This window comes from Eleutherodactylus coqui, chromosome 3 (assembly GCF_035609145.1).
Source record: "Eleutherodactylus coqui strain aEleCoq1 chromosome 3, aEleCoq1.hap1, whole genome shotgun sequence".
NCBI classification, from domain to species: Eukaryota; Metazoa; Chordata; class Amphibia; order Anura; family Eleutherodactylidae; genus Eleutherodactylus; species Eleutherodactylus coqui.
Window position 1 is genome coordinate 289,818,461 of NC_089839.1, and position 288,358 is coordinate 290,106,818.

At 46.7% G+C, this 288,358-nt stretch overlaps 2 protein-coding genes and 1 long non-coding RNA gene across 3 annotated transcripts; 1 reads left to right on the plus strand and 2 right to left on the minus strand.

The window, feature by feature from the left end:
- Positions 1-47,170: 47,170 nt before the first annotated feature.
- Positions 47,171-86,427, minus strand: LOC136621855 (uncharacterized). The gene is made up of 3 exons (XR_010791280.1): positions 86,396-86,427; positions 75,376-75,453; positions 47,171-47,247 (listed from the first exon to the last, which is right to left on the minus strand). It is a non-coding gene; the product is annotated as an uncharacterized lncRNA (long non-coding RNA).
- Positions 86,428-86,581: 154 nt separating this feature from the next.
- Positions 86,582-173,368, plus strand: GNG12 (G protein subunit gamma 12). The gene is made up of 4 exons (XM_066597648.1): positions 86,582-86,707; positions 130,499-130,555; positions 169,022-169,126; positions 169,251-173,368. The coding sequence occupies exons 3-4, from the start codon at positions 169,034-169,036 to the stop codon at positions 169,374-169,376; spliced, it is 219 nt and encodes a 72-aa protein (XP_066453745.1). The 5' UTR covers positions 86,582-86,707; positions 130,499-130,555; positions 169,022-169,033; the 3' UTR covers positions 169,377-173,368.
- Positions 173,369-179,754: 6,386 nt separating this feature from the next.
- GADD45A (growth arrest and DNA damage inducible alpha) lies at positions 179,755-183,492 on the minus strand. Its single transcript, XM_066597649.1, has 4 exons — positions 183,358-183,492; positions 182,993-183,094; positions 182,342-182,555; positions 179,755-180,373 (listed from the first exon to the last, which is right to left on the minus strand). The coding sequence occupies exons 1-4, from the start codon at positions 183,399-183,401 to the stop codon at positions 180,260-180,262; spliced, it is 474 nt and encodes a 157-aa protein (XP_066453746.1). The 5' UTR covers positions 183,402-183,492; the 3' UTR covers positions 179,755-180,259.
- Between the last annotated feature and the right edge of the window lie 104,866 nt (positions 183,493-288,358).

A 288,358-nucleotide genomic window follows, 5' to 3' on the forward strand; every position in this document is an offset into this window, starting at 1 on the left:
GATAATCGTTGTGCCTAAAGGAGCCTTAAGATACTTTATTGACATCATTAAAAAGTGTGAACAAAATCATTTTAGGAGGTATATCTATGTTATTGGTGGTAGCACACTGTGTCTAAGGGCCCTTTTACATAGGCTGGAATCCACAGGAAAATGGAGCATGCCGTAATTGGTTTCTGATCGTCTGCATGAAGACTCATTTTTGCATTGCATTCTATGGGCGATATTTGCTGCGGAACACGGAGGCGGTCGCCCGTTCTGGATTCCGCAATTCAAATCTGCTGGTGTGCATTCACCCTTATTCAAGTATCTCCACCTCTGACACTGTGAATAAAATGCTTGGATGTAGCTGCAGCTTATCACCCTTGTAAATTTCCGGTTACTGTAGCACCAGTCAAAGTCCAATTGTCTATATTGCTGGTTCTGCTATCCACGTTGATTAGAAACCATCTACAGGAGATGGAGCTAATGAGATAATGTTATTGTCTATGCAGTAATATGTCCCACATCTGCCACAAGCATCCTAATGAATATATAAATGTGGTCTCTGAATGGTGTTGATCTAGTTATCACCCCTCACTCATTTTATGAGATGGCAAGTCTAGATTGTTCATTTCTCTTCTACCCGTCCATAGTGGCGATCCCCAATCTATTCCACAAAGAGATATAAATTCAACACTCCCCCCATTTAATCCCACGGCTAAAGGCCGCGGGTTTTGGAGCTGTGCTTATCCCACGTAAATCTCAGTTTTCCAGTGTGGTCATTCTGCGGGATTTCTGCCCCGTGTGACCCCAGCCTAAGAAATGCGAGAGAAGCTGCTTCCTGATAGACTAAGGAGAGAGGAGACCCAAGACAAGAGGACAAGAAGCTGCTGGCAGAGAGATCACTGAAGTCAGATTGCTTCATCTGGGAGATCAGGAGACGGGATTGGAACATCACAAAGGACTGAGGGAGAAGTAGAGAGTTCGTTGGCAACAACTTGTAAGTGAGAATGGCCTCAGTAAAACCGCTTGGAGTGCACACCAAAGAAATGGTAAAGAAAAGTTCATCAGCGGGCCTGCTGTAGGTGGTAAGACAGCGTACAATGGGCAAGTTTCTGGTGCTCAGCCCTCGGTTTATGGACTGAGTTAAACCAGAAGCAAGGGGGAGAGGTGGAGTTCACCTAAGGAATCAGGCACGACTTAAAGGGATTTTTCAAGAGTTTACTGTCATCTGCCTTTTGATAGACTGAATTGGAGTGTTAACCCCTAAGGGAAAGCTATATCGCTGTGACATATACTCTGTAATCTAACATTTTGTGAAAGTAGAGTGTTTATTGATATTGTTAACAAGTAGAGATGAGCGAGCGTACTCAGTAAGGACAGATACTCGAGTATCGTCCTTACCGAGTACCTGCCTGCTCGCCCGCAAAGATTTGGGTGCCAGCGGGGAGCAGCGGGGGAGAACAGGAGGGAGATCTCTCTCCCCCCCCCCCCCTGCTCCCTCCTGCTCACTCCGGCAACACAGCGCTCACCCACGCCGGCACCCGAATCTTTAAGGGTGAGCAGGCAGGTACTCGATAAGGACGATACTCGCTCGAGTATCTGTCCTTACCGAGTACGCTCGCTCATCTCTATTAACAAGGTATTAGTGTTGTGAATTTCTTGCAAGCTATTATTTCTATGTTTTAGTTAGCAGTAGTTAGGGCTTAGGCCCCCTGTCCACGGACATGATTTCGCCGGCGGTAAATTGTCGGCGAATCACACCGTCTGAAGCTTTCCATAGCATTGCTATGGAAAGCGCCGGCCCCGTGTCCACAAGCAGAGAATCTATTTGTCAGATAGGCTGACCGGCGGAGATTCGTTTGCCGGCTCCTGCTCCCGTGTCGCTATACCTCCACCTGCAATACTTATAGTCAGTGTACTAAATAGAAAAACTGACATTTACCATATTTTTCGCTCCATAAGACGCACCTGATGATGAGACGCACCTAGGTTTTAGAGCAGGAAAATAGGAAAAAAATATTTGGATCTCACATTCTAAATACACAGGACAACGGAGGGCCATTATAACTCCTTTCCTCTCTTCCACAGCAGGAACAGTGGAACTCTAACAGTGATGTTCGTGGTATGGTGAGAGGAGCTGATTGGTGGAAGCAGGGCAGCAGCAGTAGTTCTTGACGGTGCTCACCACCAATCTGCGGTGGAAGGGGAGAGGAGAAAGAGAACTGCTCTCCTTTCCTGCTGTGGAGAGGGCGAGCGGCTGTGCGAACATCCCGTCCAGCTTGAATTTCAGCACATTCACTTTATAGGATGAATGATTCCCCCCCCCCCCTGTGGGGAAAAAAAGTGCGTTTTATAAAGCAAAAAATACAGTACTTGCCTAAAATAACATTTTGTGCTGAAAAATCCCTTTGCAGTGTTGGCCACTAGGTGTTTCCCTTCCTCCAAGGTTGCTGTCCCATGTCTGCTGTCAAATGACTGACAGAAGAGCAGACCATATGAGAACAGGAGTGGAGGACGGGGACATTAGTTATAAGATAGATCCATTTGGCCAGGGCATTCCCCCGTCCTGCTCCCATAACGGAGCTCTGTATGGAACCATACAGAGGGGAGGGGGAAGGAAGCACACACAGAGATGCTGCAGGAGCTAATGATGAGCAATCTGCTGCTGTTTATTTACATGTACACTGCTCAGTTCTGCCATAGACTCCTACATAATGATACTATGTATCTCTGCGTGTGTTACAGACAGTCAGCAGGATCTGCATATCCCTGTGTACAGTTGATAGAACACAGCACAGCTCCTCCCACTAGTTCTGAGGCAAAGGGAAATTAGATATATACCCTGCAGAGGGAAGATGTGTAAAAATGCAGGATACAAGTCATATTGGGCAGAAATAGTGTTATTCCTCATGTGCACACACAGCAGCTTATTCTGAAAAGTCATCTGAAAATTTAGGTATACGTAACATAAAATACTCAAGAAAAGTAAAAGTTTCTCAAGTATTTATGTGGATTATTTTTCTGTTTAAGTAGTAACAGGCTGATCTGGATGGACATTTGTCCGCATCCGGATTCCGCAGCAAATACCGCCCATAGCATGCTATGGAAAATGGGTTTTCCCTGTACACGAGCGGAAAGCAATTGCGATGTTTCGCTTGCGGAGGAAATCGCAGCATGCTCTATTTCAGTGCGGATTCCGCATGGATGGCTTCCAATGAAGTCAATGGAAGCCATCCGATCCGCAGCCCTTTTGCATTGACATGCACATGCGCCCGCATCATCGCCTAGCAACGACGCGAGAAAAGCAGAGATTTAAAAAAGAAAAAAAAAAAACTGCATTGCCATGTCCAACGGCTCGCCATGCGGACCATCCGCAGTACAGGAAAAGAAAAAGAATGTCAGATACGTATGGGTCACGGGCCGGGCCGGGTTCCCGGATGCGGAATCCGACCCGGTCATGCGCTGCCGGCCTTACTGTGATCCAGCCTGTAGCAGTTGTAATAGTACATTCCAATAATTATCTTTTTGGAGAAGATGCACAATATGACGCACTCTTGAATATAAGAAGAATGACAGAAAAAAACAGCTCGATTCCTCACCACTATGTTTTCCCTAGATGTTTCTTTATTTCAAATCCGCCCAACATCTGCACAATTTTAGTGAGCTCCCATGGGTAACACTAATTGCTCCAATATTCAGAGAGCCAACCAGTACCTCAATATGATTGTTGTCAGCAGAGAGACTTTCAGAGGACTCCGCTATAGACTGGTGGTAATGAAGTGTCTGAACACGGAGATGCATGTCTGGCTATCTCATTTATGATGGAAACAAAGCCTAATCAATGCATAATGAAGAAGTGATGTAACTTGATGATACACCCTATATATCACTTAATTATATATCTCTGCTTGCTCTCAGTGACAGCAAACATTCTTGTTGACGTCCAGATGCTGAAAAAACTGCCCTGAAAATCATCTGATCACGCAGGTGCCTGTCTGCTTACTGTTCATTAGAGCTCTCACTCTTCCAATTACTAACTGGCACCTGAGATGATCAAGACACTAAATTGTTCCCATTCCCTGGTAGTAATCAGAGATATTGACCCCTTAATGACACGGCCTATTTTGGCCATAAGGACGCAACAATTTTTGGAGGATTTTCATCTCCATTTATCAAAAACCATAACTTTTTTTATTTTTATGTCGACTTGGCCGTATGAGGGCTTGTGTTTTTGCGTGGCAAACTGTAGTTTTCACTGGTACCATTTTTGGGTAAAGAGAAAACAAATCACTTCTGCAGGTTATTTTTTTTAACAGCATTAATCATGCAGTATAAGAGCCTATTTACATGGCTGTAGGTGTTTTACGTGCGCCTGAATGGCAAAGGGCCCGGCGCATATATGCCAAGGCCGCAATGCCTGGGGAGGCATTCCCCCTTCCCTCCTCTTTTCTCGCCTCCGGCCATTTGCAGTGGGAGGGGCAGAGCTCAGCTCTGCCCTGTCCCGCCCCCTCCCATTGCAAACAGCAGCAAGGGGCGGAGAGGAGAAGAAAAGCGGGGGGGGGGGGGGGGGGGGAGTTTAGCCGACACGCTGCTAAATTCCCTCCCTTCTCCTGCAGCTAGCATAGGTTCCTATTGGAATCTATATAGCTGCCAGCGGCGGCATGAGAGCACCCGGTCGGGTGCTTTCACTCCGCGGAGATACGCCCCTGTGCAGTGATACATATATAACATATATACCAATACCGTGGTTAGTGTACAGAGTTTTTTGTTGCAATAAACACACAGCCCCATACATTGTGCAGTGGTCGGGAGCAGTACTGCAGGCTGAGTCCTATTCACTTCCCTGGGGCTCAGCATGAAGTACCACTCTGGTTCACTGTACAATGTATGGGGCTGTGTGTTGCGGCAACATACAATAGAATAGCAATGCCAGCAATCAGCTGACTGGCTTTGGTGTCAAGGCTATGCCATCAATAGTTAGAAATGGGACAACCCCTTTAATTGTAAATTTCTGTTTGCCTGTACTAACACTAGGGGTGGCTTATTGCATAGAGATTTATACAGCTCTAATAGAACCCAATGTATTAATCTTTGGGAATCTCTCCTGGTGGCGGCTGCAGGCAGTCTGAATTTTATCATTTAAGGAAAGTCTGTCAGCTTTTATTAGTCTAAAAGTTTAACTTCGAGGATGTGAATCTTATACTTGTGGTTTTTTTTCTTGCATCTGCCCCCCCCCCCCCCCCCCGTTCCATTGCTGTGTGCGTCATAGTCGCAGCTGGATGCATTCAACAGACACTTGTGCGCTTGTACAGAATGAGGAAACCAGTCCACTCGTTCTATGCATGCACACAAGTAGTCCGCTGGATGCATGCAGAAGCAGCTTTGACAGCACACAGTGAGGGAATGGTGGGGAAGGTAAGTATAATATCCACATCCTGGAGTCAGCAAGTCGGTTCCTATGAGCCCATAAATTTAGCTTATGTGGCTCAAAGGAGCCGACTGACTCCTTTTAAAGTGACCTTTTGGTTTCATTACAAAATTCTGTCCTGGAGGGGGGTAAATAACTAGCAGTTATTCTTCTCTTTGATCCCTTCAATCAGCCAGCTCCAGGTCCTATTTTCGGCCCTCTAAGATGACCAGTGCAACCTTCAGACTACCTAATCCCTACAGTGTATTGGTAGTGTTCAGGGGCGTAACTATAGAGGATGCAGGGGATGCGGTTGCACCCGGGCCCAGGAGCCTTAGGGGGCCCATAAGGCCTCTCTTCTCCATATAGGGAGCCCAGTACTATGAATAAAGCATTATATTTGGGGGCCCTGTTGCAGGTTTTGCATTGGGGCCCAGAAGCTTCAAGCTATGCCTCTGTGCAGCATGGTTTAGGTATGGGTACGGGTACAGATAGAGGGGGGGCCCCAGCTCACCTTTTGCATCAGGGCCCCTGAGCCTTTAGTTACGCCTCTGGTAGTGTTATATTACTAATGACTATACTTGCTCTCTGATTGGCCAGAGCTGCTCATGTGATCACTGCTGGCCAGTCAAAGAGCAGTGTGCAGTGTGTATTAAGTAGTTAGAACATTGCTGCAAGCATCTTGGACGGCCAAAACCAGGGTCCAAAACTAGCGGATCGGAGGCAGAGAAGAAGTTCTGTCCCAGGGCAGGATTTTGTCCAAAACCCAGGAGGATCGCTTTAATGTATGTAAAGGGGCACAAGGGATTTAGATCTCCGTCCTCTACAAAGTTGTAAAGAGTTGACCCCTCCCCTATTGAATAAAGTTGTCTAACTACAAGTATACAAGTGTTTGAAAACCCGTCCAATCTCAGTATTACAAAGCCTATATGACTGGTGAAGCCGACTGAACTCTCAGTATTACAAAGCCTATATGACTGGTGAAGCCGGCTGCACTCTCAGTATTACAAAGCCTATATGACTAGTGAAGCCGGCTGCACTCTCAGCATTACAAAGCCTATATGACTGGTGAAGCCGGCTGCACTCTCAGCATTACAAAGCCCATATGACTGGTGAAGCCGGATGCACTCTCAGCATTACAAAGCCTATATGACTGGTGAAGCCGGCTGCACTCTCAGTATTACAAAGCCTATATGACTGGTGAAGCCGGCTGCACTCTCAGTATTACAAAGCCTATATGACTGGTGAAGCCGGCTGCACTCTCAGTATTACAAAGCCTATATGGCTGGTGAAGCCGGCTGCACTCTCAGTATTACAAAGCCTGTATGACTGGTGAAGCCGGCTGCACTCTCAGTATTACAAAGCCTATATGGCTGGTGAAGCCGGCTGCACTCTCAGTATTACAAAGCCTATATGGCTGGTGAAGCCGGCTGCACTCTCAGTATTACAAAGCCTGTATGACTGGTGAAGCCGGCTGCACTCTCAGTATTACAAAGCCTATATGACTGGTGAATCCGGCTGCACTCTCAGCATTACAAAGCCTATATGACTGGTGAATCCGGCTGCACTCTCAGCATTACAAAGCCTATATGACTGGTGAAGCCGGCTGCACTCTCAGTATTACAAAGCCTATGGGACTGGTGAAGCTGGCTGCACTCTCAGCATTACAAAGCCTATATGACTGGTGGAGCCGGCTGCACTCTCAGTATTACAAAGCCTATATGACTGGTGAAGCCGGCTGCACTCTCAGTATTACAAAGCCTATATGACTGGTGGAGCCGGCTGCACTCTCAGTATTACAAAGCCAATATGACTGGTGAAGCCGGCTGCACTCTCAGTATTACAAAGCCTATATGACTGGTGAAGCCGGCTGCACTCTCAGTATTACAAAGCCTATATGACTGGTGAAGCCGGCTGCACTCTCAGTATTACAAAGCCTATATGACTGGTGAAGCCGGCTGCACTCTCAGCATTACAAAGCCTATATGACTGGTGAAGCCGGCTGCACTCTCAGTATTACAAAGCCTATATGACTGGTGAAGCCGGCTGCACTCTCAGTATTACAAAGCCTATATGACTGGTGAAGCCGGCTGCACTCTCAGTATTACAAAGCCTATATGACTGGTGAAGCCGGCTGCACTCTCAGTATTACAAAGCCTATATGACTGGTGAAGCCGGCTGCACTCTCAGTATTACAAAGCCTATATGACTGGTGAAGCCGGCTGCACTCTCAGCATTACAAAGCCTATATGACTGGTGAAGCCGGCTGCACTCTCAGTATTACAAAGCCTATATGAATGGTGAAGCCGGCTGCACTCTCAGTATTACAAAGCCTATATGACTGGTGAAGCCGGCTGCACTCTCAGTATTACAAAGCCTATATGACTGGTGAAACCGGCTGCACTCTCAGTATTACAAAGCCTATATGAATGGTGAAGCCGGCTGCACTCTCAGTATTACAAAGCCTATATGACTGGTGAAGCCGGCTGCACTTCCAGCATTACAAAGCCAATATGACTGGTGAAGCCGGCTGCACTCTCAGTATTACAAAGCCTATATGACTGGTGAAGCCGGCTGCACTCTCAGTATTACAAAGCCTATATGACTGGTGAAGCCGGCTGCACTTCCAGCATCTGATTGTGCTTATCTGTAAATTTAATGTGTTTGAAGTATAGTCACAAATTGTATCTGGAGCCGCAGTAGATGAAACATTCTCAGACCTCTGGCCTTGTTTTCTGTAGACTGGTGCCTGCAAGAGCTTGTTTCTCTACTCATGTGAACCTGAAGTATCACCCGTTGCCTGGAGATTTTTTTATTCCTCTTACACAATGCAATTAATGACATCCCCAGAGTCATACGTAGAATGGCACGCACGCTGCGAAAACGCATCTAATGGGATAATCTATAGCTGAATGAGGATCTGCAATGAGAATCAGTATCTGAATTAGCAATTAACTCCTGCTTGGCCTCATGGACAAAGCCTTCTACAGTCATCCTCTTTTTCTTACTGGCTACTGTCAATTAACAGATGATAACTGAACATATGCAAATGGATTACGGCATTAATTAGCATCCTGCATATGTAAAATGCACAATTATTAGCACACGGAATATACTTTTTTCAACCTAACCTTAGGCGTCATGCATATGGCTATATTACGGTAGTACAGATGGTCCCCTACTTGTGAACAGGTTCTGTTCCAGAAACCTGTTCGCAAGTACATTTGTTCGTATGTCCGAACAAATGTTTGTATGGAGCAGGATCGCGGGTGGATCCCGCTCCATACAACATCGGGTGCCGGCTGTTCTTACAGCGGACACCCGGCGGCAGCAGTTCCGACGAGCCGCGCCGCTCTTTGGAACTGTTAACACTTTAAATACCACTGTCAGCAGTATTTTAAGTGTTAACAGTTCCAACGAGCGGTGCGGCTCGTCGGAACTGCTGCCGCCGGGTGCCGGCTGTGAGAAACAACCGGCACCCAATGTTCAGGGGGCCTGTACAGTGTTCCGCGATAAGATTGCGGGACGCTGTGCGCTTGCTTGGCAGCCGGGGGACTTCTGAAAGGCCGCAGTGCTGCCTATGCAGAGTGCCCATCAGAATGCCCCGGCTGCCAAGCAACCGCACAGAGTCCTGCGATCTGACCGGACAGTCTTGATAGCCTGCACAGTATGATGTAATGCCATAGCATTAACTTGAACGTTCGCACGTAGGGGACTATCTGTATATAACATGCAGGATGTACGAACCAGTAATCTGGTACCCATAGAGGTCTATGGTACCTTTCTGTACCTCTGAATGTCTCCAACTTTCATTCCAAGGCAAGCGGAATACTTATGCCACACCCAGTCAGCTCAATCATTCACCATTCATATTCAATTAGATGCTTGTCTATGGGAATAAAGTTTCTCCTTGTAGAGAGCTTCAAGTTGGTGTAGGGAGGCTTATAGGCTGTGCAATGCCGCCTGGAAGTAAGTATGCAAATGGAAGGTGAAAAACACCTCTGTATTACCACCTTTTGGAAGGTAGCTTCCCAATAAGTCAATGTCAACCTTTTATCAAGCCTTGCAGTATGACTAAGAATATGAGCCCAACCAAACTGTTGCCCATAAGGAAAGGTCACCCATTTGCACTCAGCTGTTTTGGGGCTTTTAACCCTCATTAGTGCAGAGCCCCATGTGGTGCAGAGTATTAGAGCAGCAGAAATGCAATCCTAAGCTCTTGCTCACGACCTGAATGTTGGAGGTTAAATTCCCACTTGGTTCAGGTAACTGGCTCAAGGTTAGTAAAATGAGTACCCAGCTGGAAATGCTGGGCCTAGTAAATTCTCCCCATAGTGCCTTCAGCTCTGTATTCACTTTTAATACGGACTACCTATATCATCATGCCTTAGGATGGAGAACAGATTTCATATTTTCTTTACTGTGGGAGAAGCTTTCTCCTTTGTCACCTTCCTATTGAATATTGACAACTGCTCTAAAAATATTTCTAGTCAAAAAAAGTGATCCACACTTGAAACCATATGTAGTCTTCACCAGTCATGTACAAAAATGGCCCCTTTCCCCCGAACAAGAATATGGTCCTTTCCTTCTAGGGGATTCCATTTTCCTGCTTCCATATTGGAGCAGGAAAATAGAATCCCTAGCACAGATGTGAATTTAGCTTTACTCTTTAAAGGGGTTGCTTGTGTTCTGTAGTTTTGATATACAATATGAAATCATAAAATTTGTAATATACATGAATGTGACATTTTGCTCCGATACCTTTCATACACCGGTACAGTGGCCCCTATTTGCACAATAAAAAAGCATAGTTTATAGGCTGGTCTGTCCATAGTAATGGATGTCAGTCAAGAGACCAACCAGTGATTACTAACATACATTATCATAGAATCATAAAATGGTAGAGTTGGAAGGGACCTCCAGGTTTATCGGGTCCAACCCCTTATGTTCAATGCAGGATTCACTAAATCATCCCACACATATTTCTGTCCAGTCTCTGTTTGCAGACTAGCATTGAAGGAGAACTCATCACCTCTCGTGGCAACCTGTTCCACTCATTGATCACCCTGACTGTCAAAAAGTTTTTTCTAATAAAATTATTATATCACGTGATCTAGACTCTATTCGTCTCTTAATACAGAATTGTATCTGCCTTTTCTACTGCTGCATCACATTGTTGACTCATTTTCAGTCTATGATCTATTAGTATACCCAAGTCTTTTTCACACGGGCTGCTGCTTATCCCAACTCCTCCCATTCTGTGTGCTTTTTCCTTTTTTTGCCCAGATGTACGACCTTGCATTTCTTCTTGTTAAATGACTTTCTGTTAGTCGCCGCCTACTGTTCAAGCTTTTCTAGATCTTTCTGAATCCTCTCTCTCTCTCTTCTCTACTGTTAGCTATGCCTCGTAGCTTTGTGACGTCGAACATTTGATCAGTTTCCCCTCAATTCCCTCCTCCAGATCATTTATAAAAATGTTGAACAACACTGGCCTCAGGACAGAGCCGTGTGGTACTCCATTTGACACATTCTTCAAATTGGATGTGCAGCCATTTATGACCACGCTTTGAGTACAATCACTTGCTAGTTCTGAACCCCCTTAACACTTGCCTTGTCAATCCCATATTTGGTCATTTTTTCAATAAGGATGTTATGAGATACTTTGTCAAATGCCTTACTTAAGTCAAGATATGTCCCTCATTAACCCAGTTGGTGATTATGTCATAGAAGGAAATCAGATTATCTGTGTTAGAGCGTTCTGCTGGGTTCTGTTGTACGACATGGTTTCCAGCAGCGCGGCTCCACAGGTGGTGGTTGATTGAGCTGACTGGGTGTGGATTGCTCCAGCCAGCCAATCCCCCAGGTCTGCTGCTCATATATACCAGCTCCTCTGCTGTGGCGGCTTGTCTTTCCTCTGTTTGTTCAGTAGGTTCAGTGTTAGCAGTGTTATTTTCCTTTGTGTCTGTGCAGATTTCAGTATTTCAGTGTGAACAGTGTCATGTTCCTGCATGTCTGTGCAGGTTTTAGTACATGCGATGTGAACTGTGTCTTGCTGTGGATCATTTGTCATCTAGGATTAGGTAGGTCCCAAAGCTGCAGCACAAAGTAGTCTCTGTTGGGACGATCGCCCTGCATGCGGGCAGGTTTTCCTGGGGTTAGTTGTCTCAATAGAGTAGGGACCCGCAAGACGAGGACCCTTGAAGTGGGCTCGCGGGCTTAAGTATCCTGGCCAAAATACAAATTAATATCTCGTACATGCTATAGTTATGCCATCTGGCTAGGTATGCAGGTGAGTGTTTTGTGTACTTGGCAGTCTTTGGTTTATGCCCGTCCACAAGTATGTAGTCCGTCTAACAGTCCTGCAGTTCTGTCTGATTTCTCCTGAGTTCGCCTATCGGCGAGTGTAAATTCTGTCCTTGAGGTCTGTTTCGCTATCTCTGTATTCTGTCTGAGTTCGCCATTTGGTGAGTGGGAAGTCTGTTTCTTGGTGTCCGTATCCTGTCTGAGTTCCTAAGTTCTGTCTATGCCATCTGAATTCTGTCTGAATTCCTTAGTTTGGTCTTTTGGAAGATGTAGTAGTTTGGTCATTTGGAAGACGTAACAATCTGGCATGACTTGTTTGCTACAAACCCATGCTGGCTCTGGTTAATTACTCCATTCGCATCCAACTACTTGCATAGATGCTGTTTAATAATTTGTTCAAAGATCTTTCCCAGTATGGAAGTCAGGCTCACAGGCCCGTAGTTTCCTGGGTCCACCTTCTTCCCTTTTTTGAAGATAGGGACAACATTTGCCCTTTTCCAATCTCCTGGGACTTTTCTTGTTCTCCAGGAATTTTATAAATATTATTGCGAGTGGTTCAGCAATTACCTCTGCTGCTTCCTTAAGCGTCCTAGTATGTAATTCATCTGAACCTAGAAACTTGAATTCATTTATGTTAGCTAAGTTTCCCTCACCATATCTCTTTTTATAGATGGCCTACATTCTTTTATTCCTTCAATAGTACAGGGAAGATCAGTTGATGTCACATCTACTTTCTGAGAGAAAACAGATACAAAATAGGAATTTAAAGTTTGGCCTTCTCAACATCATTTTTAACTAATTCACCATTTTCATCTTAAGCGTCCTATAGCATCTTGATTATTTTGTTTTTGGCATACCCCCAAAATCCTTTTTTATTGCAACCCTCAGTCAAATTTAAATTTAGCTTTTCTGAAACTTTCCTTCAGTTTCTGCAGACTGCATTATATTCTTTTTTAGATATTCCTCCCACTTTCTATTTGATAAACATATTTTTCTTCCTTTTTAACATGTGTGCAAGTTCTGTGTTCATCCATCCTGGTCTCTTTAAGTACTTCCCATTCTACCTTCTTTTTGGGATTGTTAACAATTGTGCTTTGAGAATCTTGTTTCACAATATTTCCCAACCTGCCATTAAGAACAAGCGGTACTATTGTGCCTTGTCACCACTGGAAGCTAGGGGTTTGACAGGGCTTGCATGGAGGAATGCCCCTGTCACGCCCCTAGCTCCCGATTGGTGGAATTATTGAAGGTGCTAGCAGCGTGAGTATCCCAGACAATCCCCACTGCTAGGAGCTCTCCTAATCTCCCCTGCACCCAGTAATCCTCCGGCGCTAAGCTGTTCCGAGGCCCTTGACCCTCAATTGCTTCCCATGTAGACAGCGGCCCCCACTGCAGCCATACCTACCCTCAGCTGTAAGCTGTTTACCCGCCAGCACTCCAGAAGGCGTCCCCCCCCCCGCTCTGTGTTTCACTGCACAGTGTGGTCGGTAGCAGGGTGCCCACAGTGCCGTGGGACAGTGAATAACAGCCAGCAGCCGCAGACTGGAGCAGGACACTAGGGAGCCCACAGCATCGGGGGACAGTGATGGACAGCCAGCAGCCGCAGAGGGAACTTATACTGAGGCCAGGGAGGAGAGTCACGCAGCTACCCAAATGACAGACTGGAGGAGGAAAGTGGCGGGGAACACACAGAGAGTGTGGCTCCGTCACATGCCATGGCGCAGCCCGACACAGTCACAGTGGCCCCACAACACAGCCCAGCCAAAAATCCATGCTAGGACCTTCAACTATTCAGCCAATCGGGAGCTAGGGGCGTGACAGGGGCGTTCCTCCATTGAAAACCCTGTCAAACCTCTAGCTTCCGGGGGTGACAAGGTACAACAGTACCAAAACATCCAGCCATTGGATCCTTTCTACCCTCTTTAGAGTCCATTAAAATCTGCCTTCCGGAAATCCAACCTTGACGTCTGAGTTTTCTCAGGTCTTTCTCCCCTTGTTATCCAAATTTCAAAGATAGCATGATCACTACCTCCTAAAGTCCCAGCCACCCTTACTTCCTCAACCCTTTCCTCCCTGTTGGTAAGAATTAGGTCCAAGATAGGAGATCGCCTGGTTTTATCTTCTACCTTTTGGAAAATAAATTTGTCAGCAAAAGCAGATAAGAATTTGTTGGATCCATTACTTTTGCCTGAGAGTAAAACGAAAGAAGTTTAGTACTGTGTTAGCCAGTAGAGTAAAATGTGGCTGTTCTCAGTAAGAGAAACCAAGTAATCTTGTAGATATGATACCTTTTTTGATGTTTTTATTGAACAATCGAGACAAATATCCAGTACAACAACAATACTTCAGACAGCTTTAACCACTCCAAGGTCGAATAAACTAGACCAAGGCATACAGTAGTATAGCATGAAACAATCTTTCACTGTCCGTCAGCAAATATATGGATGGATAGAATCTCAATATCCTTCTTGTTTTATAGACTAACAATTAGAACAAAAAGGAAAACAAAGAAAACTATACAAAAAGAGTTAACAAAAAGGAGAATCAAAAAAGACAGCAGCAGGGCAGATGCAACACCTACATGGGAGGAACCCCTTGATGTCATTTGTTCTTGGAACCAACAAGCATAATAGAAACAGTTCCTCAGTTTTTCTCTTACCCCCTGCGACAGCAACTAAATAAAACTTCCCCAAGTCGTAACAAAGGACTACACCATTCTTTTCTTAAAAAGTGATGTTTCAGCCCAGTCCATTCGGAACAAAAAGGCAAATTTGTCCAGGAAGGGGCTGTCGGTTTTTTCCACACCTGTAAGATAGCCTTTAGTCCAGCCATCGCCAAAAGTTCAAGAGCCTGCGGGTTCCCCTTGAGCAGCGATATCTACTTGGGTCTACATATCCAGGGCTCCTGTGGGCAGACATTTGTCAGGTGTGTAATAGTGTATTCACGAACGCGAGACCAGAAAGCCTGGATCTGAGGGCAGGCCCATAAACTTTGAAATAGATTAGCATTTGGTGTTTTTCATTTAAAACATTTGGATGTGGGGTAAATTCCCATATGATATCCTTTTGCAGGGGTTAGATAAGACCTGTGGATAACCTGTAGCCTCATTTCCAGGAACCTGGCTGATGGTGGGTACTTGTGGGCCGATGACATCGATTCCATGATCGATGTGGGAGTCAGGTTTCGGTTATCCAAAGAACACTTTCCGACCCCTGGGTCAATATCATCCTGCTCCCGCATGTTACGTATTGCTCTAAAGAGTCTGGATATCATTCCCCTCACTCCTATCGATCTAGAGTACCACGTTCCCAAGCCGTGAGTATTATGGGGTCACGCTTAACAGCCTCCGGCAATTCTATGTATAGGAGGTGGAGAATATTCTGCAGCTGTGTTGGGCCAGACATTCTTTGCTCTCGAAGGTTATTGGTAAAATTTGATTGAGCGTATATCCAATCATGAATAATGCGGCCTGTGCTGCTAGTTTGAAGTCTCTCACATGAGGGAAATTGATTCCACCATTGACTATGTTTTTGTAATGCTTTGAGGGCTATGCGCGGTCTTTTCCTGCCTCATATAACGTTTCTGAATAGGTAATCAATCTTTTTGATGTCTTTTAATTTTAGATATATACGGGTAGAGAGTGTAGGATATATAGCAGATGGGGAAATCGGTCATTTTTAGAAGATTCGCTCTCCCCAGAAAAGGACATCGTAAAGTTTTTCCATAAATTTAAGGTCACTTCCAATTTTTTAATTTAAGGTTCGATGTTTGTTTTATACAGACTAGAGGGGTATCTTGCGACCTGTAATCCCAAATCCTGTATATAGAGGGTTTTTCCAAATGAAAAGGGTGTTCGGTTGCCATAGAGGTTTGGGGTCCCTAAAGTAGTAAGGCTTCAGTTTTATCTAAATTTAGGGTATAGCCTGAGAGCTTCCCAACTTTCTCAATTTCTCGCAAAAAGGGCATTCGTGTTTCTCTAGGGTTGCTGATAGAGATAAGCGAGCAGGCTCGTTTAAGAATGCTACTCAATCCAGTAGCAGTCTTATTGAGTAACTGTGTACTCGCCTGAGCAGCATGTAGGGGGAGAGAGAGATCTCTCCCGCTCCCCCTGCCGCCCCCCTGCATGCTGCTCAGACGAGTACACAGTTACTCGATAAGACTGCTATTCAATCGAGTAGCAGCCTTAAACGAGCCTGCTCGCTCATCTCTAGTTGCTGACTATTAAGAGTATGTCGTCTGCAAATGCCTCCACCTTAATTTCCACATTGGATAGCGGACTCCTGAAAAAAGTGTGGTATTTTTGTCTGAGTAATGGGTCTATGGATTTTGTACTGTAACCGTCACTGCTATTGCAGCTGTCACGTTTTTTAAGGCCCTTCTTCTGTGTGTCTGAAGCCCTTCTGCAATGGGTCGAGTACAGAGGGGAGAATAGACTGAAGCCTGTCTGCTAGTATCTTGGACAGAAACTTGTGGCAGCCGGGAATCAAAGCCGCGGCTTTGCACCTCACTAGGCCGCAACGAGCCGATGGCTCTGTCGTAGGGTTTTGGATCGGGAGCTACAGTCGGGTAGAGGCTTACCAGGACCGGCCGTGCTGCACTGAAGGGTCAGCGCAGCAGCAGCTGAATCCCCCTGAGGTGGTGAGTGGGAGGCTTCCCCATAATATTCTCCACTGATGCAAAAATACCCCTCCGAGGTTCATTCCGTTTTTGAGAGTGCCACAATTGGACCGTCCTGCACAGAGTCCCGACCTAAAGCCTATTAAAAATCTTTGGGACAACCTGTACATAAGGCCAGGAAATATGAACAGCATCCATCTTCTTTGAGAAAACTCGACAGACGTTTGCAGGATGAAAGGAGAGAAATACCAGTGGAGGTGTATCAAATAAGTAGAAAGAATCCAATTTCATTAGGGCCAAAGGAGAACCCACTGCTTATTATGGAAATATATATGGAAATAAATACTATTGTCGATTCTTGCCCAGGTGTTCAATTACTTTTGGTAGGGTAGTGTATATGTATGTTAGAAAATTGTATGATTTCCTATTATATAACTAAATAATAAAAAAAACTGTAAAAACAGTAAAATGCGCCCAACTCTTTTAAGTATTCAATTCAGCGGAGCCTATTGTAATTCGCTGTCATATGACCCTGATGTGAAAATAAAGTGTTTCTGCTATTGACAAAAAGGAGATAAAAATATTCCTAGTGTATGAAATGAACATTTTGCTTTCAAGGCTTCGTGGATCATTCGTTATTCATAAGAATAATCTATTAGAAGTCCTTGAGATATTTCTGTACACGGATCTTGTCTATCATCATGACGACGGTACAAGCTGCCTCTATCTCTATCTCCGGGAAGACGATTCTTGGTACAATATGCTGCAGTTTATTTCTGTGCATACATTCTGAAAGCAGAGATCTTTGTTTTATCCTTTTTAATGAGTGGGATGTCCACTGGCCTTGGCTCCGAGAAGAGATGATTAGCGTCACCATTAAAAGCCAAAAGCATTGTGAGATTTTTAATGGGAGCTCTTAGAATATGAAAAAAGCAGTTTCAAAAACCACATCTTTAGAAGGCATTACGGTAAGGACGGTGATTTCAGAGATGTTTTACGATACTGACCCACCCATTGGCTCGAACTGTCATCTTCCTAGCTAGATAGGAGATACTGAAGTTAGGGTGCAAAGGTAGAAGTTGCACCTGCCACTGGTGCCTGAGAGGTCTGTATGGTGCTTATACACAACAGCCAATCTAAACAAGTAGAGACTAGAGATGAGCGAGTATACTCGCTAAGACACATTACTCGAGCGAGTAGTGCCTTAGCCGAGTATCTCCCCGCTCGTCTCTAAAGATTCGGGGGCCGGCGGGGAGCAGCGGGGGAGAGCGGGGAGGAACAGAGGGCAGATCTCTCTCTCTCCTCCCCGCTCCCCCCTGCTCCCCGCCGCAACTCACCTGTCACCCACGCCGGCCCCCGAATCTTTAGAGACGAGCAGGGAGATACTTGGCTAAGGCACTACTCGCTCGAGTAATGTGCCTTAGCGAGTATACTCGCTCATCTCTAGTAGAGAAGCCACACAGAGAAAAAGTGAGGGATGGAGCAGTGGCCTGAGCTTCTGATGGGACAGTGGGTGGATTTTAGACTACCAAAGCCTGCCAATCCTCAGGATAGGTCATCGATAGATGATCAGTAAGGATCTGCAACTCGGGATCCCCAAAATCTGCTGATCGCGAGGTCCGCTGTCAAAGTGGACAGTGCTGGAAGCAGATAGCTCTGTCAACATCGCAGTGGCCTTGTTTCATACTGCAGGCATAGCTCCTATTGAGTTCAATCAAGTCAATGGGAACACACAAAAACAAAGTAGTCTATGTGCTGTTAGTATTTCATGGATCCATTCCATTTTTTTTGTGGATGTGAAAAACAGATAATATGCAGAGTAAAAAAAAACAGGCATATGGACAGAATGCAGACGTCATCTAGAACTGCATATGGACGAAAAAAACATTTTTTTTTTTTGCGGATGCAGCATGGATTTGTTGAATGAATTCTGCCTAAAAGGTAGTAGGGCTGAAAAGCAGCCACAAGACCAATATTAAAAAGAAAACTAAAGAGCGGTAGTTACTTGCATATAAATAATAAGTACTCAACTAGAAAAAATAGAAATGAAGACTATGGAAAACATTGCACATGAAAGATCCCTGCAGAAAAAAAAAATGCACTTATCTGTTTGTTTTTTTTGGATTGAGTATTCCTTCTCGTGAATTTAGAAAGCCTCATACTTTGCAGGCTCTCTAAATTTCTGGCTCAGGGGCCTTCCCAACACTGATCAGTTGGTCACTCTCATGATTAAACACAAGTTGAGCTCACCCTCCCCTCTCCTCTTTCAGAGGCTGTGTAGCATAACCACGCCCACTCAATATTGCACAGCTTTCTTTATGTCTATCTTATTCTTTCTCTAAGTAGCTGCTGGTTGTTACCCTCACTGCTGATTGGAGCAGAAAATTCACCCGGAGTGAATTACAGCCCTCTGTAATAGCAGCTTTCTCTGCTCTGCTCTGTCCTCCTGATCACCTGGTGCTATCCTCTTCCCAGTTCGGGTGTTGATCTGCCTTTTTTGAAGCCATATGTCCATGATGACTGTGGTGATTCCTAAACTACTAAATGGACACTGGGCATTGGCAGTGCATCTGTAGTTTAAGACATCACACGTTACTCTGATTGGCCAGTGCTGCTCATATGACCAGCACTGGCCAATCAGTGAGACAGGATGCACCATGCATGGTCTGACTACCAAGGAATACAACATAGTAACCAGAATGCTGTGGCCATGTTGGAAGAAAGGACAAGGGTCCCAGGAAAAGTGAATTGATGACAAAACCAGTATGAGGATGGCACCAGGGAATTTGACTCCTTCACTTTGGTCCCTGGACAAATTTTGTCTTGGATCCGGAGGGTTAAATTAAAGGACGTCTGGCAGGATAATCTAGAATTACAAACTAAACCTAAGTTTAGGTGGGTGGTAATAAGAGCAGTGAAAGCATACTTTTCTATGAGTTTATGCCTCTGCCAATTTGTAGATACTGGCATTTTACAGCTATGCGCTTTGTATGCGAGTTGCCCGTAGACCATCTGGTTGGACACCACTAATCATAAAGTTATCTGGAATCCTGTGGACAAGGATAACTTTATGACTTGGCACAATCCCTTTAATAAATTCTTCCATGTAATAGTTTGTCACAGTTGTATCTAATGTAGACAATATTCTGTGATCTAGTCTACTGTTCAACTTAAAGGGGTTGTTTGGGCATTTTTTACTGGAAAGGTCATCAGTAGTTGATCAAAGGGATTCCAATGCTCAGGACCCAAGTCCATAAGTTGATTGTTGTCAGTGCAGCAGGCGAGACATAGTCACCACTGGTCAGAGGAGGAAGTGGGAGCGCTAGCTTAATTCCCATTAAAATCAATAGATGTGCTGCGCTCTTGTTACACTTTCTGCTTCTCTCATGGTCAGGACACGACATAGCATCCAGAGAATCAGTTGAAAAAAAAAAGTATAGACAATCCCTCTAAATGCCTTTCTCTTGTCCTGATACTTTGCTAGAGTAAGGCCTCCCTCACACAGGGCGTTGGCAGAAATGCAGCGTTTTTCAACACTGTGTTTACTGCCAATTCCGCCCGGTTTTAGCAGCGCTGGCATACTTTATGCCAACGTTTTGGCTGCGTTTTCAACACAGCTGAAAATGCAGCCAAGGATGCTGAAAAGGGGGAAAAAAAGCAATACTCACCTAGCCGCTGCAGTCCGGGTCGCGGCCGCTGATCCGGGCTTCCCCTGCACTCCCAAGTCTATTGCCGTAGGCCAGGCTTGAGAACCCCCGCTTCCAGCAATAGAGTGCTGTGATTGGCTGTTGGCGCACTCGATGCCCAATCACAGCCCTTCATTGACTGTCTCAGCCAATCAGCGCCGGCAAGCTCAGATTGGCTGAGGCAGTCAATGAAGGGCTGTGATTGGGCATCGAGCCAGCACCGACAACCAATCACAGCACTCTACTGCTGGAGGCGGGGTTCTCAAACCTGGCCTACGGCAATAGACTTGTGAATGCAGGGGAAGCTTGGATCAGCGGCAGAGACCAGCGGCCGCAATCCGGACCACAGCGGTTAGGTGAGTATTACTTTCTTTTTTTCCTCTATCTAGCCTAGCTGGGACTGATTTTTGGGGTAGGGCTTCTATTGCAAGCCCTCCCTCCGAAAATCGGTGAGCGGTTAACGCTGCCAAAAATGCGGCACCAAGTGTTGCCGCGTTTTCAGCAGTGCTGAAACCGCTGCCCATTTATTTCAATGGGCAGCGCAGGGCTAAAAACGCCCAAAAATAGAACATGCATCGCTGTCAAAGCGCAGCGTTGGAAGGTGCTGCATTTTCAGCCCTGTGTGAGCAGCCCCATTGAAATGAATGGGAGCCTCGTACAGCATTTAGCGCTGGGCTGAAAAGGCAGCGTTAAACGCTGTATAAAACGCCCTGTGTGAGGGAGGCCTAACAGTGCATGCGAAATGTATCAATCTGGCTGTATTGCTCATAGAGGGTTTGATACAAACTCTTAGCTATGAGCAGGACAAGGACTACAACTGCACATTTCCTACCTAACAATAGTTGTTTAATTGTATGACTTCACAATATAATTCACCCAATTCTGATATTTCATGAGATTCTTTTAGTTATAAAACAGGTAATTGACTGAACTAAAAGGTGAGAATATTAAGATGTAATATATATTCACATGTACATTTTCCTTCTTGCAACCCACTGTGAAGCCTCCCTAGAATATCCCCGTATACCCCAATAAAGCTCCGGCTCAGCCTTTCTTCTCATGAGTGGGAGTTGGATAACACTGGTGGAATTGCAGACGGCCTATTTAGCAATAGTTTTTTCCCTTAACTCTCCACCCACGTTAAATCCCTATTGCACTCAGCAAAGAACCCAGATCAAAGGCAAATGTCAGAAATGATAATTCCAAAGGAAAGATCTTATGGGAATGTATCCCAATTACTGACTATTACAGCAGAGAGAGCAAATATACTGGCAGAGAGAGAGAGAGAGAGAGAGAGAGAAAAGCATCAGAAATGCTATCAGTGTAAATAGCTATACACGGACGGGCGGGAAATGCTGCAAGAATCGGGATCCTGATTAACATTTAAGAGGCAAGTATGGCTTAAAGGAATAGATCCACAAAGTGATACTCAGCTGTAAAATAACAGATTCTATAGTTATACTTGCATACTCTGCACCACATTTTGGATGTGTTTCAGACACTTTTTTTTGACAATTCTCAAAAGTGGATTTACAGGAATGGGACACTAGGGAGGGCCGTGATTCATGGCCCGATATCGCACTTGCCACCATGTGAAAGCCCCGTGGATGCGAGGTGTTTTCATGTGAAATCAGCCTCACATCACTGCGGGCATGAAGGGAAACCCTGCCGTGGCTGTCACAACCACGGCAGAGGATCGTGGCTTTCTCCCATTGCTTTTAATGGGGTTGGGGCTACTGACGCCGGCCCACCGAAAGCAATAGGCGATATCGCAGAAAGATAGGACATGCTGCGATTTGTTTCTTGCATGGCATTGCATTGCGGTGTCATGCAGGAAAACATTGCTAATGTGAATGAACCCGTTCAGAAGAATAGGGTTCATATTTTTCTGCGTCTCGCAACGCAGAAGATGATTTTCTCCCCCCCCCCCCCCCCCCCCCCCCCCATTGTGTGACTTTTACTTCCAAAATGTGGCAAAAAACTTTGACGAAACATCTGTGGCAAAACTAAGACAAATAATAGAGGATATAATGTCAGACTCAATGATCTAAAGATCCACTTGATTTATAATCCAGCATGAGCCACGGTTATAAATCTAGCGCATTTAAAAGTCTATGGGGGGGGAATTCTTAATTTAAAGGGAACCTGCGATCAGATTGTAGTAATGTAAGCCAAGAGCAGCGCTGCAATATTGACAGTGCTAGGTTTTCCACAGTCCTTTTTATTGGTCTGATAATAAAGACATACCTCAGTAAATGTAGTTGTCTGCCCACGCCGTATGTAAATGTGGCAGAGCGGTCCGATGGGTGAATCAGGCCGCCACTTCTAGCAGCCTGTTTTCCCCCTCTAACGTCCGCAGACATGGATGGCGCATCAGGTGGCATCCATGTAGTGCTGCCAAGTCTCCCTGTGCCGTGAGGTCGTCAACTCCGATGCATGTGCAGATGAACTGCCCCTTTTGTGGGCAGGTTCGTGTTGCTCATTTGCACATGCTCCGGAGTTGACGACCTCCCAGCGCACATGAGACTTGGCACCACAATGTGGATGATGCTTGCTACATCCTCCACATCTGAGGAAGCGAGAGGGGTGGACTACCCCGATAATAAGACCTACCCCGATAATAAAATCTATACTGAAAAATAAGCCCTCCCCCAAAAATAAGCCTTTGCTAAACTACATGAAAAAAACAAAACAAAAAACAATACTCACCTAGTTGCTTGCTCTGGGCTACGGCGCTGCTGCAGGCTTCCATGTACTCCTGAACACTGACAGATCATTTTCTTCCTGGTAGCGGGCCTTGAATACCTTGCCTCCAGCAAGTGATTGACCAATCAGAGCCAGCACTCTATCAACAGCCATTCAATGGTGTCAATCAATGAATGGTTGTGATTGGTTAATCGAGCGTCAGCTCTGATTGGTTCAGGAGCGCCGCTTCAGCCAATCAGAGTAATCGCTTGCTGGAGGCGGGGCATTCAAGCCCCACTACCAGGAAGAAAATGCTCTGTCGATGTTCAGAAGTACACAGAAGCCTGCAGCGCCGCAGCCCAGCGCAAGGAACCCGAATGCCGTCTACTAGGTAAGTATTATAATCCCTCCTTTGAAAATAAGACACTGTGCCTCTTTTGGGGCAAAAATTAATATAACACAATGTCTTATTTTGGGGGAAACATGGTACTAATGCACTATACCTGCTCTATAATTGACCGGAACTGCTCATGTGACCAGTAGTACCCAATCAGAGAGCAGGTATAGTACATTGCGCATTAGTTAGAAAATTGCTGCAGCCATATTGAACAGCCAAAAATAGGGACTGAGGCCCAATGTCCACGGGCGGATTTTATGTGCGGAAGAAAGAAGATCTGGACTGGGATGCAGAAGACCCGGACAGGTAAATAATTGTCCTTAGCCGCGGACAGGGTGGGATTCCACTGCAGGCTCCAGCAGGTGGAATCAGACCCTCCCGTGGACATTCAGCCTTAAACTGGTGAATTGGAGGGACGGCAGAGGACTCCGGGTAATAAACCTCCCTCCCCCTCCTGTGAATTTTGCCCCGAAACCAGAGGGTCACTTTAATAAAGGCCGTAGTGCAAACCCCAGTGTACTGCCCCATCAAAACAACCCCCTTTACATGTGACCTATTCAGGCATACAGTGGGGACTTACAGGGCACCACTCTAATTCAACTCCTATTCTGCAGGACTCATCATGACTATGTATATGAAATTTGAATACAAATATGAGATAACATGAAACGGTTCTGCCTTTTTACATTAAGTTCTGTAAAGGCTGGTTTAGACACAAGGATTCTCGCTAAAAAAAAACAAAAAAAGCTCAAAGTCTTATCAGGAATTCACAGCGGGATACAGCTGATACTATTGTTTCAGCTGGTATCCGCTCCGTGAACACAGACGGGGTATGAAGAACACAGCGCTCCAGCTATGTTCTTCATACCCCGCACGGAGTGCACAGCTGTGTAGCAGCTGAGCGCTCCGTGAACACAGCCGAGATATGAAGAACACAGCGCTACAGCTGTGTTCTACATACTCTGCAGAGTGCACAGCTGTATAACAGCTAAGCGTTACGAGAAGAGAACAGCTGGATGCAGAAGACAAACGGCCCCGCTTGTCTTCTGCATACCCCACTCGGAGCGCTCAGCTGTATAACAGCTGTGCGCTCCATGAACACAGCAGGAGTATACAGAAGACAGCGCTCCAGCTGTCTATTGTATACCCTGCTTGGAGGGCAAAGGGATCGCTCAAAACAGTCAAACTGCCAGTTTGAGCGATCACCTTGCCCTGTAAATGCACACAACGATTAACGCTCAAAAGAGGTCTCTTGAGTGTCATTTGAGCGAGAATCGTTGTGTTTAAACCAGGCATTGACATCAGTATTAATCTTTTCTTTTGTTCAGCCTTGTCCTAGGAACCAAATAACAGAAAAAACAGAAATGCCAAATCGGGATGGCACCAGACTGACCTCTGGTATGCCAATGGAAATTTCCTCAGATTAAATATTGTAGCATACTGGCTATTTCAGCTGGGATTTAATGACAGGTCGGCGCTGGAGGCTCCAAACCGAGCAGATGTGAACACAGCTTAGATCATTGTAAAGTACAGGGGTCCCCACAGCAAAACGTGCAACTAAACCTTTTACTGGTGCATGTCATCCTGGAACAGAAGAGGCCTAGGGTGTTGTTGCACTCTTCACCCTTCATCGTTTGCAGGAATGTAGGGTGGCATGAACATGACTGTTTGCATCAGTGTGTGAAGCCAGCCTCAGCCTGGCCCCTCTCAAGTCCCACAGTAGCAGTAGAGGCAGCCCCTAAGGAACACGCACATGCCTCCCAACCATCCCGGATTTGGGAAGCTGGCCCGCAGTCCCAGGTGGCAGGAGGCATGTCCCGCCTTCCCTCTCCAACAAGCATTTAACTCACTGGTAGTCCCGGGCCAGCGGCAGAAGCTGCCACTGCTATAGCCACTGTAACCCCTGACCTGTCTCTGGCTTCTGTGTTCCTGCATTGCCGCTATCAAGTGACTATTACTACTGTGGCTACTAACGAGGGTCACTACTGACTGCTGGGGCCACTGTGGGGGCTCTATTACTATTGGAGCCACTACGGGGGGGTATTACTACTGGAGCCAATAAGGGGGGAGTATTACTACTGAGGCCACTATGGGTGTCACTGTTACTACTGGGGCTACTAACATGGGCACAGTTACTACTTGGGCAACTATGAGTATCACTATGACTACTGGGGCCATTATGAAGGTCAATAGTACTACTGGAACCACTATGGGGGGGGGGGAGTCATTACTACTATTAGGGACACTATGGGGTCATTATTACAACTGGGACCACTAACGGCAGCACTATTACTACTGGGGCCACTATGTGGATCACTATCACTACTGAAGCACTAATGGGAGCACTATTACTTCTAGGGCCACTATTGGTATCACTATTATTATTGGGGTTACAAAGTCACTATATGGGTTACTACTGGGAATACTAATGGGGTCACAATTTAGTACTGGGACCACTAAGGGGGGTCACTATAACTGTGATGGGGTCACTGAATGGCACTGTTATAGGATGTAAGGGCCCTAGTTGCTTTACATAAAAGGGGCATGGTCTGTCAGTAAATATTTGCCTGCTGCGCTGCTACAGTTGCCCCTCTGTTCAAAAGTTGGGAGGTATGTACACACTGTTACTTACACACAATATGTTAAATTAATTCTGCAGACCAGTACGCTTATGTCAATACCAAATTTCTATGTTTTTTTTTTTTTTTTTAACTTTTTTCACACTTTTATCGCTGCATTGAAAGACCCCTAACACTATTTTTTTGTCGACAGTGCTGTGCGAGGGGTAGCTTTTTCAGAATGAGTTGTACTTTTTAATGGTACCATTTGTGATCTATCCGACTTTTTGATCCCTTTCTATTTATTTTTGTAAGATGACATGCAAAATTAGCTATTCTTGCCATGTTTTTTGTATTTTATTTTGATAGCGTGCAGCGTACAAGTTACATATTGTGTCATGACGAACGCATCAATTTGTGATTTTTTTTTTCCCCCTTCCTTTTTTTTCTTACATTGTAAGGCCTCCTGCACACAGCAAAGCCCAGGGAGCAGCGGCATCCGAACTTACCCGCTTACTTTTGTTTTCATCTGTACTGTGGATGGTCACCGTTGGACATGTGCAGTACTGATTTTTTTTAAACTCCTGATTTTCCTGCTCATCGCCTAGCGATGATGCGGAATCCACGGCCTTTCTGCATTGTCAATTGTGGAAGGGTCCCTATTCGGGCGGCATCCATTGACTTTAATAGAAGCCATCCGCCAGGAATTCGCGCGAAAATGGAACGTGCTGCAATTTTTCCTCCGTTTCCGGAAACTGCAGTTGGTTTCCGCAAGTGTGAAGGAAGAATTGATTTCCCATAGCATGCTATAGGTGCTATTTGCTATTTGCAGGTAGTGTAGTCAGGTATTGGCTGCAGGTAAGGAGTTAGCTTCTGCCCCACGTTGGGCGCCAAATAAACTGTGGGGGGGTCTGGAACGCAGACCGAAATGCGAATGTTGCCTGTATCCAAATTAAGAGGAAATATTATATAGAGTACTCATAGTTGAGAACCATAATGACCCACTACACACAGACTGTCTAGTAAATCAGCATGAGTTCTGTTTATTGTTGTACATTGCTAGTTTATATGCAAGTTGGAAAGAAGGCGTTTCCAATACCTAGTTTCATTCTACTTTTGCTGACCAAACCCTCATTCCAACAGATTACAATAGGGCTGTAAATCAAAAGCCTTTTAAACAAAAGGTATCAACAAAGCTGTTTGAACTATACATAAAACAATTACATGTGATAATAAAGGTTGTCTCCTGGCTGGCTGAGTACCTACTTAATCAGAATGTAATCTTAAAGATCCATCAACAATTTGCACATCAAAAGAGGGGGCCTTGTTTCTAGTTTACACATAAAACTGGTTCAGCCACCTCCTCGGGAGTCAGCACATTGTTTAGTAAGTTGGGATTCAGTAAGATAGCTGAATAAAATCTAATTAATCATACATTTAGTATTCTATAATCAATATTCAAATAAACGCTTGAATATACCTTTTTACATATGATTCTATATCCAAATTCTACTAGCCACTTCTGGAATGTTTTACATATAATACATAACATTATATAACCAAATAACTAATGTCACATTTATTACACTGTTCCCTTATCTTTCTTATGTTAGGTTATTAAAAATAATGATTGACCCCTATCACTATGAAGCTCATAGTAGCTGTTAGACTGGACCTGGTGGCCATATTCAAGGTCCCTGGGTGCTACAGCAACCCATCGGGAGCCCACAATCAGCCTTTCACATGCCGCAGTCACACTGATGTTGGCATGTAAAGAGTTAAACAGCGGAGATTGTAGGTTTCTTTGGTCCCCGCTGTTTGATCAGGTGCCAGGCTGTTATCCAACAGCTGAGCACCCGGTCACCCTGGCACGAGAGACCTGTGCCAGACTTCTGATGCAGACAACGTAAAAAGGCGATTGCATTATAATAAAGCCCATTAACGGCCGCCGTCAAAAGACATATGGGCGGTCATTAAGGGGTTAAAGGGACTATATCACCAACAGGTTTTTGCTAATTAAAACCAGATAGTGAAACATTTTCCATTTTTCTAATCGATTATTATTTCTGATTGTAGAATTTTTTATTCTGCTGTCTAAACATGACTATGTACAGGGTGCCCTCCCGTAAAATGATTCCCTCTGTATCCCCATTATGCTGGAGATGTGGGTCGGCACAAGGTACCTTGATTCATATATTTTGGGATTGTCCAGTGTTGGCAGGATTCTGGTCTGAGGTTTGGCGTAACACCTCTAAATTTACTAATTTTTATCTTCCCTAAATCACCTGCATTCTTTCTCCTGCATCTCAGTAACATCCCAATGTCCGTTTATAAGCGCTCTGTGGTACGCTTGGTTAAGGCGGCAAGATCCTGCATTTCAGAACTATGGCGACAAACCTCCCCACCATTTATTTCATTATGGTTCAACTTAGTACAGGAGATCACGGAGGACCTCACAGCTTCTATCAAAGAATCACAAGTAAAATTTTCAAAAACATGGCACTATGTCAGGGATCGAACCTGGGACCTCCTGCACTCCAGTCAGTAGCTCTCCCTGCTGAATCATCCAGTCCTTTGGACAGTTCCCCTGCATACCTTTTGCCTTGTTTCCAGATCCTGCAAACCCAGTTCCTGTTCCAGCTCCACTCGGTTCCACTCTGTTAGTGCATGATCATTTTGCTTCACAGCCGTGATCCAGCTCCTCTCCTCCTTCTCCGCTATAAGTCACTTGAAGACTTCCTGATAACGACTCCTGGCTTTCCTCTTGACAACGCTACTGGCCTCCTCCATCTGTACTGCAGCCCTAGACTTCCTGATAACGACTTCTGGCTATCATGACTACTCTCTAGTGACCTGTACGGCTACTACGCTCACAGCTTCTATCCAGCGCCGGAAGAAGCTACACACTACTAGATTGAACTTCTGGATTTCTTGGAATTCAGAACCCTGTATAACCAGAAACCCCCGCCACAACTCAATGACATGTAATCTAACCCCCTTCCCCTTTTTTCTTGCTTTGGCACTTAATCAAAATCTAAACCCATTAATACGTGGGGGAATACAAAAGCAGCGCATTACAGCAATGGATTTTTTCTTCTTTTTATAATGTACTCTCTATCCCCACTTCAGTTTATACTAATATTATAATGGTGGTTTAGAAAAGTTTTTATAGGGAAATAAAGGTAAGAAAAAAGGGAAAAAACACTTTGTTCATGGTACTGGCGCATCTTGTCTCCACCAGAAATATGGGTGGAGACCTGCAGAGAGACAGGTAACACACTGTTAACGCCCTGTTAACGCCCCCCTCAGCTCTCGCATCCCCCTGTGACATGGCCTTGGTAGCTTACACATGTCCTCGGCGGACTTCCATCTGCGCTTGGTTCCCCCCAGCCGGCGCCACGCTCACACCTCTGCTCTGCTACCGTACTCCCTGCAGCCGAGTCACGCTGTCAGTCTCCTCCTCTTCCCTTTGTTGCGCTTCTCACCACAGCTTCTCCCCGCCGGCTGGGAGAGAGGGAACATGTGTGAGCTGGCAGGGCCCTGTCACAGGGAGATGTGGGAGCTAAGGCTGCATACTTCCTCCTCCCCTGTGGCTCTCTCGCCAGCAGCTGCATACTCCATCCTCCCCTGTCAGTGTCTCCACACACGGCAGCAGTGACTCCAGCGAACACAGTATGGAAAGCATGCTCTGCGTTACCTGTGGCCGGATTATTGCCGCGGGTAACGCAATGCACAATCACCCGTGGACAGGAGCCCTTAAGAAATATTGAAAAAGAACTGCATTACCATCTACAAGCATCAGGTGGCACTGCAGGTTTTTTTCCATTCCTGGAATCAGCATAAAACCACTACATAGGTTTATTACAGCTGTTACCTTTGTAATGTTAAATACTCTTGTATAGAAGAAAAGACAAAAGTGGTGATACATTTACAGGCTACAACTAGAAAAATATTACATATGCAAGCTTTCAAGACTATTTAGTGCACTTTCATCAGGCTTTAATGAAGGGGCATTAAATAGCCTTGAAAGCTTGCATATGTAATATATTTCTGGTTAGCCAGTAAAGGTATCACCACTTTTGTCTTTGGCTTACACAGTACCACACTATTGTTGCTCTATATCTTACAGCTGTTATAAAAGATGGGAAAAGTTTGATGTTCTTCATGACTCTCGATCCTCTGTATGGATCACAGGGGATGTTACATTTTTGGTTACTTAATTATTGAAAATACTACTTTTAACTTAAATCAATTCATTTAATTATCTATCATCTAAAGTAGCCATCCAGATGTTACCATCCTGGAAATGTATCACTCATACAGTTACATGACTTGTTACAGTGTATCACAACTCTCTCTTGTAAATAGACACACATTTGGGTTAGGCCGGTCTCACACGGGAGCCCGCAGCAGAATCCAGCCCTGACCGCAGCCGACATCCGCACGTACCTGTCTCTTGCGTCTCTATCAGTACTGCGGATGGCTGCGTCGAGCCGCCGTCGGACGTGCGCAGTATAGATTTCTTTTTCAAATGTTTATTTCTAATCCTTCCTTCTCTTTTTATTTGCATTCAGTGGGGTGAAAAATGTATTTCTTTATTTGTCCAAATTCTGTACTAACTAAAGTGGTTTCTCGAGACATATTGATATCCTCAGGAGAAGTCATCAATATCAGATCGGTAGGGGTCCGCCACCTGTGACCTCCACAATCAATTATTCAAAGTGGCCATGGCACTAGAGTAAACGCCGCAGCCACTTCAGTGTATATCAGGCATGGCATCTGTACCTGGTATTCAGTTTAAGGGGACTGAGCTGCCCTCATGCAAACCCGTGGCAGAAGATAGGCAGCATATCTGCCCGGTGTGAATGTACCCATAGGCTGCCTTCACACCTGCAAGGGAAAAAAAAACCGCACCATTTTTGTGCGATGCGAAAGTACAAGAAAACGCAGAATTATAAAACCGTGCTTTTCAATGACTTCATTCCCGTCTGTGATGTTTTCTCTCATACGATGTGACGAGATTTGGAAATCGCTGCTATCTTTCTGCGTTTTTTCTCTTAAACAAAACAAAAAGAAGAAGCGAACAAATTCTCGTTTGTCATTCAGTTGGGGCATGCATTTACACTGAACGATAGTCGCTCTCATTCTCGTTGGATCGCGGCAAATACGAACGATTGGCCGGTGTAAAAGGCCCTTTACACTTGGTGCTACTTTGTATTTTTGTCAGTTCCCCTCCTCTCCACCTAGTGAGCTGCAATACTCCGCAGAGCATGATACTGATCACAGGAGAAAACGGCTCCTACTATATGAAATCTGAGCTCCACCATACGGCCTGATGAGAGGGATAGTCAGGAACACTTCCTAGACATGTTGGTTGCACCACTGACAACCCCGGTTAATCTGCATTCTCATGAATATCCAATCACATATGAGGCAACGTCTGTCCTCTTTAATCCGCTTCCTTTTTATAAACCGTTTATAGGAGCGATCATGTCCACTCTCCACATTAGTGATTACAATCTATTCCGCTTCTCTGCCAATAAAGAGATCAATAATTCTTGGAAAACTTTCTAAAAATACAGTCGGACTAAAATCTATGGCTGCAAGTTGACGACAGAAACATCCGCTCCTTCCATCTGCTTCATTAGCTGTAAACAAGCTGAATGTACTAAACCTTCTCTTCCAGACAGAAAACTTTATACCTCACGTCCTCTGCTATAACATAGGATTTAAAGAGCATCGGTAAGTCACACAGGAGAGATGTGCTGAATACTATACCGAGCAGCTCCTCTATATACTACACCACACAGGAGAGCTGACAACTCCTCTATATACTACACCACACAGGAGAGCCGACAGCTCCTTTATATACTACACCACACAGGAGAGCCGACAGCTCCTCTTTACTACACCACACAGGAGAGCCGACAGCTCCTCGCTATACTACACCACACAGGAGAGCCGACAGCTCCTCTATTCTACACCACACAGGATAGCCGACAGTTCCACTATATACTACACCGCACAGGAGAGCCGACAGCTTCACTGTATACTACACCGCACAGGAGAGCCGACAGCTCCTCTATACTATACCACACAGGAGAGCCACCAGCTCCTCTATATACTACACCGCACAGGAGAGCCGACATCTCCTCTATACTATACCACACAGGAGAGCCGACAGCTCCTCTATATACTACACCACACAGGAGAGCTGACAGCTCCTCTATATACTACACCACACAGGAGAGCTGACAGCTCCTCTATACTACACCACACAGGAGAGCCGACAGCTCCTCTATACTACACCACACAGGAGAGCCGACAGCTCCTCTATATACTACACCACACAGGAGAGCCGACAGCTCCTCTCTATACTACACCACACAGGAGAGCCAACAGCTCCTCTATATACTACACCACACAGGAGAGCTGACAACTCTTCTATATATTACACCACACAGGAGAGCCACCAGCTCCTCTATATACTCCACCACACAGGAGAGCTTACAGCTCCCTTATATACTACACCACACAGGAGAGCCGACAGCTCCTCTATATACTCCACCACACAGGAGAGCTTACAGCTCCCTTATAAACTACACCACACAGGAGAGCTGACAGCTCCTCTATATACTCCACCACACAGGAGAGCGTACAGCTCCCTTATATACTACACCACACAGGAGAGCCAACAGCTCCTCTATATACTACACCACACAGGAGAGGCGACAGCTCCTCTATATACTACACCGCACAGGAGAGCCGACAGCTCCCCTATATACTACACCACACAGGAGAGACGACAGCTCCTTGCTATACTACACAACACAGGAGAGCCAACAGCTTTTCTCTATACTACACCACACAGGAGAGCCGTCAGCTCCCTTATATACTACACCACACAGGAGAGCCGACAGATGCTCTATATACTACACCACACAGGAGAGCTGACAGCTCCTCTATATACTACACAACACAGATGAGCTCTTCTCTATACTACACCACACAGGAGAGCTGACAGCTCCTCTTTATACTACACCACACAGGGGAGCCGTCAGCTCCTCTATATACTACACCGCACAGGAGAGCCGACAGCTCCTCTCTATACTACACCACACAGGAGAGCCGACAGCTCCTCTCTATACTACACCACACAGGAGAGCCGACAGCTCCTCCCTATACTACACAACACAGGAGAGCCAACAGCTCCTCGCTATATTACACAACACAGGAGAGCCGACAGCTCCTCTCTATACTACACCACACAGGAGAGCCGACAGCTCCTCCCTATACTACACCACACAGGAGAGCCGACAGCTCCTCTCTATACTACACAACACAGGAGAGCCGACAGCTCCTCTCTATACTACACCACACAGGAGAGCCGACAGCTCCTCTCTATACTACACCACACAGGAGAGCCGACAGCTCCTCTCTATACTACACCACACAGGAGAGCCGACAGCTCCTCGCTATACTACACAACACAGGAGAGCCGACAGCTCCTCTCTATACTACACAACACAGGAGAGCCGACAGCTCCTCGCTATGCTACACAACACAGCAGAGCCGACAGCTCCTCTCTATACTACACCACACAGGAGAGCCGACAGCTTTTCTCTATACTACACCACACAGGAGAGCCGTCAGCTAGTTTATATACTACACCACACAGGAGAGCCAACAGCTCCTCTATACACTACACCACATAGGAGAGCCGACAGCTCCTCTATATACTACACCACACAGGAGAGCCGACAGCTCCTCTATATACTACACCACACAGGAGAGCCGACAGCTCCTCTATATACTACACAACACAGGTGAGCTCTTTTCTATACTACACCACACAGGAGAGCTGAGAGCTCCTCTATATACTACACCGCACAGGGGAGCCGACAGCTCCTCTATATACTACACCACACAGGAAAGCCGACAGCTCATCTATATACTACACCACACAGGAGAGCCTACAGCTCCTCTATATACTACACCACACAGGAGAGCCGACAGCTCCTCTATATATTACATCACACAGGAGAGCCGACAGCTCCTCTATATACTACACCACACAGGAGAGCCGACAGCTCCTCTATATACTACACCACACAGGAGAGCTCCTCTCTATACTACACCACACAGGAGAGTCGTCAGCTCCTCTATATACTACACCACACAGGAGAGCCGACAGCTCCTCTATATACTACACCACACAGGAGAGCCGACAGCTCACCTATATACTACACCACACAGGAGAGCCGACAGCTCCTCTATATACTACACCACACAGGAGAGCCGACAGCTCCTCTATATACTACACCGCACAGGAGAGCCGACAGCTTCTCTATATACTACACCACACAGGAGAGCCGACAGCTCCTCTATATGCTACACCACACAGGAGAGCCGACAGCTCCTCTATATACTACACCACACAGGAGAGCCGACAGCTCCTCTATATATTACATCACACAGGAGAGCCGACAGCTCCTCTATATACTACACCACACAGGAGAGCCGACAGCTCCTCTATATACTACACCGCACAGGAGAGCACACAGCTCCTCTATATATTACACCACACAGGAGAGCCGACAGCTCCTCTATATATTACATCACACAGGAGAGCCGACAGCTCCTCTATATACTACACCACACAGGAGAGCTCCTCTCTATACTACACCACACAGGAGAGTCGTCAGCTCCTCTATATACTACACCACACAGGAGAGCCGACAGCTCCTCTATATACTACACCACACAGGAGAGCCGACAGCTCACCTATATACTACACCACACAGGAGAGCCGACAGCTCACCTATATACTACACCACACAGGAGAGCTCCTCTCTATACTACACCACACAGGAGAACCGACAGCTCCTCTATATACTACACCGCACAGGAGAGCCGACAGCTCCTCTATATACTACACCACACAGGAGAGCCGACAGCTCCTCTACATACTACACCGCACAGGAGAGCCGACAGCTTCTCTATATACTACACCACACAGGAGAGCCGACAGCTCCTCTATATGCTACACCACACAGGAGAGCCGACAGCTCCTCTATATACTACACCACACAGGAGAGCCGACAGCTCCTCTATATATTACATCACACAGGAGAGCCGACAGCTCCTCTATATACTACACCACACAGGAGAGCCGACAGCTCCTCTATATACTACACCGCACAGGAGAGCCGACAGCTCCTCTATATATTACACCACACAGGAGAGCCGACAGCTCCTCTATATATTACATCACACAGGAGAGCCGACAGCTCACCTATATACTACACCACACAGGAGAGCTCCTCTCTATACTACACCACACAAGAGAGTCGTCAGCTCCTCTATATACTACACCACACAGGAGAGCCGACAGCTCCTCTATATACTACACCACACAGGAGAGCCGACAGCTCACCTATATACTACACCACACAGGAGAGCTCCTCTCTATACTACACCACACAGGAGAACCGACAGCTCCTCTATATACTACACCGCACAGGAGAGCCGACAGCTCCTCTACATACTACACCGCACAGGAGAGCCGACAGCTTCTCTATATACTACACCACACAGGAGAGCCGACAGTTCCTCTATATACTACACCGCACAGGAGAGCCGACAGCTCCTCTATATACTACACCCCACAAGAAAGCCGACAGCTCCTCTATACTACACCGCACAGGAGAGCCGACAGCTCCCCTATATACTACACCACACAGGAGAGCCCACAGTTGCTCTTTAGAGAAATTAGAAAATGTGGCCAAAAGTAGGACCTAAGGAAAATGTTAAACAGTTTGGACACCCTATCATAAGATTTAAAACTGATTGCGGGGGTCCCAGGAGTCTTGCAGCCATTATCCTCTGTAAAGCCTGCTTTTTACAATATCTCTCCACACTGGCGGATAGAGAGGAGATTCAACAGATCCACATGCCCTGATTGATTAAATGGATCAGCGTTGTCTGGCAATCCCCTCCGAGAAAGAAGATCTTAGGATGAAATAATAATGCAAGTATGTGGAACAGGGCAGACGTTTTGCACAATTGATCAATATTCATTCTGTATACAGATTTAGGCTTTCAAATAACATTTCACCTTTATATGAAGCCATTACCACCAGAAATCATCTGTTCAGTTTTCAGTTTGACTCTTTGCCATCTGTTGGACAGAAAAGGTATTACAGCAGGATAATTCTGGTGAACTCCGTGTAATTCACAGGATGTCTTTTCCAAATTTTAGAGATAAAAGGTAAGCCCACTGCATAAGCATTTCTCTTGATCCCATTATGATTATTATATTTACTTGTTTTTAATAATTCTTAGCCCCAATGTCCACGGACAGCTTATCGCTGCGGAAATCACGAACATATATCAGAACAGTTTCGGACATCCTCCTCTGATTCCTATTCGGTGATGAGTTGTCTACATCCGCAGGCTGTTTTCCCTCCATCACACTATTCTCAGTATATACTACACCAAAGAACCAGAAAACCCCATGCGGTTGGCTGTGTATATACTCCTAGCCCGGCTAGTCTAGCACCGATGACCAGTCCCTGTTGAAATTCGTTCAGATCGCTGCATTTTTCCATCTAATGTGGATTCTTACTGCAACTAATCCAGGGAAAACTTGTCCCTTGGTCTTATGCTGCACTTCAGGGTCTAATTTCTATACAGGGAAACTCCAATCATGATAAGACCTTCTTATGTGGCCCTATGGCACTTGCTGATTCTGGTGCCCCCTTGCACACACTACCAGCTGCAGACCTCCTCTGCTTGGGCTGCATCCACTCTGTAAATACAACCCGTTAACGACCACCCATACATCTTTGGACGGCGGCCGATAATGGGCTTTATTCTACAGCGCCGTCTTTTGATGGTAATGGGTGCTTGGCTGTTGGATAACTTACTCTAACACCGGGGAATGAAAAAATCCACAGATCCCTGGTGCGACCGCTGCATGCAAAAGGCTGACAGAGGGGCCCTGTGATGTGAGTATGGGGTTGCGATAGGTTGCTATGCCCCCCAGTAGGCCTTTGGCTCTGCCAGCTACGGTGGCCTATGAGTGATAAAAGATGCTGATAATCAAGTCCACTAGGGGAACAAAAATACAAAGTTAAAAAAAGGCTAAAAAAAATAGTAAAAATAAAAACGTCAAAATTCTAATTTTACTCTAAACGAAAAAAAAAAATACAAAAATCACACATGTGGCATTGTTGCATTCGTAATGACCTATATTAAAAAGTTAGTACATTAATTAACCAGCAGATTGCATGTCATGAAAAAAAAAACATGGCGAAAATAGTGAACTTTGCAAAAAATGGAAACGGAAAGTGATGGAAATGTCACATGGATCAACCAATGGTACCATTAAAAGGTACAACTCCTCCTCCTCCAAAAAAAAAAACACCCCTTAAACAGCATTGTTGACAATAAAGTGATAAACAAAAAAAAAGCATTTTTTTTCTTTTAGGCCCAATGCCCATGGACGCATTATCGCTGCGATTTTCGCTTGTGGAAAAGAATCGCAGGAAGCTCTATTTTTTGCGGAAAATCGCATGGACAGCTTCGATTGCAGTCACTGGAAGCCGTCCGAAACGCGGCGATTCCAAAATGTCAATTTTGAAGTCGCCGCCTATCTACGTCATCATCGGCGCAACTACAGCGTCATGCCCTGTACTGCGCATGCACGCAGGCTAAGACGCTCGCTGCGGATCCAGTTAGGTGTTAGGGTCTCTGGCCTCCACTGAGTCTGATTCTGATTCTGCTGCGAGATTTCGCATCGGAATGTGACCCGGCCGTGGACATGAAGCCTGAAAGTGTGAAAAAGTTACAAGAAAAAAAAAACCTTTATAAATTTGAGGTCGCCATAATCGTATTGACCCAATGAATAAAGTTAACATATTAAACCACACTGTGCATGCTGTTAAAAAAAAAAAGACAGAATTGGTGCTTTCCAGTCATCTGCATGCCACAAACACAATAAAAAGTAATCAGAAAGCCATAGTGGCCAAATGATTTTGTCAAAGAACTACCACAATGCACCACAAAATAACACCTTGAGGCTTCATTCAGACGAGTGTATATCGGACCCATTTTCACGGCCGGCCGTTATACGTTGCCTATCTGACGCATTAGTTTATAATGCCTCAGTTCAAATGGGCGTTTTGCCGCTGAGTAAAAGGGCCCGGCCAAGATAGCGCATTTCGGTCAAGCTGCCGGAGTGGGGTGTCTTCACGGGGGCATAGCGCTGGACTCCCTGTTCCTTCACCTATGAGCCCCATAACATAGTTTATGGGGCTCAAAGATGCTGACATTGTCTCTTTAATGTCAGGACTATTATTGCTGTACTATTAGGCCGGCTGCACACGGCCGTGACGGGCTCCACCGCGGAATTCCGCGACGGAGCCTGTCACGGCACCCGCCAGAGACCCCATACTTACATGCGGATCCGGCGTCCTGGGTCCCGCATGACGCTTCGGCGTGACGCGCCGCAGCGTCATGTGACACGCCGGCCACGTCACATGACATGCCCACAGCGTCACATGACGCGGCCGGCCGTGTCATATGACGCGCCAGCGGTAGGCATAGAGGTGATTTCACGCTATCTTCCGCTGTGCTACAGCAGAAGATAGCATGAACGGACGGCTTCCATTGACTGCAATGGAAGCCGTCCGTGCGTACACCCGCGGCAAATACAGCGTGCCACGGGTGAGGACGGGTGATTTTACTGTGCGGAATTCCGCTGTGGAATTCTGCACCGTAAGCATTGAGCTACTAGATTCAATAGAACCTAATAGCTGCGGGAAATCTGTCCGTGGGAGGGAGGCCTTATTGTTAATTTTTATTTCAGTGTTTATCAATAAATATTGTAGACTTTGGTTACTCCATCTGCTGCATCGTATCCTGAATCCTGTGCCGCACCACCACCCGCGACACATTCACATCTGTATTGGAAGTGCTGTTCGGAGTCTGCAGTGCTGATCCATCAGAAGTATTCAAATGAAATAGTGCTGTTACGTTCATGTGGGCAAATAAGCACCGGGCCCACATGAACGTGCCCAGAAGACAGAGATATCCCAAACAAGGGAACCTAAGACTTCAGACTGGACGTGCTGACGAAAGCACCAACTGGACAGAACACTGCATACTGCGGACTGGACTGACAGGCAGACACAACTTAGGGACTGACAAATGACCAAAACACTCACCTTGCATACCTGTACACATAAGAAGATGTGATAGCTATAAAAATACGAGGTATTGGTTCGTACATTGGCCAATGAACTTAAGCCGCAAAGCCACGACAAGGCTTCTCTTGTCTTGCGGTCCCTACACTAGCAAGACACATCTACTAGGGGATCCAAAGGGACACCCTAGCGCAGAAATGGTGAAGAAACTCAGAACAAACTGACACAAAACTTACAGAAAATAAACATACAAATGGACATAAACCAACAAACTCACAGCAAGCTGCAATGGACAAGGATACATGACTGCTCACTCTGGACACCAAACAGACACTGACAGAAAGACCCAGGGGATTGGGTAGCAGGAGATCACCACACCCAGCCAGCTTAATTATGCCACACCTGCGGGCTTGTGCTGCTAGAAACCATAGTACAACAGATCCCAGCCAGCACAACCTAGCAAGTGCAGCATGCAGCTCTTGTTTGTCCAGTAAACCGCTGGTCATAATGTCAGAAGCCGGACAGACCCCATTATAGTCCATGGACCTGGTTTGGTGCAATTCGGCTCCGACATGTGCTGGAACCACTGGTTCTTGCGATTTTCATTGTTCAGCTCCGGGGATGAAGCCAGACAACGGAAAGCACCTGATGGCCTGGGGCAAATATGATTGGTGCCATATGTCTCTCTCAAACTCTTTTGGAGCGCCAAGTACCAGGCAGCACCTGTAGTTCAGCCCCAGCAAATTGCTATATGTAAGCCAAATCTGTTCTAAATGAGTGGAAACATAAGGAAGCGGCGTCACGTTGTATGTGTTTAATTGCCAGACTCTGGATCCTGTCAGCATTAGCCATGTAATAAGGATGACAAGCGATACATTTGCTATTGAAATGAATACATTTATTTGGACCTTATTGGATTAGCCTTACTATCATAAGATTATCTATATGTTGACATTATACATACTGCTGCCATTATTAGCTATGTCGGCTGGTCGGTATATAATGCATGTGTAATGGCTATGTACTGTATGACCAAATGACAATTACACTATCTAGCGGTTACGTCTGAGCCGGACGCAGTTGTTACCTCCAAATCAAATGTAAATGTTATATGCCTAAGGCCCAATGCCCATGAACGGAAATTCCGCGCAGAATTTCCGCCGTTGCATGCTGCCATAGGATTGCATTAGTTTATGCAATCCTATACTGACAGCCGCGATTTGACCACATGAAAACTTGCGCAGTATTAATAATTGCGGCATGTCCTATTTCTGTACGGGCCTCGCAGAGGCTCGCAAAGAAATGTCACCATTGACACGCTGGCTCTGCCCTGTGCATGCGCCACCGTACGCCCGCCGACACATCGCAGAGCGGAGAGAGAAGACGCCGGACAGGTAAGCAAGACGTCAATGCTGGGGCATGGTCGCATCCCGCTGCATGAATCTCGCAGTCAGAAACCAAACCCCGCCATGGGCATGAGGCCTAAAGAACAAATATACACTCAAGGTACAAACACGGATGACAAAGAATAGTAAATAAGGAAACCGAAAATGGGGGAAACAGGGAAACTGACCCTAAACTACTAATACAAAGAAACCCTACCTAAAAGCGGAGCCCTGATGAGAGCGAACACACATCAGGAATCGGGTCATCCGCAATACAGAAAAGAGAAAGTACGAAGGTTTGTCGGCCGCGGTCAGAGCTGGATTCCACTGCGGGTGCCCGCATGCAGAATCTGATCCGTCCGTGTGAGACCGGTCTAACTCAAATAAATGGCTTTATTGAGACATTAAAATCCCAGCAGGAAGGACATACAATGGCGCGACAATCCGAGACTGTCGCACCATTGTATGTCCCCTCCTCTTGGGATTATAATATGTACCAATAAAGCCGTAATTTTATGGATGCTGGATCCTTTTCTTGCTTCTGCAATTGATTCCGGTTAAGTTCGTGCATCCTGCTGCTGAGCTGGTTCATTTTCTCTGTCTTACTCAAATAAATGTCCCATAAATTTACAGGGAGCTAGATGTAACAGCGCCCCAGATTACATAAGAAAGCCAAACAGGATTTATCTGAGCAGAGACATAACAAAAAATCTGTATGGGCCCATAGAATGAAATGTGTACTATATTATGGGTCTGTAATGTAGCCATGTGCATAAGGCTTAAAATCAAGCACATCACAATAGAGAGAAGCTAGAGCCTGTATAATCGCAGTCAGTTCATTGGTATTATGTGTAAATATGCTATAAATATGTTGATAAACACATGGAATCATATTTTTTAGTCTGTATCACTATAAAAGTAATGAGAAATGATTTACTTTACTGCCATCTGCTGCCAAAATTGTGTACTGCATTTCAAGTTTGGGACAGTCATTTGCAGTTCTGAAAACTTGTCCAAGGTCACTCTAAATTTTGCAAAGAACAGGAAAATCAAGGCGAGATCATGTTGTGAAGCTGTTATTACTGTAATTAGCATTATTTAACAGTTCATACTCAAAGTTCTAGACATTTCTCACATGGTCTGTTCAGAGCTTGTTATGGGCCCTTCAGAGCTTCTGTTTAAAGTCATGAAAATGACACCCCGAGACGTCCATTCTGTACTGTAAAAAATAATGTGGTGGTGGGACGTAGCTAGAGGCTCGTGGGTCCTGGTGCAAAACTTCAGCTGGGGCATCCTGCCCTTCATGGCTTCTAGCTGGGGCCCGCCCGGAACTTTCTGCTGGATAGTTGAGTCTCTTGAGAGGCCCATTGATGCAGCAATAGTAATTAGGGATGTTGCTAGAGCCTCCCCCCCCCCCCCCCCCCCGTCAATAATAAGGACATATATAATCTTAGACAGTGTATCTATAAAACAGGGAAGACTTAGATATAGCGGCTCAGCTCTAGTATACCTGTAAGTAAGCAGTCATGATAGGAGTCAGATGCCAGCTCTACACGGTGATAGTGATTACAGTGCAGTTACCTCCAGTGATAACAGGTGGTATTCTCTCTGATTGGTAAGGTCAGTTGTTTTTCTCCTTTCTCTCCTGGTCCAGACCGAAGACTTCTTCGTCAGTCACGACTCGTCTCTTCACACTTTTGCCATCCTGCTGTTACCCTCGATGCCCCATTCTCAGTGCTCCCTATACACAGTTATAGTTTCCCTTTGTGACTCCCAAAAGGTAATACTGGTCCCCTCTACACCCCCACTTATAATGCCCTCTCTGTGACCACTGTCCCCACGTATTTACAATGGCCCCTGTGCTCTGACTATCTAGGGCCCACTCACATTGGGGCATTTCACAGACAGCACACAGACCTATTATAGCCAATTAGACCATTCACACTGGAGTTTTTTGTTTTTTTTTACACATGAACCAATGGTCCATTTGAAAAAAAAAACAAAAAAACAGCAGCATGACCTATTCTGGTCCGTATCACGGACCAGAATTGGACAGGAGATGTCCACTACCCATAGGCATTGGATTTGTGTCCATGTGCTGCCTGATGTAAGCTATGCCCAAACATCTCAGGTGTAGCTCACATATGCATGCTAATGGGCTCCTAAAGTGCCCCTTCTGTGCCCTGACTCTCTTATACTGACCACTGCTCCCACCTGCTCATAGTGCCCCTTTTGTACCCATTACCCCACTCCCACATACTTATAGGGCCCTGACAATCTGATAATGTCCCTAAAGTGATTGTGTGCATCCTGTCCCCCCGCCCCGTGGTCCGGCCCATTCTTGCACCACAATTCCTACCAGTTTTTGCACTTACATCACATCTTCAATTTCGTACACTGCTGAGTTCCTGACTCCAACCCCAAATGTCCTGTTGTGTGAGACACTGAAGATGCGATGTCAATGCAGATACTGGAAGAAGTTGTGGTGTGGGAATGAGCCAGGCCACGGGATTCGGATGGCAGTCATCAGTACTACAGTGGCAAGAAGGGCATAGGGGCCCAGTGGCAAATGCAACCCCTGCGACCATTATAGCTACGCCACTGCATCATGGACTTTCCGGAACAAAATGCCAGAAATGAACTAAAATCTGCCGTTAGTCCATCTGCCAATTCAGCAATATTCATTATTGGCCAAAATAGGTTCTATTCAGGTGCCGTTTTTAGGATTTTGCATGGAAACCCTGATGTTACCCGCGGGCAGAGGCAATAATGATGTCTTGACATGCGCATATATTAGGGTTGGCTGCCGTGGCTCATTACTGCGGATGCTCCAGAACAACTGACTGGTAAGGATCAGTGCTGCAAGTCTGTGTGAGTGTTATCAAAATGTTTATAAAGGAGCCCCCTGCTTTAGACAATCCGCGTATCATTAGAAGAGTCCCCTGACAGAAAACTGACCAGAGTGTCTTGTTACTGGAAAACCAATGATTGGCTGTAGGACTCTTTCGCAGGGGCGCTGCAATTTTCAGCAGCCCACATCGTGGCAGAAAATCGAATAAACGATTTCTCGCCCATTCAGATGGCCACAGCCCGGAATACCGTTGGCCGGGGGAGAGAATTCAACTTTGCTAAACTCCCTCCCTCTCTCTGCCCCTTGCTGGCAAAGGGAGGGGGCAGGAGCTTACCAGAGCTAGTTCGTTAAACTCCCTCTCTGCGTCAGTTTATGGGAGCTGCCGGCAAGGGGAGGGACTTTAGCAATGTGAGCCGCAGCTGAACTCCCTCCTCCTTCCACTTTCCCACGGCTCTCATAGGCTCCCATTGGAGACTATGGAAGCGGCCAGTGTGTTCCCATAAAAGATAGGAAAAGTCCTGTCTTTTCCGGGCATGCAAAGTAGCCCTAATCTGTAGGGAAATTAAGTAGCAAGTGTTCGATTTAGGTCTACTTCACACGAACGTCATTTTAGCGCTCGAATAGCTGCGCTAATAAAATTGCAGCTATTAGAGCTTAAAATTGCGGCTATTTTTTGCAATTTTTACACGGCTGGCTGTGGCGTCTTGCAGTGCACTAAAGCCGCAGTCCCGATATCCCTCGCTCGGCAGAACAATGTAAATGTGTTGAAATGCCTCACTAAAGGCACCCGCCATTGTATAACAGCGCTAGCCGCTGTTAAACTCCCTCTCCCTCCCTTTTCCAGCCAGCTTGTATAGGAGACTCCCATAGGAGTCTATGGAGCCACCTGCATTTTGCCATCAAAAGATAGAACAAGCCCTATCCTCATCTTATTCGCATAATCTTAATCTTTTGACGCTCAATTTTTCATGGACACAGGGGATGTAATTATTGTCAGTGCCTCAGGCATTGCCACAAGTGCTCTTACTATAGGATATCCTGAAAACATGACCTGTGGGCGTATAAGACGACCCCCCAACTGTCACCTTATACGCCGGGAATACAGCAGAGCAAAGAATAAAAATCATTACTCACTTCCCCCGGCGTTCTGCGGTGCTGCTGCAGGATGTCGCTCCCTCCTGGTCCCCGGCAGAGCATTGCTTTCTGGACACAGGGCTTGAAATCCCCGCCTCCAGAAAACACACGTGCCTTCAGCCAATCACAGCCAATGACAATGATGTCATTGAATGGCTGTGATTGGCTGACGGCATGTGTTAGCTAATCACAGTAGCTTTCTGGAGGCTGGGATTTCAACCACTGCATCCAGAAAGCAATGCTCTGCCGGGAACCAGGAGGGAGCGACAGCCTGCAGGAGCACCGCAGAACGTCAGAAGAAGTGAGTAATGAATTTTATTCTTTGCTCCGCTGTATTCCCGGCGTATAAGGTGACAGTTGGGGGGTCGTCTTATACGCCCCGTCACCTTATACGCCGGTATATACGGTATATATTTTTATTGTAACACATTTCTGGATGAATTGCAGGGAAGGGCTTATATATTTAAGCCCTTCCCGACAATTCATCCCGCGATCGCCGGCAGCCCATTGCTTTCAGTGGAACCTGCTGTATTGCCGGCTCCATTGAATTCAATGGGCAAACATCGTTCTTCTCTGCCACAGCTGTTACAGCTGTGGCAGAGAAGAATGATTTGTCTTCTATATGTTCTCAATGGGGTCGGCGCTGCTGCCGCCGGCCCCATTGAGCGCATATAGAGAAGAGAACAGGAATCGCAGATCGCACATAGGTGCGATCTGCGATTTCTATGGCCTAAGAAGACCCGTTGGGGTTCTTGAAGCCTACAATAACTCCTAACACTCTCCCTATAGCAGCAGCACCAGCAGCAGCACTTTCCCTGATTTATGTCAGAAGGCATCTGTGGCGAGCCGCGGGAGGGGCAGATTTTAATACTCGGGTGACACCTGATCTCGCCAGCCACTCACTGCAGGGGGGTGGTATAGGGCTTGAACGTTGCAGGGGGAAGTTGTAATGCCTTCCCTGTCTTTGTATTGGCCAGAAAAGCGCGCAAATTTCTCAGGGAAGAAAATGAAAGTGACCCGAACATCGAGTGGTACTCGTCTCGAGTAACGAGCATCTCGAACACCCTAATACTCGAACGAGTATCAAGCTCGGACGAGTATGCTCGCTCATCTCTAATATAGATACATGGGTATTTAACCCCTTACAAATTCCCTAATAGAGTATTTTAAAAATGGATTTCTAAACTAGTCTACCCTTTAACGCCTTTAACCCGCCACATGGCGTAACTGTACATCCTGGCTGGGTGGTACTTAGCGCAACAAGACGTTCAGTTACGCCCTGGGAATAGCACAAAATTAGAAGAGATCCTGCGCTATCCGGCAGCGGGAGCCATCTGTGACTTATGCCGGACTCCCGCCGCAACAGCAGGGCTGCATCGGGACAGCAACCCCTGCTGTTAACCCCTTACACGCCGCGATCTATGTAGAGGGTTCAGAGAGAGAGCGCACTCCCTCTGTGATGTCATCGGACTTTTGCGATGTAATCACGGAGAGCCTGACGAGTTGCCACGGCAACAGGACGCCAGATACAGGCGTCCTGCATTGCCAGTGCCTATGATCGCTATAACAAGCAATAAGGCATTGCAGGACAAAAGTCCTGCAATGCTTCATTATAGCGATCATAGGTTCTATGGTGCAAGTGCCCCATAGGAACACAAATAGTGTAAAAAAAAAAAAAGATCAAAACCGTGTCAAAATAAAATAAATTAATAAAGTAAAAAAACCTTGTGCTTTTTCCCCCCTATAAGTATAAAAACATTTTTTTTTATTAAAATCCCACATATTTGGTATTGTCGTATCCAGAACGACTCTCACAATAAATTGAACACACTTTTTAACCTGCGCGTCAAAAAGCATAAAAAGACCCTAAAAAAACTGAGGCAAAATGCTAATTTTTGCATTTTGCCTCCCAAAAAAAGCTATACAAGTAATCAAAAAAGCTGTATGTACCCAAAATGGTACCCATAAAAACTACAACTCGTTATGCAAAAAACAAGCCCTCAAAGAGCTCCGTCCATGGAAAAATGAAAAAGTTATAGGACTTTAAATGCATTTAGAAAAACAAATCATTTAAAAAAAGGGGGGTTTTTTTGCGGAAAAGTGGAAAAGCCTTAAAAAAAAAGAATTTTGGTATCATTGTAATCGTACCAATCCGCAGGAAAAAAATGTATTGTGTCATTTATGATGCATAGTTAAGGGCTTATTTAAACATCCGTATATCGGCCGGGTTTTCACGCCCGGCCGATATAAGGTGTCCCTTTCTGCAGGGGGAGGAGGCAGGCCGCCCCTCCCATTGTAAACAGTGGGGCGGGGACGGAAAGGAAAGTGCACTGCTCCCGGCCAGGCCTGCCTCGTCCCCTTGCAGAAAGGAACACTGTATATCGGCTGGGTGTGAAAACCCGTCTAATATACGGACATGTGAATAAGCCCTGACACTGTAAAAAAAACACAAAAAACAATGACAGAATTGATGTGTTTTCTCCCCGCGATCATAAAAAAATTAATAAAGGTTTTACAATGTAGTTATGCACCCAAAAATGGCACCAATAAAAACTACAGTTCACCATGCAAAAAGCAAGCCCTCATACCGCCATACTAACGGAAAAATAAAAAAAAGTTACGACTTTTGAAAAGTGGAGATGAAAATCCCCCAAAAATCAATGGGTCCTCAACGCCAAAATAGGCCGTGTCCTTATGGGGTTAAACTTGCCCTTTACATTTTGCAAAACAGCTTCATCATAAAATACCTCCTGTACCATGGAGATGGAACGTGAGTGACTCAGGGACCCAGGTGTACCTGTTCTGCGCTCCCCACTCCACCCCTCGTGTTCACTGGGAGCGGGATGGATAGAACATAATTTCTCTACATTTGAAGCAGAATACTCGGTGCAGTAATTCACTTGAGCGGCTGCTGATTTATTTTCAATTACAGAGGTAATTGCCTGTTTTGTGCTTGAATTAGTTTCTTTTCTGCCACTCAATGATCCGGCTGCAGATGTGGCATCTCAAATGCACGAGCTCTTCAGGTCTCTTCCTTTAAGATGTAAAAATACATAAGAAGCAAAATAAAATCTAGTTAGCATGAGATGTTCATGTGAATGCGGTGCTGCTAGTCTTGTGTAAGGCCCTGGAGCCAATGGATTGTTTATTTAGGGAAGTGTCAAATAGAAGCACTTAATAAAGTCTCCGAGCTCGCTGTGGTAACAGCCCTCTTGTCCCAGCTACATTCTTATTATTTCTGTAGTGCATTACAATCCCCAATATCGTCACAGCAGCAAAAATGATGCAGAATCAGGTCACATGGGTCAAGACATTAACACATATTCTTTTTGGGGCTTGGGGCTAAACAGAAGAAGCTTCCTTGGTCCGGGCTAGGCTCTCAGAGACATGCACACAATCAGGAGAGTAGCTAGGCTTCTATGGGAAAGTTTACACCTGCTCCCCCATCCCCAGCTTATTACCTGGATGTGTGGGTCCCAGTGGCTATGCTATGAAGATATATGCCCCCCAAAGGAAATACAACTAATGTATGTGTTTATATATACCCGTTTGATTGAAATCGTTCTTTGTTTGTCCATCCGACCATGGAGTCACCACTCTTCCCTGCAAAATGTTATGCCCAGACATTTTTGACTCCTTGCTTTTCCAGCACCCTTCTCTCATATACATAAATGCTCCATCCATAGTGTCCCACACAGTAATAGTATTCCCTGGTGCCTCACCAAGTAATGGTTCCTCCATACAGTAATAATAGTGCCCCACTTGTGCTCACCAACAATCATAGTGTCCCCATGAAGTATTACTGTCCTCGTTGTGCCTCTATATAGTAACAGTGCCACATTTGTACCCCCATACAGCAATATTGTCCCTTTTGTGCACCATGTAGTAATAGTGTCCCACTACACCCCCATACAATATTAGTGCTGTCTTACAGTAATATTGCCCGCATACAATATTAGTACCCTCATTGTACCTCATATAGTAATAGTGCCTCCACTGTGCCCCTATACAATAATAGTGTCCCCATTGTGCTCTCATACAATATTCATGCCCCATACAGCAATACTGCCCTATTGTTTCCTCTTATAGTAATAGTGCCCCACTTGTGCCTCACACAGTAATAGAGCCCTTACTGCACCCCTATATATGATTAGTACCCTTACTGTGAACACACAATAGTGCTCCCAAGGTGCCCCTGTGCAATAATAGTGCTGACAGTGTGCCCTCATACAATGATATACGGTAGTATTAGTGCCCCATTCAAAAATATGTTTGTGCCAAATAAAAGAAAATGAAAAAAAAACTCACCTAGCAATGTTCCCACAACATGCAAGTATATAAGGGGTGTGATGCAGTGATGGCACTGCACTGCCTGAGCCACCCAGAAGCCTGTCAATGTGAAAGACAGAGCAGGTAGCCAAAGGCTCTCTGCATCACTTTATGTTACGGTATACTACCCTTTATACGCCAGCCCGGGGGCCCTAGATCTCACCCACAACCCCTGTCCCTGCCTGCTTGCCTCCACTCCTGGCTAACCCCAGGCGGGCAACTGGGCGGCGGTCCCTACTCCCACTAGGGACCAAAAAATGGCCGCTGGCGTACCAGAATGGAAAGGGTAGAATGCCAACAGAAAAGGCAGATGAAAATAACCAACACGAACAATACTAAGCAGAACTGAGGCAGATGGAAGAACCTGGCGGATAATAGCAAAGTATAGCAGACAAGATGAGAGAAGCAGGAGACCAACAGAGGCAGACTAGCTAGCACATTAAGGGAAACCAATAACTAGCAGTGATTGCAAGTCTCTGCCCAACCTTTAAACAAAAGCCTCCGCCCAGGGGCGTAGAGAGGGAGACAGCCAACTCCCAACAGAACACAACAAAAGGGAGCTCGTGCAGGGCAGCTGCACTCACAGGCAGACGGACAACAAGCCGGGGGGACGCACCCCGACCACAGGACCCCGCACACCACCGCCCCGGGAGGACCAGCAACTGCCGCATGGTAACAGCCTTAACTTTCAAGTGGATCTACATCATGAGGCAATGCTCACCTGTGGACCTTGCTGGACCCCCTTCTTCCCCAGGCTCAGTTGCATCCCCTATAACCACAATTATGCTACTAAATATGACTTAGATCATTATTCAGTCAACTGAGCTAGTAACATGCATTCTACATGACTGCTATTTAAAGTAAATGCCACATTATGCCTGCTCCAGCCCATCTTCAACTGGGAACCACCTGGTGAAGTAGGGCTTGGTTAAAAAGGTTGGGCTTCACATGAAAATTCTAATGACCATTGAGATTTTTATTCTTCTCCAAAAGTAGGCATTGTATAGTGTGCTTTGATGCAGATCCTCACCAAAATCCACAGCATACTCTGTGCTGCAGAATTTGGTTCGGATCTGCACCATTTGATGTGGGTTTTAACGCCTGTTTTAACATGGATCCGCCACAGATTTTACTCTTTCAACTGAAGGGGTGAAGTCAGCTGCGGATCCCCTTTAAAATCTGCACCAATAGTGCCGACTTTGACACGGTTTTTGGTGCGACTTTTCTACCGCAAAAGCTGCACCTGCAACACCCCAGAGGGACATCCTGGAGATTTAACTAATGTGAAGAGCTGGGAGGGATAAGTGTTGGCTTGTCACCGCAGTACTTACCAGGCTCCAATTTCAGAGTGATGACACGTAGCCAAGGCCAGAGTAAGATCGCAAGCCACCTTCGACACCCCTAGGATAGGGAATGCCAATAAACGGATGAGGGGAGTAGTAGTAGTTATCACTCATGACACCACCATTCCCACATGCCGGTATGCTACGCGGCAGAGAATAAACACAGAGACTTGTGTCCCCAGGAATGGGTAGGGCCCAGTATAACTTTACTTGAAGTAACTTATGCAAACAATTATTCAAAAAAATTTTTGAAGTGAAGGCAGAACAGAGCTAAGAGATGAGGGAGGCTACACAGGATGAAACCGGTCCTACAGTCCACGTTATCTGTACTGTACTGCTCCTGGACTAGGAGCACTCCAAAGGAGGAAGGGGGTTAGGGGTCACTCCATAGACACTCTGGCCACTATTTACTTATAACACCCCACACGTCAGGCGCATGTGACATGTAGCGTACCTCTATACGGTGATCCTGGAGTTGGACGGCCGCATAGGAAAACTTGTAATATAAATTGGTACCTGTACGATGGGTCTCTATATACAGAATTATTGGAAGGTGCTCTCACTCTTAGGATCTTGGGACTCACTCCATTCACATCCAAACTCCACTCACTACGGGATATCTCTCCTTCTCCTCCATCGTCACCTACATGGAAGCTGAAGGTGCTTCCATGTGGCTCTGTGTTAGCACTCTCTCTGAAGACAAGAAAATGGAAGGTGAAGAACCTTCCCGCTCTCAATCACTCCTATTTATACCTTCACTCATGGCACATGACATGACAAACTGATACATTTACATGCAGCCAATGATTTTACTAAAGTTAACCTCTCAAGCGCCGCAACTGTGCAACACACACACTGAGTATGACAGGACAAGCTTTGCACAGTGCATCCACACAGGACAAAATATGTAGGCGACCAGGATGGTGTTCTGGGCCACTACACACCAATTCCACAATGTGTGAGCGCACCCTACAGTAGATATTGCTAGCAGGGTAGAGAGATTCTATCTAGTTTAGAACGTTGATTGCTGAAGAAACCTGACAACTGATTTCCCAAGCAAAATATGTACTCAGAGCAGTTATCAGCTCCCTTCCACCAGTACACTTAACATTTCTTTGTGCATGCAGAAGTGAGCACAAGAAGAAGTAGCCCCCATAAGTAAAGAAAATAGAAAATATGTGCCCCTTCCTTAGTCAAAGAGGTATTTAACAAAAATATTTTTATTTTCTGAAAACCTGTTCTTTTTACAGTCAACGAATATCACTATTTGTTACCGTATGTTCGTGCATGGGGAAGGGGTTGTCCTGAGATGCTACAATTCGGATAAACCCTTTAAGACCTTTTGTGAAGTGATTGCAAAACTGAATGCTACATGTGTTCACAAAATTCCAATATCCCTCATATGTAATGTTCCTCAATTTCACTTTCATCTTATTCAGATATTTAATTTTCATAAAAAGCATAAACCTCTCGGACAGTCGTGACTGTATGGCTTGCATGTCTATGCAACATATAATGAGAATTGTGCAGTCACTGGGGCAGATTTATTAAAACTGTCCAACAGATAATGCAAACTTAAACTAGACAGTCTTTAAATGCTCCAGATTTATCACAGTGTCTCCAGTCTAACTTTATACCACCTATTAGTGGTGTAGTTAATGCCAAAGACTGTACCAATTTTTTGGCACAATTTTTGGTGTAGCTAGGCCACACCTCCTTTTCAACTAAACCATGCCCCTTTGTCAGTTCGTTGTGGCTTCTGTCACCTACCGAGAGGATCCTCCCCTACCTCTCTCACCTTTCCTGGCAGTCACTGAGAGGGTCCTGGTCGGTTCTGTGTCTAAGCTTTCCTTAGCAGTCATCTGGTCACCAAGAGGATCCTTCCACTTCCACTCTCTCAACTTTTCCAAGAAGCTAACCATGAATTATTTAAGTGGCAAAAACTGAGATAGAATTTATTACAAGACCCCAGGGAAACCAGCTTATAATAGAAAATACACAATTTGCCTTAGGCAATATATACCCAATTTATGGTATCCCCTTACTAAAAGGTATAATCATTATTGGTATACATTAAAAGAGGAGTATCTACAGTATCCTCCACATGCTGCTCTAACAGATGTTAGCTATATTCCACATTTCCTGGATAGCTAGGTCTATACAGAAGGAGAAATCCTATCTATTATTGTGTACTAACTGCAATTGTTGCGTTTACTGAACTTAAAAAGCACCAAACAGGCCCCCTTCCCCAACATGTTTCACCACTTCAATGCTCAGAGGCTTCATCAGGGATTTGAGGCTAAATGGCAGTCCAGTGGGGACAAGTTACATTGGTATTTATTGGTTCACTGAGAAACCTAATCTGATTAGAGGATGCAAGTTGATGATGTCATCAGAGGATATAGGGTGAACTCAAACGTATGTGTGATTGGCTGTTCCCCAACAAGTTATATTGGTTCACTAAGACCCGTGATCTGATTGGAGGACGCAGTTTGATGAGGTCTCAGAGGCTATAAATTATCCTTCACCCCCATTTGACTGCCATTTAGCACCAAATGCCTGGTGACACCATTGAGGGGGTAATACATGTTGGCGGGGGGGCTGTTTGTTACTTTTTAAGTTCAGTAAACTCAACAATTGATGCCAGTACACAATAATAGTTAGATAGGATTTCTACTAACATCTGATACACTTCAGCTGGTATTTTCCAACATTCCTCCCACAAATGTCTGTCAAGTTCTCTTAAAGATGATGTATCCTGCTGTCATCAATGGTGCAACCAGTGTCGTTACTGGAAAATTTAGCAATGGAAGAATATTCTATGGAGTGATATATAACGCTACTCCGTCTTCACTTCAGATGGATGTACCGGGGTGTAGAGGACGCCTGGGGAACTCCTTTTGCCGGAGTGTGTTGTGCCAACATTTAAGTATGGAGGAGGTTCTGTTATGGTCTGGGGATGGTTTATGTGGCATGGTCTTGGTCTGTTAGTTGTAGTGACAAGAACCATGAACACGGCGGTGTACCTTGACATTTTAGAAAATAATGCACTGCTGACAATGTGGCAATTCTCTGGGAATGGTCAGCAATACCTCCAACAAGACAACGCGCTTCGTCACAGATCAAATTCTTTTACGTTAGTTTGAGGATATGGATGTTCCCTGACTGGTCCAGACCTGAACCCTACTGAACATCCTTGGGACAAACTGGAATGTTGGGTCAGGAAATATGAAGAGCATCCATCTTCTTTGAGAGAACTCAGCAGATATTTGCAGGATGAATAAAGGGAAATATCAGTTGAAGTATATCAGACATTAGTAGAAGGTATACCACGACGGCTGGCATATATGAATATATAACTGTTATATGATAGATGCTCCAAAAAGAGCCATAGAAATCATTCCTGTAAAATGCACAAAATGACATAGGGAAAACTAATAATCACCATAAGGGGTCTTTCCCACGAGCGTATATCAGCCGTTCGTTTTCACGGCCGGCTGATATACACTGTGATCTGATGCATTGGATTCCAATGCATCAGATCACATGGCCGTATTCCTGAGATGTTCTGAAACGATCTTTTGGTCCGGGACACGTCAGCCGCTGCGTGGGCTCCTACGGGAGCCCATGGCAGCGGCCGGAGGTGCGAGGGAGTTTCTCCCCCTGTGCAGGCTCACCTCTGCTCTTCTCCCCGCTCGTTCTTTGCAATGGGAGGGGGCAGGACGGGGGCTGAGCTAAGCGCCATTCCGCCTCATTCCATTGCTGGCTGCAGACAAGAGGCAGGACATGGGCGGAGCTAAGCTCCCACCTTTTGTCTATAGCCATCAATGGGAGGAGGTGGGATGGGATGGCACTTAGCTCCACCCCTGCCCCCTCCCATTGCAAAGAACGAGAGAGGAGGAGAGCAGTGGTGAGCCTGCGAAGAGGAGGTAGGGGAAAGGGGCGGCGGCATAGTGACTTCGGCGCATAAGCACCGCGGCCCATGCCATGTGAACAGGTGCACAAACGTTAGATTTGTGCGCCCGTTTACGAGCTTCTACAACCCAGATGATAGCATACATCAGCCATCCGTGAAAACGCTGGCCGATATACGCTCGTGGGAATAAAGCCTAATGCAGGTATAAGACTGAATTCAAATCAATCAGTTGATAAAGTAATTAATTACTTAAACAAATAAATAATTGAACTTCATAAGACCTTCATGGCTTTGATTAAGACTGTCTCCCTCTTTTTCTTTTTCAGTTCTCGGTGGCAATCACAGTGAGAAATGAATATTCCTGTAGACAGAGGGAAGTATAATCCGATGTAAGCCCAGATTTTTTATGTTTAAATGATTTTATTTTTAAGATCTTGAAAAATGAAAAGTTTCAGCGATACGGCTCAATGTAGACTCTGACTTTACTTTCGATAAAACTGCAAAGTTAATTAAGGGTCATTATTGGCCAACTCCGGACACATCTTCTATTCTCTGTGGCATGAATCACTCTGGAGATGCTTAGCTGGATGTATCCGCTGCCCCTAATAAGAGGGCTGGGAGGTCTGTAATGACAGTGATCCGCTGCCTGTAGGATGTGGGAGGTATTCATGCTTCCATATATATTGGATATACTAATTAAAGGTCATTTAAGTGTTAGCTATTAATCAGTCAAAGCAAATATATTCTATTTCTGAGTCAGGTTAATGTTTACTGTTTACCAGTAAATCAGACCAAGGAAACAATGAACTGAAGGCTGTGACAAGCATCTTAGAAATAAAGGCTCGACTTCATTTGCAATTCAAATGATGGATTATTATGTGTATAATCTTCTACACAATTGGTGAAAAGACCGGTGTATGCAGTAAGCCTTAACGCTTTATTCACACAGGCGCTGCAATTTTTAGCTGCCTGCATGGTGGCCAAAAATTGTATGAAGAAGGGGCAAGTCGTGGCTGCATCTCCCGCTCTCTTGCCCATTCAGGTGGCCATGCTGCGGTGTATATACGCCGCAGCCCAGAATACGGACAGCCGAGGGGAGTTCAGCTCTGCTAAACTCCCTCCCCCCTCTCCGGAAAAGGTAGGGGGCTGGACGAGAGCTTAGCAGAGCTGGTCGTGCTCCCTACCCCTCTGCCTGCCGGCGGCTTCCATTGGCTAATTGCGGCTAAAATATAGGACAATTTCTATATTTTCCAGCCACGCATAAAAGCAACTGCTGCAACCGGAACTGTTTGCGCTATTTTTTCCAGACGGCCGATTTTATGTACTTCAAAATCACCCATCTGAACGAATGCATTGGAATCTAATGCTGGGTTCACACTGGGCGGATTCCGGGCGGAAATCTCGTGATTTGGTCGCAGCGAAAAACCGTGGGATTTCCGTCGGGAATCTGCTGCTTCAAAACTGCGGCACTTAGTTGCGGGTTTTGAAGCAGCCTGGCCGCACGATCTTCCGCTGTGGATGGCGTTCGCATAGAGGAGAGCGCGGCCGCAGCGGAAGAAGAAAAAAAATGAACATGCTGCGGCCGGTGAATCCGCGCCACAGCGCCAGCTTTGCCACAGCAGATTCGCCATCCCGTGTGGACAAGATTTCTGATTCTGATCCACATGGCTGGCTAATCCTGGGATTAGCGGCCGCGGCGAAATTACGGACGGAATTTCCACGGCAAATCCACCCAGTGTGAACCCAGCCTAATGCTTCAGATGGTCGCCATTTTCGGCCGGTGTTTTATCGTGGGAAAATCACTGCAATAAAACACGTGTAAATAAAGCCTAAGGCCCCTTTACACGTAACGATTATCGCTTAAAATGAACGAATTTGAGCGAGAAAATGCACTTTGAAATGTTTTCCTTTCTCAAAATAGTTAAACTACCCAAATTTTGGTTGAGAAACATGAAAATGATATTAGATTTTGTTTATTATCTCTGGTTTTTAGGATATACTGCTCATCCGCAGCTAAGTACCAGTGGTGATGCACTTACTGTGGGGTTTATTCACTTTTTCCTAGCTCTGTTATATATATAGATAGTATTTCCATCGACTATATATCCTTCTCTATCTTCCAACTAGAGACATATTAGGTCCCCTAGGTTCGAGACCTGCGGCCATCCCGATCGGGATGATCTCCCTACTTTTAGGCAGGACATGCCAAGCTGGACTTGGTTAGGGAGAGCGTTAACACTCTTATATTGGTGTTTCCCATGTCTTGGTGTCTTAATTCATGTATATGTTTTATTAAGTCAAGGTTTAGTGTGTTGGTGAAGTCCATGAGGGTCGCCATATTTGTACCATAATTAAAAACAAATAATCATAATTAGGAAAATAATTTTCTACACAATTGATCATGCACTGAAAAGCTTTAATCTGTATGTTAGGAGGTCTCGTAGTGATTTACTGTTCGTGACTCACCACATCTAGAATCCAATTAGGAGTACTAGCGTAACTATAGGGGATGCAGGGGATGCGGTTGCACCCGGGCCCAGCAGCCTTAGAGGGCCCATAAGACCTCTATTCTCCATACAGGGAGCCCAGTACTATTAATAAACCATTATAGTTGGGGGCCCTATTACAGGTTTTGCATTGGGTCCCAGGAGCTTCAAGTTACGCCTCTTGAATCTTAGAATCCCCTAAAAATGGTAGAATTTTTTTTTTCCATTCCACTTAGAATTTTTTAATAGATTTTTCAGTATATTATATGGTACATTGAATAATACCATTGAGAAATACAACTCGTCCTGCGAAAAACAAGCTCTCATACAGCTACGTCGATGGATAAATAAAGGAGTTACGATTTTTTGAAGCTTAGTCACTAAGGGGTTAAATAGCCTAAAGATAAGACGTGCTAGCTATTATTCAGTTTTACAATTACCTTTGTTTATGAAAAACTTTAAAGCATTTATTGCACAGTGTAATTGTTCTGTCTAAATGTACCTTTAGGCCGCCTGCACACAGGCGGAAATTCCGCGGCGGGATTTTACCACGGAATTTCCGCCCATGGAAGCAGCCATAGGATTGCGTTGGAAAACGCAATCCTAGGCAGACGGCCGCGATTTGTCCACACGAAATCTTGCACGGAAAACAAATCGCGGCATGCTCTAGTTCTGGGCGGGGCTCATAGAACCAGAGCCGCGGGAGAGGTAAGTGCCACGCTGGTCCCTGCAGAACGCTCAGGATCCGAGCTGGCCATCTGCAGGCGGCCTTAGTCCCAAATCACTGTCTACTCTATCATCCCCTTTATCTCTCTGATTACCCTCTCCCCAGGGGCGTAACTATAGAGGATGCAGTTGCACCTAGGCCCAGGAGCCTTAGGGGGCCCATAAGGCCTCTCTTCTCCATATAGGGAACTCAATACTATGAATAAAGCATTATAGTTGGGGGCCCTGTTACAAGTTTTGCATCGGGGCCGGGGAGCTTCAAGTTACGCCTCTGCCTCTCCCCCAGACCCTAGTTTAAAGACTCCTCCAACCTTCTACCCATCTTTTCCCCCCAGCACAGCTACACTCTTCCCATTGACAGGCAGCCCGTCCCTTCGATAGAACCTGTAGCAGACAGCAACATTAGCCAACATCTATTTGCATTGTTTCTGTGATATCAGTGTTTGGTATTAGAACCTCTTCACCTCATGACGATTTATCCGCAGCTTATGTTATTTTTTTACACGCAGCCTTGAGAATATTTAGCGATCTCCTTTTATTCGCTTTGCCGTGAACAGCTGCCGCAGAAGAACCGTCCTCCAGATTACTAATGTTACAATGACACTGACTTTGCCCTTGAGGTATACATGCAATTTGATTTAGTTTTCAATTGACCTCAGCCATGGCAAACGGTAAAAATAAAACACTTTCCGCATCAAGCTGGACATTTATGATGTCGTAACCAGGACCCCCATGGCCATTTCTCTATTGAATAAAACAATCAGGCATCCCGTATCTTTTCTCTCTGACACAACCAATGAGAATAGACTTCCTTATACCCAGAAGCCTAAAATAGGCCACTTATATCCCCCCCGGCATCCTGTGCTTCCATTACCAGTGAATACATTAGCTATTTATTACAAATTAAATGGCTGTCTGGGGGCAAATCCATCTCACAGACCCAGATATCAACTCAAAGATCCATCTCAATCTAGATATTCGTCATTGAGCAAAAGAAGCTTTACGGTGAAGCTGAACAAGCAGGTACAATACACTGTGCGATGGCAGAACATTCTACATAACCACTACACCTAGAGCAGTCACTATTGTAACCTGATGTCAAATGGATATCGTTTTACTATCGCTCGTTTCCCAACTCAATCCCCATATAGAAAATAGGCCTAATAGGATACTTATCATGATTGCTACAGATCAGAACTGAATCCATAAAAAAAACTTTTCAAATCGTCTGGCTTAAAAATGTCCTACTGTTTTGTGTATACAGCTCTTACGCAGATCTATGTGTCTCCATGGTTACAGACTACAAACAATCCCTTGATCCTGCAGACTTCCTTCCATCTGTCCACAAATTTAAGCTACCAATAGGGAACAAATGGGATTTTGTGAGGGTAGGAGCGGAGTATCTGCAGGATTTGGTTGAAAGAGATTGTTTTCTAATTAAGACTATTTACTGCCAGGATCAGTGGATGTAGATTTGCTGTGCCACACACTAGTTTGACTTTGGACCAAATCTAGAGGCGACACCTGGGACCACAATCATTGATCTTCACCCCACCAGTCAGGATCTGGGCTTCATTGTGGAGACCCCAGGTCGTTACAATGGAAGTGGTCCCAGTTATGTGTCAGCTGATGGAATGGTAGTGGAGCATGTGAATAGAGGTGTAGTCAGAGAGATCAAGGTCATGGCAGACATTGTAACCTCAATATGTGGGACAAGTCAGAGAGAAGGTTACACAAAGCAGGTTTAGTAAGGTACAACAGGCAAGAGTCAAGGCAAGTGGGAGACAGGAGAATGGACAATACAACAAGCCGGAGTCAGGAGTGGAGAATGTAGCAAAGTCAGAAATAGCCAGCAACTAATAAGTTGCTCGTAAGTAAGCACAAATGAAAAATGCCTTCAACTGGACCAGAAAGATCAAAAGCTTAGGCTGCTTCCTTAGGGGAAAGTAACTAGAGGTGCTAAATGATTAGCAGGGGACAGAATAAAAAGGTGCACTCTAGCACTTTAAGGGTGCACTCTTCAGTCAGCAGAGATGGATGCAAGGGGGTGGCTGCGGCTGGATGCCTGCTGAGGAGTTGGAGAGGACGTGCACCGTGGCTGCCAGCTAGGGAAGCTGAGGTAAGACAGCGTCCACAAATCATAACATTTACAAATGTTGTATCTTGTAATTTGGGATTTCATAAGACGAAATCTTAAGAAATGTTCCTTGGATGGATTCTATGGAAACTTCAGGACACAGTTGACCTGCAAAAAGGGTGGAGTATACTGTATGCTAATTTGCTTAAAAATATTAATTTAATGCTACATTTCTGAGTGGAATGGGTGGGATTTAACCCTTTGCAATCCAATTGTGGAGTCAGATTCCTAGGGGGCTCTCTCTTTCTGCGACTATACAATAGCTCAGTCTGCTGGCTAGAGCCAGTACTGCAATATGTGACATGCCAGAGAGGCCCCTGACACCAGAGCAGCTAGTAATATACAGTAAGAATACCCTGCCGGACGTCTTCCGACATCGGAGCTGTACAGCCTTCAATCAGAATGTCTTCAGACGTCAGACAGTGGATTGGAAAGGGTTAAATGCTCCTGCGATGTTGTATTAAAATGCTTGTAAAAGCATGCACAGGGGCGTAATTATGCTGGGTACAGAGGATGCAATGGCACTTAGTCCCTGAAGCCTTAGGAGGCCTATAACTGTGGTGACGAACCTATGGCACGCGTGCCAGAGGCGGCATGCAGAGCCCTCCCTGCTGGCACGAGGCGGCGTAAGCTGCTCACCACAGTAGTGAGTACCGGCAGGAGCCGTGGCTCCGCTGCCGGTATTCACTCAGCAGCGCTGCTAGCGCCGCTGATTCCGCCGCACAGTGTGCAGCCATGATCCTTTTCCCCTGATGTCTCCTTCATGGTTCTGTGAGAGCAAGGGGAGGAGGAGTTTGGCAGCACACACTGACGTCACAGTGTGCACCTGGGATCAGCGCCAGCAGCAGCGTCGAGCAGAGGAGCAGTGGCACTTCCACGAGGAGGAGGAGGGGGTAAGTATATGGTCCCAGAGGGGCACTATTACTACTGGGGGCCACTAGCGGATGTCACTATGACTACTGGGGGCAGCTATGGGATGTCACTATTACTACTGGGGGCCGCTGTGGGATGCCACTATTACTACTGGGGGCCGTTGTAGGATGTCACTATTACTACTGGGGGCCACTGTGGGATGTCACCATTACTACTGGGGCAGCTGTGGGGTGTCACTATTACCGCTCGGGCCGCTCTGGGGTGTCACTATTACCGCTAGGGCTGCTCTGTGGGCTGTCACTATCACCACTGGGGCGCTCTGTGGGCTGTCACTATTATTGCTGGGGTATGTTTACACGTGGCAGAAATTCTGCGGTATGTCCTCAACGGAAATTTCCGTGGCAAATTCCGCAGCCTTTCTGCATCCAAAAAGCAGTCAAAATCTACACCCTGTCTATTTTGAAACAACCCTGTCCATTTTATAACGACGGACGTAAAATCATACGTGGTGATAAGCCTCGCCCTCTGAAGTGTTGGCACTTTCCGATAAATAAGTGGGTTTTGGGTTGCATTTTGGGCACTCAGTATCTAAAAGGTTCACCAACACTGGCCTATAAGATCTCAACTATTCATCTCATAGGGAACCCCTTTAAGTGAATCACTAAGTCTCAATGGGCAGTGAAACAATAGAAGTGCAGAAAATGATGAATGTGATTTTCTCATTGTTCTTATGGCATTTCTATATAATGACTGTCAATTAATTAATTCCAAACAATTCAGGATTCATGTGACAGTCATGAATCAAGAAGTGCAATTAAACCTTTACTCTTTGTACGCTGTGTACATTTTTAAATAAGTGATTGGGTGAAAGTACAGTCCTGAACCATACAGAAAATGGGAGTAATGGAATGGTATTCATTGTTGGCTGGATATGGCTTTATGATAAAACAGTCTAATAACCCGATCATATTTCATTTAGTCAAAGAGCATTGATCGATCCACATAAACTATTCTTCTCTGTCCTGCGTGTTCTTCGGAGAAACCACATTAATTTGTATGCATAATTGCTCTCATTATACAGGGATGTCACGAAGGAGCTGTGATAAAAGTGTTTCAAATTCAATTAAATTATTAAGGTACTTGAAAACGGTCAGACTCCTACAGATCTATTATTTTTCACCTATCCACTGGCTCGGTGAAAATGTGAAAAAACATCAAGAAACTGGAATACCCTTAAGGCTTATGCGTTCAAAAATTTGTGTGACCGAAGCGGGGTTCACGGCGGAAAAAACGCTGCTAGTAGCGTTTATCTGCTCAAAAAGAGTGCTGCCCGCTATCCCCTGCTGCGGCTGTGACAACTGCAGCAGGTGATTCCTTGGATGGGAAACCCCTAGATGCTGTCACATCCAGGGGTTTCACCTGTGGTCAATGGGGCCGGCGGTAGCTGGTGCAGCCCCATTGACATACAGAGAACATCGCGATCCTCTGCTACAGCTGTGACAGCATTGTCACAGTGTCTAGTGAAAATGGGACTTCCCACGGAGATGAAGAAATCCTCTTTCACAGCTGTGACAGCTGTGGCAGAAGAGAGCTATGTTCTCCCATTGAATTCAATGGAGCCGGCAATACAGCCGGCTCCATTGAAGGCAATGGGCTCCTGGCAAGAGCTGCAGTGATTTTCAGGAAGGGCTTCAAATATAAGCCCTTCCCTGAAAATCAATCCAAAAATGTGTAAAAAAAATGTATCGTCACCTCTCTGCAGCTGCCGGGGCTCAGCCGTGTCCAGCCGGCTCTTCTCTTGCAATGCTCTGAGGATTTTTCAGCAGGCAGGGATTTAAAATCTCCGCCTGTTGAAAGGGCTGCCTATGATTGGCTGAGCACTTTGACCAATCAGAGGCAGCTCTCAGCTATTGAATGGCAGCTGCTTCTGATTGGTCCCTGCGCTCAGCCAATCAGAGGCAGGACTCACCCATTCATGAATTCATGAATGGGTGAGTGCTGCCTCTGATTGCCTGAGCGTAGGGACCAATCAGAGGTAGCTCTCAGCTGTCATTCAATAGCTGAGAGCTGCCTCTGATTGGTCAAAGGGCCCCACCTGCTGAAAAAAAAGATAAGTATTAGAGATGAGCGAACGTACTCGTCCGAGCTTGATACTCGTTCGAGTATTAGCGTGTTCGGGATGCTCGTTACTCGAGACGAGTACCACGCGATGTTCGGGTTACTTTCACTTTCATCTCTGAGACGTTAGCACGCTTTTCTGGCCAATTGAAAGACAGGGAAGGCATTACAACTTCCCCCTGCGACGTTCAAGCCCTATACCACCCCCCTGCAGTGAGTGGCTGGCGAGATCAGGTGTCACCCGAGTATAAAAATCGGCCCCTCCCGCGGCTCGCCTCAGATGCGTTGTGACATAGCTGAGGGACAGTGGTATCGTGTTGGAGCTGCTGTAGGGAGAGTGTTAGGAGTTAGTGTAGGCTTCAAGAACCCCAACGGTCCTTCTTAGGGCCACATCTAACCGTGTGCAGTAGTGTGGAGGCTGCTTTTAGCAGTGTTGCACATTTTTTTTTTTTGGTATATCGGCCGTGCAGAGCATTGCGTCCTGCAGTAATACTCCAGGGACAGAATTGTGTAGGCAGGGCCAGAAGACATATATTATAGATTGAATATACGCAGTGGTCCTTTTCAAAAAAATATTGGAAAAAAATCTATTTGGCCTGCCTGTCACTCTGCTCAGTGTTCTGGGTCCGTGTCTGCTGGGGGTAGTAGTTCTCCAAAATCATACACAGCCAGCTAAGTGTTACAGCAGGCTTGCGCCAAATTATTTCCTGGCTCTGAAATCACCGCTCTGTTGCAGTTAATAACAGTGCAACACTGCAGTTCCGTGACACAGTCCAGGGACAGAATTGTGTAGGCAGGGCCAGAAGACATATATTATTGATTGAATATACGCAGTGTGGTCCTTTTCAAAAAAATATTGGAAAAAAAATTATTTGGCCTGCCTGTCACTGTGCTCAGTGTTCTGGGTCCGTGTCTGCTGGGGGTAGTAGTTCTCCAAATAAATACGCAGCCAGCTAAGTGTTACAGCAGGCTTGCGCCAAATTATTTCCTGGGGTTCCGTAAACAAAGTCAGCCTCCAACCACAGGCCAATAAGCGGCACATTTAATTACAGCGTTCTGTTTCTGCACTACTGCTAATACACCATGCTGAGGGGTAGGGGTAGGCCTATAGGACGTGGACGCGGGCGAGGACGCGGAGGCCCAAGTCAGGGTGTGGGCACAGGCTGAGCCAGTGCGGTGGCCAGGGGTACAGGCAGGGCCAGACCGAATAATCCACCAACTGTTTCCCAAAGCGCCCCCTCGCGCCATGCCACCCTGCAGAGGTCAAGGTGCTCTACGGTGTGGCAGTTTTTCACAGAGACGCCTGACGACCGACGAACAGTGGTGTGCAACCTTTGTCGTGCCAAGATCAGCTGGGGAGGCACCACCACCAGCATGCGCAGGCATATGATGGCCAAGCACCCCACAAGGTGGGACGATGCCCGTTCACCGCCTCCGGTTTTCACCACTGCCTCTCCCCCTGTGCCCCAACCTGCCACTGAGATCGAACCCCCCTCTGAGGACACAGGCAGTACCGTCTCCTGGCCTGCACCCACACCCTCACCTCCGCTGTCCTCGGCCCCATCCAGCAATGTCTCTCAGCGTAGCATCCAGACGTACCACAGGGCGCTGGTGGACAAACTGATGGTAAACTTCCCATCCGACAGCGCTAGTGGCCGAAGGCGCATTTCCACGGCCCAGGTAGCAGGGGAGGCACAGAGATCAGGCAGCATGTACAGCGCAGGCAGGGGAACACTCTCTAAGGCCTTTGACAGCTTTATGGCTCCCCAGCAAGACTGTGTCACCGGTCCCCAGTCAAGGCTGAGTTGGCAGGAGCACTGTAAAAGGATGGTGAGGGAGTACGTAGCCGATTGCACGACCGTCCTCGGTGACGCCTCTGCCCCCTACAACTACTGGGTGTTGAAGCTGGACACGTGGCCTGAACTCGCGCTGTATGCCCTGGAGGTGCTTGCTTGTCCTGCGGCTAGCGTCTTGTCAGAGAGGGTGTTTAGTGTGGCTGGGGGAATCATCACGGATAAGCGTACCCGCCTGTCAACCGACAGTGCCGACAGGCTTACACTCATAAAGATGAACAAAGCCTGGATTTCCCCAGACTTCTCTTCTCCACCAGCGGACAGCAGCGATACCTAAGCAATACGTAGGCTGCACCCGCGGATGGAAGCATCGTTCTCTATCACTATCCAAAACGTGGACCTTTTAGCTTCATCAATCTGTGTCTAATATTCCTCCTCCTCCTCCTGCTCCTCCTCCTGAAACCTCACGTAATCACGCCGAACGGGCAATTTTTCTTAGGCCCACAAGGCTCAGTCATATAATTTTTCTAAACAATTTTTATACGTTTCAATGCTCATTAAAGCGTTGAAACTTTCACCTCAACCAATTTTTATTTTAACTGGGCTGCCTCCAGGCCTAGTTACCAATTAAGCCACATTAACCAAAGCCATTAATGGGTTTCACCTGCCCTCTCGGTTGGGCATGGGCAATTTTTCTCAGGTACATTAGTACTGTTGGTACACCAATTTTTGTGGGCCCTTGCCTACAGTGTAATCCAATTAATTTTTTGCCCACCTGCATTACAGCTGACATAACATCAGCTGTGATGGGCAATGCAATGGGATATTTTTATGTACCGCCGGTGGGTTCCAGGGAGCCACCCATGCTGTGGGTCCACAGGGAGTTGTAAATGCATCTGTGTCCACTTCTAAAGAACCCCAGTCGGACTGGGGCATGCAGTGTGGGCCGAAGCCTACCTGCATTTTATCTGACGTTAGCTCTGCTGTCCAGGGCACTGCAATGGGATACATTTATGTACAGCGGGTGGGTTCCAGGGAGCCACCCATGCTGTGGGTGCACACGGAATTCCCATTGCGGAGTTGTACCTGCCTGTGACTATTTATAAAAAAATGCGGTCTGACTGGGGCATGCAGACACCTTGACAGAATGAATAGTGTGTGGCACATGGGTTTCCCATTGCTATGCCCACGTGTGCAGCTCCTGATGGCGGTGGCACAGGATTATATTTCTCATTGCTTCTGTACAGCATTGTGGGCTATCGCCCCGCCCCTTTTAAATAGGGTCGCTGCCTAGCCGTGCCAACCCTCTGCAGTGTGTGCCAGCGGTTCCTCTGGCAGACGCACTTATAAATAGACATGAGGGTGGCATGGCATGAGGTCAGCTGAAGGCTGCGCAGGGACAATTTGGTGTGCGCTGTGGACACTGGGTCGTGGGGGGGGGGGGGGGGGGCAGCATGTAACCCAGGAGAAGTGGCAGCGGAGTGTCATGCAGGCAGTGATTGTGCTTTATTGGAGGTAGTGTGGTGCTTAGCTAAGGTATGCATTGCTAATGAGGGCTTTTCAGAAGTAAAAGTTGTTGGGGGGGGCCCACTCTTGCCGCTATTGTGGCTTAATAGTGGGACCTGTGAACTTGAGATGCAGCCCAACATGTAGCCCCTCGCCTGCCCTATCCGTTGCTGTGTCGTTCCACTCACTTTCTTGAATTGTCCCGATTTTCACAAATGAAAACCTTAGCGAGCATCGGCGATATACAAAAATGCTCGGGTCCCCATTGACTTCAATGGGGTTCGTTATTCGAAACGAACCCTCGAGCATCATGAAAAGTTCGTCTCGAGTAACGAGCACCCGAGCATTTTGGTGCTCGCTCATCTCTAATAAGTATACTTTTTTTTTTAACACATTTTTGGATTGATTTTCAGGGAAGGGCTTATATTTGAAGCCCTTCCCTGAAAATCACTGCAGCGCTTGCCAGGAGCCCATTGCTTTCAATGGAGCTGGCTGTATTGCCGGCTCCATTGAATTCAATGGGAGAACATCGCTCTCCTCTGCCACAGCTGTGACAGCTGTGGCAGAGGATCGCGATCTTCAGTATATGTTCTCAATTGGGTCGGCGCTGCTATCGCATCCAGAGGTTTCGCACACACAGAACACCGGCTTGCCGCAGAACGCAGTTACATGCGTTCTGCGATCCGATATCCTATAATTTTTGCCACAGGCGTTTGTTCTGCATGTAAAATTCCCGTTACAAACCCCCGTGTGAGACTGAGCCCTAAGGCTGGGCTCACACAGGACGGATTTGCTGCGGAAATTCTGTGTAGAACTTTGCTGTAGCAAATCCGCTTGCGGCCGCTAATCCCGGGATTAGCAAACCATGTGCACGAGAGTTATCAAAAAGGTGGCCAGGATGTTGTGTAGGATGCATTGGGTGTACACAGTAGTGTATGTCCCCACCTGAAGCACTGAGACCCTGACAGTGCATCGGGCCCTTCAGGGAGCAGGCGCTGTATAGGGGAGAAGCTGTCTGCAGCATAGAATGGCTTTTCTATGCACAGTGCTTGCCAGAAAAAAAAGGACAGAATAGGTTAATAAAACATATTGCAAAAATACTTAGATTCGCTTATTCTGTGCATTTTTTTTAAACTTGTGTAAAGTCTTTCATATCTCATTCCTATTGCATAACTTTTTCCACAGCAATTGAGCCATGTGACCATAATGTAGTTTGGATCCTAATATCCAAATACTGTATGGAAGTACTTGTCGATGGACTCCTCCACAATTTGGGTGTCTAGCGGAGAATCACAGAATCATGCACTACTGTGTAAAGTCAGATTATTTGCAGTGAAGTTTTCATTTTTCTTTGTAAATTCCAGGTTCAGAGAAGAAAAATAATACATTCTCCCAGAAAAAGGAGACCAGGCTGTTCTTTGACTAGAATGTTGATAATTTTTCAAACACATCAGCGGACACAGGAACTGACTGTTATCATTATTACTTACATTTTCCTAGCAAAAAGATTGAAAGAGTCCAACAGTCCCAAAATGTCACAACAAATTATATTCTCTTGTCATTTCCCCTAAGGCAGGGATGCACAACCTTTTCTGGTCTGAAGGCCATATTGTCAGATCAAGCCAATTTCAAGTGCCACAACAACACTTCAGGGGTATTACTATATATGACATTTGTGGAATATCAAATGTATATGTCATAAGTGTCTGATAGGTGCTGATTTCAGTTCCAGGACTCACATCAACTAGGAGAATGGGTGTTCCTTACTCCACCATTCACATTGCACAAAAGAAAAGCTCGTGGATAGATGAGGCTCTTTCCCTTATCGGTTATATAATTACTGAGCAGCTGATTGTTTTACTACTTCCTTAAACTACAATATAGATAGGTGCGGAACTGGTGTAATATGTCTCCACTGGAAGTATGGGTTGAGATATGGGTTGGCGGGGCTGAGTTACAGCGGACGGGCAGGTCACTCCCACAGCTGCGGATTGGCTGATGTCCTGTACACATGTACCGTCTCTTCCCGCTGACAGCTCACACATCTCCTCGCCCTCCCACTCCTACTGCCATCTCTACTCCGGGCCCTGCTGTCACTCTCTCCGTTGGGCTCTCCACCCGCCCCGACTGTTCCACGTGAGCACCCTGGTCGGGCATAGCCAAAGCTGAACATGGTCTAAAGTAATGCTGGAGACAACACAACCTGGTGGGTGTTGGACAGAGGTGCATTAGACAGGGCAGTGTCATATCATCAGGAACACACAGGTAATGGTGGAAAGATCAGGATCCACCAACAGAACTGAACAATGAGGTTCTTATCACACTGCACTTCTGTAGCTCAGCCGTACTTTTCTTTTACTTTCTATGATGTATTAGGTTATCAGACGTGTATGACTAGTCACTGGGGTTAGCTGCACTACTTCTTACACATCTAATTATAATTTCCCAAGAAAAAATACACTTTTACAGCCCAGACAAAAATGATATGTTATTGCTGTCTGGGCCCATAAGTCTGATCATTAATGCATCTCTCACACATGAATCAGAGACAGAAAATTGCAAAATTGCATTCCTGCTGTATTTCTCTGCATTGTTTCACCAAACATGGTGCTAAAAAGCATTTCTTGTTAGTGTTTTGTAACAGGCATAGTATGATAAAGTGTTCTCGGACACAGCAGCCCAATGCTGAAGAAATATACAGTTCACAACCAGGGAGGAAATGTAACTACTGTTGCAGGAGTTTAGCTAGATTAGCCTGCTTTCACAGCTGCGTAAGGGCTCATGCCTACGACCGTCGCGGGGCAGGCCATGGATTTACGCCGCGGGAGTACCGCAGTGGTAAACAAAACATCCTTGCTGGTGATCGCGGAAAAACGCTTGTTTTTCCGCAGTCTCCACTAATACTATATTAAAAGGGTTGTCCCGCGGCGAAATCAAAAATTGTTTTTTTCTACCTACCCCCACATTGTGCCCAATTAAAAACAATCCCTTTGTTATTTTTTTTTTTTTTTAATCGCTTACCTGCATCCCCGTTCGGGCAGTTTCTTCTTTTCTTCTTTTAAAGATGGCCGCCGGTCCTTTCCCAATGATGCACCGCGGTTTTCTCCCATGGTGCACCGCGGATGTCTTGCGTTCCACTGCCGATTACAGCCACCTAATTGGCTGATCGGCACCACGTGACAGAGGCGGAGCTACGATGACGCGGAGAAGACCAGCTCTCCGGCACGAGCACGAGCAGAAGACCGGACAGCGCAAGCGCGTCTAAAGAAGCCAGCAGACACAGAAATTAGACAGCTCCATGGAGACGGGGACGCCAGCAACGGAGTGGGTAAGTGAATAACTTCTGTATGGCTCATATTTAATGCACAATGTACATTACAAAGTGCATTAATATGGCCATACAGAAGTGTATAACCCCACTTGATTTCACGGGACAACCCCTTTAATGGAGACCTCCCGCGGCATAAATCCGCGGAAAATAGAACATGCTGCGTTTTTTTACCACTCGTGTAAATCCGCAATAAATTCCGCATGTCGGCATTGGCTGGCAGAAAAGCTATTAGGTTCAATAGAACCTAATAGCTGCACCCTATAATTTGGGGTTTATTGCTTTTCATTGCCCATAAAGGGATGAAATAGGAAGGGATGGCGCTAGATATGAGCACACACATCCGAAAATTGTCCGCACATTCCAACTGTTGTATTTTAGCATGCATAATCATTTGTTCCTGGAAGATAAGGGTCACCATACAACACTTATCCTTTCTCCATATGGGAGAATTAATATGCATGCAAACACCACAGAGCTCAAAGTATGGCCTTTGTTTTAAACAAAAAAAGTATCAGTAAGGGCTTGTGTCCATGGGCGTTTTTTTCTCGCAGCGGGACTCATGCCCCTGCAGTGACCTGGCGCTCACCAGCTCCCGGTGGCTCGCTCTGCTCTGTGCCCGCTGCCTCCCAGCCGGCGCATCACCAGTGACATTTCCGTGTGGGCCTCTGCGAGACCCGCACAGAAATAGGACATGCTGCGATTTGTTTTCCACGCAGACAAATCGCAGCTGTGTGCATAGGATTGCATTATGTAATGCAATCCTATGGCAGTGGGCATGGGCGGAAATTTTGCGGAAAATCCCGTCGCAGAATTTCCGCCCGTCTGTAGGAGGCCTTAGTCTTCTTTTGAACTGTAATATGAAGTATTATGTATTGAAAGTCTGTATGAAATGGAGAGTACCTGTAGACTGAAATCAGGGGTGCAGCTAAAGGCTCAGGAGCCCGAGTTCAAAAGTTCAGCTTGGGCCCTCCTCCAAACTTGTACCTGTACCCGTTCCCAAACCTAAACCGCGCTACCTACAGCTGCAAAACACATACACATATATGATCTGGCCCCTTGGCATAAGCTTTCCAAACATGACTCATTTCCTGGACTACATGAGAATTTGTTTGTAGCCCCTTAGGCTGTGTTCATGTTTTTGGAACCTCAATTAAAAGGGGGAAAAAAATCAAAAAAACTTCATGCAGTATTCAAAAACTATGTGCGTTTTTAAGAAACTGCAAATGCTATTAAAAACCACATCTGGAGATATATAACTTATACCAGCTGTACATATATAACTATATACAGGAGATACGTAGTGTGATAGTTTATCCTCCAGGGGTGGGGCGGCAGCGACACACGGGAGTCCAAGTAGTGGGTCAAGTGACTTCATGCTTTATTTTGTGCAGCACACTCCAAGCACACAAAATGAAAAGTCCATAGAATATACACCGCGCAGGGTGCTCAGGTTCACGCAGAGACACCAAAGGAAGCTGCACCATGCAAGGTGCTCAGCAGTTTTCTCCTCAGGCTTTCAGGCCCTGACTTCCTGGAGCTGCAGTCTTTTATGCTCCAGTCATGAGGTCAGGGCCTACAACTGCGCTTCCAGAGAACTAGGGTGAAGTTGTGGGCTGGAGCGCCACCCTGTCCAGACTAAAAGCCTGGAAGGGAGATATACTCCATCCATAACTTCACCCTTTAAATGCCTACAGTAGCTTACACCAGCATGCTCCATATCACTGTATATAGATGTACATCTCTCTGTATATAGAGATCCGGAGCATGCGGGTATACCCTTTTAAGGTAATTTTACAGCTCCCCTCCTCTGCCATGAGACACTGTCAGTGCACTACCGGCCGGGCCGATCATACAGCCGGCAGTGCGCTGACAGACTACAGCAGTGGCGAATCACAACTGCAGTCTCTCAGCGGTAGGGAGCACCACACACGGGGGGAGTTTGCAGCGTTTAATTGACTACAGACTGCCCCCCGGCCTTCCCCTCCCTGTCACACACAGCCGGCCCGCAGCCGTAAAACACAATGTGGTGGCCCCACCCTAGCTAAGCAAGCGGGTCACAATTACAACCCCTAGCGGAACACCAGTGACTGAAATATTTGTGTTAGCACAACAGATTTCCTGTGAGCAATCATATTACCTTACTTTTAGAATATATCTTATATGGAAAATGCTGATTACAGAAACCTGTCCCGGCTTATAAACATTTCTGACAACACAGTAGGATTTTGGCTGCTGATTGCATAAGTCTAGTTCTGCCTGTCTGGGTAGAGGGCAGGTCTGCTTTGAATCTGACATAACTTGATAATTCAGCAAGATAATTACCAGTTGTGTTAGGGCTCATGTCCACGGGCAAAATGACATTTAAAATCCGCAGCGGATCTCCCGCGCGCGGATCCGCACCCCATAGGGATGCATTGACCACCCGCGGGTAGATAAATACCCGCGGATGGTCAATAAAAAGGAATTTAAAAAATCTGGAGCATGAAAAAAAACGTGCCATGCTCCATTTTAGTGCGGATCACGCTCCGGATGGCCCCCATAGACCTCTATGGGTGTGGGAGATCCGCTGCGGATTGTAAATACTAATTTATCGGGTGCATGAGATCCGCTGCGGATTTAACCCCTACCCGCTCCAGGACGTACCGGTACGTCCTCGGAGCATGGTACTTACCGCAACAGGACATACCGGTACGTCCTGGGGATAGTGCGAGATCACATAAGATCCCGCGCTATCCTGCAGCGGGAGCCGGCTGTCAGTCACGGCCGGCGTCCCGCTGCAACAGCAAGGGGGAAGGGGGGGGGGGGCATGCCCCCCCCCCCCCTCCCCGCTGTTAACCCCTTCCCTGCCGCGATAAGTAGATTGCGACAGGGAAAGAGTTGACAGAGATCGCGCTCCCTCGGTGTCTCCGGCCGGCGAGAGCCCGGCCTGTCGCCATGGCAACAGGACGCCAGACACTGGCGTCCTGTATTGCCTGTGCCTATAATCGCTGTATAGGCGATAAGGCATGGGGGAGCAGTAGCTCTGCCATGCCTTATGACAGCGATCATAGGCACAGTACTGCAAGTCCCTCAGAGGGACTAGAATAGTGTAAAAGAAAAGAAAAGAAAAATGTAAAAAAAATGTAAAAAAACACCTTTTTTTATGCTTTTTCTAATATTAGCATAAAAAAAGGGAAAAAAAAATTAAAACCCCACATATTGGGTATTGACACGTCCGTAACGACGTGTACAAAAAGTTGAACACGCTTTTTATTTTGTACGACAAAAAGCGTAAAAAAACACGCTAAAAAACAGAGGCAAAATGCTAATTTTTAGCATTTTGCCTCCCAAAAAATGCTATAAAAGTGATCAAAAAAGCCGTACATTCCCCAAAATGGTACCAATAAAAACTACAGCTCATTTCGCAAAAAATAAGCCCACATAGAGCTCCGTATTTAGAAAAATAAAAAAGTTACAGGACTTTGAATGCAGCTATAGAGAAACAAAATGATTTCCAATAAAAAGGGGGTTTTATTGCAAAAAAGTGTAAAAACCTAAAAAAAATATAACAATTATGGTATCGTTGTAACCGTACCGACCCCCAGAAAAAATTTAGTGTGTCATTTATGCTGCATGATTAACGCTGTAAGAAAAAGAAAAAGAAATCTATGGCAGAATTGATGCGTTTTCTCTCCCTGTTATCATAAAAACTTCTTTTTCAGTGGCCTTGCGTTTTTTTTCACGCGCAGATGCAAAAATGCCATCCGCGTGCATACACGCGTGAAAAAAAACGCATCCGCGTGTCATCCGCATGCAATAAAATACAATAAAATACTATTTTAAGCTCATCCGCACTGCATCCGCGGCCCAAATCCGCGTTACAAATCCGGAGCAGATTTGATTTTCCCCGTGGACATGAGGCCTTAGGCCTCATGTCCACGGGGAAAATCGGGCCCGCTACGGATTCTCCATGGAGAATCTGCAGCGGGTCCCTCCTGCCCCGCGGACATGAGCGCCGAAAAGGAGAATAAATGAGAATAAACTTACCTCCGATCCGCTCCGTTTCTGCTCTTCGCGGCGGCGTCATCTTCTCTCGTCGCGGCCGGATCTTCATTCTTCGGCCCGGCGGATGTGCACGATGACGTCGGTGACGTGCCCCGCGCATGCGCCGGTCCGAAGCAAAATTATCCGGCCGCGGCTGAGAGAAGATGGCGCGGCGCCGAAGAGAAGAAACGGAGCGGGTAAGTAAAATATGATTTTTGTGTCCCGCGGATCCGGACGGCTTCCATAGGCTTCAATAGAAGCCCGCGGGAGCCGTCCCCGCGGGAGACCCGCATGAAAATGGAGCATGGTCCAGATTTTTTCATGCTCCATTTTTTTTTAAATCACTTTTATTGACGATCCGCGGGTATTTATGTACCCGCGGGTGGTCAATGCATCCCTATGGGGTGCGGATCCGCATGCAGGAAATCCGCTGCGGATCCTAAATCCTATTTTCCCCGTGGACATGAGCCCTTAAGGTCACATTTACAGAATCTGCACAAAAAGTGAAAGTTAAGCTTAGAGTTTTGGGTTGCTGACTATGCTACATTATTATTGTCCTTCTATTGGCTGCTCGGCTCAGTAATAGTACAAAGAAATATATGTTGTCACTTATATATAACTACTAGAGATGAGCGAGCGTACTCGGAAAAGCACTACTCGCTCGAGTAATTTGCTTTATCCGAGTATCGCTGTGCTCGTCCCTGAAGATTCGGGTGCCGGCACGGAGCGGGGAGCTGCAGGGGAGAGCGGGGAGGAACGGAGGGGAGATCTTTCTCTCCCTCTCTCCCGCCCGCTCTCCCCTGCTCCCCGCTGCGACTCACCTGTCAGCCGCAGCGGCACCCGAATCTTCAGGGACGAGCACAGCGATACTCGGATAAAGCAAAATACTCGAGCGAGTAGTGCTTTTCCGAGTACGCTCGCTCATCTCTAATAACTACTATATTTGTGCTCTTTACTAGGGGTTCATTGACACAGTTACCTATCAGGGCTATAATGCTGCTCTAGCTGTGGGCAGTACAGTATAGTGACACGCATGCTAATTTCAGCACTCTCACTAAGGCCGGCTGCAAATGTCTGGATTTGCATTGCGGAATCCAGAACAGGTGTCCGCCTCCGGATACCGCAGCAAATAGCGCCCATAGCATGCGATGGAAAAGCACTTTTTCCTGCACATCACAGACTAGACTCACTAAAACCAATATTTATTCAAATATATTGACAAACAAATATAGGATACCAAGACAAAACACCTAAATACAAAAAAACCTAGAGTAGAATCAATATGTTTTAAATATTAGTGAAAAAAACTACTTTTATGGTGGTTGAAGAGAAAGTGTCTAAATAGACTTCCGTGTATGAATTAGTTATCGATATTGAAGCTCGCTATTAGAAGTGGAAAGAAAGAACAAAGACGAAAACTTCAGAAGGCAAGTAAGGGGTAAGAGACACCGATCACAAACTAACATGTTTTTACACAAATGCACAGAGCATGGGAAACAAACAAGGGGAATTGGAGCTCCTAACACAGGAAGAGAAATATGATGTCATAGGCATCACGGAAACTTGGTGGGATGATACACATGATTGGAAGAGAAGGCTTGAAGGATACAGCTTATTTATAAGAAACAGACCTAAAAAAGGGGAGGAGGTATTGAGTTGTATGTTAGGAAAACATTCATTTCCACAGAGATTCAAGCTTCAGAGCATGGGAGTTCTGTAGAAACTGTTTGGGTAAGAATACAAGGAGAGAACAACAGAAAGGACACCATTGTGGGCATTTACTATGGGCCAGCTGGACAAGTAGAAGATATGGAGGAACGCTTTGTACATCAGATGGCTAAGCTCTCAAAAAAGCACAACATAGTGATCATGGGAGATTTTACCTATCAGACATTTGTTGGGAATCTCTCTCAGGTAAAAGTAATGGATCCAACAAATTCTTATCCTCTCTTGCTGACAACTTTATCTTCCAAAAGGTAGAAGAGAAAACAAGGGGATCTGCTATCTTGGACCTAATTCTTACCAACTCGGAGGAAATGGTAGGGGAAGTACGGGTGGCTGGGACCTTAGGAGGCAGTGATCATGCTATCCTTGAATTTTGTATAAAAAGGGGAGGAAGACCTGAGAAAACTCAGACCTCAAAGTTGGATTTCAGAAAGGCAGATTTTAATGAACTCAGAAGGAGGATAGGAAGAATCCAATGGCTGGATGTTCTTAAGGACAGAAATGTCCAAGAAGGTTGGGAAATATTGCAGAATGAGATTCTCAAAGCACAATCGTTACCAATCCCTAAAAGAAGGAAGAATAGGAAGCATTTAAAGAGACCAGGATGGATGAATGCAGAACTTACACATATGTTAAAAACAAAGAAAAGCATGTTTAGCAAATGGAAAGAGGGGGGGATATCTAAAGAAGAATATAATGCAGTCTGCAGATACTGTAGCGCAAGTGTCAGAAAAGCTGAAGCTAATAATGAATTGATGCTTGCAACAGAGGCCAAAAGCAATAAAAAAGGATTTTGGGGGTATGTGACAAGCAGAAGAAAAGTCAAAGATATGGCATTTGTGAATGTGTGATTTACCTGCGGTTGCGAGGTGTTTTTGGGGGGAAAGTGCCTTGCATCTCATCTGTGAAGTTCCGTTCCTCCTGTGCGAGTTTCCTGTACAACAGAGGATAGAAAGTGTTTCACATTGATTTCAAGGGGAAACCTCGCATCGCACTTGCATGCACATCGCACAGCATGCGAGAGCCATGTGAAGCATTAAAGGTCCATTGAAATCAATGGCTGATGCATTCCGAGGAACACAAAAGGTTAGAGCATACTCGTGTATACGACTCCATTTGCACAAATCTTACGTGATTTTCTCAGCCGTGTGAAACCGGCCTAAAAGAAACAGAATAGTCTTGTAGATATGGTGCGTTCCTCTGCAGTCCTCCGCGCTTTCTGGTATTTCTTATGGTCATATTATTCTTTCAAATAACATAACATCCTTATGAATTTTCGCAGCCCCAAAATGTTTTCCCCCATACAACTACGGATCGGCGCCCGTGTGACTAAGCCCTAATAGCATTGATTTACTGCAATGAGTGCAACCCTATTGAAGTAAAAGTTCTTTGATGCAGTAAAGTCCTCAGAACTAGTATACTGATTTGCAGTTGCACCAGTCAATAGATAGTTTAACCTAGGATAGGTTGTCACAGCCTTCAAAGGATTAGCTATCTATCATAGCATACGACCACATGCATGGGGCAGATATACTGTGGATTTTCCATCATGGAATTGCATGTGGAAAATCTACAAAATATTACACACTAGAAAAGAAATTGTTCTCAGTGAGAAGCAAAATGACCTTCTAGATATGATACCGTTTAATGGCCAACAAATAAAATGATGTTAACAATGCGAGCTTTCATGGCTACTTAGACTTCATCATCAGGTTTGGTTACACCCTGCCTGATGAAGGGGTGCAACATTAATACTGTACAATCATTTTATTTGTTCACCAATGACAGTGGAGGTTGTTATGAGCGGTTGATCCTCCCACGGGGCCGGAGCTCTCTGGTCAGTTGAGCAGTCAGCGAGTGAGGATGCACACCAGGATTCTGCTGCTATGGCTTGGCCCCTACGGGACCCCAGTGCCACCTGCCCTACGGACAGTTGTGCTTACGCTTCTGGCGAGATCTTCTGAGTGACGTCTTGCTGGAAAGAACTTCAGTCAGGGTATATTTTGAGAGCCCTGTGAAGGTGACAGGGCGACTTCATCGGGTACTGCAGCAGACATGTCAAGAAAGGTCCTGATTGGAAACGATACACGCAGACGGAAATGGCCCAAGGCTGGGTTCCCACGGGTCGGAAATCCCAATGGAAATCTCGTGGATTGGCCACACAGAAAAAACATGAGATTTCCGTGGGATAAGTGCTGCTTCAAAACCTGCGGCAGTTTGTCGCAGGTTTTGGAGCAGATCGGCCGCCGGCATTCCATTGCAGCTTTCTCTCCCCATAGAGAGGAGAGAAGCTGCAACGGAAAGAAAAAAAAGAATTGACATGCTGCGGCAGTCAATTCCGCGCCGGCTAAGCGCGGCTTTGCTGTGATGGATTGGCACCCTGTATGGACGAGATTTTTGCTAAATCTCGCCCACATGGCTGGCTAATCCCGGGATTAGGAGCCGTGGGCGGATTTGCCACACAGAATTTCCGTGGCAAATCCGTACCATGTGAACCCTGCCTAAAGATTAGACTCCAGTTTAGTGCAGGAGCGCTTGTGGACCTGTTATTGTACCATTAATAAAATTTCCAAGCATCCGAGATTAGTCACGAGCCTCCATACACGGCACAACCTGCAGCTCCAACTCCATCACTCTTTTCCCCAGTGGCAAGGGACATATCCCAACCACCACCTCAGTCATCCTCTTCAAGTGGCATAGTCAATGGCAGGATCGATCAGCCACCAGGGGATGCCAAACCACTGAAAACACCACGGCAGGAGCCAGATTGGTGCCAGGCCTTAGCTATGACATATAGAGACTATCTTTGAGACTGGAATGCTCGAGAAGGGATCCATCGTTGAAGGGATCCATCACAGTACAGGAGTACTGTCCTTCTTTGATGCTGTCAAAAGTTATAGATGTATTCAGGATCGTGATGATATTGTTTTTGTCTTTCCTCTGTGTGGGGCCCGGAACTATCTACTTGGCTTGACGAGCCGAAGGTCATTGAGCGGGTGATATGAACTCAGGTGATAATGGGGCCCCATGGAACCTGGACGGCTGTTGTAAGCCGTCCGAAAGACCACAATGCACCCTTACCTCACAGTGACAAGGACTCGTGTAGTGACCCGAAGCAGGCACTACAAAAGGATGTATACAGTTTTATTTGAATGTATGTGTGTCACTTTAAATTTACAATTGATATAGAATACTTTTGGTAATTGGAGGATCAATAACTCACAGTTAGAGGATAGACTAGGGACGTTTCTAAAAAAAAGATAGAAAAGGGAATTTACATAAGAAGAAATAAAGAAGGAAGAGTTCCTGCAGTTACCAAACTCCAGAATGTCACCTATGGAAAACTGGACCTACACTGAAACTGCATTGGAAATCTGCAAATAAAAAGTGAGTTTTAGGGCGCCTACCCACTTGCGTTGCCGATTTTCGTGGTGTTTTTTGCGAGTTTTTCCACGGCGTTTTTTGCGTGTTTTTTGCAGCCCTCCATTGACAATCATGGGTGCACTAAGAGAAAAATAAGGAGACATATGCAACTGACAGTTCCTATGTGAAAAAACCCCACGAAACGGAAAAAAAACCCCAGATGGACAAGAACACATTCTATACTAATTGCTCTTGAGAAAAAAACGCAAAATATCACAGGAAAAAAGATCGCAAGTGGGTAGGCACCCTTATTGTTTCACCCTTTACTCTGACTCCTGGAGCTCCTTCTCACCAAAGACCACCTGCCCTCTACCACATACTACACCACCCTCCAGGGGAAGGGACTCCAACCCCCAATAAACAAACCCTATAAACTTTGTTTGTGGCACGACCAGTGTGGGAGCTCAACTACCTGGCTGCTCCTCACTCTGGCCTGCTGTGGACTGGCATGAACATCATTCCTTTATCCGTATTTTTCCCCCATTTTTAATATCGCAGTGGAGCGGTTGGGAATCAGGGTTGAATAGCCATCTAAGCAGACATCCACCCAAACCCCGCCGAGTACTGTCCTCCTTTGACGCTGTCAAAGGTTACAGATTTATTCAGGATCATGATGATAATGTTTTTGTATGTCTCTCCTCTGTGTGGGGCCTGGAACTGTCTACTTGGCTTGTTGAGCCGATGGTTGGATGGTGGGTGATATACACCCAGATGTTGGGGCCCTATTCAACCTGGGCAGTTGTCACAATCCATCCGGACGACCACAATGCACTCTTGCTTCACACTGACGAGGAATCGGAATTAGTTCGCGCCCAGTGGTGACATTCGTCAGACTAGCCAACTTCAACTGAGCTGTCAGGTAAACCAGAAGGAGCTGCTGCTCCTGAACCTTGTGCCTAATTTTGAATTGTCAACCAGGCAGGAGGATGAGACACTAGAAATATGTTCATTGCCAAGTCAACTTTAGGGACTTCCCTGCTTCAGGGAAACAGTAGAGTCTACGGACAAAATCCGGAACGATGCTGGGACAGGCAGAGTGCAATGATACTAAGTTAGTCGACGAATCTGGGCAAACACCGAAGACAGGAACAGGGGGCCTGTGCTAAATGACAGGCAAACATACACCAACACTCCGGCAAAGAGCAAGATCCCCAGCTCAGCTAAATAGGGGGGTAATAGTCTATTACCCTGCAGCTGAGCTGAGAGCACAGCGGAGGATTAACTCCTGCAGTGCTGATGGAAAGCACCCAGCAATGGGGAATATTAACTCCAGCAGTGCTGATAGAAAGTACACAGTTAAGAGCTATTCATCCAGAAGGAGTAGAGTGATGCCCGCATTTGCCGGCAATAACAAGAGGGCGGCACACCTGGGAAGCCGACCTAACAAAGAATATCAGCAAGTGTGGAGGACTGGAGAGACAGTGGAGGTTGCTGTGAGTGGGCGCTCCTCCTACCAGGGTCTGAGCTCTCTGGTCAGTTTCAATCCAGAGTGTGTTAAACAGTGAGCTAATGAAGACGCAGACCAGGATTCTGCTGCTACAGCCTGTCCCCTATGGGACACTAGTGCCAACCACCATATGGACAGTTGTGCTTATGCTTCTGGTGAGATCTTCTGAGTAACATCCACTTACAGCATCTATCCTCCTCTCCCGCACTGCTGGTAACCGGTTCCTGAATACCTCCATTCTCCTCTGTATTCAACTGCGCAGCTGTGTACGTTTTGCTGAAAGGGAAAGGACTTCGACATATATTCTGAGAGCCCTATGAAGGTAAGAGGGGGACTTAGTACAATCTATGTGTCCTGCAGCCGATACTGCCAGTAAGGCCCTGATTGGAGCCTAAAGTGGTACTTTAAACACACGGACGGAAATGACCTAAAGATTATTCTGGCACTCCAATTTAGTGCTGAAGCACTTTTATTAATGTTTTAACCACCTGTTAGGCCGGCTCCACACTGGCGATAGGCTTTCTTGCGTTGTGTGAGTGAGTGAAAACGCATGAAAATGAAACCAATTCATCCATGAATGGCTGAGCGCAGCAGTGTCGACCCCATTGAAAGCAATGGGATAGCATCACGGACGTCTGCCACAGCTGTGGCAGAGGATTCCTTTATTCCCGCAGGGATAAAGCTATGGCAGCTGTGACAACTATGGCAGGGGAGTGCGATGTGCTCCCTAAGCTTTCAATGGGGCCAGCGCCACCTGCGTCGGCCCCATTGAAAACAATGGGCAATAGCGCAGATTTTTCTTAGCGCTGTGAGTGTGCAGTGAAGGCATTGCAAATGAGAATGAAACCATTGAAAAACATTGGTTTCATTTTCATGCGTTTTCACTCATTTTTACAACACAAGAAAGCCTATCGCCAGTGTAAAGCCGGCCTTATGAACTCACTTGTTATTGTAGCATTAATAAAAGTTCCAAGCATCTGAGATAAGTCATAAGTCACCATAGACGACACAACCTGCAGCTCCAATTCCATTGCCCCCCCTGGTGGCAAGGGATATACCCCAATCACCATCTCAGCCATCCCCTTAATAATTGTGTGATTGTTCTCAGTGAGAGAAACCAAGTAATCTTGTAGATATGACACCTTTTAAAGGCTAACAAAAGTACATTAAAAGCTATCATATCTACAAGATTACTTGGTTTCTCTCACTGAGAACAATCACACTTTGCTCTACTGGCTATGGGAGCGCCGGACGCTTTTGAAGCTGTGTTTTTCCAGCGGAAATTTCACGGTTTTTCGCTGCGGCAAAATCCGCGAGATTTCCAGCGGGATTCCGCCCTGTGAGAACCCAGCCGTATAAAACTAAAAAATGGGAAAAAGTAAGTGGAAAAAATGATATAAAAAATAGCCCTATATGTCACGCAATAAAAATAATTTTGGTAGCTGAAGAAAATAAAATGGTCACTATAACCTGCACATGGGTAAAATCTAGATACGAGCGAGCACGCTCGGTAAGGTCAGTTACTCAAGCGAGCATCGCTCTTCTCGAGTAACTGCCTTCTCGTCCGAGCGTGCTCGGGGGGCAGCGGGGGAGCGGTAGGGCGAGAGAGATCTCTCTCTCCCCCCGGCTGCCCCCCTGGGCATGCTCGGACGAGAAGGCAGTTACTCGAGAAGAGCGATGCTCACTTGAGTAACTGACCTTACTGAGCGCGCTCGCTCGAGTAACTGACCTTACTGAGCGTGCTCGCTCATCTCTAGTAAAATCCTTAATATCTTGTCCTTTCGGACCAAGACACCCTTGTCCTTAACCCTTTCCAATCCACTGTCTGACGTCTGAAGACATTCTGATTGTCTGATTGTACAGCTCCGATATCGGAAGATGACCGGCAGGGTATTCTTACTGTATATTACTGGCCGCTCTATTGTCAGGGGCTTCTCCAGCATGTCCCATACCGCAGTACTGGCTCTAGCTAGCAGACGGCACCATTGAAAAATGGCCGAAAGAGAAAGCCCCCTAGGAAACCCTGAATCCAAAATTGGATTGGAAAGGGTTAAGGGCTTAAATAATATGTACATGATACGCTGTATAAATAATCTCTTGTGAATGAGCCCAAAATGCGGATTTTGAAGTGAAATTGCGGGCATTTTCTGTTCCAAATCAAAACCCCCACATTAGACATGCTGGCTTTGGTGAGGATTTTTCCGTACAGAGGAATATTCAGCAGCGTCCTGTGGAATATTCCATGGCATGTGAAAGCGCCCTGAGGGATCGTTGTCGTTAGAAGCGCGGTTTCCTTTACTTGTTGGCCCGAACAACGTTGATGCGCAATACAAAATCCTGACTTGATAGGATTAACATCAAAGATGATGTAAAAAGCAATTGGTGTTGGGAGAGAGCATGTGACGCTGGAAGTAGCTCAGCGCCGCTCGAGGGGCGAATACTTGTATTTCATCCAATTATGGTTTCCCGTATTTGTGGCAAAACTGGACAGTGAACCAGTTGTTCAACTCTTAGCTGGATTTTTGATCATTCGCAATTATCACCTTCACACGCCCCTCGGCACAATGCTTCTTTTGATGACATTGCACTTTGAAACGCTTTAGTATTAATCGGTACAATTGAGTTTTTCACATTTTTTTCGGCACAGCGTCTTATTATTTTTATACCACCCGTGTTGTATCCAAGCTGCCATCTGCAAGATATCTATCACATGCACCAGGCTATACCAACATTTATGGTTTCAGTGGAGGTAACACTAATTGCTGATGTGACGAGCGCTAAAAAGGTTTTCCGAAACTAAGATATTGACAACCTACCGGTACCTTCTTGATGAGGGAAACAAATCGCAGCATGTTCTATTACACTGCAACGCCCATTGTTTACAATGCTGACACCATGTGTGAAAGTGCACGCAATGTGGGATCTCACATTTAAAACAATGGGAGAAACTCTGCGATCCTGTGGGATGTCCCTATTACTACTGGGCACCACTGTGGGATGTCACTATTACTACTGGGGCCGCTGTGGGATGTCACTATTACTACTGGGGCCGCTGTGGGATGTCACTATTACTACTGGGGCCGCTGTGGGATGTCACTATTACTACTGGGGCCGCTGTAGAATGTCACTATTACTACTGGGGCCGCTGTGGGATGTCACTATTACTACTGGGGCCGCTGTGGGATGTCACTATTACTACTGGGGCCGCTGTAGAATGTCACTATTACTACTGGGGCCGCTGTGGGAAGTCACTATTACTACTGGGGCCGCTGTGGAATGTCACTATTACTACTGGGGCCGCTGTGGGATGTCACTATTACTACTGGGGCCGCTGTGGGATGTCACTATTACTACTGGGGCCGCTGTAGAATGTCACTATTACTACTGGGGCCGCTGTGGGATGTCACTATTACCACTGGGGCCGCTGTGGGATGTCACTATTACTACTGGGGCCGCCGTAGAATGTCACTATTACTACTGGGGCCACTGTGGGATGTCACTATTACTACTGGGGCCGCTGTGGAATGTCACTATTACCACTTGGGCCGCTGTGGGATGTCACTATTACTACTGGGGCCGCTGTAGAATGTCACTATTACTACTGGGGCCACTGTGGGATGTCACTATTACTACTGGGGCCGCTGTGGGATGTCACTATTACCACTGGGGCCGCTGTGGGATGTCACTATTACTACTGGGGCCGCTGTAGAATGTCACTATTACTACTGGGGCCACTGTGGGATGTCACTATTACTACTGGGGCCGCTGTGGAATGTCACTATTACTACTGGGGCCGCTGTGGAATGTCACTATTACTACTGGGGCCCCTGTGGTATGTCACTATTACTACTGGGGCCGCTGTGGAATGTCACTATTACTACTGGGGCCCCTGTGGTATGTCACTATTACTACTGGGGCCGCTGTGGGATGTCATTATTATACTAGGGGCCTCTGTGGGATGTAACTATTACTACTGGGGCCGCTGTGGGATGTCACTATTACTACTGGGGCCACTGTAGAATGTCACTATTACTACTGGGGCCGCTGTGGGATGTCACTATTACTACTGGGGCCGCTGTAGAATGTCACTATTACCACTGGGGGCTGCTGTGGGATGTCACTATTACTACTGGGGCCGCTGTGGGATGTCACTATTACTACTGGGGCCACTGTGGGATGTCACTATTACTACAGAGGCCACTGTGGGATGTCACTATTACTACTGGGGGCCGCTGTAGAATGTCACTATTACTACTGGGGCCGCTGTGGGATGTCACTATTACTACTGGGGCCGCTGTAGAATGTCACTATTACTACTGGGGCCGCTGTGGGATGTCACTATTACTACTGGGGGGCCACTGTAGAATGTCACTATTACTACTGGGGCCGCTGTGGGATGTCACTATTACTACTGGGGCCACTGTGGGATGTCACTATTACCACTGGGGCCACTGTGGAATGTCACTATTACTACTGGGGCCGCTGTGGGATGTCATTATTATACTAGGGGCCTCTGTGGGATGTAACTATTACTACTGGGGCCGCTGTGGAATGTCACTATTACTACTGGGGCCGCTGTGGGATGTCATTATTATACTAGGGGCCTCTGTGGGATGTAACTATTACTACTGGGGCCGCTGTGGGATGTCACTATTACTACTGGGGCCGCTGTAGAATGTCACTATTACTACTGGGGCCGCTGTGGGATGTCACTATTACTACTGGGGGGCCACTGTAGAATGTCACTATTACTACTGGGGCCGCTGTGGGATGTCACTATTACTACTGGGGCCACTGTGGGATGTCACTATTACCACTGGGGCCGCTGTGGAATGTCACTATTACTACTGGGGCCGCTGTGGGATGTCACTATTACTACTGGGGCCGCTGTGGGATGTCATTATTATACTAGGGGCCTCTGTGGGATGTAACTATTACTACTGGGGCCGCTGTGGGATGTCACTATTACTACTGGGGCCGCTGTAGAGTGTCACTATTACCACTGGGGCTGCTGTGGGATGTCACTATTACTACTGGGGCCGCTGTGGGATGTCACTATTACTACTGGGGCCACTGTGGGATGTCACTATTACTACAGAGGCCACTGTGGGATGTCACTATTACTACTGGGGCCGCTGTGGGATGTCACTATTACTACTGGGGCCACTGTGGAATGTCACTATTACTACTGGGGCCGCTGTGGGATGTCATTATTATACTAGGGGCCTCTGTGGGATGTCACTATTACTACTAGGGCCGCTGTAGGATGTCACTATTACTACTGGGGCCGCTGTAGAATGTCACTATTACCACTGGGGGCTGCTGTGGGATGTCACTATTACTACTGGGGCCGCTGTGGAATGTCACTATTACTACTGGGGCCGCTGTGGGATGTCATTATTATACTAGGGGCCTCTGTGGGATGTCACTATTACTACTGGGGCCGCTGTGGGATGTCACTATTACTACTGGGGCCGCTGTAGAATGTCACTATTACCACTGGGGGCTGCTGTGGGATGTCACTATTACTACTGGCGCCGCTGTGGAATGTCACTATTACTACTGGGGCCGCTGTGGGATGTCATTATTATACTAGGGGCCTCTGTGGGATGTCACTATTACTAATGGGGCCACTGTGGGATGTCACTATTACTACTGGGGCCACTGTGGGATGTCACTATTACTACAGAGGCCACTGTGGGATGTCACTATTACTACTGGGGCCGCTGTAGAATGTCACTATTACTACTGGGGCCGCTGTGGAATGTCACTATTACTACTGGGGCCGCTGTGGGATGTCATTATTATACTAGGGGCCTCTGTGGGATGTAACTATTACTACTGGGGCCGCTGTGGTATGTCACTATTACTACTGGGGCCACTGTAGAATGTCACTATTACTACTGGGGCCCCTGTGGGATGTCACTATTACCACTGGGGCTGCTGTGGGATGTCACTATTACTACTGGGGCCACTGTGGGATATCACTATTACCGCTGGGGCCGCTGTGGGATGTCACTATTACCGCTGGGGCCGCTGTGGGATGTCACTATTACTACTGGGGCCGCTGTGGGATGTCACTATTACTAATTGGGCCGCTGTGGGATGTCACTATTACTACTGGGGCCGCTGTGAAGTGTCACTATTACCACTGGGGCCGCTGTGGGATATCACTATTACCGCTGGGGCCGCTGTGGGATGTCACTATTACTACTGGGGGCCGCTGTGGGATGTCATAATTATACTAGGGGCCTCTGTGGCATGTCCCTATTAGTACTGGGGCCACTGTGGGATGTCACTATTACCGCTGGGGCCGCTGTGGGGGGGTCACTATTACCGCTGGGGCCCCTGTGGGATGTCACTATTACTACTGGGGCCACTGTGGAATGTCACTATTACCGTGGCGGCTATGGTAGAGGGAGGTGGGTCACTATTACTACTGGGGGCCACTGTGGGATATCACTATTACTGCTGGGGCTGCCGGGGGGGGGGGGGCACTATTACCGCTCAGGTATGTCTGTTTACACGTGGCTGAAATGCTGCAGAATGTCCTCAATGAAAATTTCCGTGGCAAATTCTGTGTTTCCTTATCCAAAAAGCAGTCAAAATCTGCACCCCGTCTATTTTGAAGCGGCCCTGTCCATTTTATAACGACGGAGGTAAAATCATTTTGCAGTAAATAAGTGGGTTTGGGTTGCAGTTTTTGGCACGCGGTCTCTAAAAGGTTCGCCATCGCTGTCATAGACGTTTAAACGTGCGAAACACTTTAGTGCGCAAAAGAGTTGCGCTGCGGCACGCGCTTGTATGAAGGAGGCCATAGGATAGCACAGGCCCAGCGGCCATTGCTCCAGGTAATACTTTATAGAAGGATGTTCAGCTCTGACTGGACGAGCTGCTCTACCTGCAGGGGGCAGGTCACAGCTGTGTACCTCACTGCTGCCGTTTTATGACGTTTCCTATGATTGTGGTCGTTCATCCTCCATATTTCTACCTGAGTAATGTTTACCTCACAGCACCGGCCTCGGCCCCGCCGCCTCCTCCCGCCCTTTTTCACCTCAGCCCCGCCGCCTCCTCCCGCCCTTTTTCCCCCACACCTCTCCGCCTCGCTGGCTGACCACGCCTCTAGGGGAGGAGACGTGGGCGGGCTCTGGCGGGAGGGTCTCTCGCACGTCACGCTCCTTCCCAGCATTCCCGAGCATTCACTGCCTTAGCAACCGCGGAGTGAGACCGAGGCGCGGCCGGGTGAGAGGTCAGCGGAGAGACACCGAGCCAGGCAGCGGGCGGCGGCTCGGAGTCACCGGGAGGAGCTCAGGCTGAGGTAAGCGGAGACTGTCCGTGACTGGATCCCAGGTGGGAGAGGATCCTCTCAGGTGTCATGTGCCTGTCACCCGCTGGATCTCCTCAGAGGGCATGTCTGTGTTATTAGCGGAGGGCTAGCTGGACTCTAAGCCGTCACTCGCTGGATCACCTGAGAGAGGAGATCTCATGCTGAATCCTGTAAATCACAGTAGATTCACTCCGGATAACTTTTTTTTTTATTGAAAGTTGGTCACATGGATCCCCTCTGCTGTTTACTGGGTCCCATTAGACAGGGCATCCCATGGGGTCTGTTGGTACCAGTAGATCCCCATTCTCTTCTCAGATACCCAGATCCTGTATTAGATCCACTTGTTCCTGCATAATTGAATCTCATCTTGTGTGTCTCAGTGAGTGGATCCCATAAAATTGTGGATTCCCCCTTCTATGTCTTGTTCATTAAACTATAGACTACTTGACCCCCAGTAAATTCCATAACAGTGTAGATCTTTGTTATGCAGGCGGTTCACTGAGGTGGGGATCCCCCGCCTTGGACTGGGGGTTCACTGAGCTGGGGATCCCCCGCCTTGGACTGGGGGTTCACTGAGCTGGGGATCCCCCGCCTTGGACTGCGGGTTCACTGAGCTGGGGGATCCCCCGCCTTGGACTGGGGGTTCACTGAGCTGGGGGATCCCCCGCCTTGGACTGGGGGTTCACTGAGCTGGGGGATCCCCCGCCTTGGACTGGGGGTTCACTGAGCTGGGGATCTCCCGCCTTGGACTGGGGGTTCACTGAGCTGGGGATCCCCCGCCTTGGACTGGGGGTTCACTGAGCTGGGGATCCCCCGCCTTGGACTGGGGGTTCACTGAGCTGGGGATCCCCCGCCTTGGACTGGGGGCTCACTGAGCTGGGGATCCCCTTTGTGTCGTGAGATATGTGGAGGGATGGATCATTTTTCCCTTTCTCTCCATGTGTTGAAACCCAGTAGATCCCAGTTGTGTCACCAGATCTATGTGTTCATCAGACTGTAGATCCAGTTTGGTGATTGATGGATTCCTTGCACTTCTCACCGGTCCCTGTACCAGGTGTCTCTCTGGTTTGTTGGATTACCGATTTGTCTGTAAATCTCTTCTCACCGTTGGACGTCACGTGTGTGTGTGTGTGTGTGTGTGTGTGTGTATATATATATCTCCCACCATCTATGATATACAATATTTGTACGTCCGTGCAGCCCAACAGGGAGCGCAACCCCCCCCCCCCCCCCCCCCCCGTAAAATTGGGATGCCTGTCCCTGTTGGGTGGCGTGGATTTACAGCCCCCCCCCAGTGATATCGGGCTGGCCGCCCCTGGTGGGCCGCGCAGACGTACCGCCTCCCCCGGTGATATCGGGCTGGCCGTCCCCGGTGGGCCGCGCGGACGTCCCGCCTCCCCCAGTGATATCGGGCTGGCTGTCCCCTGGTGGGCCGCGCGGACGTCCCGCCTCCCCCAGTGATATCGGGCTGGCCGTCCCTGGTGGGCCGCGCGGACGTACAGCCTCCCCCAGTGATATCGGGCTGGCCGTCCCTGGTGGGCCGCGCGGACGTACAGCCTCCCCCAGTGATATCGGGCTGGCCGTCCCCGGTGGGCCGCGCGGACGTACAGCCTCCCCCGGTGATATCGGGCTGGCCGTCCCCGGTGGGCCGCGCGGACGTACCGCCTCCCCCAGTGATATTGGGCTGGCTGTCCCCGGTGGGCCGCGCGGACGTACCGCCTCCCCCAGTGATATCGGGCTGGCCGTCCTCGGTGGGCCGCGCGGACGTACCGCCTCCCCCAGTGATATTGGGCTGGCTGTCCCCGGTGGGCCGCGCGGACGTACCGCCTCCCCCAGTGATATTGGGCTGGCTGTCCCCGGTGGGCCGCGCGGACGTACCGCCTCCCCCAGTGATATTGGGCTGGCTGTCCCCGGTGGGTCGCGCGGACGTACCGCCTCCCCCAGTGATATTGGGCTGGCCGTCCCCGGTGGGACTTTCATGTTCTTGCAAAACATTGACAGGAAACCCTGCAAGCCTGATCTGATGGTAAATCTACCGGTATCTGTCACCGGAGCCGCCATGTGATGAGGGACGGGTGCGGGGCGCTCATTGTGTTTACCGGGTGGATCTAGGGGACAAACAGCTTTGCAAGATTTCTCTTTCCTTATCAATGCCCCCTCCCCTCCAATCTAAGTAAACCACATTGCCTTGAGGGTCCCTCGTCCCCCCGGAGGGGCTCGGAGCCGGAATCCTGTCTGACCAATAGATAAGACAGAAGAACGGTCCAAAACTAAAGCGGACTTGTACTTCACGCCTGAGCTGACCTACAACAGCCGGAGCGCCGTGAGAGGATGGACGTCTACAAGGGGCTGACTAGAGTGGGGTCCTTCCGGCATTCGCACCCGCGATTTCTGTATGAAATGGCGCAGCATCCGGAGCTATTCTGCGCTTCTATACCCGATCTGTTCCAGAACCTCCGACCTAAACTGTCTCTTAACCCATTCTGTGCGGTTTTATCTAAGCACTTCTGTTATTAGTCGTTCTAGGTCTGGGTGTGTGTCATGTGACACCTTCGTTCGACGTCGTATGACATCTCTAGTGCTCCCTGATGTCAGCCACTTCTAAGCCTGCAGCTAATTTTCAGCGGAATGACTGCAGCCGCCATCCAACTGCAGATCAGCGCGGAAACCCGTACCATTCGTTGCCGATTTTGCCGCATGCCTTGTCGCGTATTCCTGTGCGGACGGCGCCCCCTCGCTGAGAAAAGAGGAATTCTGCAGCAGAAACTGCGATAAAATTTAGCACGCTGTGAAATTGAATTTCGCGCGGCGTGTCAATATCTGCACGAGTTTTGTGCGGATTATTTCCGCCGCTTGTTGACAAGATTTTCAAAATCCTTATTTGCTTTACTGCTGCAGAATTCCCGCGGCCCCCCCCGCCCCCCCACCCCCACCCCTCCCCCCAACACTGGCTTTAGGTGTACTGTCCCTTTAAACCTCAGCATGTAACCAGCTCACCGTGGAGCGCTGCCGTCTCTACGGACCGGTTCTCAGTGTCCTATTGATCACGCAGAGATTTATGATTTTTCTATTCCCGCTGGCATGCCGTCCTTGCCAAGTTCCTGTGGGCGCAGCCTGCCATGTGTTTCCTTCACCCAGTCTTGAAGTGAAGGTTGCTGCTTCCTTGGAGGCTCTAACCTTGAACAGTGTTGTTGCTTTCACTTCTGGTGTCTCCATAAAGAAGAGTCCAAAGTTCGATCAGTCAGCAGAGTTAGTCTAAAGTAGCGATTTCTCCAGCTGTTGGGAAAACTACAACTCCCAGCATGCACCGTGTCACTGTAACAGGGGGGGCGCGATATGTGCTCTAAGATTAATTAACATCTGTCCCGACTCATTTGCCGCCATCTTTTCCCCCCCTTCCTAGAATTAATCCAGTTTTCAGGCGCATTCATGTGAATTCTCCGGGATTTGCAGCAGGATTAGTATGCGGTTAATGTGACTGAAATCCACGCTGCACATATTAAACCAATTACACATCTCTTTAATCAAACAGCTGTCAAAACAGATTTACTGACTGATTGTGGGTTTTAGTCCAGTTTTTTTTTTTTAAACATGAAACCTAAATAAAATGTGTCACGGAGAAATGAAAAAGGGGCAGGAAGGGGTTAATAGGATTCTTAAAGGGAACCTGTCACCAGAGAACTTCTTCTTAAGCTGCGGCAGTGTAATGGAGCGTTGCACAAGTCGTCCACACATGGCTGAACCTGCAGAAGAAAGCCATATAACATTAACTGAAATTCTTACTTTTGTAGTTAAGCGCTTTCAAGATCTCTGCTTGATGTCGGTGAATTGAGATACTTGACTCCAGAGACTTGTTATAACTGTACCCAGCACACATAGTACGTTCACATTGAATCCGTCGTATCTTCTGCGCCAAAACGTGAAATCCGTGTCCAGTAAACCCATCACGGGGGCTTTGGGGGTAGAAGCCGTGAGCCGGGTTTCGGGACATCGCTGATGAAGACCCTGTCAGTCCTTCCGTTGGCTGCAGCAGGCATGTGGGTCAACAACAAAGTTAATAGAAGACCAGAGTGCTGCGGGAGGGGAGTATTGCGGTGTATTCTGGTTCCTCCCCCGCGCCATTATCAGTGTTACTATAGTTACTCAGAAAACTCCTTTTGTTCCGTAATTACAGATATTTTAAGGGTTTGCTCACTTTTCCGTTGGGGGCTGTTTGGAGCCTTCATTCTATCATCAGATTTGACAGGAGGAGCAACAGAGCCTGCATCGCACTATCCTTCCCAGCAAATGGATGGAGACCATAACAGACATCCAAAATACCGGAATTAAGGGCGCACTCACATGGGTCTCAGAGTTGTCTGAGGGACAAACCTGTCGGGCCGTAATCGCATGGCTGATAATCTCACGAGACGGGCAGAACCTTCGGAGTTCCGCGAATCATCTGGCGTGGAAGTAGGACGTGTAATGTCCCTCGCCGCAGGTGACGGGTTGTTGGGCGCCTCTCACTCTCAGCCTTGTGACTACGGCCTGAATGTGGCCGCCTTTTATGTATCCAGATGACTATAATGCGGCTAATAGCTGTACATTGTATGGGTCCTGCCATCACGCACGGCTGCCCATGCATTACCTCTGGCGTTGGCGCCGGGTTAGGCTACTCTGCAGCGGCTCCCTCTGTGGCGCCCTTTATGGCTACCTTATCGTGTAAGTAATATGCATATATCGTTCGCAGATCTATATTAGTGGCTTCTACATTCCTGCCCCTTTAACCTTCAGCTGCGCCCTCCGTTACTTGTAGCGGCACACATGCCAGCCTATGGATGCCCTTTTCAGTTCTTCCTCGGGAGTGATGTGGGCTCTGCGATTAAAAGCTTGCCACAGGCTGTCAGAAAGGGAAATGAAAAGTGAAAAGTATTAGTGCGCTCACCGAGATTCTAGGACATCTTAATTCCATGCTGCTTCCTCTGTAGTCGTCCGCCCTCCAGCTTAGTCGTAGCGCCGGCACATCATTGTGTACGGATATCAGTGTCAGCGCTGCCGCGGTCGGGGGGCTCGCAGTACTCGCCTCACATAGCGGATAACCCTCGAAGATGGCGTGTCGTTACTACCGACAACCTGTCACTTACAGACTTCAGTAGCGAGGAGCGTGCAGAACAGCAGAGGGGCTTGGAAGGTTAGTAGATCGAAGGAAATGCTACATTTTAATAATATGAACCCAAAAATTAGGACCTTTAAAACTCCAAATTGCTTCTGTACTCCTAAAAAACTGACTTTATTCCCTGGAGCTTTACAACATAGGAATGATCCCTACAGTGATTGCATACTACTGGGCTCTTCCAGGACTGAGCCTGAGCGAGAAGGAAGGGGCCGCAGCGCTGATTTGGCACAATGTCCCACGGAGCTGTCGGACACGTTGCTTTCACAGAGGAGTGATGGCCGCTCAGTGAATGGAGCTGGAGGGCGCCGGAGATCTCTCCAGGGCACCCGTCTCCTTTGTATATACTGTGAACAGGCAGTTCAGAAGTAATGTGGCCCCGTCATTCTCGGGAGCCATGGGCATCCTAGAGGTCAGATCCTTAGAAATATGCCATCACTTCACCAAATACCCCTTTGCGACCATCTGGCACAGCCGCTGCCTTTATTACCCTGTCGGATTTCCATGGTATTACAGTGATGTCTGCTGGCTTCGTTCTACACCCCCCTATATCTTCAAAAACTACACCACATGGATTGTGCTGGACCACTACTGCCTTCACAGATGTGGGGGTTTTCCATGTAATGTGCGGTAGAGACAGACCTCACTAGGAGCTTACTAATGCGACCCTCTGGTTTTGGGACAAAGTTCTGCGCCTGGACCTGAGAGTAGGGGGGCGGGGGTGTAAATTCCTTTCGGTTATTGTTCTCTGATCTGCCGGTTCTGGATCCCATTTCAAGCCGTCCAAGATGGCTGACACATGCACTATACCTGCTCACATGATCAGCACTAGCCAATCAAAGAGCAGTGTACATTATGCATTAAGTCCTTAGAGAATTGTTGCGGCCGTTTTTGGTAGCCGAAAACGTGGCCCGAGTGTGATCGGAGGGGTGTCTGAGAAGAACTAATATACCCGCTCCTTCTCCTGCCCAGGAGAGAATCGTCCAAAACCAGAGGGTTGCTTTAAGATGGACTTTCCAGATCTGCCTCGGTTTCTCTTGGTTTTCGGATATTTTTATTTTCCCCCTTAAGCTTAGTGAGTGTGATTGAGGGTCCGCACCCTCTTGTGCAGCTGCCATGTCGGTCTCCAGTGTTACATTCTTCTATCAGTACGTGGAATCCACAGACGGTCTAGGTCCAAGAAAATATCCATACAAAGCGGGAATAAAACCCAAACCCTACAGTAACCACCCCGGCGGGCGCTCCCGGGAGCGTGCCATCACTTTACGAGATGGTAATGCCTCTTTACACAACGCCTGGTTAAGGTGGAAGTGTTTGTCTGGGACGTTCCGTCACTTGGCCGACAATAGACAATGGTCGAATGTAAAAAGTGACATTCTGGAATCTGGTGCTTGTTGCTGTCCCACAATTCATTGCTGCGGCTAATCAACAGTGATTGGCTGTGGCGGTCACATGTGCCTAGGCGAAATGTCAGCAATGTAGGATGGAGCGCTGGCGGGCTTATCAGGTGAGGACTGCTTATTTTCTTTAAAGGGGTTTTCAAAGTTAGTAAACTTTTTTTGGGGGGTGCGTTCACATGTAGCTGATTTGCTGCACACTTTGTGGGCAGTCTGCACCAAAATCTGCTGTGTGTGAGCCCACTCTGATAAACTGCGGGCAGTTCGGAGCAATAAGGGCACACACACACATATACCAAGACGTGTGGTGGTCCGCGGGGGCCTGCGTTGTGTAGTAGATGCTATGTGGTCTGCTCCGTGTATCCACAGTAAATACTCCACTTAGGAACTTCTCGGGCTCTCCTCGGTCGCACATAAGGAGCCTCTTCCTGGCATTTTCTAGCGCAGTGTCTAATGGTGGTGAAACTTCCTCGATCTCAGAACGCCACCCTGAAAGTTTTTTTTGTTTGTGTACTTTGGCAGCTGCGTTGCTCTGATTGCTTCATGAAGCATTTCCTGCACCCATCTGCGGGTTTACGGCTTCTGCTATGTCAGAATCTGCAGTGTTGTAATCAGCGCTTACAGGTTGGTTGGTTTTTTGCTTTTGATTTTATTTTCTTCTTTTGATCACTAACTTTCACTTTTCTAGAACATTTTGATCCTTGTATAAATGAACATGGAGTCCTTAAAGGGAACCTGTCTGATAAACAACTGTCCCTGTAAGCATAAAATAATAAACTAGCTGCAGAGCGCAGTATGGGGCCATTATACTACGTCTTACCGCCTCGAAATCCAGCAGTGCAATGGCTTGCATCTGGTATAAAAGCCCGACGACAACTTAAATCTCAATCTTCAAACTCCCTCGTATTCCTTGCTTCTGTGCATCTATATAGATATGTGTTCTTTCATCCTAGCATGTATAGATTGATATAGAGGGGGAAAAACTTTCAGAATGCACAAAGAAATGTATTAGAGGATCAGACATGTCTGTCAAACTGTGCACTAAATCCAAGAACTAGCAGAATAGTGAGTGCAGCTCTGGAGTGTAATACAGGATGTAACTCAGGATTAGTACAGGATAAGTAATGTATGTACACAGTGACTCCACCAGCAGAATAGTGAGTGCAGCTCTGGAGTATAATACAGGATGTAACTCAGGATCAGTACAGGATAAGTAATGTATGTACACAGTGACTCCACCAGCAGAATAGTGAGTGCAGCTCTGGAGTATAATACAGAATGTAACTCAGGAGTAGTACAGGATAAGTAATTTATGTACACAGTGACTCCACCAGCAGAATAGTGAGTGCAGCTCTGGAGCATCATACAGGATGTAACTCAGGAGCAGTACAGGATACGTAATGTATGTACCCAGTGACTCCACCAGCAGAATAGTGAGTGCAGCTCTGGAGTATAATACAGGATGTGACTCAGGATAAGTAATGTATGTACCCAGTGACTCTACCAGCAGAATAGTGAGTGCAGCTCTGGAGTATAATACAGGATGTAACTCAGGATCAATACAGGATAAGTAATGTATATACACAGTGACTCCACCAGCAGAATAGTGAGTGCAGCTCTGGAGTATAATACAGGATGTAACTCAGGATTAGTACAGAAAATTGCCTTTGTACGCTTTGTGCTACATTTATAATTCCTTTAAGACAACTTTTTTTTTCTTCTGTGACCGACACAGATGTTCCTTAAGGGAAAAGAGGTGTGGCCTAAATGCGACATCATACAAATATGGGGTATAAACTCGGGGTACTCGCCCACAGGACAGCTGTTGGATGCAAAGGCACCCAATGGTCATCCAAACAACTATCGCCTTTGCTTTCAAACAGAAGCAATCACCCTTAGTGAATGTAGGCAGAGCTTGGCCGAGATCTCTTCTGGTCTCTCGTCTCCATTCGATTTCTGTGCATCTTGCAATGCACAGAAATTGTGCCGGAAAACCGCCCATTTAAATGCACCCTCAGGCCGGTTTCACCTGGTCAAGAAACGCGCGAGATTTGTGCGTTGAGACGCGTGAATATGAACCCCATTCTTTTAAATGGAGTCATACATGAGCGATGCGCACGTGAATGCGATTCAAGGTTTCCCATTGAAAACAGATGATCACTACTTCACAGAAGCGATGGGAGGTGGTTTCCACAGAAAATCCTTGCTGCGGCATAAAAACGCACGGTGGCGAGCGCGATGTCGGTCAGAGTTTCTCGGCTTGAGATTGTGTTCGCCCGTGTGCAGTTAGCCGCACTGCGGTCGCATTTTAAGACTTTCTAGCCTCACGTTTGTGCTATTAGACAGTATTAGTAAGTTCGCCCCGGTAACTCCACCAGCAGAATGAGTGCAGCTCTGGAGTATAATACAGCCTGTAACACTGCAGGATAAGTGATGTGATGCATCTACTAAATGACTCCACTTTTTATGTAGATTATATCACTGTAAAGCATGCTTAGTAACTGCCTGCGGAGCAATGTATGGGTGTAGTTGTAGATCTGTCCTGTATGGGATCCTCCGGCTTCCTTCATCTTGCGAGCCTGACAGATTTATTATACCTTGCCCTTCAGGTTGTCATGTAGTGTCTCTTCTCATCCAGGTATTATCGGATTACTTGCAGGAATCATTATCCCTTACAGACCTGAGCGGCACAATTCTCTCCCAAGGTTCCCGGCACAAACCGCGCTGCTCGTCTACAAGAGCACAACACTGCGCAAATGTTTCTCTTCTCTGCTGTAATGAAACACTTGTATATAATGGGCCGGGGTCACAGCGGCTTATGGGGGCCACTTTTAGTGCATTTAAAGTAACATTTCCTCTCTTGGGCTCGGAGTGGAGGGATCTCTGCACAGAGTTACATATTTAGTAGTAGGGTTGGAAGTAAAATAATCCTGTTCTATGGAGGGGTTGGCCAGAAATCCTATATTCTCTCAAGGAATCCAGGTTTCGCACAGGAGCAGCGAATTGAGGCGGAGCGCAGCGCAGATCTCTTCTGCCCCCACCTCCCCCATTCACTGTGAACAGGCAGTTGTTGAAAGATGGACTGCCTGTTTATACTACATGAGAAGTTGCTCACAAGTTGCTTTTTCAGTGAGCTGAAAGAAATTGGCTAATAAGCAATTTCTCGCTCAGTACCCTGTTGGGTCCCTCTAGTTCACGGGACAACTGTCGGTCAGAATTGCTCTTAAGGAACTTCCCCCCCCCCCCCCCCCCCCCCGTAAGATAGTCAGCTTAAGTACCCTTAGAGGAGAACTACAATACCATACCACTGTCTGTTCAACTCCCCTGGGAATGAGTCAGAACCGCACTGTTATACGAAGTCAACATGACCTCTTTCTATCTGCAAGGCTCTTCTCATGTTGCACTTTTTTGGAACCACTGCTGGATCCGTTCTTTACGCAGAAAACTACATTGGGACGGAGCCATAGAGGATAATACCTCTCCGGTCTCCATCTAACAGTTTCCATCCCGGTCCGTCTTTTTAAAGTGTCTTCACCCTGAGCAGCTATCGTTCAGATAGTTGCTCAGAAAAGTTGCTGAAGTGTACTGCTTGTGTATAAGGCCGCCTGCACACGGCTAGATTTGCATTGCAGAATCCAGGGCCCCCCTCCGGGTTCCACAGCAAGAACTGTCCATAGCATGCTATGAAAAAGTGATTCTTCCTGCACGCGAGCAGAAATCGATTGCAATTTCCACTCGCCGAGGTAAGATCCCAGCATGCTCTCTTTCTCCGGATTCCACGTGGACTGCTTCCATTGAAGTCAATCAAAACCGTCCAACCCGCGGCCCTTCCGCAATTAACATTGCGAGAAGCTTGCGGGCACCAAGCGGCGGTGTGGGAAAAACTATACTGCACATGCCTGATGGCGAGCCATCCGGACCATCCGCAGTACAGATAAAGAACATGACTGACAGGTACGCATGGTCGCCGGCTGTGGTCAGGGCTTGATTCCCCTCTGGGAATCCGCACCTGGAATCCGGCTCTGCCGTGTGCAGGCAGCCTAGATCGCTCATTGTTCACTAGTCTGTCGGCATGTTATTTTGTAGCAAGGATATCCAAATGTGAGCAGTTGTTCATGCCGTACTCCTCCCATGTAAAGCCACTCTAAGTGCCTTTTCACACCAGCGTTTTGCTTTACGTTTGACTTTATTGTGGGAACAGTATAATGGAAACCAACGTCTCCGTTTTCAAGTTTGTAGAAAGGTCTTGAGTTTTAATCCGATCCTGCATTTTCCGTCTCCATTCCGTTTTTTACTCTGGATCACAAGCGCAGGCTGCCGCGTTTTTCCTTCCAGTTTTGGAAAGGTAATATAGGTAATGGTAATTCTTTCACATTTTTTAAAATCCTAAATACTGCATTTTTAACACTGAATGAACCAGAATAGGCTGATACTTTCTGATCTATAGAGAAATCTTTGCTGCCGTCATTTTACTAACATCACGGGCAGGATTACACTGACAGGATCCATTGTTCACTTTAAGGATAAGCTGGGACAATCTACTCCTCCTCCCTGCAAAATGACCCCCGCACAGGTCACAGAACATGCCTAGGACAGTCTCCCGTACAAGTCAATGGGTTTGTTCCTGTCCGTTATGTGAACGGCCCATGAAGCTGCTGTAAAGCATATATCTTCTAAATACTCTAAACGCTGTTAAATGTATCTCGGGCAAGATTGCTGCCCCCGTAGTCATGTACAGACAGCACAACAAATTGATGATCAAGGCCCATTAAGCCCTGATGATGATCAGCATGCTGGAACATGTAGTGTACATCAATTCTGCATTGTGCGTGATCAGCCGCCGGTTGCCATTAGTCATGATGGACTGTAAAATGTAATTTTCTCTCGCTCCCATTTTTTTTGGCACAAGTTTTGAAACTCATCCGGCCTTCCTGTCGGATTTATTTGTAGTGCAGCTCATACATCGTGGGGTAACAGTGTGCAGAGCAGCCGTACGGTAACTTGCTTGGACATGGCGGATGCAATTATATAAATAAGAACAGTATTCGGGCGGAGGAGGAGGGGGCAGGAAGTGGGCTCTTAGTTTTACTTTTCCCTGGCGCTCTGTGAAGTTTGTGGTTTTCTAACAGAGATCCTCTGCTCCTTGCTGCGAAAAAGGAAATCTTGGTGTAAAAGTCACTTCGTTGGGCAGAAGAGTTGCAGTTTTTACCCGCTGTGATGAACTCCATTGGTTTGACTTCACAACAGCTGAAAAAAAATGTGTAAGATGAAATCCCTCTCTTGGTCAGTTAAAGGGGTTTTCCTCTTTGCACAATCCCTATTTATTAGAAGGGCCTCAGTGATCACCTGTGATCTGTGGGGAGGGATGTTAAAGGGGTTGTTGGTCGTACAGGAAGAAGTTGGTCCTATAACAAACTGCACTTGCCCTTCCTCTGCCACCGCGATCCAGCGCTACAGCCCCGCCACGGTCCTGGTGGTTGTTGCGGCAGATGACTTCAGTTACCTGACCTCTACAGCTATCGCTGGTCTGAACTTCTGGCATCGCGGTGCCCAGCATGTGGGCGCTGATGTGAAAGCATCCCAACTTAGGCCCTCTGCACACGGGCAGATTTGCATTGTGTCTCTGGATCGGGATTCCCCCTCCGGATTCTGCAGCAAATCCAGCCATAGCATGCTATGACAATACGCAATTTCCTTCCTACAAGTGGAAATCGGTTGCGATTTTCCGTTCGCGGGGGAGAAATTGCAGCATACTACGATTTTGTGCGGGCTACGCCCAGCCAATATCCATTGAAGTCAATGGAAGCCGTCTGTTCCACGGCCATTCTTTAATCATCATTGCGGAATGGTCGTGGCAGCTGCGTCATTGCCATAGCGACAGCGCGGCGTCTTCTGTACGGCGCATGTGCCAGTCGGTGCACATCAGCAGCAGAGGAGAAGACTCCGGATAGATAGGCAGCGGTCCCCGGCCGGGCACCAGGTCGAACACCACTGCGGGAATCCCTCATGCGCGGTCCGACTCGCCTGTGTGCAGGCGGCCATAGTCTGTTATCACTGGGTATATATCTTGCCTCCGATGTCTGGAAGCGGCAAGATGTGTAATAATCCTGGTCAGTCCAAGGAAGCCGTCCATTCTGCTGCTGCTGCTACAAAGTATCCTGGGTGGCCCGAGCCTTTGCTTCTGCTGCCAGCTCGATACATTTGTATCCTTTGCCTGTTTGTAAACAGGTGTGAAGCTTCTGCTAGAATGGGATTATTTGGCCACGTTGTGTATACAGAAGAGGCCTGAAGCTTGATTGGGTGTATAAACAGAAGCTGAGGTCCAGCGTTCCCGGGAAGAACACATCTAAGCCTCCTGCAGACTAGCAATCTGCAGGAATTATCTGACCAGGGAACACAGGGTTAAAGGGAGTTTAGAGAAGTGAGATTTTATAGTTGCATTTTCCCGCAGGTTCAGCATCTACAAACTCAGTGTTTGGCTCTCTGAACCTCTCGCTGCACTTCTGCCGCGCCAGCCCAGCTATCACCCCATATTAAGGACTCAGTCACATGTGCCTCTGCGTATACAGCCCGTAAAATACACAGCCTTGCGTGTATTTCTACGTAGTTGGTAGTACTTTTTTTTTTTGCGCACATATTTACTGCGTGTTTTTTGAAGGGCCAATTGACTTCTCCCTCCTTCCTGCATAAATACACACACATCATACAGATTTTTAACACTCCGATAGGCAATTTCGGTCCATAAAATGGACTTAAATAGGACGTCCGATGTGTTTTTATTTCTTCTCTTCCTTCTTTCTTCCTCTTTTCCAATGCAAGTCAGTAAGGTTTATGATGTCCGTATCAGACCGGTCTCTCACAACTGGATTTGAATTGTGGATCTCGCAAGTGTTCGATCCACGGTAATACACGGTTCAATCAAATGCATTGAATTGCACAGTTCTGCTCACATTAGCGTGTCGGAATTGCGTAATCCGCTCACGGAAGATAGAACGCAACATGTGATATTTTAGGCTATTTTCACATGGGCGACAAAATCGTGTTTTTTTTTTTTTGTTTTTTTTTCCCCTCACGATGTGACAGCGCTACAAATCGCATGTATGTGAAGCCCTCGCTTTCCAATGGGTTCCTTCACATTATTGATGTTTTGTAGACTGCTACATTGCGAGGAAAAAATAAATTCACGGTATTCTGAATATTGTCGTCATTTGCGATGTTTTGTAGCCCATGTTTCCCTATAGAGCCTTCCTTTGTGTTCCATTGCATGAAAACGTGGTTTTCGTGTGATGCAACTTTTACAGTAGGAGGTCCTACTGCAAAAGCACTAAAATAAGCCCTGGATACACTAAACTAACAAGCGCCGTCCACTGCGCCGCACCTCTCTGCAGGCCCGTCACATTTGTCTGTAGTCTCCTGCCAGCGTTTGCTGGTGATGGGATTCGAAAACCCCACCGCTAGGAAGCGCTGGCTCTGCTTCTTGAGCACCGCAGCTTAGCCAATTAATCAGAGTCAGCGCTCGATGAACCAATCGCAGCCATTCAAAGCTCTGATTGCCTGAACCGTGGCTCTCAAGAACCAATGAGACCCAGCGCTTCCTGGAGACAGGGTTTTTGAACCACACCACCAGAAAGCGCTGGGTGAAAACTACTAGCAAGTGTTCCGGAGATGCAGAGGAGATGTGCGCCGGAGCTTATAGAATCATAGAATGGTAGAGTTGGAAGGGATCCCCAAGGTCATCGGATCCAACCCCCTGCTCAGTTTAGGATTTACTAAATCATCCCAGATAGATGTTTGTCCAGCCTTTGTTTGAACACTTCCATTGAAGGAGAACTCACCACCTCCTGTGGTAACCTGTTCCACTCATTGATCACCCTCACTGTCAGAGTTTTTTTTCTGATATCTAATTTGTATCTCCTCCCTCAGTTTCATCCCATTGCTTCTAGTTTTTCCTTGTGTAGATGAGAATAGGGCTGATCCCACTGCACTGTGACAGCCCTTCAGATATTTGTAGACAGCTATTAAGTCTCCTCTCAGCCTTCTTTTTTGCAAGCTAAACATTCCCAGATCCTTTAATTGTTCTTCATAGGACATGAGTTGCAGACCCATCTTGGTAACTCTTTTTTGAACTTGCTACAGTTTGTCTGTCTTTTTTTAAAGTGGGGTGCCCAGAACTGGACACAGTATTCCAGATGAGGTCTGACTAAGAAAGAGTAGAGGGGAATAATGACCTCACATGATCTAGACTCTATGCTTCTCTTAATGCATCCCAGAATTGTGTTTGCCTTTTTGGCTGCTGCATCACATTGCTGACTCATGTTCAGTCTATGATCTATTAGTATACCCAAGTCTTTTTCACATCTGCTGCTGCTTAGCCCAATTTCTCCCATTCTGTATGTGTTTTTTTTCAATTTTCTTGCCCAGATGTAGGACTTTGCATTTCTCCTTGTTAAATACCATTCTGTTAGTCGCCGTCCACTGTTCAAGGTTTTCTAGATCTTTTTGGATACTCTCTCCCCCTCTTCCCTAGTGTTCGCTATCCCTCCTAGCTTTGTGTCATCAGCAAATGTGATCAGTTTCCCATCCATTCCCTTCTCCAGATCATTTATAAAAAAATGTTGACCACCACTGGGCCTAGGACAGAGCCTTGTGGTACCCCACTTGATACATTCTTCCACTTGGATGTGCAGCCATTTATGACCACTCTTTGAGTACAATCACTCGGCCAGTTGTGATTCCACCTAACAGTTGCCTTGTCAATCCCATATTTGGTCATTTTTTCAGTAAGCATGGTATAAGTTACTTTGTCAAATGCTTTACTAAAGTCAAGAAAAACTATATCCACCGCATTTCCCTGATCAACCCAGTCGTTAATACTATCATAGAAGGAAATTAGATTTGTCTGGACAGTGCCTCTTAGGTGATGGATTTTTTTTTTTTTGCAGCCAAGCCTTATTTTCAGCCCCACCCACCCGAAAATCCTGGCAAAAGGGCACCACAAAATCGTAATTTCGCTGTGAGAAAATCATATCGATATCGCATCTGTGTTCTGTGCGATCGATGCTATTTTCCCCTGCCCCTAACACCCCCCCCCCCCCATCTCACAGAGATATCACTGTCGCCTGTGTGAAACACAAAGACCATTGTTCTCTATTGTCGCGGATATACCCGCTGCAGGTAAATCCCCGTCATCCCTAAGTGACGGCACAGGAAATATAAGCAAAAAAAGGTGTACTGCGCATGACCGCCCACATGAGTATGTATGCATGCGCAGTACAACTTCACCGCCACAGCTGAGCTAAGGCTGGGTTCCCGCAAGATGGAAATCTCGTGGTCTGGCCGCATTGAAAAACCTGTGAGATTTCCGCGGGGTAAGCGCTGCTGTTGATGGTGTTGAAGTACTTGGCAAGTAATGGGGTTTTCTCATGCAATTTCCACAGAAATGCTTGCAGAAAGTTTGCGGGTACGAACAGGCTGGCAGCATCGCCAGGGCGGAGGCAGTGCTTAAACGGGTTGTCTGAAAGGTTCCCCATACAACAACATAACAAGTGACCATATACTCTCATCTCTCCGCTGGGTCCAGCACCGCCACTTCGGGTCTCCCCTGTTATGGGTACGAGCTGCCTGCTTACAGGACTGCCCAGGCTTTCTGCTGCCTGTAAACAAACAGCGGTCACAATGAATCAAGCAGCGCTGACTTTATGACTGCTGCATGAAAGGTGTTTTGGAAAAGAGAAACTTCGGAAAATCCCTTTAATGACGCAGCAGTTTTTTTTTTTTTTCCCCTCTACTTTCAAAAAATCTTTTATTTATCCATCAGCATAGCGGTCTGTGGTGCTATTTAACGTACTAGGAAAAACTTTAAAGTGGAGTCTTTGGGGGCCTTCGAAGGTTTTTACGGCGGACGCCCTCCGGCAATATTGCTGTAACTTTACTCTATGGGTCCGAACAATCGCGACGATACCAAATTGCATGCTGTGTTTTGCTCTACTACTTTTTAAAAATTTTTATACTCTCAAAAGGTAATTTCTGCTGCCATATGACAACCATAATATTTTTTTGGTTTTTTTTTTTACTTGGTCAACATAGTTATGTAAGGGCTCTTCTTAAAAAAACTTTTTTATTTTTGGGGGGTTTGTTCAGGACATTCTGTTTTTGTTTTTTTGTTTTTTTCCCCTAGTTTCTATTGGTGCCATTTTTGAGTACCTGCAATTTTTTAAAATTTTTGCTTGGGAGATTGGTTGACTATAAAAAAAGCATTTCAGGCTGTGTGTGTTGTAATTTGTTTTAATTTTATTTTATTTTTTTGGTTCCACACATTACACACGGGTGCTGCCACATTACTTTCAACGGAGTCTCTCAGAGAGAGCGAAATGCACATGCCAAAAAGGACACGATATGCACTACTTTGGCATCTATTACCTGTGCGCATACACGCCAAGATAGTGAAGATAGTGTTTGGGGATTTGTTGTAAAGTGTGTATTAATTTATTTTTCCCAGCAAGAGAAACCAAGTTATCTTGTAGATATGATACCTTTTACTGGTGAACAAAAAGAGAGGATGTTATAGTGAGGTTCCGAACCTCTCAGGGTGGTTCTTCAGGCTTAAATGAAATCAACCTGAAGAGGCATGCATATTTATACACACATACTTATGACAAGGCACAGACAGGGATGTGATTAGTTTGCCCGTAAAGGAATACTGCAACAGAAGCAAACTAGACACTGATAAGGGAGTGAAAGTTTATGGTCCCTGAATTACTGTTGGGGGTTCACCAGGCCAGCAGTGTTATCTGTGTTATAGACGTCTCATACCTCCCAATCGCGCATAAACCCTCTATTGAACGTGTCAAAAGTTGTTATACATTTATATTCCCAAATTCTTCTATGACTTTGTGACTTGAAACCACCCTTCAATATCATAACTCTCATATCTCCTATGTCATGTCCATGACTAGAAAAGTGCTCGGCCGCAGGTAATTCTGTCTTCCGCTGTTTAATTGTGTGCCGATGAGATCTCCTCCTCACTTTTAGTTTTTGCCCTGTTTCTCCAACATAAAGGCCCAACAGGACATTTACTGCACAGGATCAGGTACACAACATCAGATGTGGAACATGTGAATGTCCCAGGGATCTTATAGTCCTGCTGTGTGTTGGGGATCTGTCCGCGGTCAATATGTGAGCAGGTCTTGCAGCCCCTTACATCCTTTTTGTGTGTCGGAGGGCAATGCTCTTCTGATTATAAGGTTCCTCAAGTTTGGAGGTTGCCTGTAACACAGAAGCAGAGGGTCCGGGAATATGGTGGTCAGACGGTCATCCTTGTGGAGTTTCTTTGCGGTTTTCCTTAGTACCTCTAGTTGCGGATTGTAGGTCACTACTAGAGGCACACGATTGTTTCTTTCCTTCTCCTTGTATTGGAGTAGTTGATTTCTGGGTATCCTGGTGGCTCTGGTGATTTGGTCATCCGTTGAGGTGGGATGGAAGCCCTGATTTATAAATGTCCTTTTAAGATGGTACAAATGTTCCTCTCTGTCTGTTGGGTTGGAGCAGATCCGGTTGTATCTGATGGCCTGGCTGTAGACGATGGACTTTTTGATGTCTTCAGGGTGGGAACTGTCCCATCTGAGGTATGTGGGCCGATCAATCGGTTTTCGGGATAGGGATGTCTGTATTGAGTTGTTTGTTTGTAACGCATCAGTATACAATGCACCACGTACGGCTGCGTGGGAGATGATGGCTGTGGGAGAGCCCGAAATATTGTTGCCTTATGGAGTATAGAACTTTCACTTTAAATCACGGAATACTTTCATTTCTTTTTTTGTTTCTGGCGTTTTCACATCCCATAGAGCATTCTGTAACATGGCATACCCTCATACCCCGTGCATGCTGCTCTGTAGAAGGGGGAGAATAAGGCAAATTCCTTGATGTAGGCTTTACGACCTTTTGCTGTTGACTTTAAAGGGGTCGTTTATCTTCAGGGTTATTTTGCCTTCTGTGATCTTTTTATCTTCAGGGTTTTCATTGATCTCTTTATCATATCCATCATCTTCTTGCTGATAATCTACCTCCTTTATTCCATTTTCCTCTCATGTGACAGAAAAATAAGTTTCACTCCAGTCATTTGTCCTCTAGGTGCAAGGTTGGGCTTGATCTGGCCGCCTGTCCACGGGCGTTGCGTAATATCGCTAGTGATGTACCGCCGCCAGGGAGCAGGGGAAAGAACTATCTGACAGGCTCACCGCGGAAAATTGTGGCATGCCGCGATTTGCTGCCTGAAAGCGGAGAATCGCTATGATTCCCCACTCATGGACAGGGGGCCGCGCTTTCCATAGCAACGCTATGAAAAGAGATCACTGCGTTCCCCGCTGCCGAATTATCGCCACGGGGAACACAATGCACAATCACCCGTGGACAGGAGCCCTAAGGATCCAGTGTTTTCACCAAGACTTTAAAGGGGTTGATCAGTTATAAACAGACCGCCTACTCTCAGGATTGATCATTCATAGTAGATCGGTAAGGGTCTGTCTCCTGGGACCCCCACAAGCCCGCTATTTGGCCCAGTGTGTTCATCCACAGAGCTTCTTTTTGCAGGAAGCAGACGGCTCTGTTCCTGCTGTAGTGGCCAGGCTCGGTATTACAAAGTTCACATTGAAATGAATGGTCTGTAATACCAAGCTTGGTCACTACAGCAGAAACCCAGCTATCTGCTCTGTATACAAGCGCACCGGCCCAGAGATGAACCCCCTGCCGATTTACTATTGATGATTTGTCCTGAGGATAGGTATCAATAGTTTATGAATGGACATTCTTTAACTTACACTGACATGCTAAAAGTCATGACTGTAACTAATATCTAGAACCCCTACTAGCCCAGCAAAGTGCAGCAACTCGATGTGGCATTGGTTCCAAAAGTGGACAGGAGATATCTGGAGGGATGGTGAGCTGTGCCGTCTAGATGGCCACCCACTGCTCCATTGATATTTGTAGGTACAGAATCTTGGGTGCAAATGGACCTCTCCACCACATCTCCTAAATGCTTGATTGGGCTCATGTCTGTCCTCACCATTCGTAGGAACTCTCCAGAAAGCTCCTCAAACCCATTCTGGATAACTTGGGCCCAATGGCACAATGCTTTATCCTTCTAGAAGATCCCATCATTGTGGGGGTACATGAAACTCCATGAAGGACTGCAGATGATCACCAACCAATGACATGTAGCAGGCATCAATCAGTAATGTGTTTAGGCGAGGCAGTGGACCCAACCCTTGCCATGAGAACACCCCACACCAGTATGGGACCACCACCAGCCTGCACAGTACCTTGTTGACAACTGGGGTCTATGGCCTCAAGGGGTCTGAATCTCACACAAACCTTACCAACAGCCCGAAGCAATTAGTACTAGGACTCATTGGATCACATGATGTGTTGTCAGTTCCCTAGGGTCCAGGCGAGGTGCTGTGTCCGGTGTGGTGGTAAGAGGCGCTCTGGTGGGTTTTCTGCCCCCATATAACACGGAAGCTAAAGAACGCTGCCCTGACCTGCGGAGTATACGTGTCGGGCCCCCTACACGAATGTGGATGGGATTTCTGGGAGTCGCCTGTCTATTAGTGTGAACAATTCTACCCAGATGCTGCCGGTCATGGGAGCAGCCATGATTTCATAGCCTTTATTCTTTGAACCATGGGCTAAGCATCCTCTCTGGTTCTCTCCAGGACCTTTCACTCTAATGAGGAAAGGATAATCTCCTAGATGATAGTGTAATTTGGCATTTGCAGAGATTTTTTTTGTTCGACCCTTATCGTTGGGCGGCCACTGTTGGTGATAATGCCTTCTATGACTTGTACCCGGGACACATGTGACACTGAGGATCGAAGAACATGAAATGCCTTCATGAGAGGAACGTCCCATCTCTACAGCCCCCACTATCACGCCTTGTTCCAACTCCGATAATTCACGTCTCCTTCCCATGAGCTCGCTGGCCGCTGTTCAGCCTCACTTACGAGATAACGCCTCACAACCTATACAGGTGCGGGCGTTCCCAAGCAGTCAACCGAGGTAACGACACTTAATAATCTCTTAACATGCTGCTGCTATCCCATGACTTCTGGCGTGTCTGTGTCCATGGTCTATGTGCTCGAGCCTGTACTTGACTTTACCCCAGAGCTCATTGATGTGCTTTACCCATCTGCAGAGGACGGACAGACGGACGCCATCGTCTGGCGAGAACTACGTACGGACTTCTAATAGTCCTCACATGTTGTGGAGACGGGGGCGATCTAACTTCCCCCTGACGGTTCTCATGCTGCAGAGGATCATCTGCTTGTCTTTAGATCTTTCCTGGAAATGTTTGAACAGACCGGAGTTGGGAAGCGACTTCCGTCTGCATGATAGACACGGCCGAACTCGGAACATCTTGTGCGCTCGGCTTCCAGCAGTCTTTGTTACCCGGCTCTGTCCCCGCATGAGGTTGGGGAGTGTTTACTTTACTTCAAACATGCGACTCTTGATGGATTTGTATCTTGGTTTTGCTTGTTCTACCAGCCATGAGTCACTTCATCTCTCCGCACCTAGCCGCCATTACTGGGTATTATAATTCTGCCTTCAGCTCGTTTTTCCTCAGTATTTATACTGGCATGCTGCGGTGTTGGCAAGACGTCCACCCACAAGCTCCCACAATGCCCTGAAAGATCTCTTCCTTTTGATAGAAGTTAGTAAAATCCTCCTTTTAGTGTTACCAACACCTAACAGATCCTTAAAGAGACAGGTCCTCCATTCTGGGGATCTAGCCAGGTGATCTGCCGGCTGGAGAACTTTCGGTGCCGCGGTTCACTATTCCAGATGTCTTCTGCTGATTTCTCCTCTTGTGTTACTGTTTATAGATATTCATTTCTGTATTAGTTTCCAAAGCGACCCTCTAGTTTCGGGATAAAATGATGTTCCAGCTCCAGAGGGGGTGAGGTGTTTATTACCTGCGGTTGTTCTTCTCTACCTCCCTTCCCATCCACCAGTTTCCATCCCTGTTGGCATCCAAAAATGGCTTCAGTAATTTTCTAACTACCTAATACACACTGTGCACTGCTCTCTGATTGGCCAATGTTGATCACATGAGCAGTTCTGTCCAATCGGAACAGATATTGTGCATTGGTAATTAGGTAGTCTGAGATTGCATCAGCCATCTTGGACATTCGAAAACAAGACTGGGAACTGCAGGATCGAAAGGATGGCAGAGAGAGCTGCAGGCAGTATACCCTCTCCGAAGACGGAATTTTGTCCCAAAACTGGAGGATTGCTTTAAAAACTACCACAGAATTACTGCCACGGTCCAGCCCTGCCATGCTTCCGGTGTTTGTCTGCAGCAGTCACATGACTTCCGTTGACATCATCTGCCACAACAATCAGTAGATGCAACATCACTACCTGTTTTCCTGGTATCGGTGCTCATGTACCGGGCGCCATGGTGCTAGGAGTTCAGAACAATGATGCTGCCGCCTCTGATTGGCTGCAGTGGTCATGTGACTCTTCTGCCACAGCAAACACAGGACCACAGCAGGGCTGGCATATTAGCCTTTTACTCTCCAGCTCAGTACTAACAACCAATCGGGTTGAATCGGGCGACCCAAACAACCAATCGGGCGACCCAAACAACCAATCGGGCGACCCAAACAACCAATCGGGCGACCCAAACAACCAATCGGGCGACCCAAACAACCAATCGGGCGACCCAAACAACCAATCGGGCGACCCAAACAACCAATCGGGCGACCCAAACAACCAATCGGGCGACCCAAACAACCAATCGGGCGACCCAAACAACCAATCGGGCGACCCAAACAACCAATCGGGCGACCCAAACAACCAATCGGGCGACCCAAACAACCAATCGGGCGACCCAAACAACCAATCGGGCGACCCAAACAACCAATCGGGCGACCCAAACAACCAATCGGGCGACCCAAACAACCAATCGGGCGACCCAAACAACCAATCGGGCGACCCTAACAACCAATCGGGCGACCCTAACAACCAATCGGGCGACCCTAACAACCAATCGGGCGACCCTAACAACCAATCGGGCGACCCTAACAACCAATCGGGCGACCCTAACAACCAATCGGCGGAATCGGGCGACCCTAACAACCAATCGGGTAGCTGGAATTGCTCCATAGTACTGAGCTGGAGAGTAAAAGGCTAAAATGCGCATGGGCTGCAGTGCTGGATCATGGGAGCAGCTGTGATTTCATAGCCTTTATTCTTTGACCCATGGGCTCAGCTCCCTCTCTGGTTCTCTCCAGGACCTTTCACTCTGATGCGCAGAGGATAATCTCATAGATAATAGTGTAACTTGGCATTTGCAGATATTTTTTTTTTTTGGTCCCTTCTTCCATATTTACTTTGAGATGTGAAATCTGCACATTAAAACCGTGAACCGCGTTTTCTACCTGCGGTACCAAAATAGCAGTTCTCTGTAAAAGATCTGCGAACATTTCCTACCACTTGACCATGGCTCTTCTATATGGATTGAAGCTGATCTCTGTGAATGGCTAGGCTGCACTCACATGGGCGAGCACAGTATCGATCCTAGAAACCCGCTTGTAATATTTCAATTCTGGATGTCAGCATGATGCGGTTTTGCTTTTAAAGCGCATCGCATCTATTTTTTTATTTTTTAAAGATCCCTAACCTCCTTCCCACGAGCGTGACGGGCTCCACCGCGTAATATTCCGCAGTGAAGCCCGTCACGGCGCCCCCCAGAGACCCCATACTTACCAGCGGAAGATAGCGTGAAGACGCTTCCCCGCCCACCGCCGTCGCGTCATGTGACACGCCCACCGTGTCACGTGACGCGGCCGGCCGTGTCACGTGACGCGGCCGGCCGTGTCATTTGACGCGCGGCGGTAGGCGGGGAAGCGTTTTTTCACGCTATCTTCCGCTGGTTGCAGCGGGAGATAGCGTGAACGGACGGCTTCCATTGACTGCAATGGAAGCCGTCAGCGCGTACACCTGCGGCAAATAGAACATGCTGCGGGTGAGAACGGGAGATTTCACGGTGCGTAATTCCGCGGTGGAATTACGCATCGTGAGCATTGTGCTATTAGGTTCAATAGAACCTAATAGCAGGGGGCAACGCAGCGGATTTTTGCCGCGGATTTACGCCGCGTAAATCCGTTCGTGGGAAGGAGGCCGAATCGCCCAAAAATAGGACCTGCGTTTTTGTCAATCTGCAAGCGAAAAATCAATCATGTGAATAAACACATCATGTAGTATTAACGCATCCAAGATCCGTCTATACCACTATTGGACAAAACTCGCCATGTGAATGCACCATTACATTGGTTTACACAACTACTAGTAGTCAGGCTACCTGGGCCATAGTCATTATTAAGCATATTACAAATGGGTGTTCTATGACCAGCAATTTCCTGTGGTAGGGCTTCCTGTGATATCGCTTGGAATAGTTCACAGTCTATCAGTTGGGTCCTGGAAATATAAACACGAGGCGGTATGTTTGTGCTTCCGCTGACTGGCAGGTGCGGCGCTCCGACAGCTGCTGCACACCCCTGTCATTTATATAGTCCTATTACTTGTGCACTGCTCGGCCAGCGGTTTAAAGGAGACGACGTGCCCATGAGTCCGGTAGTGATTGACGGTCGGACAACAGCTGTATTGATTTGCAATCGGAGAAACCTCTAAGCTTTGTAATGTCACCCCTTAGATTCCTCTAGCAGTAGGTAATATGGCGTTTATGGTGTTTGCAAACCCGCTCGGCAAGATTCAGTCAATTTTTAATAGGCTTAGAGAATGTGAAACACGGTATGTTAAAGGTAACCTGTTGCCAGGCTTATGCTGCCTGGCCAACGGGCAGCATGATCCCAGGACAGGCATGTATATTACTGGTATGTATGTCTTAGGGGGTTTCTATAGGCCTCCAACTATAACAGAAGCCATTGAAAATCTATTACTGAGGCAAATGGATGAAGCAGCAAATCGCCATGAGGGAATTATGGGATCCTTTCACTATTCAAGTATAAACTGGGAAGCTGAAACCTGTGGATTTCATGAAGGTAACACGTTTCTGACAATAACTAAAGATAATTCCCTTACCCAACCTGTGCAGGATCTGACCAGGGGGGTGACCTTTTTGGACTTAAAGGGGTTGTCCCGCGGCAGCAAGTGGGTCTATACACTTCTGTATGGCCATATTAATGCACTTTGTAATGTACATTGTGCATTAATTATGAGCCATACAGAAGTTATCAGAAATTTTTCACTTACCTGTTCCGTTGCTAGCGTCCTCGTTTCCATGGAGCCGTCCAATTTTCGGCGTCTAATGGCCAAATTAGACGCGCTTGCGCAGTCCGGGTCGTCTTCTTTTCTCAATGGGGCTCCGTGTAGCTCCGCCCGTCACGTGCCGATTCCAGCCAATCAGGAGGCTGGAATCGGCAATGGACCGCACAGAAGCCCTGCGGTCCACCGAGGGAGAAGATCCCGGCGGCCATCTTCAGCAGGTAATTAAGAAGTCACCGGAGCGCGGGGATTCGGGTAAGCGCTGTCTGGTGTTCTTGTTTAACCCCTGCATCGGGGTTGTTCACGCCGAACGGGGGGGCTGTTGGAAAAAAAAAAACCATTTCGGCGCGGGACAACCCCTTTAATACTAGCCAACAGACCTGACCGAATAATAAGGGTGCAAGTTGAGGGGTGCTTGGGTAATGGTGACCATAATATAATACATTTAAGTTGTGTTTCAAAGGGGAGTTTTATAGGGGAGCTACAGAACTGCTGAATTTTAGGAAGGCAAAGTTCGATCAGGTCAAAGACGCCCTCAACCTCATTGACTGGGGCAATGTCTTCAGGAATAAGAGTATGGACAATAGATGGGAAATGTTTTAAAAACATCTTAAATACTCACTGTGAGAAGTGCGTACCCTACAGGAATAAAGGAATTGGGAATAGAAGTAAACTAATGTGGCTCAATAAAGATGTAAAGGAGGCAGTAAACAAAAAGAAAACCTTATTAAACTAAATTAAATATAAAATTATTGTAAAAACGGAAAGGCAGAGACAGACTTCTTGCCAAGGCGAGTGAAACTGACCCTTAACTGTTCCTAAACTATATAAATGGTAAAAAGTTAAACGCTAAAAGTGTTGGCCCTTTAATAAATGAAAGAAAAATTGTAGTGCTTGATGAGGAAAAAGCAAATCTATTTAGTTTTTTTCTCCCAGTGTATTCGCAAAGGAAAATGAAATGCAGGGTGATAAAGTAAACTCTACATCGTGTCCTATTCTTGTCCATGTCTGGTGTGAGGGTAGGACTACAGCAGCGGTACTCTGAGCATCGGAGCGCTGTGTGCTCATTATCTAACGTGCTTTGTCCCGGTCTCTCTATTTTTAACAAGTGTGATAGGGCTTTAGGAGTGAAACTGTCAAAATTATTTATTTTAAACTTCATGATGAATATTCATATTTGGTACTGCCGCAATCAAATAAGGGCTCATACCCGCAGATTTACGCCGCGGGAATAACACGGTGGTAAACAAAACGTGCCCGCTGGTGATCGTGGGAAAACGCACGTTTTTCTGCGGTCTACGTTAATACTATATGTATTAATACCAAACTCAGTCTGGCAAAAAACAAGCCGTCCTACTGGTACATCGACCAAATCAAATCCTGGATGCGTCTTCTACATTCTTGTTACTGCTTTCAGAGCTATGATACTTGTCAATGCCAACTCAAAAGTACCTGGGATGACCGGCTCTTAAAGTGGCATTCCCATCAGACCTTTCTTCTTAGAGAACATGGACTCCCACTGGATGAGCTGCACGCAGGCGGAGAATGACTTGAAGAGTCGTTGCACGTGTGCCGGCCCACTGTTCTCTTATGGGAGTTGCGTAAAAGCAGCCAAGCAAGTTATTCTGTATTGTGCTTTTCCGAGAGACATGACAAATCAGATTAGTGGGTGTCTGCGAGAGGAAACTGATGTCAGTGCAGCATGAAGGTGCCGTATTCCTTCTTCCCCCACCAGTTTGAAACCTCCAGATCTACAGGAGAATCATCGGGGACATACATGTAATGTGGCTGTGCACCGGTTCTGTAAATGTCCGGTCTATGAAAGGTGTTGAAGTTGCCGGAAACACCTGAATGAAGACCTCTTAGACATTCCTAGAAGTCAGCTACATAGTACAGGTTTTAGATGTTGTGGACATCCCTAACACAAACCTTCCATCATGAAACGCAATGTATCAGCCCCTCTACGATGGCGCAAGAAGCGTTGTCATTGCACAGTTGAACAAAGCAAGAACATTCTACGAAGTGATGAATCGCACTACGCCCTTTAAGTCAAATGGACGGACCCGGGTGTGGAGGATCCTGGGGAACGTCTTCTGTCTTGGTGTTGTGCCAACAGTTAAGAAGGAGGTTTCATTATGGCCTGGCAATGTTTTACGTGGCATGGTCTCGGTCCGTTGGTTGCAGTGACAAGAGCCATGAACATGGAGGTGAACCTTGTCATTCTAGACAATAATGTGCTTCCGGCAATGTGCTAATACTATGGGAATGGTCGGCCATACTTCCAACAGGACAACGTGCCTTGTCACACATCCAACGCTGTTTTACATTAGTTTGAAGGTGTTGAATGATTGGACTGGCCTGCAGAGCCTGACCTGAACCTACTGAACATCTCTGGGATTCACCGGAACGTCCGGGTCAGGAAATATGACCAGCGTCCATCTTTAAGAGAACTCGCCAAATCTTTGCAGGAGGGGAATATCAGCTAACGTGTATCAGACACTTGCCACGGAGAGTATCCAATGTCGTTGGGGCCAAAGTAGTCCCACTAAGTATTAACGTATGGAGATAAATACTACTCTTGCTCAAGTGTCCAATTACTTTTGGGACGATAGTTAATATGCACGTGTTCTCAATGGTGCAAGAAGAATAAGCCACTGCTAGACATATTTGGCTGCAGCTTCTCTTCACTGAACAAAGCATCATCCACGTTGAAATCAAGTCCGGACAGCGCCATACTCGGGGGATCGGCTGCTCCGATGAGTTTGGCCAAGATTGAACAAACCATGGCTGCTTTCTCCAGAAATGGCACGCTTGTCCATGAGTTTTCTGGTATTGCAGCTTGGCTCTATTGTAGTGATTTATGTTGAACTGCAGTACCAAGTACAACCTGTGGACTGCTGTGGTGGTGGTCGAAGAATGCAGCCCTGCTGTTCTAATGATGCACAACCCATTTAATCTTTAAAGGGTTGTACCAGAACTTCAAGTTCTCCCACACAGGGGTGTAAGCATGAAGTGAGCGCTGTCTGAGCAGTTAGCGCTCCGTTAATTTCTCCATTAATAGGGCTGACAAATGCCCAAATGGGTGCCGCTGGGGGGTCTCAGCAGTCCCATTGAAAGCAAATTGTGCCTTCATGGCTTTATTCAGTCTCTTCACTTAAGGGGTGCAGTAAGGCGGACGAGAAACACGGAGCTCCCATTCTTGAACGGTGGTGAAACCACTGCCGATCAGCAAGCTATTCCCTATCCAGAGAGAACAGAAATTTCTGGTACAACCCCTTTTAAGGTGTCAAAGCACATTAGAGGTTGTCACAGCCTTGGGGCATATGGACTTCATAGGTGGATCTCCTGGCCAGGATGCCTTCGCTATGAGTCAGTATAGAGCCGCAGGCACGGAGCGGTGCTGTCAGCCAGTCACTACTTTTCCCAGCATTTTTGCTTGAAGGCAGTCTGCCCCTTTTGGAAACCCATGCCATAGGCTAATTACCAGGTACGCCCCCATTTTTAAGCTGCTTGGCGGTAAACTTTGGGCACTACTCCATGTCTGAGCTTTTCTTTTGGCAATTTCAATAGAGAGAAAAAAGGAAATGTTGGCCTTCAATATTGTATTTTGTATCAATTACATCTCAGTTCCTGAAAACCTCCTTGTGAAGTAGACCGATATAGTGAGCTAAGTGTATTTCATTTGCATTTAAGAGTCCTATTAAAAAGGAATGGTCAGAAGAAAAGCTGAAATTCCTTTAAGTCACATGGAGCGCTTCCCATCCAGATCCCTCAGGTATTAATTATGTGAACCGTGCTTCCCCGAAAATAGGTCCTACCTCGATAGTAAGACATATCGGGTTTTCGGGGGAGGCTTGAAATATAAGGCCTCCCCTGAAAATAAGACCTATCTCAAGTGCCCCCCCCCCCCCCCCCCCCCCCCCAATAAAAAAAAATCAATACTCACCTGATCCGTGGTGTCCTGATGGTCTCTGGCAGCACTGCAACGGCGTGGCGTCCTCTCACAGCTGATCTCCTGCTGGGGGGGGGGGGGGGGTTGAATACCGCGCCTCTAGCAAAGCGAACGCTGTGATTGGCTAATCGAGCGCTGGCAGCCAATCACAGCTATTCAGTGATGTCATTCACAGCAATCCATCAAATGTCATTGTTTACAAAAATTATAAAAGTTACCACTTTTCATTAATTATGGAAGTCAGTTTACATTTTTTTTCCTTACTGATATTATATAAAAGAGAATTTTTTTTTTCTCTATTAGATCAGTAAGTTTTCATTTTGCCACCTATGCTGTTTAGCCTGATATTACCACCTGCAGTGTTTGGATGCTATTAAAGGGTTTTTCCAGGGAAATACTCTTGATGACCTATCATCAGGGTAGGTCCTCAATAGTTGATCGGCTCGGGACCTCGACCGATCAGCTGAGAGGGCGCAAGCTGGCAGCGCCGCAATAACAGAGGTCTGAGTGGAAGCCCCTGCGACTACCTCCGTGTAGTGGCCTGCGCTTGTAACTGCAGGCACGGCTCTCATGGAAATCAATGGGAGCCGTGGCTGCAGTTACAAGTGCCTACCACTATAAGGAGGTTGGTGCGGAAGCTTCCGCTGCAGATCAGAGTTCGGAGCAGAAATCAATGGAAGCTGTGCCTGCAGTTACAAGCACTAGCCGTTACATGGGAGGTCGGCTCGGAGGCTTCTGCTCCGACCTCTGTATCTGGAGCGGCCAACCTCCCATGTAGTGGCCAACGCTTGTAACTGCAGGCACGGCTTCCATTGATTTCCACTCCAACCTCTCTGTATTTGTTGTGCTGACAGCATGCGCCCGCTCTGCTGATCTGTCAGGGTCCCGAGCGATGGACCCCAGCCGATCAATTATGTAGTATGACACACGGAATCTGTTTCCAAAAGGAATAGGACATACACGGCGTGAATCCAATAGGATATCTTAGACTTGTTACCTGGGCTTCTTAGAGGGGTTACCTTCATTTTATGGGCCTGTGGCCTAGCCCCCACCCCAATCTTATTTGTCCCTCCACAGTTCTACATGTTCTCTATCAGGGACATATAGTGTGTGTGTGTTAATGCTTGCATATATTATAGGCAATGTGTAAAGCTTAGTTATTTCCTGGGCGCTTGAGACAATCTATAGAATGGCAAAAATGTCACGCCGAAGTCTGAAACTATTAATTTTTCACACCTTTTTAAAGGTATTCTACGCAGTGCAAAAAAACCCAAACCTGTAAAGTATGACAATACTCCTAATGGCAATGGATTGGGTCCCCCTTTCCGGACACCCCATCCATTCCCTACACCGAAAGATAGACAGTGCTCCCTCGCTATATCGCGGTTCAATGATTGCGGCCTCTAGATAGATCATCTATAATTCTGTTTTCGCAGAGTTTTTCGCTATATCGTGGAATTTTGCGCTACATACAGGGGATACAGTACGCCACTAGCGCTTGCCAATGCAAAATTGTACACGGCACACTATTGGCTGATGGAATGTGTTCTGCATCGGGCGCTGATTGGCTCACTGACCGTGGCATCCGTCTGTTTGTTCACTTTTGCAATTGTTTGGCAGTTCACCCGGCAGATTGATTTGTATAAATATAGCGCCGCTTCTTCGCTGATTTTCACGTATCGTTGGGGTCTTTGCAACGTAACCCCCGCGATAGACGAGGGATCACTGTAATTACGCTTTTTGCACAATCAACTTCCTTTATCTTCTACCAATGTCCCACAGTCTAACCCCCACAGCCCAACTCTTCTCCCCTAAGGTGCAGTACTAGAGTCCTGCAGTCACCACTGACCGAGCCGGACGTTCCTCCACTGCGGCGCTTGCTGGCTTCATGCGATGCCGGACAGCACTGGCAGCTCCTTCTGTCAGTTCAATGCTGCTGCCAAATGTCAGGATGCGGGTCTTTGGCTCCCCTCACTCGTGGCCCTATGCCCTACCGCCTGTTCTCCCAATACAAGGCTCTTGTCTCCAGCGGTGCCGTGTCTGTCGGGGCTCTTTAGGGCGAGTCAGGACCCATCCGGTGACTCCTCTCCCCCAACTGCTTCAAAAAGCTGACCTGGAGTCAGAGGAGGGTTCATTTATCGCCGCGATCCCCCAAAGGACTTGTAAATGTAGGTACCCTGCACCGCTAGGTCAGGACCCCCTTTTTTAGTGAGTCCTGTACTTTAGTTTTGTATTTCTGGATTTGCTGTTGCACTATAGAGACTGACCGACACGTCTCCATTTGTATCCTGTTCCCAATTCTCTTATATCATATAATATGTAACAGAAACGGAAAGAGGATACAAATGGAAACGTTCTGTATGTCGGTTTCTATAGAAAGCTGGGTGAGCGGCCGCTAGACAGAAGCATTGTGGGTGGAGAGATGCTGCCATTGCCACATCTTGCCTCCGGGCAGCTACTACTTATACAATCTCCTTCTGCACACACAGGTCCTCTGTAAGGTCTCAGAACCCCCGGCTACACTTGTGCTGCTTTCTTCCAGATGTCCAATGTCCCCGTGTTCCTTCACTGCGCCTCCCTGCTACCGGTCTTGTACAAGCAGTCATTTTCGGCCATGTTTTAACTCCTTCCCAGCTCCTCTGTGACCGCGGTCATCTAGCAGTTAACATACTTTGTCTTCATGGCATATATGTAAGACCCCCATGTGATGAGTCTGTTTAAAGCTATTGATGCAATGTCTGTACAGAAAGAAGGTCTTTAAAGATGTCCCACATTTTTTTGATAGCTCCAGCTATAGGTGACCATACATCTCAGATGGTTGTTGGCTGAACTCGTTGGCTTACTAGTATTCCTCCTGACCCGCTTGTACACTGTGTGCTGGGCCGGGCATACACTCCAACACACTCAGATTAAACACCTCTCTAATACGAACCCCACATAATCGCCCCGTGACTTCTCTAGAGCAGCACCGATCCTCTGGAACGCTCTACCCTAAAACATCAGGACAATCCCCGACACACGGAACTTCAGACGCGCCCTAAAGACTCACCTCTTCATAGAGTCATACTAAGCCCCCTGCCTCTCTATGGCTTTCCACTTTTGCCGATCATATACCCTTCCTGCCCCATACCTCCTGTACTACCCCCCACCCCATTTGTGCCCCAAAAAACTGTATATCACATTTTATTGTTGCATTGCTGTGTTCCCCCTTGTTCCACTGCCTGCCCCTATACCTTCTGTATTATCCCACCCCCTCTATTGGGACATGGACAGCACACCTTGTTTCTTCTGTTATTTGGCTTGATAAAGACCTCGTGGAGGTTGAAACGTTGCCTTTTTAACTTTGAAACAATAAAATGTTTCTTTAACTAAAGAATTCTTTTTCACTTGCATCTTCTTATGCTGCCACTTCTTTGCTACTTTTTTCTGCAAGAAAACATTCTCCAAATGACTACTTTACCCACCTGACAGGAAGGGTTCATCAATTCATGCTGCTCGTGCCAAGTACGGACCTCCCATCAGCACGGTGCTACAGGAATCTGGATTCATCCAATCAGGGGATGTTTTTCCACTATTCAGTGAACTCTGCAGCCCAATGTTTGCGCTATTTTGCCCACTGGAGTGTCACCGTTCTGTTTCTCTTGGGCCGTATTTACACGGGTGAGCTCAATATCATTTCGAGAAACTCAGGCAGATATTCGCTTATAAATATGAATTTTTAATTTCCTCCCCCCCCCCCCCCCCCCTGTAAAATGCAACATTGCTGCAGACATGTGAAAATCGCATTCTAGGAAAGATAAATGAAAATGGCGTCTGCATGCCAGTGCCATGTGATTTTTTTTCTTTTCTTTTTTTTTTTTTTTCTTCTCTGCTCCGATAGAAAATCTTTGGTTATATTGCCCATGGATTGCAGTGTATGACATCCCGGCCCCAGCTATGACCAGCTTGCTTTAACTCGGATTGCTGGATTCTAACATTTAAGGCTTTACAGAACTCAGATATAGAACCCATTTAAAAAAAAAATGGTTCTACTTCTACATGTGCGCCCCTGGTCAGACTGCAGTATAGGATGTATATGCTGGACACGACTGGTTCTCCCATATCTGTTATGTTGGTAGGGGTCCTTTTACACGGGGCGATTGTTGGCGGATCGTCCCAGCGATGATCATACCCGTCGTTGGCCGCGGCTACACTGAGCGATTATCACTCAGATTTGCACAATTCAGCGATGTAAAGAGCTCTAACCGCCAGCCCCTTCTCCGTAGAGACGATGAAGGGATCGAGCGCCCTGACTTAACTGCATTAACCTGCATTCTCTTCTGCGTTTATCGCTGTGCCAAGGCCGTGCCCTCCTCCTGTATGTCACAGCTAGAAAAACAAGTATTTTCGGTCAGCCGGCTGGTAGCTTCTGTTTTGGTCTTGGCTCGGCACCGCTCGCTCGCTCGCTCTAATCACGACTTGTACATTCTTTGAACTTTGTTTAAAAATTCCACGTCCCGTTTCCTCCCTATCTCTCTATTTTTTTCTGTAAAAGAAACCCGTTCTGTCACAGAATCGGAGGCCATGACTCCTGCGGGCCGCAGCGCACAGATATTTGGCACAGAGGCGACAATTAGGTTTTCCCTTCGTGCCGGCGTGTGAACAGGTCAGTATGTATTCTGTAAGTCTCTGACTGCGGCATCAGATAACGCCTTATCTTCACTGCCAGGTATATCTTCTTCCTCTCCGTATATAGGAAGTCAAGCCGCGCCTGTTTGTTACACATTTTTAGATAATTATCTTTTTTTTTTTTTTTTTTTTTTTAGAGAGAATGTATTCGTTATACTAGACAAATTATTTTTGTATTAAAAACACCCGTGTGGGAAATAAAACCCTGACCCCATATTTGCCCTAAATAAGGCTTAAGGCCCTTTCACGCACAAGGATTTTCACTCAAAAGCCATAATCGTGAGCGACAATCGTGTGTAAATGTGCGCCCATCGTGCACTTTTCGTCCATCGCTGACTTCAGGTCCACATGAAATCCTCCTCCCTCAGGACGATAAGATAAGACGGACCGCACGCTGTGTTCTCCGCAGGCAGTACCGCTAACATTCTTTAACAGCTGCTGTCCCGCTGGAGAACAATAGTGATGTATTAAGAGAACAGACCACCCGCTGTTCTCTAAATATAGAGTACTAAAGGGATGATTTAGCCCATTAGGACCTGTGCGAATGATCGCTCAAAACGGTCAGTTTCTGACAAATTTTGAGCGCTCATCTGTGTGTGTAAACGCACCTTTAGGCCGGCCTCTCACAACCGGATTTCAGTTGTGAAATCCGTGATAGTCACCCATGCGGACAATGCGCTGTATTCCGCGCCCATTGAAAAAAACGGAACATTTACTTGTCTGCTCAGATGAGCGGATAGCGATTGCAATTCCCAAGAGCGGTTTTAAAATCGCAGCATGTTCTTCTTTTTTTTTTTTTTTTCTTTTGTGCGGAACCCACACAGATGGCTCCCATTGAAGTTAATGGTACCCATCCAACCCATGTCCCAACCGCAATTGATACTGCAGATAGGCCGCAGGTATCCGTGTTATTACCTAGCGACAGCGCAGGAAAACAATTAGAAAAAAACTCTGTACTGCACTTGACCGACGGCGAGCAGCCGTAGTCCTCCACAGTAGATTGGATTGCCCAATTTAGGCCGGGCTCACATGACCGTACCATGATACTCTGTATATAAACACAGCATTTTACTAGCGTGTGCAACGGAGGATCCCTGCGTATTGTCACGTTTTAGCGTGTATCCCTCCGCATGTATTGCGTATCTTATGCGGGCGGTCCTGCATCGGCTTCCTGCTTTCTTAGTTTAAAAAAAAAAGTTCTCATGCCTCCTAGCAACATGCGTAAAAATACCGCATATACGCAACGTAAGGCCCCTCTTGCACAGTTTTAGACGCAGCGTTCTACAGCATTTCAGAACTGTGTTTTTTAAACGCATTCGCCAGCATTTTTTAATGCGCCCCCCCCCCCCCATCATTACAAAGGGTGATGAGCTGCGTAAAAAATTGCTGGATTGCACTAAAATGGAGCAGACGGCGTTCGAAAATCGCAGCGTTAGAAAAAAGGCCGCGGTCGGCTGAGAAGCCCCATTGAAGTCAATGAAGGCGTTTTACAGCGTTTGAAATGCCGCGTTAATGCTGTACGTGATCGCGGCCTAATTGCGTATGCACTGCGTTTCGAATGCACCCATAGAGAACATTAGGGCTATCGTGCAGTAAAACAGAACGTGTTTTTTTTTAATTGCACGTTTCATACGCATTAAATATCCGCAAGTGTGAGTGGAACATTGAAAATCAATCTGTCACTGGCGCCGTTTACCGACCGCTATGCGTGCGCGTCCGTGTGAGCCCGGCTATACTCCACTTCCTAACTGGTCTGCTGGCTGATGGTTCCGGGCAGTAGGTGTTTGGGGATTACTAAGGATTGGGGGTGTTGATTTTGCTGGCCAAGGTGTCTGGCAGCGGCTTATTGGACGCTTCGGAGTGGAACCAGATTGTCTTCAGCGACCAATCCAGGTTTAGTTTAGGCACTGACAACGGCCATGTCCATGTCTGAAGACCTCAGGGTGAACGCCTCAGTCGTGCCTTTGCTGTGGAGTGGCACACTGCCCCCCCTGCTGGTGTGATGGGCTGGGGGGCCTTCGCATACTACAGTCGGTCACTCTTAGTAGTGGTACGAGGGACAATGACAGCTCAGCGATATGTTTAGGACATCCTGCAGCCACATGTGATCCTCTCATGGCGGCTTCCAAGAGGCATCCAGCAGGATAATGCTCGGCCGCACACACAAGGGGGTCACTGGAAGCCCCCACAACATTGTCACACTGCCGTGGCTGCTGGCATGTCCTCCTGTATCACATCTTGTATCCAAGCTAGAGGCGGTACAACAGGGTACTAGAGCCTCCATGCCCGTATCACATCTTGTATCCAAGCTAGAGGCGGTACAACAGGGTACTAGAGCCTCCATGCCTGCCCATATCACATCTTGTATCCAAGCTAGAGGCGGTACAACAGGGTACTAGAGCCTCCATGCCCGTATCACATCTTGTATCCAAGCTAGAGGTGGTACAACAGGGTGCTAGATCCTCCATGCCCACTCGTATCACATCTTGTATCCAAGCTAGAGGCGGTACAACAGGGTACTAGAGCCTCCATGCCTGCCCATATCACATCTTGTATCCAAGCTAGAGGCGGTACAACAGGGTACTAGAGCCTCCATGCCCGTATCACATCTTGTATCCAAGCTAGAGGTGGTACAACAGGGTGCTAGATCCTCCATGCCCACTCGTATCACATCTTGTATCCAAGCTAGAGGCGGTACAACAGGGTACTAGAGCCTCCATGCCTGCCCATATCACATCTTGTATCCAAGCTAGAGGCGGTACAACAGGGTACTAGAGCCTCCATGCCCGTATCACATCTTGTATCCAAGCTAGAGGTGGTACAACAGGGTGCTAGATCCTCCATGCCCACTCGTATCACATCTTGTATCCAAGCTAGAGGCGGTACAACAGGGTACTAGAGCCTCCATGCCTGCCCATATCACATCTTGTATCCAAGCTAGAGGCGGTACAACAGGGTACTAGAGCCTCCATGCCCGTATCACATCTTGTATCCAAGCTAGAGGCGGTACAACAGGGTACTAGAGCCTCCCTACAAGGGGTCAGTTTTCCGCAGCAAATGATCCTTTTGTTCGGATATGACAGTGAGTGTATATATACATACTATGGGATACCATAGTTGGGTCCTATTCACAATATAACTGACTGGTTCTGCTTGTTTCCGGTCAGGGATCGGTCAGTGCTGTATTCTACAGCCGAGACTGAAACCCAGAATGGAACCGCTGTGGGAACACCCCCAAATTCTTACCGTTCCTCTTTCCATGATCCACCATTGAACTATTTGTAGGGGCCGCTGTGACTTCTTAGTTCCTGTATGAGTAATGACCTTGTGGAGGTTTAGTGCTTCGCTGAATGTGATGGATCTGTTCCTCCTCGCTGGTTCTCGCCATGCTGGTATCTCCTGGTTGGTTTCCTCAGCCTTGCAGCTGATGTAGGAGCGGTGATAAGGATGTGCGGAGTCTGCGAATGCTGATCATCTGTACTCTATGACATTGACGTTTAGGTATAAAATATCCTGGGTCTAAGGTTGACTCTGCGATTTACATGCAAGATCTAAAACTCTAGAGATGCCTTATGTCGGCCGTCCCAAGCAGATATTGCCGGCCTGATGGCATACACGGCACACTGGTCACTCTGTGGTTAGAATGGGCATTTCATGTCAAATCCCCCATAAACACATTCGTGAGAAATACGGACGCATAGAAGAAAGACGTGGTTGGTTGTAAGTCTGCAGACGGAGCCCATATATCTATTGTGTCCCTTCAGACAGATGGGAACTTTATTAACTCTTGTGTAGCATTTTATAGTCCAGCATTATGACGACCTTTCAAAGGTGAATAAAGTTTCCAAACTTTTGTTCACTTTTTGTGGAGGGCTGCTGAGTTGTTTTTTTTCTGCTTTGTCAGCAACTTTTTGCTGTGATAGGCTAAAGTGTTTGAGTAGCTCTAGCCTTTATTTGTATGGACACTTGGTCAGGGTCTGATGGGTTCATAGTAATCTGTGGTTGGTCGGGGTCTGAAGGCTTCATAGTAATCTGTGGTTGGTCAGGGTCTGATGGGTTCATAGTAATCTGTGGTTGGTCAGGGTCTGAAGGCTTCATAGTAATCTGTGGTTGGTCAGGGTCTGAAGGCTTCATAGTAATCTGTGGTTGGTCAGGGTCTGAAGGCTTCATAGTAATTTGTGGTTGGTCATGATCTGAAGGCTACATAGTAATCTGTGGTTGGTCAGGGTCTGATGGGTTCATAGTAATCTGTGGTTGGTCAGGGTCTGATGGGTTCATAGTAATCTGTGGTTGGTCAGGGTCTGATGGGTTCATAGTAATCTGTGGTTGGTCAGGGTCTGAAGGGTTCATAGTAATCTGTGGTTCCTTACTAAAGAACCACTACAAAGCTACAGGTGTCCAGGTTCCTGAAGTTGGCCAAGTAGTGATGAGTTCTAGTCCTGGTCATCTTTCACAGATACTTTAGTTCACCGTGTATTTTCTTCTGTCAGGTAATATGTAAATCTCTTAAAGGCATTGTCTTAAAGGGGATGTATATCAGGTTCTCAATGCTGAAACATAAAGAAGCTTGCGTTGTCCTCCTCGGGGTCCCCACATCTCTTGTGACGTTGCCCGGTCCTCCATTCAAGTCTGTGTTTGAGACAGAGGTGAGTAGAAGCTTGTTTGTTGGAGTTCAGCATGGATAACTTGGCTGTGTGGTTGTTTATCTAGGACACCCCCTTTAAGGCTTGTTCACATTGGTGATGGAGGTTTAGTTTGTAGCTTCCAGCACCGATCCGGACAACCGTCTGAGGAAAATATTGGTGGGCAGAAAAGAAGCCGTATGGACCCCCGTTGTAACTAATGGGGTCAGTCTAGCGCAGTTCATACTGCCCCACCCCCAATGAATGTGGGGGGGGGTGAGTTGCTATTAGTGTGTTGGACCTGTTACCTCTCACATATTTGGCTTTTTTTAAATTTATTTATTTTTTTGCATGCCGCTGTGATTTGGTGCTTTATGCCGGCCGTCGCACCTTTTTGTATAAGGAAGGCTACATTCCTATAGGTGAGCACGGTATAGAGCTTGCCAACGTGCGGTTTTTTTTTTTTTTGTTTTGTTTTCACAGTGATGCGGTTTTGATTAAAAATTGCACTGTTTCCATGAAAGTCTGATCCTCACTCGTGACAGGATCACTAGCGTTTCCAAAACGGATAATCCCCAGAAGATCCGTTCCTTGTAGTCGTAGTCTGACGAGGAGGAATAATTTTATAACCTCATATCAGACTTATTACTGGTCTCTATTATTCACTTTTTAAGCTGTATAAAACATTCGGCTCGAGGGGTCTAATGCTTGTGAAAAAATAACGTGCGAGTCGCGTGCAGCTCTGGCCGCGGTCGTAGACTCGTCACACGAATCATACATTTTGCATTGTTCTTGCTAGTGTTGGGAAACTTTGTGGAAGGCAAGTCAATTTAATTGGAACCTATTGTGGCCCCTTTACAAACGGTTAAATGACTGCGCCGATGTCCCCGCTGAGGTCGTTGGTACTCGTGCAGAGCGTTTTTCAGCGGCTTCTCGCTCAGCGCTTCGCCTTCTATTTGCGGTCATCACGCTTCATATCTTCGTGCAGAGAATAATTAGCGCCGTACTGACCATCGGATTTCTGTTAAAAGTAACGGGGCGCGGATTCAGCATCGCAGACGCCATACAAGAGGTGCGGTGTGAACCTACCTGCGGATGCCACGTCCGCTCACATCTTGTACCGTTATCTCTTGCTACTAACTTTTTCCCACTTATTAAACTAAATGGCGCTGCGGGACGTACGGAAATATCTCGTCGGCTTCATGTCTCCGTAATGGGGGCCATTTATGGAAAACACTAAATCCGTGTTCTATATTTGTTTCTTCTCTGCTGCTTTCAGCTCCACAACCTGCATTACTGAGCAGGAAATATTTACCCCGGATGCCATAAGTCACGGGAAGGTATAGCCGGCAGCATCGGCCCTGTGATTGGTCCAGTGCCGGATTTACTTGTACAAAGTCCTCATACAGCACAATGTACATTCGCCTCTTCCGCCTTCCGTGACTTCATTTCACTAAAGCACTTCGGAATATGTTGGCGCCATAGTAATCTGCATATATGTTTTTTTTCTCTCGTTACCAGTAAGGCTGGTCTCATTGGATTATTACGTGTGAAATGCGCAGTACCAGTCTCCTATAGACTTTCAATTGTGCCCCTCGCATGAAATGCGAGTGCGAAAAATTGCAACATGCTCTAGCTTGGCGCCTATCATGCATGCATACGCATCAAGATAGTGTATGGGGATTGTGTGAGCCTGACCTAACTGCCAAACATAACATTCGTGTAATGAAATATCTGCGCTGTATGCTTGTACACATAAAGACTGGGAGCAGAGCTGCAGTGTAAAGCAGGGGTGTCAAACTCCTTTTCACAGAGGGCCACATAAGCCTTATGGTTGCCTTCAAAGGGCCGATTGTAATTCTAAAACAGTGTAGTAAAAGTGAACCCCACAGCGGCCCGATTGGTGATAAAGTCCCCCATAATTGCCAGTGGTGCACACTATTATATATACACACACATGCGCACACTAATTAATATATATATAGATATATACAGATAGATAGATATATTTTTATAATATTTTTTTCATTTATCTATCAGGCGCGCACTATTATATACATATAGCAGATAGATATAGCACTCACTGGTGCGCACACACACACTACACACACACACTACACACACACACTACACACACATATTACACACACATATTACACACACACACACACACATTACACACACACACGTATATGTGTGTGTGCATATCTGTCTACACATGACTTTGGGCGGCAGCCATCTTTCGCTTACAGCAGCCTCGTGGGCCACTCACATAATGGACAGGAGGGACCACTGACTGGTATGGGAGCCTGTTCTTGGCATGTGACCCGTGCGGTGCTTGTGTTCCAGCGCGGCGCTAACCGCTGTCAGAGGCTCCCATTGTTTGCAGTAGAGCCTCTCAGGCAGCTGCTGGATTTTGAGGTGACGTCTGTTTTTTGGCGTTTAGTGCACCTCACCAATGATAAGGAGTGTTAAAGCCGGCATTGGCCGCATCATCGCTGCTGCCGGAAACTAGAGGAAAATGTGGCAAGCACCGCAATTTAAATCTTCATGTGTGCGGAAGGCCTTGGGCTCTGCGGTCAGTGTGAAAAACGCAGGATTAGGGGGTTGTGGTATTTTTGTTTTTGTTTTTTTTTTTTTTATTTATTTTGTTGAACTCTGTTTTACTTGAGACTTGAATTAAAAATATAAAATGACATTTCTTTTGGGGGGGCTGGGGGTCAATCTGAACGATTGGTCGGGGTTAAGGAGCCGCCTGGTGCACATACTTCCCCCAAGGGAACGCTTGTCGCCTCCATCATAGTGGATGCAAATCTGCAGCGCTGGACAGTTAGCTGGTGAATGCAAAGCGCTTTATGGAAATCCCAGTTCAGAGTGCCGTGTGAGTGCGCCTCATAAACAAGTGACAGGCGCTCTTAAAGGGATCCGTCCACCGCAGGAAGCCCACTGAGGGGTGAACCGTACACAGCTGTGTATGAGAATCCCATCCACTTGAATGGTCGCCTCCTAGTGGCGACAACAGGCGGTTGCGGTATAGCAGAACTGTAATGAAGAAGCGTAGGAGTCTAGAGTGAACAGATGTTGCGTGACAGGTCCGTGTCCATCTAACAGCCTGTGTGTCAGTCTGGTAATATACTGGCATTAACTTCTTTTTTTTCCACTGAAAATCAAGTTTGAAATGACTGCCACTAGGGGTCTCCCTTCCAGCAGTATTGCAGTGCACAGCCGGTTAGGGGTGAGCATTCGGATGCTGATTGGAGCAGGGCTATACATCAGAAGCGTGGGACAAGAAGTCCCAGCCAGTGCAGTACTGGCAGGATGGCTTAGGATATCCCCACACAGCTGGAAGATGGCAAACAGCGGGGCAGCAGAAAAATCAAAATATCTACTTGGAAAATTGAATTGATGACCCCAAACTGGGTAGCCGCAGCAGGAGCTGGGCTACTTAAAAAGTTTTGTAAACTCTGCATTACCCCTTTCCAATCCACTGTCTGACCTCTGAAGACATTATGATTTAAGGCTGTACAGCTCCGATGTTGGAAGACGTCCGTCGGGGTTCTCTTACTGTATATTGCCAGCCTCTCTGCTGTCAGAGCTTATCCAACGTGTCACCTCATGCAGTACTGGCTTTAGCCAGCAGATAGCGCCGTTGTATAATGGCAGAAAGAGTAAGCCCCCTAGGAAAACCAGGATACAAATTGGATTGGAAAGGGTTAATATATTAAAAGTAAAAGGCTCCAAATAACTTCTGCTGCTTTATGAGAAGAATAGTAATAGTTCTGCGTCGCCATGTAACTGTAGATTGTTAACTAATCTGTTGGAACATTGTAATTATTCTGATACATGTGTAAGGGACACAGTGGGGGTTGGACAGAGCGGTTTTGTTGCTACCGGGATCCGTAATCTGTGGGGGAATCGGGTGACCGGTGTTACTTCCGAGGTAGCACCGCAGAGAACCGTAAGCCTTGCACAGCTCCTCCTGGGTCAGCGAGGGTTGGGTTTCTCCTGGGGCTCCAATACGCCCCTGCTGTAATAGTGTGATACACTGTAACAAGCGGCCATAGACTTGCACTTACCGCTCACACATATTGCGCAAAATACGCACCCCAGATAAATTGCCGCATGTTCTATCATGGCGTGTATTTACATGGATATTCGTGCCGATATAGCTCATGGGATTGGCGGCCCACAGCGTGACGCGCATGTATATCTTGGGGGCGGTACACAGGAAATTGCAACTGTCTGAGCGCGGCCTTATACACAGAGCGCCTAGAAGGTGTGAGGAGGCTTAGGCCACCCATGCTCCTCTGTTCCAGCTTCCGATTTGCACATTTCCCAGAGGAGCATGCATGGCCTTATAACTCTCCTCACACCTACTAGGTGCTCTCCCTAAAAAGAAGCCAGACCCTTCCTGACCCACATCATGGGCTTCTCACTCAGCCCGCAAACTACCGCACACTGATGAGGGGCAAAGCCCTGAACATCCCGTCTGTACATGGTGATCTTTCCTTCTGGAGAATACTCTGGCTTTAGCTTATATTACCAAACAATGTTGCAAGACCTGTTAAACTGTAAGACATTGACCTGCAGTAATGCTGCCTTCCAATAGGTGGCGCTGTAGAAGCATGCTCCATCTTCCCATTTACACAGCTTTTACTGGAATAGAGGCGGTCTATATAGTAACTGGATACTCTAGTCCTCCAGATGGGAGGTAGAAAAGGGCCTGATAAGTGAAGAAAAAGGCATTTTTCTCTTTTTTTTTTTCTCTTCACCTCAAGTATTGATGTTTGCAAAGTTTGTTAAAGCGGCAGTGACTATATCCGGGTGCGCCTCTCCTGCAGCTGCGGCCTGGAGACTGAAGTTCACACGCTACATATTAGGAACGCTCTCCAGAAGTCTTCGTCCTCCTTGTATGAAGTGCTTTTAGTTCCTTCAGTGTCTTGCTGATTCTCCTCTTCCTGCCGCAGCTGGTTGGGCGTCCAGAGGAGCCGCGACCAAGACCTTCCAAGCCGCTGAATGTCAGACACTGGAGATGCTCAGTGACAACCCATTAGGGAGATGTCATGGTGGTTTTCGGTTGTCACCCAGGTTTTCCTTGTAATGGCAAAGACTAAAATGTCCAAAAATTAATTTTCTGACAGAAGGAACGACTGGGATTTATTGGGGATGGATTGGTTTTATTTTGGAGAAAATGTCCCTGAGGCTGTATTCCAAAGAGTAACCAGTAAAATCTTCATCGAGCACTTACAGGGAATCTGTCAGCTGGGACATGTTGTCCGCACTGCCAGCGGCCCGTCCTAGAGCTGGAGAAGCTGATCCATATGTATAGATCTATGGGAAAACATGCAGTGCAATTTGTATTTTTATTCATTTAAACCTTTTTGCACATTCTTAGCTGAAGTTTCCAATGGGTGGAGCTATTAGTGACTGACAGCTACCCCTGTATGTACAGTCATGTACAGATGGCTGTCAATCACTGATGGCTCCGCCCATTGGACTGTTCAGCTCAAAATGCGCAGAGATATAAATAAATAAAAAGTTTATACAGAATGTTTCCCCATAATACTCTCTATCCTTCTGCTCGGCTCCTCCTGCCCCATAACATGATGCCTGCGCTTTGGGCAGCGTGTTCGATCTGACCAGTTCCCTTTCACCTTTCTGTATGATGCCGCCGCTGGTCCTTAACATCCGTGTTTTATTCTTCTGCAGATTTCCAGGAAGACGACAAAGGCTTTAAACGGGTACGAGCAGCTGTCGCCCTTCTAGGTGAGTCCTGATCATCGGCTGTTATCAACCCGCTAATCTGCTGAGGCGTTCCACTGACCGTTAGCCATTGTTCCCCGTTTTAGTATACGCTATGCTTCCAAAAGTAATTGGACCCTTCAGCAAGAATCACAATAAGTATTTATTTCCATGTATTAATACTTAGTGGCTCCTTTGGCCCTAATGACATCAGATACTCTCCATGGTATACTGTCTACTAACATCTGATACACTTCAGCTGATATTTCCCTCCATTCATCCTGCAAATGTCTGGCAAGTTCTCTCAAAGAAGATGGACGCTGTTTATATTTCCTGACTTGATGTTTCAGTTCATCCCAAAGATGTTCAGTAGGTTCAGGTCTGGACTCTGCAGGCCGGTCCAATCGTGTTACATCCATATCCTCAAACCAACATAAACCAGCGTTGGATCTGTGACAAGGCACCTTGTCATGTTGGAGGTATTGCTGACCATTCCAGAGTATTACCACATTGTCGGCCGCACATTATTGTCTAGAATGTCAGGGTCACCTCCGTGTTCATGGTTTTTGGCACTACAACCAACGGGCCGAGACCATGCCATGTAAAACATCCCCAGACCATAACGGAACCTCCGCTGACTTACCTCTTGGCACAGCACCCTCAGGCAGTAGGGGTTACCCAGGATCCTCCACAACCATGTACGGCCATTTGATTTAACGATGGAGTAGCGCGATTCTTCACTCCATAGACTATTCTTCCATTGCACAACATTCCTTACATCATTGTAGACAGGTCGTCTTTGGGAGAACTCATCAGATGTTTGCAGAATGAATGGAGGGAAATTCCGGCTGAAGTGTATGAGATGTTAGCAGACAATATGCCATGAAGTGTTCAGTGTCGTTAAGGCCAAAGGAGCCCCACTAAGGATTAACATATGGAAAACTACTTCTGATTCTTGCTCAGCTGTCCCAATTACTTTTGGTAGGAGAGTGTACTTGGAAACGTTGTAGAAGTGGGTGTGTTTGGTTTTTGGGTTTTTTTTGTTTTTTTTCTTCCTGCTATTTTTGGTGATATTCCGTCATAGATATTCATTGCCGACATTGTGAATATTTTAGCCGTGGGCCTGCCTGGTTCTCGTTAAGTGACACTGTGATTTTATAGTCGTTGTCGAAGATCTAAAAATTGCTGGCCATCCTCAGAATAGACCATTAATATCTGTTTGGTGGAGATCCGCCGCCCAGGACCCCCACGATCATCTGATTGAAGGGGCTGCGGTGCGAGTGCTGCAGACGCTTCGTTGTTTGTACTTTGGAGCAGGACTGAGTGCGCAGAATCTTGTGGTGGTATAGCGGCCGTTCTTCGTACTGCAGGCTTGTCCCGTTCACATCGGTGGGGCTGCTGGAGATGGCCAAGCGCCTGAACTCCACCGGTGGTTCCATTGAAGTAAATGGAGCGGAGGCGTGCATGCGCAGGATTGGAGGATGTGCCGGGGCTGAAGTCTCAGGATCTCTGGGGTCCCCGGTGGTTATCCCTGTCCTTTACACAAGACGGCTTGCTTTGGTGGAAATGCTGCAGTAGAATTGCCTTTTCTGTGTTCAGAATAAAGGTTAATATAAACTAAATGCCAATGTAGATGCAGCAGAACATGGCGGCGGCGTGACGTACAAGGAGCCGCCCCGTGCAGCTACACAGACCAACAAGGTTATGGCTGATAGAATGCAAAGAGGAAAAAATGATTCAGGTCTTCAGCTTCCAGTCCCTAAGGGGTTACAAATATAAGGGCTCACACTGGTTTTGCGAAAAATAACGCGGCATGCTCTGGCGTGGGGGTCATTCACACGGCCGTGATTTCGCGGTGAAGGGATCAATGAAGGCACATGGATTTTCATCGATTTGTTCACATTAGCGTGTAAACATTGCGGGTAGATGCTGCATGAAAGTAATGGCAGCATGCTCCATCACGGAGGATCGCACAGGGACAGCCCTATGCTTCTCTATGGGTAGCGCATGCAGAACATTGCGTATGGGCGACATTGTGTAGGCAACGCCATTATGAGAGGGCGGGAATTTAAGAAAAAATCAGTTGGTGGTCCCGGAGCAGTTTAGTTGGTAATCGGACAATTGGAGAGCAGAGAGAAGGCTGGTGTTTGAGGAGCCACAGGGGCTTCCTGCTTGTGGATGAGGGGTCTGCGAGCCCCCGCCGAGCCGCCTGAAAGCTGCTTCCTTCTATGAATTGATTTCTACTGTCCTGTAGAGGCACCCTGCTCGCACTTGTAGTATAAATCCCGCATTTGGGACAAGGTGCAACTTTTTAATGAACACCTTTATGTAATCACGAATGAATAAGAAATGGCGCACGAAACGCCGGGGAATAAAACGCCCCCCCCGCTAAGTATTGCTTGCCTAACAGAGGAGGAGGTGCAGAGCCGGTTAAGGAGGATTAAAATCAACAACTCACCGGGCCCAGATGGAAAACACCCAAGGGGTATAAGGGAACTAAGTAATGTGATACTTATATTTAGGGACACCATTGATACCGAGGTTGTACCATTGGACTGGGGCATTGCCAATGTGGCCCCAATGTACAAAAAGGGGTCTAAAAGCCCGGTAACTGCAGGCCAGTAAGGGGGAGGGGGGTTTGCCTCCCTCTGGATCAACGAGGGGAGGGGGGGGCGAAACAGGCTGAACTGGATGGACAATTCTACTATGTTACCTCTTATGCATCCTGGACCCTGTGGAGGAGAGGGCGCCCCGGGTGTCTTGTGCAAAATATATATTGGAGGAGAGACACCATCTCTACTGTGTCTTTATTCTTGCGAGGGGAGAGGGCAGAATTAGAAGGCTCTTAGGTTTGCAGTTATGGGGCTTTGTATTCTTGTACTGCAGTTATTCCTAATTCTGCCGCAGTAATGTGCATTTATAGCGCCGTCTTGAGGTAGAGTTGCCGAATCAACAGTATTGAAAAGCTGGGTGCTGACTCCTATGGCGGTGCAGCTTACAGGTGCTGGGATTCCTAATATTACCTTTCTGCTGCAATACATCTTTGTGACCACTAGAGGGCAGCGCAGGCTGATGCATCTCATTTATGAGGCTCATTCACACTGTAGTGCTTCCATCAGTTGGGTGGCGATGTCCTCCTTCCTGTGTGATTGCAGCATCCGGCTCTGTTATAAATACCTGCCATGATGTAATCCAGCAGCTGCTGCTCATTTCGCTTCATCCTCCTTAATTATATCCTTCGCCCCGCCAGCGGTGGGCGGGGGGCCATTGTGGCATTTTGGTAATAGTCAGTGCTTCCCAACAAAACATTATGCATGCAAAGCCTCCTGGAGGCTGCAGCTGTTGTGACGGAGAGCGATGCAGGTTTTTTGCGCCAAAGTCAGAAGCGGATATGAAAGGAAGGGGAAATAAAAGGACTCTTCCGCCGCATCCACCCCTGGCTTTTGCGCAAAATCTGCATGTGTGACTGAAGCCAGAAGTCCGCAGTAATCTAATCGGTTGGCTGCGGGCTTATCAATTATTAAGCATTAGGGCTCATTCACATGTGTTACATGTGGTGGTGCTGCTTATGTGTTGGGTTTTTACATCCGTGTTGCGTCCATGCGTCACGTGCAAAAGAAAAAAAAAATGAAGGCCCAAGGAATGTCTGTTATGTCGCAACCCACTGAAAATGGGGTCGGCAGTAAAAGACTCTGAACACTGATGCTTATGCCTTTTCGCTGCCTTTTTTTTTTACGCACCTTTAGACTTTAGTGCGTGATTGTGGTCTGGGTGCGGACCAAAATAAAACATGCCACAATTTAAAAAAATTTTTTTTTTAAAGGTGCAACATGCAAAAAACCCATCTGAGCGCGCGAATGTTCGTGTAGTTCCGTGTGCGGTCTGTAGTCGGTCAGTAAAGAATGCAGATCGAAAATACAGAAAATGGGCCCTTATAACCTCTTTAATTCAGCATGCTGAGCAGCAAAGTTGTAGATTTATGTGATGAGGGGTTTTGAAGACGCCGGACAACCAGTTATTTTCTACTAACGGGACTGGAACGGTCAGATTATAAAGTTACCTGACCATCGCACGTATGTGGGGCCATCAGCAGGTCCAGACGGACCGGGACTAGATGTTAGCTGTGCTTATACAGCCATCTGCTCCTACAGTGTGTCCTATACCAAAGTACTAGAGCCGTCTTCCATTCGTATAACATAGGACATGCTGCCACCTAGTGGAGAGATCTGCTATTACCATTCAGTATGGATCCTAGCAGTGAGAAGCTAATGCAGAGAAATACATTTTGTTTTCTAACTATTAAAATGTTTTTTTTTAGGCAACACCCCACAAGGGGCAGCGCTCTATAGGGCTCATGCACAGGGCTATATTAGGGCTGCCATAGGGGTGCATTAGCTGAGGGAAGCTGCTGCTGGGGAATATTTCTGTAGGGTTCTCATAGTGTGTATGGGGGCCATGCCGCTCCGTACTAAGGAGTCATATAGACTGTGATTTATATTGGAGGAGGCCCTGCAGATTACGGCTATAGATTCCATCACTCGGATTAGTGATGAACACTTAGCATTTCATTAGTGACAGAATGGAATTATGGGAAGAAAAGTTTTTAAAAAATCTACCCGAAAGTAAGTGTCTTATATCAATTTTTGTTCAACTTTCATGTATAGCTGCCTGGACACTATTTAAATTGACCTTTTTAATTAACTGTTAGCAGGGTTTAATTTTGGAGTAGGGCTTATAGTTCAAGCATCCTCAAAAAGCCTGAAAAATCATTTTGCATCCTCAAAAATTCTGGAAAATCATGCTATGTCTTATTTTCAGGGAAACAGGGTATTACTGTTTTGAGGAGTTTCTTTCTGTTCTCCTATCGGTCTCCCTGGTTCATTGCAGCCGGGGCTACAGGGTGACTTTGGGGTATAACAGGTCGCACGCCCGAAGGTTGCAGTGTAGCCCTGTGACATTGCAAATCATTGGCTGTAAAGTGTGATTGCGCTGCGGCTCGCAGATTACCGCGGCCTGATGATTGCCAGACATTCAGACTCGCTGGCTTTCTTGCGATTGTCTGCTTGCTGGAACTTGCAGGCTGCATTGACTTTCATTGGCTTGTGGCGTTGCAGGGCCGGACTGCGATATTTGGCCATGTAGCCTCTGCCTTGTATAACGCTAGAAGAGACCCTTTGCTCAGACTTAAATCCATAATACAACCCATAGGCCTGTGTGGCAATCTAATGGGCCTCCCTGTTCCTACGCATTCATACGGTGGCAAACCACTGGGAGTTAATGGTGGCATGCTGCATTGGCGCCATATTTCAGAGGTCGTGTCCCCCCCCCCCCCAAGAAGTACTGCTCTATACACAGCAGCACAGTAAAATTGTCGTACAGCCGCATACTGCAGTAACGCAAACCTCGGGGGGCGCTGTGCCCCTCGGCATGTGACGCCCCCCTCATGCACACAGCAGGTAGAGATCAAGAAAAATTATACAAGTAGTAGATGCCATTCAGAGTTTGTGGAAAATTGGGGAGATCCCCGAAGTGATGAATGGGCTCTGGTCTAGAATGCTGGAACTTGTGGTTTCTCAATGGCAGAAAGCCATGGCTGTCTGTAATAAGGCGCTGCGGATTATGTTGGTGGGATAGAAATACTATTATACTTGTGAGTGTGACCAACAATAGCTACGTGTTCACCTGTACACTCCGTGATTAGTACCTGCAGCTACAGGTAATTGTAGGCGTCACCATGCGGTAACCCTTGTCTAGACCCGACCTCAGCGCTGCGGACTGAGAAATCAACAACGGAGTAATAGCGCTCACAAACTAGAGATTTGCAACACAACAGCTCCCCCTGCAGGAAGGTCATGGAATGTGTACTCACTGAGCAGGAGATCCGTAGACTAGCAGTTCTACAGTAACGCCTTTATTAAAGCAACCCTCTGGTTTTGGAACAAAATTGTGTCCGGTGGGGGTTATATCCTGAGCCTCGTGTGGTGCAGAGTGTAAGCTCTCGCCTACGACCTGAAGGTTGCAAGTTCGATCCCCGTGTGAGTCAGGTAGCCGGCTCAAGGTTGACTCAGCCTTCCATCCTTCCGAGGTCGGTAAAATGAGAACCCAGCTTGGTGGGGGGTAATAAGTAATAATTACCTGAAAGCGCTGCGGAATAAGTTGGCACTATACAAATACCAAGATTTATTTTATTTTATATCCCTTGTGGTCCTCTAAGATGGCGAACGGTCTTCAGACTACCTTAACCCCCCGCGTACCTCTGTGCTGCGAATGCGCTGGCCAGCGCACATGCACTGTAGAGATGATGCCGCACCGTCTGTAGGTGATGACGTGGATCCCGCAATGCTGATTGCGGATGGGCCGCGGGACGGACTGCTTTCATTGACTTTAATGAAAGCCGTTTGTGCAGAGTCCGCTCAGAAATGGAGCATGCTGCGATTTCCTCCGCGAGCAGAAAATCGCAATTTGTTTCCACTTGTGTGGATGAAATTGCGTTTTGCCATAGCATGCTATGGGCGGTATTTGCTGCGGAACCCAGAGGCGGATGGACGCTCCAAATTTTGCAGTGCAAATCCACCCGTGTGCAGGTGGCCTTAAACTCCCTATTTCTGCCGTAGAGAGCAGCAGCCATCCACCTGCTGACGTCCCTAAACTACCAGCGCTGCAGCTAAAGTCATCCCAGTAATCTGTAGGTGAGGATATGTAGGTCCGGCGTGGTCGCCTATACAGGGGAACAGCAGTTCAGATGCAAAGCCCTATTCACTTTACTATGAAGAAATGCAATGGGGATCTCCGTATTTCTAGCTATTAAGTGCTTATGACTTCCGCATTCTAAAAACTGTCCACTAGATGGAGACATTGTCCTTCTTTGTCACCCAGCTCAAGTTGTAAGGAGTCCAGAGTTTTACAATAACTTGTTTATGGCATTTTTTGAAGTCTTGTAACCGCCAACATAATGCGTAATAAGATTTTTTATTTTTTTTTGCTATTTTTGTTAAATATAATTGATTTTTAATATTTGCATGGTTTTATATTTTTTTGAACTTTAACTATCGATTTTAAAAACCTGTGCTCTATGGCTTATTCACATGCAACCTTGGTTCATCAAAAACAGTTTTCAATGCATGTGTGCATTTCTGGTGCATATTGTGATTGCGTGCGTGTTTTACATCTGTATTGCATCCATGTTCAGTTTTGTTTTTTTTTCTCTTGCGCACGTAAAAAAAATAAAAATACAAGAGTTGAAACACAATGAAGAAAATAGGACTATGACATGGTGACTTACCAGAGGAACGCCTGCTGGTAATTAGTTCAAATGGGTTTGCTGGGGTTAATTTGGCCCTAAGCTATAGAAACGGTGTGGTGGCCCCGTATATACAGACTGCCTCAGCTGCTAATTACTCTACAGCCGCTTTCACATGAGTGTATTTGGTCCGCAGCTGATCTCACCCTTTCAGTCGGAGTGCCGCCTGCTGCGGACGGACTCCAGGGGCTGCAGATTTAGATGCGTTGTTTGATAGAAAAATTGCGTGGATTTTGCTGCAGATTTACCGCGGTCTAAAATCCCCACCATTTCCAGGAAGTGTGAACTTGCCCTAAAGACCTACTAAACCATCACAAGGGGATTGTCTAGACAGGTTACAATTGTAGCAAACTGATGTTTACCCGCACTGATACATTGTAGCAAATATCACAAGCAATGGAGATGTTGCTGATCCAGATTGGCCAGAAGTTCCCATAAAGGGTTCGGCTGTTAATGAGTATAAATCTGCGAGCGATGCCCGGCCGGGGATGCCTGTCTGTGGGCAGAGGGCTGCTGAGTGGTGCCCGGCCGGGGTTGTCTGTCTGTGGGCAGAGGGCTGCTGAGTGGTGCCCGGCCGGGGATGCCTGTCTGTGGGCAGAGGGCTGCTGAGTGATGCCCAGCTGGGGTTGTCTGTGGGCAGAGGGCTGCTGAGTGATGCCCAGCCGGGGTTGTCTGTCTGTGGGCAGAGGGCTGCTGAGCGATGCCCGGCCGGGGTTGTCTGTCTGTGGGCAGAGGGCTGCTGAGCGATGCCCGGCCGGGGTTGTCTGTCTGTGGGCAGAGGGCTGCTGAGCGATGCCCGGCCGGGGTTGTCTGTCTGTGGGCAGAGGGCTGCTGAGCGATGCCCGGCCGGGGTTGTCTGTCTGTGGTCAGAGGGCTGCTGAGCGATGCCCGGCCGGGGTTGTCTGTCTGTGGGCAGAGGGCTGCTGAGCGATGCCCGGCCGGGGTTGTCTGTCTGTGGGCAGAGGGCCGCTGAGTGGTGCCCGGCCGGGGTTGTCTGTCTGTGGGCAGAGGGCTGCTGAGTGGTGCCCAGCCGGGGTTGTCTGTGGGCAGAGGGCTGCTGAGCGATGCCCGGCCGGGGATGCCTGTCTGTGGGCAGAGGGCTGCTGCTGAGCGATGCCCAGCCGGGGTTGTCTGTGGGCGATGTGTGGCAGCAGTTCAGTGATGTGGTGCAATGTAGGTCAGAGTTGTCGGCATGTGACATCCTCGCAGTCCGGGCTGCAGCAGCCGACCAAACCCTGGCTGAATCAGATGTCAGCTATGCCACAGGACACGTGCTGGAAGCTGCCAGGAGCGGTGTGGCACGAGGCTCATTGCACATGGAGGCTCTTCAGGAATTTCACATTGTTTTCTTGGCTTATTTTTAATTTTTTTTTGTTTTTCTCAGAACAATCCTCATCTATTCACCCAGGAAGTGTCAGCGCCGCGCAGTATCCGACGCACTTGGCATATCCTGCCCTGTGAGCGCTCCCTGAGGCTGGACTTGGGTGAACGCGAAATTAGACCAATGTCTGTGTGTTCTGCTGCTCCTCTGCGAAGAAAGGCCGTCGCATCACCGCACCTGCGGTTTTTGGGGGGTTTTTTCACATTCAATTTTCATGCGTACTTCTTTTTATTTATTTATTTTTTCCTGGCATGCGATAGAAAAATGACATGTTGCAATCCTTACAATGGGGGGATGGGGGGGATCATCCCGCATACAAATGGCCTAACGTATAATATGATTTCCACCCACCAGACACTCCTAAGAAATAACAGGTGAAACTTGAACAGAAGTGACCAAAAAAAAGGCTATTTTGTGATTATTTTTATTTTCAATCTCGCAGTATCGCTCATTCTATTAACCCATTGATGAGAGGTTCTATTCGCGTCTTATGCGCCCCGTAACGCACAGAACAGGGTTTGCGCTGTTCTGTCTGCGTTAAATATGTGTCAATGCATGTGCATTGGCCGTATAGTTTCACAAAAAAAAAATCCGAACATATCCGTTTTATGATTTTACACAAACTTACAAATTTATGACGAGGAGAGAAATTTTTGTGGTTTTTTTTTTTTTTTTTTTTTTTTACGTCTTCCACAGGGGGAAACGTCTGGTAGTCCAGCGTAAGGTACAATGTGATAAATGAAGCCTAAACCTGTTGAATGTAGCCCAAGTATACCGTATGTGCGTCTGCGGCTTTCTTATAATATCCAGTGTATACATGTCTATACGTCCAACAGCATAAATCGTGTACATTTGGCGCACACAGAACACGCAGTGTTGACCGCTGCCTTACCCTTGGGTTTCCAGGCTAGGTTATATCTGCAAGGGGTTTGGGCTTGAATGATCTCCCATTTGCAGGATTCCAGTTTTCCCAGAAGTAGGGACCGTAATGGGTGCCACACGCGGCCCTGGGTCTGTATGCTGGTGGATAACATATTAGCTGCCAGATCTATTCTTTACAGGAGCCGATCCTAGATCTGACCTATATAGTTATTGTATGCACTAAAGGTAGAAGGTATGCCAAGCTCCCAGCATGTACCGTGCATGGAAGCTGTGATAGATGCTGCTGTCGGACATCGGTCACCCACCGGCTACAATCACATCTGCATCTCTGCTTCTCAGAAGCCCCTGCAGCCGGCATGTAATCCACCTCGCAGCTCCAACTTAGAAGCTCCTGGGGCGATTGCATAAATGGGTGATAAGTCTGATCAGTGGGGTCTCCTAGCAAAGACCCCCACTGATCCTGAGAACAAAGGAACTCCTGTCGCCCTCCTCACTTTTGCCCGCAGTTAAAAGAAGTTAGAATGAAGCGTTGGTCACACATGCCCAGCGTCACTCCATCCATTGTCGGGGTGGAACCTCCACATGAACAGTCAAAAACCGCGCCATAGATTTTTCCGCGGACCCGCAGCAGACGTTGCCTGAACGGTCTCAGTATGCGCTCTAGTGGTGGAGTTTTAGGGGACGTTCCCACAGTGGAGACCGCCTGGAAACCCGCAGCGATCCGGGGCTTTTCTGTCGTGGTTTTTACCGCAACTCTGGATGCAGATTTAGTCCCGCCAGCGTGGAATTTCCAACACAGTTTTGCATGGCTCTGAAGAAGGAACATGGCGCTACTTTTCGAGAATCCGCACAAATGCATCAAATTGCGCACGTGGATTTCACCCATTGACAGGGCTACAGGCGCTTGCGGATCTGCGGTACAAACTACAGCCGGCTGGCCACCGGTTTATAGGCAATTCCAGATGAAAAATTCCATGGCAGAATCCGCCGTCTGAACATATGCGCCGCAGATACGGTCTAGATGCAGGGAAATCCACACCATTTGTGCTGCGTCGGAATGTCCCGTACGGCGGGCATCCGTCACCCGTGGACGTCCGTGTTTATAGACTTAGACCAGGTGGCATCCAGGAGACGGAATGTAATTGTAGATACTAAACATAAGGGAGAATGTAGATCTCCATGCCTGCTTATCATGTGAGGCAGGGCACGAGCCCCCCTCTAATGCCATCACTGCCGCCTCTCCTCGGGCGGGCACACAGCGCTGCCAGCTCCCGACTCATTTCCATTCGCTCATGGAAATTGAGGTTTACACATGAAATGTTCCAGATTCTTTTGTTGGCAGTCATCACACGTGCCGCCTGTTTACACAACGTCCTGCTAGCCTCATCACATGCAGCAGTGCCAGACTCCACTGCACTGCCTGCAGGACTACAACTCCCAGCAGATCACAGGCACAAAACTAAAGACTCCTTGGTCTGTTAATGGCATCCTGGAAGGATTGTTCTGTTCCTTGATATCCTGGTGTTGTGTACCAAACGGCACCTGCAAGAATCACTGATGTGATGCCACTCCTGTCTAAGCAGTGGTGTTAGTGTGTGTGTTATATATGTTTGATAGTTGACCAGTACATGCTGTGAGATTTACCCTTACAGGGGGCTATCCAGGAGAAGAACATGGCTGCTTTCTTCCAAAGACAGCGCCACCCCTGTCCTCAGGCTGCATGTGGTATTACAGCTGAACACATTCGCTGCAGTACCAGACCCAACCCATAGAGGCTAGCTGCTGCTCACTCCCCTGGTCTCCATAGTGCAGATTCATCATATGTGATATTACTGCAGTATATTAAAGTGGTTGTACCACAATCACAGGTTATCCTCTATCCACAGGGTAAGCGATGACTTGCTGATCGGTGGGGGTCTGCCAATCCTGAGAATGGGGTCCTGTGTCCCCGTCGTCCTCACCACGAGGTTACTGCATCCCCCACAGTGAGGAGGAGACTGGAGTGCTGGGTGCACGGGAGGGTCATTACCTTGTAATTGTGGTACAACCTAAAAATGGCAGAATTGCTTTTTTTTCTTTCTCTCCGTTTCACTTTATTTAAAAACAATAAAAAAACAAGCCCTCAGATAGCGAAGTAGACAGAAAAATAAGACTTTTGATTTCTCTTCCCCACTTTCAAAAAATCATAAGTGTGGGGGTAGGGAAGGTGTCCTTAAAACAGCCTGCAGCTCTGCGATTGGTCTGTTGGAGCAATGCAACTACTAGAGCGATTCCAGTAATATTGAGGAGTTGCTATGTATGCAATTTCCTGATACATATGCTGAAGTTTGCGCTCGCATGCGATGTCGGGGGGCTGTTCCACGTGTGTCTTAGGTAAACGCCATTACCACGGCACCAGCCGATCGGCCCCCTGGAGCTTGTACAGCTTTCTGCACATGGCGAGTTCTCAGAATCCTTCAGTCTTCCTTAAGTTGCAGCTGAAGGAGTGATTTGTGGCACGCCAGTCTTCTCCCGGATGTGTTAATATTGCGTGCAGTTGGCAGGGCGTGCCAGTGCCAGGCTGTAGGGTAAACACTGCTGCCTATCAAATGCCACAAACAAACTTTGTGTTCTGTAACTTAATCTGCTGCCGCTGAACCTGACGCCTAATGACTTGCAGACTGCAGTTGTTCTTCTGCCTTTTAATAAACTTTCCCCTTTTTAAAAAGTCAAAAATAAGTAAAAACAAACTGATTTTTTTTTTCCATTTGTCCTTTTTCTGTTTTCTTGGCCCGCTACAGAAGTGACAAAATAAGAGCTCGCCTGAGGAGCAACCACACAGAAAACCTTTCCATTTACGTTCCCAATGATTTCAGTGGTAACTGAAGTGCTGCCGTTCAGCTCGCTTAAAAAAACGGAAATCCAACAATTAGTGCGGACGGCTGTGCCAAGACTCTGCGGGGAAAAAAAGCAAAAAAAAACAAACCTTTATTATAATTATATCTGAGGGGGAACAAAACTGAACAGGGGTTTCATTTGATTCTGTTCTGATGTCCATTTCACCTCTTTAGTGGTACGCCCAGAAAATCTCCAGGGCTTGCTGCACTGACAATGCAGTTGAACCCTGGAAGATTTCTGTGGACAGCTCTAGTGCTGAAATGCTGGCCAGGACACACCATTATTGTGCCACTGTAATAAACCTGCCACTGAAGGGGTTAAGGGTGGCTTCATATCCGTGTCAGGACCTCCTGGCCGGATGTGGCTGAAAATACCAAAAGCGCTGCCTGCAGGAAAGCGAAGTCCCCATTGCAGATGTGAAAACTCCTGCGGATCTGTTCCTAAATGTGTCGGCGGTTAGACCCCCTTCACCCCTGCATTGGGGGCTCCTAAATTATTTCCATTGTTCAACTCCTTGGAGTCAGACCTCGAAAATGCCAGAACTGAACTCGGCGCATGGTGGAGCCTGACTGCGCCAAACGGACCGCACTGACTAGAACCAGGTTCTTCCAGCATTCCAGGCGGCATTTTACAGAATGAAATGGCGCTGTATGCTGCACTATTCGGGAAGATCTGCGCCGGAGCCTTCAGTACAAATGTGAATGAGGCCTTGGACAATATAATAAACGGATGGAAACAACGGGAAACTAAAACAGATGGAAACTATGTTCATCGGTTTCATTCAAAGGGGGGTTTGGGTTTCCGTTTAAATTACATTTCACTATCTGTTCCATTTAAAACAAAAATGTAAAAAATTAATTAGTGCAAAATGGAAATGAAAATGCTGATGTGAACGAACCCTAAGAAAATGGGACAAGAAGTCCCGGGAGGGTGAATGGGCTGACAATCTGTACAACGCCACAGAACATGTTGGCACTAGAACTGCAGATAAGTGCATTTTAAGTAGTGTAAGCGATGGCCTCAGTCCAGCCGTTTGGTCATCCCAGATCGGATCTAAGAAGTGCCGGAATCTGACAGAACTACAGGTGATTTTATTCACTGGAAGAAATGCAGAACTCTCTTCAGATTGCTGACCGCCCCCCGCCTTGTGCCGTCGCGGCGCTCCGGTATGTGAGGCATGCAGTCACTTCGTGTCATAAGACCAAAGTCCAGGCGTCCCAGGAAAGTACCAGCAATCCTCTGTGCTCCATCAGGTGATTGATTTCTGGCTGTTGCAGCAGAACGGAGCGCCGGGGACTCAAATACCTTGCGACATGTAGTAGAACGCTCTTCACGTGTGTATATATGTATACATCAGCGTGCAGGAGATGCTGCAGTTGGGGGGGGGGGGGGGGTTGGCATAAGGTTCGGTAGGTTTGCAGTACAGGTCTGAGCTATATGTCAAGAGGATCTCCTGATGTGTACCTCTGCCACTATAGGCATATAGCAGCGTACATTCCTCATTCACAGTGATGTATATAGACAGGGTATATGTCACTGGTGCGTTGTGTGCTTTAAAGCAGGGGTCCCCCCAACTCCAGTCCTCAGGGACCACCAACAGGTCATGTTTTCAGGATATCCTATGGTAAGAACACCTGTGGCAATGTCTGAGGCACCCACAATAATTGCATCACCTGTGTAACACTGAGGAAATCCAGAAAACATGACCTGTTGGCGGTCCCTGAGGACTGGAGTTGGGGAACACTGCTTTACAGGGGTTGTCTATGTATTATATCACACTTTGTCCCCCAAAAAATGAAGCATCTAAAAGGTGTCTGCTCCAAAACTCACCCTGCAGTTCCATCTTAGGCAGATATACAAATGATGAGTTGTGATTAGATGAACGGTCTTATCACCTGAGGGCCTAAAAGTGGTCCGTCCACCACCACCACCACCACCACCACCACCACCTGACCTATAAGAGGCTCTCGGAGGCTCCTTGTGTGTGGTGACCTCTTCTTCCGCTTGTGTAGAGCTTATTGACCACTAGACGCCTCTACGACGCAGAGAAGAGATTTCATCCCGTTACCAGAGTCTGAGAGGGGCGCATTATTGGGATGTGAGAAGCTGAACAGTTGTATCCATGAATTGTCCCCCACCAGCCGTTCTGACCAGACTGTTAGGAGGTGTTGGGCCCTGTGGATGTCTGAGGGCACACAAGGTGACCGGGCTCAGGACCCCCCCTACAGATCACCAGTAGAGAGGAGCGTCTGACCAGACTGTTAGGGGGTGTTGGGACGAGTGGATGGGGGCACACCAGGCGACCGGGCTCAGGACCCCCCTACAGGCCACCAGTAGAGAGGAGCATCTCGCTAGACTGTTAGGAAGTGTTGGGACCAGTGGATGTGTGAGGGCACACAAGGTGACAGGGCTCAGGACCCCCGACAGACCACCAGTAGAGAGGAGCGTCTGACCAGACTGTTAGGGGGTGTTGGGACCAGTGGATGTGTGAGGGCACACAAGGTGACAGGGCTCAGGACCCCTGACAGACCACCAGTAGAGAGGAGCGTCTGATCTTCCAACAAGTGTCAGAAGCGCCAACTGTTAAGTTGTCCATCCATAGACTGGGCACCATCATTACACCACTTTGTCTGCTGGAATAATTTCCAGGCGCTTGGCTGAAGGACAGTTTGGTGCATGGGACCATCTGGGATGCCAGCTTTTGGCAGTTACGAGTTTGCATGATCTAGACCAGTGTTTCTCAACTCCATTCCTCAGGGAACTCTAACAGATCATGTTTTCTGGATTTCCTCAGTATTGTAAGGTGATGTAATTATCATCAGTACCTCAGACATTGCCACAGTTCTTACTATAGGATATCTTGAAATCGTGGCCTGTGGGGGTCCCCGAGGACTAGAGTTGGGAAACACTACTCTAGATTATGCAAACTCGTAACTCTGGGACGCCAACTTCAAGAGTTGCGAGGTTGCATGATCTAGACCAGTGTTTCTCAACTCCAGACCTCGGGGACCCCAACAGGTCATGTTTTCTGGATTTCCTCAGTGTCGCACAGGTGATGTAATTACTGTCAATGCCTCAGACATTGCCACAGTTCTTACTATAGGACAGTGGTGGCAAACCTATGTGGCACGCAGAGCCCTTCCTGCTGGCACGCACCGCCATCGAAACCTTACTAAGTTAGTGAATACCGGCAGGAGTGCCGCGGCTCCCCTGCTGGTGTTCACTCAGCTGTGCTGCTAGCTGCACTGATCCCGGCGCACGCTGTGATGTCAGTGTGCACCCGGGATCCTCCTCCCCTGACGTCTCTTACTTGGTTCCACGAGAGAGTAGGAGGCGTCCGGCAGCACACTGATGTCACATTGTGCAGCTGGGATCAGCATCGAGCTGAGGAGGTGGGGGTAAGTATATGGGTCTCAGGGGAGCGCTATTACTACTGGGGCTGATGTAGGGGATACTATTTGTAATAGTGTCCCCTATATCGGCCCCAGTAGTGATAGCATTACCACTGGGGCCGCTGTGGGATGTCATTATTACTACTGGGGGCCGCCGCAGGGTGTCACTGTTCTGTTGCTACTGGGGGCCGCCGCGGGGTGTCACTGTTCTGTTGCTACTGGGGGCCGCCGCGGGGTGTCACTGTTGCTACTGGGGGCCGCCGCGGGGTGTCACTGTTGCTACTGGGGGCCGCCGCGGGGTGTCACTGTTGCTACTGGGGGCCGCCGCGGGGTGTCACTGTTGCTACTGGGGGCCGCCGCGGGGTGTCACTGTTATCGCTGGGGTATGTGTACACGTTGCGGAAATGCAGCAGAATGTCCTCAGAGGAAACTTACGTGGCAAATTCTGCAGCATTTCCGCATCCAAAAAGCAGTTAAAATCTGCACCCGGTCTATTGTGAAGCAGCCCTGTCCTTTTTATAACGACGGAGGTAAAATCATACGTCGTGATAAGCCCCGCCCCTGACATGTTGGCACTTTGCAGTAAATAAGTGGGTTTTCGGTTGCAGTTTGGGCACTCGGTCGCTAAAAGGTTCGCCAACACTGCTGTAGGATATCCTGAAAACATGATCTGTTGCCCCCCCCAAGACTTTAGTTGAGAACCACTGGTCTAGAGCTCACATCTCAAACTCAAATCTCATGGGCCAAATGTGGCCCGTTGGCGGTGCAGCAACCTAACGGGCATTCCACCCATGCAGCCTGCCGATTCGGTGGCGGCGGTGCAGTCTGCGGTCGCTGACCTCCAAGAAGAATAAAGCAGACCCTTATTCTTTAACTTCAGAGAACACTTGGCGGTCTGCGTGTCATTCGATAAGGACCCGTTGCCGGATTGGTTTACTGTTGCGCAGCTGAAGTCCCCGCTGCTCTGCATCGTGTTGCTGTGCGGACATCGGCTGTCACTTCTGTGTATGACCATGATAAACATCGTCTGCTGACGTCCCGAGTCCCGTCTTCCCCGCTCGGAGCGGTGGAGGCCGTGTCTTGGCTTTTCACATGGCCTCAGCTCATTAACTGTGGGAAAGAGGAGCTGCCAGGGAATCGCAAGAGTCCGGGAGCGCCGTGCGCCGGTTACATCACCGGTCATATACGTGCGTCTCACTGCGAGCTCCCAGGGACGGTGACGCACCCACATCACACATGGGCAGACATGGCGATGCCCGCTGCAGAACGGCCCTCGTGGAACATGTGTGAGTCAATGCATGGAAGACAAAGGCGGCTGTCCCCATGAGATCAGCTGCTCTGTCAGATGATCCCATTGTCCTCCTGACACTATTGTTACAAGCGCCGTTGACTTTTCCAGCATGATTATTGTTGCAGAGCTTCCTTAACCCATTCAATACCGGGCTGTCACTGGCAAATCAGCCATTTAGAGGTTATGTCCAACTTCTGAAACTGTTTTTTTACTTTTTTTTTTTTTTTTTAATTGCATATAAAATAAAATCCCGCTTAGTACTTGGTCTAGATTAATTAAACCTTTCCTCCTGTCTTTGTTTCTACAGCTCCTATGCAGATTATGCCCCTCCATGGTAACAGCGTATGACCTCTGATCCTGCAGTCGTATTCCCTTCTATCTGTCCTCCACTTCTGGCAGCCCTCCCAAATGTATGTTGGTGTAAAGCGGAGAAAGCTTGAGAATGCCGAGTGGACTAGAGGGAATTTTTTTGGTTCCCATGGCAACATATAGTCTGCATAGGAGCTGTAGATCATGCAAAATGTAAGCGGTTGCTTTTTAATTGATGAAATGAAGAAAATCGGGTACAAAGGTGACTTTATATATAATTCTCCGTCTTGTCTTCTATATATTGTACATTGAATAAACTGCAGATTTTCTTTGCAACAGGCCGGGCTCATACAGCAGTAATGGGAATCCTCCTGCAGCGGACTACAGCCGTGACCCTGCGTACGTCCGTGAATTTGTACTGCGCGTGACCGCGTACTCATGCAGGCGGTCATGTGCCATACAATCGTGCCGTCGATTAGCCACGTAATTGCGTATGGGCTGCAGGTGTATCCGTGACCATAGAGCACAATATGCTCTGTCGTGGATATGCGCTTTTAAATAGAACCTACTGTGTTCTATTTTCCGCTTGCAGATTACGCAATTCCGACATGCTAATGTGATCAGAACTGCGTAGATCAATGCATTTGATTGATCTGCAGATCATACGCTCACAGGAGTCCTTAATTCAAATCCAGCCATGTGAGATCGGCTCAGTATCTGCAGCACACAGGATCAACGTCAGCGTAGAGGATACTACAGCAGGACTGAGCAGTGTAGATGTGATTGCAGTAGCTGTGAGATAATAAATCCTTCACAATTAGCATCAGCTAACTAGCAGCAAATTTACATTTTATATATATATTTTTTTTACACTAAATATTGATTTGACCGCATACAGGAGCCCGCAGTGGAATTTAACCCTGTGCCCGGCCATTGATCCTGCGTAGCTGTCTTTTTTTCCTGTTCTTCATCTGTATTGCAAATGGCTGTAGCTAGCCACCGTCAAAAATGCGCAGAAGTTGTTTTTGGTGTTTGGTTTTTTTCCCACACCGTCGCTAGGAGAGAACAAGGAATTTGCAACGTTTTCCGCAATGTCAATTGCGGATGGGTCGGGGGTCAGACTGCTTCCATTCACTTCATTGGAAGCCGGCTGTGCGGAATCTGCACAAAAATATAGCGTGCTGCGGTTTCTTTGCTCCGCTCGTGGAAATCACAATCGGATTCCGCGAATGTGCAGGAAGAAGCAATTTTACATAGCATGCTATAAACGCCATTTGTTGTGGATCCGCGGTGCGAACGCGTTCCTGTGCAGCCGGCCTATCAAAATGCAAACTAGTTACACTTCTGTGTTTTGAAAACCTTCTGACAAACCTTTGCACAGCGCACATAGATTTTTATATATTGGGGCTGGGTTCTAAGTTGGGGGTCCCCGCTCCAGACCGATGGTCTGTCAGCCGGTTTCATTACTTCCCATAGACATTGCATCAGGTTCATGTTGAAGTTGCTAAACCCTTCCCATAGAGTAACCCTGCAGCTCGCTCTGATTGTCGGGCCGCTCCTTGTTTTATGATGCTGGTTTCTATACGGAAGCTGCAAACAGCCGTCTATATTTAGCAGGAGGATAATTGAGGCATTTGGAGGAGAAACCGTTGCATTCCATAGAAGGATCTTGGCGTTCAGGCGGCCCGATGACATCATGAATCCTCTCTGCTGCACATACTGATCTGCCGCTGCTTGCTGGCTTTTTGGGCTTTTGTCTATAGTTGACTATAAAGGCTTGCAGCTCCTGGGGTGATGGGATTGCCTGCAGACTCCTTCCCTTGTACCAGGCTATGACCAATGGCTTTCCTGACCTGGAATGTTAATTGCAGCAGAACTGTACCATCACCAGCGCATTCCATGGAAGCGGCATGGCCTCTGGCACCGAGCTCCTTGGAGGTTACTGCCACACATGTTCATCGCAGAGGTGTAATGGCGTCATTAATGATGACTCTTGTCACGTACACTTTCCCAGCTTGTGACTTGGACAAGGCTGCAAGGGGTTAATTTATTTCCGCTCGCTCAATCTTGCGCCAATCGTACCGCCACACGGTCCTACATTCCCTAGATATATGCTGCCACCGCTGAGCGTAATAGACGGACCAGTTGCCTTGCTTCTGGTACCGTATTTTCACCCACCCATTGCTCTAACTGTTAGTGTTACACTTTTCAAGGCTTATAGATTCTTTAGAGCATACAAGGACCAAACCTACTTTAGGACCGGTCTCTCACGACCGGGTTTCAATTGCGGAATCCGCGATCGTCACCTGCGCGGACGATCCGCGGTATTCTGCAGACATTGAAAAAAAAAATAGAGCATTCACATGTCCGTTTTGATGAGTGGATAGCAATTGTGATTTCCGCAAGCGGATTTAGAATCGCAGCATGTTCTATTTTTGCGCAGACTCCGCGCGGACGGCTTCCGTTAAAGTCAATGGAAGCCGTCTGACCCGCAGCCCATCCGCTATTGACGTTGCGGATGGACTGCTGGTGCCCTCGTCATCACCTAGCGACAGCGTGGGAAAAACCAATATTTAAACTGCGAGCGTTTCAGTCATCCGCAATACAGAAAGTGATGGTACGCAGGGTTACCAGGCGGGGTCATAGCCGAATATTGCTATGGGCTCCCGCATGCAGAATCCAGTTGGCCATGTGAGACCGGTCTTAAACTTTGAAGCGAGCCTCTAGTCCTGGAGAAACAAACATGGTGGCACCGCTACTGTCTGTACACTGTGCATCGGTTGTCCAAGACCTCACATGCTGATCCTACTGGTCAGTGCTACGCGGATGAAAGTGGCGTGTAGCGGCGTCGACTAATAACGTTCACAGTGGCCATCGTTGTCCCGGCCTGGAGGCCAGCCTCGACCCTGCATGTGCCGTGTCCCATCTCCATGCTGTAAACTTCATCTTCCAGAACATATTTTTTTCCCATTTTTATATAGATGCCCAACAGGAGCCCGAAATGTTAATAACTGGAGCCGGGATGGAGTTCTGTAGTTCGCTGAGGCTGATAATCCAGGCGCTCGAGACACCAGAACCGCCTGAATCTCCCGGCCTTACAAGCCTAGCCCGGTTATCTACAACATGGATTATGACGGGGACGGCTCCGTATTAGGTTTCCCTCTGCTCCATATAACAGTCCTCGGAGCTCCGTCTGTAGTTGACTGTCGCCAGACGCAATTACTTAAGAGGGTTGTGCAAGGATAGAAGGTTACTTCACCAGGACCGCTGGAGGCAACCAAGGGCTAGCACTCCGATCGCTGGCGGTGGTGGGCAGCTAGTACTGCAGGACACATTGGAGCCCTGCTCTTGCCATCGGTCGGTCCCTGTGGATGGGGAACAACATTTGATGGTGATACAGACTTCTCCTTTGGCCAACACTTCAGTGGACTTCGTTACATGCAGGTTCATGTTGTTCTCCTCTTGGAGGAAATCCTCTTAATTAGCAATCCTGTCTGACCAGGAACCCTTGTGGATTTGTTTCAGGCAGGATTATAACATAACTCCCTAATGATTAGAACAAACTGCTCCGCCGGTATTACAGCCGTCCGACCGGCTGCAGATTGTGTATATAAACAAGATTATATACACTCTTATTTCATCATCTTTTGGCATATCCAATGAGGAATTTAGGCAAAACCTATCTGTGCCACGTCTCATGACAGAAGCCCTCCTGAGAATACATTGTGTAACACTTTGCCTGCGACATGGGGACCGTGCATTGCAACTTTTGGGGTTGTCAATAGTTGTAAATTATTAATGGCCTATCTATAGATTAGATCGACAATGGTAAATCTGTGATGGTTTGCTGCCTAGGATTCACGCCGATCAGCTTTTCACCAGACCAATGTGCTTTTTTTGCACGGAGTTGATTTCTGCAAGGAGCAGACAGCTCTATTCCCACTGCAGTGGCCAGGCTTGGTATTGCAGGCAAAGTTCCTATTGAAGTAAAGGGGAACTTTGCATGTAATACTAAGCCTGGCCACTGCAGTGGGAATGGAGCTGTCTACTTCCTGCAGAAATCGGCTCAGTGCACAAAGCACACCAGCCTGGCGAACAGCAGATCTGCGGGGAGCCCGAGCAGAGGACCCCCACCGATCTACTATGAATAGTTTTGCAACTGGACAACCCCTTTAAAGCAGCCTCAGTGAATGCAGTCAGTATGTGCCAAATGGGAATCAACTTGTTCAGTTGTAACAAAGCAGGAACAAATGTCTCATCCAGAGTGGTAGGGAGGATGTGGTCTGGCTCCAGAGTTGCAACCACATTTTGTGTGGCCCTTTGCTCAGTAAGGTGTCTGACTGTCAGATTTCGGGATCGATCATGTTCCTGCTTCTGCATTTTATGGGTCACATTATCAGGAAGTGAGAACAGATCCTCTACCTGCAGTCTTATCGCTCTGCCATTTGCATAGACTAACATCCTTGTTATGTAGCCTGCAGGATTAACACTTGCAGCATCCTCTTGTTGCGGACCTCCTGCTGTTCCCTCTCACTGATACTACACCTCTCCCCATGACCACACAGGGGTTGTAGTCTTATGATGCGAATGTACAAGGTGCTGCTTCTGACATCAGAGGTGCCAGGTGAGTGAAGGCAGGTAGCGGGCACCTGGGCACCTGCGGCACACACGTAGCTTTACTTTGTTGGGACGAGCCCAACGTACACATACAATTACGCAGGCGGCCGGGGAGGATCTTGGAAGCTGATACTACTGAACTCGGTGTTCTGTTTCTTAAAGGAGACTTTTCCCATGACTATAGACTATTCTGGGTATGTGGGACTCTACAGCAGTGGCCTGCAGCTGGTATGAAGCTGCGGCTCCCAACGTGGGGCTACCAGGGGATGCTGGGAATTGTAGTTGTACAACAGAGACTGAGAAGAGGGAAGAATGTTACAATTTGCTGCTATATAGGGAGGCTATTGCTCCATCTGTAATGTTGGTGAAGTAATGACATTGTGTGGACACTTCTGCACATTGCCCTCCTAGTACCATACTGACCTGGAAGCTCCGGACCCGAACGACCTGGCAATCTGTACTGCCAGTTATCAGGCTCTGCAGACATAGCGAGGATATACGTAGTATTTGGGTCTTTTCCCCCATATACAGAGGCACGCCATCTGACCGACCCCTCTACAAGCCCACGTTGTCTTAAAAGTCCCAGTAAGAGAGCCCACCAAAAAGTGCAGTTTTAGTGGAAATCGCCCATAACTGCCCTCAGTTACTGCTGCTGACTAGAGGCTCCTGTCACAGTTATAATGGAGATCACGGCTCATCTCCCTGACCCTATATTTATGGTCTGTAGTTTAGGAGAATAGAGGGTAATGACCACCCTGTTCTCCCAGCCTGTAAAGATGGTACCGGTCAGGAGGCGGATGGTATCAGACAGGAGGCAGCACTGCATGGAAGTGACTGCAATATACATAGGAGACGTCCAGAGTGACAACCAAGTGAGGGTGCAGGGATGGTAAAATATGTATGTATGTTACTTAGTTGTCCTTAGTATACATGGGTACAAAACCTATTGTATATGTAGGGTCTAGTAGCTTGTTCCTTCTCGGTGGCCATAGATCCGACATTGCACTATAATCTGTGTAATAAGGGGTGGGTCCGCGAAGGGTCGATGCTTTCCTAGGAAGACTGGACAACTGAATGAAGGCTCCAAAAATGGCTGCTGCACACTAGGCCTTCGTAAAACTGGACACATATGCCAATAGTCTCATAGAAATGCACTGTGTCTCACTTTGCCAGCAACATGCGAACAGTGCATTGCGGAAAAAGGGTCCGCCACACAAGATTCTAGCCGATCAACTGGATTGATTTCTACAGGAAGTGGACAGCTCTGTTCTCACTGCAGTGGCCAGACTTGGTATTGCAGCAAAGTTCCCATTCCTTTCAATGCCTGCAAAACCAAGCCTGCCCACTGCAGTGAGAACAGAGCTGTCAGCCTTCTGCAGAAACCGACTCTATGCATGAGCACATCCACCCTGCAGGCAACTGGTGACGACCGCCCACTGAGCTACTATTGGAGACCTTTCATAAAGATCGGCCATCAATAATTTACCACTGGACAACCCCTTTAAGCTGATTCCTAGCGGTGCGTCGTCCGTCCCTGTGGCTACTCCTGTTTGGCCTTACATATGACGTCTCTGCGAGGTCCCACAAGTACCGAGAATATAGAATATCTTTAGGGGAGAGCGTCGGTGCCACAGATTGTGTGATCCCACCCAGAAGTTCCCACACAACACTTTTTAGGAGGTAGGAAGCGTTCTCTGAGGCGGTTGGATAACACATTGCAAACACAGGAAGGCATCACTAATGCAGAGGTGCTAATGCTGCAACAAAGGTGTAAATGTCTTATGCTAAGTAGTCGAGCTGTAAGAGGGGCTCTGCTTCACCCACCGACCCGCCCTCCAGATATCGGATCAGATGCTAAATTACAAGTGGTCGCCCCCTTAAAATAAAAATACACCCCTAAAACCTACATTCAGTATTTTCCTTGCTATATGTGTATTTGGTTGATAGCCGCCGGCTATCTTGCACTTTCCCAGGCTGCTGACAGGTGTTGGACACCCATCCTTCCCAGGAAGGTATTGGGAGGTTTTCTGTTCCTGGGTCGGGGTGTGTGCCGGGACTGTTGACTGTAAGCAGTGATGTGTGCACTGAACACAGCAGGCGCACCAGCTCAGACCTGTGGGATGGGATGCCGGTCGCCCTCACTGAAAGTCCTTGTCTAGTTTCTCTTGGCACTTCTGATCTTCCTGTTTCGGGCTGCAGTCCTCTGTGTCTACAGTATAGGTGTTGTAGGGGGGGGGGGGGGGGAGGTTTCGCTTGAGAAGCCGCTTGTGAATGAAACCCTGGATTTCTAGGAATGCTGATTCAGTTCACAGCACCCTGCGTACCCGCTGGGCAGAGGTTCTGGTCCTCGCCGGTCCTCGGCTGCTCACCTCAGATTATGTTGGACGCGGCTTCATAGTCGGACCTTTGTTTTCTGCAGCGTTTTGTGATTTCTCCGGGGTGACCTAATTATGGTTAATAGAAGCAGCACTCATATGACCCCACCGGTGCCAGGGGGGGCAGGAGACGGGTCGTGCTGGAGGGTGCCCAGCTATTTGGGTAGGGATGGGCGATGTGATAAATTGCAACCGTGTAGACTTGAATCTGAGCTTCTGTAAGAGGGAACTCCCTCCGGCAAATCGCTGAAGTCTGTCCATCTTTCTCGGTATGAGCGTGCGTGACGCCATATTGGATGAGGAGCTCTTAATTAATAAAGGTCATTCATTTGGCGCTGATGTGCTGCAGAGTTTGTCGCGGATTTCTCCTTTTCAATCAAATTGATGGGGTGAAATCTGCTGCAGATCTGCAACAAAGCAGTGAAGTGTGAACCATCCTTAGTGCCTGTCCCGGGTGATTCTGGAGCCCTGCACTCCACGCCGCCCGCCCTCCGGCACACGGGTGATTCTGGAGCCCTGCACTCCACGCCGCCCGCCCTCCGGCACACGGGTGATTCTGGAGCCCTGCACTCCACCGCCGCCCGCCCTCCGGCACACGGGTGATTCTGGAGCCCTGCACTCCACCGCCGCCCGCCCTCCGGCACACGGGTGATTCTGGAGCCCTGCACTCCACCGCCGCCCGCCCTCCGGCACACGGGTGATTCTGGAGCCCTGCACTCCACCGCCGCCCGCCCTCCGGCACACGGGTGATTCTGGAGCCCTGCACTCCACCGCCGCCCGCCCTCCGGCACACGGGTGATTCTGGAGCCCTGCACTCCACGCCGCCCGCCCTCTGGCACACGGGTGATTCAGGAGCCCTGCACTCCACCGCCGCCCGCCCTCCGGCACACGGGTGATTCACATTTAAAAGTTTTTGTTGTTCAGCTCTGTCACAGGAGCCAGGCAATGAAAAAACCAGAAGAGCGGGATCTGACACGTGCCGGGCACGAGCGGCACCTGACAGGCGTCAGTAGAAGAGGATCCTTTAGGGCTCATGCACACGGGCAGATTTTTGCCCGCAGACTCCGCAGCGATGTCCGTCCATGGCAGTAACTTTTCATGCACACGAGCAGAAGCCGGTTGCGGTTTCCGCTTGCAGATCAAAAATCGCAGCATGCTCTGTTTTAAAGCGTTTTCTGTGCGGACTGTCCCCATTGAAGTCGATGTAAGTTGTCCGATCCACGGCCCTTCTGCAATCATTACAGTAAAGGCCGCGGCGCCCACATCATTGCCTAGCGGCGGCGCTGGGTAAATCTGTCCGGCGCATGTGCGACGGCGGTCATCTGGAATACAGAAGCAAAGAAGAAAGGACAGGTGAGCAGGGTCTTGGGCGGAATCCGTGCGTGCCATGAGCCCGTAGGCTTCAGTATGCCGCCCGGCATTTGTCCGGACACAATGGCACACCACGCTGCAGCGTCTGCACAGTTGTGAGCGCCCCCGAGAGCTCAGTAATAGAAGTGTAGTCAGTAACTGCTCTTCATCTCCCATTATGGTAAGCATGGCAGCTGAAGGTCAAATAAATGAAAAAGGAAAGTTTGTGAGATTTTGGTCAGATTCCGTCCTGCATTTCAAGGGGAATAGCCTGGCATGCAGCGCTCCTTTACCCTGTAAAATGCCAGAGGCCATAGCTGGAGCAGAGCGACCCTCATTAGACAGCAGGGTTAGTGTGGCGCCTTTCAGTTCCGTGGTGGCACCGGTCTGTTTTATACAGGGATCCGTTTTTTCTGTTCCTGTGTTAAAACAGGAAGACTGAATCCACGTTGCAGATGCGAACGAGCCCCCCGGGGTCTGCGCAGCCGCACTTCTCACTTTTTGGGTTTATTGGCCCTTTTAGTTTGCCATGCATTGTAGGATAACGCTCCCCGTCATGATCCGGCGTGTCTGTCTACATATATACACACAGATGAGTATCTCCAGGGCTGGATGTATAGGAGAGGCTGCCTGTCCTACGTGGGCCATGAAGGGGTTAATGTATTGCGCAGGTAATGGCTACAGGTGGATTTGTGAAGTATCTGCGGAGTAGGTCAGGCTTTATAGGTCACCGTTGTGTAACCTGATTACAGCTCTTATGCTGTACATGGTGCTGAATGAACCAACGTCAGAGCCGGAGAGACTGATCCGTAAGGCCGTCCTGCCGCAGGTATACGGAGAACGGATGAGACCAGTATAGGCGCTGGTACCGCTCCGAGACAGCTGGTATATGCATCGCGGTACATGCAAGAGAGTAAACCCTAAGAAAAGGGGTTGCCCAGAATTGGATAACTACGGTGCCACGCCTGATCACGTTGTGGAGCTGAGCTGCAATACCAATCGCAACCTGCGGACAGGAACGGTGCTGTTTCTGGATGAAAGCAACCGTGTGGTGTTTTTTTTCACCCTTTCTAAGGGGGTTATGTTCACACATGGTGGAATTGGTGTGGTTCTTTTATAGCGGAAAATCAAAAACCGTGTCGAAAACCGCGCCAATGGTTCAGATTTTAAATGTTTTGATTGGAAAAAAATTTGCCCTATTGGTGGGGGTTTTGGTGCAGATCTGCAGCAGAATTCAATGGAAAGGGTGAAACCTGCGGCTCTGCGTCAAAAACCGTACCCAATGCCATGGCGCAGATTATGCTGCGATTTTTGGGCAAGGCTGCTGTGTGTGAACGTACCCTAAAAGAGTTTCCTGGGGACAGACTATCTGTATACCCTAGCCCCAGGATAGCTGATCAGTAGTTGATCAACTGGGGTCTACCGCTCCGGGTCACTGCGGGACAGCTAATGTAACTGATATCACTGCTGTCTATTCTGTGCATACTAGGCGCAGCGCCGTACATTGTATAGCTGCTATGCCTGGTATTGCAGCTCGGTCCTATTCACCTTAATGCTGCAGCCTCTTCAGTCGGCTGATCAGTGGGGATCCTGAGCAGCAGACCCCCCTGCATTCAGTTATCCGGGGGGGGTCATCAGCCGTGTAGTCCTGGGAAAACCCCTTTTAAGGGTGTCTTCACACTTGCGGTAAAATCACACGATGCGAGAGTGAGTGAAAGCGCAGAATTATGAAACCAATGATTTTCAATGATTTCATTCCCATTTACAATGTTTTCATTCATGCGATGTGGCGTCCAAAAAAACAATCTCAGCGTGTCCAATCTTTCTGCATTTTTTTTTTTAATTTTTTTAATATTCTAGCCGATGTTTTCCTCCCTTTTATTGCAACGCGCGAACTTGCTATTTTCATGCGATGCGTTGTTAACATTATAAACTATTACCTTTCGCGGTCGGCAGCGATGCGGGATTTTTTTATTTTATCACAAAAAAAACATCACTGACTCTCAATCACCTGAACAAAGCTGCGATTTTGCGGCGATCGCCATTGTGAAGGGGCCCCAAGGATTCTGTAATGCTCACTTGTTCCGTGTGTAAGGGAAAAGTTGTAGCAACGGTGTAACTTTTCACCATATTCAGTATCTCTGATTGCTGTCAACTAAAAGGGACATTTTAGTGATGCTGAACCAACACTTCCACATACGAAGATGCTGAAGGAATACGACAGAAGACCCCGTAGAGCCGCGGTATCTGGCCATCTGCCGGCAGACCTTGTCCTGTAGCCACCTGCCCGGGGAGGAAGCCGCTCCGTTCTTGTTCTGCTTCCTCCTTTTCTCACTGGAATAAGTAACTTTTGTTCCAGCGGGACAAAGAGCAGCAGATATAAGATATAGGGCTATTGAGAGTCGGTCACTTTCAGGGTGATCTTCAGTCTGAAGTCTTTCCTTCCTATATTGGCTGGGCTTGGATTCCCTGTTATCAGCCGTTTTCGTGAGCTGAGTGAATGTAGGGCAAAGAGGCGGTGAGTCAGCAGTCCGGGGGAGATGATGATGAAACTGGAAGAAAGACCTGCCAGACTGCAACCCCTTGTGTCTGAGAGGAATCCCCCACGGCTGCAGGAGGGTCGGTGATGACATCCGGGCTTCTCTAATTCTAGCTGTAACTTTCAGTTGGACCCTCCACAGCGCCCCCCTATAGTGTCCCCATGCAATGTGTAGCATTTTGGAAGTGACTTTAAAGTGAATCAGAACCTCTTATCTTTTCTCCTTGGGAAGAGAGTGAGGAGACTCAAATGGCCGTGCAGGCAGCGCTACATGGCGACCACAGTGCCCAACACCACTGCTGCTGCCAGGCTCTGCCCTCATGGCTCTGGGTCACACCACCCTTCGGACACTACACCATAATAACTGCGGCTGCCATGTAACTGAGCTGTGGCTCTCTCCACCCTCCACAGCATTATATGTGTGCGGGACATAGTGGGGAAATGTCCGTCAGACGAACGAGCACTCGGCCAAGGGCTGTTAAGCGTTAATGGGCATCTTAAATTGCACTCCTTGTCAAAAAATAATCCCTCCCCTAGAAGGAGCCGTGTGACACCAACCCTGATGAGTGATTACAAGATCGGAGCAAAAGGATCATTTATTGTGGAACACTGACCACTTGAAGGGAGGCTCTTGTACCCTGTTGTACTGCCTCTAGCGTGGATACAAGATGTGATACGGATGGGCATGCAGGCTCTAATACCCTATTGTACCGCCTCTAGCTTGGATACAAGATGTGATACGGGTGGGCATGGAGGTTCTTGTACCCTGTTGTACCGCCTCTAGCTTGGATACAAGATGTGATACGGGTGGGCATGGAGGCTCTAGTTCTCTGTTGTACCGCCTCTAGCTTGGATACAAGATGTGATATGGGTGGCATGGAGGCTGTAGTACCCTGTTGTACCGCCTCTAGCTTGGATACAAGATGTGATATGGGTGGCATGGAGGCTGTAGTACCCTGTTGTACCGCCTCTAGCTTGGATACAAGATGTGATATGGGTGGCATGGAGGCTGTAGTAGCCTGTTGGTTCAGGAACCTAACAAGTTCCCTTTAAGGAATTTAATACAAGATTTTGGACCTAAAAATGTTAGTTTCAAATGGTGGAGATTCCCGTTTCTAAAGTCACTATCCAAATGAATGGTGGCCACATTTCTCCACAGTGGGAGCCCCCATAATGCCCCCGCTGGGTGAGCCCCCTCCAGTCTTGAATTTTGTCCAACCAGTAAAATCTGACTTCTCCAGGAATTGACCTGGTTTGCTCCGTGGCCCCCGACCCCTTTGGCTTTCTGACTTGTCCAGACCAACCTTTCAGCACAGCTTATTCTAAAGGATTTGGCTCGCTGCCCATTCAACTTCCTGAGCCCTGCGAACTTGGATGTCTCTTCCCACCGCCGGATCCCCGTCTGCAGGGCATTTGCATAATTGCACAACAGGAAACGCAGGAGGGATCTGTGTCTTTTAGTTAAAGCTTTAACTGTTTTGCTGAAGTGTCGCCTCGGAGCGTGTCGCTCCAACAAATCAGTGGGCAGCTGGCACAGTGCCCACCGTGCCAGTGGCTTTCTTAGTGCAGCAATTGCAACTTGGAGGAAAGTGTGAAAAATGGCATCTTGCAGGGTAATGATTGTCCGGCGATGACCTATATGAGGGGGTCGTGAAGGTGCAAAATACCAATGAACCATAGTGTGCAATTGAATATTGGTGGATGCTCTGCACTCTGGGGTGCGTTCACTGGGGGTCACTGGGGCGGATGTGCGCTTCAGTCCTTCAATGCACAGTGTAATTCGTCTTTTTTATGTGCTCAAGCCGCCAAAATCCCATTGTTTGTGTCTGTAATTCTGCTGAGAATGCACAAGTTGCTTGCGTATTTACGCACACATTGATTTCAATGGGCTATTAGGGGAGGACATGTGGGGTTTATTTTTTTGTTTTTGTTTTTTTTTCTCCATGTAACCAAATGTGTGAAAAATACACATCTGTGAATGAACTGATTGAGATGAATGGGCTCTATCCATGTATATTATGCGTGTGTGAAAAAGCCCCTTCGGATGAGCGTATGCCCAACTGCGCACGCCTTAGCACAACTTTTCAGCACTATGAATGAGGCTTTTTTGCGCATGTATCGGCATATTTTACTGTACTTTTTCTGCCCGGGTGGCAAACCCACACATTAATTTGAAATGGCCAATTCCAGATGTGTTTCACACATCCCATTCCGTATTCTGCACATATTTGCGCACCCCCCATTGACTTCTATGGGGACCTTTTGGCGCAGAAAGAGCACGTTTTATCCCTGATGACCGACAATTTGCTCAATAGTCGTTTCATTTCAGCTCTCCTTAAAAAGCCTTATCGAAAGTCGTCTGGTGTAAAGTCACAGTTGTTCGTATTCCATCAACTTGTGAACGAATTTGCACGGAGATGATTATCTCAGCGAACCGCCAATGAGAAGGAAGTGTGAAAGTTGTTACGCGGAATGGTTTGCTGTCCAGAAAAGTCACTGAAGTGTCCAATGTTGCTCATTATAGAGATACCTTAGAAGCAGGGCACCATGGTAGCTGATCGCCTATTGGCATTGCCCATTCTGCCAGCGCCATCTAAATACAACCCCAAGCTGGTGATACCACCATGCTCCCCCGCATGGCCCTTTTCAGTGCAGTGTTGTAAGTTTGATCCCATTGCCTTGCTTCAGCTCTTCCGCGGCGGTGTCGAGCTCCCGTGCCCACAGGTACGGTGTTACATTACGTTGGAGTTATTTCCTCTGCGAAGAATATAATCCGTCAGTTATGTGAATAATCCGGACTTTCTCCCGTCGTGATTGAGAATTCCTTAATCTACAATGGGCAGGTGCCCTCGGCTACATACCTGCACCTCCCGGGCTGCGGCTGTTTACGGGGCTGAGTCGGTCTTGTTTGCTCTTTGCCTTTCTGATGAGTCACGCGCTCCGTGTAGTAACGCTGATGTCCTCATATGTAGCTCTTGGAGATTGTTGGAAACAGGTTGTTGGCATGGCAAAGGTAAAGGGACCAGAGTCGTGTAGAGTTTGTGGTGCTTACGAGGTGCATTCACGTTCTAAGGTCACTATAAAAAAAAATAAAAACTTGCCAAAAAGCTAAAATTGTTACTTTGCAACATAATCTCCCTGTTGGCATGCACACTGATCACAACATCGACACAATGATTGCATAGCCACTGCAAACACTTCTTAAGGGGTGGAGTGGCACAACTGGAAAATGTGCGACTACGGAAAGTGGCCTTCATGCTTGGAAAAAGCCAAAATCCCCCTAATGCAAAGTCAGGTGAATAGAGAACATAAGAAGAGACCACGTCAAAGTTGTCATGAAGAAACCCCAAACCACTTGCTCCGCTCATGGAATCGCGTCATCGGACCGGCTGGTGTGTGACCGAGGCTCTCTTGGTTCATGATGTTCAGTCGTCTTTGAACTGTTGCGCCACATTTTTGTATGTCCATGACACCTTGGCCTTGTGGCTCACTCATCTGACGAATGTCAAGGGGATTCATTCCAAGCAAGTGAAGAAAATGGATGAATACACGCTGTTCTTGGAATGCAAATGTTGCCATTTTAACCCTTTGCAATTGGATTCAGGGTTTCCTTGGGGGCTTTCTCTTTCTGCCATTATACAATGGCGCCGTCTGCTGGCTAGAGCCAGTACTGCGGTATGGGACATGCTGGAAAGTCCCCCGACAACAGAGCGGCCAGTAATATACAGTAAGAATACCCTGCCGGGCGTCTTCTGACATCGGAGCTGTACAGCCTTCAATCAGAATGTCTTCAGACGTCACAGTGGACTGGAAAGGGTTAAGAATTGAGAACTCTTCTAACTCCAGCCGCCGTCACGTGGGATCTGTGGACTGGACGATTCCACCAACCATCTCGCTCATCCCTAAAGAATGGCCGTGTCTTCTAAAATGTGTCCCACGTTTCTCTCTCGTTCTGAGAAGATTCAGGGGCCTTACAAGTAGAATGCGCCTCGTCTTGGTGATGTCACTTACTGAACAGTATATACAACGTCCCCTCTCTGTACTCCAGTCATGCACGGGGGCTCGTCTGGTCTATGGCAACACCAAATCTGCTCGATCTAAGAATAGAGAACCAGATTGAGGATCCAATGAATTTGGAGATATTTCCCTCGCCCCCATATAGTTACTTCTCCATGTTTAGATGGGGAGGTATATCTCTCGAGCTCTGTGTATTAAGATCCAATATCCCTCATTGATGCAGTGCAGTCCTGTGCGTTTCAGGCACCAGTGCTCCGAGCCACTAGTTCAATTTTTTAGGAAAAGCAAGCAGTAATCTGATTGGCTGGTAGTCCTCCTGCATGGTCGGATTCCCATCATGTGCTTCGTTAGGATCTTGTCCTCTGCTGACCTCCCACAACAACAGGCTTTGAGGTTTTTCTGAGGTTAAACTGAAGCTGTTGACGAGGTTTAACCTGCGTGTTCTGGGCCGAGCCGTGACGTCCTCGTGCTCAAACAGGTGGAACCACTTTGTTTTGTTACTTCCATTAGTCGTATTGTGATGGTGTTGTCTGACGGAAAGGTCAGCCACCGATTGTATAAGGCGCTAAATACACTCAATATTGAGGTTGCAACATGAGAAAGGAAAAGCTGTGGAATTGTGGGAATCGCTGGATCGATGGACATGTTAATAGTATGCAAATTTAAAAAAGGAAACAAAAGGTTCAAAACGTAACAATTCAGAATGGGAGTATGAGCGCCATGCGCAGAAGTACACACACTTACACGCCTTTGCATGCTATCAATGAGGTTATTCGATGGTTGATGAGTTTTCTGAAAGCACTTGGGCATGCAAGTCATCAATAAGCGCTGCTAGCAGCTTCCTGTGCAATGGCCGACCAATGACATCCTAAATGAACTCAATGGGAGACGAGCCTGGAAACTACACAGGCCACGGTAGCCTATTTGGACCACGCAAAATGTTCACAGTTGCACGAATGAGCAACATGCAGCCTGGCGTTGTGTTGAAAAGCTGCTGCTGTGACACTTCGGAGATATTGCCGTACCACTGGTTCCACGGCCGAATCAATATAATTCTGAGCTGTTGGTGTCCCTGGAATGAAGCCTACAGAGGCCCGGCTACCATTCATTATGCCAGCCCACACCAAAATTCTTAGATTGTAGGACCATTGCTGCACTCCCTTGTGAAGGCCTCTTCATGGCATTGCCCTTGTAGTCTCCAAACCAATCTAATCTCTGGCTATCATTGGGACTCTTTACTGAAGAGGATTGACTTTCATTTCGGGCTCCATTGCGTCTTGCTTTGCACCATGCTAACCTTTTGAGGTCGGAACGCCTGTCTCTGGACGTCAGACCGATGTCGTGCAAACTCCTTTGGATGGTTTTTGTAGACTCTTTCGACACCCTAGGCTTGGGATGTGATGGCCAAATTCACTAGCATGACTACAAACTATGGACTACGCGCCATTCTTCTAATCTGACGATCCGTCCATGCCTCTCTGCTGCTCTTGCTGTCATTTGAGTACAGTTGTCCTCCCAACCACTTGCTAACGTCTCGGCCTACGGACGTAGCGATCTGCCAGAGTGATAAACCGAGGCCTCTCCGTTCAAGGATTCTGTTTGCAAGTATTGGCGATGAGGGTTACCCTATATGTGGATGGTAAAACTTTCAATCTGGCTTTTATACTATTTAAAGCCCCTCCCACATGGCACAGATTGGAGCTAGGTGCTTGAGAATTTGTTTTGCATATCTTAATGACGCCTTCTACTTCATTAATTTGCATAACCTTACGACTTTTCCTTCTTGGTGTTGCAATTTCGTAGCGGAGTATGTAATATTGACAAACCTCAATTGTAGGATGCATGAGGGGGTCGGACCCAGGAATCCACCCCAATTGCTAAAATTAAGGGACTGCATCCCTTTCCCAGGTGCTAGCTTTCCTGGGGCATGACTGATAAGTGACACCTGTGTAAGGCAAAACATAAGCAGGTAGACCAGTGCCCAGAATTCCACTGCTCCAGCTGCCATCAAAATACTAATGACCCATCCCTGTGTGAGTAGTGTGTGTTTGTGAGTGACTTGCATGCTCTGTCCCTGATCACATGATGGTGATTTCATCAAAGGTCCTTCATCCCCAGCGAAGGAGTTACATGCGCTGCGCCTGATCACATGATGGGGACATTATCACAGGTCCTGTACGCACACGGCTGCTGTCCGGCTAGGTGTTCGTTAGTATTCCATAGCAACTGAGGCCACAAGGGGTTTGTAGTCTGTTATCTGCACAAGGATGCAGGACCTGTGATGTCACTGTCATGTGATAAGGGGCGGAGCATGTAACTGCCTCACTGGGGATGAAGGACCTTTGACGTAACTGACGAGATATGGGGTGCAGCATTTGAGTCATTCACTCGGGATGAGCATCACCGTCATATGATCAGGGGCGGAGCATGACGGTGACGTCATCACAGGTCCTCCATCTCCAGTGCGGTGCTGCTTCTGATCCCTGTTGTATGGGATGGTGTGTGTGTGTGTGTGTGTGTGTGTGTGTGTGTGTGTGTGTGTGTGTGTGTGTGTGTGTGTGTGTGTGTGTGTGTGTGTGTGTGTGTGTAACATGCATGTAGCACAGCTGTTTCGCGCCTTGTGCCACCAGAAACAGTGGTACTATTATTTCCTAATAATTACTAGTCTTTCTCTTATGGACAGCCGGCGCGTCTGGCAACGCGGCGTTGTAATCCTGGGGCCACTGCCCCATTTCTCCACTTTTTTTAGTCGATACTTTCACGAATTCCTGCTGCCAAGTAATAAAAGCGTCCGGTTACAGAAATGTCGCCATGTCACCGTCATGCCATTTGTCGTATTATGTTGAGGGTTGGGCACGATGCCACCATTCAGGGATTTCTGTCGAATGCTGACACGTGTGCTTCGTAAAGCCCTGATCAACGCATGGTGCACATTCTGCTGCCCCGCCGGGAATGCTGTCTTGTGCATCTGTTGGCGACACCCGGATAAACATGTCATTTGTAATGGAAGAGCTTTGCAATCCAGACCAAACCACCAATGATCCGGACAGAATGAAGGGCTCGAGGCTCGGGCCCCTTTGGCACGGCTCGGAGACTTCTGCTACTTCTCAGTGAATGTACTTGCAGCGTGCGTCTTCTGCTGTGTTCTCCCTCGGCTGCAATGCATCTCGTGTTTTAGTCTTTTGGCCGCACTCCCATGTTGCCTGTATCAGCGATGTAATGACGATTAGTAACCAATGCCGATGCCCGTCCTGCTGTTGCTATGTTATGAGATCATCAATAATAAAGGTTTCCATGTCCTTGCCTTGTACCGCTGTCGTTTGGTTCTCACACAATCCTCTTACGATGGCTTCTACAGCTCCGTCTGACCTCAAATAACCAAACAGACGTTTGCATAGTCTCGGGACTCGCTGCTTGCAAGCTGTGCATTCCTAGGAGCCGCTGTCATTGTCCGGGATCACCGTTGTATTTCAGTCCCGCACTAAAACCGCACTAATTGTGCAAGCTGGCGCGGCTTTCCAGTGATTGCTAAAAATTGAGTGACTCAGTATTGTGGTTACGCTTGTATTTCTTTTAAACCATTAAAATTGTTAAATAATAGTTATAGAAATGGTTGCTGAAAATATGACTTCAAAACACGACTACGGTGTATGGGGTTTGTAGTCTGTTACCATGGAGATGCACAGACCAGCCTAAGAGCTATAGACACCATTTGTAACAAAGACCATTAGCAAAGTTGTCTTTTTCTTGTCTTTTTTAATAAGCTCTTATGACATGCTGCATATAATCTACATCAATTTCAGCCTCCAGTCGTCTTAGTATGATGTCATAAGGTTTGCACCCCTGGATTTGGGAATTTCTGTCATTGTTCTCTGTAGATCCTCTCAAGCTCCGTCAGGTTGGATGGGGGCCGTCTGCAGACGTCATTATCGGGTCTCTCCAGAGATGCTTAATTGTGTTCAAGTCAGGGTCTGGCCAGGCCACTCAAGGACATTCTCAAAGTTGTCCCTCAGCCCCTCCTGTGGTGTCTTGGCTGGGTGCTTGGGGTCATTGTCTTGTTGGAAGGTGAACCTTCTGCCCAGTCTGAGGTTCCTTGTGTTCTGGATCAGGCTGTCATTAAGAATATCTCTGTACTTTGCTCCATTCAGTTTTCCATCAACCTTGACTGGTCTCCCTGTCCCCCAGCTGCTGAAAAACACCCCATAGCACGATGCTGCCACCATCGGGCCTCACTGTAGGGATGGTAATCAGCAGGTGATGGGCAGTAACTCTTAGAATTAAGGCCAAAAACTTCAATCCTGGTTTCATCAGACCAGAGAATCTTGTTTCTCGCAGTCTGTGAGTCCTTTAGGTGCTTTTTGGCAAAATTCAGACGGGCTTCCATGCTCCCTTACTGAGGAGAAGCTTTTTCTGACCACTTTGTCATAAAGCCCAGATTGGAGGCTGCAGTGATGGGAGAAAGTTCCAAAAGGGTCAACCTTCTGCACACAGGATCTTTGGAGCTCGTTCATAGAGAGAACTGCACCCTCAGATGCTGCAGAAATGTTTTTGTAGCTTCTCCAGATCTGTGCCTCCATACAATCCTGTATGAGATCTACAGGTAGTTCTTTCCTCCTCATGGATTGGTTTTGGCTCTGATATGCATTGTGAGCTCTAAGACCTTATAAAGACAGGGGGATGTCTTTTTTTTTTTTTTTTTTTTTTTTTTTTTTTTAAATATGTCCAAACTGAATTTACCATAAGTGACTCAGTCAAGGTGTAGAAACCTCTCAAAGATGATCAAGAGAAATGGGAGACCCAGAGCTAAATTTCAAGTGTCGTAAAACAAGGTCTGACTAATGTCAATGCAAAATGTTGGAAGTTTTAGTCTTTCATTTTTAAAAAATTTACAAACCTTCTGTTTTCACTTTGTCATGCTGAGGTATTGAGGGAAGAAAGATAAGGAAAAAACTTAGTTTGTTTGGTTTTTTTTCTAATTTGCACAAGGCCAAAACATGAGATAAAAAAAGTTTTAAAAAATTTAAAAAAGGGTCTGAAGATTTTACAAATGCCGTGTATACTTCTCAAGCTTTGTAGGAAGTAGATAAGAAATGCAATTGGCATTACACAAGGTATTTACACTATGTAATCTGCTCCATGCCCATCTAGAAGAAAGGGAAGGACTGGCATTCACTGGGTCTGAAAACATGTCTGACCAGTTAATTGGTGGTCTTTGATGCATGAAGTGCTCATAGGCCTTCAACAGTTGTTCAGCTGGCAGCTATTTGACTCGCCTCCCCCGTACACATGAATACTCGGTTTGGCCAAGCATTCATGTGGTTTACGTTGGACAGTGGAGAAAGTCTCAGCCAAACGACTCCTGCAGCAACTTTATCTACACTAAAGGATAGGCCATTTGAAACTCCACATGTCCACCCTCCTCTTGTCCCCAACATCATGTGTTGGGAAAGTTCAGGAGGTCTTCATACACGGGCGACACTCATCCAGCCTCACCAAAATCGACAAACTCCGACGACTGTTTTCCAATGTGTATGGGGGTCTTAAAGGGAACCTGTAAACCAGATTCATACTGCCGAAACATGATATTTACTTTCTGGGCCCACATGGCTTATTCTGCACCATTTCAGAACAAGTCTACTTTGAAGGTCCAGTCTGAACGGTTCTTGGAGTCATGGGGCAGGTATATGCCTGCCTTTCTCCAACCAGATCATCTAGAGTGACTCCTCTCTCGCCATACATGAACAAGGAAATAGAGGCGATCAGGGTGGGCAGAGGCTGGCGCGGTGCCATCCCTGTGATTCCAAGCTCTATTCAGACTTGGATCTTCAAGGAATGTTTATTCTGAAGCGCCACTATGTTCACATCTGCGGAGGTTCCGTTTCAGATCCGGCACAAAATCCCGAAAGACCAAACGGACACCATTAAAGTCAATGAGTTCCGTCATAAGACTGATCCTTTCGGACAGGGGATCGGAACGCAGATATGAACTTGGCCTAATGTGCAGACTAATGGGAAGTTTGAACCCCGGTGGCAGCTTCCCTTTAAGTGTGTGATGATTCCTCGCCTTCTTTGCATGACCACTAATGCTCACTAATATATGAACTGAACTTTCTGAAATTCGTTTTTTGATGTTCTTTTTCAATCTTCTCTGCCCTTTTAGACTTCACCAAAGATGTCTACCAAAACAACCAGCACAAATAACATAGCACAAGCACGGAGAACCGTCCAGCAACTAAAGGTGGAGGCGTCCATAGAAAGAATAAAGGTAATGTTCTTCTTGAATGTCCATGAGTAGTCCCACGGCCTCTCCAGGACCACCGAGATACAGAATAAGTTATTGGATGTCAGCTTCTCATAAACGTAACTTTCTTTCTTCTCTTCTCCTTCAGATTTCCAAAGCATCAGCCGATCTCATGCGTTACTGTGAAGAACACGCCAAGACCGACCCTTTACTTGTGGGCATTCCTGCTTCAGAAAACCCCTTCAAGGATAAAAAGCCGTGCATTATATTGTAGTATCCGTAGCGAACATCTCTTCTGTCTCTCTTCACCAAGCAGATCCTTACTCAGATCATACTGAGGGTTTCTGGTTTCCACGTAAAAAGAAGAAAAGAGAAAAAAAAAGTTAATCTTTAATCTTTACCAATGAATTTTTTTTTCTATTTTTCTTTGTTTTTTTTTAGGTTTCATCTTCATGGAAAAAAAACGAGATCTTTCTAAAACCAAACTTATCATTTACGGGACTGGGGCGGTATTTTTTTTTTATATTGTGCAGTGTCTACTTCTCTAGTCTAAGTATCGCTAAGTAATCTTATCGAGACCAAAGTTGCCTCCATTTTCTGCTCAGATTAGCATTGCAGGACGCGAATGGTGACACAGACCCCAATCTGCCACTCCATGGCCTTTGGTCCATTTTCATCTATCGAATCCAGAAAAACCAGCATCTGCCGTTACTTGAACCCCCATTGCCCATGTTAACTAGACGGTCATTTTGCAGGCCTGATCACGCCAGAGGCACTTGGTGCCGTAAGTTCCTAAAGGTTGCATAGTAATTGTGCAACAAAGTGGCTGCCAATACTATACGTAGGCATTGGAGGTACTTGAAGGCACGCATGGTTCACCATGGTGTCAACTAATCTTTTCGACTTTCTGTAGGCCTCATCCCAGAAGCTCCAACGTTTTGACCGCTCTACATTCACTTGACCCCTTTATAGAGTTGGGTGGAATTTTTTTTTTTTTCTACAAGTATTATGGGAGATTGTTGCGCAACTCTTGGCGTAGAGGGTCACACAATGTATAGTGTCGTTTCTAGGGACCGTTGGTCATCCAAAACCTTTTTAGATGGTTCTACCATCAATGTAAATGAACCAAGATCTCTTCAGAAACTCCATAAAGGCGCAGACCCATTAGGAATTCCCAACTGGCTATTTGCTTTGTGTAATTCTATTCTAAGAGCCATATAGAATGAGGGACCATTTTATTTTGTGGGGTATTTTTTTATTTTTTTTTTTCCTCTCACCAAAGAAATCAAATGCTCTATTGGCATCACTGTTCTGCAGTTGCACACTTTAAAGGGAGTGTTAGGATGATCTTAAGCCTGGAAGCCTTGATTTGCATTATGGACATATCATACCGCTCATAAATGGGCAAAATACACTATTTTTGCAGCATCGGTTACAGATCCCTAAGGCTTAGGCCGTAAATCAATGCCAGTCAGCTGCCGCACAGCAAGCGGCTCTGCAACTGCCACATTGGCAGGACAATCCTGACGGACTCCCATGTGAATGAATGGACCGGAGTATTGCACAACAGCCCCTAGTGGTCATCGTGTAGCCCGGGCCAAATGTCTGTTGTCTAATACATCACCAGTCTTTTAGTCTTGGTCCCACCATGGGGGTCATTGTTACCCGAGATGTCTCCATCCTTCTATAGTCATGTTGGTTCTTGTTTCATCCTCAGTGTTTTAAAGCCAAGTATTGAAACCATTAAGCCAAAGGACCTTTTTGCACTCCGTTTTCCCTGCAACACGTCTCGACCAACCGAAAATCAGCCAAGAAATTGTGCCGAAAAATTACATTTTGGCAAAATATAATGTATTTTTTTTCCTCCTTTCCCAAAACTGTTACAGCTGGTGCTTCGACATAATGCCATAAACTGTAGAAACTCCTTCCGTAGCAGCAAGACTTCAGTGCATATATATATCTCCAGTATATTTTTAATAGAACGTCTCCTTTGTGTGTATTTTTAATTAGTTACCGAGGTGAAGTATTTTATTACGTAGCGAATTGCAAAAGTTGTGGGATTTTTGTACAGGGACACTCCAATTTAATTTGTTGGGAAGGGGAGGGGGGGGCAGAAGTGGTTTCTATCAATGTGCGAATTACTAGTTCACTCCTTATGTGCCATAGTGGTGAGTGTTGTGTATGTGTTCATGAGTTATCGGACCAGAAACGGTTAAATGAAGCTCTGCCGGGTATGATGGGTGTTGTAGTCCAATAATCACTATCTTCTACTCTCACTCCGTGGGTAAACTGGTGTCTAGTTTTATATAGGCTGTATTTTATAATGGCTGCCAATGTGTTTTGCACACCACCGGGTATTCCGTATTCGCCAAGGAACCTCCTATACACACAGCGGGGAAAGCCATTTTGTCGGTGGTTTCAATGGCAGCGACCAACTAACTCCCTTGATCACAGACGGATATAGTCATGCGGAGATGCCACAACCAAAATGGCGGCCAACGGCGTGTGAGGAGTGAATACATTTTTACGGGCGGTTCTTCTGAGATACTTGCGTTAAGTGTTATGGGTCATGGGACTTTTATAGCCTATACTTTATATAAAATTATAATGGCATTTTAATGGGGGGGGGGGGGCAGTTGTATGACCACTAATAGACCAACATACGGGAACGCAGATCCTTGCTGTTGGACAACATGGCCGAGCTTTCTTCACCGCCGTTTTGATACATGAGATGCATACTGGTTTTATCTCTTTCCCCATCCTCCGCCAAGTCCATAGGACGCAAGCCATACCCTGGAACTCGCTGTATGTCCGTAGTAATGGCCGTGGCGGGCGGTTCCCCGTTACTCACCGCATCCTTTCTAAGCCACATTGATAAGAATATGCCGTAGAAGAAGATACTGGAAGGAGAAAGTGCTGGATGGAAGCGCCGCTTCATTATTGCCGCAGCGAGATATCCCGTGTAAACATCTGATAGCGGGGATCGTACTAATTGCTGGTAGTACTAGTGAAGGGACCGCAAATCTGGAACGGGGTGCCTGCATAGAAGGCTTCAGTCGTTCCAGTGCAGCATGGGGGGGGGGGGGTATTACACGGGAACATGCTACAGGTTAATAGTCTTCACCCTCCTCAGGCTGGCTTCACACGCAGCGTTTTTTTTAGCTTTTTTTCTTTTTTTTTTTAAGTGTTTTTTTTAGGTTTTTTTTTAGTTTTTTAGAACCCCTGCAGCCACATGTTACTCTAAAGTCTAGTAAATTATTGATTCTCTTGCTTTTGGCCTCTTTGTGGTGTTTTGGGTGGTTTGTGGCATCTTGTTTTCAAAACAGCACGCTTTGGGTACGGCTTTTTTTTTTTTTTTTCTTCAGTCTTTTTTTTTTTCCTTGGCTACTTACTGACGGACTTCAAAAATGCCACAAAGAAGCCGGTAACTTTAAAAAGCCACTAAAATGGCATTCTTTTTTTTTTTTTTTCTTACAATCGTGTGAAGTAGGCCTAAGATGCTGCGCACATCGGAGCCTCCATCTGATGATCTGGCATGGTAGCTGACATGCTGGGAGTTGTAGTTTCCCAGTGGCTGGGTGAGCTACGAGCTGGAGATGTGCACTGCGGATGGATTTCACATTTAAAGACTTTTTTTTTTTTTTTTTTTTCTTGTCACTGTTCTATTCGACCCATCAAGACCTCCTTATAAAGCGGCTGAAGGGTCCCATAACTATAAAGTGACTGCCTGCCATCTCTAGTGATCAGCTGGGATCTGTGAAGAGACCTGGCAGTAAGTGTTCAGTTTCTCTGCAGCGCCATCACAGGTGAAATACAGTATTACACAATCCCCATTCATATCAATGTGTGATACAGAACAGAGAACCCCCTCTATTAGCTCAGAATTCACTAATGGGGGATATGAAAATAGTTGTTTTTTTGTTTTTTTTTAAACTGGACAACTGCTGTTAATGTCCTGTTTTTTTATTCGCGTGCCACTGAACAGGAATGTAACGCACCATCATGGCGGACTGAACGGAGAATTCGCAACTCCCTTACTAGTTGCCAGTTTCCTCTATACAAGCGTCCTCTGATCCCTCAGCCAATGCAAAGGATGGACTGCAAATCGGCACCAACGACCGGCCACTGATTGTCTCCGTGTTCTATCAGTACTGATGACCGCCATCTTGACTTGGCACCTTCCTAGTACATCCCTCCTGTAGCCGCCAGCAGCCGTCTATGTATTATGTCTTAAACCTAAAACACTATTTGCCATTTTGGGGGGGGGGGGGGGGGGCACCACACTTCTAAGTTTTAATAAAAATCTGTTGAATGTGATTTTTCTAAATCCAGCCGTGTAATTGTCTTCATTCCGACTCCTTTACCCTCTGAGATGATTGGTGGATTTCTTTTTATTCTTCACTTTCCTCTTACTTGGGACCTGTGGTGCTGCATGGCATTGTGGGTAGTGGGGTAATCTCTTCGGAGACCCCCAGGGTGGTGTGGGAGGGGGGGGGGCGTGTTTTCTCATTTTGTGTTTAGCAAATATTTTTGGATCATCAATAAACGTTCCGCTCTTCTAGAGGAAAACTTCTTTCTTTTTATTCAGCTATTTTTGTAACCTATATTTTTCTAAACTGACAGTTTCACAGTAAATTTAGACATTTTCAACAGGATTTGTATTTTTTTTTTTTTCATATGGACCTTTCTGGTGTCAGTGGGGCTTGGGACGCATGGCCGGGCGTGTTACACTGGCAGCCGAGGGGTTATTGCTATTTGTACCAAAAAAAACCAACTAAACATCTTGTTCTGTCTTCTTGTTTTAGAAATGGTTCGCAGAAGGTGAGTCCGGCGCCCCCCGCAGGAGCAGCGGCCATTCTGCTGGCCAGGGACTTATTTTATCTGGTTTTCTCTTCTGGAGGTATTGCTTTAAAGGGGGTTGTACCACAATTGACTTCTCCCTGATCCACGAATGGTGGGGTCTGAGACCCTCGCCGAGAACAGTGTTGTGTCCCCTTCTCATCACTGCGGGCCGCATCATTTGTTTTAATGGGGCTGGCGGAAATAGCTGCGCAAAAGCGCTTGGCAATCTCCGCCAGTCCTGTTGAGAATGGAGATGTGCCACACATGCGTGACTGCAGCGCTATTCAATCTCCTTTAGGGGGGATTAGTGAGCCTGCAGTGAAAAGGGGGACAGACACAGGACCCCTGTTCTTGGGATCTGTGGGGTTCTAAGTAGTGAGACCCCCACCAATCACACAGATGGGCAATAAGTCAATTGTGGTACAATCCTTTTTAAAGGAGCTTCCAGAATTAGAAAAACACAACTGCTTTCTCTTCTAACAGCGCCACACTTGTGTATAGGTTATATCTGGTATTGCAGTCGAGCTCCATTAAAATAAAGCAGCGTTGAGCTGCAGTACCACATACAACCTATAGACAAATGGGGCACTGTTAGCAAAAAGCAGCCATGTGTTTTTTGTTTTTTTTTGTTTTGTTTTTTTTAATCCTGGACAGCCCCTTGATAAGGATATTAACTGAATCCTTATAAACTTTGGCTCTGGTCACACAATGGCTGCCTGTTCCCCTATTGTCTGGCGCCCGGTTCACTTTGATACATTTAACAAAAAATGGAAAAATTTACCAAAAATAAGTCTTTATGTTCTTGCTGAAATTCCGAGCTGTAACCTGTCAGTATGGAGTCTACGATCCGTGTGACATATCCCTGGACTGTCGGTGAAATGTTTTTGTATGATTTGTCGGTGTATGTTTGTTTTTTTTTTCATTCTACCAGAATGGTTCTTGTTTTGCGAGATGCAGCAGATCGTTCTCGATTGTGACTCTGTAAAAACTTTACCATGCAAATACATCAATGTTGTAGCTATTTACAGTCTGCCTCGTTCTTGTGTTCACGTGTCGTTATTGGGGGGTGCAGGGATTGTCGCCTATTCATAGAAATGAGGAATGGCCCTTTAAGACTGACAGGTCTGTGTCCAATCTAACAAGCCCTGGCCGAAACATGTTGATTTGGTGCTAGTTTCCTTTTTTTTTCACATGCACTAAGGCACTTAGGCCGTATTCACATGGGTGATTCCATATAAAACTAAAAAAAAATTTGACACAAACTTATGGAAGTGGAACACATTGATTTGAATGGGGATATTCACAGGGGTGCTTTTTTTTATTTGGAGAGACAGTCTGAATAAAGGCGTAGCACGTCCTATTCTTGTCGGGTAACTTCCCATTCATAGTCTTACGGTAGATCTTGGGGCGCATTCAGACGACCGTATATCGGCTGGGTTTTCATGCCAAGCCGATCTACGGCGTCTCTCTCTGCAGGAGGAGGAGGCTGGGAGAGCCGGGAGCAGTGCTCTGAGCTCCTGCCCCCTTTCTGCCTCCTTACCACCCCCTCTCCACCCCTCTGCACTGTTTGCAATGAGAGGAGGCGGAACGGGGGCAAGGCTAAGTTCTGGGAATTAGCTCCGCCCTGTCCCACCTCTCCTTATTGCAAATAGTGCAGAGGGGCGGAGAGGGGGCGGGAGCTCAGAGCACTGCTCCCGGCTCTTCCAGCCGCCTCCCGGCTCTTCCAGCCTCCTCCCCCTGCAGAGAGAGAGACGCCGTATATCGGCCGGCGTGAAAACCCAGCCGATATACGGTCGTCTGAACGCGCCCTTAATCTGATTTACATACATTTTCATGTTTATCCCTCCTATATTGTCGAGCGTTTGGATATACACTGGTTTTCTGCACTAGTGCTAAGTTACCCCTACTAGCGGCAGCTGGCGGTTTGCTGACCTTTGCCTACTTGCTTCACTGATCTGGGACCAGGTACACTATGGGACCACTTTAGTCTGCTCCTGGCCCCTGTGATAGATGAAAGTGACATCACAGCCCTGAGAAGAGACTGCAGCCTCTTTAGTCAGCGGATTGGTGGGGATCCCAAGCAGTGGACCCCTGCGGATCAACTAGGTCATCAATAGTTTAGTCCCAGAAAACCCCCTTTCACAATGTGAGCCTATAGGTGACGGGTGCAAATCTCAGATTATTTTTTTTTTCCAGCATGTAATGCAGAACAGAACCTCCCACTGAGTATATATGAATGTAGAGTAAAGCTCTCTTATGTAAGGACCATCTGCTGTAGGGTAATGTTCCTGCCCTACTGACATGCTTTTACCTTAGCCGCACCCAGCACTTGTCTTCATGCTTTATTACTGACCTCCCTTTTCACCCCACCTTAAACCTCTTACGTTTTCATATGTAGGTTACAAATGCCATCGACTGAAGTTACAAAACTGGTGCTTACAAATCCAGTGTCCCCATGACAACACTTCTGTGTCCGGATCACAACCTTACTAATACCAAATATTATGACACCATTTAGCAGGTTGTGGAAATTTAAATCCCTTCTTCATAAATGTTGCATTTAGACTTCTCAAAGCTGCAGGAAACACTTGCGCTTTTCTTGCTACTTTTCCTTTAAAACGACCCTTCAGTTTCTGGACAAAATTGTATCCTGGGTCGGGAGGGAAGAGTTCTATCCACTGCTGTAGGGCTTCTGTGCCGATGCTTTGGGATCTCTGTACAGCGCTGTGGAATATGTTGGCACTATATGCACAACAGGAAGTAAATCTGGGCCACGGAGCCTGTAGGCATGATCAGTGGCCAAGTGGAGCTTCCCATTGGGATAAATATTTAGCGTTCTTTTGGGGGCTGCCTCGCCGGAGTGTGGGAAGACAGGAAACGGTGGGTGACAGGGAATGCGGATTAAGTTACCAGGATTCCTGGAGATGTGAGGAGTCTAAGGAGCTGCGGCTAAAAGAATGAGGGTAATGATATGAGGGAGTAACGGAGGGGGCAGGACAGGTGCTCATAGGGGGTCAGAAAGGGAGAGGTGATGTGAGGTAAAGTATGAGGGGAATGCTTCATATCAAGGGCTGATACTGGCGGACCAGAAGGAGGAAGCCGAGCTCATGGCTGCTGTGCTAAAGCTATGAACACAATGCCATTACTTAGATGGCAGCTCCTCTAGTTTTTTGAGAAAAATTCCAAAAGCTTCATCTAATGTTTCCTGTTAGTGAATGAAACATAATTGTATCTAGTTGACACCTTTCTGGTTGAACTAGAATTAGTGTCAAGGCTGCGTACAACTAATCAAATGTCTTCATTCACTGACGGCAATCAGACATCTTAAAGTGTGAGGAAATTAAACCCAAAGGGTAAAAAGTTTCCCAACTTTTCTTTACACCTTTAACAAAACCCTTGAGGGTATGTTCACAGGGGCGGACCCTTTACAGTGTCGGTAAAAGCTTGTGCACACGCTGCAGAATAAAGTCCGCTGCAGCACTCTAAATCCACAGCGTGTCAATTCGGGGTGAATTTCACTACAAAATCCACATTTACGGTTCCTTCATACGAGCGCCTGAGTACTTGTGCGTGTCTCAGCGCTGCATTTTTACGGAACGAACCATTCTTTATTTTGCACAGGCATATTTACTGCACTTTTTCCGCCTGCAGGGCAGGTTCATTTGCGCATTACTCATCTCTTTGTATATTGTGTGTGAGCATTTGCACCCCCCCCCCCCCCCCAGTTGGCTTCGATGGTGACCTTTGGTGTGCAAATGCGCAGGAAAATAGAGCGTCCTGTGGTTATTTCATGCAACACAATTGCACAAAATATACACTTGTGAACAAACTTATTAAAATCAATGGGCTCGGTTTTCTGCGTATTCAGTGAGTGCGTCAATTTTGCAAATTACGTCCATTTAAAGAGGCCCCAAAAGGTCCGCTTCATGTGTGTATTTGCACATGTAATACATTTTAATGGGTTCATTCACATTTTTCATATTTTGTGCGTTTTCACTCAAAAAAAAGCGTGCTTTATCTGCGCACCAAAGGTCCCCATAGAAGTTGATGCGAGGTGCGCAAATGCACGCAATGAGATGTGTAAAACACTGCGTAATTTCACTGGAAAAAGAACATGTCTGTCATGTGCAAATGAACATGACTTGCGGGTGCAAAATTTACAGTAAAATACGCCAATGTATGCACAAAAAAAACACTATATTCAAATACGCCTGCCAGCCTCAATCTACATCAAAAGGCACACCATTTTTTGATGTGGATTTTGCGCTGCGGTTCTGCTGTGAAACGTGCCGCAGCAAATTCCACCACGTTGACATGGCGTCATATGGCCAGTGTCAGCCAAGTACACTGTAAACAGGTCTAATGCAGAACCATATTACAACCCGCTGTGTCTTTATATTCTATTAAAAAAAAAAAAAAAAAAAAAAAAAAAAAAGGTCCTGCTGCATTTTTAAAAACAGCCCTGAAAAATATTTGTGAATGGATATACATTCGCTCCGTTTGGTGGTCCACAAGATGCAGACCAGATACAGGAGGTAAAATACACATTATAAAAGCAGCCCAAAAATTGGGTTTTCCCATTTGTGATCTTTATTCCCTATTCACATGGGATAAGGGGATAAATGTATGATGGGTGAGGGTCTCACCATTGGGACTCCCAGTGATACCTAGTAGTGCATATCCCAAATCACCCATGTGAATGAAGTGGAGGTACACATGTAAAGCTGCCCTATAATTTACAGGGACAGGTGAAGATTGTTGCACTTGAGCATCTTCCTCCATCAAATGAAGGTATATGGCGCAGTAGTCACACTTGTGCACCACCACTCCATTGTCATGGGGCATGCAAGATGTACAGAGCTCACGAGTCGTACTTCCAGCAGACATTGAGTCCCTATTCTGTGGGCTGGGGATGAAGGTCGTCAATGGGAAAAACCCTCTAAACTAAAGAGGGCAAAATTATTAGATTTTTGAATTATACTGATGTGCCAAAAAAGTCATGGGACAGGAATGGTCATGTAGGACTCCTTCTAGCCTGGCCAAGTGCAGCAACTCAACATGCCAGCAATTCCACAAGGAGGATGAAAGATGCCTGGAGGGATGGAGAGCCATACCGTCTGGGTAGCCACCCACAGCTCCATGGTATTTGTAGGGGCAGGATCTCTGATACAAATGGACCTCCTCACCACATCTTATAAATGTTTGAGTAGGAGTATCACGTGAGAATGTGCAGCCCTCCCCATTCGTAGGAGCATTCTGAACAGTTCCTTGAACCAGTACTGGACAGCTTGGGCCAGAGGACTCCCTGCATGATCCTGCTAGAATATTCTAGCTTTTACTGCGTTGCGGTGAAGGGGTGCTGGAGTCCCTATACACGCAACGATTAGTGCCCAACATTCGTTCAAACAGCGGAAAGTAACTATTGCTCACATGTCGTTAGCTTAAACGACCTTGTAAGCACTCACTGGATCGCTGGCTTCTCATGCGGTCTGAAAGCTCCCCGAGAGAGAAGCCAGTGAGCTGCCGACAGGACTTTCAGTTTGAATGCACTGCATGAGCACCAACGACATTAGCAGTGACGTCAGCGCTCATGCAGTCGTCCAAACGACTGTCAGCCCGTGTAAAAGGGCCTTCTGCAGCAAGTTTTAAACAACCAGAATACACCATGTCTTAAATGAAAGTAGCCGCTTGTTGCAGCAGCAATGTTGTTACAATGTATCTTTCCTATAAGGAAAAGTTGAGTAATGCAAAAGTTTCAACCCAAGTGCTCTATAGCCCCAAATATATACAAAGTGAACAAAAGAAAAAAGTTTGGCATTTCCAAAAGTTTTATTTAATATCAATAAAAAGTGAAAATTTGTTCTCTTAACCACAGTTTATAAAAGCCGCTCGTACCAGCTCACTGAATTCATAGAACAACAAAATATGATAAATAAGTCAGAAATAAATTAACTTTTCATATTGATAACTTTTGAGCATCAACCATTCTTCTCCATTAAAAAACATCTTAAATAGATTATGCCAGGCGTTCAGAGTCCATTTAGTTCTGGAAATTCACAACTCCTCCTACTGAACTTTTAAAATCCGGTGACCTCCAAAAAACACGAAGTGGTGCTGCGACGGACGCCGTTCGTATCCTTTTCCGTATAAACACAATACTCTTCTTACTCCCAGTCATGTCCACTTGTATAGTGAGGCTTTAAACCTATCTGACAAGTGAAAGCTTCCCCTGGAGGGAACAGGCGCCACTTCTGCAAAGTATTTTTTTGTATATATTTTTTTAAAACAAAGTGTCCTATACGGATCCGAGAAAGTTCATCGTTCAGGTAGGTTGATGACAGGCACCCACTGATCCAGGTAACGACTCTCTTTGCAGAAACTGATTACTTGATTGATGGCAGGGTCTTTCAACTGGGAAGCATGTGGATTCTGTAGAAACAAAAAGACACAAAAACATTAGTTTTCAAAAATATTTATTACTTTTTTTTTAGTTAAAAAGGTCTTTAAAAAGTTTAAAAGGCCCCTTCCTTGTTCATAGTTATGCAGCTTCAATGTAATCAATCTATAATACAAAACCCAAAAGACAAGTGTGCCGCTGCTGGAAACCAAACTCCTAATGTAGAAGCACCTGTTACAATACATTCTACTCTACCTGCAGCTTTCCAATAGTAAAGGGACATGTCGGAACAAGTTACCGGACAGGAATGCCCTAGTGATGAGATCACAAGCAGTTGTCCAAAGTCCAACTGTACTGATGGGGAAGAAGAAAAAAAAAAAGTTTGTAGCACAGAGAGCAAAGTCAGTGTTCTTGCATTACCGATACTCCCAGCCGGGTGGGGGCCGACGCACGGAGCTCAGGAATGTGGGAGTGAGTCAGTCTTATGGGAACTAAACTGGGAGCTGGCAGTAGAAAGCATAGGGCTGGGCAGGAACAGGCTCACAATACCCTCTGAGCATCAATTGTTCTGCGCTGGGGGGATACGGGAGCAGGAAGCACTGCCACTTAGGTGTGGTAAGTCGTAGGTGGAGGGTGATCGTAAAGAACACAGGTGTTCTTTGTAAGGTTTACCACATAGGCTTTTATATACCGCATTACATAGTGCCAGTCTATGCTGCAGAAGACAGGTGAATATGGGGCACAATAATGAGAAGTGCAGACATGCCCATACATATACACTAATGTAGATTTAGGTAGTTAGGGACTTTTGCATTAACTTCATAGGAAATCCATTCTATAGGTAGATCTGAAAGCTGGGCAATAAGTCACCAAGGGTCACAAGATACAAAAATTTACATGAGGGATGCATACTAAGGCAGATTTGCTATTCAGGATTCTTAGAAAACTGGGTGACAGTCCCTGTATGGCAGTAATGTCAGCTGCCACCCAGTTTTCCCCAAACACAGGCAGGACAGAGCTTTTAAAGGGGGTTGTACCAAGACTGAACGTTATCCTCTTTCCATAGAATACAGTGTAACCTGCAAATTGGTGGGGGTCTCACAACAAAGACCCCTGCTGATCCTGTCCTCACTGCAGGGTCACTGAATCCTCCTGCCCTCTGCAGTGAGAAGGTGACTGGATGGAGTGCTTGTCACACAAGTGCACTAGCACGCCATTCACTTTCAATGGGGCTGTTGAGATACGCGCGTGGCACCCGCTCTAGTATATAGGGGCCATTAAAATGAATGGAGCGCTGTCAGTGCATGCTCAGCCAGCACTTCATTACATGTGTGCAAGTGACAGACATGGGAGTCGCATTCTTAAGATCGGTAGGTGTCCCAGTGGCGAGACCCCCACTAATCAGCAAGTCGACTCCTACTCTATGGAAAGGGGTTAACTTGTAATCCTGGCATAACTCCTTTAATGGCAACAGCTAGAATGCAAAAAAACACTTTCCGGGTCAAACAGGTATAGACAGGTCATACAGGTATACCCCCCCCACCCCTTGCAGGGTCAGACAGGTCATACAGGTATACCCCCCCACCCCTTGCAGGGTCAGACAGGTCATACAGGTATACCCCCCCACCCCTTGCAGGGTCAGACAGGTCATACAGGTATACCCCCCCACCCCTTGCAGGGTCAGACAGGTCATACAGGTATACCCCCCCACCCCTTGCAGGGTCAGACAGGTCATACAGGTATACCCCCCCACCCCTTGCAGGGTCAGACAGGTCATACAGGTATACCCCCCACCCCTTGCAGGGTCAGACAGTTACGGACAGGTAGACCCCCCATGCAGGGTCAGACAGGTATCCCCCCACCCCCTTTGCAGGGTCAGACAGACTGTTGCTGTCAACAAAGGGAATGATCTGCTGTCCTGGAATTCTACCTGGTAACCCACAACAATCCGGTCCCAGGTGAGCGGCCTGGAATGCAGCAGCTCCCTCCCTGTCACTTACGTTGATCAGAATACAATGCAGATCAGCAGGTTCGCCGGCCTTGTCAGCGCCGCCCAGGATCTCGGCCAGCCGGCTCATGTTGTTCACTCGCAGGATGTTTATGTCATTCTCGCAGCAGAACGCCTGGATGAGCGTAAAGTGAATCTGTAGAGCAACATCCTGATTTTCCGTTTCATCCGTGGCCAGAAGACAGAGGACCACATTGTCCGGATCCCTGCAAATGTGCAAACAGAGACGTGGTCAGAGCGAGATACATGTGCAAATACAAAAAAAAATAAATACAATCAGCCAATTTTGCAGGAAGGGGGGTGGGGGGGGGGGGCAGAAGATATAGAGAATCCAAGTTTAAAAAAAAAAATCTATATCTATATATTAAAAATAGTTACTTTTTTTTGCAGTCTCCAGCATTAAAGTCAGAGGGGGGAAAGAAAAGTTGCAAAACTCCCAACTGACACTTTGTATCCATACTAACATAAGCCAAGTTACAGTGCTGTCAGGGATGAACTACAATGCTCAGCATGCAATCAGCTGGAGAACTGCACACACTATGGTATATAGGGAAATATTAGAGTCTAGTCTAGGTGCAACTCCAACAACCCCCAGGATGCACTGCAGGGTGTGCTGGCAGTTGTAGTTCCACAGGTTACTTACACGTTGAGCAGCTTGGCCGCCTCGTACACCCCGATGGTGATCGTCCTCTGCAGTTTGGCTTTGCTCAGCACCTCCTCTAGCGCAGACCCCACACTGTCCATCCTGCAACAGATTAGATCTGTCAGCATCACCCGGCGGGTCACTCACCCTACAGACAACTAGGGTCACCTAAAGTCATGCACCTCGCAGAAGTGACCCGATAATGCACACCCGCTGTGACCCGATGCACAGAAGAGTCACCTTGCAACACTCTCAAAAGTAAGCGCAACTCATCAACTTGCACAAGTCCCCCCTCAGGGACCACCTGAAACTCCCACACAAGCTCCAGCAGGCACAAGGCGCCCCCCGCACTGACAGCTCCTTACTTTCCCATGCTTTGGTCTCCGGCAGTGAGTTCCTCCAATGTCATAATGTTCCGGTAGTCCGTGCGGTAGGTGCGCGCAGTGCTCTGTCCTCTCTACACTTCAGCAGCTCCAGTTAGTCTGACTCACCTCGTCCCCTACCCGGCTTACATGTGCCGGACTCCCAGCCAACCGCCGCGCACCTCATTAACATATCCGCTTTTGATTGGCTGATGCAAATGACTCGTGTAAGCGCCACAACCCCGCTACTACGCTGCTGAGGAGCGATGAACAAGGCGACAGCTCCTATTGGTTGGCACAGAGATGAGGGGCGGGGCTGTAGTAGTGGGAAGACGGTTGCTAGGTAATAGGATTGGTAGCATAACCCTTTCCATGCTGGAATGGGCTGCTCTCATTGGCTAGTCGCCCCCCGCCCATGGAGCTGAATCTCCTCACACAGTTCTAGTCCAAAGGATGAGTAATAGTCACACAGAGCGTATAATGTCCTGTAAATAATAGTGAGATCACCTTACTGTAAACCCTATGTGCAGGACACAGGCAGCCATAGCTGAGTCCAGTACATGGATAGTAAACCATACGATAAGTGTGATGCCAAGGCGACAAAACCGACCGCAATCTGTTTAGTCGGTCAAAAAGTCTCCCAAGTGTATATAATGTAGGAATCGGATATCTGGGACCCCTGTAATCTTGTGTAGCCCCCGTCCCTTAGGGTGCTTCAAAAAATCGTTCAAACGAGCGGAAGCGAACAATAATCATTCGCCCTTCACTCGTTTATTTAATGCAGGAATAAAAATCATCTTTGGCGCATTCGCTTATTATTGGTGGTCGAAACAGCGGCCGTTCAGTCATTCTCAATCACTTATAAGCGATGCATCTGCACGAAAGCGAACGAGCTAACGATGACGTCACTCGCTTGTCCAAACGATAAATGGGTCCCGGTCCTGGGCGAACAAAGATGGCCGCACCGCTTTTCTGACTAGCTGCTGCACAGTGTGTTAGTATGCATTGGTAGTCTTAGGCTGGGTTCATACAGGGCGGAATCCCGCCGGAAATCTCGCGGTTTGGCCGCAGCGAAAAACTGAGATTTACGCTGGGAAAGCACTGCTTCAAAACCCGTGGCACCTAGCCGTGGGTTTTGGATCGGCTTTGCCGCATGCATTTCTGGTGCGGACGGTGCTTTCATAGAGAGCAGCGCAGCCGCAACGAAAAAAAAAAAAATAGACATGCTGCGGCCGGGGCAATCCGCGCCGCAGCGCCGGCATCTGTCGGCTTTGCTGTGACGGATTGGCCGTACCGTGTGGGCGACAAATCTTGTCCACATGGCCGGCTAATCACGGGATTAGCAGCCGCCGGCGGACTTGCCGCAGCAAAATTCTGGAAGCCCTTTGTGAACCCAGCCTTAGAGCCCTTTTACACGGGATGACCAGTTGGGCGCAGATGTCCGACCGTTCGTCCCAGCGATTGTTGCCCCTTTATTACACAGGAGTGATCACCGCTCAGTGAATGGAGGTGGTAGCGGGATGGAGATTGTTCCGGGCCGGCCGCCTCCGTTCACGGTAAGGCTACTTACACACGGGCAAGCGTGATACGGCATTCATGAACGTGCAATTTGCCTGTGTATGCGAGGCGGTTTTAAGGCCAAGATGCCTCGCATCGCATCTGTGAAATTCTGATCGTCTCACGAGCGTTTCACGTGCGATAGAGGTCCAGAAGTGTTTTCCATCGATTTCAATGGGAACCCTCGCACTCGCATGCGTATCGTACAGTGGGCGATGCATGCCGAGGAACGTGATAAGATGGGTCATGCCTCGCTTATGTATATGACTCCATTCAAAAGAATGGGGTTAATATTCGTGCATGATTAGTGAGTCTCACGTGCACAAATGTTGAGCGAGTTTCTCGGCCGCGTGAAATCGGCCTAAACAGGCAATCTTTCATAAGTGAACAACTGCCTGTTTTCCTGGCCGAGCCGTCGGTCAGTTTTCTGCATGCAGAAACTGAGCAACGAACGAGAAGCGAAGAAATTCTTATTCGGCATTCAGCCGGGGTGTGCCTTTACACTGAGCGATAATCATTCAGATCCCCGCTGGTGATGGTAATCTGAACGATTTATCGTCACGTGTAAAAGGGCCCTGAGACACTGCATGCGGCTATGACTGGGAAGCGCTCCTCATGTGGATGGCACTGAAGCAGGTGTAGCATCTTAGGGCTCTTGAAAAAAAAAATTAAATCTAGTTATTTGTATCGCGCCAACTTATTCCACAACGCTTTCAGGTAAATTACTTATTACGCCCCGCCAAGCGGGGTACTTGTTTTACCGACCTCGGAAGGATGGAAGGCTGAGTCAACCTTGAGCCGGTTACCTGAACCACTCGAGGATTGAACTTACAAACTTCAGGTCGTGAGCGAGAGCTTAGCACTGCATTTTTTATACCTGCAGAAACTGAAAAACGAACGATGAGTGAACGCATTATCATTCGCCATTCATTCATAAGTATGCATTTACAACGAATAATCTGTGTTCAGAATTCCGTAATCCGGCACAAATCGGAATGATGATTGGCCTATATAAAAGGGCCCATAGGCCTTATTCTCTCAAACACATTTGCGCTGTGTACTACACGTGCAAAATTTGTACGCGCAGAACGCAGTAAATAGAATCAATTGATTTCAATGGGTTTATTCACATACGGGTATTTCGCGCGTGCATTTCGTTTGCGGGGAAAAAAACACGGTATGTACTATTTGCATGCTTTTTGCGCAAAAAAAAAACAGATATTAAAATAATTAAACTTATCCGCCCATTGAAATCAATGAGAGCATGCTTGCGGGTGCAAATATGTATGGCATGCGTGCGGAAAAAATGCAGTATATTCCGCTCACTCGTGCAAAAACGCAACACCCATCGGGCAAATACGTAGCGCAAATGCACTGGATAATACGCTTATCCCCGTATGAAGCTGGCCTCAGACTAATGATGCGTACTAATACACAGTGTGCATCAGGTAGTCAGAGAATCTAGTGCAGCCATCTTTGTCTAGGCCTGGAGGGTCACTTTAGCCGACCAGTACAGAGCCCCTATTCCTGATGTCTGTGGGGGTCCCACTGTATATGACATTAACTCCTTTATATCCGTCATTTGAACCGGTATTTAATGACGCAGCTATTACAATTCAATTCAATTGTCCGTTCAATTAAGATTGATTTTTGGTCATCTTAGCTATTACATAAGATGCATAAGTAGCGAACACTCCGGGGCCCTTTCTCTTTAGGGCCCTTTAAGTCTTTCATTCTAAATAGGACAGCAGCAGCTTTCTGTATGGGCAATATGGAAGCAATTCATACTACTGGAACATCCACAGTCATCTCACTGCAAATCAATACTTCATGTTCACATTGTGTATATCTCATATGTGATGGGATGCCGAGCTGTCACCCATTAGATGACACGCTGAGGGAAAGTGGAGCCCATTGGGCTTAAGCTGTGCCTCCATGATGTGTGACAATCATTTGAAAATCTACCAAGTATTCACACGGGCGAAATTCTGTCTATGTCCAAAATGGTCAGAATTCACATGGAAAAAGAACCCACTCATTTTAATGGGTTCTTTCACAGGAAAAAGTTTTCACTGAGATCGATGGTCTAAGTTTGAAAAATTTGCAGCATGTCCTACTTTTGGGAGATTCTTGTTCAAGAATCGCCTATTTTTTACAATGCAGTGAAAAAAAGATTGCATCACACTCACATGCCATGAGATTTGTAAGCGAACGTGATACATTTTTTAGCATGTTAAGTATTGGAACCACATATGATTTTTTTTCTCGTGTGTGAAAAATGCCAAAATGCAGCGAATATGCCTGAAAATTGTAGAAAAGTCTCAGGTAAATGAGTGCGTTATAGGCCGGATTGTCACTGACTTACATCACACTTGTGACTACAGCCGGAGGTGGCAGAAATATTCCAACCATCAGCATAACACTTCCTGAGAAGAATATGAGGTGCAAAGGTTGTAATCGTACCAACGCCCTTGTGCCTCTGCCAAATAAGAGGACACTAAAACCATAAATGACATCTGAGGGCTGGGGTCCATATACAGGTCTGCATTCAGGTCCAAGGCTTCAAGCTTCACTTTTATAATATGGATAACATGAACATTATTTGTAAGTGTGAGGGAACCGCTGTAAGAACTTGAAGAATTCGCCAGGCAGCGCTGCTAAATTCTGGCTGTTGCTTAGCAGACAGGGCCTGCTGTTACCGGTGACTACCCTGGGTCCTCACATATGGTCACCGTTCTTGTTGCAGAAGTGATGATAGCTGATATATGACCAATAGTTCTGCTCCCTACAGGACAAAATGGTCGATGATCTCCCACGCCAAACACAATAACAAGTATTAAGGCCCATTTACACACGCAACAATTATCGCTCAAAATTCATTCAAACGACGGCTGGCATATGAGCAATCATTGTTGCGTGTAAACGCTGCCATCGCTTACTTTTTGGCTGAACGATGAATTTAAGGTGAGCTTAAAATCCATCGTTTAGTCGGAGAGAAGATAACACAGACTGCATGCTGTGGTCTCCACAGAAGTCGGAGATTACATTGTCTTCTGCTAACAGCCCCTGCGAGAAGAAAGGAGCTGTGTGCAGAGCTTAGACCACATGCTATGATCTGCAAACAGCTCCCGGAAGCCCTTTTGCACGCAAATGAAGCTGATAAAGTGTTAATGGACATTAGTGTCCATTAACACTTTATGCAAAATGATCCGGAAAACTGTCAATTTTTCAATCATTTGAAAGATTGTCCTTTGCATGTAAATGGGCCTTTAGGGTCTTGTCATACTTCAGGCTCTGACCAAAAACACCAACACAACGAGGGATTCTATTACTTTCAATTGGAACGTTTTTGGCAGTAATGTGTCCAAAAAGCTATCTGTTATTATGTACTTACATTCCTCAGTGATATGCATTGTATTACATCAGTTGTTCTCATTTCTTCTATATCAGCAGATATCCATGTATTTAGGAAAAATTGCCCTGCGGCTCAGTGCTCCGCACTTTTTGGACACGGTGCCGGCCTGAGACGGAGTCGTTCGGCTGTGGAGATTCCCATTTCCTGCTTCCCGAGTGGAGCAGTAAAGTGGAACCCCTGGCGCAGGTGTGAAAACACCCCAACAGGGACCATTACAAGAAGAATCAAATTGACTTAATATGTGAAAAGTTACAAAATATTTTTTTTTAAATCACTATTCTTAAGCATCCTTATAAATCATAAGAAAGGGGTCACTGAGAGAAAACAATTTCAACAATAACCTGGGAAAGACAAGACAAATACAAAGTGGATACCTGGGTAAGAGGAAGGGATAATGGGCAGATCAACTACAGACCATAAATAGGGATCTGTTACGGCACTCTGCCCCCCGAGCGCCAGTTGGGGTGCCCTGATCTCCTGCACCCCACTGTCCCTGCCTACTTGCCTCGGCCCTGGCTAACCCCAGGCGGACAACTGGGCGGCAGTCCCTGCGCTGGCTAGGGACCTGGCGACTACCTGGATGGAACTACTAACAGGGGACAGAGTGCCGACAGAAGAGGCAGGTGTAACAGACCAACAAAACTACTAGGTGAATCAAGGCTGGAGGTGTAGCTCACAGGCAAACGAAAGGATACTGACAAGCAACTAGGACAGACTAGAATAGACCTGACTAGAGGCTAGCAGAACCAATAACTGGCAGTGAGTTCAGGTCACTGCCAGCCTTTTAACTAAAAGCCTCCGCCCCGGGGCGGAGAGTGGGAGGAACCGACTCTCCCACTGTTGCATAAGGGAGGTGGATGAGAGCGGGCGGCACCCTACGGGCGGACACGCCCACGCCGCAGCACGCTGGCTGCTCCACGCTGCTGCACGCTGGCTGCTCCACGCCGCCGGGAGATCCCTGACAGCACGGCTCCGGGACGCCGAAGCCGAGCTCGAAGCGGCGCGCGCCGGCCGCGGGACCCAGCGCCGCCCTGCATGGTAACATTACCCCCCCTCTGACGGGGGACCCCCGGGCCCCCGGAAACTCGACCAGGCTTATCTGGAAAACGACGGTGGAACCGCCGTGCCAACACGGGAGCATGAACATCACATGCGGCCACCCAGGAATGATCTTCTGGTGGAAAACCCTTCCAGGCCACCAAGTATTGTAGGATTCCTCGACACCGACGAGAGTCCAGTATCTCCTGGACCTCGTATTCGACTTCATCCCGGACCAGGGTGGGCGGACGGGGACCGGAGGTGGGTATCACCGAAGGGACAAAAGGTTTCAGCAGCGACTTATGGAATACCCTGTGAACCCTCCATGTGGCTGGCAACCCCAGCTCGTAGGCGAGTGGGTTCACCACACGTGTGATGGCAAACGGCCCCACGTAACGTGGCGCCAGCTTCAAGGACGGGACCCGCAATTTGAGATTTTTAGAAGACAGGTATACCTTCTGTCCCACCCTGTAAGGTTCAGACACGGACAGACTCTTCCCACTGCGCAACTGCATACGGGCCCCCGCTGCCTCCAAGTTTCTCTGCACCTCTTTCCATACTCCCCGAAGCGTATCTGTGGCGTCATCCGCTGCTGGACAGAGCGACGGAGTAGGGATTGCTGTAAGGAAGCGAGGATGCTGACCGTATACACTAAAAAATGGAGACACCCCAGTAGAAGAACAAAGGCGGTTGTTTAGTGCAAACTCTGCCAACGGCAGGAACTCTGCCCACTGGTAAGCCTTTTCGCTAGCAAACAACCGTAAATATTGCACTAAGTCTTGGTTCTTCCGCTCAGTCTGACCATTAGTCTGCGGGTGGAACGCTGACGAGAAGGAAAGCGACGTTCCCAGGTTTCTGCAGAAGGCACGCCAAAACTGCGACACAAACTGAACCCCGCGATCAGATACAATATTTTGGGGAACCCCATGTAGGCGAATTATTTCCTTTACAAAAATCGTGGCAAATTCTTTTGCCGAGGGTAGCTTTTTTAACGCCACAAAATGTGCCATCTTTGAGAACCGGTCGACCACCACTAAGATAGTGGTGCACTTCTGGGATTCTGGTAGGTCAGTGATGAAATCTACTGATAAGTGAGACCAGGGACTGGCAGGAACCGGTAGTGGTCTCAGAGGACCCTCCGGAGGACGCCGCCGACTCTTATTGCGAGCACAGACCGAGCAACCCCTCACAAAGTTGCGGATCTCCTGAGACATGCCTGGCCACCAGAAGTATCGGGAGCAAAGCTCCAGGGTCCCCTGGAACCCTGGATGCCCGGCGAGAGCCGACGAGTGGGACTCATCCATGACTCTAAGGCGTAGGGTCTCTGGCACAAACCATCTGCCCTCCGGCACCCCTGACGGAGCGTCCTGCTGAGCATCCTGTAGTTGAGGGACGAAGTTAGACTCTAACACTGCCACCACCACGCCGGGGGCTAAGATATTCTCGGGAGTCATGGTCCCACTGTCTGGTACCCCGAAACTCCGTGACAGGGCGTCCGCCTTCACGTTTTTCTCTCCGGGGATATATGTCACGACGAAGTTAAACCTGGCGAAGAACAACGCCCACCTGGCTTGACGGGCAGTGAGTCTTTTCGCATTGGCGAGATATACCAGATTCTTGTGATCAGTATATACGGTAATTGGGTGTCTAGCACCCTCAAGATGGTGTCGCCACTCTTCCAGAGCCCATTTGATAGCCAACAATTCACGGTTACCCACGTCGTAGTTGCGCTCTGCTGAATTGAATTTTCGCGAAAAGAACGCACATGGGCTATAGCCAGACCTCCCACTGACTTCCTGCGACAATACTGCTCCTGTCCCCACTTCCGACGCGTCTACCTCAATAAAAAAGGGTAGTCGTGCGTCCGGCTGTATTAGCACCGGGGCAGTCGTGAATGCCTTTTTTAGACGGCTAAAGGCCTCAAGGGCTGCAGGCGACCACTTACCCAAGTCAGCCCCCTTCTTAGTCAGGTCGGTCAGAGGTTGAGCAATAACTGAGTAATTTCTAATGAATTTGCGGTAGAAATTTGCAAAACCTAAGAACCGCTGGAGAGCCTTGAGGTTGTCGGGTCTGACCCATTGGGAGATTGCTGCTACTTTATCAGACTCCATCTGAATCTCTGTGGGGGAAATTACATAACCAAGGAAGGATACTTGTTTAGAGCCAAATGTACATTTCTCTAATTTGACAAAAAGTTGATACTCGCGCAAACGGGTCAGGACCAACCTCAGGTGCCGCACATGAGAATCCCAGTCAGGTGAGTACACCAGGATGTCGTCCAGATAAATGACCAGAAATACCCCCAGGAAGTCGTGAAAGACTGCGTTCATAAAACCCTGAAACACAGCGGGGGCATTACAGAGTCCAAAAGGCATGACCAGACATTCAAAATGTCCTAACGGGGTGTTGAACGCTGTTTTCCATTCATCTCCCTCTCTGATGCGAATTAAATTGTAAGCCCCCCTTAAGTCCAGTTTGGAGAACCAGTGAGCCCCTACCACCTGATTCAACAAGTCAGGAATTAGGGGCAAGGAGCACTGGTTCTTTACAGTGATTTTATTCAAGGCCCGATAATCCACACAAGGCCTTAGTGTCCCGTCCTTCTTCTCTACAAAGAAGAGACCTGCCCCGGCAGGGGACCTGGACGGCCGGATATGTCGGTTGGCCAGAGCTTCCGAGACATAGGACTTGAGGGCTTCATGCTCACGACCTGACAGATTGAAAATGGCTCCCTTAGGGATGGGGCCGTCGGGAATCAGGTCGATACCACAGTCCCACTCCCTATGAGGGGGCAGAGCCTTAGACAGTCGTTTGGAGAATACATCCTGAAAGTCTGACAAATACTCCGGAATGAGCACCGTATCTGCGGAGCACACAGCTATGGTAGACAGGTGATTGTGACATGATGACCCCCAATGAGTCAATTCCCGGGTGGACCAATCAAATTGGGGGTTGTGCAGTGCCAACCAGGGCATACCAAGCACCACATCAACCGCCATTTTTTCCATAACCAAGAAAGACAGTTCTTCCGAGTGGAGGACCCCCACCGTGAACTGTAATCTTGGGGTCCTCCATCGTACCAAGCCTGTAGAGAGAGGGGTAGCATCAATGCTGGTAAAATGAATTGGCGTCTTCAACGCCACAAATTCCTCCATCAGAGAACGGACAAAACCCAGACTTATCAAGTTAGCGGCTGCTCCGGAATCAATAAACGCCCGCCCTGATCGGGAAAAATCCCCGAATCTAACATGACACGGTACCAAAAGTTTAGGAAGTACCTGAAGTCCTAGGCGATCCTCCCTGCAATCGCCCAGGACTCGGAGTTTTCCGCCGGTTCCGGCTGCGGGCGTTGGGACCTCAGTGGGCAGGTTATCACCCGATGTTCAGCTTTCCCGCAGTAGAGGCAGAGACGATGCAACAAACGGATCCGGCGTCGCTCTTTGGGGTCCAGCGGGTCCACCTCCATCGTTTCGGGCGCAGAGACTGGTAAGGAGGAGGAGGGACCAGGGCCACTGACTTCCCTGACTCTACGGGTCTGCCTGTCCTGCTTCCTAGACCTGAGCCTCCTATCTGCTCTCACCGCTAGCTCCATAGCCTCCCTTAAGGACCCGGGAACGGGATGGGAAATTAACAGGTCTTTAACTGCGTCCGAGAGGCTTTGCAGAAAAACGTCCTTCAGCGCGCTATCGTTCCATGTCGTATCCCCCGCATAGCGTCTGAAGTTGGAGCAATAATCCTCCACACACGACAACCCCTGCCGCAGCGCCAACAACCGTGAAACCGCCAACCCCGCTCGGTCCGGTTCGTCGAAGATACCCCCGAGTTCCCGAAAAAAGGAGTCCACGGACTGCAGGCAGGAGGAACCCTCGGGGATGGAGAAAGCCCATGTCTGTGCCGAGCCCCGCAGCAGGGACATTATCAGCCCGACCCTCTGAGCCTCCGACCCGGAAGAGCGGGGACGCATGCGAAAAAACAGGCGACACGCCTGTCGGAAAACAAAAAACTTGTTCCTCTCCCCAGAAAACACCTCGGGAAGAGGGCACTTGGGTTCGGGGCTGGTTGAGGCGTCCGACCCCTGCGACACCCCCCGCTGCTCCTGGGCCACCATGCGGGCGGATAAATCCTGGATCACAGGCACCAGGGCCTGCAGCTGGTTCGTGAGGGAACTGATCGCCTCCATGACAAAAACGGTTTTAAATGGCCAGTTATTATGTTACGGCACTCTGCCCCCCGAGCGCCAGTTGGGGTGCCCTGATCTCCTGCACCCCACTGTCCCTGCCTACTTGCCTCGGCCCTGGCTAACCCCAGGCGGACAACTGGGCGGCAGTCCCTGCGCTGGCTAGGGACCTGGCGACTACCTGGATGGAACTACTAACAGGGGACAGAGTGCCGACAGAAGAGGCAGGTGTAACAGACCAACAAAACTACTAGGTGAATCAAGGCTGGAGGTGTAGCTCACAGGCAAACGAAAGGATACTGACAAGCAACTAGGACAGACTAGAATAGACCTGACTAGAGGCTAGCAGAACCAATAACTGGCAGTGAGTTCAGGTCACTGCCAGCCTTTTAACTAAAAGCCTCCGCCCCGGGGCGGAGAGTGGGAGGAACCGACTCTCCCACTGTTGCATAAGGGAGGTGGATGAGAGCGGGCGGCACCCTACGGGCGGACACGCCCACGCCGCAGCACGCTGGCTGCTCCACGCTGCTGCACGCTGCTGCACGCTGGCTGCTCCACGCCGCCGGGAGATCCCTGACAGCACGGCTCCGGGACGCCGAAGCCGAGCTCGAAGCGGCGCGCGCCGGCCGCGGGACCCAGCGCCGCCCTGCATGGTAACAGGATCATGTAGGGCAGTCAAGTAGGGCCATCTGTAAGAAGGGCAGACAATTTCTCGTTGACCATTATCCAGGACAATTTCATTTTCACAAGGTCAATACTAACCAACGTTTTTCTCCAGGAGCGAACAAAAGCTATGCAAGTGGGCAGGAAACACAAAGAGATCCATCTAAATATATGCTTGAGGTATATTTGGAATTCGCCTGCCAAGGAATGCCGCCCAAGGAGACTTGCCCAGGTTAATATTTGTGATGGTAAATATTAAGGAGTAGACTTGAATCCACAAGCGAAGAAGTCTGGAGCAGTTCCACCACTGGGGTAACTATAGGAGATGCAAAGGATGAGGTTGCACCTGGGTCCAGGAGCCTTAGAAGGCCCATAAGCCCTCTCTTCTCCATATACAGAGCCCAGTACTATGTATAAAGTATTATAGTTGAGAGCCCTGTTACAGGTTTTGCATTGGGGCCCAGAAGCTTCAAGTTACGTCTCTGCCTTAAGGGGTTAAGAGAAGTTGGGGTCCACGCACACAGGCCTCAAAGTTATCCACTGAATCTTGGAAATGCTGGTCTTTCATAAGGCCTCAGATTTGTGGTCCACCGAATTTACCTGCTTTTAGCTTCTTCATGCTTATTACAGGAAATTTTCTACATTTGTAGCTGAAACACGTTCCACTTCTCTTCAATGTCTTTACACAATGATGTGCAGTGGTGGCAACATGTGTGAGGCCCCCTGCACACGAATGGGTAAAATTCCGCATGCGGGAGCCCGTAGCAGAGTCCGACCCTGTGCCCGGCTGGCGTCTGCCCGTACCTGTCATTTTGTCTCCTCTTCTGTACTGCGGATGGTCCGCAAAGCTCGCCGCCGGACCTGCGCAGTAGACTCTTTTTTTTTAAACTCCTGCTTTTGCCGCATCATTGTCTAGTGATGACGCGGAATCCGCGGTGTCAATTACATTAGGGTCGCAGGTCGGACAGCTTCCATTGACTTCAATGGAAGCCGCCCGCACAGAATCCGAGAAAAAATAGAGCATACTGTGATTTTTTTTCCGCAAGTGGAAAAATCGCAGTCGCTGTCCACTCGTGTGAGTGGACATGCAGATTCTCTATTGGTTTTAATTGGTGCGGAATGCCGCGAATCGTCCGTGCGGGAGATGATCGCGGATTCCGCAATACAAACTCCGTCATGTGCAGGCAGCCTTATATGTACTAATAGTAAGCAAATGCTGGTGGGAAAATAAAGTAAATATAACAAAAATAGATAATGACATTAGGAATAGCTCAAAAACTAGAGCTCATAGAACTAAATGGATGGTATTTTCAAAAACAGCGGCACAAAAATACCCAGAATCAGGTCTAATATGCCAGGCACCATGAAAAAAATAGTTTTTGGTTCCCCAGTGTAATCATTCAGTGTAAAAGGGGCCTCAAGGGAGTTTACGTGGAGATGTAATGAAATTAGAGCAGAGCTTGGTGATAATCCCAGATCCATATGAGACTGTATTAAGGCCCATTGAGATGGGACGAATGTCAGGCAGACGATGCCCGACACTCGTCCCCGCACATACTTGCTCTTGTGCTGCTACACGGGAGCTAGTATTACTAGCTCACAGCGGGGCGGCAGGAGGAGATTTCTCTCCCCACGCTCCCCCGCCCCTCTCCATTGACTTAACATAGTGAACCTTCAGCACTGAACAGCTGCTATTTACACTGAACGATGAGCAATCAGCGCATCGTCCATCGTTTATGCAGCATAGAGCTGATCGCTCATAGCTCAGTCTAAATAGCAGGCGTTCAGTTTTGAATGGCCGCTATGTTAGGTCAATGGAGAGAGGTGGGAGGGAGCGAAGAGTGAAATCTCCTGCAGCCTCCCTGCTCCCCTGCTGGCCGCTGTGTGAGCGAGCCAGCGACACTAGCTCCCGTGCAACAGCACGGGAGCGAGTGTATGCAGGGACGAGTGTCGGGCATCATTTACCCAACATTCGTCCCGTCTAAATGGGCCTTAAGACTGGGCATCGTCATTGATGGTTAAGGCCGTAAGTGTAATCAGGCAACTTCACACCATTGAAATTAATAGGAACAAAGCCTTACTATTAGGGTGCATTCAGATGACCTTATATCAGCTGGGTTTTCACGCCGAACCGATATACGGTGTCCTCATCTGCAAGGGGGGGGGAGAATGGAAGAGCCAGGAGCAGGAACTGAGCTCCGGCCCCCTCTCTGCCTCCTCTCCACCCCCCTGCACTATTTTCAATGAGGAGAGGTGGGATGGGGCGGAGCTAATTACCGGAACCTAGCCCCGCCCCCGTTCTGCCTCCTCTCATTGCAAATAGTGCAGAGGGGCGGAGAGGGGGTGGAGAGGAGGCAGAGAGGGGGCGGGAGCTCAGAGCACTGCTCCCGACTCTTCCAGCCTCCTCTCCTGCAGAGAGAGACGCTGTATATCGGCCGGTGTGAAAACCCAGCCGATATACGGTCGTCTGAATGCACCCTTACACTTCTGTCTCCGACCCTGATGACCTCTACCCCCGCTGCACTGACAGCAAGCTCGAAGATCAGTTGGTTGACATGGATTCTGAGTGGTGGATCCTTGCCGATCAACTATTGGTAACTTATCCGCTATGTTATGTCAATGGAGAGGGGCGGGGAAGAGCGAGGAATGAAATCTCCTCCAGCCGCCCCACTGTGAGCCAGCGATACTAGGTCCCGTGCAGCAGCACGAGAGAAAGTGTATAAGAGGACAAGTGTCGGGCATCGTTTGCCCCACATTCGACCCGTCTAAATGGGCCTTTACAAATGGGCCGTTCGAAGATGGACAAGTCAGCTAAATTACGTCTATCAGTCAGGGATAAGATGTAATGTTTAATTTATTGTAAATTAAATATATCCAGTTCCAGAATTGAGTGAACTGACTGGAAATAATCAAACTGCAAAACACCCAGCCTGTAAACCACATCAGCAATACTAGTAAGATCCCTAGCAATCCACCACCCAAATCTAGTAGTATCCAGACCCAGAGGGAAAACAGTATTGCCAAACGAGTTAGACATGGGAAGATATTGAGATATCAAACTGTACTTCCTGGACACTCTGTCCTGTAGCTTCTAAGAAGAGGATAGGGCAGAACGCAGAATAGCAGATCTACTTCTGATTCCACGTCAAAGAATTTGTTCAAGAGGGTGAGGGAAGACCACGAGGGATTCGATATTAACCCATATAAGTCTATAGTCGTGGGAAAATATAGCAGTTGTGCCAGCTGGGTCCAAGTAGCAGTATTTTTGAAGATGAACATTATGGGGTGCGTATAATATAGATTGTTGGATGTGCTTAAACTTGTTGGACAAAATAAAAGACAAGTGGGCACACAGATAGGCAAAGCGCAAAATAATTACAAGAATTTAGGATGACGAATCATTTTGACCGACTGGATCCTGCCAAGCGCTGATAAATTGGAAGTACATGCCGGTCTGAGGCTGTAGCTGCTGAAGGGCCTCACCAGGCTGTAGCTAATCGCTGTAGAATGCCGCCCCGAGTAACGCAGATGTTGGCGCTGCCGCAGACAGCTGCGGGACCCCTGCGCTGTACCTGACTCAGCAGAGAGCAAGATCTCAGATAACTATAGCGGAGAACTCAGGCACCATGCATCTGCTCCCGCCGTTCGCTAGCCACACCCCTAGGGTTGCCACCTTTGTCACGAAAAAATACCGGCCATGGGGAAAGGGGGTGTGGTTTGGGGCGTGGCTTATCACAGCATTTTTTTCCTCCTTTATCTCCTGAATCCCGTCCAGCATCTGTGCACATGTGCGGGATCCAGGCCAGCGTGTTCGCGCGAGTAGATGACGTTTAGTGTGAATCACACATAATCTACTCACAAGAACACACTGCAGATGCTCACATCACATACAATCTACACATATATAATTATATACGTGAGATACCCAGGTTACCCCAGCATGGTGCATATCACTATATACAGGAGATATACCTCCCCTGTATATAGTGATGCTGATGTAAGGTAGATATGTCCTGTATGTAATTATATGTACAGCTGGTATAACGTATACCACCTAAACATGCAAGAATACATGCAGTACATGGTGCATACCTCGTACCGCATGTACTGCTCCCCCGCATTCCTCCTCGGGTCCCAACGCTGTCACTGCAGCGTCGGCCGGACATCCATCCTGACCCCCACACATCACGCACACAGCTCCGCTACATCCATCCTGATCCCCACACAGCACACACACAGCTCTGCTACATCCATCCTGATCCCCAGACACATCACACACACAGCTCTGCTCCATCCATCCTGATCCCCACACACATCACACACACAGCTGTTACATCCATTCTGACCCCCACACACACATCACACACACAGCTCCACTACATCCATCCTGACCCCCACACACATCACACACACAGCTCCGCTACATCCATCCTGATCCCCACACATCACACACACAGCTCTGCTACATCCATCCTGATCCCGACACATCACACACACAGCTCTACTCCATCCATCCTGACCCCCACACATCACACACACAGCTCTACTACATCTATCCTGACCCCCACACACATCACACACACAGCTCCCTTCTGACCCCCACACACATCACACACACAACTCCAATCATTCACTCAATGCATCCATCCATCCAGAACCCCACAGCTCCAACACACAAACAGCTGCAGAGTCTTACATTTACTTAGCCCCCATAGTCATGTGATCCCTGACTCCTCCCATACAGGGTACCACATGACATGACATCATCGGAGGCCCCGGAATCTGTCGGCTCTGCAGGTCTGTGTTTCCCCTCCCAGAGGAGAGTTAACCAGCGCTAGGGGGCAGCGCAGGCTCTGAAAATACCGGCCTGTAATAGGGCCGGTAAAAAAAAAATACCGGCACCGGCGTGACAGAAAAAATACCGGCCAGGCCAGTGGTTTACTGGCCGGGTGGCAACCCTACACGCTCCCCATGTCTCATCTCTTGATGATAATGTTAAAACTTGGTTATAATTTTGTTGCAGCTAAAACCTGCACCAGATCTGCACTCTACAGTGACAATTGTTGGCAGGTGCTTCGATGACCGGGCAGCGTTAGGTTCTGCTCACACTGCGACTTGTCATCCTGTCCATTTTTGCGTACTTTCAGATGACAACTAATGTAACAGATCAACCTGAATTTCTAATGGTCATCTGCATATTTTGCATTGTAGCGCGGCACAATGCTGGACCGTTACCTTGTAAAAAAGGTTCTGCTCTTTTTAAATTGGAGTCCAAAAACTGCACCAATCGGCACTCTATACAACCAACGGATTTCGAATGGTCATCTGCAATAATGTGACACAATGCTGGGCTGCTGCCTCATAAAAAAAGTTTTGCTCTTTTTGAAACCAATTTTAAGAAAAGCTCCTACAACTACTACAACATACATTGCCGTAGCAAAACCCAGAGGAGTAACATGAAACTCCTGAACCCCAATGCAAAATGCGTAAGCCCATTCACAACTGCATTTTAGGCTCCATCTACAAATTTGGCAACAAGCATAGCGCAACATGCAGCACTATTCTTGCTGCCATAATAGCAGAAACCTTGGTGGACCCCTGACACACTATTACAAGTCAGCACGCTCCTCAAAGTGTCAGCGCCCCCCTACCCATCGCGTCCCTTTATAACATAAATAATAATAATTCCTCTCATAACCCCATTTACTAATAATGCTCTACCTGGCCCCATTTAGTAATAATGCCCCCTCATGGCCCCGTTTATTAATAATGCCCCTTATAGGCCTGTTTAGTAATGATGCTCCATTTAATAACAGTGCCCCCATTCCCCTTCATGTCCCCATTTAATAATAATGCCCCACTTGACCCCATATATTGATATTTTGTTTAGGTTAGTAATAATGCTCCCTCATGGCCCCATTTAATAATAATGCCCCCTCATGGCCCTGTTTATTAATAATGCCCCTCCTGCCCCAATTATTAATAATGCCCCTGATGCTCCGTTGAGTAATAATGCCCCTCATGGCCCCATTTAATAATAATGCTCTAACTGGCCCCAATTAGTAATAATGACCCCTCATGGCCCTGTTTATTAATAATACCCCCTCATGGGGCTATTTAGTAATGATGCTCCATTTAATAACAATGTGCCCATTCCCCCTCATGTGCCCATTTAATAATAATGCCCCACTTGACCCCATATATTGATATCCCATTTAGTAACAATGCCCCCACATGGCCCCATTCAATATTAATGCCCCCTGATGGCCCCGTTTATTCATAATGCCCTTTCTTTCCCAATTATTAATAATGCCCCTTATGGCCCCATTTAATAATAACACACCACTTGGCCTTGTTTATTCAAAATCCCCCCATTTAATAATAATGCCCTACGTGGCCCCATTTAGTAATAATGGCCCCTTTTAATAATAATCCCCTTCATGCTTCGTTTATTAACAATGTCCTCCATTGTCCCATTTATTAAAAATGTCCTCGTTTATTAATAACGCACCACTTGGCCCCATTTATTAATAATGCCCGTTTAATTAAAAAATATGCCCTTTCGTAGCCGAGAAAATAAAAAACAGCTATACTCACCTACGTCGCTCCTCCTATTCCTGGCCTCTGGTCCCCAGCGTGCTTCCCGGTAGACAGATCTGATTGCAGCAATCACGTAGCGCATTTGTCACGTGATCTGCCTACCCGGAAACACGCTGGGGACCCGCGGCGCGGACTGCATTGACTAGGAGTGGGAGGGTCGATGTACACGAACAAAGCTGTTTATTTTGTATTGCCGCTGCGCATAATTAATAGGGGCAGTTTGGATGTCCGCCCCTAGTTTAATCCGCCATGGGGTGCGGCCATCTTGGTTTGTCTCGCACTCCACGGTTACTTTAATAGGGGTAAAAACGGACACAGAAGGCTGCAGTAAAACACTGCACAAGACTAATGCCAAGTGGATGCATGTGTAGTCCATTGTGTCCCTCCAAACCGGGATTCGTATCGCAAATACGACCGTGTAAACGCGGTAATACCACCAATATGGTGCTTGTACGACCGTGTAAACGCGGTAATACCGCCAATATGGTGCCTGTACGACCATGTAAACGCGGTAATACCGCCAATATGGTGCTTGTACGACCATGTAAACGCGGTAATACCGCCAATATGGTGCTTGTACGACCGTGTAAACGCGGTAATACCGCCAATATGGTGCTTGTACGACCGTGTAAGCGCGGTAATACTGCCAATATGGTGCTTGTACGACCATGTAAACGCGGTAATACCGCCAATATGGTGCTTGTACGACCGTGTAAACGCGGTAATACCGCCAATATGGTGCTTGTACGACCGTGTAAGCGCGGTAATACCGCCAATATGGTGCTTGTACGCATTTTTTGTGTGGAAAATCCCCCCATTGCATCTAGTAACATCAGATTTATAACTCTGAGGGATACACAGCTTTGACTTCTCAGGTTTTGCAGTGGGCATGCTGGGGACTGTAGTACCACAACTGCAGTGGATGGACTTCCTCTCACACAGGCTGTGTTTCTGTCATGTTTTTACACATGGTGTTGCTCAGAGCTGATAACACATGACACACAGCTCGGCCGCACGATTCCCAGCTCCCCTGGGGTCTGGCTGACACATTGGTCGCCGGGTCCCCGCACTGAGGAAAGGACAAGCGCGGGTAAAACACGCTGCCGTGACGTCACGAGGGAGAGGGCGGGAAGCCGGCTGTTGCCATGGCGCCAGAACTGACTGGAAACCGCGTTGTTAGCCGGGCTGGAATGCAGGAAGCCGGTCACATGGTCCCGGTCACCTGTCAATCACACGTCTGCTTGCACAATGCCGGGGTTTCCTGTGAGCTCAGGGCTGGCAGAGATGGGGATTGTCATCTGACTGCATGACTCAAGAACTTGCACAGCAAGGCAATTGTCTTCCAGCAGTAGCTGCTGCTGCAGAACCTCTTGCTGACTATGCTTACTTATATCATAGGGTGCCTAGTGCATTAGCATTCCAACACGCAACCCATATAGATTGGTAGGAAACCCCATCATTGCCCTCATTTATTAAAAGGCTCAAAAATTGATGACCTATTTGACCCCTTAGTGACCACCAAGACGCCTGCAGATGCGGTTTTCACGCGAGTACGCTGCGGCTTTTTATTTTTTCGATGGAAACAACACATGATTTTGACGCATTTGAAAAATGTGCGTGAAAGATAGCAAGTTCGGCGATGTGATGCAATTGTTTTTTTCTCGCTAAACCTATCGCAGGCAAACTCGCATGTTCGCAAGCACGAGATTGGCCCAAGTCTCTCTGACCAATTTTGCGCTCGCCCTTTAAATACGGCCTAAATTCTCATAACCACGGCCAGGTTGGATTCCGACTGCGAAATCTTGCAGCGGAATCAGATTCGGCGCGCCCCCCCCCCCCCCCCCCCCCGAGACCCCATACTCACGCGTCCGGATCCGCCACGAGCGTCTCACCCGGTGGGCATGCGCAGTGCAGCACATGACGCGCCGGCAGTGACGCGGATTCCCACGATACTCCGCAGTACCAGCAGTGCAGGATATCACGGGACGGATGGCATCCATTGACTGCAAGAGACGCCGTCCGTGCGCAAATTAGAACATGCTGCGATTCTCCCCTGCCAGCGGAAAATTGCAGTTGATTACGGCTCGTGGGCAGGGGAGAATAGTTTACCACAACATGTCTATGGACGGACATTGTGCGGAATTCGCGGCGGGCTTCTGGCCGCAAATTTTGCAGCGATAATCCGTCCGTGGGCATTCGGCCTAATACGCATTGCCATATTTGGAAAAACATACCTGTTTGTAACCCATGTACCCCCCTCCCCCACCCTGCGGTATAATGCTGTGCGACAGGATCCCTCATCGGCGGTAATGTGATGTGCGCTGGTTGCCGGCGCGTTGAGTTAAGACCCTTTTACACGGATCGATTTTTGTTTAAAAAAGCGTACAAACGACGGAAAATGAACGATAATCGTTCAGTGTAAACGCAGCCAACGATCGAACGCCGTGCAATAAAGCGCTCGCTTTTTGTTCATTTTTTTGCAAGCACACGAATCATCGTTAGGTCGTTTACTAATCGGTTTAAATACCGATTGTTCAGTCGTTCTCATTCGCTGGTAGACTGAACGAATTCTCCTTTGAATGAGCCAATGACGTATCTGCCCGTATGAACAGGCTGCCCGAGCGAATTCCAACATCGTTCGCTCGTTCAAAGGATAAACCGTTTGGTGTGAATCAACCCTTAGGCCTTATTTACATGATCGCCCAAAAATCCACTGTATTTCTTTAAATGACCAATTTTTGGCCACATATTTAAAAAAAAAAAAAAATCGCACCAGGAAAAATAGCACCTCCGCGACCGTTTTCAGTCGCCGATTTTATACGCCGTGTCAAAAGATAGGTCTTGCTCTATCTTTTGCTGAAATACACAGGAATCTCCCATAGACTTCTATCGAGGTGGAAAAAAAGGTAGGGGGAGGGATTTACAGCGTGCAGCACTGGGAAAAGAAGACAGCTGCCCCTATTTAAGCATTAGCAGTAGAGATGAGCGAGCGTACTCGGTTCGGGTGTTTTTGCACTCGAGCACCACTTTTTCCGAGTAACTGACTACTCGGATGAAAAGATTCAGGGGGCACCGGGGGTGAGCGGGGGGTTGCAGAGGGGAGTGGGGGGGGGAGAGAGAGAGCTCCTCCCTGTTCCCCACTGCTACCCCCTGCTCCACCACGCCGCCCCCCCCGCCCCCCAAATCTTTTCGTCCGAGTAGTCAGTTACTCGGAAAAAGCGGTGCTCGAGTGCAAAAACACCCGAACCGAGTACGCTCGCTCATCTCTAATTAGCAGTCATTCCGAGGAATCCTGCCAATCGATGCATTTCCACGCTGCAGTGTATTTTTCTGCCGGTACGCAGCAGCGGCCCGTTTGAATGGCAGAAAATACGCGGCTAAAGCTTGGGACTTGATCACGCCAATTCTTCATTCATGTGATTTTATGGCACGTATGGGCGAATGGAAAAACGCATACTCCGCCGGGAGTGTCTCAGCAAGCGAGCCGGCATGCATGCGCAGTGCAGCGCATGACGCGTCGGCGCTGGGCAGTGTTGTGATTTCCAGCGATACTTCTGTAAAGCTTGCTGTGGAAGTATCGCAGGATGGGGCGGCTTCCATTGACTGCAATGGAAGCTGTATGTGCGATTTTCTGCACAGATTGAAACATGCTGCAATTCTCCCCACAAGCGGAAAATCGCAGCTGATTTCCGCTCTTGGGCAGGGGAGAATCTTTTATCATAGCACATCTATTGAGGGACATTGGTGCGGAATTCGCTGCGGGCGTCTGGCCATGAATTCCACAGCGATAATCTGTCCATGGACATTCGGCATTAGGTTCTTCTGAGTTTCGTCAGGTTTTTGCGCATGTGAAACTCACACAAGTAAAACATGTCGAAGAGAAGCCTTTGATTTTAATGGGTTCATTCCCACGAGCGTGTTTCTTGCGTGCAGTTTCTACGTGCTAAGAAAAATAAGACACGCCCTATCTTTTTCTCACTTTTATTGATACATGCGAGAAAAAATAGGATGAGCCCTTTGTTTCTGGCATTTCGAGCGCAAAAATGGCATTACTGTGCGCTAGGAGAGGAGTATCAGCTGGTTTATCGCCATCTCAAAAGCCTGTTCGTTGCTGCGAGCACATTTGCACATACGTACATCTGTGGAAGCCCTAAAGTTAGCAAGAAGGTTCTCCCCTATTTCCTTGACTGCTACAGAGGGTACCTGTCCTCGTGGGACCCTGACATACCCAGAGCGTCAAAACACCACAAACAAAACACTTTGTAGCGCATTTAATGTCTCACCATAGACTGTCATGTGACATCGGGATGTTGTGTTTTGGGGGCATTAAAAAGCACCACAGAAAACACTATAAAAAATGCTTAGTGTAAAATTGGCGCAAGGGCTTATTCACACAAGCGAAGCTCACAAAACTCGCACAAATATGAAATCCGTTCAGTGGATTCATTCACATGAGTGATTTTCTTTTTGTGATAGGATCTTGCGCATGCGGATTGCAATTAAACGGAAGCGATTTTGAATCAAAACTGCTTTGCATCGCTGTAAAAATTGTACATTGGCAAGCACAATATATACTCGGCCCGATATGGCGCTCGCCCGTGTCATTGTAGCCTTAGGCGGCTCGCACACAGCAGCGCGGCAAAGCGCAACGATTTTAAATCACAGCGCTTTGCCGCGATTTTACTCTTGTTTTCGTCCGCAGCTCCCTACGGCCGACAGCGGGGTTTAGCACACCCCATCGTTGATAAGGTGCGCCAAAACGCAAAAAATAGAACAGACTCCACTTGAAAATTGATCGAGCGCGTATCTGAGAGGCTCCATTGAAAACAATGGGAGTCTGTGACAGCGTTTAGCGCTAAAAGCTGAAAGAAACGGCTGTGTGGGAGGGGCCTTGCAGTGTCGGGCACAGCTGCCCTGTAACAGTGTTTGCCACGGATTGCAGCTAAAATCCCCAGTCGTCCGGCTAGGTGGCTCTTTGCAGCAGCTCTCCTCTTTAGCACCTAGAAGAGTGCCCTGAGCAAAGACACCCCCCCTCCCCCTCTAAAATGTCAGTATGTCCGAATGGGCATATGGAGAAGGCTTTGCTAATGGAGCAGCTGCTAGAGAAGCCCTTCAAGTGCCTGTCACTGATGCATGCTTACCTGTGGCACCAGCTGGGACAGAAGTTGCAATTAAATCACTGACATTCCATTTGTCCGCATTGCATTGCTGCAAAAAGTTACAGCTGACCACAATTTTAGTACTAAACAAAAAAAGCTTTCAAGACCTTAACAGATGATGAAAATATATTAATAATGGCTTCCACTGAAGTCTCAGAATTCAAACCATGGAGCAGATCAAACAGGAAATTCCATTGCAAAGATATTGCATATTGGTTGTCAACCAACTTTCCCATGGCTGTTGTTAGCCATTTGGTCGTTCATGAGTCTTGGTGACCATAAAGGCGAGCTCCCTCCATATTTTTCAGTTTTGCACTACTTCTTTCAGTTGTGTGATATCCATGACAGTATCAGCCATGGTGTCCTTTGGCAGCCGGGTCTTCTTTTGCCGCTGATCGGTCCAGGTATTATACATTTTTCTAGCGACTCTGCTCGCATTACATGGCCAAAATCCGTGATTTGAGCCCGGTCATCTCACCCTCCAGTGATCGGTCGGGTCTTATATAATTCAGGACTTCTCTCTTTTTCCTCTCGCCGTCCAGGGCAGCAGCTTTCACCAGCACCACAGCTCAAACGCATCAATCCTCCTTCTATCATTTTTTTTTGCAGTCCAGCTTTCACATCCATACATGGCATATACGAGGGGCTGCTGATAAGTCTTTTGCTTTGTGTTCTATTTTTGTTTCTATGGTAACGAATGTTACATTACATGAAAGCCTTATGTGTCTAATATATGTTTTCAAAATGTTGTGTTTGTAGCTTATGGCAACAGTGATCTAGGCATGCGGGAAAACAAAATGGCGGCGTCTAAGGCGATATTCACAGCAAATGAGAGCAGAGGCGTGATCAAATTCTTGTTTCTGCAAGGAAAGTCCGCAAAGGATATTCATGGCGATATGTCGCAGACATTGGGGGATCAATGCCCTTCATATTCTACAATTAAGAACTGGGTTCCCAAATTTAAACGGGCCACTTCAGCACCAATGATGAGGAACGTCCTGGACGACCGAGAGAGATTGTTGTTCCGGAGATCGTTGATGCTGTGCACAACCTCATACTGGAGAATCGGCCAATTTCAGCTAAAGGAATAGCAGACATCATGGGGATTTCTCGTGATCGTGTTTGTGTCATTATCCATGAACATTGGAACATGAAGAAGCTATCTGCAAAGTGGGTCCCCACATGTTTGACAACAGATCAGAAAAGCATGCCAGTGAAAACTTCCCAATCCATTTGTCAACGTTTCCGGACTTCCTGGAACGACTGGTCACTATGGATGAGACCTGTATTTATTTGTATGACCCTGAAACCAAGGAGCAGTCAAAAGAGTGGAAGCACAGTGGTTCTCCTCGCCCAAAGAAGTTCAGCCACTGAGGTGATGGCGTCTGTGTTCTGGGATAAAGAGGGCTGCTGCTAGTGGACTACCTTCAAAATGGTTCCACCATCAATGCCAGGTATTACATTGAACTTTTGGACCAATTGAAGGCAGCTCTGCAGGCCAAAAGGTGTGGCATCCTGCAAGACAAAGCCTCCGCTCACACTGCACAAGCGACCACGGCAAAACTGGTGGAGCTCGGCTTCCAGCTGGTTGACCACCCACCTTATTCACCAGATCTAGCTCCCTCCGACTATCATATGTTTCCAAACCTGTAGAAACACCTCAAGGGTACCAAATTTCACACCATTTCTGATGCCATGGCTGCTACGGATGACTGGTTTGAGGCACAACCGAAATCCTTTTTTTTGCAAGGCTTACAGAACTTGAAATACCGAAGTAAGAAGTTTGTTGACATCAGTGGAGAGTTTCATCTTGCTATCTCATTTCTTTCTGGGTAAAGCCAAAGACTTATCAGCAGCCCCTCGTATATGTTTATAGACCTACCAGAAGAAAAGCCAAACTTCACCTGCCAGAAATGCAAGCTTGGTCTCTGTTAGAGGAAAAAGTGCAAAGTCTTCAACAGAGAAAATAGCTACATTAAAACTCACTAAGGGAGATGGGCATTTCCTTGTCAGAGCAGAGGTAAGTCTTCAGAATTTTGAAGGAAAATACATTTGCAGTGTACCTGCAGAAGCAGAGGAATGGAAGTATGTGATCCAAATAAGCAGGAGGATCAGGAGCCAATGAAGAGATACAGCAAGAAATGACTTTGCCCACAAAGAACAGTGTAGTAAGCACTGAGAATCCTCTTGCATGGAGAAAAAGAAGTGCTGTTGTGAAGAAGAAAAGGAGAGTACTAGTTGTGGGGGATTCCTTACTGAGAGGAACAGAGGCCTCTGTCTGCAGACCTGACATAACCTCACGAGAGGTGTCCTTTCTTCCAGGTGCACAAATCAAAGATGTGTCTGATAGGCTGTCAAGACTCTTCAGTCCTACAGAACGCCACCCATTCCTACTAATACATGTAGGGACAAATGACACTGCAAAAAAGGACCTTGCAACTATCTGCAGAGACTTTGAAGACCTCGGAGAGAAGGTGAAGGAACTAGGAGCACAGGTGGTCTTCTCATCCATCCTCCCAGTGGATGGCCATGGAATAAGAAGAAGGAACAGGATTCTAGAGGTGAACAACTGGCTATGTCAATGGTGTCATCAGCAGAGATTTGGATTTCTAGACCATGGAGTGAATTACCTATATAATGGACTGCTTGCAAGAGACGGATTGCACCTTACAAAAACAGATAAGCATATATTTGGTGGGCACCTTGCTACACTCATTAGGAGAACTTTAAACTAGAACAATATAGGAAGGGAAGTGAAAGGCCAGGTAAAAATATACAGCTGATTAATACAATTGAGAACCTTGTTATGAGAAGTGTAAAGAAAAAACAAAGACAAATAATTCAGAAGGCAAGTAGCGGAGTAAGAGACACCGACCACAAACTAAAATGTTTCTACACAAATTCACAGAGCATGGGAATTAAACGAGGAGAATTGGAGCTTCTAACACAGGAAGAGAAATATGATGTCATAGGCATCACGGAAACATGGATTGATACACATGATTGGAAAACAAGGCGTGAAGGATACAACCGTTTTATAAGAAACAGACCTAATAAAAGAGGAGGAGCTATTGCGTTGTGTATTAGCAAAGCATACATCTCCACAGAAATTCTAGGTTCAGAGAATGGTAGTTCTGTAGAAATTGCTTGGGTAAGAATACAAGGAGAGAACAACAGGAAGGGCACCAATGTTGGCCGCCTGGACAAGCAGAAGATATGGATGACCGATCCTACATCAGATGGCCAAGTTCTCAAAAAAGTATGACCTAGAAGAAGGTGAACCCAGGAAGCTACAGGCATGTGAGCCTGACATCTATACAGGGAAAGATATATGAACAAATTATTAAACAGCATATATGCAAATACATGGATGAGAATGGAGTAATTAACCAGAGCCAGCATGGGTCTGTAACAAACCAGTCATGCAAGACTAATCTAATTTCCTTCTTTGACAGAATCACTGACTGAGTTGATTAGAAAAATGCGGTAAATGTAGTATATCTTGACTTTAGTAAAGTATTTGACAAAGTATCTCATACCATTCTTATTGAAAAAATGACCAAATATGGGATCAACAAGGCAACTACGGTACTAGATGGATTCACAACTAGCTGAGTGATCATACTCAAAAGAATGGTCAGAAATGGCGGAACATCCAATTGGAAGAATTTGTCAAGTGTAGTATCTCAAGGCTCTGTCCTGGATCCAGTGTTATTCAACATTTTTATAAATGATTTGGAGGAGGGAATTGATGAGAAACTGATCAAATTTATCAACGACACAAAGCTAGGCGGGATAGCTAACACTAGAGAAGAGAGAGGATTCAAAAAGATCTAGACAAGCTTGAACTGTGGGCGGTGACTAACAGAAGGGTATTTAACAAGGAGAAATGCAAAGTTCTACATCTGGGCAAGAAAAATGAAAAGAGGACATACAGAATTGGAGAAACTGAGCTAAGCAGTAGCACATGTGAAAAAGACTTGGATATACTAATAGATCACAGACTGAACATGAGTCAACAATGTGATGCAGCAGCAAAAAAGGGAAACATAATTCTGGGTTGTATTAAGAGAAGCATAGATTCTAGATCACGTGAGATAATTATCCCCCTCCACTCTTTCTTAGTCAGACCTCATCTAGGATACTGTGTCTAGTTCTGGGCACCCCAATTTAAAAAAGACATAGACAAACTGGCGCAAGTTCAGAGAAGAGCTACCAGGATGGTGAGCGGTCTGCAACTCATGTTCTATCAGGAACGGTTAAAGAATCTGGGAATGTTTATCTTACCAAAAATAAGGTTGAGAGGAGACTTAATAGCTGTCTACAAATATCTGAAGGACTGTTACAGTGCAGAGGAATCAGCCCTATTCTCATTTGCACAAGGAACAGGTTGCCATGGGAGGTGGTGAGTTCTCCTTTATTGGAAGCCTTCAAACAGAAGCTGGACAGACATCTATCTGGGATTGCTTACTGATCCTGCATTGAGCAGAGGGTTAGACATGATGACCCCAGTGGTCCCTTCCAACTCTACCATTCTACAATTAATGCTACGGCTTCATTGTCAATTTTGATTTGAATTTGGCCATTTTTTGCAGTCGTCTTAATTTTTGTCTTTAAATTCGTGTAGAAGCCAATTTTTTCACTTTCAGTTTTTATCCTACATGTCAGCTGCTTCAGACCAGCTTCTGTTTCTGCAAACCGAGTTGTGTCATCCGCCAAATGGAGATTTTTGATATTTCTGTCACCTATTTTCACTTCGGTTTACAATTCATCTAGATCCATTTTTTGCATAATCACTTCCGCATATAGGTTAAACAAGAAGGGTGAGAGGATGCAGCCCTGTCGGACGCTTTTGCTGATTCCAAACCAGTCTTTGTCCCCATACTGTTTTCTCACAGTCGCCTCCTGATTGATATAAAGTGATTTTAACTTGACTAGATGCACCCAGTTCTTGTAGGGCGTGTCATTGCTTGTCATGGTCGACACAGTCAAAAGTCTTGATGTGGTCAATGAAGCACATGTAGATATTTTTTTATATCCTCGAGCTATTTCCATGATCCGTCGCAAGTTTGCAATATGGTCGCGGGTGCCGTGTCCTTGCCGGAATCTTGCCTGCGTATCAGGGAGCGCAGCTTCGACTCAGTCTTTCCTGTATGATTTTGAGAAGGATCTTCCATTTGGGATGAGAGCTATTGTTTGGTAGTTGGAGCAATCCTGGGAGTCGCCATTCTATGGCAGAGGGATGCAGATAGATCTTTTTTTTCTGGAACAGTACCATGATTTTTTCACTGATACTGGCCGTAATAGCTCTATCGGTATGTTATCTATGCTCTATGCGCTTTTTTTTGGCTAGTTGTTTCATTGCCATAACGACTTCTGACTCCAGAATGGTGGGGAGGGGGTCCACAGGCTCCACTTCATGCAATGGTCCAGGTATGTGGTTGCAGGCATATAGTTTCTTTGTGTATTCCCTCCACCTATCCTTGATACTGTGTTGGTCATTCAGTTCCTTTCCATTTTTACCTTTGATTGTGCTGTTATGTACAGTGAAAGGTTTTCGAGCCTTCTCCATTAGGCCTCGGATATGGCCATTCATGGCTTCTGCTTTGAGTTGTTTGCAACTTTCATTGCAGTAAATTCCTTGCCAATATCATCACTTTTCCTGCTAAGTGAGATGCTTACTGGCTGTATTTCGTGCCATAGTTCCTCTGGATGTTTTTCTGATGTGTCAAGCAGTTCAAATCTGTTTGCTACCTCAATTGTGTGTGATAGGGAGATTTAAGAGGTATTGAATTTTCTCAATGAAGCGCCTTTGTTAATGCTACAGAATTTAATCTTCATCTCAGCTGCAAGGAGTTCATGATCAGCGCCGCAGTCGGCACCACAAAAGTTTTTATTGCAATGACTGTACTTCGCCAACGATTGTAACACATTGCATCCTAAATCTGATTTCGATGAAGGCTTTCGGGAGATTCCACATGTACAGTCGGCATCTGGGTTGCATAAACCTTGTTGTCCTGAGCCAATGTTCTCGGCAGAACTGTACCAGGCGATCACCGACTTCATTTCTTTCACCCAGCCCGAATCTTCCTGTGATGGTTGTTTCTGGCTGGCTGCTGACTTTGGAATTGAAATCGCCAATAATGTAAATGATGTCCTTCTTTGGCCATTCGTTTAAAGTTTTCTGGACTTTGGCATAAAAGCCTTCAATGGTTTCCTCATCAACATCCGTTGTTGAAGCATAAACCTGTGAGATTGACTATGATACGGTTACTGATTGTTCTAAAACTTTCCCATACATAGTCATAACAAAAAAAGAAATAGGAATCGAATTGACAGTACAGGAATACTCAAGCACTGCTCCGCTCCAGTGACATAGCTCTATAAGGTGTACTCAGAGCTCCATTTGATGACTACTGGATACTGCAAATGGCCTTTGCCAGTCTACAGTTGCAGCAGGACGGCAGCTCAGGGTATTCTTAATTGTTTCCGTTGCTCTGTAGTAGAGCAGGCATGATTTGGCATTTGGTGTTATTTTGAAACTTCAGGTAAATGTATATTTGTAATAATAGATGCAAAAGATACATAATTAATTTTTCGAAGTTACATAATTAATTTTGTCAAGTTGAATCATAATCACAAGATCCTACGACAATATGTGTTTTCAAGTTCCCTCCGGTGTCATCTCACCGCTTCATGTGTGTCATCTTGTTGCTATGACGTGTGCAAACAACGACTGCCTGCTAATATTTAATTGTACTCATCTAGAAGACAATTAAATTGTCACAAGATGCTTTCGTGAGAAGGATGCATATGGATGTGTAAAGTAATTGGGGCGAGTTTAAAGCGGTTGACTGCTCTAGAGAACCTTTAGGGACTTTCTACACTGGGCAAAATTGTCCGCAGGACGAAGCACAGGCTCCAATTTACTGCGGATTTTGTTGCGTTTTTAACTGCAGAATGTGCTCTGCAGAATGTCTTGCAGAATTTCTTGTGTTTTATTCCATAGACTTTAATTGCGGAATTGGATCTGAATGTTAGAAATAAGCTTTTCTGCTGCAGAATTTAATCTTGTGGTTTTGAAGTAAAGACTCATGGATTTAACGTGCAGAATTAACCCCTTAACGACTGCTGATAGGCCTTTTGACAGCCTGCAGTGTTGGGGTATATATGGAGGGGGATCACACGGCTATCTCCCTCCATACATCGCGGGTGCCGGCTGTTTCTTACAGCCGACACCTGGCGGCAACATCTCTGATGAGCCACACGGCTCATTGGAGCTGTTAACCTTTTAATCCAAACAATGTTCGGAGGTCACGTATGCCCCCCGTGATGAGATTGAAGGGAGCTGTGCAGGTGTCATGGCAGCCAGGGGCCTTCTAAAAGGCACCAGGGCTTTCATGGCAGATTACCTGTTAGGCCATGCCTGTGAGGTGGCTAGATAGACTGCCTGCCCGATGACAGCACAAAAAAAAACTATATAAGTTTGGTATCGTACTGACCTATAGAATAAAGTTATCATGTTATTTTTGTTGCAGTTTGTGCACCGTAGAAACAAGACGCACCAAAAATGGCAGAATTTCTCTCCACTTAGAATTTTTTTAAGGTTTTTCATTATATGGTACATTAAGTAGTACCATTGAAAAATACAACTCATCCTGCAAAAAAAAAAGCCTTCATACGCTACGTCAATGGATAAATAAAAGAGTTACAATTTTTGAAAGGGGGAGGAAAAACGGGAAAAAAAGCTTGGTCACTAAGGGGGTTAAAGCCCCATAGGGATAATATTGTGACGCTGAAATGTCTGTGCGTCTTAATTCCGTCCCGTGTGAAAGATCCCTTAGGCTTCATGCATAGAATACAGAAGCTATGCAGGACTGTGTTCTTGCAATGCTCCCTGTGGTGTTGGATGTACAGAACTATTCTTCCACAGAGGCAATGCAGATGGAGATTTCAGCATTGGCAAGCCCTGACATCAAAAATTGTGGCATTTCTACCACTCAACCCCAATGTTTTCCCCGTTTCTAGTTCTAAACAAGTGGCAAATGTATCACTGTATAACTACACATATTTGCCATTCAAAGGGCTGGGAGAGCTGGGTAGCAGGGGCGTAACTATAGAGGATGCAGGGGATGCAGTTGCACCCGGGCCCAGGAGCCTTAGGGGGCCCATAAGGCCTCTCTTCTCCATATAGGGAAACCCAGTACTATGAGTAAAGCATTATAGTTGGGGGCCCTGTGACAAGTTTTGCATCGGGGCCCGGGAGCTTCAAGTTACGCCTCTGGTGGGTAGTATCCTTTGTTATGGTGGTTATATTGGTTATCCCTCAGCATTGAAAAAGGCCACTTTATTTGGACGAAACGTTGCTTTTATGGAATGAATAAAGTTTTTTTTATTTTTAATTGGGAGACTACCATTTATGCTGCCACTTTCTACAACTTCTTTTGCCTGGATATACTTGGGGACCATGGGTTCAGGTCACCATTAAGTGGCTTTGCATGCTACCTGCCTCCCCTAAGTTTGGTTTGGTTTGAGTGCCGTGGCTTCTGCTCTGTTCCTAGAGTGCCATAGTCTCACTGCTCTTACAGTAAAGAACTCCAGTCTATGTCAGCGTAGAAACCTTTTTTCCTCTAGATGTAAAGTGCGCCCCCTTGTTAGTGCCATGATAGGAGAGATCTCTGTATTGACCACTGATTTATTTATACAAAGGTATTAGGTCTCCCAGCAGACATCTTTTTTCTAAACTAAATAATCCAAATTTTGATGACCTCTCTGAGTATTGTAGTCCACCCAGTCCGTTTATTACTTTAGTTGTCTGCCTTTGTACTCAAGCTCTGATATGTCCTTCTTGAGTACTGGTGCCCAAAACTGGACACAATATTCCATGTGCCCCCGGACAATCTTTTATGCACCACATGATCCTATTTGCCTTTGCAGCAACTGCTTGACACTGGTTGCTCCAGTGAAGGCCCATTTACACAGAGTGATGATCGCTCAAAAATTGCTAAAAATCGATTGTTTGAGCGATAATAGTTGCGTCTTAACGCACGGCCTTCGTGCACTTTTCGTGCACTGCTGGCTGAACGTTAAATTCAGGTCAACCTAAAAATCGTCATGGGGTCTTATCAGGACCGCACGCTGATTTCCCCACAGGTAGTGCTGATAGCATTGTTTCCCGACAGAGAACAAAGGAGCTGAATGGAGATAAGAGCCCTTGGGCTATTAACTGCATTCAGCTAAGAAGCTTCATTTGCATGCTAATAAGCTATTAAGTAGCTGAGTGGCTACTTAATAGTTTATGCAAAATGATCGCTCAAAACTGTCACTCAAACTGTCGTTTGAGCGATCTTTGAGCGATCATCGCTCTGTCTAAATGGGCCTTTAGGCTTACAGTTAACCAAATTTATCAAATGCCTTTCCATGTCAGTTTTAGGGCGTGAAAACCGAGCCGATATACGGTGTCCTTGTCTGCAGGGGGGGGGAGGATGGAAGAGCCAGGAGCAGGAACTGAGCTCCCGCCCCTTCCCCGCCCTTCGCCACTATTTGCAATGGGAGAGGTGGGGCAGGGGAGGAGCTAAGCGCCTGGACTTAGCTCCGCCCCTGTCTCGCCCCCTCCTATTGCAAATAGTGGTAAGGGGCAGAGAGGGGGCGGGAGCTCAGTTCCTGCTCCTGGCTCTTCCATCCTCACAGCATGTCCTACTCCTGAACAGAATCGCCCAGTATTTCCTTATCCAGATCCATTTGCAAGTGCATAAAAAAATGACATCACTCACTTGTAAATGCGATTTTCTGTTTTTTACTATTGGAACAACATACGATTTTCTCAGTCGATATCACTTGCCCATATAAACACACCCGTACTCAGTGTTTTCCCATTTAGCATGTAATGGGGACATGTATTTCCTCTGCCCATGTGCAGAACCGTACATTTATTAGTGTTAAACTTCATCCACCACTTTTCTGCCCCCAACTTATCCAGAACCATTTGAACCCATATTCTGTCCTCTTTTGTGTTAATTACTTTTCATAGTTTTGTATCATCTGCAAATATTGATTCTTTACTAATCCCTCTACAGGATCGTTAATAAATATATTAAAAAGAATAAGCCCAATACTGCCCCTTGTGGTACCCCGCTAGTACATGTGACCCAATCAGAGTATGTGCCGTTGAATCAGCTGATTGGGAGTCAGAGCTCCACTGACATGCTATTGTGGCCTATCCTAAGGATTGTCCATCAATATCAAAGTCCTGGAAAACCCCTTTAATGGTTCATGGAAAAATACTACTCTGTCCATTACCGCTTACGGAACATATAACCCTACTTGACCTGAAAAGGTGTAAAGCCAGTAATCAGTGTTTATTTTCCACTATGCGGGGCTGGATTGTTATGCATTGATCTGCCTTGTTTGTGCAGCATCTATTTCCTATGGAAAGTGGAATCCCCAAAGCACCGTGACCCTGTCCTCTCTGTCACTTGATCAAACAGGATGATTACATTTAGTGTCGGGTGAACGGTGGAAAAATGTTGAGGTGGAGCGAAGAGACTGGTAGAGCTAAAAATATATGAAATGTGAAGTTATCCATCCAACACAATGCCTGCATCCTATACTGTAATCCATATTACACACAAGTGCTCAGGGTTATAGTGCCGCCATTACCGAAGTGTAATTCAACTTTTCATAGCAAAGTTAGGCCGCCTGCAGACAGGCGGAAATTCCGCGGCGGGACTTCTGCCGCTGGAAGCCTGCATAGGATTGCTTTAACAAACGCAATCCTATGCAGACGGCTGCGGTTTGGCCGCGCGAAATCTCGCGCGGCAAACAAACCGCGGCATGCTCTATTTCTGTGCGGGGCTCGCAGAGCCCCACACAGAAACGTCACTGCCTGGCCGCCGGCTCCAGTCTGCCCGGCAAGCCGGCACATCAAACAGCCGGAGCCGCTCTCTGCAGGCGCTCGGGTCGGGTCCCGCGGCGAGAATCCTCGCAGCCGGATCCGCCCCGCCCCGCCCGTCTGCAGGCGGCCATAAGTATGTTTAACCCCTTCATGACGCGGTCCTTTTTTTTTCCATTTTCGTTTTTTACTCCCCCCTTTAAAAAGAGCATAACTCCTTTTATTTATCCATCGATGTCACTGTATGAGGGCTTGTTTTTTGCGGGACGAGTTGCTGTTTTCAGCGGTGCTATTTAAAGTACTATATAATGTACTGAAAATTTTTTTTTAAATTATAAGTGGAGTAAAATTTAAAAAAATGACATTTTGCGATCTTTCAGTATGTCTTGTTTATACGGCGCACAAACTGCAACAAAAATGACATGATAACTTTATTCTATGGGTCAGTACGATTACTACGATACCAAACTTGTATAGTTTATTTTTTACTATACTACAATTTTTTTTTCAAAGACATTAAATTTTTTTCAATTATTTTCTGCCGTCATTTTGTACGCGCAATAACTTTTTATTTTTCCGTCGACGTAGTTGAGCAAGGGTTCATTTTTTGTGGGATGTCCTGAAAAAGTGCATTTCTGGCATTCTTTTTTTTTTTTTTGGAAGACGTTCACCATGCGGAAAAAATAATGCACTACTTTGATAGATCGGACTTTTACGGACGCGGTGATACCAAACATGTATTTTTATTTTATGATTTAGATTTTTTAATAATCGATATGGCAAAAGGGGGGTGATTTAAACTTTTATAACTTAGTTTTTTTTTCTACAATTAAAAAAACTTTATTGATTTTTTTTTTCCACTTTACTTTAAAGTCCCCCTGGGGGACTACAACCAGCGATGCTTTGATCGCTATAGCATTACGTCATAGTGCCATTTGACAGGCAGTCTATCAAGCCACCCCACGGGCATGGCTTGATAGGCAGTCTGCTAGGAGAGCCCTGGGGCCTTTCTAAAGGGCCCTGGCTGCCATGACACCTGCACGGCTCCCCTGATCTCACCACGGGGGGAGCCGCAGATTGACAGCAGCATTTAAAGGCTTAATAGCCGCGATCGACTGAACGGCCGATCGCGGCTATTGCCCGCGGGTGTCAGCTGTAGTAAACAGCTGACGCCCGCGCTGTATGCAGAGAGGTCGCCCCGCGACCTCTCTGCATACTTACCCCGACGCTCAAGGACGTAAATGTACGTCCTGGAGCAGGAAGGGTTAAAACTACTTTGCTAATAGTGCCTAAATAATATTGTCATTCAGTACTAGTTATACAGCCATATAGTGTCCAAATTATATTGTACGGCTATGCTCATGTAATATAGAAATATAGTGCCAAAATAATGTTACGCGACAGTGCTCAGGTTATATAATAAACTTTATTTGTATAGCGCCAACTTATTCCGCAGCGCTTTCGAGGCACGTGGGGAACACAAACAATACAAAAATTACAGAGATTACAAGAGTTACATGTGGTATTTGATTATTTGGAAACAGAGGGGGTGGGTGATACAGAAGGTCAGGAGGTAGAGCAAGGGGGAACACAGCAATGCAGTGATAACATCCAATATACAGTTTTTTGGACACAAACGGAGTGGGAGTAGTACAGGAGCTATGAGTCAGGAAGTGTACATGATAGACAAAATTGGAAAGCCATAGGGAAGGGCAGGGGGCATATTGTGGGGATGGGAACTAGATCAGGAGGTTTTGTATGCTACTTTGAAGAGGTGCATCTTTAAGGGGTGTCTGAAGTTCTGTGCGTCCAGGATTGTCTGGATGTTTTGGGGTAGAGTGTTCCAGAGGATCAGTGCTGCTCTAGAGAAGTCCTGGAGGCGAGCATGCGAGGTTTGTATTAGAGGCGTGTCTGAGTGTGTTAGCAGATCAAAGCACGCGGTCTGGGTGATGTTTGGATAGGAGGGAAGGGATGTATTGTTGCGCAGCGCCATGGAGAGCATTGTGAGTGAGGTGATGAGTTTGAATTGAGTTCTGTAGTGTATGGGCAGCCAGTGCAGCGACTGGCATAGCTCAGAGGCATCTGAGAAGTGACAGGAAGATGAGCCTGGCTGCCGCATTTAGTATGGATTAGAGAGGGGAGAGTCTGGTGCTGGGAAGGCCAATGAGCAGGGAGTTGCAGTAGTCGAGTCAGGAATGGATGAGGACGACAATGAGTGTCTTTAGCATGTCCATGGTGAGGAACAGATGGATTTTAGCAATATTCCTGAGGTGCAGGTGGGCCGTTGGAGTCCTTATACTTAAGGCCGGCTGCATGTAGGTAAGTTGTCATAATACAGTGCACTGGTCAGCCCACCGGAAATTTTCTTATCGCATTAAATGGCTGTGATTGTTTCATTAAACGCCGCAGTGATTGGGTGAGCCGCGGTGCTCGAGAACCAATCAGAGCAATCGCTTGTTAGAGGTGGGGTTTACAAACCCTGTTACAAGCAAGTGATCTTCTGTCGGCACTGAGAGCTGCATGGAAGCCTGCCGGAACTGCAGGGACCAGCAGGAGGGACCTGGACGGCACCTGCTGGTTAAGTTGTTATGGCTGGTAGGGCACAAATGGCCAGGGGGGTACCCTACAACAGCCCACTCCCGTATCCCTACCTACTTGCCCCCCTGGGCTAATCCCCAGGGCGACAACTGGGGGGCCGTGCCTGCTCTGACCTAGTGACAGGGATCCCAAGGAAGTAGGACAGAAGACAGATGGTCAAAACCAGCCAGGTAGAAACCTACCGAGAGCAAAAGGACAGAGGGAAAGATAGAGAGTACTTAGGGCAAACCGGGGAGGCACGTGTGCAATACAAAAGGACTAGGACAGGAGCAGAGTCAAAAGCAAAAATGGGTCAAAGAACAAAACAGTCAGGAACAGTATATGCGGGTGCTAGCAGAGCTAAGTCTAACCAAAACACTGGCAAGCTCTGCTAGCACTCAGCAGCGTGATATATGAAAGTCCCCGCCCAGACAGGGTGGGGAAAGGTGACACACAGACCGGGGAGATGATAATACTGACTCTCCCCAGGGCCGTGTATTATACAGAGAGCCGCGCGGCCAACCCGGGAGAGCACGTCCCCCGAGCACGGTGGGAGAGGGCAACCACCAACACATGGGCGTCAGGAGGAGCCAAGCGCAACTGCCGGCCGCCAACGCCCCCAGCGGTAACACTATGCCTACCATAAGTATGATAAGACATCCCCCAAAAATAAGACACTATGCCTCCTTTGGAGCCAAAATTGATATAAGATAGGGTTTTATTTTTGGGAAAACAGATTAGTAGCTGGCAGAACATCTGAATGGACAGCATGAAATACTACATGGCTGCACTATTCCTCTTGGGCCTCGTTCACACAGGCGACAAAGTCGCATGATTTTGTAGCATTGCTACAATGCTACAAACCTCATGTATGAGAAGCCCATGCTTTCCTATGGGTTACTTCACACATGCGATGTTTTGTAGCATGCGACAACCCAATACAAAAACCTTGCGTGTCCGGCGATATGCCTATGACCTGTGAGGTTTCATAGCCCATGTTTCCCTGGGAGCCTTGCTCTCTGCTGCATCGCATTGCACGAAAGGTGCGATGCAACTTTGACAGTAGGAAATCCAACTGTCAAAGCTATAATCTAAGCCCTAGCTGCAGGAAAAATAAAAAAAATACACATACATCACCTTACAGGCACTCTCCGACGCCTCAGCAGCTTCTCTCCGGGTCCCGGCACTGATCTTCTTTATCATCTTCTGACCGAGAATTGAAAAATCCCCGCCTTCTGGAAGCGCTGGCTGTGATTGGCTAAGCATCAGCCAATCACAGTCAGTGCTTCTAGGAGGCGGGGATTTTTCAATCCCTGTCCAGAAGAGAGTAAGAAGATCAGTGCCGGGACCCGGAGAGAAGATGCGACGGAGCCCCGGATAGCGCAGGAGAGGTGATGTAATACTTTTTTTTTAAAAATTTCTTCAGCTACAGCTTATTTTCGGGGTAGCGCTTACATTTCAAGCCCCCCCGAAAATCCTCGCATATGGTGCTAAAAAGTTGCATGACTTTGTAGCGTCACATGCGACTTTGTACCGCTACAAAATCGCGGTATTGCCGCGAGAAGACGCAGCGATAGTGCACGGACCAGCGATGCGATATCGCTGCGATTTTCTTGCGGCGGTACCGTGTCGCCCGGGTGAATGAGGCTTTATGTCGATAACTACTGATTGCCAGGAGTTTCTGAACCCCTTGAATTGAAAAAGGGATTGTCAACATTTAATCCATGATGTAGAGCTGACAACCTTCTTGCACTTCTGTTACACAGTTGCAGCACTTTTATATAATCTTTGCACTTTGCACCATAAAACCACCCCGAGGCCGGCACAGCGGCTTATAATACTTGGCAGAGCTCCATGTTATTAACTTGTATTTTATGACCTCCCGATTATCTATTTATTGTGTCCCATGACAGGCGAGCGCGAGCATCACGCGATTAGCTGCGTTATTTATCCAATAAATGATGAAACTGTTACGTAAGATTCCCCCCCCGTTTCCAGGCTCCCTCCAATGGACAGCTGGAAGTTGGATTTTGCAATTACAGTATATTGTCTCTATTTAGAAGAAGTAGAGTAAAGGTTGCCTGACTTCATGCTGACTCATATCTGAAACACCTTCATGACACACTAAGAAATCTCTGAAACAATCCACTCAAAATAGAAGCGTGTGATCAGTTAATGTGGCCGCTTACAGCACAAGACGGTGATGTATTCCCGCTGTACGGATTCTGTCATCCCTGCGCCCCTCCGGGGGTTAGAAGGCTACGTGTTTACACGTGACGGGCGCAATGTGCAGCTGTAGCCGTGGAAAATAATTCTCCGTCCCTGGAGAGGAAATTAATTCAGACTCTGGAGCTACAGTTCTGGGTAATTGCTGGACACGGTCTTCTGGACAATGTGATAAGAAGCAGCGTGCATGATGTAAGGCGGGTGTAAAATTCCTGTGTCCTCCTCTATAAGAGGCACGAAAATGTACTTAAAAGGAAGCACGTTGCTTAAAATCAGTCAGACAGTTCTATAGTATCTGTAATAATCAATATAAAGCCCTATAGTGGCAGAATAATATTGTCCTATAGTGCTCAAGTAATTAAACCGTATAGTGCCAAAATAGCAGTGTCCTACAGTGTGCAAGCAATATAACAATAGTGCCCAAATAATAGTGTTAGGGCTCCTGTCCACGGGTGGGTCGGACCACGCATGCGGGATTTCGACAGCGGTGTTTGACCCAGTACCCGGACGGTGACCCCAGCTTACCTGTCCGGCATCTCTTCTCTGTACTGCGGATGTGCCGGCCTGCACTCCAGCACGCATGCGCAGTACAGAGGACACCGCGCCGATGCTATGGCGATGACGCCGCTCCTGCGGCCATTCTGCATGCTGTGGCGCTGGATTTGCTGCGGAGTCCAGAGGCGGAATCCTGCTCCGCACTCCGCAATGCAAATCCGTCCGTGGACAGGAGCCCTAACAGTTATATAGTGCCAAAATAGTAGTACCCTATAGTGCTCAAGTGATATTCATATAGTGACCAAATAATAGTGTCCTACAGTGCTCAAGAACTACACTGGTGGAAATGAACCACTAATCTGCTATATTGCTAGATGCAACTGGATACATGAATGGAGTTTAGTTGTGTTTAGTGATAAGTCCAGATTCTGTTTGGGGCAAAGTGATAATTGTCAACGTATCCATCTGTATTTTGGAGAAAGGGCCCACCCTGCTGTGATTTCAGAACGCCACACTGGTCCAACCCATGGAGGCATGGTTTGGGGGGGGGGCAATCAGTTATGGCAGCAGGATGGAGTTGGTGGTTGTTAAAGGTACAATAACTGCCCACCAGTATGTGAACAGTGTTACACCCTGCTGTCATACTCTTCATGCCCACCATCCAGAATGGTACCATCCAACAGAATAATGTCCGTCCACACACTGCAGCCATCACAAGAGACTCCTTGCAAGGTGTCATGACCATGGATTGGCTCACCTTATCCTCAATAGAGCATGTCTAGGACGCCATAAGTAGACACATTATATCACATGGCCACCCACCACAAACTGTACAACAACTCACTGCACAAGTCATGCAGGCTTGAAGAGACCCCAACAAGATATCCCAACACATTGATTCAGTGCCTGCAAGGATCCAAGAGTGTATAGGTAGGTGCTCGTGGTGGGCACACGTCTTACTGAAGCCTGAACTGAACAGTAATAAACTTTTATCTAATTCGTTCCAATTTGCTATCATTTATTCTGAATGACTCTGTACAATCTCTGATGTTTCATGAAATTACACCAATTCCTCCTGGGTATAATACTTAAAATTTCCTCCAGCGTATAACCATGTAGTGCTCAAGTAATATAATCATATAGTGCCCAAATAATAATGTCCATTAGTCTTCAAACAATGTAATCATATGGTGCCCAAATTGTAGCGTCCTACAGCACCCGATGGGATACTGCATTGTTAAAGTACTAGGGAGCTTCCTCACGTCTCTATATAGACTCCGTGCACATGCCTGTTCTGCATGCAGAGTGACACTACCACTAGGAATGTATTGCTGCATAGCTAAGCAGATTCGGCATAACTAGGTCACATGATTTCCGAACGTGATGCCACATTGAATTAAAAAAATCACCTGTCTCCACATCGGTTGCATGCTGCTGCAAGCTTTTCAGCGCTGCCTGCTCTATTTTTTTGCGTTTTCATTTTTAATGCACCTTTTCACCCATTACAACGAGGGGGTGCGTTACATAGTGCTGTCAAACGCATTTAAAAAATGCAGCGCAAAATCGCGGTTAACTATCATGGTGTCGAATGCAGCGTTTTGATAACGCATGTGTGAGATCGGCTTAAGGGCCCATTCACACGGCCGTATTTTTACTGACTAAATTTAGACCCATTGAATTGGTTTATTCAGACGAGCGTTTTAAAGAAAAAAATGGCAGTATGACCTATATTCAGCCAAATTCATGGAACAGAATAGCCCATGAAAGTCTATGGGAGCGTAAAAAAAGCGCAGTATGTTACATGCGTGTTCACTGCATTTTGTACGCGTGTTGCCAGGGGACAGTGTGAAAAAAAGATGACATCAATTGTTTTTGCGCGCATGAAGAACACACTGAATACGGTTGCAATATGCATCAAATATGCACATACACATGCATTGAAAATGTTTTTAACGTACCAGTATTTCATATGCTGATGTGAATGAGCCCTAAGTGTGCGATTACACAAGCGCTATTATTGCTTGTGTAAACAGCGCTGTATGTCGGGCTGCAACTGCAGTTCCAGGTTCAGCCCAGAATTTGTAGGTAAAGTGCAAGCACTCGTGGCAGACACTAGTGGTTGTATATTCGCACCCTTAAGGGCGGATTCAGACGACCGTATTACGGCCGCCGGCCGATATACGGCGTCTCTCACTGCAGGGGGGAGGCTGGAAGAGTCGGAAGCAGTGATCTGAGCTCCCGCCCCCTCTCTGCCTCCTCTGCATTATTTGCAATGAGAGAAGGCGGGACAGGGGTGGGGCTAAGCTGGTGGCATTAGCCCCGCCCTTGTCCCGCCTCTCCTCATTGAAAATAGGGCGGAGAGGAGGCAGAGAAGGGGCGGGAGCTCAGAGCACTGCTCCTGGCTCTTCCAGCCTCCCCCCCTGTAGAGAGAGACGACGTATATCGGCCGGCGGCCGATATACGGTCGTCTAAATGCACCTTGAGGGTGCATTCACACGAACTTTTCACGCCGAGCCGATATACGTCGTCCTCATCTGCAGGGGGGGGGGATGGAAGAGCCAGGAGCAGGAACTGAGCTCCCGCCCCCTCTCTACCTCCTCTCCGCCCTATTTGCAATGAGAGGAGGCGGGATGGGGGTGGGTCTAAGTTCTGAGCATTAGCCCCGCCCCCGTCCCACCTATCCCCATTGCAAATAGTGCAGAGGGGCAGAGAGGAGGCAGAGAGGGGGCGGGAGCTCAGTTCCTGCTCCTGGCTCTTCCATCCTCCCCCCCTGCAGATGAGGACGATGTATATCGGCTTGGCGTGAAAACCCAGCTGATATACATGCATGTGAATGCACCCTAAGGCTGGATTCAGACGACCGTATATCGGCTCGGTTTTCACGCCGAGCTGATATACAGTGTCCTCATCTGCAGGGAGGGAGCCTGGAAGAGCCAGGAGCAGGCACTGAACTCCCGCCCCCTCTCTGCCTCCTCTCCGCCCCTCTGCACTATTTGCAATGAAAGGAGGTGGGATGGGGCGTGGCTAAATTCCGCAAATTAGCCCCACCCCCGTTCTGCCTCTCCCCATTGCAAATAGGGCGCAGAGGGGCGCAGAGGGGGTGGGAGCTCAGAGCACTGCTCCTGGCTCTTCCATCCTCCCCCCCTGCAGAGAGAGACGACCTATATCGGCTCGGCATGAAAACCCAGCCGATATATGTTCGTCTGAATCCAGCCTAAGGCTGGGTTCACACGGAACAGATTTCCAGTGGAATTCTCGCAGAGTGGCCGCACCGAAAATCCACGAGAATTCCGCTGGAAAACCGCAGCTGCGGGTTTTGGAGCGGCTTCGCTGCCTGCATTTCCGCTGCAGCCATCTCTCCACATAGGCGGCTGTGGGGAAAAAAATTGACATGCTGCGTCTTTAATTTCCTCGCCTCATGGACGTTTCCGGACAGTTTGGCCGCAACAGATTGGCCGCAGCGTGCGGGCGAGATTTTTGCAAAATCTCGGCCACTTTGCTGGCTCATCCCGGGATTAGGAGCCGTGTGCGGAATTTCCGTGTGGACAATCCGCACGGAATTTCCGCAGCAAATCCATCCTGTGTGAACCTAGCGTAAAGCTATGTTCACACAAGGCGGAAGATGCAGTGTGGATTTGAAATCCGCGGCATGTCAAATAGCTTCAGTGAATTTCCACAGCCAATTTCGCCCATGTGGCCTAAGGGCCCTTTTAGGCGGGCAATTTCTTGAGCACAGATGCCCGAAAGGTCGCCTCAGCGATGATCGCCCCTCTGCTTTCGCACGAGAACGAGCATTGCTGATGGAATGCAGGCAGAACGGGCTGGGGATCATTCTGGCCGACCCTCCTCCATTCACAGTGAGAGCAGCTTCAAATGGACGTTTTTATGTGCAGGGAATAGATCCCATTGGGTTTTTTCAAATCAGTAAGGACCTGCTCTGTTTTCTTGCACATTTGCGCAACAAAGGGACCTATAGAAGTCTATGGGATGTGTGCAAATGTGTACACAAGTGAATGTGTGAAACACTGCGCAAAACCGCGAGGAGAAGAACGCATCTGGACCTCATTAGGCTAAATAACCTTTGAAATCAGAGCGCTAGGGGTGTCATCACGCGCACATATGAACATGCCCTGCGTGCGAATAAAAGTACAAAGTATGTGGAGACACGCGCACAAATCAACTCAGTTCTCTGCGCAAAGATGTTGCGCTTAGGCAGCATTTTGCGCATACACTCGTCTGAAGCCTTAGTAGGCAGTTCATAAGTGAACGACTCCCTGTTTACACGGACCGATCCATCATTCTGTATGCAGAAACTGAACGACAAATGAGAAGCAAGCAAATTCTTGTTCGGCGTCCAGTCGGCGCATGAATTTACACTGAGCGATGCATTCAGATTCCCGCTGGATGCAGCAATCTAAATGCTTTATTAGCCCATGTAAAAGGGCCCTAACAGGCTGAGGAGGTTTCAGACAAATGTAGGCGCCACTATGTTCGCCAGCATGTAGCATAGTTGCACCTGAACGAGGGGAATTCACCAGAGTTTGAAAAAAGCTGTGGGAAGATAGGAGCCGCCAGATCTTTCCCGCACGTAGTATTCACTACAGGGCAAGTCCTATCTTATCTCGGCCGTACGAGAAGAGCTAGTGAAAACGAAACCACAGAAATTCTATTGAAATCAATGGTTTCGTTTTTTCCGGTATACGGCTGTGATTATCATAACGGGAGAAAAGTCTAGTGCAACTCCTGCAGAAACACCAATAAAGATAGAAATTAAAGCATTATTGGAGAACTACAAATTCCAGCATGTCAAATCTGCTTGCTGTAGTTTGCAAAGATTTGCTAATACGTTGTACATTTTTGTAGAAACATCAGCCTGAGGCTGGCTTCACAAGGGTTAATGAGGGAGGGGTAACTGAAGTTATTTGGGCTGATTGAGAAGTGCTGGGAAACCAGCAGGACAATGCCTGCAGCCAGGTAACCAAAACCACATGTGTTAGACACGCCATGTAGGTGCTTAGGTTGTATGAGGTGAGTTTCAGTCTGCTCAGCATGACAATAGCTTAAAGGGAATCTGTTATCACCATCTCACCCCTACAATTAACGTCAGTGGTTAGCATGGGATGTAATATCAATTGCTTCTAATGCCCTCACTTCTCCTAATGAGCCCATGTAACTTCACAATTTGGTTCCAAAGTTCTAGCTTGTTGTATACAAGTGAGCAGAGAAGAGTCATCTGGCCAAGAAGAGTCCCACTGATTTATGAGTTGCAGACCAGCCATGCCACCTTTCTCTGGATAGACTGGGTTCCCCGTGTAGTTGGGGATATGACTAGCTGCCTATCCTAGGGGTGCCAGTTCAGAAGTTCATAAATTGGTGTGACTCTTCTTGGCCATATGACTCTTCTCTGCTTTCTTGTGTGATTGCAGTCAGTCCACTCTGCATGGAGGCCCAAGGCTGTAGCTAGTGTGGGCTTTATGTGCTTAGACACGGGTCCACAGCCTTTTGTGATCTAGTTCAAGGACCATGTTGCCAAAATGTATCACTCCAAGGGCCATAGTAAAACTCAAAGTAAGGTCTCATGTTCACGGGTGGATTTTTGCTGCGGAATCCGGAGCGGGCGTCAGCCCCTGGATTCCACAGCAATAACCCTCCAAAGCATGCTATGGATAAATGATTCTTCATGCACACGAGCGGAAACCAATTGCGTTTTCTGCTCGTGGATGAAAAATTGCAGCATGCACAATTTTCCTGTGGTTCCCACATGGACGGCTTCCATTGAAGTCAATGGAAGCCATATGACCCACTGCCTGACATTGCGGACGGGCCACGATTTCCGCAGGAAAAGCAGGAATTAAAGAAAAAAACCTGTACTGCGCCTGTCTGATGGCGAGCCGCACAGACCATCTGCAATACAGAGAAGCCAGAAGACCGATCCACGCGGACTCTGCCACTTGCACACACAGGGTCACCCACCGCGGTCATGGCCAGATTCCGTGCAGGATTACCCATGCGGAATCCGTTCTTGCTATGAGCATGAGGCCTATAGGTCATAAATGTGTAATAGGGATTTTCTATATCCCATGTTAAGCATGCCAGAGGAGAATAGGTGAGGTGCGGCTCTTACTTTAGACCCCTTCCATCATTTTTTACCTTCGTGACGGGATCAGCTTAGTAGTTCACAACTCCCATGAAGTATGTTGGAGCTGCATGCCTGCATAGCCACCTCCATCTTGCCTTTGTCTGATGTGATGAATCTGAGACATTTAGGCCGTCTTTACACAGGCGAGTACAATGTAGGTCAGTTAAAATCTGATCTACGCCGCGTTCGATATTTCTGCGATTGCAATGTGTTTGTGTTAAAAATGCATCATTTGCATCACTTTGCATGTGTTGAGAAAAAAATCAATGTGCTTCAAATAGTTAAAACGGTTAATTGCATTATCGCATGGCATGCAATTGCGATGCTATTTTTTCACGTGCCCATAAGATATAAAGCGCAATTCTTTAACAAAGATCACCCAAATATAATACATGACGCAATTTTTCGATGTCGACATTGCTCGTGTGTAGTAGGGGATCTTTTCAAGTGCGAATTCTCTGTCTTGTGTGAAAATTGTGTAAATACCGCCATAGGGGTCACTCACACTGGCGTATACAGTTTCATAAATGCGCTGCATGTTTACGTGACCCAAGTGTATGTCTTCCCTGTATATTTCATTTATCTTTATGCGTAAATACGCGGTGATCATGGAGTATACGCACAGAAAACACTAGAATGCCTCTTTGATTTCCTGAATAAATACGTATGCATCATATATATTCGCTGCGTGTTCTTAACGCTCCCATAGACTTGCATAAGCAATTTTGGTCCGTAGTACAGACTAATATCGGATATAGTGCGTGATTCAGTGGAATTAGGAATAAGGCCGGTTTCAGGTGAGCAAATTGTAACTTGTATCTATTACGGATGTGTTACAGATGACATTATCACTGACTGTCTTCGTATTTGATCAGTATTCACCTCTGTATACTTTATTTTTGGTTGCGCAAATACTGGTCACTATTTGCTCAATAGAAAAGAATAGCAATATGGAGGCAAATACGGGAAAAATAGGTCACGCCGTGTTTTTAAAAAAAAACCTGAGAAATACGGCTGTGATGCATAACTTACATTAGCTCTGTATTACGGTCCACAAAATACGAACCAAATATGGAGCTAAAATCCGCTCATCTGAAAGCGGCCTAAGGCCTCATGTCCACGGGGAAAATCCAGGCCCGCCGCGAATTATTCATGTAGAATCCGTAGCGGGTCCCTCCTGCCCCGCGGACATGAGGCCTAAAAATCAGAATAAACTCACCTGCTCCGGACGATGCGGTTCTTTCCTGCTTCGCGGCCGGATCTTCTTTCTTTGGCCCGGCGGATGTGCTTGGCACGCTGGTGGCGTGCCAGGCACATCCGCCGGGCCGAAGAAAGAAGATCCGGCCGCGAAGAAGGAAAGAACCGCATCGTCCGGAGCAGGTGAGTTTGATTCTGGTACGGGTCTCCCGTGGATCCGGACGGCTTCCATAGGCTTCAATAGAAGCTTACGGGAGACCCGCACTAAAATGGAGCATGTCCATTTTTTTCCCGCACGCGGATCCGCGCCTTACGGGAAAAATGACATCCGCGGGTGTCCAATGCATCCCTACGGGGCACTTATCCGCGTGCGGGAGAAACGCTGCGGATTGTAAGCCCGTGGACATGAGGCCTAAGGGCTCATTCACAGGGGCGTATGAAGATTTCGGTCCGTGAATACACAGCATATTCATAGACCAAAACACTGCATATTCAGTGCGTTTTTGTTTGTTTTTGCGCACATGAGCGATGCATTTTTCATGCACGCAAGAAAAAAATAGGCCCCATTGATTTCCATACACGTGCATCGGTTTATTTGCATGCAACCAAAAGTTGCATGAAAAATGCGCGTGTGAATGAATCCGTTGAACGCATTGGCTTCTTTTCACTCTATTACGCACCTAAAAAAATACACATGTAATACAAAGGGTATTTACGCCCGTGTGAATGAGCCCTAATAGCTATAATACAAAGGTGTCAGCTAGTTCGAATGTATGAAATACTGAGGGCACAACAATGGTGGTCTCTTGTGAGGCATGACGTTTGTTACACAGGGTGGGCCATAGAAAATAGCCCGGAACCACCCTTTTATGAAGGCTGTCTAAATGAACATCTTTGTTGCCCATAGCCACCAATCACAGCAGAGCTTTCATTTTACCTCAGCAGAACACCACACTCTGAAAGCTGTCTAAATATTTGTTGCCCATAGCAACCAATCACAGCACAGGTTCCATTTCTTCTCCTGCTGAGGTAAAATGAAAGCTGTGCTGTGATTGGTTGCTATGGGCACCTCACTCTTATGAAAGCTGTCTAAAAGATCTTTGCCCATAGCAACCAATCACAGCGCAGCTTTCATTTTACCTCAGCAGGAGACAAATGTGGTGCCATCTATCAAAACAGATCTGTCTTTGCTGCCCATAGCAACTAATCACAGCAGAGCTGTCATTTCTTTTACGGCTGAAGTAATCTGGTTGTGATGGGCAGCAAAGAGAGATTTGTTTTGATACACCATTGCTCAATGTGATGCGCTGTGTGATATATAAATTTCCCCAATAATAAGACTCTGTCTTATATTAATTTTTGCCACAAAAAGAGGTGCTAGGTCTTATTTTCAGGGAATGTCTTATTATTCTTGCCTAGCGCAGACCAGGCCCCTCCCGCTGCTCTCCGGAGCTTAGACATGCTTCTTACAGTCCACAGCCGCCCACAGAAGATCATTTCCTGGTTACGAGACTCATAAATTCCGTTTCCAAGAAACAATGGCACTGATTGGTTCTCGAGCGCTGCTCAGACAATCAATGCAGCGCTCGATGAACCAATACGATGGCTGTGATTGATTCATCGAGTGCTATATTGATTGGCTGAGCCATCGCGTTGTGGAAGCGGGATTTATGAATTGGCTGAGCTGTAGCATTGATCGGCCAATTCATAAATCCCGCCACGACGAAGAGATGGCTGTGATTGGCTGAGCAGCGGTTGAAGAACCAATCAATAGAGAGCTTCTTGGAGGTGGGATTTATGAATCCCGTAACCAGGGATTGATTTTCTGTGGGCGACCGAGGACTGCAAGAAGCGCTTCGGAGAGCAGCGGGAGGAACCTGAATCAAGACTGCTATGCAATGTATTCTTTTCCCCTATGTAATTCAGCTAGGTCTTATTTTTGGGGTAGGGCTTATATTTCAAGCCTCCCAAAAATCCAGGTAGGGCTTATTTTCAGGAAAGCAGGATATATATATACATATATATATATATATATATATATATATATATATATATATATATATATATATATACACACACACACACACATATTTTAGATTCTGTCCTAAGTATATCTGTGTCTTCGTATTTGGAGGCCGCACAGAATAGCATCATGGGGATAACCGCCACTATATGATGCTCATATGCTGAGGTCAGATGTAAGCAGTCTGGAACAGCCCTTCAAAAAATCCTCTGAACATTATTTTTTGTTCTACTAGTCTGATCTTTAGTTCCCGTACTTGGAGGTCACATCAGGTTGCCGGGGCGAGAGTGCGAAATGCGGCGGAACATATAAAATTGCAGGGTGACATAATTACAGGGTGGATTTGCAATGAGCAGGTGAATAGTATGACAGATATGAGGGTCTCGGTTATTGTATGGCAGGGTGGGGCACGTGTTGGCCTGATGCCAGCGCTCTCTCATATGTACCATATTGTGAAATGTACGGCGGAGTCTTCACAGGGTCGTACATTACCATTTGGATGTGTGGGAGCCTAGTGAGATGAAGAATTCTCACACAGATCAACTGAACTTCAGTTCTAGACATGTGAAGAAGCCAGTGCTCCGGGGGACAGGAATCCTGCGTTCCACGTACGGCGGGGGAGGAAGTGTCCCTGAAATCCCGATGTTCCCAGTGTGAGAGCCGAGGAAACATGGTGAGTAAAGTAAAATGAGATTTCTGTGAAGCGCCGGGAATGGTTTTAATTTATGGATCTCTGGCTCCTTTAATTAAGAGCACCTGGATATGGCGTACGGGAAATCCGTTTAGCCTATGAATCTGCTATCGTGGGAAAACTGTCAGTGATTTTGGGTTGTGAACTGAGGTTTGGGATGATGGCGGTAATCCATGTGAAAGAACAGTTTTATAGGTTCCCCCAAACATGGACATTGCAGAGAGAGAGCTCTCAATTCTGACTCATAAAAGAGGGTCTCAAGCGTGGGACCCCACTTTTGTGAAGCCCATATGTCCTAATAGGATTCATGGGCAGGGATAGGTCTTCAAGAAACAACCCCTTTAACCCCTTGAGTGGCGGGTTTCCTACCACCCTGTCGTGCCCACCAGGGCAGGTTTTTTAAAATGGTCTAATCATTGAATTTCAACTAATTTTGCAGTTGCGTCTCAAGAGCCATAACTTTTTCATTTTTCCATTGACATGGCCATATAAGGGCTTGTTTTTTGCGGGACAAGTTGTGATTTTTTAAACAGGGGTGAGGAAAAAAAGGAATGGGGAAAAAAGAAAAAAAGGGGCCATGTCATTAAGGGGTTAAATAATGCATTAACTTCCTTTTCTGGGTCATTACGACGCATGGATACCACATGTGTGATTGTATTTTTTATTTTTTACAAAGTAAAGGGAGACAAGTGTTTTTTATAATTTTTTAACTTTTTTTATTTTTTTTTACATTTTTGTCCCTGTAGGGGACTTCCACAGGGACCCATCAGAACCCCTGATCACATTCCGGGGGTCCGATGGTGACAGCCTTTTACATGCTGCAGTGACAGCCCTTTACATGCTGCAGTCACACAGACTGCAGCATGTAAAGGGTTAACACAGCAGAGATCGGAGTTTTTCTCTGATCTCTGCTGTTAGAGCTAGTACCTAGCTGTCCTGACAGCCAAGCACCAAGCTCTCCCTGCCACAGAGACCATCGGCTTGCTTCTGACAAGCCGATGGTCTCTATGGCAACCTGTAAACAAAGTGGAGATTGCCGGCATATCGGCAATATCTTCTGCTGGTTTTTCAAAGCCCTTGCTTTGTTCTCTGTGGGTCTGTGCAGGCAGAGCACACTGTCACAGCTTGTGGCATTGTGCTCTGCAGCACCTGTAGTGATACATAGCCCGGAAATCTTCCAGGCTATGTCACTATGAGCAGTGGAGCTCGTCCCGGAAAATTTCCGGGCGTGCCACTCAAGGGTTTAAGTTGCCACCTTCTGCTAATTTTGTCCCGAGACCGGAGGGTCACTATTCCAGGTGAAATGCAAAGATGGAGGAAAAAAGTAAAAGTGGAGCAAAACCCAAATGATTGTCGTACAACATAAGACAATCTAGGACTGTGGCGGTTTGATTAGTGCTTGCCATAATAGAGGCGCTGCCTACCTGATAACGCACCACCTACGTGGGTGTAAATACACAGGATTATGAAGCCAAAAGATCTGATGGTTTGGCGCAACACTCCAAATATAGATAATGCAGTGTGAAACTACTCCTTTATTGAACAATGTGCTAGCCAGTAGGGGTAAACGCGTTTCGGGGTCACACTGCCAGTTTGCCCTACTCCATACAGGAACTTTGGGATTCCCCTTGACATTTGGGAACATTGCCATCTTTAGGTCTTCAATTGTCTGTATATTTTCACCAGCCGAACTGATGGAGTGTGACTCCGAAACGCGTTTCCAATGCTGGCTATGCACGTTAGTCCATAAAGGAGTAGTTTCACACTGCATTATCTTTATTCTCTAATATTTATCTATATTTAGTGTTGCACCGAACCACCAGTTCTTCCAGGGACCGGAGGCGAGAGGGATTATATTACTTGCTTTTTGTCCTCTTTCATTGTCCCACACATCTGCCAGTTACTGACTCCTGTTTTCACCTTCCAAGATGGCTGCCTCAGTTTTCGAACCAATTTAGGCGCAATATGCTTTGGTGGTCCGAGGCATTTCACGCTGCTTTCTGGCCAGCACTAACCAATCGGGTTGGTATTGCAGGCGCGTTTCCCATTGAATTCAAAGCAATACCGACTCAGATTGCTGCACTACTGATAGAGCCGTCTGCTCCCGGCTCTGTCCACAATGACAGCAAACCCAGAACACTGCTAATTTACAGGGATTCCAAACAGCTGATTGATGAGGGTTCCAGGTGGAGGACATCTGCTGACCTACTATTGATGGCCTATTCTATGGATAGGCCATTAATGGTTTACAACTGGGCAGTCCCTTAAAGCTCAAAAGTTGGTATATTTGGCTGTAATTTTAGTTTATGGGAAAGTCTGGAGTCAACCAGTATGGCTGCCATGGCAAGTGCTATAAGGATTGTTATCCAGTTCTTGTAAATAGGCGGTCCTCTTCTGCAGAAATGTTTTTTAAAAAATCAACTTCGCTATTTTTTATGTATATTTATCTGGAAAACTGACAACCAAGATGGCTGCTATGAAATAATTTGCCTTAGTTATGCACTTCTAACTGCAATTTAGCTGTTCTGGATTCTAGGAGTTGAGTAACTGTCATATTGGTGCTGCACTGATGGCCTTTATTGATGGAAATTCTCTTTAATCTCTAGGGCGATTTGTGTGACATGATCAGACATATGGGATGTCCTTCCTACGCTGCCAGTAATGAGACCCCCTGCTCCATCTTGGTAAGTCATTGGCTGTAGCTGCGACTTGTCCATAGTGAGAGTTTGGCTTTCAGTTACGTGTTTATTTGTGAAACCTCATTACCCTGTGATAAAACAAAGTGGGAGACCCTTGTATTTATGAAACTTGAGAAGTGTCTGTTCATATAATGTTCTAGACCAGGGAGCATCTCTGGGCCACATTGGAAGAAGAGTTGTCTTGTGCCACAAATTAAATACTAATGATGCAGGGCATCGTCCTCCGCCGTCCTCCACACGATGCCCTGCCATCCTCCAAATAACCCCCAGTCGTCCAGCCATATGGTCTCCACATTGGAGTCAATATCTGTGAATGCATGGAAGCCGAGACACAGAAACCTGTCCAGGCTCACACGCAGTTTGTGGACACCGGCCCGTCCTTACCTCGATACTGGATAGGAGCAGTCAGGACATGGAGCAGAATCTCTACCGCACACTGGACCTAGAATGACTAAGTGAGTCAGACAGCAGATGATAAAATCAAAAGATGCGTTCCCGCGATGGACAATGCTGATATCCAAAATGGAGGATAAGATACAAATGGGTTTTATTATATCGAGAGGGGTGCGTTTCGGAGTAGGATAATCATTCCTCAAGCCTCAAACATGGCAGTCTTGAGGGAGGAGTATTATACTCCGGAACGCTGGTTCTTTTGAAAATATATATTTGGTCCTGGATTCCCTTAGGATTTTCCAGCTTGTGCAGCCTACCCTGTGATATATATTGGCTGTGTTATTGAATGTTGTGATCCCTATAAATCGCCATTTACATAGACGTAAAGCCCTAGGAGTTGCTCTAACTTTGTTTTTTTTCTTATGAAAGAGTTGTACAGTCGCAGAGCTGCACGTGCCGCCTCATCTGTATGAGCCTACCACTACCAGGTACCACCTGCAGCCTAATCCCTTTTCTTCCCCCCAGATTCCGCCTGTATGGCCCCCGCTCCTCTTTAAGGCCACATCCATAGCCATCCCAGTGCACATATTGCCCATGGGCCACAGGTTGGACACCCCTGTTGTAGACTGTCAGCCATAGATCTTTATATACATGCATCTTGCCAGGGGCGTAACTATAGAGGATGCAGGGGATGCAGTTGCACCCGGGCCCAGGAGCCTTGGGGGGCCCATAAGGCCTCTCTTCTCCATATAGGGAGCCCAGTACTATGAATAAAGCATTATAGTTGGGGGCCCTGTTCCAGGTTTTGCATTGGGGCCAAGGAGCTTCAAGTTACGCCTCTGCATCTTGCACATGGCCAATATTCATCCCCGATATGGCTGTAATGCGTTACTATGGAGGCATAGATTCTGCTGTTCTTTCGTGACGTCAGCGTGTGTTTAAAAGAAAAGACATCCTTAATAATCATCAGATGCTATATAGAAGCTCATAGTGAACACAGACCACCCCACTGTTGTATATTCTGTAATGTCTGTAATTAGTTTTTAGTAGATCTTGCTGTTGATTTGCCATGAATTTCACATGGAATCTGACAAAATCTGCGACATTTTAATGTCCTGTTCATTTGAATGGGTTTATGTGCCGTAGTGGACGCAGAACAGCTTTGAAATCCATGAGGAAAACAAATTGGTGCTACTTTTTTGTGCATATTTTGCATAGCTTCCCACATATGGACTAGCCGCAATGAATGAGGCTAAAATCTGTGTGTGGCTCTACGTGTGCCGCCACGGTCGTCCACTGAAATATCCTGTGTTTGTATAATTGTTTTCTGCGCAATTTCTTCTCATGTACTAAAAAAAAATACGTGCGCCTCCCAGGAGGTTTGACGGACCGAGAGATCTGAGCACAAGGACTGTGTGGCATGAAATTTGAGTTAATTCTGAAAATGACAGGCTTTATATAGTGCGTACGAGCGCAAGCTGAGGAGTCGCTGCAGAAATGACATTCCATCACGGTTTTCTTTCCGAGAACGCCAGAATCGCTGTTTCAGTATTTTGTGTTTCATGTATTTATTCATAAAGATCCCCCCCCATCTAGCAACATGTCTAACTTCTACGCCTGAGGGCTCAGAGCATGACACGGTATTCATGGACATCCAAAAAGAACCTGTCACATAGCGATCTTTGTGCACCAGACATAAGGGTGCGTTCACATGGGCGAGAATATTGTGAGCTTTGTGTGCTGAAACATACGAAAACACAACCCATTATTTGCAATGGGTGGATTTACATGGGCGACTTTTCTCTTGCAGCGATACTGCGAAGCGGAAAAATTGCAGTATGAGAATCAAACGTGCTGATCTTAATGTTCCCGCACTTCGCACGGTACACGGACGGCGTGTTCGTCTGCTGTGTGGTGTGAGTCCACTCGAGAGTGTTGTGCACGACTTGCTGTAACCCTTGTGAAGTATTTCTTTGAACCATATGTTCTGCTGGCATTGAAAATTCTTGTTTGGCACTAAAAGGGGTTTTCCACTAATATATAAATAAAGCTACATTATTTTATAACGACTTCAGCTTTCTAGAATACTTGGGGGGCGAATAGTTAATACTGGTGCAAAGGGTAGTGGCCAATCAGGTAATAGGTCTTATATAAAAAATGGTAATGCAAGTTCGTCAATTTTGGAAGGGACACCAGGGAGAATCCAAAGAGCGGAAACAATACAGGCATACCACATCACACTAGTTTTGCGCTTCCCCCTCTCTGCTGCACACATGGTGTTCTGATGCTACTCGGTACCCAAGTGGTCTGCCAGCTCCTGCAGGAGATTTCCATTTTTGCTGCAGATTTTGAAAGTATGGAATAATAAGAATAGCGAAGGAATATGTTGAAGCTCCTGGGCCTTATACAAAATCTGTAACGGGGTGCCCGATTACCATGTATCATGTACAGTACTGGTGTCCTTTAGTGGCACAGGGTCATTTGGGCCCCCTCGGACAACCGGCTCTTGGTGTGACCGCTGCATCTAGTCCTACTATAATTATGGCCTGGGGGGCTAAGAGAAGATAGGTTTTAGTGGAGCAGTAGCTCATAATAACTAGGTGTCACACCAGCCTATTATGAGCCTGTTATATGAACGGGTGATCTGGCCAAACTGCCAGTCTACTAACCTAGTCAGGCCAGAACATTCACGGTAATACAGGTGTGTCTAAGACACTGGTGTGTAACTGATCTATAGGAGATGTAGTGGGGACCATGAGGTACTCTCCTAGGATTAGGGTGCAGGTATTGGGCAGGTCTGGATTCAGAGGGGTATGCTCACAAGTAGCGGAAATGGTGCTGATTTTCTGCAGTGGAAAATTTGCTAGAAAATGGAGGTGTGATGCAGCTACCGGCTCCTTCCTTCATATTTGGTGGAAATGCGCGCTCCTGTCCCCTTTCTGGAAGGACGTTGGCTGTGTTCTGAAAAAAAACTGTCCCCGAACCTAATCCTTTCTCCTGAGATGGTACTCCTCTGGAGACCGTCCGCCTCCTTCTATCCTCTTAAGCATAAACTGTTAGCCTTTCTGCTCGACACAGCTAAAGCCCTCATTCCTCTACTTTGGCGACAACGAGATCCCCCCCTCTCTAATCCTATGGAGGGACAGAGTAGATCTCCTCGCGAACCTAGAGGAGCTGTCTAGCTGGTCAAAGGGCACCCACGACAATTTTCTAAAAATATGGAACCCGTGGCGTTCTATTAAAGGTGAGATCAATTAAGATATACTCCGTGGTGGCGGCGCACAGATGGCGGAATGAGCCCTGAACCCAATAAGCTCCGGATCAGTAATAACCCTACTCGCAGCATGACCGAACTAGCTTCCTCACCATCCGCCATCTTAAGTCCTTCTCCTGCTGGCACTAACCTAAGACGGAACACTTGAGACCTCCCTTTGAGGTAACCTGGAGCGAGCCCCTCCCCCCCCCCCCCCCCCTTCTTTTCATACCATCCTTTTGACAGCAGATTTCGCCTTTTCAGTGGAAGGCGTCAAGTCTGCAGCGGTTCTGCATCACAATCCACACTAATGGTGCAGATATGGATGCGTCTTTTAGCATGGATTTCGGTGCAGACTTTCTGCTGTGTGAACATACCCCAACTGTCATAGCTTCATTATGAATGGGAGACTAATTATTATAATCATTTCTTTTAAATACTTATGTAGATGAACTCTATATTCTCACTTCTTGGTGGAAAAAAATTATCCTTGCATTTAAAAGCACCCTTTGAGAGTATTATTACATTTTCCCAGGGTTGGATTAAGGTTGGTAGGGACCCCTATACCACATCTGGGATCATTTTGCAACCACATATAGGATAAGTGGTGGTGCATTCATGTTGCCCTCTTCACTGAAGTCTATGGAAATTACAGACACAGCCAAGTCAATGGTGGTACCCTGTTTCCCCGAAAATAAGACGCGTCTTATATTAATTTTTGCTCCCAAATATGCGCTATGTCTTATTTTCAGGGGGTGCCATATTTTTCAATGAAGAATTCACATTTATTGTTTAACAAAAAAAATGAACATTTATTACCGTATATACTGCATAGTACCGTAGTTGTCACCACAAACCAATATAGCTAGACAAACTGTGAAAACAAAGCAAAAATTACTCAATGACCGTCATGTCATCATTTTCTGGCACATCATCATAAACATCTGAACCTGCAATCTCCTGCTGAATTTCTTGACACTCCATTTCTTGTAAAGTCTTCGGGCCAAAGCAGGAAGGTTTTTGCCCCAAGAATCTTCCACGATTCCTTTCTTGTACTCAACGGAATAGCTTTCTTTTTGCGCTCATGTCTAGGGGTAAAAATATACGGTAGGAACATTGTTTATTTCTTGTACTTTAGACTCTTCAGCAAAAAAGCAGACACCCCCTATTGAATCAAAATGACACACTGTTTACCTGGCTCCCACACACTGTCTGGAGACTGTAATGCTCACCCCCTAAGGCCTCCTTCCCACGAGCGTGACGGGCTCCGCCGCGTAATATTACGCAGTGAAGCCCGTCACGGCGCCCCCCAGAGCCCCTATACTTACCTGCGGGAGATAGCGTGAAAACGCTTCCCCGCCCACCGCCGCCGCGTCACCGGCCGTGTCACGTGACGCGGCCGGCCGCGTCATATGACGCGCGGCGGTGGGCGGGAAAGCGTTTTTTCACGCTATCTCCCGCTGGTTACAGCGGGAGATAGCGTGAACGGACGGCTTCCATTGACTGCAATGGAAGCCGTCAGCGCGTACAGCCCGTCCTCACCCACAGAAAATAGAGCATGCTGCGGGTGAGGACGGGAGAAATCGCGGTGCGTAATTCCGCCGTGGAATTACGCATCGTGAGCATTGTGCTATTAGGTTCAATAGAACCTAATAGCAGGGTGCAACGCAGCGGATTTTTGCCGCGAATTTACGCGGCGTAAATCCGTTCGTGGGAAGGAGGCCTAAGGGTGCCTACCCACTAGTGTTTTTTTTCCCTGCGAAATTCGCAGCATTTTTTTCTCTGCAGGGGTCTATGGGACTTGTAATGTTAAAATCGCGATCGCGCAAAATCGCAATTTACCGCGAAATCGCGATTTTGCGCAATCGCGATTTTACCATTACAAGTCCCATAGACCCCTGCAGAGAAGAAAATGCTGCGAATTTCGCAGGGAAAAAACCCGCTAGTGGGTAGGCACCCTAAGGCTGGAAATACACTCTGTGAGAACCCAGCCTTAAGAATCACACATATGGTTGCCTGACTCACACACAGAGCCATAAAAAAAGTAACGTACCTGCAGACAGAAATTACTGTACCACTTGTAAGCAGGGATGGTATTGCAGCTTCCGGCCACCAGAGGGAGCTCATCACAGCAGACGTGTGCAGCAGCAACAGGATGATCCTATGGAGTTTTCCAGCCAGCAAGGGGAGCTTATAACAGCACAATCGTACAGTATAGGAGGAGGTAGGAGACAACGGGGATGGCAGCAGGGGACAGGCCTCTCGACTTGCCTGCACACTTTAGTATGCCTTATCAGGATGTGTCTTATATTAGCGATTTCTGCAAATTTCTTAATGTGTCTTATTTTCGGGGGTGCCTTATTTTCGGGGAAACACGGTATTTTGATGTAGAGAGCCGCCAGCCGTGCATGTACGAGGATGCCTAGTAGGCTGCAATGGCAGAGAACTGAAGGGCCCCTTGCACCTGTTGGGCAACTAATTTTCCCAATCAAGTTGTGTTTTAAGAACCAAATTGGAAGAACTGACCTGGGATGAGAGGTCAGATAGTGGCGGCCCCTTGAAGTGTACTTGGTGTACTCTCCTTTTACTCCAGGCCTGAATTGGCTTGTATTTCTTGTTTTTTTCCATTGCCATCTATTTCAACACAGCTGGTTTATATAATCTGAAGGTATCATTTATACACAAAAATTTGCACATTCAGTACTAGGTATCCCAATTCCAACAATAGACAAAGCCATTCACTAGCATTGTACAAGGAGGGTCACAAGGAGCCGTTTCTTTTCCTTTGTTGTGGGTAACATCAGGACGAGAGAAGAGAAAATCTGTTTACATGACAAAATATCATAGCTGTCCAGGTGAGCTATACAGACCTGTTAAGTCATAATCTGTCCTTTATTTTGTCCTATCAAGGAACAATTGGCGCACGCAGACACCTATGACTTCACCCAACAAAAGTGCTCTATTCTGCTGCTTTGTCTAACAGCCGGCTTCACTATTTTGATATCCTCCAAAGTTACTTGGAAAACTTGTGCTGGAAACAAAATAAAGTAGTTTGTTAAATTCGGCAGCAATGGGACCTGATGGATGCTGGATTATCACATATTCAGTATTATTGGACGAGTATAAAAAAAAAAGTATACAAAATCCACTTCCAAAACTAGTGAATGTATCAGCAAATTAAAGTGCCGGACTAAGAAGAATTCCTGTATTATGACTTGTCTGACTAATCCCATACCGTTTTGGACCAGATCTGTTTGTTTTGGATGCACAGGGCTTGTTAAATTTTACTGTAGCTCTGGTTCATTCAGTGCCATGCTTTTGGTGTATTTTTTCTTATTTAAAATGACACTAGAAGCTTGTCCGTAGCAATGATAGAACTGGAGCTATAGCTGTTTGAAGTGGGGTCGGGAATACTGAATTAACAGGTGTTACTCTTCAGTGCATGTACAAAGCAGAAAGGGATGAGCAGGCAGCATAGATTTGTGATTCTTCTATCTTTTATTAGCCCCATCAATCAGAGAGCATATTTGAGCTCTCGTTGTCACATGTAGGGGTCTTTTCCCAAGAAAGAGTGGGAGTGAAAAAATGAGGACTTCATTTCTCTACACAATTTAACCCTGCATATGCTTCAATCACTGTTGATCGCAGCAGCTAAACATTTTTGCAGAAAATGTTGGTGGTTTTTTTCCCCCCTTATGCAGGGCTTTTAATATTGAAAAAAAGATACTTAATCAGTATCCCCACATCCATAACGCCTCATACTATAAAACATCAGTTTTTGTTCAACACTGAAAATTCCATAAAAAAAAGCTCAATTACGAGGATTTACACTAATTAACTCGCCCCAACAGAGTCCTCCAACTGACCCAAAATCTTAACCTTTTTAAACACCAGTGTAAGGCCGGGCTCACACGGGCAGATTCCAATTGCGGAATGCGCGCAGAGAATCCGCAGCCATTCAAAGGCATGTACTCTCGCTCACACTCGCGGATAGGAATGGAGTATTTCGAGTGGAGGAAAAATTGCAACATGCTCTATTTTGTTGAGGACTACCTCCATTGAAGTCAATAGAGGCTGTCTGACCTGCAGACCATATGCAATTAACATTGTGTATGCACCGCGGGTACACGCATCATCGCTAAGCGGGGAAATATAAATATTGGAAAACAAAAACTGTACTCGACATGACCGATGGTGAGCCTGCCACGGTAATCTGCAATACAAGAACAGCGGCCATAATCCACTGCAGGCCTCCCGCATGCGGAATCCAGTCAGCCCGTGTGAGCCTGGCCTTAGAATTGGCAATGCCAGCTACAAAAGAACAGCGGTATTCTAAGCTTTATTATAGGTTATATCGATCCTGTTATGTTGATGTATGCAGTAATGTGTGCCATCAGTGGTGCGTGGTAGGCGAGTCCTGGTATAGTCTGTGCTCCAGGGTATGAGAGCATGCGGTTATAAACTATAGACAAGGCAGAGGTTGCATTTGTGCTTGAGTCCTTGTCCAAAGAGGTCCATTGACACAAAACTTACACATAAAGGATAAAACAATTTAGAACTCTGTACACACAGGGGAACACCTTGCTACGCTGCCACACAAGTTGGGGTGAGTTTGCATTCGTGCCCAGGAGCCTTATGGTTCCCTGTTCGCCAGCAGTACTACAAATATATAATTGCAGGGCTGCATTAGTTTGCAGTGGGGCGCTGCAGTTGCTTCTGGTTCTGTCTGCTCAATGAAGAGGTTAAACCTTGTTGCTGTGTGTTCTAAACACGGCGGGTGACACAGGTAACAGTCCTGCAGGTGCTGTTGTCTGCGGACTGTTTACTGGATACCTGATGTCAAGGATGCAATATATCCACCTTGTTTATGATGAGAAAACATTAGAAAAAACGTTCCTGTTGTTGACACTCGTGTATTTGTTGAAGCTTCGCTGGTTTCTGAGCATCGAAAACACCCGTGATTAGTAGGAAGAAGCTGTTTATCATGTCTGGAGACTAACGGATTCAGAGCCAGTTACAAAAACATCAGGGCTTTGAAGTTGGGGGCGTTCAGTGTAAGTGCAGACGGTCTGATGTTACATTGTATCCTGATGGCTGAAAATGACTACATAAGTGGCCAGGGTCATTGTGGGTTAACCGCTTCAGGTCAGGAAAGTTTTCTGAACTGCATGAAAAGGACTTTTATGAAGGTGCAGATCTCATAAGGGTTTATAAGGGTTTGCTGACATGTGGTGGATTTGCTACAGATTTTTTGTTTGTTTTTTTTACACTGGGGGGAAAAAAAATCTGCAGCAAATCTGCACCATTTGTGGATTTTTGTTTCAAAAGTTTTTTTAATTTTTACATAACTTTACATAATGAGCTGAAGATTACCCCTCGCAGGGGTATCCAGAGCGGGCGTCTGCCTCCGGATTTCGCTGCAAATGCTGCTCATAAACATACTATGGAAAATCGCTTTTCCTTGTCCACAAGTGGAAGTCAATTGCGATTTCCCCCCCCCCCCCCCCCCCCCACACACACATTGAAGTCAATGGAAGCTGTCCAATCCACAGCCCTTCTGTAAGAGTCATTGCAGAAAGGTAGCGGAATCCGCGTCATCGCCTAGCAACAACGCGGCATAATGTGTACTGCGCAGGTGCACATCCGCATTACAGATTATGAAGAATCCAGAGAAGTAGGCAGGGGTCACCTGGTCGGACACAGGGTCAGATCCCGGATGTGGAATCCTCCACAGTGCTCACCTCCTGGCGTCTCACTCTGCGCCGGCTAATGGTAGCTGGGAGGCAGGAGATGTCACCGGGCCCGTGATTGCCTGTATCCAATAGATACCGGTGATCACAAAAAAGTCAAAAAAAGGTAAAGTTTCATCTGCCCTTATGGATCGGATCCATGGGGGCAGCTGAAAATACTCACCCCGATCCTCCGTGATGTCCCATGGCGATTGGAACCTGCTGCAGGCTTCTGTACATGCGCCAATGTGGCGTGCATGCGCAGAAGCCTGGAGTACCCGGCAAATTTAAATTCTGCCTGCACCTGGCTGTCAAAGATAGCCGAGTACAGGGAGATGTGACCGGGGACCGCGGTATGCGGTTCCCGGTCACATGATCACTGTTATCCACCAGATAACAAGAAGCTCTATATCTGACGTTTCTCCAGCCACAAGTGGCCTGGAACTGAGTGTTTTTCTAAGATTTGTTGACTAGTCATGGGTCTAGTTAGTGTGATGATGTAGTGAGATCAGTCCTCTACTTCGCCACCAAGTAAAGCGATCTGTTAGAAGGCTGCGGGGGAAAGCTTGGTTGGGAGTAATGGTGGATGGGTTGAGTCTTGAGATTAAGGGGCGTTTGAGTCGATTTAATTTCTAAACTATAAGGAGGTGGAAGGTGAGAGGAGGTGTATTTTAAATGTTTTTTTGTCCCAAAAGATCGCTCTCAGTTCCACAGGGGGCGCTAGGGAGGCCTCCAGCTACGTCCATAGGGGGAGCTCCTGGGCCTGCAAACATGGGGGAAATCTGTGCCATCTGTGCCCATTTGTCGATTTTGATGTGAATCCGCTGCAGATTTCACTTTTTAACTGAAGGAGTGAAATCTGCTATGGATCCGCGACAAAATCTGTCTGTTGCCATGGATTTTGGTGCAAAATCCCAACACCACCACTATTTTTGCAGGGTCTTCCTGGCTTTCAGTTTTTTTGCGCAGCAGGCAGATGGTGTTTTTCTTTGTTTATTTCCTGGTGTCTTCCCATGGGCTTCTTTTGCAGGACTGGAAAAATGCTTAGGAAAAACACACATAAAGTATGAATGAAAGTTGCCTCCCGAAGGAAGATTGTTTAAAAAGTAGAAAAATCAAGTCAAAAACAGCTAAACAAAAAAACTGAAACTGTAAACCATTGATGCAGTGTAATCGCATCATGGATGTGAGCTCACGGATTCCATTCCAAAATCTTCAGCGATATCCACACTATTAGCGTTTTGTTGAATTCTGGCATCATAATTGGCGCCATAGTGAATATCGTGCAAAATTTTCTGCATGCAGATTTTAAAATTCGCATTACAGAAAAAATTGATATGAAGCATGTGTCTCACGAACGTATTTGTGAATCTCTGCGTAGCTCGCGCATTTCAGTCGTGCAAATACTATGCAGTATGCTCTATTTACTGAGCATTTACACAAGAAAAATAGCACTTATTAAACTAATTAACTTGCCCATTTAAATGAATGGGAGCATCCTTGCGTACTTTTTGCACGTGCAAATGCACATAATTTGCACGTGCAAGTAGTACAATGGAACGCGCACATGCAAATATGCAAAACCCATTGTGTAAATAAGCCGTGTAAATGCACATACCTCTGTAACGCCAATCTCAATTCTTGGTCCAATTTGTGGGTGAATCCACATAGAAGCTGTGGGACGGCCACACCGCATATTTGCCCGATTGACTGGGGCTAAATCCACATGTGGCTCTGCATGAAAATCCAAGAAAGAACGAAGACCGCATTTACACTGACAGATTAGGCCTGGAATACTTCTTTAAACCACCATGTGTATAAAATTGCTGCTAAGTGATGGCGCTGCGTCTCAGTGGGTAAGGGCGGAGGCTTTGATCACGTCTTATATTTGTCTATGCAAATCATTTGTATTTCATAAATGCTGACATTTGGACTTACCAGGATCCACTTGTGGATTTGCCCCATTCCCACTACTACTCAGTCTTGGACATATAAACATGGTCTTAGATGAAGTCACTCCAAAACCTTAGGCCATGTTTACACGAGTGATTTCCTTGCGCAATTTCTGTCCAATTCAAATATGGATAGTACCCGCATTAGAAAATGACCAATTATTTTCTATGCTTATACGGATGGGTGATTTTTCTCTCGGACCAAAAGTCCGAGATAGGATATTCAATTTTTTTTTCTATCTTTTTGGGAGCCATATTGCCCATTATTTTTTATGGTAGTAAAAATATTGCATTGCCCCCATATGAAATATGCAATTAAAAAAAAAAAATCCTATTGAAACGTTATTTTTATACATTGGAAAATCTAATTTGCTGCAATCTCGCAAACTCCTCACAATCGTGGGTAAGATCACATGTTTAAGAGCTCTATGTCGGACCGGTATTGTGCTCGCCTATGGAATACCACTTGTGTCCATTGGCTGGAATTTGACTGACTGGATGGGGCTGAGTTGTAACATGTGATACAGCCTTGTGGACAAGAGTGGCGCAGTTCCTGATGTGAAAAACTAAATTAAAGCCATATTCAGATAACCTCATATGGACTTGCATATCATCCGTGCTGGAACCATCGCAAATTGCTACCTGCACATGACCAGGTTTGAATTGCGGAATCCGCAAGGGTTCCTGTGCGGACGATCCGCGGCATTCCGCATCAATTCAAACCAATAGAGCATCCGCATTTCCGCTCACACGATCGAACAGCAGCTGCAATTTTCCGCTCGCAGCAAAAAACCGCAGCATGCGCTATATTTGTGCAGATTCAACGTGGGCGGCCTCCATTGAATTTGATGGCTTAAATTGACATTGTGGAAAAGTCGTAGCTTCCATGTCATCGCTAGATGATGTCGGAAAAGCAGACGTTTTATATAAAAAAAAAAAAAAAAAGAAATCTATACTGCTCATGTCCGAGGACGAGCCGTGCGGACCATTCACAGTACAGAAGAGAAGACAAAATGACAGGTACGGGCGGATGACGGCCGAGCACAGTGATGGATTCCGCTGTGAGCTCCTGCTTTGCAGAATTCGACCCGGTCGTGTGCAGCCGGGCTAAGCCTAAGTGAATAGCCACATAAGCTATTATGGGTCTGTGTGCTGTCTGTGAAATACATGAACAGCATATGGCTGTGTAAATGGGCCCTTAAAATTTGTTTTTTGCGTGGGGGGGGGGCGGGATTAATAGTTGATTGGCAGCGATCCTTAGTGATCAGCTGATCATCTGGCCCGCAGTCAGTGCAGTAAGACTGGCCATCGTCATCGATGGTCAAGGCTGTATTAGGAACAAAGCCTTACTGTAAAGGCCCATTTAGACACAATTATCACCCAAAAGACCTCTTTTGAGCAAGAATTGTTGCGTGCGTTTACATGGCTCAAAAATCACTCAAATGGCAGTTTGAGTGACAGTTTTGAGAATTTACTTTGCATAAGTGTATAAATGAAGGCTCAAACTGTACACAGAAGACAGCTTTAGTGCTGTCTTCTGCATACAGCAGTTCTCTTCTCAAAAGCGCTCAGCTCTTCTACGGCTGAGCGCTCCGACCGGGGTATGCAGAACACAGCTGGAGCGCTGTCTTCTGCATACTCCGGTATTCACGGAGCACTCAGCTGGTATTGCTGAGCGCTCAGAGTAGGGTATACAGAAGACAGCTGAAGCGCTGTGTTCTGCATACTTCTGCTGTGTTCTCCAAGCGCAATACCAGCTGAAACAATAGTATCGGCGGTATCCCGCTGAGAACTCAGTGCTTGGTCCTGATAAGACTCATCGTTAACGAAAACTGTAAAATGACCCAGCGATTCTAACTCAAGACTGCTTTGAGCAAATTTTGACCGAGAATCGTTGGGTCTAAATGAGCCTTTACACTTCTGGCTCCGACCCTGATGACGTCTGCCCCCGCTGCAACGACAGCAGGCTCGATGATCAGCTGGTTGACATAGATTCTGACTGGTGGATCCCTGCCGATCAACTACTGATTACTTATCCTGGGGATAGGTCATCAATAGTAAATGCCTAAAAAAAAAAAACCCTTTTAATAAGCTAAGAGCTACAAACTAAATTCTCGCCCTCATAGGAAATGTGACTAAAAAGCACATGGTGGATACTCCTTGTTTTGGAAAATTTTAAAAGTGCAGTCGGCTTCACAGAGTTGACTCAGTCTCGGGCTCCTTCATTCCTTCCACGCTGCTGAGGTGGTGTCACCTCTCCAGGGGCCATTTTTTCCCAAAACAAAAGAAATATTGTCCTAAACTTTTCCACTATGACTGATTGCTGGTTTCCATTCTGTTCGCGCCTGTAGAGGAAATGGGATAGGCTGGGGATTTTGTAAAAAGTAACGCCAAAACTTTTTTTTTTTTTTCAACTGATGTCAGTTTAACATTCCTCTTTTTTGTTTACATGCTTTGTTCTGTCAGATAAGCTTTTGTATTGCAGAATTGTTATAATATTTTGTACATGTCACATTGTCATTTCTTGAACAAACAACATCACTTAGATTAGGGTGGAATTACAAATGTATGAAAAACCGTACTGTGTGTATAATTTTGTAACTATTTTTTTTTTTATTGCCTTTATTGACTGCTAAAGATGTGTACACAGCTCATGTGTCTGTATGGATACCGTGTTGACTACAAAGAAACCTTTTGTAGTTTGATCCTGCAATCAGGTGTCGCTCTGCCCCATCGTTTAGGCTGCATTCAAAGATGGCTTTTTTTTTTTTTTTTTGCAGCTTTGAACTGCAGCACAATCTGCATGCATTTTCAGAAACCACATGCATTATTAAAAACCAATGCAGTTTCTAGAAATGCGTGTGGTTTTTAACAATGCATACGGTTTTTGAAAAATGCATGCTTTTTTTTTTTTTTTTTTGCTGCGGTTCAAAAAGCAGCACCACAAAATGCTGAGTGTGAATACAGCCTTATGGTTTGTGGATTAGCAAGAAGATGTAGAGGGAGTAACATAAAATTGCATGATCTGACTGCATAGGAGTTGTAAACCTAAAGCTGTAGATAGTTTTTACTATGATTATTTGTAAGGTCATCAAGTTTACTTTTAACCCTTTCCAATCCACTGACGTCTGAAGACATTCTAATTGAAGGCTGTATAGCTTCCGATGTCGGAAGACGTCCAGCAGGGTATTCTTACTGTATATTACTGGCTGCTCTTTTGTCGGGGGCCTCTCCAGCATGTCCAATAGCACAGTACTGACTCTAGCCAGCAGGTGGCGCCATTGCATAATGGCAGAAAGAGGAAACCCTGAATTCAAAATTGGATTGAAAAGGGTTAATGCATTGGAAAAATAAAAAATGGCAGCAAAACTCTAGTCTCTAGTTTGAAGAACATTAATGGTCTTTTGCTACCAAAGCGATTTATCCACTACCTACAAGATGGGAGCAAATGTCTGACTGCTGGGAACCGCAGCAGTCCTAAGAATGATGCAGTCTGAATGCTGTATGGGAATGGAGCTGCAGAGCGCATGTATGATCACTGATTTCCACTTCCCGAGGAGAAGGGGAAGATATCTGCGCACATGTATCTCTGGCAGTGGTGGCTGAGCATGCACACTGCAGCTTCGTTAACGTGTGGCATTAGGAGGTGTCCTTTTCGAGAGTGCTGGCAATCCCAGTATTTGGACCCCCACAATGAGATAAATATCTTTGTTGGTAAAGCTCCTATGAACTCCTTTATACAAACAGCAATGTGCGTACAGCAAAGAATAGCAAATGTTGCAAGTGTGCACCATATTAATAGTGTAATGCTGGTCGGCCATATTTTTGAAAAGCCTCTCCGTTGGGTTTCGGGTTTTGGACCTTGCCATATTTATGCTAAAATCTATGACCTTTCTCTTATCTCCACTACTAGAAAGCCATTATTTTCAAGAGCTTTAAAGGGAGTCTGTCAGCAGTCTTGACCATGCAAACCTGTGGATACAGGGCGGTGGCACGAGGATCAAACATAGCTTTGATTAACTTTTTATCCCAAATGTGCCACTGGTAGGTGCCCTGGATGTGTGGGCCTTCTCCTTGAAGTGTTCTCCATTGAGTTGCCCTACCTCTCTGCTCCGACAGCTGCAATGGTCTCCTGGTTGCATCTTACAACTGTCAATCAGTTGTCAAGCACCTCAATGGAGAGAGAGGGCCATTCAGGGAGAAGGTCTGCCTTCAGGGCATTAGCCAGAGTGGTGCATAGGGGAAATAAAAGCTCATTTAGTCCTGCTGCTAATAAAACCTTTGACAAAGGTATGTTTAATCACTGCTCCACCACCCCTACATTGTGCTCTCAGCAGGTTTGCATAGTCAAAAGTGCTGACACTGCCTTTAGAACACCCATGAATGTGCACACAATCTTGAAACGAAGGCCGGTTCTAGACATTCGTCCTATGACCACAAGACTCAGACACCCCCAAATTCTACTAAACTTTAATCTCTTAAGGACCAGAGTGTTTTGGTTTATTCTATAATTTTGCGACCCCTGCTAAACTCAAGCTGGTATGGCGTTATACAGCTATTTTCCTTGAGGTACTCAGGATAGCATTTCTCAGAAACCCTTTAAATATTTTTCCCATAATAGAAGTAAGACTTACCGGCCTGTAGTTTCCAGGTTCACTATTTGACCCCTTTTTGAATATGGTCTCCACGTTTGCTATCCGCCAATCCATTGCAACAGACCCCATCACTATAGAGTCCTTAATAGAGATGAGCGAACACCAAAATGTTCGGGTGTTCGTTATTCGTAACGAACTTCCCGTGATGCTCGAGGGTTCGTTTCGAACAACGAACCCCATTGAAGTCAATGGGCGACCAGAACATTTTTGTATTTCGCCGATGCTCGCTAAGGTTTTCATGTGTGAAAATCTGGGCAATTCAGGAAAGTGATGGGAATGACACAGTGACGGATAGGGCAGGCGAGGGGCTACATGATGGGCTGCATCTCAAGTTCACAGGTCCCACTATTAAGCCACAATAGCGGCAAGAGTGGGCCCCCCCCCCCCACTGTCAGCATAAAGATCGTCCTCCTCTGGCACAGCTGTAACAGCTGTAGCAGAGAAGAACGATGTTTGCCCATTGAATTCAATGGAGCGGCAATACAGCAGGTTCCACTGAATGCAATGGGCTGCCGGCGATCGCAGGATGAATGGTCGGAAAGGGGTTAAATATATAACCCCTTTCCTGCAATTCATCCAGAAATGTGTTACACTAAAAATATATACCGGCGTATAAGGCGACGGGGCGTATAAGACGACCCCCCAACTGTCACCTTATACGCCGGCAATACAGTGGAGCAAAGAATAAAAAGCATTACTTACGTTTTTAGATGATCTGCGGTGCTCCTGCAGGCTGTCACTCCCTCCTGGTCCACGGCAGACAAGCTTTCTCTATGAAAGGCTTTAAATCCCTGCCTCCAGGAAGACATGTGCCTTCAGCCAATCACAGCCAATGACAATGATGTCATTGAATGGCTGTGATAGGCTGTGTTTCTGGAGGCGGGGATTTCAAGCCTTGAAATCCCCGCCTCCAGAAACACAGCCAATCACAGCCATTCAATGACATCATTGTCATTGGCTGTGATTGGCTGAAGGCACATGTGCTTCTGGAGGCAGGGATTTAAAGTCTTTCGTGGAGAAAGCAATACTCTGCCGTGGACTCCAGGAGGGAATACTACGCCCGGTCGCCTTATACGCCGGTATATATTTTTAGTGTAACACATTTCTGGATGAATTGCAGGAAAGGGGTTATATATTTAACCCCTTTCCGACCATTCATCCTGCGATCGCCGGCAGCCCATTGCATTCAGTGGAACATGCTGTATTGCCGCTCCATTGAATTCAATGGGCAAACATCGTTCTTCTCTGCTACAGCTGTTACAGCTGTGCCAGAGAAGAAGGATTTGTCTTCTATATGTTCTCAATGGGGTCAGCGCTGCTGCCGCTGGCCCCATTGAGCGCATATAGAATGCATCCATAGCGAGCAGCGGGAGGGGCAGATTTCAATACTCGGGTGACACCTTATCTCCCCAGCCACTCACAGCAGGGGGGTGGTATAGGGCTTAAACGTTGCAGGGGGAAGTTGTAATGCCTTCCCTGTCTTTATATTGGCCAAAAAAAAGCGCTAACGTCTCAGGGAAGAAAGTTTAATTTACCAGAACACCGCATGGTGTTCGTTACGAATAACGAACATCCCGAACACCCTAATATTCGCACGAATATCAAGCTCGGACGAACGCGTTCGCTCATCTCTAGTCCTTAAATATAAGAAATCATGATCTGTCTATTACAGTACTTAATTCCCTTATAACCCGGGGGTGTATGCCATCGGGACCCAATGATTTGTCTATTTTAATCTTTTTAAGTCCGCTTCTGCACTTCTTCCTGGGATAAACTGCTGACATTTAATGAAAAGTTTAATTTGTCATTCTGCATTTCATCTCACATTTCATTCTCTTGAGTGAATACACTAGCAAAAAAAACAATTTAACAGATTTGCTTTCTCCTCATCACCCTCTATTTTTCTCTCATGACTTTTTAAAGGGCCAAGACTTTTTCCATTTTAATCTTTTTGCTATTAATATAGCTGAAGAACCGTTTAGGGTTAGTTTTACTCTTTGGCAATGTCTCCATCTTTGCTGCTTTTGTGTATTTCATTTATTTTTTCCTTATAGCTTTTCAATGCTTCTTCACTGCCTTCTTGTTTTAGTAGTTTAAATGCTTTCTTCTGGTTTGTTTGCCCCCTTTACATCTTTACATATTGAGCCACATTGATTTCCTCCTAATTCTAACCCTTTAATTCCTGTAAGATGTGAACTGTTCACAGTAAATATTTAAGATTCTTCTAAAAACTTTCCATTTATTGTCCGTGCTCCTTATTTCTGAGCATATTGTCCCAGTCAATAAGGTTAAGGGGATCTCTAAGCTGACAATCCCAGTCTTTGTGGCAAATTGCCCTGTCCGTCCCTCTAATACAGTTCCCCACTAACAGGACTTGCGCTTGTATTTCCCTTCATACTGGAGCAGACATCCCCCTGGCGGTCAGATGGCATCTCCTGCTGCAGCAGTGCTAACCCTGTAACGGCATCCCCCTCATCTGCCAACTTCGCAAACGTGTTTGGGTGTGCCAGTTCAGAAATGGCCTCCGTGGTACTCTTTCCTCTATGCGATTTACTGCTGTGTGAGCAGGAATATCGCTGCTTGGGGCATCGATGTCATGCACAATCTGTCTTGTTTTTTTTGGTTTTGTTTTTTCTGCTCTGTCGATAAGTGATGTTGCGTATAAACTCTGCACATAGATATACTATATCTACCGCATTTGCTGATCAACCCAGTCAGTGATTATGTCATAGAAGGAAATTAAATTAGTCTGGCATGACTTGTTTATCACAAACCCATGCTGGCTCTGGTTAATTACTTCTCATGCAAGTACTTGCACATATGCGGTTTAATGTTTGTTCAAAGATCTTCCCCAAAATAGAAGTCAGACTCACAGGCCTGTAGTTTCCTGGATCCACCTTCTTCCTTTTTTAGAAGATGGGGACAACCTTTGCCCTTTTCCAACCTTCTGGGACTTTGAAAATTCTGGAATACAGAAAAGATTACAGCAAGTGGTTTAACAATTAGCTATTCTGCCTCCTTTAGTATCCTAGGATGTAATTTATCTGAAACTGGAGACTTGAATTCATTTAAGTTAGCTAAGTGTTCATTCACCATATCTCTGCTTATAGATAGCCTGCACACTTAAGGTCCCTTTACACGGGATGACTGTCGGGCAAACGGTGCCCGACGCTCGTCCCTGTGTTTCCACGCGCCCGTGCTCCTGCATGGGAGCTAGCAGAGCTGGCTGGTTCACTGACCGGCCAGCAGGGGGGCGGGGCAGTGCAGGAGATTTCTCTCCTCTCGCTCTCCCGCCTCTCTTCATTGAGATTACACAGTGGCCGTTCACTACTGAACGGCGGCTGTTTAAGCTGAACGATCAGCGATGAGCTGCATAAAAAATGAGCGATGAAGCTCATCGTTCAGTTTAAACAGCGGCCGTTCTGTAGTGAATGTTTCCCTGACAGTCCTGTGTAAGGGGACCTTTGAACAAGCACACTTGAACAAGCACACTTGAACAAGCACACTTGAACAAGCACACTTGAACAAGCACACTTGAACAAGCACACTTGAACAAGCACACTTGAACAAGCACACTTGAACAAGCACACTTGAACAAGCACACTTGAACAAGCACACTTGAACAAGCACACTTGAACAAGCACACTTGAACAAGCACACTTGAACAAGCACACTTGAACAAGCACACTTAGGCTTCATGTCCACGGGTCCGCATGGTTTTTCCCATGCAGAATCATGCAGCGGATTCCACCTGGCCTGCAGACATGAGGCCAGAAAATACAATATACTTGCCTGTCTGAATGCTGCGGGGCTCTCCTCCGTTGCGGCTGTATCTTCTTTCTTCTGCACGGCTGTTGTACTCGGGACGCCGATGCCGGGCGCATGCGCCGTGCTGACCTTTTTTTAAAAACTCCTGCTTTCCCGCAGCACGGACGCAGTGACAGCTGTGCCCGTACCGCGGATCTAGACTGCTTCCATTGGCTGCAATGGAAGCTGCGGGAGCTTTCCATGTGAGAAAACTGCACAAAAATGGAGCACATACTGCAGTTGGTTTCCTGCATGTGCGATCCGCACACCTGGGGAAAATGACATCCGCAGGAATTTAATTACCTGTGGGTGCCCAATGACTCCCTATGGACGCGGATCGCACGTGTAAGAGACCCGCGCGGTTTTTAAAATTCAATTTTCCCCGTGGACATGAGGCCTAAAACTAGCACCCTTGGAATCTGCACACGTTGCCACGCTTCAACAGTTGCTCTGTTGCTTGGCTTAAATAGCTCTCAGTAGCAGCAGCTCCTGCAATGACTCCTGCGTTTGGAAAGGGTGCTAATGTAGGCTGCAGAAGAGAAGGCAGAAGCCACACAAGCTGCTTTTGTCTTCTCTGGTTTCTAGACTGCAAAAGCTTTAAATCCATGCCATATTTTTACCATTGACCCTGATTAATGCCATGCAGCAAGTGCCATATATTGTGCTTGGTTCCTAATGGGTTAAATAGCTTAGAGCCCTATATCTGTTTGGTCCTTCTCAGAAGTGGAAAGTGACACCCCTGCGGAGTGATGTCATCAGTTTCTGATAAGATACCATCTCAGGTATTTAGATGCCTCTCAGAAGTTGCAGCTTCTGTGACTAGTTTTATAAGTGTCGCTTATCAGACACATCCTGGAACTTTAGCACCCGCTCTCTTTTGTTGCATTTCCTTGTTGGGACATTGTGTACAGAAACTTCTTGGACGGATTACTGGTTTCTTTTTGGATGTTTAGTTTCAACATGTGGAGTCTTAGACCCAGCTGTACTGCCACCTAGTGGTGAGAGATGATCAATCCTTTGCATTGACGTTATATTTTTGAGTACAATTACCCCTTGATTTCTGCACATTTATACCTGCATAAGCATACAAACAATGTAATTAATCCTAACTTTATTTAACCCCTTAACAACCGCCCAGATGTCTTTTGACGGCGGCCGTCAATTGGCTTTATTCTGCATTAGAAGCCTAGTGTGGGTGTCATGTGCCTGGGTGAGTGCTCGGCTGTCAAAGGAGGGCACTTGTTCTAGCACCAGGGACTGAAAAACAAAAACAAAAACAGATCCCTAGCATTTAACCTTTTAAAAACCGCGGTCAGTGCAACCACTGCATGTAAAAGGCTGTGAGGGAGGGGGCTCCCTCTCTCATCCATCGGACCCCCGTGATGTGATCATAGGGTCCCGACGGGGTTGCTATGTTACTGAGTTTGACTATAACCTCCGGGTCTGTCAGCTACAGTGGCCTCTGGCTGAGCTTATAGGCTTTTGAATGCACTACTATACGGAAGTACTATAAAAAGTTAAACTATTAAAAATAAAAACATCAAAACCTTACCTTTACTATGTAAAAAAAGAAAAAAAAAATCACGTGTGATATCTCACCTTACAAAAACCGTAATAGAAAATGATTAAAACGTTGCCTGGATCAACAAATGTTACCATTAAAAAGTACTCGTCCTGCAAAAAAAACCCAAAAACCTTACACAGCGCTGTTGATAAAGAAAAATGATAGGGTTTTGAATGCAGCGATGAACAAAACAAAAATCTAAAAAAGAAAAGTATGAACGGTGCAGAAAAAAAACAAATTTTACTCCATCTCAGACCATATCAAATCTGCACCATCTAGGTAATATTTCGGACTGTTCGAGTTTAACCTAATACTTAAACAATTTTAATAAACTACGATAAACTCTATGCACTGAATATAATTGTGATACTCACTGACTTTCAGATATACACAATACTGCGGCCCATTTATAGCTAATATGGCCTCGATCTCCTTCCCATTTCTCTTTTACCTTTATTGGGAATTTCTGTAACTAGAAAGCATAGGTCTATATAAATGAGATATTACCCTTCGTAGCTCCAGAAGCCCCCAGGCCTGAGCAGCAAATGCATGTCATAACTAAAGGAACTTGGGGAAAAAAACTATTTGGAACCTCATAAAACTCTCTAAACTGTTCAAAACTATTAAAGACCCCCAAAAGGTATCTATTCAAAAACACTACCCCTCTCTTCTCCCGTGGTGAAAATCCCTCCAACCTAAAAAAAAAAAAGCAATTTAGGGTCCCTCCTGGGTGGGGTGTATATAGTAAATGCGTCTAACTGCAAAATCTGCCTAAATGTATTCCATAAGTTAATGTAATGGTTGGATATAGTCCCTCTTCATTGCTCCTTTCATCCCTCTCACACACTGTTACAAGGGGGCTACAACCTGTCATTTTAGAAACTAATCTGCCATTCAACCCCACCTCATTAGTTTCTCTCCACCCCTTCAACTGTTGCAATTGAAACTTCTGATTTAATTCTAGCGGGTTTCTTATTCCACAATGAAATAGTATAAAGGCTAAAAAATATTGTGATGGAATCTAAACTGGGAAGCTTTGAAGTATATAAAGTAGTTGTGGCATCCAAACCATTTTAATAAGATTTCCCCTGCCAATAATCAACGAAGTGATTCCAGACGTTGACCTTATCCTCAAACCTTTACATCAATGGAAGCAAATTGGCATGAATATGATTTTGAGGCTTAGAAGATACCACAACTCCCAAATATTTGAATTCCTTCATTTGTAATTACATATGTTCCAATGAGCAGTCCACCAGTAAGCAAGGGATCTAAAGGAAGGCTTACAGATTTTCCTCAATTAGGTCTCGTTCACACAAGCGACATGGCATCGCTGCAACAAAACTCGCAGCAATATCACATCGCTGGTCCGTGCGATATCGCTGTGGCTTCTCGCGGTGATACCGTGACTTTGTAGCACCACATGCAAGGATTTTTTTTTGGGGGGGGGGCTTGAAATATAAGCCCTATCCTGAAAATAAGCTGTAGCTGAAGAGAGAAATAAAAAAAAATACGCATACATCACCTCACAAGCGCTGTCCAACGCCGCAGCAGCTTCTCCTCGGGTCTCGGCACTGTTTCTCCTCGGGTCTCCTGGAGGCGCTGGCTGTGATTGGCTGACGCTTAGCCAATCGCAGCCATTGCTTCCAGGAGGCGGGGATTTTTCAATCCCCGGCCAGGTGATGATGAAGAAAAACAGTGCCGAGACCCAGAGAGAAGCTGCTGCGGCGTTGGACAGCGCTTGTAAGGTGATGTATGTGTTTTTTTTTCTGCAGCTAGGGCTGTGCTATAGCTTTGACAGTAGGATTTCCTACTGTCAAAGTTGCATCGCATCGCACGAAAACCGCGTTTTCATGCGATGCAACAGAGAGGAAGGCTCCATAGGGAAACGTGGGCTACAAAACCTCACGAGTCACGGGCATATCTCCGGACCTGCGAGGTTTTTGTGTCGGGTTGTCGCATGCTACAAAACATCACATGTGTGAAGGAACCCATGGGCTTCATATACATGCGATTTGTAGCATTGTAGCAACGCTACAATATTGCGTGACTTAGTTGCCCGTGTGTCTTAATATCACAAATTGATGATATAGGACTCCTTGATCTACTTACATCCCCCGCATACAACAGACCTGCATATAGTGAGATACATTCCACCCAGGCGACTCTTCATTGGGGGAGTTTTGTTACTGCATCCCTTAACTAATTCAGTATCAAATGAGCTTCTAACATCATTCTGACAGAAAGGAGGAAATAGACTCAGAATCCAATCCAGTCCTAACATTAAAATCAAATGTGCTTTTGCCATAAGCAATAACTATGAATTAGATCCCTTTAAAATATAACTTTTATTTAATTGCTTAACAAAAAAAATTGCGCATAGAAACGAAAATATTTAAAAACACTATAGTGCAGATATATATATTTATATTGTAGTTTATTGCCATCCATGGTGTCAATGTTGTCCTCTGTCAGTCTATGACTATAGTTATGTCTGCATTTATTATTCAGCGGGTCAGTACTGGAGAGAATGAATGGTCAAAGACTGGGGGCACGCGTTCCCCATAAAGACCAGTAACCCCAAATAGGTCCTTCTAATTGGAGGTGCAGGGAAACCTCCAATGTACTACCTATAGCATCTGACTAAATAGTCTGATCGTCAGAACCTTCCACACCATCCTCCAGCACTCCACATGGAGGTAAGCTTTTATAATGAAAGACTTATCAGGCCTTCTCAATGCTGCCACGTAAGATGGGGAGTTCTGTGCCCCATTTATAGAAGCCACTAAGAAACCTTGCCATATAGTTAGGGTGCTTGGTTCATTTATAGGCTAAATAGCATTGAATCCTGCATCTGTTTGGTTCTACTGAGGAGTGGAAAGTGACACCACTGTGGAGTGTCCTCATCCCATTCTGATAGGATACCATCTCAGGTATTTAGATCCCTCTCAGAAGTGGCAGCTTTGGTGACTCGCTTGTATATATCGCTTATCAGACATCCTGGAACTTAAGGACCCGCTCTCTTTTGTTGCATTTCCTTGTTGGGAAATTTTGTACAGAAACTTCTTGGATGAATTTCAATTTTTTTTCGGATGTCTAGTTTTATCATTTATCTTGGACCCGGCTGTACTGCCACCTAGTGGTGAGTTATAGAAGATCAGTCAATCAGTGATTATAATAACATAGGTTACGCTGAAAAAAGATACATGTCCATCTAGTTCAGCCTATTACCTCCCCTAATATTGATCCAGAGGGGGGGGGGGGAAACAATGAAGTAAAGCCAATTTTCCTCATTTAAGGGGAAAAAAAATCTTTTCTGACTGCAATCTGGCAATTGGAATAATCCCTGGATCACGACCCTTCTGATGTCATAAGTGACTACAATGTGTAATATTACACTCAAAGGCATCCAGGTCCCTTTTAGGGTCTTCAAATTTGCCATCACCACATCCTCAGGCAGAGTGTTCCATAGTCTCACTGCTCTTACAGTAAAGACCCCCCTTTTATGTCTGTGTAGAAACTAGAGATGAGCGAGCGTACTCGGTTCGGGTGTTTTTGCACTCGAGCACCACTTTTTGCGAGTGACACTACTCGCACGAAAAGATTCGGGGGGCGTCGGGGGTGAGCGGAGGGTTGCAGAGGGGAGTGGGGGGGGGGGGGGGAGAGAGAGCTCCCCCCGCTCCACCACGACGCCCCCCGAATCTTTTCGTCCGAGTAGTCAGTTACTCAGAAAAAGCGATGCTCGAGTGCAAAAACACCCGAACAGAGTACGCTTGCTCATCTCTAGTAGAAACCTTCTTTCCTCTAGATGTAGAGGGCACCCCCTTGTTACAGCCACAGTCCTGGGAATAAATAGATGATGGGAGAGATCTCTGTATTGTCCCCTGATATATTTACATAGTTATTAGTCGCCCCTCAGCTGTCTTTTTTTTTTTTTTTTTCTAAATGATATAACCCTAATTTTGGCAACCTCTCTGGGTATTGTAGTCCGCCCATTCCATTTATTATTTAAGGCTGTCCATCCACGGGCGTAGCGATATCCCGCGGTGGAGAGCAGGAGACAGCTGACTGTTCTCTGCACTGAGCCTATCTGACAAGCTCACCACGGAAAATCACAGCATGCTGCAATTTGAATCTCGCAAGTGGAGAATCGCTATGACTCTGCTCGTGGACGCCACGGCTGCGCTTTCCGTAGCGTTGCTTAAGACAGCGTGATTCTGGCTTGGGAATTGAAAACCAAGCCAGAATCCACGCACAGACAGCTGTTTCGGGGTGGTTGTCCCTCATCAGTGTGCAGTAGGAATCTGGCTTGGCTGGTGAGAGGCCTGTGATGCAAGTCGGAAGGGGTAACATCACTCCTTGAGATTTTTGCAGACATGAAAAACTGATACATGTACCACAGATTTTTTTTTCTTTTTTACACAAGTGTGCACCTAGCTTTACAGAAATAAAAACACAACATGTGAAACTGCACGTGGGTGAAGACGTCAGTGTTTTGTGAACACGGAATGAACAAGTTATACTCATGTGAGTTCTGCCTCCTGCATTTAAGTCGGTTGGGATGCTGAAAAAAAGCTGCAAAACAGACACTGCATTTCACAGATCCATTGGTAAGAGAAGCTGACGGAAGCATTTGGGTTCGATTCCTTTTTTTTTGCGCATGTGAAAAATAAAGTACATGCAAAAGTAAAAAAAAAATATATGGATAAAATACATACAGACTTTTATATGTGTAAATCTGGGCTTGGTGAAATATAGTCTTGCTGTACGCTCACGTATATTCTGGCTGTCGCAGCACAGGACGCGTCTGCGTGGGGTTTGTATGTATTTAGGTTTCCTCTGGGTTCTCCACTTTTCCCACATTATGAAAGCATTCAGATTAATTGGTTTCCTGGAAGCTGTCACCATTGTGTTTTTGTTCCTGTCACACTGTAGACTAAATTATATAGTGGCTGTAAATGAGATTATTCGCCCTCCGAGCATAGGACTGAATGCTGGGAAGACTATTACAATGCATTTACATATTCTGTATGTGTGGCGCAACAACCGCATTTCTAATACGTTATCGGTTCTAACGGAGGTTTGTGAATATAAATACCTCCTATTAAGGCCGGTGGCACGCGGCCGAGAAACTCGCGTGAGATTTGTGCATTGCAAGACGGTAAATGATTTGTGCAAGGGACAGTAAAACACATTGCACACCGATGCGAGTATGCCATTGAAAACAATGGGAAATACTTGCCGATCCTCTAACGCGCCGTTGGGGAGCACGATGTTTGGGCTGAGTCTCTCGGCATGGGATCGCGCTCACGCAGTACAATTTGCAAGAATAGCAAGTTCATTTGCATGTATAGGAATTCCAGCATACACTTTTATAGAAGACCATGTAGGGGTTGATTTAATTGCCCTGAGCAGCCCTCCCTGGTGCATCAACCAATTAACTGTGGTATGTGTATTATTGTAGTCATTGCTGGGCTCTGTTTTCACTGGCAGATTCTCTACCAGGGATCAGCCCCGATTGACATTTCTGATTGTTCAGCCCCATATCCACAGGGCAGTCATCAGAGGCGTAACTTAAAGCTCCCGGGCCCCGATGCAAAACTTGGAGCAGGGCCCTGAACTATAATGCTTTACTTATAGTACCAGGTTCCCTATATGGAGAAGAGAGGCCTTATGGGCCCTTTAAGGCTCCTGGGCCCGGGTGCAACCGCATCCCCTGCATCCTCTATAGTTACGCCCCTGCTTGCTGTATGTGCCCAAGCAGGCACATAGAGTTCTACTGTTGGCAGCACACCTCTGTATACAGATGCCTTAGTGCCACCTAAAAGATGCAGTCTCCTCATAAATGAGTGTTTGTCGGGTGATCTGCAGCACCTTTAGGCCCAACGCACCCCAGTGGATTTTTGTAGCAGAATCCGGAGCGGGCGATTGCCTTCGGATTCCACAGCAATAACCCTCCATAGCATGCAATACACACAAGTGGAAACTAATTGTGGTTTCCATTCACGGATGAAAAATCGCAGTGTGCTCTATTTTCCTGCAGGTTCCCACATGGACGGCTTCCATTGAAATCAGTGGAAGCCGTTTGATCAGCGGCCCGACCAATTGCAGATGGGCTGCGGATTCTACAGGAAAACCAGGAACTTAACAAAAAACTCTGTACTGTGCATGTCTGACGGCGAGCTGTGCGGACCATCCGCAGTACAGAAAACCTGGATGTCCGTGCAAAAGCCGCCGCCTGCACACAGTTACCCGCCGCAGTCAGGGCTGGATTCCGCAGGTGCACGAGGCCTTACATAGTCAGATGGGCGAAAGTGTTCATTATGTGTAATAGTCCTTTAACATAATGGGGCATTCTTTGAATGCTCAAGATGGATAATTGGAGTATTTTCTAATTTGTCACTAGTTTAGAGATTAAGTGCGGTGAAAGCTTGATCAGCTTGTGCGGCTTCGGAGGTCATCAACATCCATACAAACAGACATGTTAAAGGAGTTTTCCAGGAGTAAAGCATTGATGCCCTATACTCAGGATAGGTTTTCAATAGTTGATCGGTGGGGGTCAATCAATCAGGATCCCTCCCGATAAGCTGACTGAAAACACGGCAGTACTCTGGTGAGCGTCGGTGCCGCTTCTCAGGCCAGAGATGTCACGTTTATTCATTATATGCCCTGAGAGCAGCTCCAGCCCATTCAAGTAAATGGGACTGAGCTGCCATACCAGAAACAGCCACTATACAATGTACAGCACTGTGCCTGGTATGGACTGAAGGGACAGTGGCACTCACCAGAGTTTATCGGTGGGGATCCTAAGCGATGAACTCCCACCAATCAACTAACTCTTGGAAAACCCCTTTCATTTCAATGGCCACTGTGCTTCCTGCATCTAACAGTGAGAAAAGCTGGTTTTGGAGCAGCAGTGACCCCAGTGGTTAGCATATCATTGGCAGACTAGCAGAATAGGCAACTCTTCTGAAAAATGATTAGCTCCAATACATGTGATCTGTGTATTACCACTAGTCTTGTTTGCTGAGAAAGACTTCTATAGTTTATTCTTGCTGTTCCATTTACATGGTGCATATGCTTTAATTTCCTCAGCATTCTATACAATGTGACTAATAACCATAATTTATTTTCAAAAGGATCCAAATGGGAGTTTTTTAATTAAGTAGGTGGATTAAGAGTGGTTTCACCTCTGCGTTGGAGTCTCCAACTAGAGATTGCATCGCAGATCTGGCTGAAAATATCGGAAAATGCAGCGCTTTTTCTTTTGTCTAAAAGTTGGGCGGAAAGTGGGCAGACCCCATTATAGTCAATGGTGTCCAGCCGGCACAGTTTGGTCCAAAGATGGAACAGTTTGGCTGCGGGGATTCCCCTTCCTGCTCCCCAAACCGAACAGGAAAGCGGAACCCCGGGTGCAGATGTAAAACCACCCAAGAGATGGTTCACACGTTGCAGTAAAGAATAACAGTCTCTACTTGGCAGCTGAATCATGGGTACAGTCACTTTAACTTGGCACACAGTTTTAGACAATTGTTTCAATACTTTGGCAATGCTGGCACTGTCTCAGCTCCTCTGCTCGTGTGGGATCGACTGTCTCTTTGTATACTCAGTTTTTGTTACTCAGGCCACACAAACCTTGCGCTGACCTCTCATACTTTTGCTCTCTCTACCACCACTGCCAACACAACCACAATTGCATGTCACACCCTACCTTTTGTACCAAACACAAGTACCACCCTGCAGGACAAGATATGCCCCACCATTCATCCATCAGACACATGTCCCGTCCAGTTCAACATGGTACCCCATTATGCAAACCTTTAGTGATGGCTACCAAGACCAGTATCGAGAGCACTTGGTGTACATGGGGGCCGCATCGGTTACATAATACACATTAACTTCAGCATTTATGCTATAACATCAATCGAAATAGCATTTTTTACAATAAACATCTTTTTTCTTTTTTAGTGCTGTACTCAAAAGCCATTGGTATACTGTTATCCTTCTAAATAAACTAGCAAGTATATCTACCTGACTGTGCTAGGTTAGCGTCCACCCCCCCCCCCCCCCCCCCCCATTCCCCCCTTACATTTTTATGAACTTTTTATTCAGACTTCTGGTTGGCTATTTTCCATGATGACCTAACTTTGAATGTGAATACACTGAAATCCGTTGGTGGTGTAATACACAGCCAAGTGGGTATGCAGCAGAGGTGGCCACTATAGCTACTATGGGAGTTTTGCTTACTCTTTCCCTTCATCAAGGGAAAGGTAAATCTGCATAGAACTCCTTAAGTTCCATATGGAGTGCCATATGCAGTTCTAGGGGTGAACTTTGTAAGATAGGACTTTAGCAGTAGACTGAATTCTCCACTTCCATTTCTATGTCCAGGAATCTTCGATATGGGTAGATCGTATTTATCTGCCTGGTGCCTGCCAAACTGATGCAAAGAACAAGTGAAATGCTGTACAACTGCTATTTTGTAAACTAAGGAAATGATCTGACCTTGGTGTTTCCCATGTGTCACTCTACAATGTGAGGGCCCCACCAGACAGCTTTCACATATCTCAGCTTCTTAAACGTCTCTGAATATGACTAGGGAGGCATGGCCTAATGATACTAACTATAAAGCTGAATTATTTTAAAATAACCCGCCAAATAAGGCTGATTCTGCTTTAGGCCTAACACAGTACCTCTGGGGCGGAGCATGTTACAGGGATTGAAAGCACACCAGTCTGTCATGCTCCGCCCCTGAGGTCTGCACAAGGCATAATGCAGTGTATTGGTTTTGCCCAGGAAAAAATATTTTTCAATAACTTCATTGGGCAGCAGTTACAGGGCTCATTGTCATGTAGATTATTGTATACTTTCAGTCTTCAAAATAGCTTCCTCTGGCCTCAAACAAGATATTTTTTCTGTCACATAAATGTGACTTCTACAAAGCTATAATTGTACCGAAAGCTCCTTATTTTCATACATCTACACAGTTCCCACTGACAGATCTCATTTATAATACTAATGACTGGGGGTTGTTTTTAATCAGCTAATTAACCCTCTAAAATGAATGAAATGCGTAACAAATTGTTTCCTTTTGGACGCGGTGTGTGGAAATTTCATGGGAAATTTCAGTCTGAGATGTTTGCTTGCAGGCAAAATTAACTCTTCAGCACCATTTATTTAACGTTGTGTGATTTAATTTCTTATTACATCTTTACCGTTAAAGTCTCTTCTGACACAGAGCTTCAAATCCCCTGCATAGATATAGTTAAAGGGGTATTCCCATTATATTCCTGTGGCTTATCCACAGGATATGCCATAAAATTCAGATAGGTACGTGTGACCCGCAACTATATCTAATTGCGACTCCCACTGCCCCCAGCCAGGCTGTATGCGGTGGCTGGGAAGATGGAATCAGCTTACCAGGCTTTGCTACATGGTTTTTAGAACTCTCATAGAAGTCAATGGGGGTTGCACAAATAGCACAGCAAGGTATGCTGTTTCTATAACTGCAGTGTTCCAAAAACAGCTTGGGCTATGTTCACATCTGCGTTCGGAGGCTCAAAAGCACATCTGGCACAAAATACTGGAAGAAGTCCTTCCTTAAGGAATTTGTCATCCGGTAGAATATCAGACAGCTGAATGGAGACCAAATAGACACCATGCAAGTCAATAAGGTCAGTTTGACACTGTTCGTTTTCATCATAAGATGGATCAGCTTGGCCATGGGATTCCCCTTTGCTGTAACATAACAGAGCAGGAAAATGGGACCCCTAAACATAGCCTCAGCTCACTGTGATATGCAGTTTGCGTAACTTTCATAGACTTCTATAGGAGTTACGGAAACAGCCGAGCTGTGCTCAGCTGTTTCTGTTCTCCCGGGCCACCACATACAAAGCAGTGATCCCATTGTGGCTTTGTTTGGCCTAGATGGAAACACTACTTTTATATGGTAATTCTAGGTACCTACAGCCACCACTAGGGGAATGTAAAGGCTTACTGCATCCTCTTTTATTTAGTTTGAAAGGGTTATTCCGGCACTTTTTTATTGATTTATCCTAAGAAGCCTTCAATATTTGATCACTGTGGCTATGGCACGCATAGTGTGTAGGGCTGAAAAGACACGAGCATCTAGTTCAGCCTGTTATCCTGCAATGTTGATCCAGAGGAAGACAAATAACCCCAATGAGGTAGAAGCCAATTTTCCTCATTTTAAGGGGGGGGGGGGGATTCCTTTCCAACTCCACTCTGGCAATCAGAATAAATCCATGAATCCAGCGGCCCTGCTGGTCATCTATTTGTGGGAGCCGTTGTGCATTGGAACTAGCATAGCTTTATAGATGGCACTGTTGCGATATTGCACGGTTTTTATGATGACAAGACAGTACTGACCAGGATAACATTGGCCACAGGTTGCATTGTTCAGCTGGCTGTAGACCTAGTTGCCATATAGGACAGTTAATAAATACAATGCAAGAACTAAACTGAAGACAAACCTGGGTAAGGCATGAAGAATAGAAAAGGCTTCGCATCTACAGTAGATGCAATTAGAAGTGCAAGATGGTTATTCATATAGCGTTCTATTCTAGTACAGGGGAGATGGGGGCTGTTCTCAAAGGAAAATTTAGGGGTCTGTTCCTACTTTTTTTTTTCCACTAGAAAAGACCTGGATGGGCAGATCTATGGGGTGTGGTGCGAAGGCAGCAAGGCAGGTAATTTATAATCAATGACTGTTCCTGACCAGAGCAAATTTTAGAAAGGATGAGCAGAATACAAGTGTGTAGTCTGGGTTACAACAGATGGTGGAAGGATAATGGAGACAAGTCCCTTAGATCCACCACTGAACATCATGTTATTGTTTATCTAAATACATCCAATTAACTTCTTGGGGCCCTTTTACATGGGATGACCAGTTGGGTTGCAGATACTGGACAGTTCGACCCAGAGAATCGTCCCCATGCTTTTACACAGGAATGACCATCGCTCAGTGGAGATCGATCGGCCGGAGATCGTGCCCACCCGCCTCCATTCACAGTAAACAGGTAGTCGTTAATAGATGAACAGTCTGTTTACATGCGCCTATCCATCATTCCGTTTCAGGCATGCATAAATAGAACGACTAAGGATGCAGGAATCCGAACGATTTATTAGCGCGTTTAAAAGAGCCCCTACATCTAAATCCAATGCCGCCCTGCACAAAGCTACGACTAAATCCTAAAATTGGGGGAATGTTTAGCAGATTGACATTCTAGCTGCTGGTAGTACATACAGGTCGTACATACATCTCACCACTAAATACCGGGCTACTCCTGTACTTGGAACTGGAACCATGAAGTACAGGTGCAGCCTAGCAATTAATGATAAAATGTATGCACAAGTGGGATGCACTGTGTACAGGCACTTGCATGTTGAACCAGCTGATATATCACATACAAGAGCCTGAGCTCCTCCTAGTGGTGGCTGCTGGTGGCAAGAATTTTATCATTTACTATTGACTGATTTGCAGTTCTATTAAAGAAAACCTGTCTTGTCTTATGAACCGAATAAAGTAGTTAAAGGGCTCATTCACACAAATGTAAATACGCAGCGTATTATGCGCATATTTTGTTTGTGTGTAATACGTAGTGAATAGAGCCCATTGATGTCAATAGGTTCACTTACACCTGTGTGTTTTTTACACCACCTTCCGTCGCAAGAAAAAAAAATGCAGTATGTCTTATCTTGGCGCTTATTACACACTGAAATAGCCTATTGAAATCAATGGCCGTGCGTAAATAGACAGGGAACCTACGTGAACACTGCGTATTTACGCACACGAAAAACTGCCGATGGGTAGAAGCTCAGCCAATCGGTGTATTATGGTCCAAAACGCTTCGAATTCATGGACTGAAATACACATGCTCGTGTGAATGAGTGGGATTTTAAACGAAAGAGAAATTGGATAAGTATTAACCCTTTCCACTGTCTGACGCCTGAAGACATTCTGATTGAAGGCTGTACAGCTCTGATGTCGGAAGACGTCCAGCAGGGCATTCTTACTGTTTATTACTGGCTGCTCTGCTGTCGGGGGCCTCTCCAGCATGTCCCATACTACAGTAATGGCTCTAGCCAGCAGATGGCGCCATTGTATAATGGCAGAAAGAGAAACACCCCTAGGAAACCCTGAATCCAAAATTGGATTGCAAAGGGTTAAAAGTACGCTCCTAGACTTCACAGCACTGTTCCAGGAGTCCATAAACTTTAGTTCCTGGTGCTCATAGGACATGAATGATTCTATTTAAATATGTAATAATCTGCATAGAATTTTGGAGTTAATAATTAAGGGAATATTCCAGCCCAGGTGATCCTATTCCATTGTATATGAAATTGCAATACAATGTACTCAACCGTAAGATGTTTGTTTAGAATGCTCCGTTCTCCAGATATTGCAGCTAATTAGTTCCCTCTGGTTGTTTACTGCTTGTTGCCAAAGAAACCGACCACAACCTCTATGGAAAGAGTAGAGAAGGCACTTTTATGTAGATCTTGGGAATGCATGCGTACTAGCCTTCGGCTCAGCCACAAGCTTTATTTCCATAGAAGGTCTGTATTCCTGGCACCGAGCAGTAAACAACCAGCAGGCAGAGGAATCAATAACTGCAATATCTGGGGAACGGAGCATTTTGTAAATAAACCTCAAATAAATTAAAATCGCATTCCCAAGAGGGGAATACCCCTTTTTAATTGAATGGAGTTTTCCTATTAAAGATATTCATCCCCAGGGGCGTAACTATAGAGGATGCAGGGGGTGCGGTTGCACCCGGGCCCAGGAGCCTTGGGGGGCCCATAAGGCCTCTCTTCTCCATATAGGTAACCCAGTACTATGAATAAAGCATTATAGTTGGGGGCCCCATTCCAGGTTTTGCATTGGGGCCCAGGTGCTTCAAGTTACGCCTCTGTTCATCCCCCTAGCCTTAGGATGGTAGATAAATGTCTGATCACTGGGGATCCGACCGCTGGACTCCCAACAATCCTGGGACCGATACAGCTAAATGGTGCATGTGTGACCGATGCTCCATTCATTACTAGTGGATGGAGAGAGATTGCAGAGTACATAGATCTGCCTGCCCCATAGCGGTGAATACAGTATCAGCTGAGTATGCATTGCATGCTGTCGGGTGAGCCGGTCTTGGATCTTAGCAATCAGACCCCCAATGATCAGATATTTATCTCCTCTCTTGTAGATGGGGGATGAACTTTTTTAAAGGGATCTGTCATGAGACTATGGTATCCGAACTAAGAGACAGTATGACAGTATGCGCCATTTGCACAGTGGCCTCTAGTAGCGGCAAAGTATTGCAGGGATTGCATGAAGTCATAGCAAAATGCTCCAGTCTATAGAGAAGAAACACAGCATACATGCAATAACTGTTAGGCTGTTATTTTTTTTCCTGTTTATGGCCAATGTTATAAAATTCAGTAGTTTCTGGGTTTCATTTAATGCACCTGCGTCCTGGTCTTGTGCCAAGCCGCAGGCTACAGCCTCAAGTAAACAGGAAGGGGTGAAGTGGTTGTGTAGCTCGGGCACCTGCTGTGAGCGGACAATGTGTCATGCATGCTCTTTACCTCTAGGTGGTGCTATGAGGCACACAACTCACTAGTGATGGCACAAGCATTAGTTACATACAAAGGTTCCCATGTTATGTGGTGGTGGATGGACAAGAATTTCACCTTTACTTATTTTTTGACACTTCATAGAGATGTGCTCAAAGATAAGTGTTAAAGGGGTATTTCTATATTTGTTTTTCATGGCACAGATGGAAAAAAAAACGGGCGCTCTGTGCCAGCTACCTTCAGAAAAAGCGAAGTGCTGTTTCCATAGCGCTCATTGAAGTGAATGGGAGTTACGGAAACGGCGCTGGACTAAGCGCTTGGCCCTTTCTGTAGGCTCTGGCGGGGTGGATGGTAACCATGGCAGAGGCATTTTATGAGAAAATCTCATCATGGTACATTTCGTTTTCACATGCATGAAAATAACATATTTCAATAGGAAAAGTTTCAAAATCTGATCACATGGCACCCATAATGCATGTGTGAGTGTGTGATGCAAGTGCAATGTGATATATTTTTTCTTCTTCTTAACTCGTCCATAGCAAATAATGGGAGAGTTTTGTGCATCTTGTGCAGGAAACTGGCCCAATATCGCGCTCGCCCATGTGAATATAGCTTACCCTTATTTGCAATAGACATGCTGATTATCACAAACCATCTAAATGGGTTGGAGAGATGGCGGGCACCATATTTAGAAGTTTTATTCTGCAAAAGTAGTAAACAAAAAAACTTTGCGGGGGGGGGGGGGAGCGCATAGTCGCATTCAAGAGCACACAACATTTTGGTTTTTTTTTACCTAACATGAGCTGTGGGAGATTGTTTTTATTGATATCATTTTAGTTCATGTGACTCTTTGGTCACTTTTTATTGTGGTTTTAGGGAGGTGGATGAATAAGAAAATCAGTTCTGTCTTTTTTTTATTTTTTAAATGTTCACTGTGCAGGATAACGGACATAATTGTATAGTAGCGGTCACACAACCGTGGTGATGGCCAATTGTTTTTTCCATAAAGTTTTGTAAGTAAACATTTTACAGTTTTCTTTTTAATAAACTTCATTTAACTTTTTACACTTTTTACCTCAGTGGGATTTGAAGATGCAATTGTTTGATTGCTAGTATATCACATCGCACTACTTATGTAGTGCAGAGTACTGGAGTGTACGTCTGACAGCTCTGTTAGACCCTGCCAGAGGCAAGGTCTGGTAGGCTGGCTTGCATGGCAGATCTGGAGGCCTTGACCAGGTCTCTAGTTGCCATGGCAATCCATCAGCATCTTGCAATTGCATGGCAGGGTGCCAATGGGTGACAGGGAGTCCCCCTCCTTGTCCAATTAAATACCATGGTTACCAGGGGTGTAGCTAAAGGCTCATGGGCCCGGGTGCACAAGTTTATGTTGGGGTCACCCTAACTTCTTTTAACCCCTTAACGCAGAGTTGTAACTTGAAGCTTCTGGGCTCCAATGCAAAACCTGTAACAGGGCCCCCAACTATAATGCTTTATTCATAGTACCGGGCTCGCTATATGGAGAAGAGAGGCCTTATGGGCCCCCTAAGGCTCCTGGGCCCGGGTGCACCACATCCCCAATAGTTACGCCAGTGATGGTTACTCACTGCAGCATGTGAGGGGTTAAAAGGCCCCTGTTTAGAGGTTTCACAAATTCCAGCCATTAGAGCAGGAGCCTGGACGTCAGACAGCCAAGCCCCGGCCCTTTCCGACATGCAATTTTTGTGCCGGCCTTAGTTTTTACACCAGCCTAGCCTGAACCCCCATCCCTCAGTGACATAATATAGTTTTCGTATAGCGTGTCATGGCAAAAAATGTCTCGGTCCTTTTGTAGTATATGATAATGATGCTGTTGGGTGTATATTGTACTGTATAGGTATGAAGGCACAAAGACTGAGGATAAACCCATCAATAATGACACTCTAAATGCAGTATGTAGTTATACAACAGCTATTTCTATCTTCAGGCAGACTTAATTTATAGCTACACTAGTCATTGGCTTCTGTATAGACTTTTTCTAGGTCTTTCAAAAGAATAATAAAGCTGTCATTCTGTCCTGTGAATCCTCCACCTATTAGGGGGTTCCATAGCAGATCCGGCACAGAATGCCGGACGTAAAGCTCTGAATGCAGCGCTTTCTTCTGCCTTAAAGCCGACCAGCTGAGTGAAAAGCAAACTGAGCCCCTTATGGTCAATTGGTTCCGTTTGGCGCTCTTCAGTTATGTTCTAAGACGGAGCTGTTCGGCCCCGGGGATCCCAGTTTCCTGCTTCCTGCAGGAAAGTGGAATTCCCAACTCCTAGGTGTAAATTGGTGAGTTTTCTCTCCGTTCATAGTAACATGGTATGTAAGGCCGGAGAAGACATATGCCCACCCAGTTCAGTCTATAACCTCCCCCCCCCCCCCCCTCCCCCGATGTTGATCGAGAGTAAGGCAAAATAAAAAAATAAAAAAACAATCCAGAACAAAAAAATTCCTTCCTCCAATCTGGAAATCGGAATAATCCCTGATTCACCGACCCTTCTGAAGGTATTAATGATTTATAACTTTTAATATTGTATCGCTCAAGAAAGGCGTCCAGGCCCCTCTTGTACTCTTTATCGAATTCGCTATCACCCCGTCCTCAGGCAGAGAGTTCCATAGGCTCACTGCTCTTACAGTAAAGAATCCCCTTCTATGTCGGTGTAGAAACCTTCTTTCCTCTAGACATAGAGGGCGATCCCTTGTTACTGTCGCAGTCCTGGGTATAAACATTGATGCTTAAAAATTAGTGCTTTTACAAGAGGTGATATTTTGTATTTCTTGTGTATTTGTATAGAAATGCTGAAATAAAAAAAAGCCAAAAATAGTAAATTTGTCTTTCAATAGAGTTCAATAACTCCCCCTTTGTGATGGCAGTGTCCCTTTAAAGAATTGTATGTGTTTAGGGGGTTAAACATTGCTGGAATCCCAGTCATTATATTTTGCAGGACTTATATGTCCTATGTCAAGGAGAATGTAATCTGCCCATAAACCAGTAACAAGTCTGTGAAATGCACCTTAGAAGTGATCGGTCCATGGATGGGAACCAGGACCGCAAGTGGAATAATAGGCGGTGGTGAGTGTGCGCTGGGACGTATTTCCAGGCTTTCTAATATTAGTCTTTGCTCTAGAGTGGATATGTATAGAAATGACAGCAGAGGCCGGACAGCTGAGATGCTGCAACCACAGTGTGGTAATCTGACCTGCAGAGAGGGTATTTAGTGTCTGGATAGAAGCACATTAACCCATCAGTGACCGCCCATACGCCTTTTTACAGCGGCCACTAACTGGCTTTCTTCTGATGCATGTCTTTTTTTTTTTTCCAGCGCTGCATCAGAAACCTGGCACAGGGGTCCTGTGTTGAATGTAGCAGGAGCTCAGCTGTCAGAATCCAGTTAGGCTCCTACCCAAATTGCCATGACTGGACTAAGGTCCTATCCCAGCTGTTTAACCCTTTTAGATGCTGCATTCTCACTGACCACGGTATCTAAAGAGGTCGACATGAGGAGAGGGCTTCCTCTTTTGTGATGCAATCACAGATTGCAAAGTTTAGTTATGTTACCTGAAGGACTAACAATAGCCTCCATGTCAGCCATCGACGGTGGCCTATTGGGGTCTAATAAGTTTGTAGAATACACAGCAATACTGAAGTATTGCCGTATATTCTACTAACAATCAAAGCAAAGTTAAAATTCTAAAAGGGGACACAAATAAGTTTTTAGTAAATGTAAAAAGAATTCTATTTTAACCTGGATGTGAATGGGAACTTTGTCTGTAATACCAAGCCCAGCCACTGCAATGAGGACAGAGCTGTCTGCTTCCTGCAGAAATTTGCTCAGTGCATGAACATACTGGCCCAACAGTAACTGATCAGCAAGGGTCATGTACAGGGCCTCCCCAAACCTGTGGGCCGATCATATGAATAGTTTAGAACTGGAAACCCCCTTTGGGCTGCCTTCCACGGGCGTTGCGGTATCCCCGCCGCCCAGGAGCAGGAGCTGGCAGACAGATCTCCGTGGTCAGCCTATCTGACAGATAGGCTGACCGCGGAGAATCGCGGCAATTCACAGCATGCTGCGAATTGCCGTCCGAGAGCGGGGAATCGCTATGATTCTTCGCTCATGGACAGGGGCTGCGCTTTCCATAGTGATGCTATGGAAAGCTTGCACTGCGTTCCCCGCGGCCAGATTATCGACGCGGGGAACGCAATTCAAAAGCGCTCGTGCACAGGCAGCCTTAAACCATTGCCCAGTATCGTCTGAAGCCTTGGGACCCCTTAAGTGGTGCTTGGCTTCTTTAACCCTTTGTAACGTCTGCATGTGCTCTGTGTACTCCAGGCAGTCTTTACGTAAAAGTCCTTACAACTGAATGCCAAGAGTGTGTACAGTAATTTATGTGTCAGTGACAATGCAGAGAGTTTCCCCTGCAGCCATCCTCTGTAGCTTGTAGTAATGTGACAATATAAACTATGACTGATTGTTGGATGTAAATGTGCAGCGTGTGCAGGACTGGAAATAGCTGGTGATCATACAGAGCGCAGCAGGTGGGTCGGGTATGTAATGACCATAGTGACAGAGCTAGGGTCATGGAGGGCACGGATCTGCTCGGTACAGGGACGTGAAGCACACATGTTTTGCTGGCTAATGTAAAGAGGCCCTCAGCCAAAAATAATCCTCTTTTGTTTGGTGGCTACAATAGACATTCAAATGTTGGCATCACACAAGAAAGTTCCCGTCTCTGGCTGTTACCCTTCTGCAATAACCTACAAATGGCCAATAAATGAATATGAGAGGCAATTATGCTGAACTATTGCTCTTTACAATGGAGTATAGCAGGGCACTGATTGTTCCCGTAACTTTAAATGATTGCAGTGTGCATTTGGTAGCTTAGGGCCCTTTTACACGAAACGATTAGATCACTGGTGCTTACTAATCTGAATGCTCAGTGTAAATACTGCCAGCAACTGAACGACAACTAATTTGCTTATTGTTTGTCGCCCAGTTTCTGCATATATAAAAATCAAACGACGATTGTCCTGTGCGAACAGGCAGTCGTTCATCTATACACAACTGCCTGTTCACTGTGAGTGGAGCTGGGCAGCCGGAAGCGATTTTTGGCCCGCTCTGCCTCCATTCAGTGACAGATCATGACTCCTGTGTGACAATTGTCCTGTGTAAAAGGACCCTTTTCAAGAAATGGAAAACAGAATGTTGTGTGACTGCAGGAACCGACTGTATAGGGTTTGTGTATTCTGTAACCATGGCGACACAAAGGAGCTGTAGACACAAAATGACTATCTTTATTCAAGACTATTTACAAAGTTAATTTTATTTTGTGAATTGCAGCTATAAAAATGTTTGCAAATATGTATATGACCTCTAAACTTTCCAAGGTTCCCCCCACCCCTCTTCCTGAGCATGGGAGGCTTTCGCTATACAAAGTTGACTTTTGAGCATCTGAGTTACTAAATACATAAAGGGGTATTCTGCACCATGCAAGACCCCAGCTAGACGTTTGAACAAAGGGGTGGTTGAGCATGTCTGGTAAGTCGGAGGGTGCACTCAAAACATGAGGCCAACACGGAGGAGCTGGGGAGGGTAAAGTTGTCACTTGTCACGGCAGCACTCACCAGTCTCCTTCCCTGAGGGCTACACGCATCCTCGCCCCCCCCCCCCCCTCCTGGTTGATCTCCTGCCGGGCAGCAACCCCACAGGCACTTTTTTCATTTTGCCCGCAGCTCTGGTCCGGTGGAGGCTGCTGCTAAGTCTGTGACCCCTGACCTCTCCCCCTGGTGTCTGCGTACAGGAAAAATAGTTTAAAAGTTACCGGACAGTTGGTAACCCACCGACCCTCTGAGGTTTGGAAAATTGCTGCCTCAAAGTCGGGCTGCCTTGCTTAGGCATGCATAATGGCTCACCCTGGCCTATGGAATGGGTTGAGTGGACCAGTTAACTATGGAAACGTGAAAGTGTATAATGCCTGGTTAAAGGGACTGTCCAGTTGTAAATTATTGATGGCCTAGCCTTTAGAATAGGCCATCAATAGCAGAGGGAATCTGCCACTCAAGATTGGTGCTAATCATCTCTTCTCTAGGCTGATTTATGTATTGAGCTGATTTCTGCAGGAAGCAGACAGCTCTGTTTCCACTGCAGTGGCCAGGGTTGGTATTGCAGGCAAAGTTCTCTGAGGTGAATGGGAACTTCGCCTGCAACATCAAGCCAGGCCACTGCAGTAGCAATGAAGCTGTCTGCCTCCATAAGAAATTGGCTCAGTGCAGGGGTGCACCAGCCCAGAGAACAGATGCATTAGGGGTCACTGGCTGCATACCCACTCCCCCATCTACTATTGATGACCTGTCCTATGGAGTGGCCATCAATAGTTTACAACTGGATAACCCTTATAAGGCTTCATCTCAGTGGCAGTTGCATAGCCAAGTGGGTCATTCTATAGACCTGACCACAATTGTAAAGTGGAAACCTTGCATAGTTGGGTTAGCAGCAGTTGAACTTGCTTCTCCCTTCTTCTGATAATTTATTTACTGCCGCCTCTTGTAAATGAGCGACCTGCTCCACCCAGACTCAACTAATTAATGATGGAATGCTGTTTGACTGGAAGCGCATGTTTTATGATTCCTGTACAAACCTACTCCATAGCATCTAATCAAAGCTTAGAGGCGCCATAAGTTCATGGTCCAATATTGATTTCAGCGATTGATTCTTTGGATTCTGTATATCAAAGAAGCCGCTTCAGAGAAGGGCATAACCGAACCTGCCCCCATTTGTGAGTGGTGAAGACATTCCATTCCCCCTTTTTACAGGCACAGTAATATTGTCAAACCAGAGATCTGTGAACTGCCCAATTCAACTTAAAGGGAATGTGTCATCAGAAAATGACCTATTGTATAAATTGAGTTTTATGCCAGGCTTTAAAGGCAATGTGTTCGAACATGTTGTTCAGACTGCAGGCAGCATATTCTAGAGCCGGAGGAGCTGAGAAGATTGGTATATAGTATATAGGGGAAGATTCAGTGGAACTTGTTGCATTCCTTTAAACCTCGGCTCATTCTGACCTGAGTGGTCCAATGGGCGGTCCTATCAGTAATTGACGGCTATCTGTGAATGACACTGACACTGCATGCAAAGTTAGCAGTCAATTCACCGGTTAGCACTGACCATTGGACCACTTAAGTCAGAATTAGAAGAGGTTTAATTAAATGAAACACAAGTTACATTGAATCTTTTCCCATCAAGCCATCTGCTCCGCTCCTCCTGCTCTATGCCATGCTGCCTGCAAGTTTCAGCATGTTTAAGCTGATTGCCTTTAAAGCTTAACTGCACTTTTCAGAAACTTTTGACATGCCAGCGAGACATGTCAGCAGTGAAAATCATTGAAAGGGTATAGCTCTCGGATGAGCGCTGTAGTCCCCCCTCATTCTAGTGATCAGCGGGGATTTCAGCAGCGGGATCCCCCACTGATGGAAACATTTGATATGTCCTCCTGATATGTCAAGTTTATAAAAAGTGCAGTCACTCTAAAGGTGCATTAGGACACAAAGATGATCGCTCAATGATGGCCCCTTTTGAGCAATCATTTTGCATAATCTACTAATTGGTACTAATGTCTATTAGTACCAATTAGTAGCTTGTGAGCCGCTGAATTTATTCAGAGGAACACCCACTGTTCTTTTAATAAATTCTTTGTTCTGCCCCGCTGATTACAGCTGAGACAATGTAATCAGTGCCGCTCGGGCAAAACAGTGTGCCGTCCGTCTTATCAGCTGTTCTGCTGAATGACTGATTTCAAGCCGAATTAAAAACCAATGTTCAGCAAAAAACTGAAAGATGGGCACATTTACACGCAACGATTATGGCTCAAAAGATGGCCTTTGAGCCATAATCGTTGTCTAAATGGGCCTTTAGTAAAGCTAGAATCAATGGAAGCAATGCCTTCATTAGGTTACAGTCACATGTAGCAGAAGTGCAGTGAAATGTCTGCAGCATTTCTGCATAAAAACACACACCCAAATCTGCACCATTGGTGTGGATTTTGAGCAGGAGTCAGCTGTATATCTCCTGCTGACTGTAGCAACTATAGCGCTCCCCACTCACCTCGCAGTACTTTACGCCCCATCACATTTCATCCGGCAGCCTCTAGAGAGCGCTGAGCTGCTAGTCACGTGATTAGGAAGGGGCATCACCTGACCGGTGGCTTGGCGCTCACTAGAGGCTGTCGGGTGATGTGTAATGGGGCTTGATGTATTGCGAGGTGAGGGGGGCGCTGTAGCTGCTAAAATCAGCTGTGGATATGCAGCTGGTTCCTGATCAAAATACGCACCCATGGTGCAGATCTTGACAGTTTGTTGTTTTTTTTTGTCCAGAATTTGCTACTGAAATTCCAAGACATTTCCGCTACATTTGAACATGCCCTTAAACTTCCAGCTCCAACCCCAGTGCAGACATCTGGCTCTGCTGCACTGACAGGGGTTGAAGGATCAATTGATTGGTGGGAATCCCAAGCAGCGGATCGCTGCCAATCAAGTATTGATAATCTATCCCAAAGACAGGTCATCATTGGTAAATTTCCAGAAAACCACTATAAATATAAATTGGGACTAGAAGACTGATACGAGTTCTGTGAGGCCCTCTAGTGACTGTGATGAGTATGCAATTCATGGTTTTAGTCTGTAATCGATGGTAATTCTGGTATTTATTTATGGTGTGTATGTTTAGTCATGTGGACTAAGAGTTGCTCTTGTTTTGATACATTGAAGCAAATACACGTTACAATCATTATCTGATTCTTTAGTGACTTACTGTATGTTTTCCATAGTGAAATATACCACGTACATATTTTGAGATGCATTGGTTTTTTGTTTGCTTTAGTGCTTATTTTTTATAATGTAGCTGTTTAGGACGATTTGTAAAACCATGTCTTGTTTCGTTGAAAATTTTACCATGCTTTGAGTATAGCTGGAACATCCTTTAACCCTTTCCAATCCACTGTCTGACCTTTGAAGACATTATGATTTAAGGCTGTACAGCTCCGATGTTGGAAGACGTCCGTCGGGGTTCTCTTACCGTATATTGCCAGCCTCTCTGCTGTTTAGAGCCTATCCAATGTGTCACCTCATGCAGTACTGGCTTTAGCCAGCATATAGCGCCGTTGTATAATGGCAGAAAAAGAGTAAGCCCCCTAGGAAAACCAGGATACAAATTGGATTGGAAAGGGTTAAATACACCGAGCGCACCCTCCCAGATTGTCGGCATGGTTGCTCATCACTTCATTGCTGACATATTTTACCTTGTAACAAACCTTTACACCCAGGGCACAATCAAATGTCATCAGTGAGGTAACAAGTACATCATTTGGGTTTCTGACTCCCATAAATACTCATGGGAGGTTGCTGTACAGAATCATGATGAGGTCACCCTGCAGCATTTGCATCACCAATTAGTAGCTCATTAAAAAAACATCTCATACCTGCAATAATAAAACTCATGTAATTAGTCTCCAACAAGATTATTCTTTGAAATCCTCAAAGGTTTGATCCAGTTTAGAGGGAAGAAGGTTTATGGTGCTGAGCAGGTTTTAAAAGTTATGCAATAAAAGTCTGATTCATTTTTTTTAGGAGTGTAGTATTGACTTTTGTCCTGAAGATGTCGCTATTACTGTACACAAGTAGTCTGCTGTTTACTCTGGTTAGTCCTCATTAGCCAGTTGTTTACATAACTATTGGACAATCAATCATTCGGCAGACTGCTCTTTCCTGTGGCTGCTTCATATATATAAACATTTGGCTCAGCTGAACATTTCTGTGTTTAGGGAGGTAAGCAGCAATCGCACAACTCGGGTGCTGGCTTATCACCCAGAGTAAGAAAAGGATTGGTTATTAAAATTCTACGACCCAATCCTCCTCTCACCTGACATCTGTCAGAGGAAAGTTGAGTTGCCCTCATACACTTTTAGAGGGTCATCTGGCTTTGCTGCTGTTGGTGGGTTTGGACAGTTAAATATTTGCCACTTAAAGGCCCCAGAGTTAAAAATCCAGACTCTCCTTTATGGTAAAAGTAAAACTGGCAGTGACATTGCCTTTCCACATCGCCATCTTAAATCGCTCCAACAAATTAGTAGGTTTTTTTTGTTGTTTTTGTTTCCCCATTAGGACTGAGGTGCAATACCAGATATAGCCTGTATATAGGTAGGGCACTATTTCTAGATGGGGGAAAAAAGTTAAATGTTCCTAGAAAGATTTTTCTGGACAACTTGGGGAATTTAACACTGTCCCTGTGCCAAAACTTTGGAACTCTCTTGATCTCTATGCCAAATGTAACACTTAAAAAAAAAAAAAAAAAAAGTATGGCTTGACAGAAGGGAGCATTGCCACCCACGACTTTAAAACTTACAATAATTTACATCAGAAAACGGACGTAACTTTTTGCTGAGCTCTACGGCCAGCTCATAGCTATTGCAGATGTCTTTAGCGCAGATGTACCTAATGTATGAGGGAGGTATGCGCTTCTCGGTGTATTAAGTGCATCTTCTGATGGCGGGACTACACTAGACCAACATATGAAACACAAGTCTTAATATATCAAATGTGTTGAAGTGACATTGTTACAATCTAGTAGCTGTGTCTCCCGCGGCGACGGACACAATGTCTCACAATGCAGTTGAGAATGATGCCTGAGGCACCGACCGTTATCAGTAATCGCACCGGTTTGTTTCTGAATGAAGTGTCCATGTTGGATGGATGGGGGATGGGTTACGTCTGCTGGGCATCCCTCCATCATTGCTTTTTTTACATGACCCGATCGTTCAGATTCCTGCGATCCAGCAAGAATCTGAACTATTATTGTTCAGTGTAAATGCATGCGCCGACTGAATGACGAATGCTAATTCGTTCGCTTATTCGTCCAGTTTATGCATGCGTAAAACTTAATGACAATCGGCCTGTATAAACTCGTTCATCTATGAATGACTGCCTGGTTACTGTGAACGGAGGTTGGTGGCCGATGCAATCCCTGTTCCTAGTATCATATTATGGGTACTGTTGTACCTTGTCGACACCGGAAGTTAGGGGCAGGCTTGGCTTTGGAGGTAACGCCCCCTGCCAAGCCCCTAGCTTCCGATTGGCTGTCCTGTTTCCTCAGCTGTTCAGTGCCCACACTTGTCAGAGTTAATTGTGGCAGCATCGGACCACAATGCCTGAGACCCGGCAAGGAGCTGTGAGCCAGACATCCATCCGAGGACAGCCCTGCGGCGAAGGGACTATAACAGCGGTGCCGGCAATGGAAAGCCATTCCTCCGTAGACCCCGCTTAGGTTAGGGAGGGTTGGCGCTTTGTACTGCTCTGCTACTAAGCTGACCGGAAAGCCTGTGGGACCGCCAATGCCTTGCCGCGCTGTGCCTCCTCGTCCTTTTTTGCCGCTGCTCCCGTGTACAATCGCTGTTCTGCGGCCCCCTTGCACGGCTACCACCTCGCACTGAAGGTGCTGTCCCAGTCCCATGCCCTCCACGGTGGTGCCGATGATACGGTTTCCTGCAGAACACAGCCCCATCAGCAGCTGCAGCCAATCAAATTGTGGGCGTCCATCTTGTCTCCACCCATCCTTCATGGTGGTGACAAGATACAACAATACCCAGGGCAAGCAGTAGTGCAGCCAATCACGTTCAGGGGGCGTCACCCCCCTGTCAATTTTGACTTTATCAGCAGTCCCTGGTGGCGTCAAGATACAATAATACCCACTTCCTATTGGAGTATAATGTGTCACATATTACGTAAAGATTCTCCTAATCTAGCACCTCCTGTGGCTCAGAGTGTTAAGGCAGCAGTATGCAGTTTAAGCATTCGCTCACGACCCTGAAGATTGCAGGTTTAATCCCCGCATGGTTCAGGTAGCTGGCTCAAGGTTGACTCAGCCTTCCATCCTTCCGAGTACCCAGCTTGGTGGGGGAGTAGTAAATAAATTACCTTTAAAGCGCTGCAGAATACATTGGCACTATACAAATAAGGAGATTTATTTATTCACCACTAGTCTACATATATGGATGTTTTAGGCTGCGTTCCCACAGAAATCTTGCGGCTTTGCCACACCGAAAAGCCGCAAGATTTCCATGGGAGAGCCGCAGCTTCAAAACCTGCTGCATTTCGCCACGGGTCTCGGAGCAGTTCGGCTGATGGCATTCCTTTGCGGCTTTCTCTCCCCATGAAGGGGAGTGAGGCCGCAACGGAAAAAAAAAATTGACCTGCTGCGGCTGTCAATTCCGCGCCACATCGCCAGGCTTTGCCGCAACGGATTTGCCGCCCCGTGTGGACGAGATTTTTGCGAAATCTTGTCCACATAGCTGGCTGATCCCGGGATTAGGAGCCACGGGCAGATTTGCCACACAGAAATTCTGCACGGCATTTCCGTGGCAAATCCATCCCATGTGAACCCAGCCTTACTGTAACTATGAACACATACATAATCACAATTAACATGTAACGAATCAACAGAGCCGCATCTGTGCCAAGGTTCCCCAAACATAGAAACTACAGAGGATCTGGGTACAACCTCTCCACCTAGCTAGGCCACTGCATATGGACTAGGGGCTCGTTCACACAAGCGTCTTTGTGTAGCGTATTATGTGTGCATATTTTGCACACCTAATACAGTGAATAGAACCCACTGATTTCAATGGTGCACATGAGCGTATTTTAGGAGCAGCTTGACCTATCGTGTGCATTTGCGCACCACAAATGCGCATGACCTATGCAGTTCACCTGCGTATTTGCTGTGTAAATATGTACAAAATCAATGTGTGGGCAAAACAAATACATGCGGGAGCGGGTAAAAAATGTAGGTGAAAGCACTTTCCACTTCTACATACACGCAGCTTATTTGGGCGGCTGAAATGCGCTTACACCTGTGTGAGCCTAGCCTAACTTGTATGTCCATGTAATTTTGGCCACTAGGGGGCCCAATGTCTTTTCTTTCTCTGAAGGCAGCATGCTGTAAGATCATGTCACTGCTGTAAACTGAAAGAGGGGCGAGGGCAGGTATACCAGGAAGAAGCTTTCGGATTATAGGTCTACAGAATATGGTGCTAGTCGTTAGTTGTTATGCACATTAAAAGTAAATGTATGAAACTAAGTCGGAGACGGTTACTTTGAGAGCAGCTCTGCTGCTGCAAATATTTATGGTTAGTTTGGTCTGCGTCTCACAAATTTTTGAGTGCATTTTCAGAAAGTGCTACTGATTTTTGATGGTGTAAGGGTGCCTGTCCACGGGCGTAATTTCGCCGGCGGTAAACCGCTGGCGAATCACGTCCTCTGAAGCTTTCCATGGCACTGCTATTGAAAGCTCCGGCACACTGTCCACGGGCGGAGAATCATTGCGATTCTCATGCAAATTGCGTCAGGCAATTTGCAGCATGCTGGGAATTGCCCCGATTCTCCGCGGTCAACCTATCAGATACCAGGAGTATATACAGTGATGCTGCGGTCTCTGATTGGCCTCAGTGGACACCTGACTTACGCTGGTCGGTCTACCCGGAAGTCGGCACTGATAATGGCGGCGGCACTCAGCTGCGTCCCAGGGCTCCAAAAGAGGTAAGTATGCCCCCCCCTTTTTTTCCCCCTAGGCCAGGCTCAGAGGGTAGACAGGATTTTGTTGTAATGCTTCTTCAATAAAAAAATCCTTTAAGGGAAAAAAAATAGGCTTGCCACTAAGAGGTTAATATACTCATCCCCCCCCCCCGATTGCAGAAAGAAAAATGCAATATACTCATCACATTGCATTACAAGTCGCAGTAGAGCCCGTTTTGAGCCTCAAGGCTTGTATTGGTGCTGCAATTGTTTATGCATACAAAAGTTTTCTTAATTTGTAAGATGTTTCAAATTGTTTTGATGTTTTTTTAAAGGTCCATTTACACGGGATGAATGTCGGGCAACAGTGCCCGACACTCATCCCTTTATTGCCTTGCTCCCGTGCTCCTGCACGGGAGCTGGAAGAGCTGTCTCGCTCATGGAGCGGCCAGCAGGGGGGGGGGCGCGGGTAGTGCAGGAGATTTGTCTCCTCTCGCTCCCCTGCCCCTCCTCATTGAGATAACACAGCAGCTGTTCACTACTGAACGGCCGCAGTTTAAACTGCACTATGAGCTTTATGCCGCATAAAAGATCAGCGATTAGCTCATCGTTCAGTTTAAACAGAGGCCGTTCAGTAGTGAATGGCCACTAGCTCCCGTGCAGGAGCACGGAAGTGAGGAAACACGGGGACGAGTGTCAGGCATAGTTTGCCTGACATTCGTCCCGTGTAAATGGACCTTTTAGACCTATAACTATTTCAGGGGGTTAGTGGTCAGTATCAGCCATCATGTCCTTTGGCTGCCAGGTCATCTTTTGCCACTGATTTCACTAAGCATTCTAGATTTTTTTAGCGACTCTGCTCACATTACATGGCCAAAATCCGTGAGTCTGAGACGGGTCATCCTGCCCTCCAGTGATATATTGGGCCTTATACGATTCAGGACTTCTCTGTTTGTTCCTCGCGCCGTTCAGGGCATACACAGCAGCTTTCACCAGTACCACAGCTCAAATTCCTCAATCCTCCTATCAGCTTCCCTTTCAGTCCAGCTTTCACATCCATACATAGCTATGGGGGAAACGGTGGTTTGCACTATCCTGCGTTTAGTTGCTATAACGATATCCCTACTTTTCCAGATTTTGTCCATATTTAGCACTGCATTTTGCCCCAATGCTCTCCTACGTTTTATCTCTGGCATAAATTCCCCATCTTTGTCAATTTTTGAGCCAAGGAAGATGAAGTCTCGTATGTATTCTACAGCCTTGTTGTTGATTTTGATTTGAATTTGGCCATTTTTTGCAGTTGTCATAGTTTTAGTCTTCTTTAAATTCAGGTAGAGGCTCATTTTTTCACTTTCAGTTTTAATCTTACATATCAGCTGCTTCAGACCGGCTTCTGTTTCTGCAAGTTGTCATCCGCATTACTGAGATTGTTGATATAGCTGCCACCTAATTTCGCCCCGATTTCAAATTCATCTAGGTCCATTTTCCACATGATCACTTCTGCATATAGGTTAAACAATAAGGGTGAGAAGATGCAGCCCTGTTGGACACCTTTGCCGATCCCAAACCAATCTGTGTCTCCATACTGTGTTCTCACAGAGGCTTCTTGATTGGTATAAAGTGATTTTATTAGCTTGACTAGAAGTTTCGATTTACCCAGCTCTTGTAGGGCCTGCCATAGCTTGTCATGGTCGACTCAGTCAAAGGCTTTGATGTAGTTGATGAAGCCCATCAAGGCCTTTGGTATTCTCGAGCTTTTTCCATGGTCCATCGCAGGTCTGCAATATGGTTGTGGGTGCCGCGTCCTGGCCGGAATCCTGCCTGTGCATCAGGGAGCGCCGCTTCAACTACTGATCCCAGTCCTTCCTGTATAATTTTGAGAAGCATCCTGCTTGCATGCAGAATGAGGCCTATTCGGTAGTTGGAGCAATTCTGGGAGTCGCCTTTCTTTGGTAGAGAGATGAAGACAGATCTTTTCTAGTCCTGTGACCATTGTGTGGGTGCCCATACTGCCTGGCACAGTGCTGTGATGGTTTTCACTGGTACTGGCAACAATAGCTCTGCTGGTATGTTATCTATGCCTGGTGCTTTATTTTTCACCAGTTCTTAGCTATAACCACTTCTGACTCCCAGATTGGGTGCTCCAAGTCCACAGTCTCCACCTCATGCAATGGTCCAGGTACATGGCTGCAGGCATCTAGTTTCTCTAGGTATTCCCTCCACCTATTGTTGATACTCTGTTGGTCATTCATTTCATTCCCATTTTTTCCTTTGTGCCAGTGCATGCCATTAATGGTTTTCAGGCCATCTTGACCTGTGTGACTAGGCCTCGGATATGGCCTTTTATGGCTTCTGCTTCGAGTTGTTTGCAATACTCATTCCAGTCCATTTCTTTATCTTTCCTTGCCACTTGCTGGAAATCTGCATTAAGTTGCCGATCTTCGTCTTTATTGCCGGACTTCTTTGCTGTTCTTCTTTTATCGGCTATTCTAAGGCTTTGCTCGGATAACCAATAGCGTTGTTAGCTGCTTTTAGGTAAAATGCTTACTTGCTGTTTCCATAATTCGGACATGCTAATGCATATCAATGTGCCGTCTGATGCAATTTGCACTTAAGCCTCTCGGGTGCAACTTGCACACAGGAGAAGTATGCACCAGGCCTTAAGACCCCTTTTGAATGTACTGATTGGGATCGAACATTGCTCGAATTACTGTCCTGGGTGAAGATGCTGGTGGGCAGCCGACTGACAAGTTTGTCGGGTAATTGTGTATTTTATGGGGAACCAAAAATCATCAGAAGCACATCACTCTGCGTAAATAATGGGACTGGAAGCGCCTGATACAGTAGTGTTGATTCCATGTAAATAGAGGTGAATGAGCGGCGTTCAATGTTTTAGCAAGTATAAGGCCCCCTGCAGACGGGCGGAAATTCCGCGGCGGCATTCCCCGCAGAATTTACGCCCCTGGACGCCTGCATAGGATTGCATTACAGCACGCAATCCTATGCAGATGGCTGCGGTTTGTCTGTGCGAAATCACGCGCAGCAAACAAACCGTGGCATGCTCTAATTCTGCGAGTCCCGCACAGAAACGTCACTCACCGGCGACCGGCTCTGCTCTGCGCATGCGCCCGCAGCCGGCACATGAAAGAGCCGAGCTGCAGGAGCGGGTGAGTCCGTGGTGCTCTCTGCAGGCGCTTGGGTCGGGTCCCGCTGCGAGAATTCTCGCAGCCGGATCCGACCCGGTCGGCTGTGGGCGGCCTAGGGAGCCTTTTGGGTTACGTTCCCATGTAATGGAGTTTTTACAGTGGGAAATGCAATACAAATTTTGATGCTGGTATGCGTGAGAATCCACGGGTGTTAGATTTTTGACTTCCTTTTCACCCTTTCATTTGCAGCGGTCAAAAATCTGCTCTGAAAAGCCACCGCATAAATTGACATACTGTGGATTTAAAATCCCCACCGCAGCTCAATTCATGCTGCAGCTTTTCGTTGCAGCGTGTAGGTGAGATTCTTTGAAGTCCCACTGGCAGCCACAGCTTGAAGAATCTGCACGGTTTCTGCAGCGTATGAACACATCGTTACACTGGGAGGTTTTCTGCCAGAAGCGAGCGCTGATCGCCGTGCTGCTAACAGATGACTTGCTGCCGCATAACAATAAGATCACCTGACAAACATGGGCCACGTCTGTTCCTGATCCCATGTACTATGTGTGTACATCATAGCAGTATTTTTGGGTTGCCGTTTTTCTTCCTACAGAGAAGGCTATACAAAAATGCCAGAAAAGAAGCTGCCAAAGTTCTAGCCTGTTGACCCAAAATAAAAAATAAAATAAAAGCAAAAGTGAAAAAAGCCACTGAAAAAGTGCAGCGTTTGTAGTGCATTTCATATTTATCACCCGGAAAAATGTGTCTGCGTTCTGCAAACGCCGTGTGAGACCACCCGAACTGCGTTTTTCTGCTCTGAGTGTGCAGACCAGTCAGCCCAGCTGTCAGCGCTCATGGAATACAGTATATATAGTCTGACGGCCATACTCGCCGAGCAGAGAATGCCAACGCAAAGCAAGTCCCAAAATGCTGAACTGGCAGTCTGACATGCATTGATGTCCCTGCCTGTCACCCTGTGTAAATATTGTCCTGAGCAGCTTCCCCAGCCCATCCCCGCTGACTGGAGATTAGCTCCAACCACATGTCATACTAGAACCTGCACCAAGCCCAAGTATCCACTGAGATAACCACAGCTATTGGGGTGGGGGTTGTTCCTGTCCACTTAACTTTGCAGAAAGTTGAACTTGATGGGCCGGTCTTTACCAACCGAAATGCATTATTTTTTTATACCATTCAGTAAAAGGCTATTATAGTTAATTTAAGGCCAGTTTGCTATTCTATCTCAACTGGGTTGACCTTAGCACCCAGCAAACCTGGGCAGGTGCCAGGGCCCACTGAGCCTGGTGGGGGGCTCACTCATGGGCCTGTTCACCTGTTTTACGCAGTGAAAATTCGCCCATGGACAGGCAGCCTAAGGCTGGGTTCTCACGGGACGGAAATCTTGTGCAAATCTCACGGCTTGGCTGCACTGAAAAAACGTGAGATTTCCGTGGGATAAGCGCGGGTTTTAAAGCGGCATCGCCACCTACATCTCCGCTGCAGCCATCTCTCCCATAAGAGAGGAGACTGGCGGCTGCGGAAATTAAAAAAAAATTTACATGCCGCATCTTTGTTTTCCGTGCGGTATTTCAGTTTCAGTGCGGTTTGGCTGCAACAGATTGCCTGCAGCATGTGGACAAGATTTTTGCAATCTTGTCCACTTTGCTGGCTAATCCGGAGATTAGGAGCCACAGATGGAATTGCCATACAGACATTCCGCACGGAAATTCCGTGGCGATTCCATCCCATGTGAACTCAGCCTTTAAAAAAATAAATAAAAATGAC

Coding starts and splice junctions, on each gene's coding strand:
- GNG12 (XM_066597648.1), top strand. CDS start 169,034: ATGTCTACCAAAACAACCAGCACAAATAACATAGCACAAGCACGGAGA. Junction 169,127..169,250: donor CGTCCATAGAAAGAATAAAG/GTAATGTTCTTC, acceptor CTTCTCCTTCAG/ATTTCCAAAGCATCAGCCGA.
- GADD45A (XM_066597649.1), bottom strand. CDS start 183,401: ATGACATTGGAGGAACTCACTGCCGGAGACCAAAGCATGGGAAA. Junction 183,095..183,357: donor GGAGACCAAAGCATGGGAAA/GTAAGGAGCTGT, acceptor AATCTGTTGCAG/GATGGACAGTGTGGGGTCTG. Junction 180,374..182,341: donor TGCATTGTATTCTGATCAAC/GTAAGTGACAGG, acceptor TTGTTTCTACAG/AATCCACATGCTTCCCAGTT.